Here is a 262,595-nt window from a genome sequence, read left to right on the forward strand (position 1 = left end):
TCCAGGGACAATATGGAGCCTGACGCTGCCACCGACTGCCACACACGTGCGGTTTTTAAATGCAAGCACGGACGCAATAAGAACCTAACTGGTTTTTAGGAGCGACAATTACTGAGAAGTCTGACACTATCAGACACTGCTGACTGACGTGTATTATACACTAGACTTGTGCGTTATATAATAGTTTGTGCAAAACGTGCACCTGTACGCTGCCACCGACAGGCACACACGTGCGGTTTTTAAATGCAAGCACGGACGCAATAAGAACCTAACAGGTTTTTAGGAGCGACAATTACTGAGAAGTCTGACACTATCAGACACTGCTGACTGACGTGTATTATACACTAGACTTGTGCGTTATATAATAGTTTGTGAAAAACGTGCACCTGTACGCTGCCACCGACAGGCACACACGTGCGGTTTTTAAAATGCAAGCACGGACGCAATAAGAACCTAACTGGTTTTTAGGAGCGACAATTACTGAGAAGTCTGACACTATCTGGACTGTTTTAGACTGTGTACACCAGCCCCAGATATGATGAAGGCTGGTATACGGTCACCACTAGGAATGGCTATATATACCCTGCCTGCCTGCCTGCCTGTATACTGGTACAATAGTCCTGACAAGGACTCTTCTGGTCACTAGCCTGTATTCCGACCTGGCTATACCCTGCCTGTATATAGCAACAATAGTCCTGAGAAGGACTCTGCTACTGTACTCCGACCTGGCTATACCCTGCCTGCCTGTATACAACTAGAATAGTCCTGAGAAGGACTTCTGGTCACACTGTTTGCAGCCCTGCTCCGGAACTAACTATAAAGGGCCGCAAAGCTTTCCCTGAATCAGCGACACTCTCCCTGCACTGACAGTCTGGATAGCTGTGAGCAGAGCACAGCGCGCCGGCCGATATAAAGGCTCGGTCACGCTGTGCAGGCCGGCCAATCACTGCAATTCCACAACTAACAGGGCTGTGGCATTGCAGTGGTCTGCCAGCCAATCCCTGCATGAGGGCTGGCTCTCAAAAGAGCGCCAACATGCAGAAATGAAGACCACGAGTACAGCACGAGTATCGCGAGATTACTCGGTCCCCGCCGAGCAGCCTGAGTACAGTGATACTCGTGCGAGTACCGAGTAGTTACAAGCATGCTCGCTCATCACTAAAGATTAATAATAAAATATGGAGCACAGGGCAGTCTTGACCGTAACGATTTAGCAGTTTTTTTTATGATGGGTGTTTCTCTGTTCTATGTACAGAGTAGTCTCAATATTGGTGGTAATAATAATATATAAAAAAATTAACAATATGCATGTATGTACTAATAAATATCATGTACAATAATTATGAACAAATTATGTTATATCAAAAAATGTATATACCAAAAAAAGTATATTCTAATGCCCTGTGTTTTTTGTAGAAAATTGGTTTCTGTGTTTTTGATTTTAACTGTTTTTAAACAGTGTAAAAAAATTGTAAAGAAACTGCTGAAAATGCTCTTTCTTGCAGTGCACATTTTATTGTATACACACTTCACTTTGTATTTGTATTCATGTGCGGTGACTTTACCTGGATGCGTTCCCCTATTTAAGGAGGGCTGGACTTAACCCACATGTGGACCCGTGGAAGCCTAATTACAGGCGAAACGGCCGTCGTCCGCAGCGAGGGGCCGCATCTACATTTCCTCCCGCCCTGTTTTTATCCTGCACCTTGATGACATCATAAGATATATTGTAGCTTGTAAAGCAGGCTTTAAGCTGGCTAATAAAAATAGGGAGATCCAACATCGGGTTTTTTTTGGGGGGGGATAATGAATTTGGGGCTAAAAACAAGTCTAAACACCCTTTAGTGCCACATGAAAGGCACTAAAGGGTGTAAGATTACAAAATGCAGGGTAGTAGGGTATTATATATGAAGATATAGGGATAGACAGACAGATAGATATAGTGAGATATATAATATATGTTGCACATTTATCTATCTATCTATCTATCTATCTATCTATCTATCACTCTATCTATCTAGCTAGCTAGCTTTTGACAGTATGTTAAACTCTATGCTAAAAATGCATGTCTCACGGACAGCATACTGACTGCATACTAACCGCAAACTGACCACATACGGGTTCACTCACACGAGCGTTAAAAACCGAAGAGTGCAATACGAGAAAATCTTGCATTGCACTCTGACCAATGTTAGTCAATAAAGGAGAGCAGTTGGTCAGCTTTTCTCGCATCCAGAATCTGGATGCAAGAAAAGTCGCAACATGTTGCGATTTGATCCAGATTATGTCCGAGACTCGCCAATACAAGTCAATGGGTGCGAGGAAAAAACGGGCATCACACGGACTATCCTAGTGACGTCCACTTTTATAGATGGAATTCTATTATGTAGCACAGAACACTGTAAATGCTCCTGTACAGGACTGTAAATGGTCCTGTAAATGACTAATAGCTGCTGAGAAAAAACGGATTGCACACGGACAGCACACAGAGTACACGGATGACAAGTGAGAAAAAATCATCCTACTTTGCTGGACGAAAATGGGACCGTTTTTACATATGTTCGTGTGAGTCCAGCCTACTGATCACATACTGACCATATACTGACCGCATACTGACCGCATAGTGACCACATACTGATCGCATACTGACCATATACTGACTGTTACGAATCGGCGCCGCAAGCAGCCTGCTGCGGTTCCAATTGCGCCCAGGCACCAGCTGCCGTTTTTGGCCGTGCCTCGGGTCGTCCAGCTGGCTGCTTCGTCCTCCAAGTCTATGTGTGGAGAGGCGGCTAGTGCGCATGTGGAGCCCCACATTATTTTCTGATGCAGAACGCCGCAGGGTCTCCACAGGCTTGGGAATCTTCTGGTCACAGGTAGGTTAACTTCAATGGGGATTCGAGATGCCACTCTCGGTATTTGCGGTCAGGGGTGACCGCCACTGCAGTAAGGGGGGACACCTGGGGCTGATGTTAGATGCAGTCAGTTGTTGTAGCCTCCCGAGAATGAGGCTGGCCCCAGGGCCCGGTGGATGCGTACCGCCCCGCGCTCGGATCCAGCCGAGCCGCTCGGATCCGGGCTCGTTGGTGGGTGACTCGAGCGCCTCCGGACCCGGGGCCACTTCGCTCTGAAAGGGGGTACTGGCGCTTTTGGTGGGGGATTGGTAGGTGCACGGCCGGAGCCGCACTTGAGTTCATGACGCCACCCACGGGTCGTGGTGAAGTTGGGCATCACCGCTGCGATTATTGGGCACCCGGGGGAGATGGTAGTGCAGCAAGATGTTAACCCCTCCGTGGGCAGGGATGATGGCCCCGGGACCCGTTGGGGAGTAGCTGGGCGGTGCAGGGCGGTGCGCAGCCAGATGGCACTGTTGTACTCACAGTTATTGACACACACAAGTCTCTGGTAAACCAAGTTGATGGTGGTCGGTGTCCGCAGTCGGCTGCGTCTGGTCCCCCACCCGGTTCGGTGGTCCTGGCCTTTCTCCTGCACCGTGTTGTGTATCTGTAGACTGCCTGCGTTTCAGCTACAGGAGTCCGCTCCCCAGCTTTGTGTATGTCGGGAGAGCCCTTTTGCCCGCAGACGCTGTCCCGTGGGATCTCTATGCCTGTGCAGTGGCTTTCTATCCCCCTCGGTGGGCTGTTGTCTTCAGTCGGGACTTGAGTGGGAAAGAACCTATAGTCCAGACCGCAATCAGTGAATTAACTCAGTCCAGTGGATTTTGGACCTCGTTTCCAGGTCTGAGTACCCCCCTGTGTTCTCCGGTTTCCGAGTCGGTTCCCCGGGTCCGTACCGGCGGGCCACTACCCTGTCCCGGTCCACCACGGTTCCACCGAGCCGTCTTCCCGACTCCTGCAGGCTAAGGCCACCATTTGCCTCCTAGCCAGGGTACCAGGGCTCCAGCCCTGGCACCTGTCAGACTGCTGCAGACCTGGGTACAGGCCTGCTTCCACTCTCCTTCACTCCACTAACAACTACCTAACTGACTGTTTTCCTGCCTCAGGCCCTCTGAACTCCTTGGTGGGCATAGCCAACCACCTGGCTCCGCCCCCTGGTGTGTCCATCAAGCACTGAGGGAGGTGACTAGGTTTTAATGGTTGGCTGGGGTTACCTTATTGGGGGACAGGTGTAATGCGGGGGTCTATCTGTGACTACCTGGCTAGTCCAGGGCGTCACATAAGTGTGTAGTACCACAGGTCGCAGAAGAACTCACACACAAAACGGCATTGTCTTTCAGGATTTTTACTCACTTTCAGGTGGCAGGGGTGAGTTAACCCGGGCGATGCTATGGTGGACCAGGAGGAACCAAGTATCCCTTCGGCTGATGTAGGGGTGACTGCTGACTCGCCTTCCTAGCCCTTCTTGTTTTGAGGTGACCCCGACTTGAAGTCTTGCTTGGATCACCCAGGGAAGTCGCATACACCGTTCTCCCCTTTCTGGCCCTTGTGCGGGCAGCGTAGACCAAGTAATTCTGGCTGCTTACCTTCTGTCACTTATGGGCCCCTCGTTGATGCTGTAGCTGCGGACTCTGTGTAAGTTTGGTGAGGCGCATAAAGTGCCCTCACCAGCAGGTTTGGGAAGCCAACTGAATGGGCCCCTGCTCTGGGGACCTATACCCCGTGCGGGCAGAGTCTACTCGCAGTCCCCTTACTCAGCCATCAGGTGGTTTTCGGGCGGCACTGCTAAGTAGCCCTTTCTCCACCGCCAGCAGCCACGAACGGTGCAGTGTCGGTCTAGCTTCTCTGCACTCCACTTCCTTGCTCTCTCAGCTCCACTAGCCGACTGGCTCACCCCTACCTCCCCTCTGTGCCTGCCTCTGCACACTCCCCTGTTCCCAGTGACCACTAGCTGGGAGGCGAGGGCCACGCCCCCTCCCTGAGTCTGCTCAGGGGTCCCCTCTAGCTGTGCGTGTGTTCTGGTTACTAGTGTTCCATGTGTCCACACCCTAGTCAGCCTCTGGGATTACCTGTGTTGTACTGAGCCAGCATAGGTGCAGTACTCAGTGGTGCCTGACCAGGTCAGGGGCGCCACACGCATAGCACGCCGATTTACCCCAGCCAGAGCCTAAGTCCAGTGTTTCACCTAGTGAGCATGTTCAGCCTCAGTTCGGGCTTCTGAGCAGGTGTGCCGCCCCTGCAGCGGCCGAACCGCTCGGATCCGGGGGTGGTTACTCGTGGCTCTCCATACCCGGGGGCTAGGGGCCACTCTCAAATGGAAAAGGGGGTTATTTACAGGGGAGATATAGTTCGTGACGCTACGCGTTGTGTGCGGTAACGAGGACTACCACCGCTGCCGATGGGAATGCCCGGGGGGGAGATGGAAGGGGGTCAGCCAGATGATGTTTCTCTCCACGGGTAGGGAAGGCCCCGGGACTGTGAATAGTGGTGTGCAGGGGAACGCAGACTTGCTTGAAGCAGGGGATGACCAGGTACTCACTCAGACAGCGTTGGTGATGAAAGCAGACTCTGACAACAAGGTAAACCAAGTCTCTGGGTGCCGCTGTCCTCTTGGGGGAGCCCGTCCGGGTATCCGTTCCCTGCAGTACTGCCTGATGGTCCGGAGCCTGCCTCCATGCACAATTTTAGAAGTGTCCAAGTGGCTCGTAAGCATAAAGCTGTCCGGGCCCGGCTCCCTACTATTGATAGAAGTGGAGCTTGCTCTCAAGGGCTCACACTTGGGATTTCTGTGGGCTGCTTGAATTGGAAAGCCCCATTCCCCTCGTTTCGCTAGTGCCCCTAATCTCTGAGCTTCGTGGGGAGAGTCCATAAAGTCACTATTCTCCGTAGGTTAATTGCCGGGTTGCTTGAAGCTACTCCCCGACCTAGGGTCCAGTACCCCGCCGTACTTTCGGCCCTGGACCGGCTATTCAACTGCAGCTGCTGACTGTCCTACAAGACAAGGTCCAGGAACCGAGTCCCAATATCCTGCAATCGGGTCTCCGACCCCTCCGGGCCCAGGGCCCAGACCACCATCTGCTACCCAACCTCTTTACTCTCCGGGAGCCATAAGCTCCCCTAGCTCCTCACTGCTCGAGGGCTACTTCTCTTCTGCCTGTCAGCTCTGTTCTGCTCTCCACTTCCTCCCTCGCTGACTTCCCCCCTCCCACCAATCTTTCTGACCCCTAGGTGATCGGCCCTATTCCAGCTTAGCAGCCCACTGATGTGGTGTGGTGTGAGGTGTGATTGGGATTTTTGAATGCTGATGGAGGCAGTACTACAGGTTAGGAACCCATAACCATGAGGGTTTGAGTCCTGCACTAGGAGATAAAGAGCGTGCAGTACCCTGTGACGACCTGACTATTCCAGGGGCATCACACATGCTCCCACACTTAGTGCGAAAAGCCTCTTTGCACAGGTACATGGATTTCGTGCCGTGTCTAAGTCCTGTGTTGTGCCTACTGAGCATGCTCAGGCTGATAGTCTGATTTCTGATACAGTTGTTCAGGCTACTGAGCATGCTCAGGTACTTAGTGCATCAGAGGCTAGGTCCAGTAAGGACCTCACTGGGCATGTCCGTGAGGTGGCAGGCCCTGATAGGCCGGCACGCATCAGGTGTCCTGATGATGTGTCCACTCCGGACTGGCTTGCAGAGGCACGCCCCTATGAATTGGCACTTCATCATTGGTCGTCAGACGATGACTGGTGAGGTGTTTGGGGAGTGGCTGCCATGAGGTCATCGGTGACGTGGCGGTTGTCACTGATGACATAGCTCTCTGCTATTGGCTCCTGGAGGTGCCATTGTGGTCCACCCTGGGTTTGGGGCAGACCCAGGTTATAAAAGGGGCTGGAGACAACATGGAGGTGCGCAGTCTTCTCATATGCTTGTTGTGTGTGCTCCATGTATAGAGCCCCTTGCGGCTACAGCCTGTTTGATTGGAAGCAGTAAGGTAGGGCTAGGCATCCAGTGACCGTCATGTCAAGACACCCATGGCTGCGCACGATAGGGTCAGGCGCTGCGCTTCTCCCCTACTGTCCAGTCCTGCTAGAGCAGCCCAAAGGAGTTGGCTGCAGCTGCTGCGCCACCTGTCCGGTTGTGCCGCCTACGTGCATGAACAGGATACCCCAGGACCATGTGGCACTAACAGGCAGTTCCTGGGCTGGGTGTGTGGACTCTGTTCCCCTCATATCAGCTTCCCAGTTAACGCTACCGGTGTGACCACCTGGCCTGACGTGTCCTGTATACATGTGGCCAGTTGAGAGCCCAGGTGTCCAGAAACACTAATCTGGGGACCGCTTGGTCTGAGGTGTCGTACACACATGGCCAACAAGGCGCTTTCGCAGCGGTCTTCCAGTCAACGCTACCTGGTCACCACCCGGCCTGATGTTTTCCCTGCACACGTGGTCAGTGCAGCGCCACAGGTACACCGAAACGCTTACTGGGTTGTCATCTGGTCTGATATGGCCCTACACACGTGACCGGTTCCCAGGTCTCCAGTGTTATTTCAGAGCCACCCAGCTCTGTATTTGCCACCTAACCTTTGGGTTGCCAGCAGCTCCTTTGTCACTTGGAGCACGGTGAATCCCGACTGGCGATTAAGATATATATCATCATATCCTAATCCGCCTGTCCCCCTGTAACAGTAAGACAGTGCAAGGGTCTGGCTGGCATGGCAGAGATACAGCAGCTATGTCAGCTCATACAGCAGCTTGAGGCCAGAGTTGGGTCTCTGGAGCAGTCTGCTGCTGATATGGATGATGTGGTGGCTTGAGCGGCCGCAATGGTGTCTGCCACCAAGCCCACTCCACCCCTACCTCAGCTTTCGCTGCCCAACAAGTTTTCGGGGGACAGCAAGGCATGTAGGGGATTCGTGAACCAGTGCTCAGTCCATCTGCAGCTGCTGGCTGCACAGTTCCCTACAAAGAGGTCGAAGGTGGGGTTTATCCTCTCCTTGCTCTCTGATAGAGCCCTGGAGTGGGCCAGTGGGAGAGGAATTACCCCATAGTTCAGTACTCCAATGAGTTCTTGAAGTCCATGCGGCAAGTGTTCCTGGGGCCTCAGGTCACTCTCGACTCGGCCCTACAGCTACTGACTTTAAAGCAGGGGACGTGTTAGCGGCACACGAGGTATCAACTACCCTTGAGGGCCTCATGACTGGCTAACCGTATTGACCTGTGGACCTCCGAACATCAGCTGGAGCGCAGGTCAGAGGGTCATTCAGCCACTGTAGTGGTCTCTCCCACTGCACCTCCCTTAGAGGACGTCCCTGTCCCTATAGACATCTCTCAGGTTGGTGCTGCCAGGTCATCGAGTCGCAAGGGTACTTCCTGTTCTGCTTGTGGGTAGTACGGTCATCATGCCAACCGTTGCCCAAAACGTCAGGTAAAGCGACCGCTGTATCTCATCTTTTTAGACTCACTTGTAACAGGGTTGGTGCCTCAGGATTGGAGGATTGCTGATGTGGTACCGATATTTAAGAAAGGTAAGAGGGTAGATCCAGGCAACTACCGTCCAGTAAGCCTGACATCAGTAGTATGCAAAGTTTTTGAGGGCATTTTAAGGGATGACATGGAAAAATATATTGCAGAAAATAATATGATAACTGACAAACAGCATGGATTCATGAAAGATAAGTCGTGTCTAACCAACCTGTTGGGGTTCTATGAGGGGGTAAGTGCAAACCTGGATATTGGTAATGCAGCTGATGTGATTTATTTGGACTTTGCAAAGGCATTTGATACTGTACCACATAATAGCCTTATACTAAAGCTCCAGAAGCAAGGACTAGGGGACACAATATGCAACTGGGTAAGGAATTGGCTAAAAGATAGGAAACAAAGAGTAGTCATAAATGGTACATTCTCTAAATGGGCTATAGTCAGCAGTGGGGTGCCGCAGGGATCTGTGCTTGGACCGATTCTTTTTACTCTCTTTATTAATGACCTTGTGGATGGGATTGATAGTACAGTGTCAGTCTTTGCCGATGACACCAAACTATGTAGGATATTAAAAACTGACCTGGATAGTACAATATTACAAAAAGATCTGGATAAGATGTCAGAATGGGCAGATACTTGGCAAATGAGATTTAATGTTGATAAATGTAAAGTAATGCACCTAGGACGGAGTAATCCTATAGCTGCGTATACATTAAATGGAAGTAAACTCGGGACTACAGAACAGGAGAAGGACTTGGGTATTCTCATTACAAATAAGCTGAGCAGCAGCACTCAATGTCAAGCAGCAGCTGCTAAAGCAAACAAGATTTTAGGGTGTATAAAAAGAGAGATTAGATCCCGTGATCCCAACGTATTGTTACCCCTCTATAAATCACTTGTAAGGCCACATCTGGAATACGGGATCCAGTTTTGGGCTCCACATTTTAAAAAGGACATTCAGAAGTTAGAGTCAGTTCAAAGGCGGGCAACTAGACTATTACAAGGAATGGAAGGCCTCCCATATGATGGCAGATTGAAAAAGTTAGATATGTTTAGCTTAGAAAAAAGACGTCTCAGAGGAGATCTCATTTATATGTATAAATACATGTGTGGTCAATATAAAGGACTGGCACATGACTTATTTCTTCCGAAAACAATACTAAGGACCAGGGGGCACTCACTGCGAGTGGAAGAAAAGCGATTCCGACACCTAAATAGGAAAGGGTTCTTTACAGTTAGAGCGGTCAGACTGTGGAATGCCCTACCACAAGAGGTAGTAATGGCAGATACTATAACAGCTTTTAAAAAAGGGCTGGATGATTTCCTCAGTACACACAACATTGTTGGTTATAAATGACTTAGTGACTAAATGTAGACCTGGTGGAGGAACGTTGAACTAGATGGACCTAGGTCTTTTTTCAACCTAAGTAACTATGTAACTATGTAACTATGATTGGTGACCATAGCTGGTGGAAGACTGGACCAGGCATCATCCATTAGAGTGACGTTTCCAGTGTCCATATCCTTGAAGGGGTCAACCTGGTCCACAAGGGCACGTGTGGACACAGGGGCTGGGGATAATTTTATCTCCTCCTCTTTTGCCCAGAGGCATGTGTGACGCCCTGGCCTATCAGGTCGTCACAGGGTATTGTGCAATTTGCCCTTCTGCACAGTACCCACTCCTCCTTGGTTACGGCTCCTGGTCCTTTGGTGTTGCTAACAGCTTAGCCAATCAAAATCCTAGGAACACTTTACACTGTACCCACCAGACACACCATTGGGGGGCCTGAAGGGAATAGGGCCGCCCATATGGGGGGTTGGTAAGGGGAAAGTGAGAAAGTGACAGTGGAGCAAAGGAGAGTAGAGAGTGAGGTGGACGAGGAGAGGTGACTCTCTGTGAGGGAGAGGTCACCGGCAGGGCTCCTGTAGTTACTTGGTGGCAGACGTTGGTCTGGGCCTGGTAGGGGCTGGAACCCCAGTCGCAGGGGATTGTGTCAAGGGGCACGGACTGCTGAGGAGGGCGGACGGCGGCCTTGAGCTATCACCGGGCAGGTGCCATGACACGATGGGGTACGTGGACCCTTGGCCGGAAAGTAGCTTCACGCGTTCCGGTAATTTACCCGAAGGGGGTGAAGACTTCAAGATTCATCCCCAACCCGCTCCAAAATCTGGGTACTAGCTCACCGATGGGATAGGACTTTCCCACTACAGTCCAAAGAAACCTACGTGTGAACCCTGAGTGCAAGCTCACTCCATTAGCCATATGGGTGAGCGGGACCCGAAGAGTTGTATACCCACGGTTCCAACAGAGACGAAGGTGCCAAGGACAGGGCCACAGGCTAACAGAAACACCAATGGCACGGATCCAAGCGTGCTCCCTACAGGCTGCAGTGGTGCTCAGAATTCTGGTTTACAAGCTGTCGGTCGGTGTAGTTATTCCGGGACTGAGTGAGTACATTGAGTTCCTATCCCCATCGGCACCCAAACACCATTCCATCATCAACGGGCCCCGGGACACAAACCCCCTACATACCCCCCCTTTTTATCGAGTGGCCGCGCGACCCCTGGGTCCTGAGACCCCTCGTGCCACCGCGGATCCGGATCCGAGCAACGGCCCAGCTGCAGGCACGGGGGCAGTACATTAGTAAAAGACTGTTATGAAAGAAACCAACCAGTATTCTTGTCTGTGACTCCCCAGGAGACGAATCCTGGCCTGCATGATGGCCTAACCACAGGTAGGGCAGGTACACACAAAGACCACACACCCAGCAATGATCACCGTGACCTATCCCTTCCTGCTTGCTCTGTGGAGGTAGCCAGGACATGGACCACCAAAGGACTGCTGAACTCCTCGCCTGCAACTTCTGCCCCTGGCCATCCTCACATCATGATGATTATCACGGTCTTCTATATAGTGTGACACCCCTGCGGTAACCAGGTGTCACAAAACAAGGTCACGGTAACAGCTCAGGTCCTACAAAACTGTGCCAGTCAGTACACACACCAGGACACTTACACTCCAAAACCAGGGTGGGAGACCCCTTTAGAACCAGGTGACAGGGCTGGGCACTGTGAGCTAACAGGCAGCCAACTGGGGAGGGAGGGACCAGGCCTGTGGGAGGAGTGAGTAGACTGAGGGGAAATAGGTAAAAGGGGAGAGAAGAAGGAAAGTGGTAGAGGAGTAGAGAGTTAGTTGTTGAAGTGAGCAGTAGTATGAAGGAGAGAGTTGACAGCAAAGGTGTCAAGACAGACAAAGAAATCTTGAGATACAGGGAAAGTAGCAAAGACCCCGCCAAGACCTGGGTAGGAAGATCAGCCACTCAGAGGAGAAAGTAGCTGGAGGGACAGTGGAATCCTGTGGGAGTAGAATTCCAGGGCTCCCAGTACTTTGCACGCACGGGGTGCAGATCCCAGAACAGACCAGGACTTTAAGCCATCTGTTAACTCTGCCAGGCGGGTGGGTTTCCAGGACTCACCTGCCACCCCGAACGTCTGAGGCATTAGCAGCAAAGGGAGGACCGGGACATATTCCTTTTAATAGTCCAAGCTGCCTGCGGCAGGACCCAGACACCAGGCGGACCTCCAAGTTCTCCACGCCAGGGAGGACCCACACACACACACACACACACACACACGAGTGCAACGGTGGGCGAGTGGCCCCAGGTCAGCTGGCACAGGGACACAGGACTCGGGCGCACCTGGCATCCAGCACGTCTCCAGGGTGCGAACACAGCTGTAAGTAAAGCAACCAAACTGCACTCCCCTGTCTGGACTGAGTTATTTCCCAGCGCCTCCACATTAACCCCTACCTACCCCTGGGGAAAAACGCTACTCGCGGAGGCCTTCACCATCCACGCTGCCCCATCCATCATCCCCAGAGAGAATCGGCAGCAGTGGCCATACCATCCCTGGCCGCGCACCACGAGTGGCGTAGTTGGACTATATCTTATCTTTTCTTTTTATTTAAAACTGGTCGACGGTACCCCCGGGTCCGAGACTCCTCGAGCAACCAATCCGGATCCAAGCAACTCAGCTGCCCCAGGGCGCGACAATAGTATGATGGTATCTACAGCCCCACAAACACTGTGATGGTCACCATAACACCCACATAGTATGATGTCGATCACAACTACCATACAGTGTGATTTCCACCTCAGCTTCACATATGGTATGGTCAACACAGGTCCTATACAGTGTGATGATCACAACAGCCCACCTTACCATATAGTGCCTCCTAAAGAGTATAATGTTTCCCACAGTATGAGAATCACCAAAACCGTCTCTCTGAACAGTACAGTCTTCACTACAGCCCCCCACACCATATGATATCCCCCACATGATAACCACAGTCCCCTATATGATATGATGTCTCACATACAGTATGATGTTCTCCACCGCCTCTCATACAGTATGATGTCCCCCACAGACCCCCATACAGTATGATGTCTACCACACACTATGCCCCCCACAGACCCCCATACAGTATGATGTTTACCACATACGTATGCAACAAAGCTTGATGCATTGCTTTATCAATACTCTTTGTTGTGTTCCAGTTCCTTATGGTATTGCATTTTACGTAATAGGAAAAGATTACCTACAGCGGGCTGATTGGGGTCATATTTCATTATAAAGAAAAAAATAGGAAACTCTTTTTCAACTTGAAAACATAAAACTTTTTAATTTAGTTTTAGCAGTACAAAGACTTTACAGCCATCTTCTACAGGAAAGTGTATTTTACAGTTCTAATAAGTGAGGATTATTTGTGTTTTGGGGTGATTGGTCGCTTATTACGCTTCTCAGATTTCAAGTACTGGCTGAGTTTTGGCCGGGAGGCAATATGCTCTACATAGGCAGAAAGCAGAGGGAATGAGGCTAAACATTTTGGATCAAGGTCAAGATGAACGTGAAGGGTGTCCAACAGGTGGTAGTCAGCGAACGAGATCTGTAATAAAAATGAGTGATAGCATTAATCAATACACCTCACACAAGCTGAGACCTCCAGCTTCTTACCTAGCATTACCTTCCCACCTTGACTGTTATCTCTTAAGGTAAGCTTAGTCCACCTGTACCCTGCTGCTCCTCCTGTCTCCATTACCTTCCCACCTTGACTGTTATCTCTTAAGGTAAGCTTATTCTACCTGCACTATGCTGCCCCTCCTGTCTCCATTACCGCTGTCTTTGTGCATGTAAAGTGATCTTACCTTATAAACATAGCAATCAATAAATGGGTAGGTAAGAATCTTGTTTTACACTGACCCCAGACACTGGAAATCACTGAGCCTAATCATGTCACCAATACCCTACTTTTGCGCCTTAAAAACCCGCCTCCGAATGTCCAGCATCGCTATCCTTGTGACTGACAATATTTTACTCCTTAACCACTTCATTTTCCCCTCAATAAATCCTTGCTCTCCAGTAAACACAGCAGGTTATTGGGAATAGCCCCATTCATCACTTCTTTAAATATATTTACCTTATCTCCAACCAGAAATTTGGTTCCATTGGAATTGTTAGAAAGTATCCTTTCGAATGCTGACAGATGATTGGGCAGATCTTTTATGTATTTCTCCTTACCCGTCTCCTGCAAAATAAAAGTCAGTGTTTTTTGTGCATATGAAACACGTATTCCGCAGGATACATGTACTTTACAGTATAGCAGCTGTGTAGAACACGCACTATTGGGAGTCCCATAGATACAGTCCCAAGAGAAGTAGCAGAACATGACAACGGTAGAAGAATACAGAACTCAGTATGTAAGTAATCTCCCTTGTGATTTGTCAGTGTGGCAATCTTCCTGAGTATAAAGTTTCAGACTAAACAAGTATCAGCCTCTTATGGAGAATATAGTAACCACTGATATTTTATCCCTCTAGTTTTTTTCAGAAGTTGTCTCAGGATAGACATTGATGACTAGGGTAATAAGCAATGTCAGATGGGTGAAGACCTGGCTGCTGAAAACCTGCCAATCGCTAGAAGTGGTAGTACAGTTAGGACAGACATTTCATTTTACAAAAATCCCATGTTGCACGTACATATTCAGTGAATATCAGACGGAAGAATTTTAGTCTCAAGTCCTCCACGCCATCATTCACCATGTCGATAAGCGCAGTCTCCTGATTGCTGCTGCCGCTGAGACCTTTGTGAATAATAAGAACATGATAGATAATGTACATGCAGGTATATATAACAGATATCAAGCTCTAGAATACAATGTGCAGTGGGCATTGAATTCTCACCATATATGCGGCCCAGGTATCTCAGGATGGCGTTGCTCTGATACAGAACAAAGTCTCCATGTTGAAGTTGAGGTAGTTGTCCAAAAACCTGAATAGAATATTAAGTATTTATAGATAAATTAAACAGGGTAAGTAACAACAGCGGCAAAAGAAATAGCCACCTAACGTGCCCGTAACCCAAAATATCCAAAGCCAGGTCTAATCTGTTTGTTTATTTTATTTCAAATTAATAATTAAAAAAATATAATTATGTGATGATGCATTTTATATAACATTGTCAATAGGGTCAGAGCTATGTTTTCTAATAGAGAAAATCTTCTGCCTCCCTTCACAGAGCAATGGATTGAAATGATAAAGTTCTAGTTACTTACAGTGTCCAACAGGGGGAGCTTATGAGTTCACGGAACATAAATTTACTATGATTAACGGGATCTGTATAAAAGCGTTTCAGTTTTGGCAGTGCACACCAGGGGTGGGCTGAGCCAGGAGGCAGAGGGGCAAATGCCCCCCAGGCCACTCCTCTAGCAGAGCTGCAGGGCCGTCTGTTTCTTCTTCTGCGCACAGCTTGATGGCATCACTGTGTGGCCATGTCTGCTGGCCTCCTGTGTATGACTGGTCATTATCATTCAGAGTGATAGGTACACACTCCCAGAGCAAAATCTCTTGTAACGCCTGCTTAGAATTTTTCATTATAACATAAGTTTTAAAAGCTAATATTTTCACATTGGAAATTAGAAATTAAAAAATAAAAGTAATTTTACTCATCCCTGCAGCTACTATCGCATGATGTATCCAGTTCAAACGGGTGAAAGATACTATTAAAGTGATTGGTTATCACAAAACAAAAATACTTTTTAAGTTTTTTTTATCTGTTAAAGCTATATTCCAATTAGATAATATGACTAGACTATGCCATCATTAGCGGACTTGGGGTTGTCCAACCACAGATATTTCTTCTTACCAGTAGCTAGAATGAAGGTGTCATGGAGCTCTCTAGAGCCAAGGCTGCTTTTATACTTTCTCTTTGCAAACAACTACAGTGTTTCCCAAAATTAAGACCTACACCGAAAATAAACCCTAACAGGATTTTTTGGCCTTTTTGGAGTATGCTTGAAATATTAAGTTTGGATATTCATTTTTTCATTTACACAAGTTCCAATCAATGATGTCAGCAAAGGGGTGTGGTGGGAGCAAAGAAGGGGGTGAATATTCATTTTTTTCACTAACACAAGTTCTTATCACTGACACTGGCAGAGGGGTGAATATTCATTTTTTCATTAACAAAAGTTCAAATCAATGTGCAATCTAATCACTGCTATCAATACAAAATATAAGACCGCCTGAAAATAAGCCCTAGCGCATGTTTTGGAGCTAAAAATAAAATGACACTCTTATTTTCAGGGAGATTAATACTAATGCAAGTCATCATTCATTAATTTAAAGTACGCATTCCACTGATTCTGAAACAGTTTTTCTTTTTCTTCTGTTCCAAAGGTATGTACTTCAGTAATGGTGCAAATTTTTCCTTTGAGCAGTTAGGTGTATACCACAGTTCTCTGTGGGCCGGACGTTATTTTGATTCACCAGAAGACGAAGCAAACACCCACAGAGACGTTCTGTGTATACGCCCAGTTGGATGAGCGGGTAATATACATCTATTTATCTGGGAGACATAACTTTGGAACAGAGCGGCACAGAAGAAAAAGAAAACCTGTTCCAGAATCAGTGGAGCAGCATCAAGGGAAGTAGGTTGTACTCACATTAAATGAAAGACATCTAGAGAAAGGTCCTCTTTAAATGCAATTGGACTCAGTTCTAGGTAGTCGTATGGACCGAACAAAATGTGTTCATCTGTATATGCATGTGTTTTATGCATTTTAAATCAGATTATAACACTCATATAAACAAATGAAAAATGTAATTCAGTCCCAAGAATTAAAGGGACTCTGTCAGCACAGGGTGACTGTTCAAACCAAGTATAGGTGCTCAGGGCAACATGGTGGGGCTAATATACATACACCTACCCTCCTGCTTGTTTTCCATCTATCTCCGCCCTTCTCTGCTGCTATGAAGCCAAAACTGTCAATCAAAGTGGGCGTTGAAGATTAAGGGAAAACAAGCAGGTGAGAGGGTGTATATAAAGGATTAGCCGAGCCATGATGCAGGAACACCTGTGCTTGGTTGGAACAGTCATTCTGCGCTGACAGAGTCCCTTTAAATTTCAACACAGAAAAGATGCAGTTTACAGGTCATAGAAAGAATCTCACCGCTTTCTCCTTTATATCACTTTTTCCAGAGAACCAGTCTCCCAACTGTATTTCATTATCAGTCCATGAAGCCCCCTGATCAGCTAGCAAGAGTCTGATAGACTCAACCCTTCCTGGAGAAAAACAAAGCATAAAATGATAACTTTTCACTCCTACTTATTACAACAATTGGAGGTGACATATTATATGAACAACATGTTCTCCGCTCTTTACAGTCTCGTTCAGTTAAGAGTCTATGACAGTAAACTGTTCACACTGTGTGTTGTTGCTCGGCTCTCGGGACATCAGCTGTAATTACAGCGCCACCACAGGGCAAATCAAGCATTACATGGAGTTTAGTGAAACCAACAGACGGGCCATCTATAGTTACTTGTCAATCCTCCACTGAACTGTAATGAGCTAAACACAAAGTTCATACTATTCTTTCATTTGCCTCTAATTTTGTATGGAGTCCAAGACATTAACAAAAATAAATCCAGCTATTTACGGAAGTATTGTTTATTAGAACCGTTTCCTCCATAATACTATGCCAGACAGTCAATAACACAATATGGTGGCATGTAATAGTCATGCCCAGATTTCCAGAGAGTGATGACTTGACTTCCCTAACGCTCCACAAATACTGAGACTTTATGGAGGTACTTTATCTCTGATAGAAGCTGCTTTCTGCTTTGAGGTAGTGGGTGGCCTCCTTACTTCTTTGGCCCCTATGTGTCTATATAGTTTGTGCCAATACTATGTCTTCCTCTGGTCTAAGGCCCCCTTCACACATCCGTGTCTGGTACATGTGACGTCCGTTTTCACACGTACCGGAGACATGGGCACATATAGACCCATAAAAATCAATGGGTTTGTGCACACGTGCGTGTTTTCCCATGGTCATGTGGAGTATATGTGGCGCCCTGGACAAGCCAGGACGTCACAGGTACTGCAACAACACACCCCACACCCCGGTTAGGAACATCAAAGTCAGACACAAATCCTTGTTGCCTCCCTCCTGGGGCTGATGTCCACACCAGGTGGGGCGGAGCCAGGCGGTTGATTCCACCCACCGAGGAGTTCACAGTCCTGGAGGCGGGAAAAGGGAAGAGAGAGTGAAGTGGAGTTGAGAAAGGAAGGAGGGAAGTGGTAGTTGAGGAGCAAACTGACCGTGTCCGGGTACGTGGCCTGGGCACCTGAGAGCAAGGTTGGCAGATGGTGGTGACCGTCTGCAGGAGAGGCCGATTGACGCACAATCGTAAGGACCGGGGACAGGCGGTGGCCCGCCGGTACCGGATCGGGGAGCGAAGAGAAGCCAGCACCATCCGGCAGGGCCTACGGACCCTGACCAGGCTTGGAGTCGCTGTTAAACCGGTCAAATCCGTCAGCAACGGGAACCTCCGGGGTTTCCCAGCAGTAAAGACCCGACTGAAGGCAACTGCTCAACCGTGAAGGGAAATACAGCTACCGCCACAGCTAGAGTTCCCAGGGCCAGCGCCTGGGGGCAAAAGGGGCTCCTCCGGCAAATATACCGCTGGGAAGCCATCGGGGCCGAGAACACAACACCGGTGCAGGGAGAGACAGTTGCCGCAACCTACCGGGAGTGACCGTCGCAGCCGTCTGTGGGACTCGTCCATCCAGCCGTTTGTTTTACCAGAGACTCTGTGTACGTTACTGGCTGAGTAAGTACCACCGTGCCGTCTGGCACTGTGCTGCCCCGCGACCCTGCACCTGGCCAAGCCCCGCAATCCACCTTACAGACAACAACTCCGGGCCCCGGGACTACCAAAATCCCCCTACCCACGGACGGGAGGAAAACATCCCAGCTGCTCCCTGTCATCGCTCCCGGGATCCCCGTACAGAGCAGCGGTGGTGCCCCAACCTCACCACACACCGTGGGTGGCATCACAAACCGACATTCCAAACACCAACAAACCACCCCTTTCACTCACGGGCGAGGAGCGCCACTCGAGTCTCCGGATCCGGCCCACCGCTCGAGCCGAGCAGCAGTAGCAGCAGCGCCGGACCCGAGCGTGGTGAGCGCAGCGCCCCGCCGCTCGCGACACATACGTGTGACCGTGTGGTCCACAAGTAGACATGTCCATTTTTCTCCGGTAGCACGGGTGTCACATGGACCGCACGGACGTAATCCGTGTGACATCAGTATGACACGTACAGGAGAAAACCACGTTTCTGTGAAATAATATGAATTTCTACACTCACCCTCTCCAGCACTGCTGTTGCTACCGCTGCTGTCACTTGCTTCCGACCCCCGCTCATTATGCTCGTCGCATATGCACTGCACTGAGGACCGGAAGCAGCAGAGGGGAATCAGCAGGTTCAGAGACCGCAGAGCGGGAGACATCAGCACCACAGACAGCAGCACCAGGGACAGGTGAGCATAAAGTTCCGCTCTCCATGTATTATCACAGATAGCACACGGAAAACACTCATGTGCCAAAATCACAACACACGGAGGGCCATACGCACCTCTTACATGTCCATGCAATAACGTGTGTGGTTTTTCATGGATGTGTGAAAGAGGCCTAACTCCCAGCATCTTTGACGATCAACTCAATGAGACCAAGCTGATTACGAGACAGTCATAATCGCCTGTAATGAATAATGAAGGACAACTCAACTGGCCTCTTCCTTTAGTTCATCAAATGTGGTGCCAGGAATCTAACGACTTATGATCAAATATTTATGGCCAATTCGGACCACTATTAATGAATCGGTTGCCAGGTTTATGCTACCCATCTGAGTGCAACATAAAGTTAGGACATCTAAATCCATGGCTAGGTTACTTACTGGGCTTCTAGCTGTAGTTTTGATAATATCATTTTCATCCGTGTAGTTATGGTAATTTTCACAGTCATGAGCTCCTAATATAGAGTCTTTGATATTTATTACCTCGGACTATTCCAACCCCCATACCACTAATTGTCAGCTTTCCACCTATGCACAATATATAATTTTCTATGGCAGAAAAAGCCCTCTTAAGAAGCTGAATGGGATGTAATATGAGAGAATATTTTCCTATTAGAAGTAGTGATGGGTGAATAGTAACTATTCATGTTCATATTATTCGTAACAAATCCCAAAGTACTATTTTGGTATTCGTAACGATTAAGGCTGCTTTCACACTACGTTTTTTTAGCATGCGTCATGAACGTTTTTTTGCTGCAAAAGCGGATCCTGTTTTTGCAAAGAAAAACGCATGCAAACGCATGTGTTATTTTGCAGGATCCTGTCACTTGAAGTTTATGGGTGGGCATTGGAGTCATGTGATCGGGAGTGAGGGGAACTGAATGTGATAGACTGGGAGTCGGCATCTGACAGCTGCGGTAAGCTGTAACCAAGGTAAACATCGGGTAACTAAGTGAAGTGCTTTGCTTGAATACCCGATATTTACCTTGGTTATGAGCCCGCAGCTGCTAGGAGCCGGCTCCCTGCACACGTAACCAAGGTAAACATCAGGTAACTAAGAAGCGCTTTGCTTGGTTACCCGATATTTACCTTGGTTACGAGCGTCCGCCGCTCTCAGGAGGGGGAGAGAGAGAGGGAGCGGGAGAGAGGGAGGGGGAGAGAGGGACTGATCATGCCAGGCTGGTTTCTGGGCATGCTCAGTAGAGCAAGCAGGATCCTGTCTATCAGCATGCCAGCGTTCACATGCATTTGCGTGCTGTTTAGTCAGGATCCAGCAATTTTCAGTATTTGGACGCAGCTCAAAAACCCTACAAGTAGCGTTTTTGAAAAAAGTTAAAAAACTGCAAGTCGCTGGATCCTTACTATAACGCACGCAAACGCAGGTGAACGCATGTTGACGCGAGTCCATTGCAAATGCATTGAAATGAAAACGCGTTTGCACTGGATCCGTTTTTGCGTTAAAAAAACGTTCATGACGCATGTTAAAAAAACATAGTGTGAAAGCCGCCTAACAAACCTAATGCAAGTCATTGGGGCACCTGAGCATTTATCTTGTCTTGATGAATACTAGAATAGTACTCCGTATTCGGTAAGCATTATCCAAACATGAATAGTTACTTTTCACCCATTACTAATTAGAAGTTTATAAAACATTTTCTTTTGTAATCAATTAAATTATTCCTCACCTCTAACGGGGAAATAGGTCAGTGTGTATCCAGACACTACAGAGAGGAAGAGAAAAAAGAGAAGAACTATATTGGTATCATAGCATGACCGGTATTATGCAGGATTTGTGAAGAAGCAAATACCAAACACTGCCCATGTGCAGATTCCTTCATAACTTCATGATCAAACTATAGAGATTAATCTTACATACAAAAAATACAATGTACAAATACAAAAAAAATAACAAATGCCAACACATACCAATGGAAGGGCTTCTTGGTCTCTGTGTGAACTATAACTGAGTCAATTCCTAGCTCCATTAAATTTAGTATTAGCACCAATTCATTGACTAGGATGCCAGTGGCAAACTGGGCATGGAGGGAGATAAAAAAACCCTCTCTGCAATGGGAACCATATGATAGAAGCTATGTTGATAATGAGCACAGCAATAGATATTAGTTTTTACAAATACAGTGCCACTCTTGTCGATGCATTGTAAATTGCATTGCAGCTACAGTAAATAGGGCTGAAGTGTAATTCCAGACACAGCCATTAAAGGTAAGTGGCACTGTTCCTGGGAAAATTCAGCCCTTTTTTAGATCCTTGACGTTGCCATTCTGTGATTCTTCTGGACCTGCACTTAGAAATGCAAAAAACATATAGTTATTGACAACATAAAGACCATTTCTTCTCTTACTTGTTATGGTGAAGGTATCTTCTTCTCACAGATCTTTCTTGAATCACTGAAGTGACTGCTCTGTGCCTCTGAGACACTTATTTATATAGGAAGGGATGTGTGCTGAGTCACCATGATAGCAACACAGCTTTAGAGGAGTGGGCATTCCAGCTCTATAGACCGGTAACAGGTCCTATTGTCCTATATAACCGTTTGTTATAGTCCATATAGATCATGTGCCTAGAAAATAATAAGGTTAGATGATATTCACATAGGGAAAAGAGCAAGAGAACAATAAAAACAAAACAGTAACTCGACTTTTTCCCCTACCATAAAACATGAGATCTACTAGTAATAAATTTCTCACTCCTTCATCTACATGACTTGTGTCCAGGATTGCCAATTAGATTTTTTACTTTTTTTTCCTGGACATCTCAACAAATCACGGACAGTAGTTTTTACGAACCCATTAGAAAACCGTAATATATCATTATGATTCTTAGTGATGTATATATACAATCCATCATTCTGATATGAGGACATCAGCTGCACTCACTGTAAACTGTAGAATGATAATTACAGTCATGATAATCTGTATCATTTTCTTCAGCTTCAAAAATATCATGTACACCTTAAATATATCAATTCTAAAACAGTTCCTTATTTTTACGGATGGTCCTGGAATTTCTGGGTGGTTGGTGACCAAACATGTGTCTCAGCAGGAGGCATCAGATAGCCATCTGCTGTTAGGTCAAGTAAATTATGCTACTATGACGGCACCACGTTTATTAGTAGAGATGAACGTACCTCCCGTGGTTTGGTTCGCCGAACCAAACAAACAAGGGGTACATTCACCGAACCTTTATCGAAACGAACTTCGGACCTTTATCAAACCTTTCTGAACCCCACTGGATTCAATAGGCGATCAAACGTAAGGCACCTTTAGGGATATCGAAAAGCTTCCAAAACAGCAACAATACGTTTTATAGTGCAGAACCACTGTTTTGGCATAGCCATTAGCTTCCTAGGCTATTGACAGAAAAAATAAAAAGGTGGATGAGAGACAGGTGTAGGGCTGGTGCTCCCATATTCCTGCCAGTACAGACAAGAGACAACTTTGAGACCTATCTAATAGTCTCAACATTCAAAATCCTTTCAGGCAGACAGAAGTACAGTAGAACAATCTCCCCCCCTCCCCATAGGGCATTAAAAGACCTGGAAGGTACGGTCCATGCAACACACAGGCTGTGAGCCGGCATTTTAATTTAAAAATGAAAACATGCCTGAGTGGCAGGTGTACATAAGCAAGGATGATTGACCTAAGGGAGATCAACATCCAGCACCACGGAGACACCATCACGTGTTTCTTAACGTAGTGATTCTAGAACAAGGCCCCCTGGGAAAATATGCAAAACAGGACTGCCGCGGAAACACCATCACATGTCTCAACGCTGGCAGGAAACTAGCCAGGTCTTTCACCGGGAAGGCACTACCCACAAAACATAACTTTGAGACCCATTTTGGAGCCTTGGCATTCACAAATCCTTTCAGGCAGACAGCAGTACAGTAGCATCAATTGATCCCTCCCAATAGGGCAATAAAAGAGCTGGGACGTACGGCCCATGCAATACACAGGCTGTGGACCAGCATTTTAATTTGAAAAATTAAGACATGCCTAAGTGGCAGGTGTATGCCTGATCATTCTAGAAGTCTGCTACTACTGAGAAGGGACTTTCCATCAATTACTTTATTGACCTCTTGAGATAGGGGATAGTGGGAAGTATGTCCATTGAAATCAATTCTCCTTACGTAAGCCAGTTTTCAGATATAGTGTATGACAAACACAAGGCAAGATGGCCCTGATGACGTCATAGACCCGCCCACGAGCGTCATCATGGATCCGCCCCAATGACATTATAGACCCACCAGCGTCACCATGGATCCGCCCCGATGAGATCATAGACCTGCCCACCAGCATCACTATGGACCGTCCCACTGACCATTGGGCATATCCGAACATGCCTACGCCCCTAATCATTATAAGATACAACATGACTAATAAATCTCTCTCTCTCTCTCTCTCGGTGCCATTTTGCTCTGATCAAGAAGAGATTGCACATCTGACTTTGTCTGGTGTTGATTTCTTTTAAGCATGCACTTGATCCACATTATTAGGTCAGGAGCAGGCAACTCGTGAACATTTTTAAGAGTTTACCGTAAATTATTGGTGCCATGAACATTGAGTCATCAGACAAAGATGCCCGAAACCCTGAGAATTGGCAACTGGAACGGCAGGACAATCTGGACACCCCGAAACAGGAGTTTTGATCACCTCCCAGCAAGAGCATGTTAAGTCTGCTAATTTTCAGTCTTTCCTGTGCTGTGCTGAATGCCTGACCATGTCCAGTTTTTGGGGTACCTGTAGATGGCAAATGAGCCTCGCATCTGTTGGCCATATAGATTGCACAAGAACCGTCATGTGTTCAGTTGCCTGCTGACTGTTATGTGTTGTCTAGAGGGGAGATTGACTGGTAGTTAAGAGAGCAAGTGGGTTTTTGAGTTGTGTCTGGACACATGGTGTTTGCGTGTGATACGGTTTGTGGTTCCAGTATAAGCGCCCAGCTCAGATAGACTGAGTGCAGTGCCCAGCTCAGGTAGATTAAGTTCAGTGCCCAGCTCAGATAGATTGAGTGCAGAGCCCAGCTCAGGTAGATTAAGTGCAGAGTCTTATACAGGTGCAGAGCCAGGTGCATGGACCATGTAGAGGCTGTGTTTTGCTGAGGTCTAGACTGACTCTTTTAAAGTGTTTTCGGCTGGTATACCTTGTAGCCAGGGGTGACATCGGAGGTGTTTTTGTAAATTATGGAAAGCAGAAATTATACAGGGACCATGTGGCAGGACAGGGACAGATTTGGAAGTGTATGCTGCAAACTCAAAGTTTTCCTTAGTGTTTCAGTTGTGAGTCATCTCCCCCGTCTTTTTGTTTGTCGGTTGTTCTTATCTTTGTTTACATAGAGAAAGATGGAGAAATTGATGCAGTCGTAGATGTCATATTGGCACTAGGCCAAATTCAGATGGCAAGTTAGACCCATGTACATTAGCTGAGACTCGTGAAGGGAAGAGTCATGTTAAAAAGCTTATGAAATTGTGTGGAATGCCAGCAGGAGGAAGATTGAAGCCTCTATAATGGAAGTTTGTTTTGAAAGAAAGAAAAGGTGTCCTAGTAGACAATGGTTTGTTGTCTGCTGTCTTTGCATAGGGAAGAATTTCTGAAAGTTTATATAAAGAGAATTGAGTAGAAGAGGAAAGGAAAAGAAAGACAGCGTTTTGAGTTATGTGTGTTTGAAAAATGTACCTTGTGAGCGGCCACCACCATATAATGGCGATGGTGGGGTATGGGCCTGTTCTAGTTGTGATCAGAAAAATCCGGATGAGAGTGAACTTTGTTGTGGATGTGGGGACAACAGGCTGCAACACTGTGTTGATAAACCATGTGCTGTTCCTGGAGGTGGCCATCTTTGTGGTAAACCATGTGCTGTTTCTGGCGGCGGACATTTTGTCAATGACAAAAGTGCTGCTCCCGGCGGTGGCCATTTTGTTGGAGACAAATGTGCTGTTCTTAGCGGCGGCCATCTTGTTAGAGAAAGGTGTGCTGCTCCTGGCAACAGCCATTTTGTCGATGACAAATGTGCTGTTCCTGGCGGCAGCCATCTTGTTAGAGACAGGTATGCGGCTCTTGGCGGTGGCCATTTTGTCGATGACAAAAGTGCTGCTCCTGGCGGTGGCCATTTTGTTGGAGACAAATGTGCTACTTCCGTTGTCAGCCATCTTGGAACGACAACTCAGAACACACAATCTGAGCCACATCACCATGTGATCGGTACATATTTGTCTAAATTCAGTGAGGCACAATCTAAGAATATACATACAGCTTCCGGTAGTGAACACCCTAGACCAACGCTGCACATCACATGACCAGATCCCCTCTACCCAGTAATGACTACTAACGGTAAGTACAACATCCCTCTGGGAAGTGAACAGACATTACCCACATTTCCCATGCTAATGATGTCCGGTGAAGCACTGACCCTTTCCCCCACCACTCCCGCTGTGAATCCAGCTATCCTCCCACCTGCTTCTTCCCCAGCTTCGACCCTTTCCACTGTCCCTTCCACTGCTAATTTACCTGCACAACCACAAGAATCACTCTCAGCACCGACCCTTTCCACTGTCACCTCTGACGCAAATCCAGCCACACACTCACGTGAACCACTCCAAGCAGCGACCCTTCCTCCCAATGCTTCCGCTGTAATAGCACTCTCAGGCTCACACAGTCTCCCTAACACTACTCCCGGTACCTCTCATGTCCTTTCACAACCAAGTGCACATCTATTCAGGACAGTAGCCACTATATCAGGGGAAGGCACAATTTGGGAAGGAAACACTAATAACACAGGAAGCATAGGGGGAATGGAATGTTGGCAACCAGTTCTTGAAAAAGAGCTTCCAGGGGGACCCTTGGTGATGGGTAAGGGTGACATAACAACAATGGAGACAGACACTATTCTCGCTTAGAGCACAATGGAGGTATAGCTAGAGCTATAGTGGAAGCAGGAGGGGCTATTATTTAAGCTGACAGTCGAATCATTGTTGAGTCACATTAGGCAGATAGCTATTGGGGACATAGCAGTGACTAAACCTGGCAATCTTCCCTGTAGAATGATCATACACTCTGTGATCCCTACTTTTGACCCTATCCATCCAGAGGTCAGTGCTCAACAACTTCACACTGCAATAACTCGCATTTTATAGTATGCGAATACTAGTCAGCAGATTGAGACCTTGACAATTCCCGCTATTGGTTCTAGCATTTTCGGGTATCCTGTCCATGCATGCGAAAAGAGATAGTTGGAGATATAATGAACAAATGAAGCCCTTCAAACATTTGCTATCTCTCTGAAATCAGGTTGATTAGTAATGAACACAGGATAGTAAAGGCTCTCAAGACTGCCTGCCTCACCTGAACTCCACCTCATGATATAGGAGCTATTCAATCGGAAACTCTCCTTCTGGGATTATCACCTCCTCCTGCTCCTCTCATACAAGTGTCGATGCCCATAACCCCGGTGCCACCTCTAATCCCACCTCAGGTGTAATCAACAACAGTGGCAACACCCACATCTGGGGAACCCACCCTCTATGGCAAGTTTACACCCCAGGAAGCTGCTACTTTGTTAAAGCAACTTCCAGATTAAGAAAAGCAGCCGATGCCTTTCTACAGAAGTATGCTTCAAATCCAGAGGAATTACTTTGCAACATAGGAGGACCTCATTTCCCTTGCAAATCTGAAAGCAGGCGATGCATATTGTCCTATTATGGAAACTGTGTTCAATGACGCCACACTTGTCAGTGACACCATGTGGGACTCCGGTGTTGAGTTCTGCCAACAACTTAAGACATGGGCTTTGGATAAATTAGCTGATCAATCAACATCGCTTAAGGATGTCACACAGGAACCAGGGGAATCAGTGGAGAGATATCATGCTCGTTTAACTCAAATATTTAGTGACATTGGTTTGAGTAACCAAATCAAAGTTCAATGGACACTGCTAGTCTCTTTTGTTGAAGACCTTTGGGAAGCCCTGAGGAAGCAATTTCAAGCAATCACACCTGAGTTTGCTACTTTGGATCCTAAGGACATCTTAATGATAGCTAAGGCTGGTTTCACACATCCGCCTTTTCGTTGGTTTGCCGGATTCGGTGCACGCCAGTACAGTGTATACAGTACAATGGCAGCACCGCAACTTCCAGGTCACATGCTCCGGTCACATGACAGCATGTGACCGGCGCTTGTCGCGCTGCCATTGTACTGTATACACTGTACTGGAGTGCGCTGAATCCGGCAAACCAGCGAAAAGCCGAATGTGTGAAACCGGCCTAAGGGGTTCGAAAAAACACTCACTGAAAAAACTACGACCTCAAAGAAGAAGACCCATATTCTATGGACTGATGTGCAACACCAAAACCAGGAAACTCCATCACCACATAAAAAGATGTCTGTTTCAATTGTGGCAATGCCGGACATTACCGACGTAACTTTAGGGCCCTTTCAGTCTTTTACAGTCCCCAGCTAGGCAGTCAGTGTAGGGAGAATACATCAGAATCTCTGATCAACAAGTCTGTGCCAATGGGGGCAAAGGCTTAGCATTGCTCATCAAGCGGACAGCAAAACGAAAGGAGCGGCAGCTGAAGCATTAAAGCTGATGTGTTAGGGAATCATGGAAGGGTAAGAAGGTTAATAAAGTATTTCAGGGGGACTGTTGAAGAGGGTCATTCTATCGAACACTTAATAAACCTCTTGACTTAGGGGATTGTGGGAAGTATGTTCAATGAAATCGATTCTCCTTAGATAAGCCAGTTTTCAGATATAGAGTATGACACACACAAGGCAAGATGGCCCCGATGACGTCATAGACCCGCCCATTAGCGACACCATTGATCCGCCCCGATGACATCATAGACCCACCCACCAGCATCACCATGGATCCACTCCGATTACATCATAGACCCGGCCATCAGTGTCACCATGGTCCGTCCCACTGACCAATGGGCAATCCGAACATGCATATGCCCCTATCCTATATAAGATACAGTATGACTAATAAATCTCTCTCTCTTGGTGCCATTTTGCTCTGATCAAGAAGAGATTTCACATCTAACTTTGGTGTTGATTTTTTTTAAGCATGCACTTGATCCACATTAAATAGGTCAGGAGCAGGCAACTTGTGAACATTTATAAGAGTTCACCCTAACAGCACTATCCACATAACTTTGAGACCTATTTTGGAGTATCGATATTTAAAAGCCTTTCAGGTATACATCAGTGCAGTAGCATCAATTTCCCCCCTTCCCATAGGGCTTTAAAAGAGCAGGGAGGTACGGTCCATACAACACACAGGCTGTGGGCGAGCATTACAATTTTCAAAATGAAGACATGCTACAGTGACCGGTGTAGGCCTCTTGGTCCCAGAAGCCTGGCACTACCCACAAGACACAACTTTGACACCTATCTTGTATTCTTGACATTTAAAAACCTTTAAGGGGCGTGGCCTGGTCATGGGGCTATGAAGACGTGCTTCTCCTCGGCTCCTCGGTTGCCCTAGTTATAAGCCGATTTTACTCAAAAAATTACAGCCCCGAACAACAGATTATGAGCGCCAGAGGAAGTAGGTAGAACAAAAAACAGCTTACCCGGATCACTCCTGCTCCAGCTTGTGGCATCCAGTGCTTCTTTGGAGGACAAGCTGAAACTCCTGCTCCCAGGACTGAAGAGAAGATGGCCGCCGGCACCTCTGGCTACACTGCGGTGGCGGCGCAGGATGAAATGGCCGCAGACATCCTGAAGGAGCGGGCCTCTCTCCTCAACCACACGGACTCAACCGCAGAGCGGGGCCCGGGGGTCGTCACCAGAGGTTCCTTCAGACTGGGGATGCTTCATGAACAGGTGGGGAACGCAGACATACCCGAGGCTGGAGCTCCTGCTTCTGATCAGCCTGTCAGGGATCATGCTGGAGAAAGCCCCATCCTCCACCATGACTGGGAGTAAGTGGAGGGGCTCTCCGAGGCTCCCTGTGCAGTAACCCCTGCAGCTCCTGGGACACATAATACACCACCAGGTCCCCAGACTGAGCTCCCTCCCCTAACATCATCAGGGGGCTCCCCTGACCGTGGAGCCTGCCCCATAGGCTTGCCTTTTGCCTCATATGAGATCCTGGCAGCGGGACAGCTTTCTTCTGGAGTTGCATTAAATAAAACCAGGGTGACAGGAAGCCCGTCCTGTAGTGGTAACACAGCAGTTTCACCAGCCCTGGACACGCTGGACACAGGGTTCCTAGCAGAGCTGAGGGAGCTGCGGACCCGAATCAGCGTCATACCATTCAGAGAGGACATGGAGGCCTATGTAGCCAGACTGGAGAATGCTTATTAAACAGAACTATCTTCCCTCCGCTCCAATGTCCAGACAATTGAATCGCAAGCACATGCCCATGAAAACAAACTTCAGTCCATGGATACCAAAATCCGGTCCCAATAAGCTACATTAGAGACCCATTCTCAACAAATAAACTATCTAATTGAAGCTATGGACGATGCAGAAAACCGAGGCCGCCGGAACAATCTTAGGGTTCAGGGCCTGCCAGAAAAGATCAACTCTAGAGACCTCCCCAATGTACTTCAACGCATCTTTAATAAAATACTGGGAGTACCCCTGGAAAGGGAGGTGGAGCTAGATAGAGCCCATAGGGCTCTGGGTCCCCGACCTCTGGACTCGGACCGCCCTCGCAACGTAATATGCCGCATTCACCACTACATACAGAAAGAAGCAATCCTGTTAAAACTAAGAGAGGGAACACCTGCATCCTACAACAAGACCACGCTTCAAATTATGCCAGATCTTTCTCGTCTCACCCTACTGAGGAGGGCATTTAAACCATTGCTGGACCTCCTCAGATCCTGTAATATTTTATACAGCTGGGGATTTCCATTCCGCCTACAAGTAAGACACGGGGGTTACCTGATCACGGTCCATTCGCCTCAGGACATTGGCTCCCTTACTGAGGCCCTAGACCTTCCCAGGGTTGAGATCCTGGATTGGCCCTCCATCCCAATGGAGCCTATATGAAGCCTGCCGCAGCGCTTCCCGGAAGGCGGCAGATGTGAAAGAAGAATCCGGAAGGAGGGCTCCTCCCTCGCCCCAACGGGATGGAAGAATGAAGGCTCCAGCCACTCACGGCGATAACAATGGGACTTAATCCAGAGATGCATTGAGTCCTGGGAGGCTCTAGGGTATTAGTAAGACATTATGCTCACGTGATATACAAATTTGCATGTGGCCTTTTCGTATGGGTCTTATATCCCTTCTCTCTCTCTACCCTCCCCCCCTCTCAATTACCCTCCTTCTCCCATACCCCCTCCCCTTCACTAACATCCACCTCTATCTTCCCCCTTTCCACTTTCCCTCCTCCCCCCTCTCTTTCCTATATACCCCCCCCTTTTTTTTTTTTTATTCCTCCCTCACTCTCTCTTCCCCCTCCTTATCCCTTTCCACTTGTTCTCAGTACGCTTTGGGACGTTATCCTTCTTACATATTCATAGAGCATTAAGTATCTTGACAGGACTGGTTTAAAGTTGTTTAGAAAGGGTTTTTTGATGGTTTCTCAGACATTGATGTATTACATTTTCGGGCTGTTTATCCCTTCTTGGGATAATTCTCTTTTTCGACTGGGGCAGTCCGGGGAGCCTCCCCATGGAAACACACCTCCAACTAGGGAATACGCGTCTCCTTGTAAGAGATGCCTTCATTGATTTTCCCACTCGAATAACTTGACTGTAGGTGGACCACCTTTCGATCCTACATTTACAATATCGCTTCTCTTCTTATTCTCTCTTTCTCTCCCTTCCTTCTGTCGCGGGCGGGGAGGAGGGTGTCAGCACACCGCGCTCACCCCTTCTGCTCGGGTCCGGCAGCTGCTCCTGGTGGCTCGAGCTGTGGGCCGGATCCCGGGGTTTCTCGAGCGACACTCCTCGCCCGTGAGTGAAAGGGGGTGTTTGTTGGGTGTGGGAATTGTTATAGTTCGTGACGCCACCCACGGTTGTGGTGATTGCACCACCGCTGCTCAGTATGGGGGGGTCCCGGGGATGGTGATGCGGAGCAGCCAGGTGTTGTGTTGCCCCTCCGTGGGTAGGGGCTGGTGATCCCGGGGCCCGGTGATGAGATGTAGAGTGTAGGGCCTGGAGGGCGCAGGGACGCGGGGGCAGCGCTGTGCCTTGCGGCACTATGGTACTCACTCAGCCTGACACACGGACACAGTTTGTACGGTAAACCAACGGCTGGTAGGACGGTCCCACAGACGGCTGCACCTGCACTCCCGGTAGGTGACGGTGATGTCTCTCTTCCTTGCACCTGTGTTGACTGATGGTAGCGGTGGATTCCCTCCGGTTACCCGCTCCCCGGCTGCAATCTGGGCCGGAGGAGCTCTACACTTTGCCCGCAGGCGCTGGCCCTGAGAAACTTGTGCCGTGGCGGTGGCGGTGTCTCTCCAATACGGGTTGGGCTGTTGCCTTCAATCGGGACTTGGTTGTTGGGGGATCTGCGTCCCCGTCACTGACGGATTTGGCAAATCTGGCGACTCCTAGCCTTGCCGGGGTCCGAGAGGCCCCTGCCCTGGTGCTGACTGTCCTTCGGAACACTTCTCCAGACCACCGGGCACACAGCCAATGGGGTCCTTCCAGGAACTTCCAAACGGTCCCCCTCCAGACAGTCACCGCCGTCGCTGACCTTGCTGTTCTGGCCCTCGCAGAGCTGGACCCTTCAGGCTTTCTTTCTTCGCTGTCACTTTACTTGCTTTTTCCTCCTTTACTACTTTCACTTTCAATTTCTTAACTCCTCCACTTTAGCTCCTCACTCCTACTCCTCCCTGAGCTGACTCCTCACTCTAGCTCTCCCTGAGCTCTTCTGCCTGGTTACTTCCTGCCCCCAGAGTTGTGAGCTCCTCGGTGGGCGGAGCCAACCGCCTGGCCCACCCCCTGGTGTGCATCATCAGACTCCTGGAGGAAGGCAACAAGGATTTGTAGGTTAGCTGTGATGTGCCTACCTGGAGTGTGGGGTGTGGTGGTGTTGTGACCTGTGTCCCCTGGCTTGCCCAGGGCGACACATTCCCCCTTAGCAAAATGCAGACCATCCGCGGGCTGCCGTCCTACACCGGTTTTATTTTTCTGTAAAAAGGGGATAACAGGGTTAAGAAACCATAAATACATTTTTAATCAAAACTCTTACCAAGACGGGAGGCACATTTACTTAAACGTTGCAACGGTATACGGTCACGGTTTCCGCTCTCTCCCACCCAAGCAACCTGGCCCTGATGCTGCCCCTAAAACCCAGGCAGCACCCCTTGACCCACAGTCCAGCACAAGTTACCCGAGCGGGATCTGTCCTTGCCCTCCAGAGGGTGGCCACCGGTTCCTTTGGTGGCTGGGCCCTGGCCTGCTCCGCTCAGGGCCCTCCCTCCAACCTGCCTCTCCGGAGGCGGCATTGCGGAAACGGTAACGGTACCCAACATATTTACAAGCCACTTAACGTTTGTGGTGCCCTGCAAGTTCACGGGCTTGTCCATGGATAGTTCCCATGCCAAACTTAAATGGTCCCCACGGGGACAACGGTGCCGGCTCCTGCCGGTTCAAATCACAAAGCAAATCTACAAACAAATCAGGTGACTTCTTCGGTAATTTCACTTATCATTTCAAACTTTTTTAAACTTTTCAAACAAACAAACACACTGACTTCTGGTCCCAACGGGGACAACTTTTAGGCGGAGGACCGCCGGCTTAGCAGTCCATCCTCAATCGTGGGGCTCTAGTGCCACCTTCACATGGTGCACCGCTCTGGACCCCAATGGTAGCTCGCTGCAGGCGATTTTCTTCCATATTCATGCAGGCATGCACATCCGCTCTACATCCCTCTCGGGCATCGATCTCCCTGCGCAGCTGCTGCTGCCGTCGCTCCCAGCCGGGAGCACTTTCTTTTTGCTCCGGTTCAGCGTGTGCGAGGGACGGGCCCAGCCAGAGTCCCTCCGTGTCGGCTACGACCGGCACCTTCAGTAATGAGGGACCCTGCTGTGACATGGCCTGCTCTGCCTCCTGGCAGCTGCATCCCCGCCGTGCCTCCGGTGCATCTTTGCTGACGGGCTCAGCCTTTGGCTTCTCCCATAGAAGCGGTTCAGGGTGGTCATGAGCTTCTGCTGCAGGTCGGTCCGCCGGGGCGGATTGGCAGGGTACCGCTACCGGTGGTGGTGGTAGTGGGCCTAGTGGCGGGGCAGCAGCAGCTAACGCGGGTAGCAGGAGAGGTAGCAGGGTGAGCGGGCGTAGGCCGGGCCCCTCAGCCGCAGCGGCCGATCCCTCGGGAATACAGGGACGTGGGTCTCTTACCCGTTCCTCCAAATCTTCCTCCACCTCGCATCTCCACATAGCAGCCACCACTTCCACCATGTCGGCCTCCCGCTCCTCCAGGAGGAGCTGCCTGTGGACCTGCAGACGGCTGCTTAGCTGGACGGTCCGGACTTCCACCCACGCCGCCATGCCAGGCGCGGGGACCACGGTGTTGTTGGTCGGACTTAGCATCTTTAGCAGCGGCCTCTTCCAGGAACCAGTAAATGGCCGCAGGGTCCTGGCGTCCCTGCTTCCATAGCCGCGCTTACATGCGGCCAGCCGCCATTTCGTCCCCCTTAGCTCTTTCCGGCCCCTCCTCTCTCGGGGCGGAGTTTTGGCCTTCGCGCCTCTACTGCTCGAGAAGACGCTCGAGCGGGAACTTTTCGCGCCAAAGATGGCGGCTTCTGAAATTTTCCTGCCGGATGCCTCCGGCGGTAACAAGGCGCACCTCTACCTGACGGCAGAGCGGTAGGATCCTGTTCGTGACGCCAAGTTGTCGCGGGCGGGGAGGAGGGTGTCAGCACATCGCGCTCACCCCTTCTGCTCGGGTCCGGCAGCTGCTCCTGGTGGCTCGAGCTGTGGGCCGGATCCCGGGGTTTCTCGAGCGACACTCCTCGCCCGTGAGTGAAAGGGGGTGTTTGTTGGGTGTGGGAATTGTTATAGTTCGTGACGCCACCCACGGTTGTGGTGATTGCATCACCGCTGCTCAGTATGGGGGGGTCCCGGGGATGGTGATGCGGAGCAGCCAGGTGTTGTGTTGCCCCTCCGTGGGTAGGGGCTGGTGATCCCGGGGCCCGGTGATGAGATGTAGAGTGTAGGGCCTGGAGGGCGCAGGGACGCGGGGGCAGCGCTGTGCCTTGCGGCACTATGGTACTCACTCAGCCTGACACACGGACACAGTTTGTACGGTAAACCAACGGCTGGTAGGACGGTCCCACAGACGGCTGCACCTGCACTCCCGGTAGGTGACGGTGATGTCTCTCTTCCTTGCACCTGTGTTGACTGATGGTAGCGGTGGATTCCCTCCGGTTACCCGCTCCCCGGCTGCAATCTGGGCCGGAGGAGCTCTACACTTTGCCCGCAGGCGCTGGCCCTGAGAAACTTGTGCCGTGGCGGTGGCGGTGTCTCTCCAATACGGGTTGGGCTGTTGCCTTCAATCGGGACTTGGTTGTTGGGGGATCTGCGTCCCCGTCACTGACGGATTTGGCAAATCTGGCGACTCCTAGCCTTGCCGGGGTCCGAGAGGCCCCTGCCCTGGTGCTGACTGTCCTTCGGAACACTGCTCCAGACCACCGGGCACACAGCCAATGGGGTCCTTCCAGGAACTTCCAAACGGTCCCCCTCCAGACAGTCACCGCCGTCGCTGACCTTGCTGTTCTGGCCCTCGCAGAGCTGGACCCTTCAGGCTTTCTTTCTTCGCTGTCACTTTACTTGCTTTTTCCTCCTTTACTACTTTCACTTTCACTTTCTTAACTCCTCCACTTTAGCTCCTCACTCCTACTCCTCCCTGAGCTGACTCCTCACTCTAGCTCTCCCTGAGCTCTTCTGCCTGGTTACTTCCTGCCCCCAGAGTTGTGAGCTCCTCGGTGGGCGGAGCCAACCGCCTGGCCCACCCCCTGGTGTGCATCATCAGACTCCTGGAGGAAGGCAACAAGGATTTGTAGGTTAGCTGTGATGTGCCTACCTGGAGTGTGGGGTGTGGTGGTGTTGTGACCTGTGTCCCCTGGCTTGCCCAGGGCGACACACTTCTCCCCCCCCCTTTTTTTTTTCTTTTAATTTCTTCTCTACTTTTCTTCTTTTCTTCTTTTTTCTCCCTTCATTACTCTCCTGGCTATCTAACTCTTCTTACCCTTCCCTCCTCCTAGCTCGAGTCCCGCTGGGATAGCATACAATGGCTCAGGTTAACATTGGATCTCTTAACGTGCGGGGCTTCAATACCCCTCAAAAAAGGTCACAGATTCTCGAAGAAATGCACAAAAAAAATTCACATCTTGTTACTGCAGGAAACCCACTTTAATGTGGGACATTTTCCGACCTTAAGAGACAGAAATTTTATCTCTGGGTTCCAGAGCCCTAACCCAGACACCAGACCTAGGGGGGTCTACATTGCCTTACACAAATCTCTGACACATTCGGTACTAGATGTGAGAGCAGATCCGGAAGGCAGATATATTTTCCTGAAGATCAACGTCGGCTCCACCATCGTACCATAGCGAATTGGTACCTACCCAACAAAAATCCGTCCTTGGCTTGCTCTACCTTCCTGAATCTTCTTGCAGACTTCTCGGAGGGAGTCCTGGTTGCCGGGGGAGACTTTAATCTAACCCTCGACCCGGGACTTGACACATCCTCGGGACATCATTTTCTGTCTCTAAAATGAATCAAAGGCCTAAAACAAAATCTCCAACAGCTACAGTTAGTAGATGTATGGCGGGTCCTTCATCCAACAGATAGGGACTACTAATACTACTCTCCATCTCACTCCTCATACAGTCGTATTGACATGCTCCTGATTAGCCAATTCGCACTCACCTGGCAGGCGCAGGCTTCTATCGGTCAAATGACTTGGTCCAACCATGCTCCGGTTTTTGTTCACCTTACTCCACCAAAATAGCTCCCAACGCCCCTGGACGTAGCGTCTCAACGATAATCTACTCAAAGACTCCACATGCTGCACAGAAATCAAGGACACAATCTCTGAATTCCTGGAGGTCGATACTTCAGATCAGACTCCATTGCCAGTCCAATGGGAGGCTCTTAAATGTGTCCTCAGAGGGCTCCTAATCAAACACGGGTCTAGGCTCAAAAGGGAGAGAGAGTCCTTGATCACTTCACTGCTGCAGCGTGTGGAAGATCTAGACCATGCCCACAAGCAATCTTTATCCCCTTCAATCTATGCAGATCTGTTGAGATCCAGGAAGGAGCTCAGGAATCTTTTGGATCAAAAATACCACAGACAAAAACTCAGATTCAGGCGATATCTCTACGAGCACTCAGACAAATGTGGACGAGCTCTAACTAGATACCTACACCCAAGAAACACACCGAGTCAAGTCCCCAGAATTAGAAATAATGCTTGTAGCTTTTGCAGGACCCAGTTAAAATAACAGAAGCCTTTTGTGCCTTTTACCAAGACCTATATAACATAAAAGGCCAGTTCAACAATATGCCCCTTGACTCCCTGGCTAGAAAAATTAACGACTATATCCACCAGACTGCCCTCCCAACCATCCCCTCGGAATCCGCAAACACTTTAGAGTCTGACTTCTCTGAAAACGAAATTGCGTCAATTATCAAGAAATCCCCTATAGGTAAATGTCCGGGCCCTGACGGCTTCCCTTACACATTCTATAAAACTTTTGGAACACAGCTGGTCCCCTTTCTAACGAGGGTATTTAACAGAGTATCTGAGGATTCCCCCTTTGCGACCCAGTCCCTAGAGGCGCATATAAGTTTCCTACCGAAACCGGGAAAGGACCACTCAGGTGTCCAATTACCGCCCCATCTCCTTGATTAACGCTGACGTAAAGGCTTTAGCTAACAGGTTGGCCCCTCTGCTTCCAGGGGTAATTCACACGGATCAGGTGGGTTTTGTGGCAGGCCGAGAGGCTAGGGACAACATCAACAAGACTTTTCTTTTGCTGGCTCAGGCGAGGGCCAAGGCTCACCCTATGTGCCTACTATCCATCGATGCCGAGAAGGCCTTCGACCGGGTCAGCTGGAACTTCATGATGGCCTCTCTGCACCAGGTGGGGCTGGGGAACCAGTTTATTGAGAGAGTCATGGCCTTATATAAGGCCCCAACAGCCAAGGTCAGGATCAATGGGTTCCTCTGATCCCCATTTACAATTAAAAACGGCACCAGGCAGGGTTGCCCTCTCTCTCCTCTCATCTACATCCTAATTATGGAACACCTAGCAACGGCCATTAGAAATAACCCAAACATTCATGGGATTCCTACTGGAAAAGGGCAGTGTAAGTCAGCATTATTCGCGGATGATCTTCTCCTTTACTTTTCCCGGCCCCGTATCGCCTTCCCTTCATTAATTAAAGAGTTCGAGAAATTTGGCCATCTCAGCAATTTTAAAGTAAACTACAACAAAACAGAAGCTCTCAATGTCAACTTGCCCACTAGAGAAGTAACTCATATGAAAGAAAACTTCCCCTTTAAATGGCAGGCCTCGGCACTGTCCTACCTAGGGGTCGTGGTTCCAGCTGATAGGTCCAAATTATTCCAACTTAACTACCTACCTCTCCTAGACAAGACCCTTAAAGAATTAAAAAATTATGACAAAAAGAAACTCTCTTGGTTTGGGCGAATCAATGTTTTAAAAATGGATATTCTTCCCCGCTTTCTATATTTATTTCAGACAATCCCCATAATCCAACCCAACGTTTTTTTTCTCTAAACTTCAGTCAGCTCTTCATAATTTTTTTTGGTGGGGGAGGGGCAGAGCCAGAATTGGATTCAATACACTATACAGAGCTAAGGAAGATGGAGGAGGGGGATTGCCTAATTTCAAACTATACCACAGAGCAGCAGTCTTAGGGGTTCTCTACACGCTGCGACATCGCTTCCGAAATATCGTCGGGGTCACGTCGTTAGTGACGCACATCCGGCGCCAGTAACGACCTCGCAACGTGTAAATCCTAGATGCGCCGATAAACGATCACAAAAGCGTCGAAAATCGGTGATCTGTGTAGTGTCGGTCATTTTCATAATGTCGGGTCGACCGCAGGTACGATGTTGTTTGTCGCTCCTGCGGCAGCACACATCGCTGTGTGTAAACCCGCAGGAGCGACAAACATCTCCTTGCCTGCGTCCCGACGGCAATGCTGAAGGGAGAAGGTGGGCGGGATGTTATGTCCCACTCATCTCCACCCCTCTGCTTCTATTGGCCGGCCGATTAGTGACGTTGCGGTGACGTCGCTGTGATGCCGAACGCACTTCCCCCTTGAAGGAGGGATAGTTCGGCGGTCACAGCGACGTCGCCGAGCAGGTATGTGCGTGTGAAGCTGCCGTAGCGATAATGTTCGCTACGGCAGCAATCACCATATATCGCATGTGCGACAGGGGCGGGTACTATTGCGCTCGGCATCACTAGCCGCTGCTAGCGATGTCGCAATGTGTAAAGTACCCCTTAATGCGCCTGATAGATTGGCAGTTCAACAGCTCATCCAAACAATGGGTAAGTTTGGAGCAGGAGTGCTCGGAGATTCCATTGAGGTTCCTTCCCTGGTTCGGACCGAATCACAGGGTGTTCGTAAAACCGGAAGCAGAACTCCTGAGGGTGGCCTTAAGCTTTTGGGATTCGGGAGGAAGAGTCATGTCACAGGGTCGGGGCCCCATCTCTCCCTTGTTTGCCAACCCGGATTTTTCACCAGGAATGAAAGTCGAGAAATATCTTGGTTGGAGGAAGAGTCAAGATACACGATTCTTTCATATACTTAAGGGCTCAGATCTCCTCCCTCTCTCTGACTTGATTGCCCTTGATTGCCCTTCCACATGGCTGGAGTATCTCCAACTCAAGTCCTTTCTAAAAGACCAGCACAGAAACAAAGCTTATTCATCTAAGCCTACATCATTTGAAAAACTTTTTCTCCATCAAGATCCCCCCAGATATACTCTTTCGTTAATCTATAAATTCATTACCCAAAGGAGTAACAGCCGGGGGCTTCTTTTTCTTGAGAAGTGGCAGGGAGATTTAGGCTTGACTATCTCAGAGGAAGACTGGAGAAAAGCCTTTATATTTACTCACAAATTCTCCATTGCCTGTGCCTCCAGTATGGTGGAACTGCGAAGCTATCAGGAAATTTTGGTTCTCTGTCTTCTCAGTATACAACAAGATAAGGGGCGATAACCTGCCCGCAACCCCAGAGGTTGCTTTATTGTTGATTCTACCCGGATCCATCAAAGCACAGAAATCGAACATACTCCGCTTCTGCCTTGCAGCAGCGCGGACTCTGATCCCTAGGCAGTGGAGATCCCCTGGAGTTCCGAGTATGAGAGATTGGTTCACAGAGATGACTAACATCTGTAAAATGGAAGACCTGACCGCAGAATTAAACGGCTCATCGGAAAAATTTGCGTGAGTATGGAGCCCTTGGATTTTGTTCTTGGACTCCCCCTCCTTTAGGTCTTTATTTGAGATTGTGACGTAATCATTCCACCCTCTTGCTCGTTGGAAGAGGAGGGATAAAAATAAATCCTGGGCCTGGCTCCTTGTATGCTTTCCTATGCGAACATTGAAATCAGCATTGAGCAATCCCTTCCAGAACCCCTGATCCCTTCCTCTTCCCCCTTTCTATACTTTCTTCTTCCCTTTCCCCCACTTTCTTTTCTCTTTAGATTGCCGTCTCTCTTTATCTCTTCCTCTGCCTTTTTTAGACCACTTGATACAATAAAGCTAAAGTTAATTTGTCTTGTTCCTGCTGAGATCTACTACCTTTCTCAGGGAACCATTCATCATACAGTAGGTGGTCTCGTTATCTTTGTAATTGTTTTTTTTGGATGTTACCATAGAATTGATTTAAGGTGAAATCAGTTGATTTATGCATACTGTTATTTATTTTCTGTATTTTCTTGAAAAAATTTAATAAAAACTGATTAAACATAAAAACCTTTAAGGCAGACAGCAGTACAGTAGCATCAATTGCCCCCTCCCCATAGGGATTTAAAAGAGCAGGGAGTTACGGTCCATGCAAGCCACAGGCTGTGTGCCGGCATTTTAATATGAAAAATAAACACATGCCCGAGTGGGTGGTGTAGACCTGTTCCTCCCAGATGCCTGACTTTACCCACAAAACATAACTTTGAGACCCATTTTGGAGTCTTCACATTCCAAATTCAAAAAGCAGTAGAGTAGCATTATTTGCCCCCCTCCCCATAGAGCATTAAAAGAGCAGGGAGGTACGGTCCATGTGCAGCGCCACACGGGGCCTCAGGGGTTACTCATCATCAGGCCGGTGGTTTTGTTGGGTTGCTGTGACCGGCTCCGTGGCCCCGTCGGCTACATGTAAAAGACAAACAGACTGGTGCAAGGTGTAAAGGTGGGATGGAAGGAGGGTGAAGGGTCTATGGGAAGTGTGTCACCGGTTGCAGTGGTGACGGGGGTCCCGGCCTCCTCCACTGCGGACCCTTCCTGCGACTTTTCCTCTTTCAGGAGCAGTGTTGGATGGGAATAGGAGATGCTTTGCAGCGCAACCCATGGTGCGCGGCCAGGAATCGGCCGCCGCTGCAAGATGTTACTCTCCTCAGGGGCTGATGTTAATGCTGCCCAGATAGTCCAGCTCCCCACAGGTGGAGCGAGCCCCAGGGAGGATGAGGGCGATTGGGATGGCTGATGGCGGCGAAGCTCATGGCGGCGGCGCCTGCAATGACAAGAACAACACCGGGGTTGTGGTTCAAAGTTCCTTTTACTCACAGTTCTTAAAGCTCCCCGGAGGAGCTGCTTTCCTCCACCATAGATGGACTCCACCCGGTCCCGGGTGAATCGAAGGCAATCACCGGTGTCTGTGGAAATGTGTGAAACCTTCCTCCTTGCGCTTGGTTGTGGATCCCCGTGGCTTGAAACAACTTGGGGACCCCGCTGTCCATGTTAAGTGTTTCGTCCCGTATGCAGGTGTGGCGCTCCTGAGGCTTCCGTCGCCACAGGTCATTGCACCCCATCCAGCGGTGTGATGCCCCATTCTGGGAGAGGAAGAGAGTGAACTCCGGTCCCCTGGTAAATCCACACTACACCCATTGCTAGGAACACACTGGGACCAGGGAAAGTGGCAGGCAGCCCTCCCATGCTGCATGCTGGGAGAGGTCGTAAGACCCATCCCTGCTCCTATAGGGTAGAACAGGGCAACTGGGGAGGTGGGAGGAGCCACAAGAGAGCAGACACAGAGTGGAAGGTCAAGTTTAGTCAGTTTACCTCAGAGAGTGGGAGAGTGAGGAGCCAGCATGTAGTTGGAGAAGAGGAACGAGAGAAAGGAGGGAGGAGGAGGCCTGCTGGAGGCAGGCAAGGAGGAGGAAAGAAAGAAAGAAAGAAGGAAAGAAAGCTCCAAGTCAGACAGGAGCAGAGGAACAGAAGGAGACGCTTCCTGGTGAAGATCCTAGGACCCAGAGGTCCAGGTGACACCCCGCAGAGAGCAGAAGGGATTCCAGGGCCACGGGTAGTCCTAGAGGTACCACGGGCAGTCCTAGAGGTACCACGGAGAGGGCCTAGAGGCGCCACGGGTAGTTGTAGGCTACGGTGGCCTGTTCCACAATAACATCGGTGGAGGGATCAAGCTGCGACAGGGGACGGTCCCTAGAGACTGGAGGAGTGCAAAATCATCTCCAAACAGTAAAAACCGAGGCCCAGGGAAGGTTGTAGACTCCCAGGGCCAGAACCCATAGCAGACTTCCAGAAAAGGGGTAATCAGCCGACAGGTGACCCCCAAGCCTGGAGGCTGTAGTGGAGGCCAAGCCAGGTTCACCCTAACAAAGGCAAGGCTAAGGAAGACAGCAGAAGAAAGAGACACAAGAGAAGGGTACCGGCTTTTACTCTCTGAATCACCCAGAAACGGCGGAGGTCCCTGACGGTGGTCCCAGCAGTCCAAGGGTCCTTACAGTACTGTGACAAGAATTGTGAGTAAAGAACTTGAACTGCACCCTTGAAGTGGTCTCTGTTATTTCAGCTGCATAGACATTCACAAGCACCAACAGTGCCCCGGGCATTGCTTCACCTGTGGGGAGCAATACCACCATTGCTGTTATAACATCCCCCGGAGGCCTCACACAGCAGCGGCGGTTCCATAGCCGCAGACCACAGGTGGCGTCACGAACACAAACTTTAACTCAAGCCACATACTCTACTGACACCCACCAGGGCCACGGAGTCGGGCCCAGCCACCACTGACTACCACCGGACTAGTCCGGCCCGGCACCGGGTGTCCCATAGCCCTGGGGTGGGCGAGTCAATTTTGGCGTCACGAACAGGATTTCATGCCCGGTCCCACCGGGTACTGTGCGCCTGAAGAATTGCGCTTAAAAGACTGCGTGTTTCACTGTGAAAACTGCCGCCATTAGCGCTACAGAGAGCGGGAAGAAGGGGGGCGTGCCAGAAGAAAGGGCGTGAAGAGAAGCCCCGCCCCCTTGGTCTTGCCCAAAAAGAGCGCGAAGCGGTGCCCGCCATGGAAGGCGGAAGAAGAAGATATGGCGACTAGAAAAGCTGGCCGGCTGGCAGAAAGAGTCTAAATGCCAGACCAGCAGAGAGAGAAAATGGCTCTTGCAAGTGGAGGCCAGAAGGAGCTTACCTGGATCAGGCCTGTGACCGCCGCTGAGCTGGAGGCTGAGGTCGGAAGGATGGCTGATGGGATGAAGAAGCAGAGCGGACGGGAGACAGCCGTGTGGGGGAAGGAGATGGTGCTGGCCATGAGGAGTCTGCAGAAGTCTGTGCAGCGAGGCCTGCGTGGGGGTGATGCCCACGTCCATCCAGAGTCCACACCAGCGATGCCGATCCTGCTGCAGAGCATCTCCGGCCTAGATCTGGGTGAGTCCCATGCTGCCCCTGCCGGCGTGAGTGCCCCAACCCCCGCTGCCATTCCCGCGGTCCCTGGAGAGACGCCCGGCATGGCGACGCCGATCCGGGCCGCAGCCACGCCAGGTGCGGCCCGCCAAGATTTCGACGCCGGAGCGACGCCCATCCACACCGCAGCAGCAACGCCAAGCCCGGCCCGTCCAGCTCAGGCGCCAGCAGCGATACCCCGCTTGGACAAGCAAGATCCCGCCGCAGCGGCGACGTTAATCCACGCCGCAGATGCGGCCCGTCAAGAATCAGTCACAGCAGCGACTCCAATACAGGCCGCCGCCATGCCAGGCGCGGCCCGCCAAGACCAGCAGACACAGACTGTGCTGACCGCTGTCTACCTGCTGCCAGGTGGGGAGCCGGAGAAGAATCCCTACATGTAAAGAAGTAAGAAGCAGCTGAACTGTATATAGCCCGTCTGCCCCAAATTCTTTTTGAAGATGTCCCTTGTGTTTCTGCCCTGATGTTCTTTTCGAAGATGACACCCTTTCCTGCTGTACTGCCCCTCATGCTTTTCGAAGATGTCACCCCCATGTTTATGTGTACCGGGCCACGGAACTGGAATGTGGGCCCCGGTGAATTTGATGTCTTTTGTGTCCTATGTAACCAGGCCACTGGACTTAGTAGCTGGTTGAGTATTTGCCCCATTGTTGTTTGAAAAGAAACGAACTGCCAGGCTACTGGACTTGTTGTAGCCAGAAATGTATAAAGTTGCACCTGTTGTGCCCCCTACCAGAATTATGGGGGAAGTGCCCGAACCGTGCAATGAACTGGAAGTGCACACATAGTTTCTTTATAAGAAGTTTGCAACGTTTAAGTATCTATGCCTCCCATAAAGGGAAGAAATGTTTTATTGTTTTATGTTATTCATAACAAAAATGTTTTGCAGTTCTCCCACATGTTTTTGTTGTTTTTCAGCCCGAGGACGTGCTGGGATTTGCTGTGGGGGAGTGTGGCGCCCCTGAGGCTTCCGTCGCCACAGGTCATTGCACCCCATCCAGCGGTGTGATGCCCCATTCTGGGAGAGGAAGAGAGTGAACTCCGGTCCCCTGGTAAATCCACACTACACCCATTGCTAGGAACACACTGGGACCAGGGAAAGTGGCAGGCAGCCCTCCCATGCTGCATGCTGGGAGGGGTCGTAAGACCCATCCCTGCTCCTATAGGGTAGAACAGGGCAACTGGGGAGGTGGGAGGAGCCACAAGAGAGCAGACACAGAGTGGAAGGTTAAGTTTAGTCAGTTTACCTCAGAGAGTGGGAGAGTGAGGAGCCAGCATGTAGTTGGAGAAGAGGAACGAGAGAAAGGAGGGAGGAGGAGGCCTGCTGGAGGCAGGCAAGGAGGAGGAAAGAAAGAAAGAAAGAAGGAAAGAAAGCTCCAAGTCAGACAGGAGCAGAGGAACAGAAGGAGACGCTTCCTGGTGAAGATCCTGGGACCCAGAGGTCCAGGTGACACCCCGCAGAGAGCAGAAGGGATTCCAGGGCCACGGGTAGTCCTAGAGGTACCACGGGCAGTCCTAGAGGTACCACGGAGAGGGCCTAGAGGCGCCACGGGTAGTTGTAGGCTACGGTGGCCTGTTCCACAATAACATCGGTGGAGGGATCAAGCTGCGACAGGGGACGGTCCCTAGAGACTGGAGGAGTGCAAAATCATCTCCAAACAGTAAAAACCGAGGCCCAGGGAAGGTTGTAGACTCTCAGGGCCAGAACCCATAGCAGACTTCCAGAAAAGGGGTAATCAGCCGACAGGTGACCCCCAAGCCTGGAGGCTGTAGTGGAGGCCAAGCCAGGTTCACCCTAACAAAGGCAAGGCTGAGGAAGACAGCAGAAGAAAGAGACACAAGAGAAGGGTACCGGCTTTTACTCTCTGAATCACCCAGAAACGGCGGAGGTCCCTGACGGTGGTCCCAGCAGTCCAAGGGTCCTTACACTACTGTGACAAGAATTGTGAGTAAAGAACTTGAACTGCACCCTTGAAGTGGTCTCTGTTATTTCAGCTGCATAGACATTCACAAGCACCAACAGTGCCCCGGGCATTGCTCCACCTGTGGGGAGCAGTACCACCATTGCTGCTATAACATCCCCCGGAGGCCTCACACAGCAGCGGCGGTTCCATAGCCGCAGACCACAGGTGGCGTCACGAACACAAACTTTAACTCAAGCCACATACTCTACTGACACCCACCAGGGCCACGGAGCCGGGCCCAGCCACCACTGACTACCACCGGACTAGTCCGGCCCGGCACCGGGTGTCCCATAGCCCTGGGGTGGGCGAGTCACAGGTAACAGGGGTCCTCGCTGTGGGGCCTGGCTGTAAACCCGACCCCGGATCCTATATTTCACTGTGCTCCGGGAAAATGGGTGATGGGCGATGGGACTTGGAATCCCCGTCCCCTGCAGATTCTGGCAGACAACATATAGTATAATCTGCCCTAGGTCTTCTGCACACTGTCAGCGGTGGCACGGTGGGAACGGTTAGGCTCAAACTCAGCTACCACGTCTCCTCTGTCTCATCATCTCCACTGGTCACTTCTCGCTCTATTCCAGTCTCATTCTGCAGATTCAGTGCGGTGTTGTGGCCCCTGGTCCTGGGACAAAGTTCACCAGCCTCCTGTCCTTCCTCTCTTAAGGCTGTCTGCTCTCTCCAGCTCCCAGACTGAACTGAAGTGAAAAAGGTTTTTGTCTCTCTTACTCAGTGTCCCCACCCTTTGGATGAGTCTTAATGGCTGTTGCCCATGTCACTTGGAATTCCCCAGACTGTCCAGCTTCCTGTGTAAGTGGTGACTCATAGTTAGATGTTTTGCAAGTGAGAAAACAACACCAGTGATTAACTCCTTCATCACCCAAGTCCAAGCATCGCACTGCAAATGAAATGCAATGCCCTCTGGCAACTGATGCCTCAGGAGCGCCACACATGCCGTACCGAATTTGAAATTGGCGAACCTTTATTGAACAGGTTCACTGATCTCTATTTATTACCACTTCAGTAAATAAATCTGGAAGTTTATGTACTTCTGGGGAATAGTAACACTGTTCAGGGTTCATGTAACAAACAGGACCATATTTCTATCTGACACTACCCTGGATGCATGGGCTGAATATGTGCCCATTAGAGATCCATTTCCAGACACTATCATTATCATTCACTTATTTATGAACTACAGTGGAACTTTGGATTACAAATATAATCGGTTCCGGGAGTGTCCTCTTAAACCAAGTTACTCTTATATCAAAGTGAATTTTCCCATAGGAAATAATTGAAACACAGACAATTCGTTCCACAACCCAAAAATATTTACTGTATTTATACAAACTTATTACAGTAATACAAAATAATGTCCTGTATGCATATAAAATCATTACAGTACACTAATACAAAATACTGTACAGTAAAAAAACATATAACATTACATTACATTACAATAAAATTGTTGGTGTGCGAGACGTACAATATACAGTCAGGGCCAGAAATATTTGGACAGTGACACAAGTTTTGTTATTTTAGCTGTTTACAAAAACATGTTCAGAAATACAATTATATATATAATATGGGCTGAAAGTGCACACTCCCAGCTGCAATATGAGAGTTTTCACATCCAAATCGGAGAAAGGGTTTAGGAATCATAGCTCTGTAATGCATAGCCTCCTCTTTTTCAAGGGACCAAAAGTAATTGGACAAGGGACTCTAAGGGCTGCAATTAACTCTGAAGGCGTCTCCCTCGTTAACCTGTAATCAATGAAGTAGTTAAAAGGTCTGGGGTTGATTACAGGTGTGTGGTTTTCCATTTGGAAGCTGTTGCTGTGACCAGACAACATGCGGTCTAAGGAACTCTCAATTGAGGTGAAGCAGAACATCCTGAGGCTGCAAAAAAAGAAAAATTCCATCAGAGAGATAGCAGACATGCTTGGAATAGCAAAATCAACAGTCGGGTACATTCTGAGAAAAAAGGAATTGACTGGTGAGCTTGGGAACTCAAAAAGGCCTGGGCGTCCACGGATGACAACAGTGGTGGATGATCGCCGCATACTTTCTTTGGTGAAGAAGAACCCGTTCACATCAACTGAAGTCCAGAACACTCTCAGTGCAGTAGGTGTATCTGTCTCTAAGTCAACAGTAAAGAGAAGACTCCATGAAAGTAAATACAAAGGGTTCACATCTAGATGCAAACCATTCATCAATTCCAAAAATAGACAGGCCAGAGTTAAATTTGCTGAAAAACACCTCATGAAGCCAGCTCAGTTCTGGAAAAGTATTCTATGGACAGATGAGACAAAGATCAACCTGTACCAGAATGATGGGAAGAAAAAAGTTTGGAGAAGAAATGGAACGGCACATGATCCAAGGCACACCACATCCTCTGTGAAACATGGTGGAGGCAACGTGATGGCATGGGCATGCATGGCTTTCAATGGCACTGGGTCACTTGTGTTTATTGATGACATAACAGCAGACAAGAGTAGCCGGATGAATTCTGAAGTGTACCGGGATATACTTTCAGCCCAGATTCAGCCAAATGCCGCAAAGTTGATCGGACGGCGCTTCATAGTACAGATGGACAATGACCCCAAGCATACAGCCAAAGCTACCCAGGAGTTCATGAGTGCAAAAAAGTGGAACATTCTGCAATGGCCAAGTCAATCACCAGATCTTAACCCAATTGAGCATGCATTTCACTTGCTCAAATCCAGACTTAAGATGGAAAGACCCACAAACAAGCAAGACCTGAAGGCTGCGGCTGTAAAGGCCTGGCAAAGCATTAAGAAGGAGGAAACCCAGCGTTTGGTGATGTCCATGGGTTCCAGACTTAAGGCAGTGATTGCCTCCAAAGGATTCGCAACAAAATATTGAAAATAAAAATATTTTGTTTGGGTTTGGTTTATTTGTCCAATTACTTTTGACCTCCTAAAATGTGGAGTGTTTGTAAAGAGATGTGTACAATTCCTTCAATTTCTATCAGATATTTTTGTTCAAACCTTCAAATTAAACGTTACAATCTGCACTTGAATTCTGTTGTAGAGGTTTCATTTCAAATCCAATGTGGTGGCATGCAGAGCCCAACTCGCGAAAATTGTGTCACTGTCCAAATATTTCTGGACCTAACTGTAAGTAATGTGTTGTACTGGTTAGCAGAAAGAAACTACAATACTGTATCCACAAATGCAAATTCATAGACATGCTACATAGTATATACTGTACTGTGCAATGGTATACTGTATACAGTACATATGTACAGAAAGTTACCTCCGGAGCGGGTCAGAGCGTGGTGAAAGGACAGAACTGCAAGTGTGCACGGTGAGGATTTGCTCTTATTGCAAAGCATTGCTCTTAAACTAAATTACACATTTTTAACCCCTTCAGCCCCCGGGCACTTTCCGTTTTTGTGTTTTTGTTTTTTGCTCCCCTTCTTCCGAGAGGCGTAACTTTTTTATTTTTCCATCAATCTTGCCATATGAGGGCTTGTTTTTTGCGGGACGAGTTGTACTTTTAAATGAAACAATAAGTTTTACCATATAGTGTACTGGAAAACGACAAAAAAATTCCAAGTGCGGAAAAATTGCAAAAAAAGTGGGATTGTACAATAGTTTTTGGGATATTTTATTCACCGTGTTCACTATATGGTAAAACTGATGTGTGGGTATGATGCCTCAGGTTGGTGCGAGTTTGTAGACACCAAACATGTATAGGTTTACTTGTATCTAAGGGGTTAAAAAAAATTCACAAGCTTCTCCAAAAAACGTGGCGCACGTTTTGCGCCATTTTCCAAAACCCGTAGCGTTCTCATTTTTCAGGATCTGAGGCTCAGTGATGGCTTATTTTTTGCGTCTCGACCTGACGTTCTTAACGGTACCATTTTTGCGCAGATGCTACGTTTTGATCGCCTGTTATTGCATTTTGCGCAAAATTTGCGGCGACCAAAAAACGTAATTTTGGCGTTTGGAATTTTTTTGCCGCTACGCCGTTTACTGATCAGATTCATTGATTTTATATTTTGATAGATCGGGCATTTCTGAACGTGGCGATACCAAATATGTGTGTATTTTTTATTTTTTTAACTCTTTAATTTTCAATGGGGTGAAAGGGGGGTGATTTGAACTTTTAGGTTTTTTTATTTTTTTTAAATTTTTTAAAACTTTTTTTTTTACTTTTTTTTATTTTACTAGTCCCCCTAGGGGGCTATTGCGATCAGCAATCCGATCGCTCTGCACTATCTGCAGATCTCAGCTACAGAGCTGAGAACTGCAGATTTGCTGCTTCACTTTCAATGCCGGCTGTATTCCGGCATTGAGAGGAAGTGACTCATGTTAGCTACAGGCGTCATCACATGACCCTGTGCTACCATGGCAACCACCGAAAGTCACGTGATCATGTCACGTGACTTCCGGTGGGGGCGGGGTAAGTCACTGTCATGGCGGCGCCCATATACATATCGCTGCTAAGACTTTGGCAGCGAAATGTAAGGGGTTAATTGCGGCTTCCACCCGCGGCTAGCAGGCACACATATCAGCTGTTGATAACAGCTGATATGTGCGCGTCTCGCCGCCGCCTGCCGGCGGCAGCGGGCGGGGCTTACCGGGACACGATCCATGACGTATCTAGTACGTCATGGGTCGTTAAGGGGTTAAAAGCTTTGCTTTTCTTGCAAAATGCTCTCAAACCAAGTTACTCTTAATCCAAGGTTCTATTGTACTATAATTACATTTACTTAGTGTTAACAAAGAAGATTACAAAATAAAAATATTTTTTTTCATTGATCATCAATCGTAATTTGTGATGGCTTAAAAAACATTATCCGTGTCACAATTGATAAATGTAAATGCAATCAACCATCCCAAGCTGTCTATAGGAAATGTGGATCATATAAAGGTGAATAAAATGATACCTGATATCTGCGATCTGACATCTTATTCCTGAGAAATTCACTCAACCCCTTCACCACCCGTCAATTTTCCATGTTTCATGTTTGTTTATCGTCCCTTTCTTCCAAGAGCTATAAGCTTTTGTTTTTTCTATCAACATAGGCCTATGAGGGCTTTTAATTTGGCTGATTGAGTTATACTTTTGAATGAAACCATTAATTTTATCATATAGTGTACAAGAAAATGGTAAACAATATCAAAATGAGATGAAACTTCATAAAAAAGAGCAACTTCACAATTGTTTTTTGTTTGCTTTTTTTTTTATTTATCTTTTTCCCTATATGGTGAAACTAATCTGGTAGTATGAGTACGTAGATATCAAATGTATAATTTTTCTTTTAATTGGTGAAAAAAAAAATTCAGGTTTTTTAAAAAAAATCCAGAAATTGGATCACAGCTGCAGAGGAGAGGGGAGTGATTAATCTCCCCATTGCCTCCATTGTCAGCTTGTGCGTACATCGCACTGCACTTGGTTGACATCCGAGTGCAGCCAGAGGTTTCACTTGCACCCATAGACTTGTATGGGTGCCAGTGATCTGAGACTCGCAGACAATCGCAGTATGCTGTGATTTTTTTCTCAGTCCAATTAGGGCTGAGGAAAAAACTTGCAGATATCAGTTGAAGCATTGTCTTACATGGGGCCAAGTGCAATGCACTCAATGTCCTACTGCTCACGCCAGCACATGTCCAGACCCGTTTAAAGGTCACCATTGACCATCTAGATAATACAGAGGAGGTATGGAGAAGGTCATGTGATCAGATAAGATCAAGATAGTGTAGCGCCCCTGAAACCATCAGGGTGCTACAAGGTTCTGCATTCCCACAAGGATGCAGGGCCTACCCCATTAGGGACCCAGAACCCCAGTGCCGGTAACAACAAAAACCCAGGTAATCCCAGTTTTCCCCAACAATCCCCCATACAATGGTACCATGGATGGCCGCCTAGAGGTGGAGCCACTCCAGTCCATGAGTTGACCAGGTGGGCGGGGCAGACCTTAGAGAGTAGTCAGTAGTCTGAAGGAGAACTACAATGACAGTGGAGAGTTGAGTAGTGACTGGTGAAGGTGAAGGGTGTGACCGAGCAACATCGTGAATCGGGTTAACGGTGACCTGGTACCCAGGAGAGGTGGTTGCCATTGGAGTATGGTGGAGCACTCCAGGAACTACGCATCGACAGGGTACAGTACCCTAGGACAGGAAAGAGCTTCAAGCCGACCTGTTAACACCTGCACAGCAAAGGTGACCATCAAGAACCTTGCTGACCCTAAAGAATCTGAAGACTCAGTAGCAAAGAGAGAGCTGGGGACAGGACCAGAAACTCCATCCCCACAGGGTTCACGCTACCGTCAGGCGGACAGAGGTGGACAAACCACAAACCGGGGACCCCCAGTGTTCCATACCACGGGGACCCATTTACCAGAGACAGGTGCAGGGGAAGAAAGAACCAGAGAACCAGACTGGCACTGGGATGTCGGGGACCTGGAGGCGAAACCAGTCGGCCTCGGGCAACCAGTTAACACCCGAAAAGTGAGTAAACCAGTTGCACTGAATACCTGTCTGGACTCCTTCTTCCGACGCCCACCGCACCATACACCAGCTGGAGCAATACCCTACTTGCGGAGTGACTACCATACTTGCATTACCATCAGCCCCAGTAGAGACACTGCAGCTGCGGCTCCCTACCTTTAACCGCAACACCGCAATATCCCCATTATAAAAAGGGCCCAGGGAATGGAATCGGGCAACGGCCACCACCGTGACATAAGAGAGACACTGCCCGGAACCGAGTAACCAATATCCCTGGGTGCTACAATAGAACTTTTGGTATGAACTTCACTCACAATGCTTGGAGAAGGATGAGTACAACACCAAGGACATCGTCCCAACCTTTGAGCATGGGGTGGAAATGTTATACTTTTGAGGTGCTTTTCATGCAATAAAATGCAAATAATTATATAGAAATCATACAATGTGATTTTCTGGATATTTTTATTCTGGCTGTCACAGTTGAAGTGTGTACCTATGATAAAAATTACAGACCCCTACATTCTTTGTAGGTGGTAAAACGTGCAAAATTGGCAGAGGATCAAATATTTATTTTCCTCACTGTATGTGTTATTTGCCTGCAAATGTTCTGCATTTAATGTAATTCTATGGGGAGACTCTTCACATGAAACTCAGCATAGCCACAGGAGGAATGAACATGTTGTGAAACACGCACCACAGGTGAATTTACCCTCCATAAGAAAAGCACAGTGGGCATGACATTTCTATCAATCTCATCCACTTTGCTGGAACTGTAAAGCTATGTTCACACGCAGCGTTGTTTCAGCTTCTTTGCTGCCTTTTTTGTATTCAAATTAAAATCTACTTTTTACAGTACCAGCAATAGCCTTAAAGGTTATTTCTAAGCAAATATGGCCAGCGTCAAAAACTCTTAGTGCAAACATAACCTTAGATACATATTCCACCCATGTAATAAAAGCATTAACTGGACACCATGGGTGGAGAGAGCTCCACTCCTGATCCCCCTCCCACACGGGCACTCATTCAATTACTTGCATGTTTATGGTATTACGTTAAGGGGTTAAAGTGCTACTATTTATCATGTGTATCACAATCAGTATCTGACAGTAGCTGCTCTCACTAAATGTCCTGAACTCCTGAACGGCTGCCTTCATACTGGGAAATTTGGCCTTTTTAACATTACATTTCTGCCCTCCCCAACAGAGTATGTGGTTTTTTTAACAGATTAAGCAAATTGAAATGATATTGTGGTTTTTGGTATCAAAGTTTTGTGAACAGTGACATTTCCAAAAATCTCTGACTTGTTACAAACAACCATATCCAACAGAGCATCACCTCATTTCAGTCCTTCCAAAAAATGGCCCATAAAATTATCTTGCAACTGACAAATTTTCTTCCCTTTCCAGCCGAAGCAGAACCATATCCCTGCTATTTGTCTGTATGGTTAAAGTCTCCCATTACCACGTCTGAGTCTTCAATGCTGAGAAATACAAGCAGATACAAGTGCATCTCAATAAATTATAATATCATCAAAAAGTTAATTTATTATTATTATTATTATTATTATTATTATTATTATTATTATTATTATGATCTATTCCTATATATTATAGATACAATTAAAATATATCTTTGTACCGTGTTAGCCAGTAGAGATAAACAAATTGTTTAAAAGAACTGAGAGTCCTTGAGTCAGTCAACCACTGAGGACTCTCAGTTCTTTTAAACAATTTTTTTATATATTATAGTCATTACACACAGCGTGATCTATTCCTATATATTATATAGAGTCATTACACACAGAGGGATCTATTCCTATATATTATATAGAGTCATTACACACAGAGTGATCTATTTCTATATATTATAGTCATTACGCTCAGCGTGATCTATTCCTATATATTATATAGAGTCATTACACATAGAGGGATCTATTCCTATATAGAGTCATTACACATAGAGTGATCTATTCATATATATTATATAGAGTCATTACACATAGAGGGATCAATTCCTATATAGAGTCATTACACATAGAGTGATCTATTCATATATATTATATAGAGTCATTACACACAGAGTGATCTATTCCTATATATTATATAGAGTCATTACACACAGAGGGATCTATTCCTATATAGAGTTATTACACACAGAGTGATCTATTACTTTATATTATATAGAGTCATTACACACAGAGTGATCTATTCCTATATATTGTATAGAGTCATTACACACAGCGTTATCTATTCCTATATATTATATAGAGTCATTACACACAGCGTGATCTATTCCTATATATTATATAGAGTCATTACACACAGAGTGATCTATTTCTATATGTTATAGAGTCATTACGCACAGCGTGATCTATTCCTATATATTATATAGAGTCATTACACATAGAGTGATTTTTTTCAAGTGTTTGTTTCTGATAATGTTGGTGATTATGGCTTACAACCAATGAAAACCCAAAAGTCATTATCTCAGAAAATTAGAATATTATATAACACCAACTGAAAAATTATTTTAAACCAAGAAATTTTGGCGCCTACTGAAAAGTCAGTACAGTATGTACACTAAATGCCTCAATACTTGGTTGGGGCTCCTTTTGCATGAATTACTTCATGAATGCGGCGTGGCATGGAGGCGATCAGCCTGTGGCACTGCTGAGGTGTAATGGAAGCCCAGGTTGCTTTGATAGCAGCCTTCAGCTCGTCTGCTTTGTTTTGTCTGGTGTCTCTCATCTTCCTCTTGACAATACTCCGTAGATTCTCAATGGGGTTTAGGTCAGGCGACTTTGCTGGTGAATCAAGCACAGTGATACTGTGGTTATTAAACAGGTATTGATACCTTTGGCAGTTTGGACAGGTGCCAAGTCCGGCTGGAAAATGAAATTTCCATATCCAAAAAGCTTATTGGCAGAGGGAAGCATGGAGTGCTCTAAAATTTCCTGGTAGACGGCTGCGCTGACTTTGCTCTTGATAAAACACAGTGGACCTACACCAGCAGATGACATGGCTCCCCAAACCATCACTAATTGTGGAAACTTCACACTAGACCTCAAGCAGCTTGGATTGTGGCCTCTCCACTCTTCCTCCAGACTCTGGGACCGCGATTTCCAACTGAAATGCAAAATTTACTTTCTTCTGAAAACAACACCTTGGACCACTGAGCAACAGTCCAGTTCTTTTTCTCCTTGGCCCAGGTAAGACGCTTCTGGAGTTATCTATTGGCCATGAGTGACTTGACACAAGGAATGCAATACTTGTATCCCATGTCCTGGATACGTCTGTGTGTGGTGCCTCTTGAAGCACTGATTCCAGCAGCAGTCCACTCCTTGTGAATCTCCCCCAAATTTTTGAATGAGCTTTTCTTAACAATCCTATCAAGGCTGCGGTTATCCCGGTTGCTTGTGCACCTTTTTCTACCACACTTTTTCCTTCCACTCAAACTGTCCATTAATATGCTTGGATACAGCACTCTGAACAGCCAGCTTCTTTGGCAATCACCTTTTGTGGCTTACCCTCCTTGTAGAGTGTGTCAATGACTGCCTTCTGGACATCTGTCAAATTAGCAGTCTTCCCCATGATTGTGTAGCCTATTGAACCAGATTAAGAGACCATTTTAAATGCTTAGGAAGCCTTTGCAGGTGTTTTGTGGTAATTATTCTAATTTGTTCAGATAATGACTTTTGGGTTTTTACTGGTTGTAAGCCATAATCATCAACATTAACAGAAATAAACACTAGAAATAGATCACTCTGTTTATAATGACTTTATATAATGTATGCATTTCCCATAAATTAACTTTTTGATGGTATTCCAATTAATTGAGATGCACTAATACTTATCCAACAAGCAATACCATCAAAGAGGAAGGAGTCTGATAAGTTCCAAATTTAATCTGCAGCAGGACAATGACCCCAAACATACAACCAATGTCAAGAAGAAGGAGCTTCTAAGCAAGAACAAAGAGCCTTGGAATTGGCAATATGGCCCTACAGAACCCTGATCTTAACATCATCAAGTCTGTCTGTGATTGCATGAAGAGACGGGAGAATTTTCACAAGCCTCCTACCACAGAAGGTCTGTGGTTACTTCTCCAAGATGAAAAAAGTCCTATTGAGTTCCTTCCAAAACTGTGTGCACGTGCAATCAAACAGTATCAAAGCATCAATTCTTTCAGTTTCAAAGGGGAATTCATATCAAATATTGATTTGATTTAGAATTCCATTTTGTTCATTGACTGCATTTTGTTAATAGTTTATTTTTATCAATAATCGTGGTAGTCGTGGTCTGTGTCATGTCTAAGTGCAGCTTCCTGGCCCTGCTGCAGGCAGGTTGTGGGGCCCGTGGATATCTGGGGTTCATCCACTTACTTGCCACTGGGGATACTTTGATTCCTTCTCTTCTCTGATCGGATTCAAGAAAGGAGATGACAAAATCAGGGCTTCTTTTTCTAAACACAATTGTTCTTGTTCTTCATAAAGGTTACAGCAATTTCAAATTCTTCTTTTCTCTTGTTCAGCTCTTTCTGTATACTTATATAGATAATACCAATATATTATAGCCAATATGATTCAATTAGGAAATAATAGGGTACAATGACCCAAGAACCCCCTAGGGTCCCCCTAAACCTGCACCTTGTCACTGTGTCCGCATCTGAACTGGAGGGTGATGACTTGAGGAGCTCACTTACTGCTTCGTTGGGGTTACTAGACTAGTTTATTATCCCAGAAGTCCTGTGAGGATCTTCTCTATCGGATGCTTATTGAGGCCTGAGATAAGTGGCTAATTTTGTGTATCCTAATGAGTGGCTGCTTTTCATCCCTTTGAATTTATTCCCATCACTATATGCATAGATAACCTGGCTAATCCCTGTTACCCAGATGGGTGACAGAGACTTGGGACTGTTTTCTAGGCCTTTTAGCTACTGGATTTAGTCTAAAGATATTGGGATTATACAGATTCAGGGACTACTGGCTTCAGTGTTGCATGGGACTACCAGCATTTATTATTACATATATGTTGAACTAATCTTCATTCCACTCCTGAAAAACCTCAGATAGATGAGGGGAAACGCGTCGGGTGGTTTCTGATAGGAGCCATTTTTATCCAACTGAATGTTTTTTCTTGGGTCATTGTACCCTATTATTTCCCAATTGAATCATATTGGCTATAATATATTGGTATTATCTATATTAGACTTGGCTTGGCTTGGTTCACTTCTGCATTTGTCCTTGTTAGTACTGTCACCTTATATCTGTTAGGGTCTGGTTAGGGCCTATAGGGACAGTCTTTCGTTGAGTGGGGGCACCAAATGCGCAGGTTATAGGGTCCCAACCTCCGCGGCAAGGGGTGAGCTTAGGGCGCTATAAGGGCCAGGCCCCTCCCTTGTACCTTTGGATATCTGATTTTCTATTCTTAATCTTGATATAAATGTTGGGAATCTTCCCTTTTTAATACTGAATATAAATAAAAATTGTATTTTAGGAGTTTTTTTTCCTTTCCTTAACTTAATGTACTTCTAATTGATTGGCTCAGTTTTCACTGCTGTTTCTTCTAACGGCTGCGTTATCTATCAGCAGACTAGTCTAACCCTGACCGTTACCTAAAGTCCCAGCTCTGTTCTGTTTTGTTCCTCAGGGTCCCATGTACCCCTATGTGCTCACAACAGTCCCACTAACAAAGGAGACCTGCTCATAGGGGGACTGATCCAACCCTGGCACAACTCACACCCTCCTCTTCAGGCAGTCATTTTCTTCTCCTCTAAATTTTCCCTGTCCCAGGGGCTTACTTACCAAACTCCTCCCAGAGGCTAAACCTCTTCTTTAACCCCTGGTGCACTTGCTGTGGGATGCGGCCGAGGTACCCGACTCATGTATCCTAACCAGCAGATTTTATTTACTACCACTAAACTCCAGCCTGCTCCCTTGACCCTACGTTGCACTAAACCTTATCTTCAACAGTCTTATTACTATTCTTATACTTTATACCATATACATTGTTCTAAAACACACAGTAGCGATAAACTTAGGGTTCAATAAAACAACATACCCTATTGGCTGCTAGATAGCGGCAGCCACACTTATAACATAACCAGTATTCCATATCGTAAACATTATGGTCGGAATCTTCGGGGGGGGCGTTCTTCACACACCGACTACCTTCTTACACTAGCATTCTTACTTTGCAGCATTTTTTTGTACAGAATCTTTTATTTCTCTTAATAACCTCTAAATTAATTTGATGGCTGGTGTTCACTTCACTACAGTACAATGTGCCCATTGAAAAAAGCACTGTAATGTGCTCATATAGGTCATTGTGGATAACATGTTGAGGTTTGCAATGTTTATTACTTGCCATTTGTTGCCTACAGTCATGGCCAAAATTTTTGAGAATGACACCAAAATTACATTTTTACATGATCTGTTGCCCTCTGGTTTTAATTGTGTTTGTCTGATGTTTACATCACATACAGAAATATAATTGCAATCATATTATAAGTACCAAAAGGTTATATTGACAGTTAGAATGAGTTAATGCAGCAAGTCAATATTTGCAGTGTTGACCCTTCTTCTTCAGGACCTCTGCAATTCTCCCTGGCATGCTCTCAATCAACTTCTGGACCAAATCCTGACTGATAGCTGTCCATTCTTGCATAAGCAATGCTTGCATTTTGCCAGAATTTGTTGGTTTTTGTTTGTCCACCCGTCTCTTGATGATTGCCCACAAGTTCTCAATGGGATTAAGATCTGGGGAATTTCCAGGCCATGGACCCAAAATCTCTATGTTTTGTTCCATGAGCCATTTAGTGATCACCTTTGCTTTATGGCAAGGTGCTCCATCATGCTGGAAAAGGCATTGTTGGGCTTCAAACTGCTCTTGGACAGTTGGGAGAAGTTGCTCTTGGAGGACATTCTAGTACCATTCTTTATTCATGACTGTGTTTTTAGGCAAGACTGTGAGAGAGCCGATTCCCTTGGCTGAGAAGCAACCCCACACATGAATCATGTCAGGATGCTTAACAGTTGGCATGAGACAAGACTGGTGGTAGCGCTCACCTCTTCTTCTCCTAATAAGCTGTTTTCCAGATGTCCCAAACAATCGAAAAGGGGATTCATCTGAGAAAATCACTTTACCCCAGTCCTCAGCAGTCCACTCCCTGTACCTTTTGCAGAATATCAGTCGGTCCCTGATGTTTTTTCTGGAGAGAAGTGGCTTCTTTGCTGCCCTCCTTGAAACCAGGCCTTGCTCAAGCAGTCTCCGCCTCACAGTGCATGCAGAAGCACTCACACCAGCCTGCTGCCATTGCTGAGCTAGCTCGGCACTTCTGGTAGTCCCCTCCCGCAGCTGAAACAGATTTAAGATACGGTCCTGGCGTTTGCTGGTCCTTCTTGGGCGCCCTGGAGCCTTTTTGGCAACAATGGAAGCTCTCTCCTTGAAGTTCTTGATAATGCGATAGATTGTTGACTGAGGTGCAATCTTTGTAGCTGCGATACTCTTCCCTGTTAGGCCATTTTTGTGCAGAACAATGATGGCTGCACGTGTTTCTTTAGAGATAACCATGGTTAACTGAAGATAAACAATGATACCAAGCACCAGCCTCCTTTTAAAGTGTCCAGTGGTGTCATTCTTACTTAATCATGACTGAGTGATCGCCAGCCCTGTCCTCATCAACACCCACACCTGTGTTAATGGAACAATCACTAAAACAATGTTAAGTGCTCCTTGTAAGGCAGGAATGCAATGCTGTTGAAATGTGTTTTGGGGGTTAAAGTTCATTTTCTTAGCCAATATTGACTTTGCAAGTAATTGCTGTTAAGCTGATCACTCTTTATGACATTCTGGAGTATATGCAAATTGCCATTAGAAAAACTTAAGCAGTAGACTTTGTAAAAATTAATATTTGTAGCATTCTCAAAACTTTTGGCCATGACTGTAGAGCTGTATAATTGGACGTACAGAAATTATTTGCCTTAGCAGATCGAGTTTCTGGCTATGACTCTTTACAGTTGCTAATCCTGTATTTCTATAAAATAATTTTTGTACACCTCACTGGGTTGTTTTTTTACTTCTAGGAAAACATAATCTGCCGTTTAACTCATTCTTATAATTTTAGCTAAATCACCCTGAGTTCAGCAGACGCTACGCTAAAGCGTAAAGGTCTGAGGGGGAATGATGGAGCGTTAATATCCAGTGTAACCAGTTCAGCAGCCATCAGCAGTGAATGTGAGACACTCCTATTAATAGTCCAATAGTTTCCTATACATATTGGAAAAGCTTTCTAGGCAGTGGCGTAATTAGAGTTTGATGGGACCCGGTGTAAAGTTTGGACCTCAGCCCCTCCAACTGTACACCGACACTCGAAGTATAGGATAATGACGCCAACACTTGGGGTACGGGATAATGATGCTGACACTTGTATTGATATCCATCTTGTCTTCAGCACGCACCTTCCCCATGCTCTGCTATACATCTTTCCCTCAGCACACAGCTTTCCATGCTCTGATATACATCTTTCCCTCAGCACGCAGCTTTCCATGCTCTGATATACATCTTTCCCTTAGCATTCAGCTTTCCCATGCTCTGATATACATCTTTCCCTCAGCACCCAGCTTTCCCATGATATCAGAGCATGGGAAAGCTGGGTGCTGAGAGAAAGAGCCTCTTTCACTCAGCACAAAACTTTCCCATCCCATGCTTTATCTTTGTCCCCTCTCATATATAGCTCTCCAAATACTATAATGGTCCCCACATAGCCTTCAATATAGTATAATGGGTCCCAAATAAATCTTCATATATTAGAATGCACCCCCATAGTCCTCCGTGTATTATAATACACTTCACATAGTCCTCCATATAGTATTGTGTAGAGCATAGTCCTGCATATAATGTAATGCACATGCCATAGTCCTCCATATAATATAATACACATCCCATAGTCCTCCATTTAAGATAATTCACATCCCATAATCCTCAAGATAGTATAATGCACACTCCATAATCCTCTAAATCCTATTACATCTGGTACATTATATATACCAGCATGGGAGCCATGCTGGGGGACATTATATATACCATTATAGGGCCCAGGCTGGGGGACATTATATACACCAGCATGGGAGCCAGGTTGGGGGACATTATAAATACCAGCATGGAAGCCAGACTGGGGGACAATATATATACCAGCATGGGAGCCAGACTGGGGACATTATACTGTATATACCAGCATGGGAGCCAGGCTGGGGACATTATACTGTATATACCAGCATGAGAGCCCGGCTGGGGACATTATACTGTATATACCAGCATGGGAGCCCGGCTGGGGGACATTACATATACCAGCATGGGAGCCAGCTGGGGGACATTATATATACCAGCATGGGAGCCAGGCTGGGGGACATTATATGTACCATTATAGGGCCCAGGCTGGGGGACATTATAAATACCAGCATGGAAGCCAGACTGGGGGACAATATATATACCAGCATGGGAGCCAGACTGGGGACATTATACTGTATATACCAGCATGGGAGCCAGGCTGGGGACATTATACTGTATATACCAGCATGGGAGCCAGGCTGGGGGACATTACATATACCAGCATAGGAGCCAGGCTGGGGGACATTACATATACCAGCATGGGAGCCAGTCTGGGGAACATTATATATACCAGCATGGGAGCCAGGATTTATCTATAAGATATATAATGTTCCCCAGCCTGGCTTCCATGCTGGTGACGCGTCCACGGGGTCTGGGGTGGGTTACTCGTCACCAGGCCAGTGTAGGGGGTGGGATGTCACAGTGGCCAGGCCCGGTTCCGTGACCCCAGCGATGTCAATAAAGATGGATATAGGGAATATTTATGTAACGCCCTGGACCCCAGGGGTCACAGTACACTAACATCACACACACACACACCCTCCCCTGGCCAGGTACATCAGTCAAACAAAATCCTTGTTGCCTCCATCCAGGGTCTGATGTCCACACCAGGTGGGGCGGAGCCAGGCGGTTGGCCCTACCCACCGAGGAGGTCACAGGTCTGGAGGCGGGAAAAGTAGTCAGTTGAGTAGTGAAGTTGAGAGTTGAGAGGTGGAAGTGAGAGGAGCAAAGACTGTGTGTATCTGGGTTGGAGCCCAGGCACGATCAGCAAGGTCGGCAGACGGTGGTGGCCGTCTGCAGGAGTGGGTGGAGGTCAGCGGAACCGTAGGACCAGGGTCGGGCAGTGGCCCGCCGGTACCGAACCGGGGAGCAGATTGAAGCCAAGCACCAAGGCAGGGTACTCAGACCCCGACAAGGCTGGGAGCCGCCGAAAAGGTCAAATTCACTGATTGCGGTCTGGACCTCAGGGGTTCATTCCCAAACAAGTCCCGTCAGAAGGCAACAGCCCAACCCGTCCGGATAAGTGCCACCGCCAAGAGCCAGAGATCCAAGGGCCAGCGCCTGTGGGCAAACGGGCTCTCCCGACACGTACACACCGGGGAGCGGACTACTCGTGGAAAGCCATAGGAGTCAAACACACATACACAGGTGCAGGGAAACGACAGCCACCATCAACCCATCCGGGGAGAGTGAAAACACTGCAGCCGACTGTGGGCCCCATCCATCCAGCCGTTTGATTTACCAGAGACTCTGTCCTTTTCTGCCTGAGTGAGTACAACAGTGCCATCCGGCACCGCGCTGCATCGCAACCTTGCACCCACGCCCATGCTGCCTCCCCGCACCTGTCCCCTGTACCTGCACCTATACCTTCTCTCCCCAACCGGGGCCCTGGGACCAACAGCCCCTACCCACGGAGGGGCCAACACCTCAGCTGCTCTCCGCCATCGCTCCTGGGAACCCTCGTCACCAGCAGCAGTGGTGCCCAACCATCACCACAACCCCGTGGGTGGCGTCACGACCAACATCCCACCACTAACCTCCCCCTTTTCACTCGTGGGCGAGTAGGCGCTGCTCGAGCCCCCCGGGTCCGGCCCCGTGCTCGAGTTCCCCGGGTCCGGCCCTGTGCTCGAGCCACCGAGGAGCAGCAGCACCGGACCCGAGCGCCAGCGATTCCCAGGCGAGCAGCGTTCCCAACCCCTCCGCCCGCGACAACTTGGCGTCACGAACAGGATCCTACCCATCTACTTACCAGTAGAAGTGCGCCTTGCAGTCCCCACCGGTGGTGTCCGGCCTAAAAATTTGAAAGTCCGCCATCTTGGGAGCAAAAAGTTCCCGTTCGAGTCGTCTTCCCCGAGCAGGGAAGGCGCGAAAAGTGAAGCCCCGCCCCTGGAAGAAGGAGGTGCCGGAGAGAACCAAGGGGGGGCGGGTGAAGGCCTGCCTCATGTAACCGAAGGGATAAAGGGCAGGAACGCCAGGACTCTGCCATTCATCCGGTTCCTGGAAGCATCCGCGCAAAATGTCCGTCCCGTCCGGCAATCCTGAGATCCCGAGCCCGCGCCAGGCACAGCTGCGTGGGTGGAGGCGCGGACAGCGCAGATGTGTTGCCGCCTGCAGGCTCAAGTCCGGTTCCTAATGGAGCGATGGGCGGCCAAAATGGAGGAGGTGGCGGCAGCTGTGCGGAAATGCGAGGCGGAGGCAGTGCTGGAGGAGCGAGTAAGCGACCCACGTCCCTGTGTCCCGGAGGGACCGGTCTCTGCGGCTGAGGGGCCCGGTCTGTGCCCGTTCACCCTGCTGCCTCCCCAGCCATCCGTATCGGTTGTCGCTGCCCCGCCAATCGGTCCGCTGCCCCCAACACCGGCAGTGGAGTCCAACTCGCCCGCCCCAGAGGAAAAGCCTGAAAGCGCAGCCCGCGGACGACCATATGAGCAACCCGCACCGATCCCGTTACTGTGGAAGGTCCCTCGGGAGGTGTCCGTCCGTGAAGTGACCGTGCCCAAGAGAGTCCCGGCTTCGGCAGTCCGCCCGGCCGCGGAAATAGTGGAGGTCGCCAGCAGGAGAGCTCAGCAAGTGAGGCCTGCCAACCCTGAAACCCACGCCTCGGCTGAGGCAGCGCCGGGTCGCCGCTGTGAGGCAGCATCCCGGGCCGCGTCACCGCAGGACTTCCCAGAGAGGGTATCGGTCATAGCCGGTACGGGGGAGATCCGGCAGGGCCCAACACGCGCGCAGCAGGGGTATGCAGGTGCTCCATTTTGGGATAGGCAGCCGAGACAGCTGGGCCGCGAGATTACCGCCAGGGAGCAGCAGAGATCCGAAATGCTGGCCCGCACAATCCGGGAAAAAGATCATCTCTGGAACGCCACCTACCGAGTGCGGGGCCCGATCTACGAGGGCCAGGTCAGGTGGTTCGATCCCCAACGAGGGTATGGATTCATTTACGAGCCGGGCCTGGAGGCCGAAATCTTTGTAGCCCGCAGAGATGTAAATTCCCATCTCCCAACAGGCCACCCTGGCCGTGACCTGCAACCGGGTGACCTGGTGACATACACCCAACACTGCGGGGAGAGGAGCTGGTTCGCCCTTGATGTGAAGGAAAGAGAAAGCCGCAGTGTCCCTAGGCAGCCCCAGTCCCCTCCCCCACCGTACCGTCCGGATGTGGAGCAGGAGGAGTATGAGGAAGGCAACCTCAAGTGATTGGCAGCGGAACCCCATTTCAGCAGAACTGTTGTCCCCATTGGGACCCTAAGTTACATGTTTTTTTCCTAAAAGCCCATGCCCACATGAGAAACTGCTCATGAACACGGCCGAGAACTAGCAGGACACCCACAAACTTGTGGGCTTGTAAATAATTCCGGGCTGGAGTTCCGTTAAGCGCCTCCGGAGAGGCAGGTTGGAGGAAGGACCCGCAGCAGAGCAGGCTGGGGTCCGGTCACCACCAGGACCGGTGACCATCCTCCAGGGTCAGGGGTCCCCCTGAACGTGGGGAACCCTGAATGACAGCCGGGTGCGAGACACCGTACCCGTTCCCGCTTAGGCAACCTGAACCAGGTTCTGTTTTCCGGACTGGGGAAAAGGGGTGCTGCCCGCTTCTTAGGGGCAGCATCAAGGTTTAGGTTGTTTGGGTGGGAAAGCGTTTTACTACTTTTTGCAGCGTTTAAGTAACATGCCTCCCGTACACTAACAACACATACACACACACACAAACACACACACACCCTCCCCCGGCCAGGTACATCAGTCAAACAAAATCCTTGTTGCCTCCCTCCAGGGTCTGATGTCCACACCAGGTGGGGCGGAGCCAGGCAGTTGGCCCCACCCACCAAGGAGTTCACAGGCCTGGAGGCGGGAAAAGTAGTCAGTTGAGTAGTGAAGTTGAGAGTTGAGAGGTGGAAGTGAGAGGAGCAAAGACTGTGTGTGTCTGGGTTGGAGCCCAGGCACGATCAGCAAGGTCGGCAGACGGTGGTGGCCGTCTGCAGGAGTGGGAGGAGGTCAGAGGAACGGTAGGACCGGGGTCGGGAGGTGGCCCACCGGTACCGAACCGGGGAGCAGATTGAAGCCAAGCACAAAGGCAGGGTACTCAGACCCCGACTAGGCTGGGAGCCGCCGAAAAGGTCAAATTCACTGATTGCGGTCTGGACCTCAGGGGTTCATTCCCAAACAAGTCCCGTCAGAAGGCAACAGCCCAACCCGTCCGGATAAGTGCCACCGCCAAGAGCCAGAGATCCAAGGGCCAGCGCCTGTGGGCAAACGGGCTCTCCCGAGTCCCGACATGTACACGCCGGGGAGCGGACTACCCGTGGGAAGCCATAGGAGTCAAACACACATACACAGTTGCAGGGAAACGACAGCCACCATCAACCCGTCCGGGAAGAGTGAAAACACCGCAGCCGACTGTGGGCCCCGTCCATCCAGCCGTTTGGTTTACCAGAGACTCTGTCCTTTTCTGCCTGAGTGAGTACAACAGTGCCATCCAGCACTGCGCTGCATCGCAACCTTGCACCCGCGCCCACGCTGCCTCCCCGCACCCGGCCCCTGCACCTGCACTTATATCTTCTCTCCCCAACCGGGGCCCTGGGACCAACAGCCCCTACCCACGGAGGGGCCAACACCTCAGCTGCTCTCCGCCATCGCTCCCGGGAACCCTCGTCACCAGCAGCAGTGGTGCCCAACCATCACCACAACCCCATGGATGGCGTCACGACCGACATCCCACCACTAACCTCCCCCTTTTCACTCGTGGGCGAGGAGGCGCTGCTCAAGCTCCCCGCCCGGGTCCGGCCCCATGCTCGAGCCACCGAGGAGCAGCAGCACCGGACCCGAGCGCCAGCGATTCCCAGGCGAGCGGCTTTCTCAACCCCTCCGCCCGCGACATTTACAAGGGAAAAGAGTTTGTATTCGTGATGCCACCTGTGGTCTGCGGCTAATATAGGAGCCGCCTCTGTGGGAGGTATTCTCTGGGGGAGATGGTAGCGCAGCTCGGTTGATGCAGCTCTCCATAGGCAGAGCTGAGGCCCCAGGGATGATGGGAGTGGTAGTCTTGGTGATTTAACGTTGGGGTGCAGGACTGAAGACGCTGGTAATAACTGGACAACGCAGGGGCTGGAGCCTCCTTTACTTTTAGTTGGCAGATGTTATTACAGGCCCAGGAGTCTGGTCCAGAGGATAATCAGGGTCAGCCTGGATGCAATGAGGGTTATTCACCTTGCTAGGTGTGTTGGAGGCCTGCCTTGTTGTGCTAAGTGTGTGAGTATCTGTGGCTTGGAGCCATACAGTGACCCTCTTCCTAGTTGTTGTTGTTTGTGTGCCGCCCCATGTCAGCAGCCGGGCTGCTCGGATCCGGATCCGCGGTGGCTCGAGGGGTGTCCGGACCCGAGCATCATGCGGCCACTCGAATTAAGGGGGTATTTACAAGGGATGGTGTATTTACAGTTCGTGACGCCACCCGTGGTGTGTGGTAAGGTGGAGTACCACCGCTGTAGCTGGGGAATACCCGGTGGCGATGGAGTGGGCAGCCAGGTGTTTAACCCCTCCACGGGTAGAGGGGAATGCCCCGGGACTCGGTGATGGTGACAAGGATGTGCCGTTGGGGAGGTAAGGGTCACTTGCGTACTCACTCAGTCTAATAATGCTGACACCGACAACTTAGTAAACCAAAGTTCTGGACACCGCTGCCGATGAGGGGGAGCACGTTTGGGTCCCGTTTCTGCTGGTGTTGCCTGATGATCTGTGACCTTTCCCTTGGCACCATGTTCTCTCCTCAGTTGGCCCATATAGCTTGAAACTAATCGGGTCCCGCTCCCCAGTGTGGATAACTGAGGGAGCTTGCTCTCAGGGTTTACGCTTGGGATTTTCTGGACCGTTTTAGTGGAAAGTCCTTTCCCCCTCGTTGCGCTAGTACCACGATTTTGGAGTGGGTGGAGAGCAGATCTTGAAGGCTCCGTTCTCGTCGAGTGCATTGTCAGGTTGCCTGAAGCTACTCCCTGACCTAGGGTCCATGTACCCCGTCGTGCCTTGGTTCCTGCCCGGTGATGGTACAAGGCCGCCGGCTGTCCTCCACGACAATACTGTGCCCCTTGCCATGATCCCCTGCGACCAGGGGTCCAGCTCCTACTAGGCCAAGACCACCATCTGCTACCTAGTACTTCCAAGGAGCCCAGCTCCTGACCTCCTCTCTCCTTCACATCCAACACTACACTGGCCTACTCCTGACACTCCTGACCTCCCCTTAACCAACACCCCAAGTGGGCGACCCTATTCCACTCAGGCCGTCCACTGGTGAGTCTGCTGGGTGTGGTGCAGAGTGTTCCTAGGATTTTGATTAGCTGGTTTTGGCAACACCTCTGGTTAGGGACCTGTAGCCAAGGAGGAGGTGGATATTGCACAGAAGGGCAGATTGCACAATACCCTGTAACGGCCTGATAGGCCAGGGCATCACATTTGTCCTTTCCCTTTTGGTGGGCAGCGCAAGCCAGTCACGGGTACCGTCTGTGTAGTTGCAGCTCCGGGCTCTATCTTGTTGCTTCGCCTTTGAGTGTTCTTTTGGGCCAGGGCACTTGAAATTTCCTGTCCTCCGGGCTTCACTGATGGGGCTTTAGCACCCAACAGTCTATGACCCCGGGGTCCTGCTTACTGCCCCTGGTCCTGGGAGAGCTATGTGAGACAGCTGTCTTTCAGCGACCATCTGTAATGCTCGCCTCTGATGGTCTGAAGTGTTTCACTTCCTTTTCCTGTGTGTGTGACTGTAACCCCTTCTCCAGGCCAGTATACAGAGGGAAGCTCCCCTCAAAATGGGTTCTTGAGCTACCCCTACTGGTCTGGAGTTAGGAAATGTGTGTTAGTGGACCTAGTATTGGAGACCCCCTCCTTGCCTCCAGGCATGGCATCCCCCCCTGTGAGGAGGACAATGCCACTGTGGCTCCCAGACCCCTGGGGTGCCATATTCCCCTCTAGTGAAAGTCAGTACTCCCCGACTGAGGAAAGATTTTTCAAAGAAATACAAAACATTACAATTTATACATTTTTAAGGAAACAGAATATTTACATTATTAACTTTTGCTATACATTCGACTGGCTGGCCCTACTCTCGAAACCGGACAGGGATTTGACCAAGGGTGCTACGCTGTGACCTACGTAGAACTGGCTGTAACCCCTCCCCGTCTGGTGTGTTTCCTGACCTGTCCCGGTTGCCTATGTCTATGCTGCAAGAGGGCCAAGATCTTACCGGCAGGGTGGGCAATCTCCTGCGCCTCCTTATAATTACCATGGGGACGACAGATTAGTCGCTGGCAGCGGGCAGGTTTTCTGATTCCATTGCTGGTGTGGCATCTGTTTCACTGGCTGATGAGTCTTCAGGTTGGTCTTGAGGCTCTGTCGCTTCAGGCAAGACAAGTTGTTGGAAGGTCAGGACTGGGACTATAATGGCTTGGTTCACCTTTGTCCAGGTCTTATGAATCTCTCCGAGGATGGATTGGATGGTCTCTTCCCCTTTTCTTTGGGCTGGGGAACTTCTGGATCCTCTTCCCTAGTCTTCAGTTGGTTAGAGCATACCTTGAGGTGATCCCTTGATACTGATGCTGAAGTCTTTCCTCCATCTTTATTGTTGAGGCACACTTTGTGGTTGTCAAAGTTTGAGAGCATGACAGTATATGGCTCAGCCTCACACTGGTCGTCTAGTTTGTGTATCCTCCATTTCCTTTTGAGGACCTGTTCTCCAAGTGCTAAGGAAGTTGCTGGGGCCGTCAGGTTGCACTTCTTCTCCTGTCTCAGCCTTGCCTGGGATATACTTTTCTCTACGCATTCTTGGACCTTGCGGTACTGTTGCTGTCGCTCAATATCCAAGTCTGCATCTGGTTGGGCTGCCTCGGGCACTAAGACTCCCATGTTCAAGTCTATGGGTAGCTTGCCAGATCTTGCCCGCATCAAGTAGGCCAGGGTGCAGTTGGTGGATTTCACCAGTATATGATTGTACAGGTCTACCAAATCCAGCAACATCTCTGGCCACATGTTTCTCTCTTCAAGGGGCAAGGTCTTTAGCAGGTCTAGATCCACCTGCTTCATCTCAGACAACCCATTGGTTTGGGGATGGTATGGCGTCATCTGTTGTGAATATCAGAAATAGTGCTGTTCCCGGGAGTGTTTCTGGACTCCCTCTGGTGGCTAGTGCTGGTAGTGAGTCTGAATCAATGTTGCCATTTTATGTAAAGCGCTGTGAAGTTAACAGCGCTATATATATGAATAAATGAATTATAATATCTGTCGCTCAGACAGGTGTTGGAGATGATTGCTGTTTCAGGAAGCCTATGGAGTCCAGCCTGGGGGGATATAGGAAGGCAGTCTCTGTCTAACCTTTGCCAGTGATAATTGTTTCTGCTTCATGTGAAGATGTCCTGAATTTTGTCCTCAAGCCTTTAGGCTTTGGCCTTTCCCTTTAGGTTTTTGTTTTGCCTTTTTTGCGCCTCTGGATTCTCCAGCAATGATTTCTACAGTGGTTTTTCGTTCCTTTGCTCGGTTTTGTTCCCATGTCATCCTCAGTCTGCAGCTATGCCTGATAAGAATTTTGTTCTCTTAGTCTGGGTTTGGTTAAAGCCTGAATTTGCACTGAAGGGCGTTTCTGCTTAATACAGTCATATGAAAAAATTGGGCACCCATATTAATGTTAACCTTTTTTCTTTATAACAATTTGGGTTTTTGCAACAGCTATTTCAGTTGAAATGAGGTTTATTGTACTAACAGAAAATGTGCAATCCGCATTTAAACAAAATTTGACCGGTGCAAAAGTATGGGCACCCTTATCAATTTCTTGTTTTGAACACTCCTAACTACTTTTTACTGACTTACTAAAGCACTAAATTGGTTTTGTAACCTCATTGAGCTTTGAACTTCATAGGCAGGTCTATCCAATCATGAGAAAAGGTATTTAAGGTGGCCACTTGCAAGTTGTTCTCCTATTTGAATCTCCTATGAAGAGTGGCATCATGGGCTCCTCAAAACAACTCTCAAATGATCTGAAAACAAAGATTATTCAACATAGTTGTTCAGGGGAAGGATACAAAAAGTTGTCTCAGAGATTTAAACTGTCAGTTTCCACTGTGAGGAACATAGTAAGGAAATGGAAGAACAGGTACAGTTCTTGTTAAGCCCAGAAGTGGCAGGACAAGAAAAATATCAGAAAGGCAGAGAAGAAGAATGGTTTGAACAGTCAAGGACAATCCACAGACCACCTCCAAAGACCTGCAGCATCATCTTGCTGCAGATGGTGTCAATGTGCATCGGTCAACAATACAGCGCAGGTTGCACAAGGAGAAGCTGTATGGGAGAGTGATGCGAAAGAAGCCATTTCTGCAAGCACGCCAGAAACAGAGTCTCCTGAGGTATGCAAAAGCACATTTGGACAAGCCAGTTACATTTTGGAAGAAGGTCCTGTGGACTGATGAAACAAAGATTGAGTTGTTTGGTTATACAAAAAGGCGTTATGCATGGAGGCAAAAAAACACGGCATTCCAAAAAAAGCACTTGCTACCCACAGTAAGGCGGGCTTTGCACATTACGACATCGCAAGCCGATGCTGCGATGTCGAGTGTGATAGTGCCCGCCCCCGTCGCAGGTACGATATCTTGTGATAGCTGGCGTAGCGAACATTATCGCTATGCCAGCTTCACATGCACTCACTTGCCCTGCGACCGTCGATCTGGCCGGCGACCCGCCTCCTTCCTAAGGGGGCGGGTCGTGCGGCGTCATAGCGATGTCACATGGCAGGCAGCCAATCAAAGCGGAGGGGCGGAGATGAACAGGATGCAAACATCCCGCCCACCTCCTTCCTTCTCATTGCAGCCGGGAGGCAGGTAAGAGATGTTCCTTGCTCCTGCGGCTCTACACACAGCAATGTGTGCTGCCACAGGAACGAGGAACTACATCGTACCTGTCTCGTCACCGGCATTATGGAAATGTCGGAGAATACACCGTTGATACGATAACGACGCTTTTGCGCTCGTTAATCGTATCATCTAGGATTTACACACTACGACATTGTAAGTGACGCCAGATGTGCGTCACTTTCGATTTGACCCGACCAACATCGCACCTGCGATGTCGTAGTGTGCAAAGCCGCCCTAAAATTTGGTGGAGGTTCCATCATGCTTTGGGGCTGTGTGGCCAATGCCGGCACCGGGAATCTTGTTAAAGTTGAGGGTCGCATGGATTCAACTCAGTATCAGCAGATTCTTGACAATAATGTGCAAGAATCAGTGACGAAGTTGAAGTTACGCAGCGGATGGATATTTCAGCAAGACAATGATTCAAAACACTGCTCCAAATCTACTCAGGCATTCATGCAGAGGAACAATTACAATGTTCTGGAATGGCCATCCCAGTCCCCAGACCTGAATATCATTGAAAATCTGTGGGATGATTTGAAGCGTGCTGGCCATGCTCGGCGACCATCAAACTTAACTGAACTGGAATTGTTTTGTAAACAAGAATGGTCAAATATACCTTCATCCAGGATCCAGGAACTCATTAAAAGTTACAGAAGCGACTTGAGGCTGTTATTTTTGCAAAAGGAGGACCTACAAAATATTAATGTCACTTTTATGTTGAGGTACCTATACTTTTGCACCAGTCAAATTTTGTTTAAATGCAGATTGCACATTTTCTGTTAGTATAATAAACCTCATTTCAATCCAGAAATATTACTCAGACCATCAGTTATTAGATATATGAAACTGAAATAGCTGTTACAAAAACCCAAATTGTTATCAAGAAAAAAGGTTAACATTAATAGGGGTGCCCAAACTTTTTCATATGACTGTAAATGTTTTTTTCTAAATCAGTGTTTGAAAATATTCCCTTTTGTTTCTTGCAAGTGAATAAGTGCTCTTCCTGCACTATTTTTGGAGGGCGATTTATTCCCAGCAAGAAAGGGAGTTTTTACTCCCTTTTTGATCAGGAGTTTTGAATTTTTTTATCTCATGTGTTTTTGTAGTTATGACCTTTTCTATTATATTTGCATTTTCTATTTAAATGTATTCGCACAACAGTTCCTGATATAGTGGGAGGAAAGATCATGTGATCTTTAAAGGAATTTTTGATTATCAGTAGAGATGAGCCACCACAATAGTATTCGAGTTCGGTTCATCGAATGGCGGATGTGTTCGTCGAGCGTTCGACGAACGTTCGTCGAACACTTTCGAACACCATTGAAAACAATGGCAGACAAACACAAACACATACAAACATGCACAAACACGAATGCACACACACATATTATGCTCACCTTACCTTCCGTTCCATCGCCGGCCTCCTGGGACTTGCAGTTCGATGTGTATCGGGTAATCATCGCGACCGATGCCGGAATGTCCGCTGAGAGAGCGCTGACGTCAAAGGCAGGAGCCACTTGCCTCTGATTGGCCAGCGCACTGCCTTTGAGTAGCGTCTGACAGAGGAAGTTCCTCCCTCATCACAATGGTTACCCGATACACATCTCGTAGCAGCGAACTACGTATATCGGGTAATCATCGCGACGAGGGAGGAACTTCCTCTGTCAGACACTACTCAAAGGCAGCGCGCTGGCCAATCAGAGGCAAGCGGCTCCTGCCTTTGACGTCAGCGCTCTGGCAGCGGACGTTCCGGCATCGGTCGCGATGGTTACCCGATATACATCTCGTACCGGCGAACTGCAAGTCCCAGGAGGCCGGCGATGGAACGAAAGGTAAGGTGAGCATAATATGTGTGTGTGTTTGGGTGTGTTTGTGTATGTTTGTGTATGTTTGTGTGTGTTTGTGTGTGTTTGTGCATGTGTGGAATGGCACAATAGGGGACCAGGATGGGACATTTAACAAGTTGTGGAAGGAATTGTCTGCATTGGAATGATTTCCTATGGGAAATCTTGCTTTGCTAAAAGAGTAACTTGGTTAACAAGCACATTAGATGTGCCAATTCTGGCATTTTACCCGGCTAATCCTGATTGCCCTGGTGCGGTGGCAATCAGGGTAATATAAGGGATTAATGGCAACTGTATTTGTCAAAAATGACAGATGCCATCAAGCTCTGGATTAGTAATGGTAGGCGTCTATGAGACACCCCCATTACTAATGCTGTAAGTAAAAAGTAATGAAACACAAACACCAAAAAAATCCTTTAATTGAAATAAAATACATGCACCCTCTTTCACCCCTTGATTAACCCTAAAAACACCCTTGCAGATCCGATGTAATGCATACAAAGTCCCATGACGATCCTCAGCTCTGCTACATCCAGAGGTTGCAGAGAGGGAAAACATGTCCGCTGTCTGCAGGCTCCGGGAATCACTGACAGCCGAGGAGGACCCACCTGTGAGCCCACACCAGAACAGCTTGCTGATTGGCTGTTCTGCAACCTTTCAACAAACTTTATTCAGATGACAAACCCGAACAGGAACCGGACATACAGGTAAAAGTTTGTGTTCAGGTCCAAGACCCAGACACCTGGTGTTTGACCATCCCAGAACTTTACAGTTCGGGTTCCCTCATCCCTAGTTAAGAAACATTCTTTCCTGTATAATAACGTGTATATAAGGAAAAATAAAAAAAGAGGAAAAAAACCCTCCTATATTCACATGTAGTATTTTTGTTTTTCTCATTGCTTTTAATCCTAAAAAAAATTCACTGGGAAATGAAATAGCAACATTTTACCACCTTATTTTGGCATGTGGTGTGTGTGACATGGTCAGACATCTGTTTAATTTATATATAATTGTATTAATCCATGTTAGATTGAATTATAATTTGTACTGTTTGATTGACTATTGTACCAGCAGGTATAAAAATGCAGTCCAAAACTCTCCCTCATTGAAACAAGCTCCCCCTACACTTACTCCGGACACACTGTGCACAAGATGTCATCTGTGGATCTTATTTTTGGGGGGCCGCCTTCTCCTCCTCTACCATACCCAGAGTCATCATGTGACCCTCAACCATAAGTTTTGGAGGGCTATTATGCAGCCTTCACTCACACATTTGGGAGGGCACTCCCTCTTAAATTTAGGAGGACCTTACACATATATTTTATACACCGTGTGCAGAATTATTAGGCAAGTTGTATTTTAGAGGATTTTTTTATTATTGATCAACAACTATGTTCTCAATCAACCCAAAAGACTCATAAATATCAAAGCTTAATATTTTTGGAAGTTGGAGTGGGTTTTTTTTAGATTTGGCTATCTTAGGAGAATATCTGTTTTTGCAGGTAACTATTACTGTGCAGAATTATTAGGCAACTTAATAAAAAACAAATATATTCCCATCTCACTTGTTTATTTTCACCAAGTAAACCAATATAACTGCACAAAATTTAGAAATAAACATTTCTGACATGCAAAAACAAAACCCCAAAAAATTAATGACCAATATAGCCACCTTTCTTTATGATGACACTCAACAGCCTACCACCCATAGATTCTGTCAGTTGCTTGATCTGTTTACGATCAACATTGCGTGCAGCAGCCACCACAGCTTCCCAGACACTGTTCCGAGAGGTGTACTGTTTTCCTTCGCTGTAGATCTCACATTTTATGAGGGACCACAGGTTCTCTATGGGGTTCAGATCAGGTGAACAAGGGGGCCATATCATTATTTTTTCATCTTTTAGACCTTTAATGGCCAGCCACGCTGTGGAGTAGTTGGATGCTGTCACGCTCCCCGGGTCCTCGGCTCCCCTCCCCGGGTCCTCTGCCCCGCTCCCCGGGTCCTCTGCCCCGCTCCCCGGCTCACCTGCCACGCTCCCCGCTCTCCAGCCTCCGGTGCCCGTCCTTCCCAGGTTCCCTGGCCTCCGATCCCGGCGTCTGACGGCTTCCCAGGCCCTGGCCGGCTCCCCTGCGTCCTCCCCTCAGCCTCCTTCCCTGGCTTCTGGCACCCGGGCGGCGCGCATGCGCATTAGGGCGCGCGCGCGGTCACTGACCCTTTCTTAAAGGGCCAGCGTCCATTAACAGGAAATGAAGCTAAACAGGTACAGGGTATATAAGGGTTTATTGTCCAAGGGGGCGGGGCCTGATCTTCGTGTTTTCCAAGCTAGGAGTCAGGTCTCCTTGTGTCTTCGTGCCATACTCACGTATCTCTCTTCTAGAGCTGATCCTGCCTCGCCATCCGGTTCTGCTGAATCCCGAACCCCGCACGCTGTCCGTCTGCCATCTGACAGTCCGTACCATCTCGGATCCCTGCGGTGACCTGTCATCTCGCTCCACAAGGTTCCGGACCCTGCCTGACATCATCTCGGCTTCCGAACCTGAGCTACGTCACCCGGACTACCCTCTGTGACTCCGTGGTCCCAGGGACTTCTCCGTTACCTTCACGTGCACGGACTGTTCTGCTATCCATAGTGCTTCAGCTACCGGACTCCTACCACCATCTTAGAGTTCGGCCCAGTGGATCCACCTCCTGGGTCTGCCCGACCGCCTGGCCCTGACAGATGCATATGATGGAGCATTGTCCTGCATGAAAATCATGTTTTTCTTGAACGATACCGACTTCTTCCTGTACCAGTAGGTCTGGGAGTTGAGCTTCACTCCATCCTCAACCCGAAAAGGTCCCACAAGTTCATCTTTGATGATACCAGCCCATACCAGTACCCCACCTCCACCTTGCTGGCGTCTGAGTCGGAGTGGAGCTCTCTGCCCTTTACTGATCCAGCCTCTGGCCCATCTATCTGGCCCATCAAGAGTCACTCTCATTTCATCAGTTCATAAAACCTTTGAAAAATGAGTCTTAAGATATTTCTTGGCCCAGTCTTGACATTTTATCTTATCTTTCTTGTTCAAAGGTGGTCATTTTTCAACCTTCCTTACCTTGACCATGTCCCTGAGTATGGCACACCTTGTGCTTTTTGATTCTGCAGTAACGTTGCAGCTCTGAAATATGGCAAAACTGGTGGCAATTGGCATCTTGGCAGCTTCACGCTTTATTTTCCTCAATTCATGGGCAGTCATTTTGCGCCTTTTTTTGCCCAACATGCTTCTTGCGACCCTGTTGGCTATTTGCCATGAAACGCTTGATTGTTCGATGATCATGCTTCAAAAGTTTGGCAATTTCAAGACTGCTGCATCCCTCTGCAAGACATCTCACAATTTTGGACTTTTCAGAGCCCGTCAAATCTCTCTTCTGACCCATTTTGCCAAAGGAAAGGTAATTGCCTAATAATTAAGCACACCTTATATAGGGTGTTGATGTCATTACACCACACCCCTCTTCATTACAGAGATGCACATCACCTGATTTACTTAATTAGTAGTTGGCTCTCAAGCCTACACAGCTTGGAGTAGGACATCATGTATAAAAATTATCATGTGTTCAAAATACTCATTTGCCTAATAATTCTGCACACAGTGTACATTTGGGACAGTCCTATCATACATTAGGTATGGCAACATGGTGGTTGAGTAGTTGGCACTGCACCTCTGGACACACTGTGCACAAGATGGTGTCTGCGGATATTATTCTTTTTTTCGGGCCTCCTCCTCCACCATATCCACAGAGTCATCATGTGGCCATCAACCATAATTATGGGAGGGCCATCAGGTAGCCATCACTCATATATTTGCTAGTGTCCTTACACAATTGGTAGGGCCCTCTCTCATATATTTGGGAGGGCCCTCATTCATATATTTGGAATTGTCCTTTCTCAATTATTTGGGAATGACATTGCTCAGCAGGCCAACATGAGAGTAGCATTAATTGCCACCCCCCCATTTCCCTATAGTGTTTCCACAGCATTGTGGTATGGTGCATGTGTTACGCCCTGGACTATTCGGGTCGTCACAGGGTTCTGCACAATCTGCCCTCCCCGTGCAGGACTCAAACCCCCATGGTTCTGAAAACCTAACCTGCAGTACGGCCTCCACCAGCATTCACAAATCCTAGATACACTTTTCACCACACCTATCAGGCACACCAGTGGGCTGCTTAAGCAGGAATAGGGCCGCCCACCCAGGGGTCAGGCTGGGAGGTGGGAGGTGTCAGTTCAGTCGAGTAGGAACCCTCGAGCTGTGAGGAGCTCTGAGGAAGCTGGGAGTTTTAGCTCCCAGGGGAGAAGTAGACTAGGTCGCAGACGGTGGTCTGGACCTAGAGGAGTCGGACCCCGGTCGTAGGGGATTGAGGTTAGGTGCCTGGAAACCATCAAGGACGATGGTTAGCAGCCTGGTCCTATCACCGGTCCGGGACCAAAGGCACGTCGGGGTACACAGACCCTTGGTCGGGGCGAAGCATCAGGCGACCCGGCAATTAACCTGCGGAGGACAGGGCCTTTATGGACTGTTCCCACAAAGCTCAGAGATTGGGGGCACTAGCGCAATGAGGGGGTTAGGGCTTTCCTAGCAAACGGCCCACTGAAATCCCAAGCGTGAGCTCCTGAGAGCAGGCTCCTTCACTTAGCTACAGTGGGGTGCGGGGCCCGGAAAGCTCCAAGCTACCGGGCCACAACGGACAATCTAAATTGTGTGCCAGGAGGCAAGTTACAGACAAACACCCAGTGCTGCAGGGGACGGGACCCGGACGAGCTCCCCTCAGGAGACAGCGGCAGTCAGAGACTTGGTTTACCCTGTTGTCATCGTCTGCTTCATTGCTGAGTGAGTACCCGACTGACCCCTGCACTGCACCCCCGCATCACAATCCAGAGTCCCGGGGCCTACCCCTACCCGTGGAGGGTAACGTCATCTTGCTGCCCCACTCCATCACCCTGGGTGCTCTCAATGGCAGCGGCAGTACTCCAAATTACCTTACACCAGGAGTGGCGTCACAAACTATATTTGTCCCCTGTAAAAAGTCCCCTTTTCCATTTGAGTGTGGCCCGTAGCCCCCGGGTCCGGAGACCCTCGAGCCATGAGCAATCACCACACCCGGATCCGAGCGGTTCGATCTGCTGCAGGGGCGGCACACATGCAATACACAGGATGTGGCCTGGCATTTGCATTTTAAAAATCAATAGGTGGTGAGTGACAGGATTAGGCCTCTTGCTCCCACACCCCTGTCATTTTCAGACAAGACACAACTTGGAGACCAATGTTGGAGCCTTGATATTTAAAAACATTTCAGGCAGACAGCAGGATAGTGGCATCAATTGCTCCAACACATTTGCCCATAGTGTCTTTGCACAGAAGTGACGTCCATGCAAAAAACAGGATGAGGCCTGGAAATTCCATTTTAAAAATCAAGAGGTGGATAAGTGACAGGATTAGGAGTCTTGCTCCCACACCCCTGGCAGTAGAGGCAAAAGACAATTTGTAGACTGCACATTTCCAAAAATTAAGATCAGACAACCGGAAAGATGGCAACAACTGGCACAGACTACAAATATTTGAACGCTGCAACATGGATATGGGTGTCTGGCCCTGTAACAAGGCCTGAACCAGAATTTCTACCTTCACCAAACACTGCAAGATGACAGATAGGTGTAAGCCTCTTTCCCAGAACCTTAGCACTACAGGCAAAAGACAATTGGAAACTCTTCTTGGAGTCTCCACATTTCCAACAACAGGAAAAGTGGCAAGAATTGGCACATACTACATATAGTCAAATGCCGCAACATGGATGAGTGGACTGGCCCTGTAAAAAGGCCTGAACCAGGATTTCTACCTTCACCAGAGACAGCAAGACTCCAAGACAGGCATAAGGCTGGTGCTCCCAGACTCCTGGCACCAGGGCCGGCCTTAGCCTGAATGGCGCCCTGTGCAAAACTGGCCTTTGGTGCCCCCCTACCCTACTGATTTTGTACCCAGTTTCCAGGAAACAAACGAGGACCAGATGCCATTTTTTTTTTATATCCTAAGAAAATTGATTTCTTCAAATGTATAATAAAGTCCTCAAGATTTGTGCTGGAGAATCTGCTTCCCAATCCATATTGATTCCACCACATCTGAAATTATTGTTATTGGGGTCTTCTCATCTCGTACATGCTGTATGCCTGGATATTACATTATGGATGGTACATATGGATCCCCCCCTATGGGGCACACATGTATCTGCAGAATGAGGTGCTGCCACTCTTTGTGGAGAGATGGTATAAATTCCTATACACTTAGAGCGGCGCAGGTTGTGGTCCCATTGGTGGGATCAACATCTACTATACAAATCCTGAGGATAAATGTACCAGATGATACCAGACAAGGCACCATGGAGCCGGCGGCCGATGCGGTGTGTACGCCGGTCCAAAAAGTCCAAAATACAGATGTTAAAGGGGAATGTACAAAATTAGAAAAAAATCTCTGCTTTCTACAAAATAAAGAGTCCTCAGGTTATATGTGTCACTGCCTCTCAGCTCCAATGACCTGAACAGACTGAGGTGCAGTACCACATACACACCATAAGGACGGGGGGCACTGTGTATGTGTCGCTGCCTCTCAGCTCCACTGACCTGAACAGACTGAGGTGCAGCACCACATACACACCATAAGGACGGGGGGCACTGTGTATGTGTCACTGCCTCTCAGCTCCACTGACCTGAACAGACTGAGCTGCAGTACCACATACACACCATAAGGACAGGGGGCGCTGTGTATGTGTCGCTACCTCTCAGCTAAAATGACCTGAACAGACTGAGGTGTAGCACCACATACACACCATGAGGGAGGGGCACGGTGTATGGAAGAACTACGGCATATATATTGTAATCCCTTTATTAACCAGACTGGGCACACCCCATTTGGCAATGCTGCAAATAATTTTGTTGGAAAATTTGTAAGATAAATCCACACCGAATAATGTAATATTCTCTAGAACTTCATAATGCACACCTCAGCTGCTGCAGAACCTCAAAATACACACCTCAGATGCTATAGAACCTCATTATACACATCTCAGCTGCTGCAAAATCTCATAATTCACCTCAGTTGCTTGAGAACTCCATAAGACACACCTCAGCTACTGCAGAACCCCATAATACACATCTCAGCTGCTGCAGAACCCCATAATACACACCTCAGCTGCTGCAGAACCCCATAATACACATCTCAGCTGCTGCAGAACTCCATAATACACACCTCAGCTGCTGCAGAACCCCATAATACACATCTCAGCTGCTGCAGAACTCCATAATACACACCTCAGCTGCTGCAGAACCCCATAATACACACCTCAGCTACTGCAGCACCCCATGATACACATCTCAGCTGCGGCAGAACCTTATAATACACAACTCAGCGGCTGCAGAACCCCATAATACACATTTCAGCTGCTGCAGAACCCCATAATACACATCTCAGCTGCTGCGGAACCCCATAATATACACCTCAGCTGCTGCAGAACCTCATCATACACAACTCAGCTGCTGCAGAACCTCATAATACACCTGAGCTGTTGACGATGCATTACATTGATAGAATGGTCTCTTTTGCTGTCCACACTGGGCATCTTTTGGTGGCTGCGTTTTTGAAGATGCAGCATGTCAGTTCTTTTTGCGTTTTCGTTTTTGAACCCTTCCAGTCAATAGATTAGACTTAAAAACCGCATTGGGCAAAACGCGGTAAAAATGTGTCAAAAACACATTGCGTTTTTTTATGCGTTTTTGCCACGGTGCGTTTTTGGTGCTCCCTTGCGACAAAAACACTGCGTATTTGTGGTATAAAAGATGCCCCGTGTGAACATCCCCTAAACCATTCCATGTGATGTGCAGATGGCAGTGACGCCATGTAACATATGAGACTTCACTGTTATTTTCTACAAGGTAAGTTCTCTGACAGCTGATTCCCCTGCACGACCCCCGCGTGGAAGGAATCAGAGACCGGCTCCATTATTGCAGTCGTGTATATTTTACTCTGATGCTTCCACATTTCAGATAGAACACATTTTATCTCTGCCGAGGACGATGCAGTCGGATGAGGAGCCCGGGAGGCCGGTGCCCAATGGCTTCTCCCTGCTCTGCTGCACATTGACTGGTCGAACCCCCAAAATGTGTAATATACACTGTTAGGATTTAATTTGCCAATGAAATCACTCACAAGTGATTTGCAGACTCGGGGTCATCTGCTCAATGACGTCTCCTCCTGCTTCTCTCATTGTTATCATTTTCAATTTGAGAGAAACAGGAGGAGACGTCATTCTGCAGATGACCACACATTGCAAATCGCATGTGAGTGATCGAGTGACAACTACTCGAATCAGCAAGTGAAATCCTAACAGAGTGCATATTACACACCTATAGGATATGGCAGGTCAATATTCAGAATTACATTACATTACACACTATACGTGACATGTACAGGGCATATGTAGGGTGTATCATCTAATATATAAAGGTGTGTGTGTGTTGGTGTGTGTGTGTGTGTGTGTGTGTCCGTCCAATAAAGGAATCCGCACCGTCACATTTACAATCATGAAATTTTGCACAGACGCCCCATGTGACTCAGGGAACGTCACAGACTATGTTTTGATGAGAAATTTTAACCCCGCACTTTACAGTGATTCGCCGCAAAAACCTGCTTACACTAAAATCAATGGCGCTGGGAACTACAGGTCATTAATAAGAGCTGTAATTGGTTGCTATAGGCAACAAAGGACATTCTTTTTTTAAGACAGGTAATGTGTCAGATACGGTAATATGATGTCAATAGAGACAAACACAGACACACACACACAGAGAGAGAGACACACACACACACAGATTGATGCAGGGACACACACAGGGACAGGGACACACACAAGGACACAGACTGACAGAGACACACAGAAACAGACACACAGAGACATAGACACAGACATAGAATCACAGAGACTGATATAGAATAAAGCTGTGGAAAAAGAAGCGCAGATAGGGTATTACCCCAATAATATGGGGGGAAGGGGGGGAGTATTACTCACCAGATGAAGTTGTGCAAGTCACAACTCCTTTACTCGCATATAAAATGTGATAAGGCTGCAGCCCCCCGAAGGCAGATAACAGAAAACAGTAGCGAGGGGTAGTATGCTGCGCCAAAAATCACTCATGAGAATCAGATTAACGTGTCTTTATTATTGGCATAGGTCTACGCGTTTCAGGAGCTCTGCTCCCTTCCTCAGGACCGACAAGCAAGAAAGAAACATCAAATCATGTTGATTTCTTGCTTGTCGGTCCTGAGGAAGGGAGCAGAGCTCCTGAAACGCGTAGACCTATGCCAATAATAAAGACACGTTAATCTGATTCTCATGAGTATCATAGTATCATAGTTTTTAAGGTTGAAGGGAGACTCTAAGTCCATCTAGTTCAACCCGTAGCCTAACATGTTGATCCAGAGGAAGGCAAAAAAAACCCCAATGTGGCAAACAAGTTCCAATGGGGAAAAAATTTCCTTCCTGACTCCACATCCGGCAATCAGACTAGTTCCCTGGATCAATACCCTGTCATAAAATCTAATATACATAACTGGTAATATTAAATTTTTCAAGAAAGGCATCCAGGCTCTGCTTAAATGTTAGTAGTGAATCACTCATTACAACATCATGCGGCAGAGAGTTCCATAGTCTCACTGCTCGTACAGTAAAGAATCCTCGTCTGTGATTATGATTAAACCTTCTTTCCTCAAGACGTAGCGGATGCCCCCGTGTTCCAGTCGCAGGCCTAGGTGTAAAAAGATCTTTGGAAAGGTCTCTGTACTGTCCCCTCATATATTTATACATTGTGATTAGATCCCCCCTAAGCCTTCGTTTTTCCAAACTAAATAACCCCAAGTTTAATAACCTGTCTTGGTATTGCAGCCCACCCATTCCTCTAATAATCTTGGTGGCTCTTCTCTGCACCCTCTCCAGTTCACCTATGTCCTTCTTATATATCGGTGACCAGAATTGTACACAGTATTCTAAGTGCGGTCGCACTAGTGACTTGTACAGAGGTAGAACTATATTTTTTTCATGAACACTTATACCTCTTTTAATACATCCCATTATTTTATTAGCCCTGGCAGCAGCTGCCTGACACTGTCCACTAAAGTGAAGTTTACCATCCACCCATACACCCAAGTCTTTTTCTGTGTCTGTTTTACCCAGTGTTCTACAATTAAGTACATAATCATAAATGTTATTTCCTCTACCCAAGTGCATGACCTTACATTTATCTACATTAAACTTCAATTGCCACTTCTCAGCCCAATCCTCCAATTTACATAAATCTCCCTGTAATATAAAATTATCTTCCTCTGTATTGATTACCCTGCAGAGTTTAGTATCATCTGCAAATATTGAAATTCTACTCCGCATGCCCCCAACAAGGTCATTTATAAATATGTTGAAAAGAAGCGGGCCCAATACTGACCCCTGTGGTACCCCACTATGAACTGAGACCCAGTCCGAGTACGTACCATTAATAACCACCCTTTGTTTCCTATCACTGAGCCAGTTTTTAACCCAGTTACACATATTTTCCCCTATCCCCATTATTCTCATTTTATGTACCAACCTTTTGTGTGGCACCCTATCAAAAGCTTTTGAAAAGTCCATATACACAACATCCACTGCCTTTCCCTGGTCCAGGCTTGAACTTACCTCTTCATAGAAGCTGATCAAATTAGTTTGACAGGATCGATCCCTCATAAACCCATGTTGATACTCTGTCATAAGGTTATTTTTCTTGAGATACTCCAGTATAGCATCTCTCAAGAAACCCTCAAGGATTTTACCAACTGTAGAGGTTAAACTTACCGGCCTATAATTTCCCGGCTCAGTTTTTGTCCCCTTTTTGAATATTGGCACCACATTTGCTATGCGCCAGTCCTGCGGTACCGACCCTGTTATTAAGGAATCTGAGAAGATTAAAAATAATGGTCTATCTATCACAGAACTCAATTCCTGTAGTACTCTGGGGTGTATGCCATCCGGGCCCGGAGATTTGTCAACCTTAGTGATTTCGAGGCGGCGGCGTACTTCCTGCTGGGTTAAGCAGGTAATATACAAGGGTGAATTTATGGTATCACTGGTCATGTCATCTGCCATGGCATTTTCTTGTATAAAAACCGTAGAAAAAAAGTCATTCAGCAGGTTGGCTTTACCCCAATCCCCTTCCACCATTTCACCAAGACTATTTTTAAGGGGGCCAACACTATCGCTTTTCAGTTTTTTACTGTTTATGTAGTTAAAGAATATTTTAGGATTATTTTTACTTTCTCTCGCAATGAGTCTCTCTGTCTCAAACTTAGCTAACTTAATTTGCTTTTTACATATTTTATTTAATTTTCTATAATTATATAATGCCTCATCACTACCTACCCTCTTTAATTCTTTTAAGGCTTTCTGTTTTTCTTTTATTGCTTCCCTTACAGCTCTATTTAGCCATAGGGGTTTCCTCCTATTTCTAGCATGTTTGTTCCCATAGGGTATATTTTCTGCACAAGCCCTATTCAGGATGCTCATAAAAGTCTCCCATTTGCTTTGTGTACTTTTATTACTTAGTACATCATCCCAGTTTATTGCACTAAGATCACCTCTCAATCGTTTAAAATTTGCTTTCCTGAAGTTTAGTGTCCTTGTAGCCCCTCTACTAGACATCTTACTAAAGAATACATGAAAACGTATTATTTTGTGATCACTATTCCCCAAGTAACCCCCAACTTGTATATTTGATATGCGGTCTGGCCTATTGGTTAGTACAAGGTCTAGTAGTGCTCCCCCTCTTGTGGGGTCCTGTACCATTTGTGACAGGTAATTATCTTTCATTGTTATCAAAAATCTATTTCCTTTGCTAGAACTGCAAGTTTCTGTTCCCCAATTTATATCAGGATAGTTAAAGTCCCCCATAATAATTACCTCTCCGAGACTCGCTGCTTTATCAATTTGCTTTATGAGGAGATTCTCTACCTCTTCCATAATATTCGGCGTCTTATAACACAACCCTATCAGTATTTTATTATTCATTCTCCCCCCCCTTATCTCCACCCATAGGGACTCTACATTCTCAGTACCCTCACATATGTTGTCACGCAGGATGGGTTTTAAGGATGATTTTACATATAGACACACACCTCCCCCTCGCTTATTTGTACGGTCATTCCTGAATAGGCTATAACCCTGTAAATTAACAGCCCAGTCATAGCTCTCATCCAGCCATGTCTCTGATATCCCCACTATATCATAATTTTCTTCCAACAATATTAATTCTAATTCCTCCACCTTATTTGTGAGGCTTCGGGCATTAGTGTACATGCACGTTATGTATGACTCTGTACCTGTATTCCTGCTTACTGTATTGACTGTCCTAACCCTTCCCCCCGTACCACCCCCAATTTCATTACTTGTGCCCTGGTCACTATCTGCACTACATTCCCCTTCTATAAAGTGAATACCCTCGCCCCCCATTCCTAGTTTAAACACTCCTCCAACCTTCTATCCATTTTCTGCCCCAGCAGAGCTGCACCTTCCCCATTAAGATGCAGCCCATCCCTAGCATAGAATCTGTAGCCAACTGAAAAGTCGGCCCAATTCTCCAGGAACCCAAAACCCTCTTTCCTACACCAATTCCTGAGCCAATCACCAATTCCTGAGTGATTTTTGGCGCAGCATACTACCCCTCTCTACTGTTTTCTGTTATAGAGACTGATATAGAGACAGAGAAGAGACACACAGAGACAAAGAGAGAGAGAGAGACACAGAGACACACACAGACACACAGAGACAGAGACACACAGAGACAGACACTGATACAGAGACACACAAACAGAGACTGATACAGAGACATACAAAGACACACACAGAGACAGACTGATACAGAGACTGATAAAGAGACACACAAAGACTGATACAGAGACACAGAGGCATAGAGAAAGAGACAGAGACAGAGACACACACATAGGGACACACAGAGGCACACATACAGAGACAAAGACACGGACACAGAAACACAGACACATACAGAGACACATTCACACACATAGAGACACACAGAGACAGACACATAGACAGAGATACACAGAAAGACACACACAGAGACCCACAAAGACAGAAACACACAGAGACACACAGAGACAGACACAGATATAGTCACAAAGACAGAGATACACAGAGACAGAGACACACAGAGATACATACAAACACAAGCACAGACAGGCAGAGACAGAAACACAGAGAGAGAGGGAGACAGACAGACAGAGAGGGACACAGAGAGTGGAGAGAGGGAGAGAGACAGTTACTATCCCGGGCACCGCCAGGTACTACAGCTAGTAAATATATATATGTATCTATTACCCCCTACACATGGTCTGCACCCACTATGGCCGCAGCTGCTGGGCCCACTGGCATCACGTCCCAGGCTCCCCCTGATGTCATTACACCTATCCAGGGCCCACAGCTACAGAGCAAGGGCGAAACAGAGAGCCAGTGGCCATCCAGTCCTCAACGGTGTTCAACCATGCATCCGAGGAAATAGCAATGGCCCCCATCACCGACAGGCCCCGTCATTTTGCCACTGCGTAAATTACACAATATACATGACACATACATAAATACTATGGAAAAGATAGATGGATGCAGGGTCGGACTGGGGTGTCTGGGCCCCCACACAGCCTCCTGCGCACAGCAGGTGCCCCCACACAGCCTCCTGCGCACAGCAGGTGCCCCCACACAGCCTCCTGCGCACAGCAGGTGCCCCCACACAGCCTCCTGCGCACAGCAGGTGCCCCCACACAGCCTCCTGCGCACAGCAGGTGCCCCCACACAGCCTCCTGTGCACAGCAGGTGCCCCCACACAGCCTCCTGCGCACAGCAGGTGCCCCCACACAGCCTCCTGCACACAGCAGGTGCCCCCACACAGCCTCCTGCACACAGCAGGTGCCCCCACACAGCCTCCTATGCACAGCAGGAGCCCCCACACAGCCTCCTATGCACAGCAGGAGCCCCCACACAGCCTCCTATGCACAGCAGGAGCCCCCACACAGCCTCCTATACACAGCAGGAGCCCCCACACAGCCTCCTGCACACAGCAGTGGCCTCCACACAGCCTCTTATATACAACAGGAGCCCTCACAGATCCCATATAGACAAAAAAAAAATTATACTCACCTAATCCTGATTCCCAGCACCGCAGCCTCCATCTTCTCTTCTATGGTGGCCTGCGGAGGCAGCGTGATGCAATAATGTCACTGCTCTGCCCTTGTGGATATACAGTCTCCTAAGACACAGGCCTGCAGCGGTCTGTGGCTTAGGAGACGGGCAGTGATAGAGCAGGGAGCTCTGTGCTCTGTCACAGGATTGAACTGTATCGCGGTGACGCCGACATAGTTCAGTGCGGTGGTTGCAGAAGATTCGGGGCTCCGGCCAAGATGTTCTGGGTCGGAGCTCTGGATCTTTGATGCCAGTGGTGCCCCTGCCGGCAGGTCCCTTTTATGTTCAGTTAGGCTGCTTTCACGCATCCGGTTTTTGCTGAGCGGCACAATACGGCGCTTTGCAGAAAAAACGCAACTTTTTTTGCCACAGGTTGCGTTTTTTACGCATAGACTTGCATTAGCGCTGTATTGTGCCGCATGGCCTTGCGTTGTGTCCATTTTTTGCCGGATGCGGCATATTTAGCCCATGCGGCGGCCGGATGGAACGTTGCCTGGCATGTTTGTGCGGCGCAAAAACCGCATCGCGCCGGGTCCGGCACGATTTACAATGCCTATGGACGGCAAAAAACGCATCTGGCCGCCGGATGTGGTTTTTTACACTGCGCATGCTCAGTATCAAGCCGCATCCGTCAAAAAACGGATGGGCTGCATGGAAAAACGTATGCAACGGATCTGTTTTTTTTGCTGCATCTGTTGCATACGTTTTTGAGCCAGATTGAGCCGCATTGCAAACGGATGTGTGAAAGCAGCCTTAGGGTGGTGTCACACACAGCGACGACAACGACGTCGCTGCTAAGTCACCATTTTCTGTGATGTAGCAGTGACGTCCCGTCGCTGTCGCAGTGTGTGACATCCAGCAATGACCTGGCCCCTGCTGTGAGGTCGCCGCTCGTTGCTGAATGTCCAGCTTCATTTTTTGGACGTCACACTCCCGCTGTGACGCACACATCGCTGTGAGTGACAACGAGAGAGCAACGAAATGAAGCGAGCAGGGAGCAGGAGCCGGCATCTGGCAGCTGCGGTAAGCTGTAACCAGGGTAAACATCGGGTAACCAAGGGAAGACCTTTCCCTGGTTGCCCGATACTTACCTTCGTTACCAGCATCCGCCACTCTAGCTGCCAGTGCCGGCTCCCGCTCTCTACATGTACACATTGTGTACTGTAGCTAGGAGTGCAGGGAGCCAGCGCTAAGCAGTGTGCGCGGCTCCCTGCTCTCTGCACATGTAGCACAGCGACGTGTGTCGTTATGATCGCTGCTGCGTCTGCTGTGTTTGACAGCTAAGCAGCGATCATAACAGCGACTTACAAGGTCGCTGTTGCGTCACAGAAAATGGTGACGTAACAGCGACGTCGTTGTCGCTGTCGCTATGTGTGAACCCAGCTTTAGAGAGCTTTCTGGGGCATTTACTGGTGTCTGTGTACCAGACCCACGCTGGATAGATGATAGGAAAATAGATATCAGACAGATAGATAGATAGATAGAGGGATAGATAGATAGATAGATAGATAGATAGATAGAAAGATAGATAGAAAGATAGATAGATGATAGCTAGATAAAGGGATAGATAGATATGTCGCGGGCGGAGGAGGGGACGCTGCGCTCTCCCACTGCTCGGGTCCGGCTGCTGCTGCTCAGTGGTGGCGCGAGCGGTGGGCCGGATCCCGGGGACTCGAGCGGCATTCCTCGCCCGTGAGTGAAAAGGGGTTTGGTTTTGGGGATTTATTGTCCGTGACGCCACCCACGGTTGTGGTGAGATTGGTGACACCACCGCTGCTCTGGACGGGGATCCTGGGAGCGATGACAGGGAGCAGCTTGGATGTTGGTTCTCCCCTCCGTGGGTAGGGGGTTGGTTGTCCCGGGGCCCGGTGATGGGGTAGGGATGGATGGCAGGCGGGTTACGGGGCATGGTGAGGTGCAGGGTCGCAGGGGCAGCGCTATGCCGCACGGCACGGTGGTACTCACTCAGCCAATCATAAACACAAAGTCTCCAGTAAAACAAATGGCTGGATGGACGGGTCCCACAGACGGCTGCGGTGTTTCTCCTCCCGGCAGGTTGATGGCGACTGCCTTTCCCTGCACCTGTGTAGTGTAGACGGCTCCAATGGGTTCCCATCGGTAACCTGCTCACCAGCTTGGATATATGCTGAAGGAGCCCCTTTTGCCCACAGGCTCTGGCCCTGGGAACTGTAGCCTTGGCGGTGACTGTGTTTCCCTCTAACAGTTGGACTGTTGCCTTCTATCGGGACTTGGCTGCTGGGAAACCCCGGAGGTTCCCTTCGCTAACGGATTTGACAATTTCAGCGGCGACTCCTAGCCTTGTCGGGGTCCGTAAGCCCTGCCGGTTGGTGCTGGCTTCTCTTTGCGTACCGGTCCGGTACCGCCGGGCCACCGCCCGTCCACGGTCCTTACGGCTAGCTCCAATAGGCCTCTCCTGCAGACGGTCACCACCGTCTGCCAACCTTGCTGTTCCGTCCGGGCCACACACCCGGACCAACTTCAGACTGCTCTTTTACCACCTCACTTCTCCACTTCCAAACTAATCTGCTCTGCTTTTCCCGCCTCCAGGACTGTGAACTCCTCGGTGGGCGGGACCAACCGCCTGGCACACCCCCTGGTGTGAATATCAGCCCCTGGAGGGAGGCAACAAGGATTTTTGTTTGACTTTGGTGTGCCTAACCGGGGTGTGGGGTGTGTTGGTGTAGTAACTGTGACGTCCTGGCTTGTCCAGGGCGCCACAGATAGATAGATATAGATAGATATAGATAGATAGATAGATAGATAGATAATAGAGATACATAGATATTGACAGATATATAATGGAGAGATAGGCAGACAGATAGATAGATAGATAGATATAGGAGATATATAGACAGATATATAATAGCAAGATAGGCAGACAGATAATAGACGGACAGACAGATACACAGACAGACATTGCACAGTATACAGGACACACACATGTTATACATAACACACACAGCACACAATACATTACAGATGATACACAGCATGTTATACTCACGGTCACTTACTGGCTGCAGGAGTTCAGTGTGGCTTTTGTAACTGCATCTCCGGCATTGCTGCTGCTGCCCCTCCCCCTCTCTATGATAAAGACAGGAGACGACACAGAGTTGAGAGCAGGTGAGGGCGCCCCCTGCCTGATGCTGTGCAGAGCGGGAGGAGACCAGACACAGGGCACAGAGGAGGTGGAGGGGCGCTCCGTGCTGGAGGCAATGCAGGGAGCAAACAGTGCAGAGCGGAAAGGCGCCCCCTGCTGGAGGCTGTGTGTGCAGAGCGGGAGGAGACCAGACGCAGGGCACAGAGGAGGGGGGAGGAGCAGCAAAGTGAAAGTAAACAGCTGCTCCCTGCGGCGCCCCCTCTGCTGTCTGCCTACCGGCGCCCCGTGCGGCCGCATAACTCACACATACCTAAAGCTGGCTATGCCTGGCACTACACCATTGCCTAGTCTGCACAGTCTGCAGTCATTCAACATCCACGACTTGTTCATCTTTATGAAAGTTAGGCAGTCTACACTTTCAGGGGACAGTCGGATGTGCTTATCCATCAATACACCCCCAGCAGCACTGAAGACACGCTCTGAGACAACACTATCTGCCGGGCAGGCCAAAACTTCCAAGGCGTGACTGACAAGCTCAGGCCACTCTTCCATTTTTGAAGACCAAAATGCAAAAGGGTTGAATTTCCCCTTATGGCATCGATATTGAGCTCTAAATACTCCTGCACCATCCTCTCCAGTTGTTCACTATGTGTCAGACTTTTACTCTGTTCTGCTGGTGCATGAGAAGATCTAAAAAATGTGTGCCAAACCTCGCAGAAATTGCTTCTCCACTTGAACTGCTCCTGCTGCTAATGCTTCTGTATTGATGACACAACATTCCCGTGGTTGGAATTCTTTAACTGCCATGCATGCTGTGTGCCTCACTAACATCTTGTGGAAAACTACTGATGAGATGGTCTACAAGCTTGTTTCAATAATTCAGCATCCACGTGTCCCTTTCCAGGGGGGGAAAGCATCTTGCTAAATTTACTCTTGTACTGTGGGTCTAAGGCGGGCTTTACACATTGCAACATCGGTAGCGATATATCATCGGGGTCACTCGTTAGTGACGCACATCCGGCTCCGTTACCGACATCGCAGCATGTAAACCCTAGGAGCGACGTTCACCGATCGCAAAAACGTCAAAAATCGTTAATCTGTGACATGTTACTCCTTTTCATAATATCGCTGCTGCTGCCGGTACGATGTTGTTTGTCGTTCCAGCAGCACCAAACATCGCTGTGTGTGACACCGCAGGAACGACATCTCCTTACCTGCCTCCACCGACAATGCGGAAGGAAGGAGGTGGGCGGGATGTTATATCCCGCTCATCTCCGCCCCTCCGCTTCTATTGGCCGGCCACTTGGTGACGTCGCGGTGACGTCGCTGTGACACCGAACGGATCTCCCCCTTGAAGGAGGGATTGTTCAGCGGTCACAGCGACGTCGCCGACCAGGTATGTGCGTGTGAAGCTGCCTTAGCGATAATGTTCGCTACGGCAGCAATCACCACATATCCCATGTGCGACGGGGGCGGGTGCTAACGCGCTCGACATTGCTAGCAATTGCTAGCGATGTCGCAGCGTGTAAAGCCTGCCTAAGAGTGGCAACCCAGGAGTCGGCAGTATTTCTGATCCTAACAATATGGACATTATTTTGCAGATAGTGCAGCAAGAAGGTGCTTATGTGTCGAATGCTTTCATGAGGTCCATGTCCATGTTGTGTTGGTGGTGGGGTAATGCTCAAGCTTGCATCCTCCATCCCCGTCCACCAATCACAGACAACAGATCAATATCTTCTTTATCTCCTGCATTTTCTGCACTCATCGCTTCCTCCTCCATATGTTCCTTGGCTCCTGCATCTTCACTACCAGTTTATCTGTTACCATGAGCACACATCAATCGATGGACTCCACCCTCCCGTGACACCAGCCTGTGCGACGACTGTGCAGACCTTACAGGAAATGGTATCCCTTCCTCATTCTCCTCTGCTTCCTCTTACTCTGGGACCACCACCTCCTCCTGCAGACTATTTAAAGGTTGCTCCAACATGTAGACGACCAGAATAGTGATGCTGATGGAGGCATCATCAGTGCTAACCATCTTTGTAGCCATTTCAAAACTGTGCAGGAGGGTGAAGAGGTCCTTTATCTGTACCCACTCCACAATCGTAATTGCCCCACATCTGGACTGCGATGTCCCAGGTTATGCGCTATGGCATAGTGCATCAGGGCTCCCTGCTGCTGCCACAGTCACTGCAATGTGTGCAGAGTGGAATTCCACTATGTCAGCACATTGTGTACCGCCCCGGGGCTCGGCCGGCTGCCGAGCCGCTTAGATCCGTGCTCATCGGTGGGTGGCTCGAGCTCCTCACGGACCCGGGGGTCACGTTGCTCTGAAAGGGGGTTGGCGCTACGCGTAGGGACTTCGGTGGGGAGGTCCACGGCCGGAGCCACGGTTGTTTGTAGGGGATTTGAGTTTGTGACGCCACCCACGGGTTGTAGTGAATGGATGGACACCACCGCTGCCGTTGACTAGGCTCCTGGGGACGGCGTTGTGCAGCTTGGTGTTGACCCCTCAGTGGGTAGGGGGATGATGGTCCCGGGGGCCCGAGGGAGGTGCTGAGGCGGGGGAATGGATGCGTGCTGGGGTGTCGGTGCGGTGCGTGGCCCTAAGGAACTGTTGTACTCACTATGACAAACACGCTGGAGTCTCTGGTAAACCAAACAAGATGGTGAACGGTGCCCGCAACCGGCTGCAGTTTTCCCCTTATCAGGTTGGTGGTTTCCGCCTTTCTCCTGCACCTCACTAAAGGCCCCGTCACACTAAGCAACATCGCTAGCAACATCACTGCTAACGAACAACTTTTGTGACGTAGCAGCGATGTTGCTAGTGATGTCGCTGTGTGTGACATCCAGCAACAACCTGGCCCTTGCTGTGAGGTCGTTGGTTGTTGCTGAATGTCCTGGGCCATTTTTTAGTTGTTGCTGTCCTGCTGTGAAGCACACATCGCTGTGTGTGACAGCGAGACAGCAACAACTAAATGTGCAGTGCAGGCAGCAGGAGCCGGCTTCTGCGGAGGCTGGTAACCACAGAAAACATCGGGTAACCAAGAAGCCCTGTCCTTGTTTACCCGATATTTACCTTTGTTACCAGCCTCCGCCGCTCTCACTGTCAGTGCCGGCTCCTGCTCTGTGCACATGTAGCTGCAGGACACATCGGGTTAATTAACCCGATGTGTGCTGTAGCTAGGAGAGCAGGGAGCCAGCGCTAAGCAGTGTGCGCTGCTCCCTGCTCTGTGCACATTTAGCTGCAGCACACATCGGGTAATTAACCCGATGTGTGCTGTAACTAGGAGAGCAGGGAGCCAGCGCTCAGTGTGCGCTGCTCCCTGCTCTCTGCACGTGTAGCTGCGTGCGCTGGTAACCAAGGTAAATATCAGGTTGGTTACCCGATATTTACCTTAGCTACCAAGCGCAGCATCTTCCACGCGGCGCTGGGGACTGGTCACTGGTTGCTGGTGAGCTCACCAGCAACTCGTGTAGCGACGCTCCAGCGATCCCTGCCAGGTCAGGTTGCTGGTGGGATCGCTGGAGCGTCGCAGTGTGACATCTCACCAGCAACCTCCTAGCAACTTACCAGCGATCCCTATCGTTGATGGGATCGCTGGTAAGTTGTTTAGTGTGACTGGACCTTTAGGTAGAAAATGTCGACTCCTATGCCTGAGCAACTTTAGTCCGCTCCCCGGCTTGGTATGTGCCAGGCGAGCCCTCTTTGCCCGCAGACGCTGGCCCCTCGGGTCTCTATGCCTGGGCGGTGGCGTTACCCTAATTGTTGGGCTGTTGTCTTCAATCGGGTCTTAGGTGGGATAGGTCCTTAAGTCCAGTCCTCAATCAGTTGATTTGGCTCAGCCCAGTTGTTTCTGGGCCTCATACTGAGTCTGAGTACCCCTCCTGGTGCTCCGGTTTCCAATCCGTTCCCCGGTTCGGTACCGGCGGGCCACCGCCTGTCCCTGGTCCCTACGGTTCCACCGGCTGTAATCCCAGCTCCCTCAGGCGGCCACCACCGTCTGCCTCCTTGCCAGAGGTGACTGGGCTCCAACCCAGACACCTGGTGTAGACTATGGCAGACCTAGGCACAGGTCTGCCCTTGAACTTCACTCCACTCCACTTCACTGTCAAGACTAGACTAGACTAGACTACTGTTTTTCCCGCCTCAGGGCCTGTGAACTCCTCGGTGGGCGGAGCCAACCGCCTGGCTCTGCCCCCCTCGTGTGAACATCATACCCGGAGGGAGGTGACAAGGGTTTTGTAGTTTGGCTGCTGTCACCTTGCTAAGGGGGGGCGTGTGTGCATGGGACTACCCGTGACAATCTGGCTAGTCCAGGGCATCACATTCCCCCTTGGTTTAATGCAGACCGTCCGCGGGCTGCCCGTCCACCATCGGTTTATTTTTGTTGCTTTAACTGGAAAAGATTTAAAACAGGTTACAAGTATAATAAACTTTTGTACAAGTCAAGCATATTTTTGAATCTTCCCGTACGGGAGGCATATTCTTAAACGTTGCAAAAATATAACAATTTTATTAATACGGGAACAGGTCCTTCTGTTTGCCCACCCAATCAAATTTAGCCTTGATGCTGCCCCTAAGAAACGGGCAGCACCCCTTTTCCCCAGTCCAGGAACGGGCCCAGGTATTGTTTTACGGGACGGGTACAGGGCTTCACACCTGTTTGTCTCTGAGAGGCCCCACGTCCAGGGGACGTGGGTCACGTCGCTCTGAAAGGGGGTTGGCACTACGCGTAGGGACTTCGGTGGGGAGGTCCACGGCCGGAGCCGCGGTTGTTTGTAGGGGATTTGAGTTCATGACGCCACCCACGGTTGTTGTGAATGGATGGACACCACCGCTGCCATTGACTAGGCTCCCGGGGACAGTGTTGCGCAGCTTGGTGTTGACCCCTCAGTGGGTAGGGGTGTTGAGATACAGTGGGTACATGTTATACATGTGAGATATTTAATTTATTTTAGGGTTTGGTCCTTGAATTTGCTGTATCATATTGCTTTAAGCTACAAACAGCTATGTAAATACAGAGTGTGAATATGTAATCTTTGGGAATGAATTGGATATATATAATTGCATATAGACGCCTCTTTATCCCTGTATCTCACGGTTTCTATATTCCCTCACTGACATTAGCAGCACGTATTAGCTTAGCAGTGTAGGGATAGGGAGGGCAAGCCGTCGGGGAGCGGGGGCGCCAATTCGCCTTATAGGGTGCCGACCTCCGCTGCGAGGTAGGGAGAGTTTAGGGCTATTGTCCCAATCCCTGCCCCCTCCTTTATTGGAATATTTAGTTGTGTCTATAGTTACTCACATGTATGTTGTTTGGAATTTTAATGATTATAACATAAACATGTAACGATCCACAAGATAATGGCGAACGCTGCAAATCATGTAACAAATGTTCGTTTTCCTTAATAATTCGATCTTTATATAAGATATTTTTGGTTTAGTACCTAGAACGTGATTATATTTCTCACAGATACTGCAGATACAGTGTGATATCCTGACCAGTGATGTATGAGCCGTATACAACTGCCTATATAGTGTGTTAAACATGTGTATCCTCCAATTCCAGATCCTAAATCAGTGTTAGGAGCACGTGGTCTCCAGCCAGGAGACTGGGTGATCCTAAAAAGACAAGTCAGAATGATCCCTGAGTCAGAATCAGGTGGACCGATCCAGCTTATCCCAACCACAGCAACTTCCATGAAGCTTGAGGGAAAACCCATCTGGAGACAGCAGCCGCTGTAAAGAGTCCATCGTACCAGCAGAATGAGGGTCACAACACACCTAGTGCTGGATTATCTCACATAGAACTTTATGGAGAATTTCTAGATTGGGGATAAAACATGGGAAATAACCATGATAAGGGAACAATGGGTACAGGAACATTACACAAATAAGGGCTCATGGTGGAAAAAAAAACCATTATCTTACCTGAACCAATCAATTATTTTAAGGGTTTAAGTGACTTAAGGATAACATACACTTATAGGTAACTGGTATTGTTTTATTTGATGGTATTTGAAGCCGTAAAAGTGCTGCTCTGTGTTACTGAAGGTAATCGGATCCATGCATAAGGGAGATCTTGTTAAGGGCCTCCTGGTGGTAGATTATAGACCCGAGACAAGAAGAGATCCATTAGTGTTGTGATACATCCAGGTGTATTCGGGTAGAAAAGTCTCGAAGACGCGGACAGCACTCAGATGTTGACTGAGAATCAGTCTTTCAGAAACAGTAACGCTAAAAGCTGCAGCATAACGGTAAGAAGCTTATTCTTACAATTGCCTTACTCTTTCTAATCGATTAATCTCGAAATCTGAGTGAGCTCGTCAGCATTAAATAGTCTGTTCTAGTTACCTGTGCCTCTGTGAACTGTGTGTGCGGGATGTGATCAACTCTCTGATCAGCAGTCTGTATCAGTGGGGGCAAAGGCTTAGTATTGCTTGTATAGCGGATAGCAAAACGAAAAAAGGTTGCAGTTAAAGCATTAGAGCTGATGTGTTAGAGGACCACGGTAGGGTCAGAAGGTTAATAAAGTATTTAGGGTGGGACTGTTGAGGAGAGCCATAAGATTAAATACTTAATTAACCTCTTGACAAGGGATTGTGGGAAATGTCGATTTGCCTTACATAATTCAGGTTTCAGATCATATACATGACACAGATATAAAGATGGCCGCTATTTCCTGTTATCCACACCTTGCTTGGAATGCAAGGAATGTCCAGATGAAAGAAGACCTCCATATAAGGGAAGACCTCTGGTCAAGCTGGAAATCACAGACCAAACCATCAGCATGGATGCACCAGATGACGTCCCTCCCATCGTCATGGTTTCATCCACTGGAGTCAGACCCGCCCATCAACAGCAACACGGATCTCCCCATTCGCTAGCCCATGAACTGTCCCACTAAATGTGCATATCTGAACTTGTGTACGCCCCTAGCCTATATCAAGAGGACGCATGCTCTTCTCTGTCTGTTTTGGTGCCATTTTCTACTGTGACCAAGAAGAGATTACACATCCGACTGTGTCTGGTGTGGATTCTTTTATGCATGCACTTGGCCCATATCAATTTGGCCAGGCAGTAGGCAACTAGTGATCTCTGGTTATGAGTTCACCTTAACAGGGGGATGATGGTCCCGGGGGCCCAAGGGAGGTGCTGAGGCGGGGGAATGGATGCATGCTGGGGTGTCGGTGCGGTGCGCGGCCCGAAGGCACTGTTGTACTCACTATGACAAACACGCTGGAGTCTTTGGTAAACCAAACAAGATGGTGAACGGTGCCCGCAGCCGGCTGCAGTTTTCCCCTTATCAAGTTGGTGGTTTCCGCCTTTCTCCTGCACCTCACTTAGGTAGAAAATGTCGAATCCTATGCCTGAGCAACGGTAGTCCGCTCCCCGGCTTGGTATGTGCCGGGTGAGCCCTCTTTGCCCGCAGATGCTGGCCCCTCGGGTCTCTATGCCTGGGCGGTGGCGTTACCCTAATAGTTGGGCTGTTGTTTTCAGTCGGGTCTTAGGTGGGATAGGTCCTTAAGTCCAGTCCTCAATCAGTTGGTTTGACTCAGCCCGGTTGTTTCTGGGCCTCGTACTGGGTCTGAGTACCCCTCCTGGTCCTCCGGTTTCCTAGGCACAGGTCTGCCCTTGAACTTCACTCCACTCCACTTCACTGTCAAGACTAGACTAGACTAGACTACTGTTTTTCCCGCCTCAGGGCCTGTGAACTCCTCGGTGGGCGGAGCAAACCGCCTGGCTCTTCCCCCCTGGTGTGAACATCAAACCCGGAGGGAGGTGACAAGGGTTTTGTAGTTTGTCTGCTGTCACCTTACTAAGGGGGGGGCATGTGTGCATGGGACTACCCATGACAACCTGGCTAGCCCAGGGCGTCACAATTACACATCAACCTCTTAACTGGTAGGCCGAAAGACCTTTGCAGCGTTGCAAATCGATTAGCCACGGGGTGTGAACAGTGGAAGTGAGCACATAGCGACCATGCCTTCTGCAGCAGCACATCTAGGCTAGGATAGTGGGCTAGAAATTGATGTACAACCATGTTGAGGATGTGAGCCATGCAAGGCACATGTGGGATGTGGCCCAAGCGTAAGGCCACCACCAGGTTTGCACCGTTATCACACACGACCTTCCATGGCTCCAAGTTCAGTTGAGACAGCCATTCATCTTGACTGTGTCAAAATAAGAGGAACCACATGTGGCATTTTCTTTTTTTAATTATTTAAATAAATAATTTTAACAAATGGCATGCGGTCCCTCCCACTTTTGATACAAAGCCATAATAAAGCTCAACCCTGGGGGCTGGTATTCTCAGGCTGAGGAGTCCCATGATTACTCCCCAGTGGCAATCAGGGTAATAAAAGAGATTAACAATAGTCTACAGCTGCCACTAGGCTCTAGATTAGTAATGGCAGGCACCTATGAGACACCCCCCTCACTAATCTGTAAGTGAAAGTAAATAAACACAAACACCAAAAAAATGCTTTATCTAATATATAAAGCTGAATGTATGTATGTATGTATGTACTGTATGTGTGTCTATGTCCGCTAAAGGAATCCGCACCGTCGCACTTACAATCACGAAATTTTGCACAGACACCTCATGTGACTCAAGGAACGTCATAGACTATGTTTTGAAAGAAAAATAAACCCCGCGCTTTACAGTTACTCTCCAAGAAACCTGCCTCCATTAAAGTAAATGGAGCTGTGAGCTACAGGCTATTAATAGGAGTTGTGATTGGTTGCTATAGGAACAAAGGACATTCACAGTATAACAAGCTTATGTGTGAGGTAATATGATGTCAGTGGAGAGACAGAAACAGATAGACACAGACTGAGAGACAGACAGACAGAGACAGACAGGCACAGACAGAGAAAGAGGCATACAGGGAAAAAGACAGGGACAAACAGACAGAGACAGATAGGGAAAAAAATCCAGACAGACAGACAGAAAGGGACACACAGAAAGACACACAGGGAAAGAGACAGACAGAGGCAGACAGGGAAAGAGAGAGACAGACAAGGAAAGAGACAGCGAGAGAGACAAAGACAGATGGGGAAAGAGACAGACGGGGAAAGAGACAGACGGGGAAAGAGACAGACGGGGAAAGAGACAGACGGGGAAAGAGACAGACCTGGAAAGAGACAGATGGGGAAAGAGACAGACCTGGAAAGAGACAGACCTGGAAAGAGACAGACCTGGAAAGAGACAGACGGGGAAAGAGACAGACCGGGTAAAGAGACAGACCAGGTAAAGAGACAGAGTGGGGAAAGAGACAGACAGGGAGAGAGACAGATGGGGAGAGAGACAGATGGGGAGAGAGACAGATGGGGGAAGAGACAGACGTGGAAAGAGTCAGACGGGTAAAGAGACAGACACAGAGATAGAGAGAGACAGACACAGAGATAGAGACAGACACAGAGACACAGAGATAGTGACAGACTGATGCAGAGACAGATAGAGAGATAGACACAGACAGACACACAGAGACAGATAGGGAAAGAGATAGACAGACAGAGACTGGGAGAGAGACAGAGAGACAGTTACTATCCCAGGCAATGCCCATGTACTACAGCTAGTTTGGAATAAAAGACAAAAAACACCCCTCTTTCACCACTTTTTTAAGCCCCATAAACCCCACTGCAGGTTTGAGGTAGTCTACACAAGGCCCCACGATGACTCTGCTCTGCTACATCTGAACCTCACAGTGCACAATCATGGAACATAACTGCCCGCTGTGAGCTCCAGGGAATGAATGAGCCACAGTGATCAGCGGTGACGTCACTTGGTATTTGCTGGGGGCTGGCACTGTCAGTGTTAAAGGGCTGGAGGGGAGCGGGGCACGGGTAGCAGGGGGTGCAAGGCTGCCTTGCATTCCCTGAACCCTGGACGGCACAGTCAGTGTTAAAAAGCTAGCAGGGTGCGGTGCATGCCATGCACTTTAAGCCAGGATGCTTCAGGTCACCATAGGCCATACAATGGGAACCCAAGTATGACCTCTGTTGAACTGAGTGACATCATTGCTGCCAGCTGGGTACCCCTTTTCAGTGTTTCCTGGAGCCTGAGGAGATTGGACATGTTTTCGATCTCTCCAGGCTCGGATGTAGCAGAGCTAGGACCTTTGTAGGACATCGTGTGTATTATAGCGGAACTTATTTTGGGGGTTAATAAAGAAGGGAAAGAGGGTGCTGTATTTTATTTCAAATAAAGGATTTTTCTCTGTGTTTGTGTTTATTTCTTTTTACTTATAAGATTAGTGGACTCTAATACACCCTGGAAGACATGTAGAAGTGGGCCTAGGAAAAACATTTTTTTCCCATTATTAAGGACTGTGGACTCTGGACCAGATTCCATGGTCAGTAGTACTATGGGGATGTGTACTTTCACCCCTCCCTCCCAGATATTGCCAATCATAAATCAACAGCTAATGTAGATGTCTAAGATGCTGCTAAGGTGTGAGTTGTAGGATTTGGGAGGGAGCGAGTGAGGGAGAGGTCAGATAGCACATTACCAGGGAAGACTTGTGTGGCGCCCCTGACCTGGTCAGGCACCACTGAGTACTGCACCCATGCTGGGGACAGTACAACACAGGTAATCCAGAAGGCTGACCGGGGTGTGGAACACAGGCGCATAGTGATCAGGTCTCACACATGTACCCATGAGAGGACCCCTGGGGATCCCAGGAGGGGGAAAAGCCTTCACCTTCACTGGAATAGTGGAGGGGGCCAAAAGCCTCCATCTCCTCTCAAGGGGTGTGGTAAGAGAATCTGGTTGCTAGGTGGCGTAGGCAAGAACAGGAGAGGAGGGGCAGTGAGCCAGAGCAGTGTAGAGTCCAGGGAGCTCGAGTGAGGAGCAGATCCCTGGGGCTGTGCAGTCTGACAGCGCCCGCGCAGTGGCTACTGACGGGGGAGAACGGTCAACTAGGAGGGCTACCCGAAATCCATCTTCAGCTAAAGAGAGAGCACGGAGTGGGAAGTAAGGAGACTGCTAGAGAGTACCAGGCCCAAACGGGCGGCAGATCCCGAAGCGGAGATAGATCCAGCTTTCTTTTGCTAAACCTGCCGGTGTGGGGCTCTCAAAGCCCACGCCACAACACTACAAAAGCCGCAGCCACGTAGCCACAGTTAGGGCCCATAGGTCACAGGAGGCAAGCAGCTGGAGTGGCCTGGTCCAGGCGACAAGCAAACGGCAACCGAAGGGGAGAGAGGCTGCAGCATCTTCCCTGGGTGACCCCCATAGGGACTCAAAGTCGGGGTTACCCCAAACCACCAAGGGCTAAGGAAGGCGAGTTAGTAGTCACCCTCACAAGTCAGCCTGAAGGACACCTGGTTCCCACTTGGTTCATCCCAGCTACGCCCGGGTTACTCACCCTGCCACCTGAAGTGAGTAAAAACCCTGTGAAAGACATTCTGCCTGTGTGGAGTTATTCTGCGCCTTGTAGTTCTACGCATCTACACAGGGCCCTGGGGCTTGCCTCACTCTCAGGAGGCTATTCCAACTAACTGCACTCACCATCAGCCCCAGGTGTCCCTCAACCTGCAGTGGCGGTCCCCACTGACCGCAATACTGAGAGTGGCGTCACGACAAATAGAAGATTCCCTACCTGTGACGAGATCCAGCCGAGTGGAGTCCCTGAAGGTAATGCACCGACACTACACCTGTGGGGCTTCACATCTGGCGTCACGAACAGGATAAGGACTAGACCTGTTCAGACAGGTGACCATGTGCCTGGGCGGTCCGCTTGAAAAATTGGAAGCGCCGCCATATTGCCACCATGAAAAGCGCGCTGAAAAACAACAGCAGCCCGCGCTGGGAGAAGTTACCGCCCACGAAGAGGTGTGGCTACCCAGAGATCCCCTGCAGAGTTCGGACCTCGCTTGTGAAGAGAGCGGAAGCATCCAGAGACGGCGGGAAGGACAGAGAGCCACAAGCCTGCTGCTGCAGAGAGAAGAAATGGAGTCCGGACGTGGATACCCAGAACCAGGCTCTGCTGCCTGGTGGTGCCGGGAGCTTGCTATCTTCTGCGATCAGCTGGAGGCCAGGATTATGCGACAGCTCAGTGAGGGACGCACGGAGCTTCTGGAGATGGCTGCGGCGGTTCGGACCTACGAAGAGGGAGCCGCGCGACGCATGCCAGATCGAGCGGCGACGACTCAGATCCCGATGGTGCCACCGATGGGTGAGTCCAGAGTTGCCCCGGCCAGCGCAAGTGCTCCGACCCCTGCTGCTACGACCGCGGTCCCAGAAGAGGCGCCTGGCGCGGCGACGCTGAGCGAGGCCGCAGCCACGCTAGGTGCGGCCCGCCAAATCCAGGCTGCCGCAGCGACACCCCGCCTGGCCCGCAAAGGTCCGACTGCCACGGCGATACTCATCCGTGCCGCAGGTGTGACGCTGACCCAGGCTGCCACCCTGCTGAGCCCAGTCCGCCAAGACCCCACCGCAGCAGCGACGCTCGTCCGAGCCGCAAGTGAGATGCTGAACCAGGCCGCAGCCCCGCCAGGTGCGGCCCGTCAAGCCCCGATCACTGCAGCGACGCCCAGCTCCACCTGCACGGACCCCATTGAGGATGCGACGCCAATTCAGACCGCGGCTGCAATGCCCAGTCCGGCCCGCCAAGAACTGGCCGCAACAGCGACGCAGATCCAGGCCGCCGCCACGCCAGGCTCGGCCCGCACAGACCAGGCCGCCGCCATGCCAGGCGCGGCCCGCCAAGACCAGGCCGCCGCAGCGATGCCCTGCGCGGCCCGCCAAGAAAAGACTACATCACCATTTACCCCGGCCTGCAAGGCCAGAGCAGACACCGCTCCCCAGTCTAAGGAGGTCCCTGCAAGGAAATCCCTGATAGGTGAAGACCCCGCGTACTGGCAGCTGAAGGCTGACATGGAGGCCAAGTTTCCACAGGAGATGGTGGACCAGTACATGCTCCCTCCGCACACCCCTAAGGCAACCCCTGTGGCAACCACGCCAAAGAGTCCACCGCCTGGGCCAGCTGAGGAACACTCATCCCCAGCGCTGCCACGACCAGAGTGCAGCGAAGAACTAAGGGGGAGAGGAGGGCAAGAAGTTGAGGAGTTGCCCCCGGAGCCAGCAGCAGTGCTAGTCCCAGAGCCGGAGATGCTGCCATATTCCCGCTGGGACGAGGAAGACCTGACACCTCCTGCTGAAGAAGACCTGCCCAACCGCCCCACCTGGGAGCTTGTAAGCTGCACTTCGCAGAATCCAGCCCGCAAGACACAGCGCCGCAGTAGAACCCAGTCTTTCCCTGCACCGCCATCCCCAGAGCAGAGAAAAGTCACGGCCAGAGACCTACAAGAAAAACGGTTCCTGAGAAGGTCCAAAGCCCAGGTCAGAGGACCCCTTTGCAGAGGAGTAGTGGAGGACTTCAGCCTCAAGTCAGGATACGGGTTCATCGTAGCACCTGGCATAAAGGAAGGTATCTTCGTCAACAGAAGAGACGTCAGAGCTAATCTGCCCAGAGGACACCCTGGCAGAAACTTAAAAATGGGAGACTCCGTACAGTTTACCCTGCATCAAGGCGAAAGAGGCTGGTACGCGCTAGATGTAGTGCCATGTCCCAAAGAAGAAAGGAAAGACAGTAATAAAGAAAGAAAAGACCAAAGACCTAATGATGAGACCACTACAGATGAGGAAAAAGGTCAAGAAAGCAACAGGTGCCGCAGCCCTACAGGCCCAAGCCCTGGTGAAGAGGAGTCTGCATAAGTTCAAGCATACAGCAAGTTTTGACCAGTTTGGAAAGTTTGTTTTGCAACGTTTTAAAGTTCAAGAATGTGCCCACATAAACTATTGTGAGAAATAAACCTTAAGGCTATGAACTGGCTATAGCCACAAACTCTCGCAGTGTAAATAGTTACACCAAAAGGGCACCACCACCACCAGAGTCAGCCTGTTTAGGGGCTTGGCTCGCCTGCGACCAGAGAGCATGCCTGTTTATGGGGCCTGGCTCTCCACCACAAAGAGGGTACCTGGTCAGCACCAACTGTGGAGGCCGCCTCTGCATCCTGCCAGAAGAGGCTGAAGGCGCGGATCCACCAGGCCAGGTATACCCTGAAACCACCAGCCCATGAAAGCCGCCTCTACATCCTGCCAGAAGTGGCTGAAGTCGCGGCCAACGTGAAAGGGTTTTGGGTGGGTTAACGGACTTGTGGGTGGAGGGTGGTGATGTATGGTACCTGGTGCTTTTAAAAATGTTTTACATGTTTTAATGTTTTATGCATTTTAAAATGTTGTCTTGCAGCCCGAGGACGTGCTGGTGATAACTAAGGGGGAATGTGGCGCCCCTGACCTGGTCAGGCACCACTGAGTACTGCACCCATGCTGGGGACAGTACAACACAGGTAATCCAGAAGGCTGACCGGGGTGTGGAACACAGGCGCATAGTGATCAGGTCTCACACATGTACCCATGAGAGGACCCCTGGGGATCCCAGGAGGGGGAAAAGCCTTCACCTTCACTGGAATAGTGGAGGGGGCCAAAAGCCTCCATCTCCTCTCAAGGGGTGTGGTAAGAGAATCTGGTTGCTAGGTGGCGTAGGCAAGAACAGGAGAGGAGGGGCAGTGAGCCAGAGCAGTGTAGAGTCCAGGGAGCTCGAGTGAGGAGCAGATCCCTGGGGCTGTGCAGTCTGACAGCGCCCGCGCAGTGGCTACTGACGGGGGAGAACGGTCAACTAGGAGGGCTACCCGAAATCCATCTTCAGCTAAAGAGAGAGCACGGAGTGGGAAGTAAGGAGACTGCTAGAGAGTACCAGGCCCAAACGGGCGGCAGATCCCGAAGCGGAGATAGATCCAGCTTTCTTTTGCTAAACCTGCCGGTGTGGGGCTCTCAAAGCCCACGCCACAACACTACAAAAGCCGCAGCCACGTAGCCACAGTTAGGGCCCATAGGTCACAGGAGGCAAGCAGCTGGAGTGGCCTGGTCCAGGCGACAAGCAAACGGCAACCGAAGGGGAGAGAGGCTGCAGCATCTTCCCTGGGTGACCCCCATAGGGACTCAAAGTCGGGGTTACCCCAAACCACCAAGGGCTAAGGAAGGCGAGTTAGTAGTCACCCTCACAAGTCAGCCTGAAGGACACCTGGTTCCCACTTGGTTCATCCCAGCTACGCCCGGGTTACTCACCCTGCCACCTGAAGTGAGTAAAAACCCTGTGAAAGACATTCTGCCTGTGTGGAGTTATTCTGCGCCTTGTAGTTCTACGCATCTACACAGGGCCCTGGGGCTTGCCTCACTCTCAGGAGGCTATTCCAACTAACTGCACTCACCATCAGCCCCAGGTGTCCCTCAACCTGCAGTGGCGGTCCCCACTGACCGCAATACTGAGAGTGGCGTCACGACAAATAGAAGATTCCCTACCTGTGACGAGATCCAGCCGAGTGGAGTCCCTGAAGGTAATGCACCGACACTACACCTGTGGGGCTTCACACTTGAAAGAAACATCCAGTTCGTCTGCCAGCAGAAATTTCACATGTTGCGCTCCAAAAACAACAAATGTCAATATTTCTGCAAAATAGATTCTTACCTTTGCCATATTTTGTCTCTTTCAGCACATCAACCTTTTTTACTGACTGTTCATTGACTGGCTAATATGTTCCAGAATTTGACCATTGTTATAAATGCTATTTGCACTTCCCACATTGGTTCTAATCTTGTGGCTGATTCACGTTCATGATAGACCAATTCCACAGTCTCGACCTCAATTGTGAATTTCTCTTCTTTGTGTTTACATGAACATTGGATGTTTCGAATAATAATTAGTTGATTAATATTTAATTAGCATTTCTGGCTCTTTATTTTAGAATGAGTGACTGTATTGTGTCCCACAGAAACATTTCGAGGATCAGATATCAGCTGAGTCTTTGATGAAACTCGGGAATGATTTCTCATCTACGCTTCTTATCTGTTCCTTGTCAGAGGCTGAGGCTTGTGACTTGTTCATAATTAAAGAGACACCTGATCCTTTAACTACAATGATTACGCTATAATTAAGGGAAACTTGGCCAAAGGGATTTTACTATACAAACTTGGTTACGGATCAGGATTAATATTTTCAATGTCATGTTAATAGTTGAATTTGGTGTGTACCACTGCGTGGAGCAAGCCATTAAATTATTGTTTGGCCTAATGTTGTGACAATTGGATGTTGATGCGTATTTGGTAATTACTCAATGATATACATAATAGATGTGGAGGTTTCATCTTCTGAAATGTAATACTACGGGCAGGTAATGTGAAGTGTTGTCAGATCTTCCAGTAGATGTGTAGGACAAGGACAACTAGTACAAGGAACGAGACAGGAAAATAATGTTCTTCTTCTTAAGAGAAACCCAACGTTCTCTAAATGAGAACAATGAGAATGGAGCTGGAAGATCAAACGTAAAGGTTACTAGAAAGAAATTCATAAAGTTTAGGCCTAAAAGCAAATCTGCAGAAGATGATGTATCAGAGAGCCCAACAGAAAGAGAAGATACACCCCCAACAAGGGAACAGAGGATTCCTATTTCTGAGACCCCTGTGCTACAGTCCCTACGAGAGCGGCTAAAGCGTGGCACCGGATTACAGGTAAGAGAATCACAATGTACTTTCAAAACAGAAGAAACTCTTGGAAATACTAGAAGACTATGCTGAAAATCCCAAATCTGAATGTTCATGTACTAATTCTGTAAAATTACAGGGTTGTCCACCGTTGGGGACATTTTTTCTTACATAAAGGGAATCTGACAGCAGCATTTCACCCTTTTCCTCTCCCCCCAAACTATTTAGTATTTTTCGCTTTATAAGACGCACTTTTGTTTCCCCAAATTTTGGGGGAAAGTAGGGGGTGCGTCTTATAAACCGAATATACGGAGGGGTGTACATATCTATATATATATACTTCAGAGTCCGCTCTGGAGCGGCGCTGGGGGCAGGTGATAGCTGCGGGCGGCAGCATTAGATCTCCTGCTCCCGCTCATATAATATGCACAGCCACTGTCCATCAGCGTGGTGCTGAAAACGCATTACGCTGAGGGGTTGGGGCAGCTGGGCATATTGTATGTGCCTGTGCTCCCTTTGATCGCACATGATCCCCCCTGTGTTAGATATGGCCCCCGTGCTGCTGCCCATAGTAAAATAAAAAAAGCTTTACTTACCTCCAGCGCTGATCTCCCGGTCTCCTGCTGCTGCTGTCTGTGATAAGGCATAAGGAGATGATATCCCTCTGCTGTGCTGATCACATAACCGGCAGCAAGAACCAGGAAGTGGAGGAGGGAGGACTCGGAGCTCAACTGCAAGGAGGGAGACACAGGGATTACAACGCTGAGAAGGTAAGGAAAGAGTGTTATTTTATTATGGGCAGCAGCATGGGGGGCATATCTAACACAGGGGAGATGTGCCATCTATAGTGGCCATGGGCAGCACACATGGGGGCCATATCTAACAGAGGGGAGGTGTGCCATCTATAGGGGCCATGGGCAGCAGTATGGGGGCCATATCAAACACAGGGGAGGTGTGCCATCTATAGGGGCCATGGGCAGCACACATGGGGGCCATATCAAACACAGGGGAGGTGTGCCATCTATAGGGGTCATGGGCAGCACAGGGGGACGTGTCCCAGCACAAGGGGGCTATATTCAATATAAGGGGGTCATATCCAGATTAAGGAGGGCTAATTTTAGGATGGGGGCTATGAGGGACATATACCCTATATGATTTGTTAGACGGACACTGGCATTATAAGATGGACCCCATTTAACATTAAAAAAAAAAGAAAATCTCTTTTCCTTCACCAAATTTGGGGGTGCGTCTTATAATCAGGTGCGTCTTATAAAGCGGAAAAATATGTATATGTGCATGTAACTCTTTCAAAGACAAGCCCAGCAATAACTTTACATGACAGGTACCTTTTTCCACTACTAAGAAATCAGCATTTATATTAATATGCAAATAGCTATGATAAATCTGGACCCTATGTCACTCCATTTCTATTCCCTGATCCTGCTTGAATGACAGCTCCTATGCTATGTGACTTCAGTTAAAGGGTTATTCCCATCTCCAAGACCCTATCCTAATATGTAGTAGGTGTAATAATAATATTAATGGGTTAAAAAGTTGTCCTAAGACAATAGTAAGCGCTTGACCCAAAAGACTTGCTTATAATTCTGCAGCTGGTTTTTAGGCAAAAACCGCCCCAAAAATTGCCTGGATAAATTTAGTAAATTAGAATTGAGATTTTTTCCATAAATGGAAAATCTCACAAACCAGCGCTGAAAAATAAGAGTAAGGATTATTTTAATATTTTATTACCACCAATACTCCTAATCCCTAACAATATAAACAAAATTCCTTTCTACAAATAGTAGGAGACAAAGGACAAAAAATATATATATACATTGATGAGCACAATATAACTGTAAGAGTGTGGGTCCCCGGCCGGTGGCAACCACGATTATTAATAAAGGTTACTAATGTTAATAGTCCGATTAAAAAAGGTGACTTTCTCAAAAATAAACAGTTAATAACTGCAGAAAGTTTTTCCAAGGAGGTACTACGACCGTACCAGCCCGTGTAAAAGGGCAATCCTCCTGCTTACGGGTGCCTGCACCGAAGTTAATATTTTACTGTTTGTTAGATTGTCACTGACAGCCACGCTGCACTCATTCACGATCCCTGGTTAGGGTTGAATATACCGCGCTCCTGACAAGGAGTCTAGCGGTAAAAGGATCAGTGCACCGGGGGCCCGTTACAGGTCCCCAGTGTATGTTACCTGACACCGATGCTAACAAAGGGAGCTCCGTGAGATGTGGTCCTTGCGTGGAGTGATTTTTTCTCCTGTCTGGAGAGGAAAAGTTGATGCTTAGTCGCAGTGTACAAAATCCTCAAATCCAGAGTACAGGATGCCGATTAAAGATTACTAAAGCAGGGCTGTACTGCACTGGGTTACAGGCTCCTCCGTGCACCTGCTTGGGCGTTCACCTGCCAGTGAACCGACAAGTTCCGTAGTCGGTGGAGAGCAAACAGACAGTTACATCTACTTCACAGCACTAGACTGAGCAAGATCCGACACGCGTTTCGGGGGCGTTACCGGTCCCCTTCCTCAAGGATAGCTCAGTCATTCCTTTATTACCTATTTATAGTTAAAAGATAACTACGGAATCCCACAGAAAACACTGCAACACCGTATGCAGAAATACCAGGAATGGGAGGTAAGAATTCAATCCTCGTGTAAAATCTGTGCCCACAGCAGCACAAACACAACAACGAGCGGTGTAGGAATGACTGAGCTATCCTTGAGGAAGGGGACCGGTAACGCCCCCGAAACGCGCGTCGGATCTTGCTCAGTCCAGTGCTGTGAAATAGACGTAACTGTCTGTTTGCTCTCCACCGACTACGGAACTTGTCGGTTCTCAATTCAGTTACTCAGGAGTTTAGCGGTCACCGGTGAGCCCTTCACAGGTGACCGCTAATCAGGACGCGACACAGACAGAGCCGCAGCATGACAATGAAGTCGGGTGAAGTTCACCCGAGTTCATTCTGATCGTGCGGCTCTTTCTGTGTCTGCTGTCATCGGCCATTCAGCTCTGCTACATGGCTGTCTGTGTCTGCTGTCAGCGGCCATGTAGCAGAGCTGAATGGCAGATGACATAGTAAAAACACATAGTAAAAACACATTACACATGCTTGTCAAGTCAATAAATAAAAAAAAAAAAAAAAAAGGTGCCCAATGCATACGTCACAGAACACATGATCTAAAGGATCACACATAAAATTGATCAATTTAACATAGACTACTAACGCTCGTGTGACAGCAAATGAACGACCAACGTGCAATCTCATAAGATCCCGTATGCAACCTGGGCGTGTCACATCGCAAATGCGATTGTACAACTAATTGCAACGTGTAAAGCAGGCTTAAGCCCCAGATCCCGAAAAATGAGAACACTACAGGTCTTGTAAACTGGCGACAAAGTGGCGTAATTTTTTTATTTTCAATTGTCTCAAATTTTTTTTACCACTTAGATAAAAGTAAATCCATACATGTTTGGTATCTATGAATTGGTACTGACCTGGGGAGTAATATTTCCAGGTCATTTTTACCATGTAGTAAACCTGGGAACTAAAAAATCCAACAAAAAATTGTGCAATTTCACTTTTTAGCAACTTTACCGCACTTGGAATTATTTTCCCGTTTTCCAGTAAAATATGAGGCAGAATGAATGGTGTCATTCAAAAGTACAACTCGTCCTGCAAAAACAAGCCCTCATATGGCTATATTGATGGAAAAGTAAAAAAAGTTATGGCTCTTGGAAAAAGGGGATGAAAAAATGAAAAACGGAAAATCGTCTAGTGGTAAAGGGTTTAAGCAAAAAACAAAACCTCCCCAGAGGTGAACAAAGCTAAATTCATGTCTATATATGTCATGCACCCTGCTTTGCAACCTACATGTAACTGACAGTAATCATGCCGGTACTACAGTAATGCTCTGGAGCGCAGCTGTGATAAACCGTCAGACTCGCAGTTATGGCAAAGATCAGAGATAACGCTTATCCTGGCCATTTTACCCCTTCCACACTATAATTAATGCTGATTGTAGTACTGGTGAAGGAGAGAGGCTCCCTTTGTCACTGACTTCTCAAACTCAGCATTGCGATATAGGATTATATGGAAATATTGGGACCTAACATATGCCCTGAAGTTTGCCTGGAGATAATAACAGGGAAGTTTCCTTTTATAATGTAGTTCCCTTATAAAAAAAAAATCTTCTAATGCTTCGGTTTTTAAAGGGGTGGTCCGAAAGCAAAGTAATTTTCATTCCAAGTCCCTATCTATTTAGAATCATAATCTAAACTATTTTGTAATGTACTTACATGAATAATTCCCTATCCTTCCCTATCTGCCCCTCCCTGAAACGAAGCATCATCAGGGATGTTCCTTTCAGGGGCTGGGATATTCCATGCGCACTCTGCAATGTCCACTGTCCGATGTGCACAATGACAGCACACGCTCTATTGTTGACTCAGATCAGCAATAATGAGCCAGCACCAGAACGGTGTCAGAATACCTGGCGTACAGAGACCAGCGCCACTCCACAGGTGACCTCACTGGTCTCTGCATGCAGGGAACTCTGACACCATTTTGGTGCTGGCTCATTACTTTTAATTAAAGCAGGCAATAAAGAGTGCACTGTCATTGTGCACATTACACAGGGACTAGCCTAACTCCTGAAATGAACATGCCTGATGACGCTTTGTTTCAGGAAGGGATCAAAGGCTGTGATAGTGACCACAGTCTCTGCCCCCTGATATTGCTTTGTTTGAGTATCCCAGCATATAGTGGGATTCTCAAACAAATAGTAACTAGGGAATAGTATAGTTAAGAAAGGATAGGGAAGTTATAATTCAAGTATAATACAAAATAGTTTAGATTATGGCACTAAATAGATAGGGATTTAGAATAAAAATTACTTTGACCTTTAGACCACTCCTTTAACCTGTAGTATGTGCACCTAAAAGTTTACATGTCATGTGTCTGGGGTGTGCTCACACTATGATTATACTGATCTTCTGTGGAAAAATACTGCCCAAATAACACAAAAACAGTTTAAGATAAATTTAACAGGACAAAAGAAAAGTTATAATAATGACGATTCTTGTAAAAAATAATAGTTTCTATTGAATAAAACTTGATGAACAGTAAAAATGAAAAAAAAAAGTCAGAAACATTTTAAGCTAACTTATTTATACATATACAACCTATGTGTAACGTACAGTATATATTTACATATGGAAGATTGGCTTTAGACATTTTTGCAACTGTCCTACTCATGTGCATGAGGCTTGCAAAATTCCATGAGCTTGCAGCTAAAAAAAAAAACCATTGGACAATTAAAATTGATTTTCAATTAAAAAAAAAAAATTCAAAATGTCTGCCATGTGTGAATAGTTCCTTAAAAAATCCACAACTTATTGCACAAATATAACAAAGCCTTATGTAAAACTACGGTAAATGTTGTGACTATTAAATTCTCTGTCTTGTATCAGTGCCCATAAAAACTTAGAGATGCACATTTTTTAAGTCCTATTGATACATTTCTTAAAAAAAGGAACTATTGAGAGATTTACAGTAATTCAGCCAAGCAGTGGCGTAACTAGAGTCCGATGGGCCCCGCTGCAAAGTTTGATCTGGGGGCTGCCCCCCAATCTGGACCATTGTAGCATTTAATATCCTATAAGTACATATGAGTTACGAGTTGCCCCCCACATCCCCTTCATTGTGTACTAATGTCCCCCATCCTGGGCCACTTCCTAGTAAATATGTCCCCATCATGACCCCATCCTGGAATATATGACCTATCATGTCTCCATTCTGGTATATATCCCAAACCCAGTAAATGTCCCCATCAAGGCCACAGCCTGATATATAGCCCCATCCTGGTATATGTCCCCATCCTCGTATATGTCCCCATCCTGGTATATAGCCCCATCCTGACATGTGTCCTAATCATATCCCCATCCTGGTATATACAGTGCCTACAAGTAGTATTCAACCCCCTGCAGATTTAGCAGGTTTGATAAGATGCAAATAAGTTAGAGCCTGCAAACTTCAAACAAAAGCAGGATGTATTAACAGATGCATAAATCTTACAAACCAACAAGTTATGTTGCTCAGTTAAATTTTAATACATTTTCAACATAAAAGTGTGGGTCAATTATTATTCAACCCCTAGGTTTAATATTTTGTGGAATAACCCTTGTTTGCAATTACAGCTAATAATCGTCTTTTATAAGACCTGATCAGGCCGGCACAGGTCTCTGGAGTTATCTTGGCCCACTCCTCCATGAAGATCTTCTCCAAGTTATCTAGGTTCTTTGGGTGTCTCATGTGGACTTTAATCTTGAGCTCCTTCCACAAGTTTTCAATTGGGTTAAGGTCAGGAGACTGACTAGGCCACTGCAACACCTTGATTTTTTCCCTCTTGAACCAGGCCTTGGTTTTCTTGGCTGTGTGCTTTGGGTCGTTGTCTTGTTGGAAGATGAAATGACGACCCATCTTAAGATCCTTGATGGAGGAGCGGAGGTTCTTGGCCTAAATCTCCAGGTAGGCCGTGCTATCCATCTTCCCATGGATGCGGACCAGATGGCCAGGCCCCTTGGCTGAGAAACAGCCCCACAGCATGATGCTGCCACCACCATGCTTGACTGTAGGGATGGTATTCTTGGGGTCGTATGCAGTGCCATCCAGTCTCCAAACGTCACGTGTGTGGTTGGCACCAAAGATCTCGATCTTGGTCTCATCAGACCAGAGAACCTTGAACCAGTCTGTCTCAGAGTCCTCCAAGTGATCATGAGCAAACTGTAGACGAGCCTTGACATGACGCTTTGAAAGTAAAGGTACCTTACGGGCTTGTCTGGAACGGAGACCATTGCGGTGGAGTACGTTACTTATGGTATTGACTGAAACCAATGTCCCCACTGCCATGAGATCTTCCCGGAGCTCCTTCCTTGTTGTCCTTGGGTTAGCCTTGACTCTTCGGACAAGCCTGGCCTCGGCACGGGTGGAAACTTTCAAAGGCTGTCCAGGCCGTGGAAGGCTAACAGTAGTTCCATAAGCCTTCCACTTCCGGATGATGCTCCCAACAGTGGAGACAGGTAGGCCCAACTCCTTGGAAAGGGTTTTGTACCCCTTGCCAGCCTTGTGACCCTCCACGATCTTGTCTCTGATGGCCTTGGAATGCTCCTTTGTCTTTCCCATGTTGACCAAGTATGAGTGCTGTTCACAAGTTTGGGGAGGGTCTTAATTAGTCCGAAAAGGCTGGAAAAAGAGATAATTAATCCAAACATGTGAAGCTCATTGTTCTTTGTGCCTGAAATACTTCTTAATACTTTAGGGGAACCAAACAGAATTCTTGTGGTTTGAGGGGTTGAATAATAAATGACCCTCTGAATAAACTTTTCACAATTTAAAAAAAAAAAAAAAAAGAAATAACATTCTTTTTTGCTGCAGTGCATTTCACACTTCCAGGCTGATCTACAGTCCAAATGTCACAATGCCAAGTTAATTCCGAATGTGGAAACCTGCTAAATCTGCAGGGGGTTGAATACTACTTGTAGGCACTGTAGCTTCATCATATCCCCATCCTGGTATATATGGCCCCATCATGTCTCCATCCTGGGATATAGCCCCATCCTAGTATAAGTCCCCATTCTGGCCACATCCTGGTATGTAGCTCCATCTTGGTATATGCCCCAATCATGTCCACATCTGTATAAAACGCCATCCTGGTACCGTATACAGTCATATGAAAAATTTGGGCTCCCCTATTGTTTCTTTATAACAATTTGGGCTTTTGCAACAGCTATTTCAGTTTCATATATCTAATAACTGATGGACTGAGTAATATTTCTGGATTGAAATGAGGTTTATTGTACTAACAGAAAATGTGCAATCTGCATTTAAACTAAATTTGACAGGTGCATAAGTATCGGAACCCTTATCAATTTCTTGTTTTGAACACTACTAACTATTTTTTACTGACTTACTGAAGCACTAAATTAGTTTTGTAACCTCATTGAGCTTTGCACTTCATAGGCAGGTGTATCCAATCATGAGAAAAGGTTTTTAAGGTGGCCATTTTTTTCTCCTATTTGAATCTCCTATGAAGAGTGGCATCATGGGCTCCTCAAAACAACTCTCAAATGATCTGAAAACAAAGATTATTCAACATAGTTGTTCAGGGGAAGGATACAAAAAATTGTCTCAGAGATTTAAACTGTCAGTTTCCACTGTGAGGAACAGTCAAGGACAATCCACAGACCACCTCCAAAGACCAGCAGCATCATCTTGCTGCAGATGGTGTCACTGTGCATCGGTCAACAATACAGCACACTTTGCACAAGGAGAAGCTGTATGGGAGAGTGATGCGAAAGAAGCCGTTTCTGCAACCACGCCACAAACAGAGTCGCCTGAGGTATGCAAAAGCACACTTGGACAAGCCAGTTACATTTTGGAAGAAGGTCCTGTGGACTGATGAAACAAAGATTGAGTTGTTTGGTCATACAAAAAGGCGTTATGCATGGAGGCAAAAAAACACGGCATTACAAGAAAAGCACTTGCTACCCACAGTAAAATTTGGTGGAGATTCCATCATGCTTTGGGGCTGTGTGGCCAATGCTGGCACCGGGAATCTTGTTAAAGTTGAGGGTCGCATGGATTCAACTCAGTATCAGCAGATTCTTGACAATAATGTGCAAGAATCAGTGACGAAGTTGAAGTTACGCAGGGGATGGATATTTCAGCAAGACAATGATCCAAAACACCGCTCCAAACCTACTCAGGCATTCATGCAGAGGAACAATTACAATGTTCTGGAATGGCCATTCCAGTCCCCAGACCTGAATATCATTGAAAATCTGTGGGATGATTTGAAGCGGGCTGTCCATGCTCGGCGACCATCAAACTTTACTGAGCTGGAATTGTTTTGTAAACAGGAATGGTCAAATATACCTTCATCCAGGATCCAGGAACTCATTAAAAGCTACATAAAGCGACTAGAGGCTAGGATTTTTTGCAAAAGGAGGATCTACAAAATATTAATGAAGAGGAAAGAGTTCTGCCCAGCGCAAGGAGGAGAAATACGTCAGTAAATTTCCAGGTGCTTTATTTTGCTTGGTTTCCAATAAAACGATCATATAAACATATGAACAAAGGCTACACTCCAGTAGCCAATACGCGTCGCTGTTGTGTCAATATCCACGGAGGACTATGTCTTAACTGTTCATATGTTTATATGATCGTCCACTTCTATTGGCTGCCTGCCGTGTGACGTCGCTATGACGCTGCACGACCCGCCCCCTTAGTAACAAGTCGGGTCGCCGGGCAGAGTGACGTCTCAGGGCAGGGGAGTGCATGTGAAGCTGCCATAACGATAATTTTTGCTACGGCAGCAATCACAAGATATCGCACCTGCGACGGGGGCGGGGACTATAGCTGCAGCGTCGGTAACACATTGGTACCGATGTCGCAGCGTGCAAAGCCTGCCTTAGTACAATAAACCTCATTTCAATTCAGAAATATTACTGAGTCCATCATTTATTACATGTATAAAACTGAAATAGCTGTTGCAAAAACACAAATTGTTATAAAGAAAAAAGGTTAACATTAATAGGGGTGCCCAAACTTTTTCATATGACAGTATGTTTGCATCCTATTACAATAATTATGACCCAAAAATTAACAAGCAAAAAAACCCTCTAAAATCAATGAATCTTTACTAAATAAATATATTAAAATCCCAGGCAAACATATCTGGCATACAACACAAGTGGGGAGTACAATCTACACCAGGGTAACTATTGGGACAACTGCAGCAGGGATATCGATAAGTGAAGAACTGTGAAGATCAGGGAATAGACAGTCCAATGATGTTGTTAGGACAATGGGCCTCTCCCTACACTTACCGGTGCCTAGCAATGAAGGTTAAACCACTCTAATTTCTAATTTGTATGGCGCCCCTGTTCCTCAGCGGATGTTTCTATTAACCACTACTCTGTCACTAGGTATGTAAACCTCAGTAAAGTGCAGGTGCAAACAACAAACCATGTAACACATTCATAGGTAGAAACATCAATAGGTCCACCCTATTTGCCTGGTATGATTACCTGAGATTTTAATATATTTATTTAATAAAGGTTCATTGATTTTAGAGGGTTTTTCTGCTTGTTAATTTTGGCTCACATATTGATACCTCTATTTTTCTTAATTGATTGTTTGTCTAATTATGATCCCCCACTATGCTCCCATCAGAAAAAAACAAACAAAATGATTACACTCACTTTCCCACCGCTCCCCTGGTGTCCTCCTCTGACGCTGGCATGCTGGCAACTGACCAGCGTGTAAGCAGCACAGCGTATGACGTCACAGTCATGCGTGCCAACTTACAGTGCTGTCAGCTGTGTCAGGATATTCACTGGTCCACATGTCCAGAGTTATGGGCGTAAGGAGCAGTGAATATTCACAGCCTTAATTGGCGACTGCACATCGCAGTGCAAGGACCCGACAGGTCTCTGTGCTGCGATGCACTTCAGCTGGTTTCAGCTGGATGCGCGCCAACATCCAGCTGAAACTTGTGCTGGGGTCCCCTGCACCCCGGGCCCAGTCGCAGTCACAATCCCTGCGACTGTGATCGTTATGCCACTGCAGCCAAGTTATTAATGCGGCTGTACCCATCACAGCGTCCTACAGTTTGAAGTATAAGCATGTTAGGCTCTATTCACACTGGCCTCATGATTTCTGGTTTTAAAAAGGCCATTACTAAATACCATTGTAACTAATCCTATTAACCTATAAAAGATCAGTCAAGTTTTCGTTTGTGTTTACTACACGGAATATACAACAGAATGTGACAATGAATCTAGAATGAAACCAATACACTAGGGTAAATAGAGCCATATTATGTCCTTTTTACTATGTCAACCCCCACCTTATATTTCTGCCATTTGAAAACAGGTCTGATTTCTACCTTAAAGGGATTGTCCTGATTTTTCATAAAAGTCTGCAGTCACTTGTGAATCCTCACACCTCAGCCGCTGTTAGGATTCTCTGGTGTCGGAAGTGAGACCCGAGTAGTCATGTGACACATGGGCCATTTTTCAACTAGACATGCATGGTCTTGCTCAAAACAAATGAAATGAGTTAGACTGTGCATGATTAGTGGCCAGGAGCATGCATATCAAATGACTGCTCAGTCTCACCGGCGAATCCTCACAGCAGACACACAGCGCGATGTGAGGATTTACAAGTCTATAGTCACAAATAGAGACTGCAGACTTTTATGATTAAACTGGACAACCCCTTTAAAAGGGGTTTCCTTGGGTCCCCTTTAGACTTGATTAGTGAATACTGGATATTCAAGGGGTGTTCTGACCAAAACTGTTGGTCATCTATCCACTTAATAGTTAATGGATCCCTTCACGCAAAATCACGCAACGGTAAGTCCAGATTGTAGGCGATTTCCTGCAGTCCGACAAACAGTTACTACTTTATTACCTATATATGGTCTCTCAATATCATGAATAGATTCCGATACAGTTCAATTGCAACCTATAAAAGACTCTGGAATCATAGATTTTAGTATTCAAAAGTAGAAATGTATTAATACAAAAGTGCTCGTGCAGACAATTACATTAAATTCATTATACATAGGATGATAGATTTGGGATATAGGGAGGGATGTAAAGCCGCACTAAAGGGAGTAGTGCAACACTAGTGGCAACTACAATACCTGGACCATTCAATTTAACCTGAATTGATGACATATGTATATACAGGCATATTTTAAGGCACAGGGACTGCTAGAATTAGGGCATAGTATGCATATATTTTAGTCTTTTGATAGGGTACTGCTATACATCTAGAGGTGCCTCTAGTAGCCACAAGGGTTAAGAGGAGAGCATATAGTATGCATATATTTTAGTCTTTTGATAGAGTACTGCTATAACTTATGTGTCATCTAGAAGTGCCCCTAGTAGCCACAAGGGTTAAGAGGAGATCACATACCACATGCATACACATGCATGCATGCACAGTATACTGCTTACTAATGGCTACAGGTAAATTGACTTGCTAATGGGGCAATGCTGTAAATAGGGGCTATTAATGTGGGTGCTCTTAATACCACACTGATTACTGGACACTATGTGCATGTGGTATGTGCTCTCTTAACCCTTGTGGCTACTAGGGGCACCTCTAGATGACACATAAGTTATAGAAGCACTCTATCAAAAGACTAAAATATATGCATACTATATGCTCTCCTCTTAACCCTTGTGGCTACTAGAGGCACCTCTAGATGTATAGCAGTACCCTATCAAAAGACTAAAATATATGCATACTATGCCCTAATTCTAGCAGTCCCTGTGCCTTAAAATATGCCTGTATATACATATGTCATCAATTCAGGTTAAATTGAATGGTCCAGGTATTGTAGTTGCCACTAGTGTTGCACTACTCCCTTTAGTGCGGCTTTACATCCCTCCCTATATCCCAAATCTATCATCCTATCTATAATGAATTTAATGTAATTGTCTGCACGAGCACTTTTGTATTAATAAATTTCTACATTTGAATACTAAAATCTATGATTCCAGAGTCTTTTATAGGTTGCAATTAAACAGTTACTACTTGTAAGGTTGTAATTGTACTGTTATATATGTCCCCCATCTTGGGCCCATCCTGGTATATTTCCCCCATCCTGGGCTTATCCTGGTATATATGTCCCCCATTCTGGACTCATCCTGGTATATGTGTCCCCCATGTAGCCGGTGCAGAGGCCAGCAGCTGACATTGATGTGCCTGCTATGGTGACGCATGACACCACTGCCATGCAATGCCAATGCCTGCACACCAACGTCAGCTGCCGATCTCTGCTTGGCTGGCAGCATGTATTGTGATACAGGAACCCAAAGGGTCTTTGTGCTGCCATGCATTTCAACTGGAAGAAAAACAACTGCAGAATTGCAAATTTTGCACAATTTCACTGAAACTGGATTTTTGTTTTTACAATTTTCCACTTCATTGAATAGTAAAATGAATGGTGTTATTCAAAACTACAACTTGTCCCAGAAAAGAAAAACAATTTTTATATGTATACTAGATGGTGGCCCGATTTTAGCGCATCGGGTATTCTAGAATATGTATGTAGTTTATGTAGCCCGCACCACTCCCTCAGCAACACCCACATCCAATCCGGAGGCAGCTGAGCAGAGAGATGGCCGGGGCATGCCGAGGAGGAAATTGGAAGCAGCCGCATCTCCCAGCCTGCAGGGCCAGCGAGGGGAGGGGGAAAGTACTACAGAGTATGAAAAGAGAAGAAAGTGCAAGGCTGCTGCTGGGGTGTATATAGAGGCTTTGGCTTGTGGGGTGTATATAAATACTGCTGGGGTGTATATGCTGGGGTGTATATAGAGGCTTCTGTGTGTGGCGGTGTCTGTGTTCGGCAGTGTCTGTGTTCGGCAGTGTCTGTGTGCGGCGGTGTCTGTGTTCGGCAGTGTCTGTGTGCGGCGGTGTCTGTGTGCGACGAATCAACGAAGCGTGATTCAAATCCCGCGCCAATTTGCGGCCAGACTGTGCTTGTTGCTGATTGGTTGCGGGCGGCTGGCGCAACCAATCAGTGATGCGAGATTTCCGTTACAGACAGACAAAATTAGACAAGTATATATATATATATATATATATATATAGATATGGAGAGAAAAGTAAAAAAGTTGCTACTATTGTAAGAAACAAAACTGCAGAAATGGAAAAATCGCGGTCAGGAAGAGGTTGAATAAAAAACATATCCGTGTGGCATCCACTGTTCAGGAAGAGTCTTCTGTATTAATGATACACAGTCTTGGCTGCCCCCCCTCCCACCAGTCATTGATTGGCAGCATTCTCCCTATTACTGTGCAGTACTATAAGGGGAATGCTAGAGCCCGTACATCATGATCATGTTAGACTCCATCCTAGGTGACAGTGTGGCGCCCCTGACCTGGTCAGGCACCACTGAAGTACTGCTCCCATGCTGGGGGCAGTACAATACAGGTAATCCAGAAGGCTGACCGAGGTGTGACTACATAGCCGCATAGTAATCAGGTCTCACACATTGACCTTTGAGGAGACTCCTGAGAGATTCTAGGAGGGGGGGGCGTGCCTCCATGTCCACTCAAGGGGTGTGGTAGAGGGCCTGGTTGCTAGGTTGCATAGGCAAGAACAGGAGAGGAGGAGCAGTGAGCCAGTTAGTGAGTGCAGCTCAGGGAGAGCAGTCGCATGCAGCAGACCCTGGAGTCTGTCACAAGCTGACAGCGTACGCACAGTGACTACTGATGGGGGAGATCGATCACCTAGTAGTGCCACCCGAAATCCACCCAAGGCTAAAGAGAGAGCAAAGGGGTGGCAGAGTAAGGGGACTGCTGGAGAGGTACCAGGCCCGAAAAGGGTAACAAGTCCCGGTGCAGAGATAGATTCATCTTTCTTCTGTCAAACATGCCTGGGGGGGCATTTCAGACCCTCAAGACAACACCACAGAGTCCGCAGCCACGTAGCAAAGAGAGGGCCCATAGTTCACAGGAGGCAAGCAGCCGGAGTGACCTGGTCCAGGCTACAAGCAAACGGGCCGAAACGAGGGGAGCAGCAACTTCCTGGGTGACCCCCGTAGGGACTGCAAGTCGGGGTCATCACAAACAACAGAAGGGCTAGAGAAGGCGAGTCAGTAGCCACCCTCACAAGTCAGCCTGAAGGACGCCTGGTTCCAGCCTGGTTCATCCCAGCTACGCCCGGGTTACTCACCCTGCCACCATCAGTGAGTAAAATCCCTGAAAGACTGTTTGGACTGTGCCTGAGTCATTCTGCGCCTTGTGGTTCCACACACCTACACAGGGTCCTGGGGCTTGCCTTACTCTCGGGAGGCCACTACAACTGACTGCACCCACCATCAGCCCCAGGCACCCCTCAATCTGCAGTGGCGGTCCCCACTGACCGCAATACCGAGAGTGGCGTCACGACAATCCTAGAAGAAGGTTCCCTACCTGTGATCAGACTGTTCCATCCACGTGGAGTCCCTGAAGGTAATGCACCGACACAACAACACCTGTGGGGCTTCACAACAGCGCTGGCCGCTTGCTGCGAGCGTTAATTTGTGGGTTGAATCCTGTATTCATAAATATTACACTACTGTATGCTATTCTCAGACAAGGCAGTCGACAGGCCTCCTTTTAGAAAAAGATTCTAACGGTGCTCTGGGCCACCTAGACTATAATGTTATAATTAGCCAGGCTTTGTCTTGGCTTGTGTACACTGACCTGATTTAGCAGGCTCAGCAAGTATGGGGTTAATCCAAGTATTAATAGCAAGCACACACTGATTTATCTTCTAAATAATTAGAGGAAAGAATCCTTCCTTAAAGGGGTTGTCTACTTTAAAAAAGGGGGTCCCTCAATGATAGCATTCATATAAAATAACAAAATTAGATAGTACTCACCTTCAATGTAGACAGCATGAGCGCCTGAGCGTCAGCACTGGACCCAGGGAAGGTGAGTACTATTTGATTTTGTTATTTGACTTAAATGCTATTGTTTGGGGACCACTTGTTTAAAGGAGGAAAACCCCCTAAAAGAGTTTCTCAGGAATTTCAATTGAATGCTCATCCAAAATCACAGCAGAAGCAATGGGCCAGTGATGTACATCCCAGTATGGTGGAAGTACCAGGCATAGCCACATGCCTGTTGTAATGCCTGCCTGGATCCACAGACTCAGATGGGCTGTAAAGGGGAGGCTAGGGGGAAGCCACTCACCAAGCAGGACCCCCAGAACCCTGAAACCCTTTAACCCCTCTATAGGGATTTACACAGGGAACTGGAGATCACTACCTGTGGAAGGCTGCAGTCCGATGAGAGTAGTAGTCAGGCAGGGTCAAACCAGGAATTGCGGAACAGGGACAGAATCGGCAGGCAATGACGTAGTCAGCAAACGTAGCAGAGGTCAAATCCGGATCGGGCAGCGAGGTACAAAAACAGTAGGCAGGAGGGTAGTCAGAAAACACGCAGAAGTCAGCACACAGGAATAACCAAACAGAATAGGACGTAACAGGAGCCAGGAAAATCAGAACTATCTCTGGCAGTGGTCATGTGACAGGAGGGGGATTAAGAAGGGTGTGGTGTCTTCCCATTGGCTGTAGCTGAACGCTGGCAACTTCAGCTGGAAGACACATGCCACCCACAGTCAGCCAGCGGTACTGCAGATCCCAAGCTAACCCAGCCCAGTGGATGATCGGAGCCTGCGCCCACCGCTGGCGTCGACTCCTCTCCCATCACCAGCACCATCCACGGCAGGAACACAGCGTCGCCTGGCGATCGGAGCAGAAGTCGCTGGAGCAGACTCCGGCGGTGACGTAACACCTGTGAACCGTTGGATCTGGAGAAACAGAAAAGGAGCTGCAGCACTCGCTGGACCCTTTGGTTTGCTGATCATAGTAGTTATTAATTAAAGCTATCAGACAACCCCTTTAAGAGAAGATCATGTCTACTAATAGTGCCATAAAGAATCCACATCATTAAAATCCCTGAATACATCATCAGTTTACACCAGGCTGAGCGCTATGCCACTGTCCTTGATTAGGGTCATACAGCAGTATAGCGTGCAGTAATCTATTCTAGACTTCAGACACGCACAACGACTGCCCCTTTTTTGTTACATGGACATTTCCTGCTAGGTTATATTATTTGTATCTGTGTGTAAATGTAACCAAAAGGCAATGGAGACCTCTGAACTAGGGAGCTGTAGGCAGTTTGAGCTTGCAAATGGTGAGTTCACTGATGGGGACCATAATCCTAGCAGCCAGCTGCTACTTTTAAAGCACTGAGTTAATCCATTCATTGTTTCAAGCTAAAAAGATGCATTACACTGAGTACTCTGAAATACAAGGTTTGTGGGCAATGGGATTTCTTACACACAGCTATTTGTTGCATTTTTTACACAGTCTGAAGTATAGTCCTGCATATTCATGAGCTCTGACTATATCAGATTATATCAAATATACAACAAATAGCCCAGCAAGTGACCCAGTCTTGCAATAAGGGTCTCTGACCTTACGTGATGCTGGTCTCAGACACACTGACTCGCAAAAGGACATAAGCCCCAACTGGTATAAACCTTCACTCAATATGAGGCAACCATTGTAGCATTTGCAGTCTCTCATTGAGGGAACATTCTTGGCAGTTACAAATCTGAGTGGCACACAGCTTAAGGTGCTTTCACACTTGCATTGTTCGGCATATGTAAAAATGTGTTGTGTGACGCATGTGACGGATGCCTTGCAAATAGTGTGCTAATAAAGGCAACGGATTCCTGTGAAATAACGCATTGCGTTAAGTTTTCTAGCCAGGAGAGAGAGAAAGCCCCCATCATCACCGCACACGCAGGCACTACCGCACTTATCATCATCACACACATCCCGGCACTACCGCACCCATCATCACCACACACGCAGGCACTACCGCACTCATCATCATCACACACATCCCGGCACTAGCTCCCCCATCATCACCGCACACGCAGGCACTACCGCCCCCATCATCACCACACACGCAGACACTACCGCACTCATCATCATCACACACATCCCGGCACTAGCTCCCCCATCATCACCACACACGCAGGCACTACCGCACTCATCATCATCACACACATCCCGGCACTAGCACCCCCATCATCACCACACACGCAGGCACTACCGCACTCATCATCATCACACACATCCCGGCACTAGCGCCCCCATCATCACCACACACGCAGGCTCTACCGCACTCATCATCTGTCATGGTTCGCCTCCCTGTCCACATGGCTAGGGGGCGGAGCCTTCTCTCGAGCCTCACTCCCAGACCCTGGATGCCTTAAAAGCTGGCATTTCCAGTGAACCAGTGCCAGCTATAAGCTTAGCACTGCTTTGCCTGTGATTGCTGGTCCTGTGAGTGATATCCTGATCTGTCTGTTCCTGTGCCCCCGTTCCCTTGTCTGTGTTCCATCCCCTGGTCGTCCCTCCTGTCCTCTGTCCCCTCTCCTATTTCCCCACTCGGTTGCTTCCTCGGTACTGACCTTGGCCTGACTTTGACTCCGCTTTTGCTCGTCCCTCCGGTCCTGCTTCTGCCCGTACGGTGTTGACCCAGCCTGTGTGACTATTCCTTGCATGCTCTGCAGCTCTGCTTCTCAGCTGTGCTTTGAGGTAATGCATGAGAACGCTGTGAATTCACTTCCCGGTTCTCATTGCTCTGTGTAGTGTATTATGCTACAGAGCTCTGGCTCCCCCTGGTGGAAGCATTACAGTATAGCCAGGCTCTATAGGCTTTATCTCCCATAGAGGAAAAAAAAAAAAAAGACATTTATTTCTTGCTAGTGGGATCCAACTTTACAGCATAAAAAACTGTAATGGATCCACTCAGTACCTTGTGCGAGCAGGTAGCCAACCTTACGCAGCTGGTGCAGGATTTGGCTGCAGAGCATCGCAGCATGGTAGCTTCACACAATATGCTGCAGAGTGAGGTCTCCGCTTCTGTGAGGGCCACCTCAGTGGCAGCTACCTCACAAACCGTAGGACAGCATAGTCCCACTGATGTCCAACTGACCTCCCCCGAACCCACGGTGATGCTCCCCGATAAATTCTCGGGGGAGAAAAACCTATTTCGGACATTTAGGGAGAGTTGCAGGCTTCTCTTCACTCTCCGGCCTCGGTCCTCGGGGAATGAGACCCAGTGGGTGGGGATCATCATGTCATTACTTAGAGGGGGTCCCCAGACCTGGGCGTTTTCCCTACCCCCTTCGGCCCAGGAACGGCATTCGGTTGACCTCTTCTTTGACTCCCTCGGGGTGATATATGACGAACCAGACCATGTACGGGTGGCTGAGGACAGGATCATGTGTCTCACTCAGGGAAATCACACTGCTGAGCTATATTGTTCAGAGTTTCGGCAGTGGTCCACTGAGGTATGATGGAATGATTCTGCACTCAGGTGCCAATTCCGGAGAGGTCTTTCGGACTCCCTGAAAGACGCTTTGGCTCTGCACCCTCCTCCCAGCACCTTGGATGATGCGATGACGGAGGCAGTTCATATGGACCGCAGATTACGGGAAAGAAGGGGAACCATGCCTGAGATTCTGCCCCCTCTACAAAGGGCACCTTCTTTGCCGGCTATGGAACAGATGGAAGTTGGAGCCATCAGTCCAGATGAGAAGGAGAGGAGAAGACGCCGGGATCTCAAGCTGTGCTTCTATTGTGGACACCATGGACACTGGAGGAAAGACTGCCCGGCTTGCCCCTCCGCTAAACAGTCGTCAGGAAACTTCTAAAGTCTGGGTAACGGTCGAGGAGGTTGCCCAGACTATCAGGTACCTTTCCTCTCCTCCAATAAGATACTTCTGAATGTCAACCTCCGGGTCAAGGAGTCGGTTTGGTCTGCTACTGCCTTTGTTGACTGCGGGTCCGCTATGAACTTTATTGACTCTGAGTTGGTCCAAAGATTAGAGTTAGGGACAGTGAGGTTAGAAGGACCCATTCAACTTCTGGCAATTGATAAAACACCGCTGCCTCAAAACCTCATTCGGTTTGCTACTGAAAAATTTACTCTTGTGATCGGGTCTCTGCATTCTGAAACTATTTCTTGTTTTGTAATGGCCAATCTCCCTGCTGGATTAGTGTTGGGGTATCCATGGTTAAGGTTACATAATCCCGTTATTGATTGGGAGTGTCGTACCATAGTCAAATGGAGTCCTGCTTGTCATAAAAGATGTTTACAATCTGTACCTGTGTTCTCCGTAAGTCCTGAGGGTCTTCCGGAATATCTGAGGGACTACGGAGACGTATTCTCGGAAACAGAGGCCGAGGTTTTTCCGCCTCATCGCCCATATGACTGTGCCATCGATTTACTTCCCAATACCAAATTGCCCAAGGCCCGTTTATATCACCTCTCGGGTCCAGAAAGGGCTGCTATGAAATCATACATATCTGATAGTATACGTAAAGGGCATATCCGTCCTTCTTCTTCCCCTGTGGCTGCTGGGTTCTTTTTTGTAAAGAAGAAGGACGGAGGATTAAGGCCATGTCTCGATTTCCGAGTATTAAACAAAATTACTGTGAAAAACACGTATCCGCTTCCCTGATCTCTACAACCAACTCTATGAAGCCCGGTGGTTTACCAAACTAGATCTCAGGGGGGCCTATAATCTTATCCGTATTAGAGAAGGGGATGAGTGGAAAACTGCCTTTCTGACGTCAGAGGGGTTATTCGAGAATTTGGTAATGCCTTTTGGTCTAACAAATGCCCCTGCAGTGTTTCAAAATTTCATCAACGATATCTTCTCTGATTTTCTTGGTCGTTTTGTGGTCATCTATCTCGATGACATTTTGATTTATTCTGCCGATAGAGATACGCATATTATGCATGCTCGCTCAGTATTACAGAGATTACGTGATAACCATCTGCTTGCCAAGCTTGAAAAATGTGTTTTCTCTGTTCAGGAAATAGCCTTTCTTGGGTTACTCCTTTCTCGTGATGGGTTTAAAATTGACCCAGGAAAGGTGCAGGCTATCGTGGATTGGGTGCAACCCAGGGATATCAAGGCACTACAACGCTTTTTGGGTTTCGCAAATTATTATCAAAGGTTCATTAAGGGGTTCTCTCAAATTGCCAAGCCATTGACTGACCTTACACGGAAAGGGGCAGATCTGCAGAACTGGTCGCAAACGGCTGTCCAGGCCTTTCTTGAGTTAAAGGACCGGTTCATGTCCGCCCCGGTCCTGGTACAGCCTGACCTTGAGGCGCCGTTTATTGTGGGGGTGGGAGCTGTTCTCTCTCAGGGCCCTGCTACTCTGACTAATCTGCGACCATGTGCGTTCTTCTCCAAGAAATTCACTCCGGCTGAGAGGAACTATGATGTGGGTAACCGTGAATTATTGGCGGTAAAGTTGGCATTCGAAGAATGGAGGCATTTTTTGGAGGGTGCTGTTCACCGTATTACTGTCATCACTGATCATAAAAACCTCGCGTATATCGAGTCCGCCAAGAGATTGACGCCTCGACAAGCGAGGTGGGCTCTTTTCTTTTCTAGATTTCATTTTTGTATTACTTTTCGGCCGGGGTCTAAAAACGTGAGGGCAGATGCACTGTCTCGTAGTTTGGACCCGGTGTCACCTCCAGAGCCTCCTTCCTCCATTCTTCCGCGAGGGGTGGTGGTCGCTGCCTTGTCATCCGAGTTGGAAGCTGAGGTCAGGGAGGCCCAGTCCTCAGCGCCATTTTCCGCTCCAGACACTAAACTGTTTGTCCCTTTGCACCTCCGGTTACGGGTACTTCAAGAGTTCCATGAGTCCGTACTTAGTGGCCATCCTGGAGTTACAGCCACTCGCAGGGCTGTTGCTCGACTGTTTTGGTGGCCATCTCTTCACTCAGATGTTGCTCGGTTTGTGTCTGACTGTGCTACATGTGCCCGTGCTAAGGTATGTCTCGTAACCGGCCGGCCGGGGAACTGGTTCCATTACCTGTTCCTGAAAGACCATGGACCCACTTGTCCATGGATTTCATTACGGACCTCCCTGTCTCAAATGGTATGACTGTGATCTGGGTGGTGGTGGATCGTTTTAGTAAACAGGCACATTTTGTTCCCCTCTCCGGTCTACCTTCTGCTGCGGCCCTTGCCAACCACTTTATTGACCAGGTGGTTCGGTTACATGGGTTGCCCCTGAATATTGTGTCTGACAGGTGGGTACAATTCATTTCTCGGTTTTGGAGGGCCTTGTGCAGGCGGTTGGGAATTGAGTAGTCCTTCTCGTCCGCCTATCATCCCGAGTCCAATGGGCAGACGGAAAGGACAAATCAGACCCTTGAGCAAATCCTGCGGTGCTTGGTTTCTGCTCAGCAGGAGGATTGGTGTACGTTTTTGCCCCTTGCGGAGTTTGCATTCAATAGCAGAGTCCATCAGTCTACGGGAACTTCTCCCTTCTTCTGTAATTACGGGTTTCACCCTCACTTCGGGACCTTCTCTAGAGTGGATTCGGGGTGTCCAGGGGCCGACTCCATCGTTCAGCATCTGGGGGAGGTGTGGAAGGAGGTACGGCGGTGCATCGTGACGGCTCAACAGTCCCAGAAACGCCAAGCGGACAAACGCCGTTCTCTGGGACCCCCCTTTCAGGTGGGGGACAAAGTGTGGTTGTCCACTCGGAATATCAGGCTCAGGGTTCCATCTGCTAAGTTGGGTCCTAAGTTTATAGGGCCCTATGAGATCATCGAAGTGATCAACCCGGTGGCCTTTCGGTTGCAACTGCCCCAGACCTTGCGTATTCCCAATGTGTTTCATACCTCCTTGCTTAAGCCATTTGTTCCTTCGGTGGTGGATTCTCAGACCCCTCTGGCTCCGATACTGGTGGACGGCGAGGAGGAGTACGAAATTCAGCGTATTATCGACTCTCGTTGGGTTCGTAGTTCCCTCCAGTATCTGATTCATTCGAAGGGTTACGGTCCGGAGGACCGGTCCTGGGTGCCGGCTCGATCTGTGCGGGCCGATCGGTTAATTGTGGCTTTCCACCGAAAGTATCCTGGGAAGCCTGGGGGTTTGGTGGCCCCCCCTTGAGGAGGGGGTACTGTCATGGTTTGCCTCCCTGTCCACATGGCTAGGGGGTGGAGCCTTCTCTCGAGCCACACTTCCAGACCCTGGATGCCTTAAAAGCTGGCATTTCCAGTGAACCAGTGCCGGCTATAAGCTTAGCACTGCTTTGCCTGTGATTGCTGGTCCTGTGAGTGATATCCTGATCTGTCTGTTCCTGTGCCCCCATGCCCTTGTCTGTGTTCCATCCCCTGGTCGTCCCTCTTGTCCTCTGTCCCCTCTCCTATTTCCCCACTCGGTTGCTTCCTCGGTACTGACCTTGGCCTGACTTTGACTCCGCTTTTGCTCGTCCCTCCGGTCCTGCTTCTGCCCGTACGGTGTTGACCCAGCCTGTGTGACTATTCCTTGCATGCTCTGCAGCTCTGCTTCTCAGCTGTGCTTTGAGGTAATGCATGAGAACGCTGTGAATTCACTTCCTGGTTCTCATTGCTCTGTGTAGTGTATTATGCTACAGAGCTCTGGCTCCCCCTGGTGGCAGCATTACATTATCATTACACACATCCCGGCACTAACCGCCCCCATCATCACCACACACGCAGGCACTACCGCACTCATCATCATCACACACATCCCGGCACTACCGCCCCCATCATCATCACCGCACACGCAGGCACTACCGCACTCATCATCATCACACACATCCCGGCACTACCGCCCCCATCATCATCACCGCACACGCAGGCACTACCGCACTCATCATCATCACACACATCCCGGCACTACCGCCCCCATCATCATCACCGCACATGCAGGCACTACTGCACTCATCATAATCACACACATCCCGGCACTACCGCCCCCATCATCATCACCGCACACGCAGGCACTACCGCACTCATCATCATCACACACATCCCGCCACTACCGCCCCCATCATCATCACAGCACACACAGGCATTACCTCAGTGACATTCCCACTGATAGTGCGACCCCCTTCAGTTTCTGCGTGGAGCTCACAGGAGCGGCGGTGTTCTACTGCCGCTCCTTTCAGCTTCATGTAGCAGAGCTGGATGCGTTGCGGGACCTCGTGTGGATTACGCCGGACCTTGAGGGGTATTTGGGGATTTTAATAAAATGGTGAAAGAGGGTGGTTTTTTTTGTCTTTTATTCCAAATATATATTTTTTCGGGTGTATGTGTTTATTTACTTTCACTTACAGGTTAATCATGGAATGTGTCTCATAGACGCCTGCCATGATTAACCTAGGACTTAGTGGCAGCTATGAGCTGCCATTAACTCCTTATTACCTCGATTGCCACTGCACCAGGGCAATTCGGGATGAGCCAGGTAGAGTCCCGGGACTGTCGCATCTAATGGATGCGGCAATTCCGGGCGGCTGCTGACTGATATTTTTAGGCTGAGGGGCTCCCCATAACGTGGGGCTCCCCATCCTGAGAATACCAGCCTTCAGCCGTGTGGCTTTACCTTGGCTGGAATCAAAATTGGGGGGGACCGCACGTGGCTTTTTAAAATTATTTATTTATTTATTGTACTGTACGATATAGACCCAGCCACCGACGGCTGTGATTGGTTGCAGTGAGACAGCTGTCACTCAGTGTGGGGGCGTGTCTGACTGCAACCAATCATAGGCACTGGTGGGTGGGGAAAGCAGTGAATACAAGATGGAATAATGAGCGGCCGGCATTTTCAAAAGCAGGAGAAGCCGCCAGAAGTGTGTGACAGCCGTGCAGCGCCACGGCCGTGATCGGTGAGTATGAGAGAGGGGGTGAGATGGGGGAGAGACCAGGAGTGATTTTAAATGATTTAGATCATTCTGCTGGACATGCTGAGCATGCGCAGTAGAACGTGATGGAATCCGTCAGTGGATTCCGCCGCTTAGTGCATTGCGGCGGAATCCGCCCCCATAGACAATCATTAGACACCTTGGCGAGTTCTAACGGTATCCGTCAAAGTGCGTTATTTTAACGACCCAAAAAAGCTACATGCAGCGTTGCCTCTGCCCGACTCTGAGTCAAAATAACGATGCAGCGTCATCCAGCGGATGCAACGCAGACACTTGTGTTATGGTGCGTCATCAATACAAGTCTATGGAGAATAGCGCAGTGCGTTAACGGACTGCGCTATTCTCCATAGTGGCGGATTGCGCTGAACGCAAGTGTGAAAGCGGCCTTAGCACCTACACAGCAGAGTCACAGAACTTGGTGGTTAAACATCAACGTTGAAGCATAGAGCTAGGCAGTTAGAAAACAAGAACATGGCTTAGAAGTCTGGTCCGGGAACTCAACTCACTCTCTTAAACCACACTGTCTGGGGTTATGTTGGGCTGAGATGTAGGCTTTAAGCAGGACGTGGTCCACAACCTACATCAATATTCTGGCCTACTTCTATTCCTGAAGCTTTAACTCCAGTTGGTCCAATAATAACAGCAGTCCAAAGCAGGTTCATAGGTTCAAAACCCATAGTCACTATTCCTTTTATTCAGTCTAACTCAACCACAGATCCTTCTCAATCTCACTAGCTCAAAGTATCACTGTGTAACATGATAAGCTCCACATGGTAGTCAGGCTCCTATCTCCGGGTAATGTTTGTTTCCACCAGCACCTAGGGAACGAGAATTTGTAGAAATCCAGGGACCAGTCAATAGAAATGTATCTAAATATATCGGAGAGTTTTAATGTTTCTGATATAGGCCACAACCACATGGTTGCTGTGCTCAGACCCACTAGTGGATCTTATGACCTGATATACCAGTGACTTCACGAGGCCTAGAAACTGCTGCCTCCCTCATTTAATTTTTTTTGGCGGGTGGGGGTGGACTTTGATGTGGGGAAGGCTGTCAATTTTATTTGATGAACATATGAGCACATCTCTCCTAGTTTTGTCAACCTACATCAATCTGCAGCTGTAGATACTGTGTTAGGGCTCACCTGGTAAAGGGGACTCCATAAGCCGGAGGTTATGGTGAACACATGACCAAAGCCAATAGTACAGATGGTTTATGGAAAAGCAATGACCAGGGCAACAGGGTACACACCGCTAAATTGAGGTTCAACAAGACAGTACAACCATTGACGGAGTAGAGCAAGTATGGATGGAGTGTCATCAGAGTTTGGTCAGTTTCTTTAGTTTTTTTCACTGATAAAAAAAACTAAAACATTTCTACACCTTCTCCTATCAGTGAAAAACAGACAGCCCATGGATGGCATTCGAGTGATGTCCTATTTTTCCACCAATAGACTTTCATTGATCTGACATTTTGATCAATATCGAACATGTCTCCACAATCTTACCTGGACCTCTTGGTCCACAAAAAGTCACAGACATATGAACATCCCTATAAACTGTTCTAGGTACTGGTGTTATAGATGCAGAAAACATAGATAGCACTTGTACATAAAAAACTGGCATGTGAATGAGCCCTAAAGGTGAGCTAAGCCTTGTTATGTCTGAAAAACCGAAGAGCTACACTCGATAACAACAAGGGTCACACTTATATTATGACCAAACAGAAAAACCCTTATAAATGCATTTAAAAGTTAAAAAACACTTTCAGAAATATTAGTAGTGATGAGAGAGCGAGACTGTAAGGACAATATATCCAGAGGGGGAAAAAAATTAATCATTACAAATGCATTTGGTGAAAGACTTGGGGAAATAATAACCATGTTATGTCCTTATGTTCAGTACCTAGCAATGGAGGGTATGACAGCCTAAAGGTTTGTTGCACCCCCATTCACCGACGGGACAACCTCGATGGCCCTATTAAGTGTCTACTCTCACCTCAGCAGAACACATATGACAAATTAGTGGTAAAGTGAATAAATATAAAAATACTTACGCATCTTTAGTCCCATGTCACCCCATGATTTACGGGGCTCATCAGGGGACAATTGCAGATATTGTCCGGAGTCAGCAATAATGGCATCCCAGACAGAGGGAAAATGCGATATTGCTGACTCCGGACAATATCTGCATGAGTAGATTTCCTCTCTTCTAAATGAAGCATTCTAGGGTGATTTGCACTGAGAATGGTAGCAAAAGACCACTACTTGGCTATGAGTATTGTATTAGGAGTACTTTAAGGATATTCACAATCTTTTCCATTCATCAGAAGGTTTACTTCGTCTTAAAAATCCTCTTTATTCTCAGGAACAGATGTTTCAAATTTTATAGTTTACTGCTCATTGCCTAGGCTACCGGCCATCTTTGCATCTATCAGAGTTGGCCAATGGTCCAACCAACTGCAGTGCCCCTGTGCTCTTCCCATACTGCAGAGTCAAGGCTGGTTCTACTGGAATCATGCAAGAGCGCATAGTTTGGACCAGTGGCACTTTGTATCAATCTTTATTACCAAAGCGAACCCAGAAAGCCGGTGGAAGTAGAGTGAGTGATGCGGTGAGAATTCACATGATGACCGCTCAAGCTGAATCCTGACAGTGTGCATAGTACAGTCTGCAGTGAGTGAGCTAGAGGTGCTGCAAAAACATGAATGCTTACCCAGAAAGCCCTTTTAAAGTGTTTTGTTTTTGGTGCAAGCACCTAGATTTCTACAACCTTGTTCAGATGAATAACATAGATGAATCTGCTTGCTACAATGACACACTTTGGAGATCTAAGTCTAAAAATATATTTAAATGAAAGTGTGACCTAAGGTTTGGGACTGTCCCATTTAGCTGTAAACGTGAACTGCAGGGTCATTATGAATTGGTAGATCATTGATTTCAGTTTGTCAGGTTCCGGTGACCTCTAGTGGTCGATTCACATCTAGTCTTACATTCCTATAAATTCCCAGAAATATGCTGTGGAACACAAAGTGCAATAGGGTCTTATCTGATGGAGAGTGACGTAAAGATGCAGGGAGGGGCTCACATGGTAAAGTTATGTGCCACACAACAAAGAAGGAAGAGCAATTATCAGCTGCTGCAGTCCATGGGTTAAAAAAATGGAGACATGTCTCACGTACAGTTAGGTCCAGAAATATTTGGACAGTGACACAATTTTCGCAAGTTGGGCTCTGCATGCCACCACATTGGATTTGAAATGAAACCTCTACAACAGAATTCAAGTGCAGATTGTAACGTTTAATTTGAAGGTTTGAACAAAAATATCTGATAGAAATTGTAGGAATTGTACACATTTCTTTACAAACAGTCCACATTTTAGGAGGTCAAAAGTAATTGGACAAATAAACCAAACCCTAACAAAATATTTTTATTTTCAATATTTTGTTGCGAATCCTTTGGAGGCAATCATTGTCTTAAGTCTGGAACCCATGGACATCACCAAACGCTGGGTTTCCTCCTTCTTAATGCTTTGCCAGGCCTTTACAGCCGCAGCCTTCAGGTCTTGCTTGTTTGTGGGTCTTTCCGTCTTAAGTCTGGATTTGAGCAAGTGAAATGCATGCTCAATTGGGTTAAGATCTGGTGATTGACTTGGTCATTGCAGAATGTTCCACTTTTTTGCACTCATGAACTCCTGGATAGCTTTGGCTGTATGCTTGGGGTCATTATCCATCTGTACTATGAAGCGCCGTCCGATCAACTTTGCGGCATTTGGCTGAATCTGGGCTGAAAGTATATCCCGGTACACTTCAAAATTCATCCGGCTACTCTTGTCTGCTGTTATGTCATCAATAAACACAAGTGACCCAGTGCCATTGAAAGCCATGCATGCCCATGCCATCACGTTGCCTCCACCATGTTTTACAGAGGATGTGGTGTGCCTTGGATCATGTGCCGTTCCCTTTCTTCTCCAAACTTTTTTCTTCCCATCATTCTGGTACAGGTTGATCTTGGTCTCATCTGTCCATAGAATACTTTTCCAGAACTGAGCTGGCTTCATGAGGTGTTTTTCAGCAAATTTAACTCTGGCCTGTCTATTTTTTGAATTGATGAATGGTTTGCATCTAGATGTGAACCCTTTGTATTTACTTTCATGGAGTCTTCTCTTTACTGTTGACTTAGAGACAGATACACCTACTTCACTGAGAGTGTTCTGGACTTCAGTTGATGTTGTGAACGGGTTCTTCTTCACCAAAGAAAGTATGTGGCGATCATCCACCACTGTTGTCATCCGTGGACGCCCAGGCCTTTTTGAGTTCCCAAGCTCACCAGTCAATTCCTTTTTTCTCAGAATGTACCCGACTGTTGATTTTGCTACTCCAAGCATGTCTGCTATCTCTCTGATGGATTTTTTCTTTTTTTTCAGCCTCAGGATGTTTTGCTTCACCTCAATTGAGAGTTCCTTAGACCGCATGTTGTCTGGTCACAGTAACAGCTTCCAAATGCAAAACCACACACCTGTAATCAACCCCAGACCTTTTAACTACTTCATTGATTACAGGTTAACGAGGGAGACGCCTTCAGAGTAAATTGCAGCCTTTAGAGTCCCTTGTCCAATTACTTTTGGTCCCTTGAAAAAGAGGAGGCTATGCATTACAGAGCTATGATTCCTAAACCTTTTCTCCGATTTGGATGTGAAAACTCTCATATTACAGCTGGGAGTGTGCACTTTCAGCCCATATTATATATATAATTGTATTTCTGAACATGATTTTGTAAACAGCTAAAATAACAAAACTTGTGTCACTGTCCAAATATTTCTGGCCCTGACTGTAAATAGGTCGACTTTCTACATTGCTGAAGAAAATCTCAAAAAATTACCAGGAGACTAAAAGGGACAGCCCGGACTGCTGCCCCGACAGGGCTCAAGGGAGGGCAGCAAGACTGAGGAGGCATGCTAGACCTTAGATTTCTGTTAAATGCAGTAAAAGTATAGGTTGGAGCTATAAGGTAAGTAGGGATTTGGGGCCCTGTGATTGGTTAGGGGGTGGTGTTTGTAGGGCAATATATAGGTCAGGGCCCTGGACGGGGTCATTCCTATCTAGAAGGCATCCAGAATTGTTCAGAAACATCCAGGATTGACCCCAAACCCATCCTACGATGGAGGCTTTGATGGAACAGATGAAGATGATGGTGGAGCAGCGGGGATAGTGCTGGCTTCAGGAGCAGCTGCAATGGTGGACATCTGATGGTGCCAGTGGAAGCACAGAGGTGGCTGAGACTCCTGTGCCTCCGAAGTGACAGTCCAAGGCCCCGGAGCGTCTCAGCCCAGATGTAATCCCCAAAGTTCAGTGCCAGAGCCCTACTGGGAGACCCTCTGCACCAGTAGAAGATTCCGGAGTGGTGTCGCCATAGCGGAGCTTGGACCGGAAATCACTTCGCAAGACATGCAGCAGCGAGGAGGTGATGGACAGTGCGGGCCTCTCCTCTTCTTCCAGTTTGCGGTGCAGAGTAGTGACGCAGGCGTCATGGCTTTGTGATGCGATGGCGCGGTCACATGATCCAGCAACGCGGTCACATGGCCCGGCAGCCCAATCAAGTTACGCGAAAGTGATGCCCCGAGTCCCGGATAACCAGGAACTCCGGCCTGCGAGGTCTCACAGGGCCTCAGCAACTTTCCATCAACGGCGGCAGCCCAGTTCTGCGGGGCCAGGCCTATGGAGGGATGTGGCAGCAGTGCAAGATGGCGGCCAGGAGGCTGAACCAGCAGGCAGAGCCCATGAATATGGTGAGGACGCTCCCAGGCATGAATCCTACAGGAATGCTGATGGACAGCTTGCGGCGAAGATGCCATGGACAGCGGTGACTCGAAATGTGTCATCTTTAGCAGGGGGACAGATCGGGTGTCAGGTTGATCTCGCCGGCGGCTGCTGGTGGGATCCCCGTGCCTAGGTCTTGTTCGAACAAGGAGGGCCCGATTGTGTCTGGCAGTGAGGAAGAGGTCAGGTCTCGACACAAAGGACACATGACGGCTGTTCCGGAGTTCCATCGCAGTCAGCCTGGTAAGACCATGGTTTCTCTTGTTCCTTGTTTGTCGGATGTGGATGTGGTGGGTGGTGTGCCTGGTGGTCTGTGTGGTGTGCAGGGTCTGAATGAAGATGTTGGGGACAGTAGTCTGGTGTTTGCTTTGGTACTGCTGGTAAGGAGTTTGTTTGCATCGGTGGTAGGCCCTAGTGCAGTTTGGCGGGGTGCTGTGGCCCGTGGGCCGGAGGATGCGATTGATGTCTCGGCAGGTGGGGGCGCCATTTTGGCGGCATCAGAAGGTACGGTGGAGAGAGAGGAGTCAGTGCACCAGTAGTTGCGGCAGCAGCTCCTTCATTGTCTTCCACGGTGGATGTTGTTCACCTTGATGATAAAGCTAGGGGAGAGGTGTATGTCTGTTTTTCTGGGCCGCTGGGGGTTCATCTAAAACAGGAGGTTAGGGATAAAATCTGGAAGGATGAGTACATTGAGATTTTTCTTTTTACCTCTGGAGAAGTTTAATCTCGACCGGGTTAAGCCAGACGAGAGCAAGCAGGATGAGGAGGTGCACCGGCGGTATTGCCTCATTCCGCATACATTTCAAAATTGGTTGCAGGGGTTTGTGATATTGGCTAGTGTCATGCGTGAGAAGGCACCAGACAACTGCTTGGCACTTTTTTGTTATTTGGACTCCTTAGGTGAGGCATATAGGACGTATGAGTGAACTTCCTGGCTGATGAGCAGTTTTGGCAGCAGAAAGGCCTAGGTTGAGGTGGAACCATAAGTAGATTAGTTTGTGGATACAACTGATGGCCGCGCCTAAGGCGGCTTCCTAGTCCTTTCCCGGGACCTTTAGGGGACTGTGGGGTCGTCAGCATCTTTGACAGGGTCTAAGAAAGGATTGTGTTGGAAATTTAATGACAATGAGAGTCATTTTGGGTTCTCTTGCAAGTTTAATCACGAGTGTTCGGGCTGTGGGAAATCCCACAGTTATCTTAAGTGCTTCAAGAGAGATAAAGGGAAGGCCTTTGAGTCTTCAGTGAAAAGGGAGGACCCCGGTGAGGATAGATCAGATGCTGCCGTTTCTAAGTAGGTACCCGGACCAGGAGACGGCGGAGGTCCCTCTTGCACCAGAGAAAATGGAGGGGCTGGTGACTGTGTTAAAGTTTTTAGGCATTGATTTAGATACGGATAGGATGGAATGTCGATTGCCATAGGATAAGTTAGAGAATGTGAAACGTTGCGTTCAATGTGCTTTAGAGGCCAGAAAGGTCAGTTTGTGGGAGCTGCAGTCCCTCCTGGGCAAGCTTAATTTTGCCTGTAGGATCTTGCCCATGGAAAGAGTTTTTTCCCGTCGATTGGCATGCACCACAGCCAGCATGTCACACCCATTACACTTTGTGCGTTTGAAGGTGTAACACAAGGCAGACCGTAGAGTGTGGTCCCGGTTCCTTGAATTGTATAATGGGTGTTTTTTGTGGATTCGGGAGGTTATGTCCAATGAGGAACTGGTCCTCTATACAGACACATCGGGTCAAGTAGCTTTGGGGTGTATTTTGGCGGTCGATGGTGCATTGGTAGTGGGCTAAATTCTTGGAGGTCAGCGGGGCTAACCAGGAACTTGGCATTGCTGGAAATATTTCCCATCATTGTGGCTCTGGAGGTTTGGGGGCAGGAATTGAGGAACAGGAAGGTACGCTTCATGTGTGATAACCTGTACCTGGGGATAGTTCAGTGTGTCCATAATTTTTCGGGATCTGGTTTGTGTCCAGCCTGCAAGTTAATTCAAGAGTCAGTGGCATCCAACACATGGAGAAGTTATACAGCAGCTTGGGACCAATGGCAAGAGCTGGTCGATGCAGTTGGTGGTAATGTTCCAGAGGGGGAAAGAGTTTATCTGGTGCTGTACATTGTGGGAAGGGCAATGAAGGATGGGTTGTCATTTTCGTCGGTTTCTGGCACGCTGACCAGTATAGCGTTTTACTTTAAGCTATTGGGCTGGAGTTACACCACAAAAGATTTCTTAATGCACCATGCCTTAAAAGGGTAATGAAAGAAAGGGCTGTGGCAGGATTGGAGGCGGCCAGTGTCTTTTGATACGTTGAAACAGTTGTTGGAAGCTTTGGCTAGTGTGTGTAGCTCGGATTATGAGTGTCGGTTGTTTGGGGCGGCCTTTGTCCTGGCTTTTTTTGGGGATTTCAGGATCAGTGAGTTGGTGAGTAGTAACACGAAATGCCACGGGGGCTTGTTGCTGGGTGATGTGGATATGTGACGCCCTGGCCTATCAGGTCGTCACAGGGTATTGTGCAATCTGCCCTTCTGTGCAATATCCACCTCCTCCTTGTTTACGGGTCCCTGACCTTTGGTGTTGCCAAGAACAAGCTAATCAAAATCCTAGGAACACTCTGCACCACACCCACCAGGCACACCAGTGGCTGACCTGAAGGGAATAGGATCGCCCACTTCGGGGGTTAGTTAAGGGGAGCTCAGGAGTGTTAGGAGCAGAACAGTGTAGTGTTGGAGGTGAAAGGGAGAGGAGGTCAGGAGCTGGGCTCCTTGAGACTACTATGTGGCAGATGTTGGTCTGGACCTGGTAGGAGCTGGACCCCGGTCGCAGGGGATCGTGACAAGGGGTATGGACTGTCGGAGGACAGCCGGTGGCCTTGTGCCATCACCGGGCAGGGGCCAGGGCACGACGGGGTACATGGACCCTAGGTCAGGAAGGAGCTTCAGGCATCCTGGCAATTTACCCGAAGAGGACGGAGCCTTCAAGATCCGTTCTCCACCTGCTCCAAAATTTGGGTACTAGCGCAACGAGGGGGATAGGACTTTCCCAATACATAGTCCAGAAAATCCCAAGCGTGAACCCTGAGAGCAAGCTCATCCAGTTAGCCACACTGGTGAGCGGGACCCGATAGTTCTATGCTAAAGGAACCAGTTAGAAGTAAGCTGCCACGGAAAAGGCCACAGGTTAACAAGCAACACCAACGGGCACAGGATCCAGGCCTGCTCCCTCCCTGCTGCAGCGATATCAATAACTTTGGTTTACCACGGTTGTCGGTGTCAGCGTTATTGAACTGAGTGAGTACTTAAGTGAACCCTGATCGTCCCAACGGCACCTCCCTGTCACCAACACCGAGACTCGGGGCATCCCCCTACCCGTGGAGGGGTTAAACATCTGGCTGCCCACACCATCGCCACTGGGTTCTCCCCATTACAGCGGTGGTACTCCATCTAACTACGCACCACACATGGCATCACGAACTGTTCATACAATCCCCTGTAAATATCCCCCCTTTATTCCGAGTAGCCGCATGACCCCGACCCCCGGGTCCAGAGACCCCTCGAGCCACCGCGGATCCGGATCAGAGCAGCAGCGGCAGACTGCTGACATGGGGGCAGCACAGATAGTGGTGTGGATGTGGTGCAGTGCCACTTCAAGCAATCCAAGATGGATCAGTATGGCAGAGGTCGAGTGGTTGGAGGTCAGAGACCCGCTTTCAGGTTCCTTTTTGTTGCAACGGCTTTGTCGAGCTATCAGTTTGTGTGCATCTTTCAGAGGTGCCTGAAGTACTGTAGTCTCAATGATGGGGAGTTTGTGTCCCATTCCTTTAGGATTGGGGCAGCGACTCAGGCTGCTCATTGGGGCTTGGGTGCGCAAGCGGTACGAAGATTGGCCGCTGGGAGTCAGACAGGTATCGATCCTTTGTCTAACCATCCATTTTATGAGTGTGGTTGTGGTTAGGGGTTTTGCTTCGGGTCCTGGCTTAGTTTGGTCCTGACTGCTCCTCCCCTTTTTCCTTCCACCCTCCATCGTTTCACCTTATGTTTTGTAGGACCCCCCCTTGTTAGTATGGGTGCTGGGACATTCGCTCGTCTACTGGGGCGCTCTTCGAGCAGGTGTATGACATGACGGCCGGCAGTTGTGGGTCCCCAGAGCAATGACGATGGTCTGGCGGATTGGGGCCATAGGCATGTTGTGGAGTGGGGTGTTACCCGCTTGGCGCTTTCATGCTGAGTTGGACAGACCACCGGATGTGCTGGTGTGCCGCCGCTGCAGCAGTCGAACTGCTCGGATCCGGGGTTTGCTGTGGCTCAAGGGTCCCCGGACCCGGGGCTCGGCAGACACTCAAATAAAAGGGGATTATTTACAGGGGAGAGTTGGCGACGCCACCCGTGGTTCGCAATAAGGGGAGTACCGCCGCTGCCGATGGGAGTACCCGGGGGAGATGGAGTGGGGCAGCCAGATGGTGGTCCCTCCACGGGTAGGGAAGGCCCCAGGGATCTGGAGGGATAGTGGATGGCACGATGGGGTGATGTGGGCAGGCAGGGACCCGGGGAGGGCAGTGTACTCACTCAGGTGGTTCAGTTGTTAGTGCGGCCAATAAACAGACTCTGACACAGGAGTAAACAAAGTCTCTGGGTACCGCTGGCGCTTTAGGAAGCCCTTCCGGAAGTCCGTCCCCACGGTATTGCTTAGTCGTCCGGAGCCTTCCTCCTTGCACAATTGTGTAGATGTTCCTAAGTGACCCTTCGGCCTGAAGCTGTCAGGGTCCCGCTCCCTATAATGGTATAGTAGAGGCGTGCTCTCGATGGCTGACACTTGGGATCTCAGTGGGCTGCATAAGCTGGAAGGCCCTATCCCCCTCGTTGTGTTGATGCCTTCGATCTCTGAGCTCTTGGGAAAAGTTCATAAAGAGACTATCCTCCACAGGTTAATTAACAGGTTGCGTGAAGCTACTTGCCGATCTAGGGTCCTGTTCCCCTCTGTGCTCAATACTGGTCCGGTTACTGGACTTCTAGTGCTGACTGTTCTCCAAAACTAAGTATGTTATACCTCCTCCAATACCCTGCGACCGGGTCTCCGACTCCTCTGGTCCCAGACCACTGTCTGCAACCCAACCAAGGTCACACAGGGAGCTCCAACTCTCTCAGCTCCTCACTCTTTGAGGGCTACTCTGAACTGACTTCCTTCCCTCCCACCAGTCTGCCTGACCCCTAGGTGGGTGGCTCTATTCCAGCTAGACCACCCACTGGTGTGCCTGACAGGGTGTGGGGTGAGGTGTGGTTAGAATTTGAGTGCTGTTGGAAGCACCAGTAGTTAGGATCCCAGAACCATGGAGAGGATGGGTTCTGCACCATGAGATACCGGGTTGCAGTTCCCTGTGACACCTTGATAGAGTCAGGGTCATCACACTGGTACTGCATGTGGGGGGCGAACAACTTAGGCACTAGGGCCTCCAGGAACTTGATCCATAACATCAAGTGTCACTGCCTTAGGCTTTTGTCTTCCCACCCGGGTTTAGTGCTCGTGTAGTCTGATATTGTGGCTTGTGACCTTCTCTAAGAGCTGATTGTGGCTCTCAAAGACAGAAAGGTTGGGGACCACTGCTCTAGATCAATGTGCAGGATAAGAGTACTCCTTTAAGGGAAAAGGTGCAACTGAAAAGATTACCAAGGTGAGGAAAGTCCTGTTTAGAGGGTAGAGAGGTTTGACAGGCTGTGTTCTTTTCTTTCTCCTCCTGAATTCTTGGGGTCTGAATTCATTTTAGATTTTGGAAGGGTCATGTTGGTCAAGGATGTTTTGGTATGTAGACTGCACAAAGGGGAGGTCAGTAAAAGGTTTTTGGCTCAGTGTTGATACGTCATCCGTGGTGACAACGTAGTCTCAGTAGTGGTGACTTCATAATAGATGATAAAATGGCGCAGTCTGTTGATGTGCTGCTCATATGGAGAATGGCTGAGGGTCCTGAGTATGGTCATTACCTGATGGGTGTTCCCTGACCTGAAATACTTGAGAGGCCACAGAGCGAGTACAATAGCACTTTCCACCCAATGTCATCCCCTGTGGTGCAGCACACTGAGTAATCACGTAACCCCTCTCAGACTTGCTGTTCTACATGTCAAAAGAAACAAAATATTTGTTGGAATGAATGTCAGTTAAGGTTGGAGCTAGAATACAGACTTTGTCCATGTCAGACTATTTCCACATACTCTCCCACAGCCGTACAGTCCGTGATCTCTGTCCGCGCACTCCCCTCCCCAGTTCCCTTCACACACAGTGCTTTAGATCGGATTAGATTGCAAAGGATTAGTAGATTAGAAAATAGAAATATTTCTTTAATTCCCTCAGAAATCACTACATTTTTTTTTGCTGTCTTTCCAACTGCATTTTGTCATTCATATGATATCATCTTCTCATGCAATATATTGGGTAACACTGCAACATCCTGATGTATCTATCAATATATCCACTCATCCATCTATCAATTATCTATTCATCCATATCTATCTACCTACCTATCCATCCATTTATTATATATTCATCTATCTATCATGTATCTATCTGTCCATCTACCATATCTAGCATCTATCTATCTATCTATCTATTTATCTGTCTATCTATCTATCTATCTATTTATCTGTCTATCTATCTATCTATCTATCTACCTACCTATCCATCCATTTATTATCTATTCATCTATCATGTATCTATCTATCCATCTATCTATCGATCTATCTACCATATCTAGCATCTATCTATCTATCTATCTATCTATCTATCTATCTATCTATCTATCTATCTATCCATCTATCATATCTATTTATCTATCTGTCTAACCCTCTATCTAGCTATCTATCCCTCTATCTATCTATCTATCTATCTATCCCTCTATCTATCTATCCCTCTATCTATCTATCTAGCTATTTATCTAATATCTGTTCTTTGTTATATCTGCAGAATATACAGCGTATTAACATATCTATAATCTATCTATCTATCCCTCTATCTATCTATCAATCTATAATTATTGACCTAAAATCTGTTCTATTTCTTATCTATATATCTCATAAGTATCTAATGTTTACTCTCTATCTATCTAATATCTGTTCTATTTCATATCAACCTATATATCTTATAAGAAGCACACATCTATTTGATGTTTGTTTTACTATCTTGTATCTCTCTAACAATTCTCACCCTCTCTCTCTCTCTCTCATATATATATACCTATCCATCTCATTATCATATCTATATAACTACCTATTGATCAAATAACTGTTTATAAGATATATAGATAAAGATGAAATGTAAGTATCCATCTAAAGGGGTTGTCCAGGTCTTTAACATTGATGTCCTACCCTCAAGGTAGCTAGGTCATCAATGTCTGATCATTGGGTGTGTGACACCCAGCATCCCCAATGATCAGTTGTTTTGGTGTAGCCGCTGGCTGAAACTACACAGTTGCGGATCTGCACAGCACAGCTCTGTGAACTGTATGGCTGTGGCTGGGTACTGCATATATACTCCCTATTCGAATCCATAGGGAGCAGATGCGCATTACCTGGCCATTGCCACTATTCCATCAACAGGGCTGTGCTGTACAGATCCGCAACTGAGTAGTTTCAGCCAGTGGCTGTGTGTCGCCCTGGGCAAGCCAGGGGACACAGATAACAACACCATTACACCCCACACTCCAGGTAGGCACACCTGCTAACCAGAAATCCTTGTTGCCTCCCTCCAGGAGTCTGTGATGCACACCAGGGGGTGGGCCAGGCGGTTGGCTCCGCCCACCAAGGAGCTCACAACTCTGGAGGCAGGAAGTTACCAGGCAGTGAGCTCAGGGAAGAGCTTGAGAGTGGAGTCGAGTCAGGGACATGAAGGAGTGAACAGCAGTTAGCCCCGGGCAGGGGAAGAGTGAAGTCCAGTGAAGGGCTAGAGGAAACAACCAGAAGTGAAAGTGAAGGAAAGGAAAGTGGAAAAGGAGGAAAGCAAGAAGTGGTGACAGAGCAGAGAGAAGGAGAAGCCTGAGAGCCCAGCTGTGTGTAGGGCTAGAACAGCAAGGTCAGCGACGGCGGTGACTGTCCGGAGTGGGACAGTTCGGAAGTTCCTGGAAGGACCCCGTTGGCTGTGTGCCCGGTGGTCTGGAGCAGTGTTCCGAAGGACAGTCAGCACCAGGGCAGGGGCCTCTCGGACCCCGGCAAGGCTAGGAGTCGCCCAATTTGCCGAATCCGTCAGTGACGGGGACGCAGATCCCCCAACACCAAAGTCCCGATTGACGGCAACAGCCCGACCATTAACGGGGAGACACCGCCACCGCCAAGGCACCAGTTTCCCCAGGGCCAGCGCCTGCGGGCAAAGTGTAGAGCTCCTCCGGCCCAGATTGCAGTCGGGGAGCGGGTAACCGGAGGGAATCCACCGGTACCACCAGACCACACAGGTGCAAGGAAGAGAGAAGTCACCGTCACCTACCGGGAGTGCAGGTGCAGCCGTCTGTGGGACCGTCCTACCAGCCGTTGGTTTACCGTACAAACTGTGTCCGTGTCAGGCTGAGTGAGTACCATAGTGCCGCAAGGCACAGCGCTGCCCCCGCGTCTCTGCGCCCTCCAGGCCCTACACCTTGCATCTCTTCACCGGGCCCCGGGATCACCAACCCCTACCCACGGAGGGGCAACACAACACCTGGCTGCTCCCATCACCATCCCCGGGACCCCCACACTGAGCAGCGGTGGTGCCATCACCACAACCGTGGGTGGCGTCACGAACTATAATCCCAACAAACACCCCCTTTTCACTCACGGGCGAGGAGTGTCGCTCGAGACACCCCGGGATCCGGCCCGCAGCTCGAGCCACCAGGAGCAACTGCCGGACCCGAGCAGAAGGGGTGAGCGCGGTGTGCTGACACCCTCCTCCCCGCCCGCGACAACTTGGCGTCACAAACAGGATCTTACCGCTCTGCCGTCAGGTAGAGGTGCGCCTTGTGACCGCCGGAGATATCCGGCAGAAAAATTTCAGAAGCCGCCATCTTTGGCGCGAAAAGTTCCCGCTCGAGGGTCTTCTCGAGCAGTAGAAGCGCGAAGGCCAAAACCCCGCCCCGAGAGAGGAGGGGCCGGAAAGAGCTAAGGGGGACGGAAACAAGATGTCTGCGCCCGACGGAGCCGCTGGAGGAGCGGTGGTCGCAGCCGCAGCGGCACCCGCGGATGGGAATGGGCCTGCCCAGGTCCCGGCCGTACTGGCGGGAGGTGCCGCGGCCCCCGCGCTTGCTCAGGTCATGCCGTTTTCCTTGCCCTATGCGCCCGGAGCTGCCTGGCTACCGCAGTATGACGGGAAACCGGATGCCCTACAGGCCTTCCGGAAAAAGCTTAACCCGTTGCTAGAGCTGTACCCCCTAACTGATAAGCAACGTGCAGCGATAGTGCTAGGCCAGTTAACCGGTGCGGCGGAGCAGGAAGCGGAGACCTGGGCCGAGGGGGACCGGCTCTCTGTAGCCACCATCTTCGAGAAGCTACAGACTGCCTTCGAGACCCGGACAGAAGCTGAGCTGAGGATGCAGTTTTACCAGTGCCGGCAGCGAGCTGGGGATAGCATTCGGGACTATGCTCTACGTCTGCAGACCGCCCTCCGCACGCTGAAGCGGGTGAACTCTATTAATGAGGCGGATAGCAACAAGATGTTAGTGGAGCAATTTGCGCAGGGGATGAGGTCCCCTGAGGATCGTAAACAACTCCGGTTGTGGGCCCTGGAACACCCTGATGTGGACTTTGCCGTGTTAAAGGAGCGGGCTATCAAAGCACTACAGCCCCCAGCTGCTGAAATTCTGGAACCCGTCCCGTGGCCCGTCGAAACAGCTCCCGTTGTGGCGGCCCCAGCCAAACCAACCTCCTTACTACCTGCAGCCTCGAGCAGTACAGTGGAAGAACTGGCAGCCCAGGTCCGTCGCCTGGACGGAGACCTTGCCAAAATCCTTGCTGCACTACAACCTCTGACCAGGCCTCAACCCCCAGCACAGATACAGCTTGCTGACAGTCCCGAGGATGTTCCCTGGATGCAGCGGAGAAGCACTACCAACCCGCGGAGCAGACTTCCAATCTGCTACAAGTGCCGTAAGCCAGGCCATGTTTACCGACAGTGCCCGTTAAACGAGCAACCCCTGGGGCCCCGGGCCAATCCTCAGGAGTAGAACACCGTGGCCCCCCGGACTGGCGAGACCGATATGTCGGGGCCCGCCCTATCATCCCTGTGGCTGTGGACGGCATACCCGTGATGGCTCTCCTGGACACTGGATCACAGGTAACTACCATACCGTATACCTTGTACCAGCAGTATTGGGCCACAGACGAGCTGGCGCCTCCAGACCCTAGTATAAATTTGATTGCCGCTAATGGACTTCCATTGACCCAGGTGGGGTATAAAGAAGTGGCTATGACAGTGGGGCAAGCCGAACTGCAACACCAGGGCATGATTGTGATCATGAATGAACCCAGTGATCATAACCCGAAAATAGTGCTGGGAACCAATGTGATGGAACACTGCATGGCTGATGTGTTGAACCTTTTGCAACGGCTAGCCGCCACGGCGGCGGGGAGCCGGCAGAGGGCTGTGCAGCGTGAGATCCGCGCCCTGATGTACCGCCAGCATGTAAGCTCAACCGGAGGGGAGATTGGTGGAGTGCGAGTGATGGATGTTGCTCCATTGACTGTGCCCCCTAGGAGTGAGATGATGATCTGGTGTAGGGCAGCAGTAGGGCCTCAGGGGCGTGACTACCCTGCGATGATGGAACCCATGCCTTCCGAGCACTGGCCCACTGTAGTGGCCGCCCGAGGGGTGGTAGATGTGAAGAAAGGGAGAGTGCCTGTGAGAGTGTTGAACTGTGGGGAGGAAGAAGTCAGGCTCCCCCGGTATGCCACCATTGCCAAACTGCTCACCCTAGACCCTCACACTATCCAGGAAGCCCGTCCATCCACACTCCCACCTACCACCAGCACTTCCCCACCCCAGGGGGACACCAAGGAGTGGCACCAACAGCTACATGTGGGCACTGATGATACCCCTACACATCACAGGGCAGGGGTACACAGGGTAGTGCAGGAGTACGAACAAGTTTTCAGTAAGCACCCCCTAGACTTTGGGCAGATCAAGGGGGTCCAACACCACATTCCCACGGGTGAACATCCCCCTATCAAAGAGAGGTATAGACCTATTCCCCCTGCACATTACCAGTGTGCCAAAGATATGTTGAAGAATATGAAGGAGGCAGGGGTTATTCGGGACAGTTGTAGTCCCTGGGCCGCTCCATTGGTACTGGTCAAGAAGAAAGATGGTACCATGCGGATGTGTGTGGACTACCGGAAGATCAACCAGATAACCCATAAAGATGCCTATCCCTTGCCTCGTATCGAAGAATCTTTGGCTGCACTGAGAACTGCAAACTACTTCTCGACCCTTGACCTCACCAGCGGATACTGGCAAGTGGCCGTGGCCCCCGAGGACCGGGAGAAGACCGCCTTCACCACCCCGATGGGGCTCTGCGAATTCAATAGCATGCCGTTTGGGCTGTGCAATGCCCCCGGGACCTTCCAACGGCTGATGGAGTGCTGTTTGGGACATTTAAACTTCGAGACCGTCCTGCTGTATTTGGATGATGTGATTGTTTATTCCCAGACGTATGAAGCCCATCTGGAGCACCTGGCCGAGGTGTTCGCGTCCCTTGCCAAGTTCGGGATGAAGTTGAAGCCCTCGAAGTGCCATCTGCTGAAACCCAGGGTACAGTATCTAGGACATGTGGTGAGTGCGGATGGTGTTGCCCCCGACCCTGAGAAGATCACTGCCATCCAGAGCTGGCCGAGACCAACCACAGTGAGGGAAGTAAGGCAGTTCCTGGGCCTGGTGGGGTACTATCGGCGTTTTATAAAGGGGTACACGAAGATGGCTGCCCCCATGCAAGATCTCCTCGTGGGACAGACCAAAGGTGGTAGACCCATTGTAGCCCCACTGTTGTGGGAGGACCAGCATGAAGAGTCCTTTGGCCAGTTGAAAGCGGCCTTGACCGGAGAAGAGGTCTTGGCGTACCCCGACTATGGGCGCCCGTTCATTCTCCACACGGACGCCAGTAACGTGGGGCTAGGAGCGGTCTTGTCCCAGCTCCAGGATGGAAAGGAGAAGGTGATTGCCTACGCCAGCCGGAAACTCCGGCCGACCGAAAGGAACCCTGAGAACTATAGCTCCTTCAAGCTCGAGCTATTGGCGTTGGTGTGGGCTATCACCGAGCGGTTTCGCCACTACCTGGCGGCAGCAAAATTCACCGCGTTTACGGACAACAATCCGTTAACTCACCTGAACACGGCCAAGTTGGGCGCGCTGGAGCAGCGGTGGGTAGCTCGGTTAGCCAACTATGATTTCACCATAAAGTACCGAGCTGGTCGTGTCAACATCAATGCAGATGCACTCTCCCGGATGCCCCATTTGTCAGAAGAGGGGTGTGAGGACGACGACCTCGAGGAGATTGAGTTACCTGCGTTTCACCAGCCGCCTACTGAGAGGATACAGGTATGTCAGCAAAGGGTGGATCTGGACCCGCGGCCCAGTCAAGAGTGGCAGGACGCCCAGGACCAAGCGCCGGCTGTCCGCCTTGTCAAGACTCTGGTGGAACAAGGCGCCATGGGAATGGACCCCAGCGCTCCAGCCGAAGCCCAACGCTTGTGGAAAGAACGGAAACGGCTTTACCTACACCAAGGGAGGCTGTACCGTGAGCTGATCAACCCGAAGACCCATGAGAAAATATGCCAGTTAATCGTTCCTCAGGCTGAGGTCGCTACTGTACTGCGGGCATACCATGATGGTGCTGGCCACTTCGGGTGGAAGAAGCTGGAGATGCTGTTGAGGGAGCGGTTCTATTGGAGTGGGATGCGTGAATCGGTGGAAGCCTGGTGTCGAGAGTGCGGTCCTTGTATGCTGAGGAGAAAGGACGAGACTAGCCAGAGGGCGCCGTTACATCCCATCGTCACCCATCAGCCGCTGGAACTGGTCGCCCTAGACCATGTTAAACTCACCCCTAGCCGAAGTGGGTACACCTACGCATTGACCATGGTAGACCACTACTCAAGGTTTATGGTGGTAGTCCCCGTCAAGGACCTGACTGGTCGAACTGCTGCTCGTGCGTTCCAGGCTTATTTCTGCCGACCTCATGGGTACCCCGAGAAGGTGCTGACTGACCAGGGCCCGGCTTTTGAAGCAGAGGTGTTTCACGAATTCTGCCAGTTGTACGGCTGCAAGAAGATCCGGACCACTCCGTACCACGCCCAAACCAACGGCATGTGCGAGAAAATGAATCACTTGGTCCTGGGGCTCCTCAAGACGCTACCGCTGGAAGAACGGAACATGTGGCCGGAAAAGTTACCCGACTTGGTCGACATGTACAATAACATCCCAACCAGCTCGACGAAGTGTACCCCAGCGTATCTGATGAGGGCTCGGCCTGGCCGCCTGCCGGTGGATCTGGAGATGGGGTTGGAAGCCCCGGAAGCACTCCCTTCAACAGCAGAGTGGGAAAGTCAGAGGAGGGCCCAGTACCGGCAAATCCAGGAGTATGTGGAGAAAAACCTCAGTCGAAGTCGAGAACAGCAAGAGCACCGGTTCAACCAGAAGGCGCCTGCAGGTCCTTTCCAGCCAGGAGATGTGGTGCTGAAACGGAAGAGAAAAGCCCACAAACTGGATGACCAGTGGGAGCAAGTCCCTTACGTCATACAACCCACTGAGTGGGACAATGGGAAGACCTACCTGATCAGTCGTGACCAAGGGGACACCCTGGCCACAGTTTCTCGGGACCATCTAAAGAAATGCCCCCCAGCGCTGAAGGCAGAGGCCGAAGTACCGGTTCCTCCACCAGTGGAAAAGGCAGCAGAGGTAATCCACACTGTAATGGGTGACTTCCCAGCAAACTGGCCTACACAGAACGGCGCGGTGATACTTCCAGTGATACTGTTCCCACAACCCGTGGATGAAGAAGTAGTGGAAGCGGTCAACCGTGAGCCAGAACTAGTGCCAGTGCCCAGGGATGAACCTGTACCCAGCTCCCCTGCACCTCCGCCTGCCCCACACTGTAGCAGGGAGGAGGAACCGATTGTTCCCTCTACCCCACTGTCTAGTACCACTGACACCGGGCCCCGAAGGTCCACCCGTTCCAACCTAGGTAGACCCCCACTTAGGTACAGGGAGACCGTTCTATGAATGAAAAGGGTCCGCGAATGTAAAAGAGTGTTGTTTGAAAAAAGTTTGGAAGTTTTTGAAAATTCTGCAATAATGAAAGATGATTACCCGAGTTTGTTACCTGATTTGCTGCAGTGATTTGCCACCGGCAGGAGCCGGCACCGTTGTCCCCGTGGGGACCGTTTAAAATGCATGGGAACTATCTATGGACAAGCCCGTGAACTCTGCAGGGGAACCACAAACGTTAGTGGCTTGTAAATATGTTGGGTACCGTTACCGGTTCCGCAGGCCGCCTCCGGAGAGGCAGGTTGGAGGGAGGGCCCTGAGCAGAGCAGGCCAGGGCCCAGCCACCAAAGGGACCGGTGGCTACCCTCTGGAGGGAAGGACAGATCCCGCTCGGGTGACTTGTGCTGGACTGTGGGTCAAGGGGTGCTGCCTGGGTTTTAGGGGCAGCATCAGGGCCAGGTTGCTTGGGTGGGAGAGAGCGGAAACCGTGACCGTACACCGTTGCAACGTTTAAAGTAAAATGTGCCTCCCGTCTTGGGAAGAGTTGATTAAAAATGTTATGCTAATGTTATGTTTAACCCTTGTTATCCCCTTTTACAGAAAAATAAAACCGGTGTAGGACGGCAGCCCGCGGACGGTCTGCATTTTGCTAAGGGGGAATGTGTCGCCCTGGGCAAGCCAGGGGACACAGATAACAACACCATTACACCCCACACTCCAGGTAGGCACACCTGCTAACCAGAAATCCTTGTTGCCTCCCTCCAGGAGTCTGTGATGCACACCAGGGGGTGGGCCAGGCGGTTGGCTCCGCCCACCAAGGAGCTCACAACTCTGGAGGCAGGAAGTTACCAGGCAGTGAGCTCAGGGAAGAGCTTGAGAGTGGAGTAGAGTCAGGGACATGAAGGAGTGAACAGCAGTTAGCCCCGGGCAGGGGAAGAGTGAAGTCCAGTGAAGGGCTAGAGGAAACAACCAGAAGTGAAAGTGAAGGAAAGGAAAGTGGAAAAGGAGGAAAGCAAGAAGTGGTGACAGAGCAGAGAGAAGGAGAAGCCTGAGAGCCCAGCTGTGTGTAGGGCTAGAACAGCAAGGTCAGCGACGGCGGTGACTGTCCGGAGTGGGACAGTTCGGAAGTTCCTGGAAGGACCCCGTTGGCTGTGTGCCCGGTGGTCTGGAGCAGTGTTCCGAAGGACAGTCAGCACCAGGGCAGGGGCCTCTCGGACCCCGGCAAGGCTAGGAGTCGCCCAATTTGCCGAATCCGTCAGTGACGGGGACGCAGATCCCCCAACACCAAAGTCCCGATTGACGGCAACAGCCCGACCATTAACGGGGAGACACCGCCACCGCCAAGGCACCAGTTTCCCCAGGGCCAGCGCCTGCGGGCAAAGTGTAGAGCTCCTCCGGCCCAGATTGCAGTCGGGGAGCGGGTAACCGGAGGGAATCCACCGGTACCACCAGACCACACAGGTGCAAGGAAGAGAGAAGTCACCGTCACCTACCGGGAGTGCAGGTGCAGCCGTCTGTGGGACCGTCCTACCAGCCGTTGGTTTACCGTACAAACTGTGTCCGTGTCAGGCTGAGTGAGTACCATAGTGCCGCAAGGCACAGCGCTGCCCCCGCGTCCCTGCGCCCTCCAGGCCCTACACCTTGCATCTCTTCACCGGGCCCCGGGATCACCAACCCCTACCCACGGAGGGGCAACACAACACCTGGCTGCTCCCATCACCATCCCCGGGACCCCCACACTGAGCAGCGGTGGTGCCATCACCACAACCGTGGGTGGCGTCACGAACTATAATCCCAACAAACACCCCCTTTTCACTCACGGGCGAGGAGTGTCGCTCGAGACACCCCGGGATCCGGCCCGCAGCTCGAGCCACCAGGAGCAACTGCCGGACCCGAGCAGAAGGGGTGAGCGCGGTGTGCTGACACCCTCCTCCCCGCCCGCGACAGCTGCACCAAAATAACTGATCTACAGGGGTGCTGGGTGTCACACTCCCACCGATCAGACATTGATGACCTACCTTGAGCATAGGCCATCAATGTTAAAGTCCTGGACAACCCCTTTAACATTTATATGTTTGAACCTACTTTTACGTTGCAGATTTTATCCACTTGCCTAAAACGTTTGCACAGCACTGTATATAGTTTACCATTTTAATCTTTTAGATTTTCATTATACTATGCTTAAATTTCCTGTTTGCTCTATCTATCATCTATCTATCTCTCTATCTATCTATCCATGTATCTATCTATCTATCCATGTATCTATCCATCTATCCTTCTATCTATCTATCCATGTATCTATCCATCTATCCATCTATCTATATATCTATCCCTCTATCTATCTATCTATCATCTATCTATCTATCCCTCTATCTATATATCCCTCTATCTATCTATATATCTATCTATCTATCTATCTATCTATCTATCTCTCTATCTAGCTATCTATCCTTCTATCTATCTATCTATCTATCTATCTATCTATATATCTATCCCTCTATCTATCTATCTATCTATCTATCCATGTATCTATCCATCTATCTATATATCTATCCCTCTATCTATCTATCTATCATCTATCTATCTATCCCTCTATCTATATATCCCTCTATCTATCTATCCCTCTATCTAGCTATCTATCCTTCTATCTATCTATCTATCTATCTATTCCTCTATCTATCTATCTATCTATCTATCTATCTATCTCTCTATCTATCCCTCTATCTATATATGCCTCTATCTATCTATCCATTATCCATTTATCTATATCTCTATCTATCCCTCTATCTATCTATCTATCTATCTATCTATCCATTATCTATTATCTATCTCTCTATCTATCTATCGATCCCTCTATCCATCTATCTATCTGTCTATCTATTTATCTACACACCAAGCCTTTTTTCAAGCTTGTGACAGTTCAGAATGTATTGAGCTGACACATTGCTGCAAATTGGCAAATAAATAATCTTTTTTTGCTTCACACAATTTTGGAGTGCTGCTCTCCCTTTCTGTATATATTCCCTGTCTTATCTATTCCATATCTGTCTATTTTTCTATTTATTTCTCTTTTAGCTATCTTTTACCATCTAACCAGTTTTCTATTTTTTCTTTTTATATTTTTTTATAATCATCCTTTTCACGTTGCCTGCCTAGTATGTATTAAAATCCCCAATGTTGCCTTTTTCTTTGTCCCTTCAAACTGGCTATAGATATGGTAGCAATCTGCTTTAACATTTGCCCCTACTTTTCTCCAGAAAACACATGCTCAAAGACATCAGATAACAGTTATATTAAATTCAACGTGGGTATATAAAAAATTATTGGGCCATACGTACGTGTGTTTGGCTTTATAAAGTAAAGTTGGGTGCATCATTGACAATCAACCTTTTCTTGACAGCCAATTGTTGGGGTACAAGTCCCATTGTTAGTACTGGAATATGGCAGCTACGTTCCGAGGTGGTTACTCGCTCACACATGGTCAGCTAGTTTACCACTTTTGCCATTCTCCTCTAGTGCATTTCAATATAACCTGTTCTCTGTCAAGAAGTTATTCTTCTCAGGGTTGGACTGGCCTTGCCAGAATGGCAGATGGTCAACAGGTGGCCCAGGCTCTAACATAATAATGGCCCCTGATACAACAAAGCCTCAACAACCTTGTGGAATTCAATCCCATCTGCAACTGTATGTGATATATTCTCTATAGAGGGATAATTGCAGCTCAATGTCATTACTTTTGACACACAAAAAGAATCTAAGGTCTGACTATAATTCTTCTACTGTTCTACTCAAACTTGTATTTTTTTGGCCATTTCTCAAATTCCGCCTAAATATTTCCCTCTCTCCTTTTCCATCCTACCCTCCTCTCACATGGATTTCTCTCTCATTGAAATCTTTAATCCCCTGGCAGCAGATTTATCCTCCTCATAACTCATCAGAGACAGAAACACAGTGTGATATACTGATATATCCACATACATTTATTATTATTCTTCGGGACTTTTTTCACATTTTTATTGATTATATTATGCACCCATGGCTTGAGGCACAGTGACCACAACTAAAGCGGAGAATGAAACCAACAAAATCAAGGACGAGAGATGGGAAACTGCACAAAAAGTCAGCGGAAGAAAACAAGCAAGGTATGAGAAGACAGGCAAGGAGAAGAATGGAGAAAGGGGTTTGAAGGAGACCATGGGTAGACCATGAGGTTACTTTACTGTACACATAGGATGGAATATTTGAATAGTTCAGATACTATAGATAGGACTGTCTACAATGTTGTAAGGTGATATAAGCAGTAGTGAAATCTTATCACTGCTCATAGGTTTTCACACCATGAACATGAATGGAGAAGGTTGTGAGGATTCGCAGCCACCTTCATTCAATCTCCATCTTCTCACAGGAGCTAGGGTCTCAGAGGAGGGCCTCACGTGTATAACATATCCTGTGAAAATGCAGTAAATGTTTGAGAAAATTCTTTTAATAGTACATTTAGATTGTTGCTGTTTGTGTGCTAAAACAAAGAAACTCTTTAACATGTATGATTTATGAATAATTGTTTCTAGTTGGTACTGCATGGTCTAGATTCGGTTCATGTATGGGGTCAACATGAGGACAACTGGAAATTCTGCAGGTTTTAAATTGTAGATTGTGTGTCAGATTATCTACGGATCTCCAGCAAAATCTTAAAGTACAAAAGAAAAAAACTTTGTTAGAATTAACATTGACTATGTGTACTTCCCTCCCCTGGCACTCTCATGAAAACAGTAGTGTGATCCCTCGCTGACCTCAGTACACCTGGCTTCTAGCGATGACGTCTTGTGTCAGCTGCAGCATCATGTCATTGCTGGAGGCCAGGATACAGAGGAAATGGGATGCCAGAACATGGACCATCAATATGGTGGAATGTGGCACTTACGAGGTACATATTAATTACGCAGACCGAAGTCATGGGATACTGGACCAAAAGCCTTTTTATAGAGGCACTGGCCTAAATGACTGGTTCTTAATTTGAAGTGCGTCAGATGACAATTATATAGTAAAAAGCAATCTGTAAAATTGGGGTCATGTAGTCAAGCTCAGCATATAACACATTATATAACTACAGTAAATACAGTGGCTGAACTAAGTTACCAATTTTCTAAGTAACTATAATTCTAAAAATGCTAATGACACGAATTTCTCACCAGATGTCAGTAACAACACGTCCAATCCACACAGACAAATAGATCAAACCATAGGTATCCATAAATTAAGTTATGTGTAATAATAAAAAATGAAAGGTGCAAAATGCCATGGAAAGTCATGACACAAGCTGAAATCTATGAGTAATTAGAAAACAATCTTGTCAGTTAGTAAAAAATAATAGTTGGTTCGACTTATAAAGGTGCCATACAAGAAACATTTCATGATCCTCAAGACCTTTGCAACCTTATTGTTACAAAACATACTGATGCATTGGTTGAGAAAGAATTTCTAAATTACTGAAGGTTCCAGTGAGCACTTTTGGGGCCATAAGCCAGAAGTGGAAATACATAATTTCACCATAAACCGGCCACGACCAGGTAATGCCCACAAGACAGAGGAGGGAAAAGAATTATCAGAAAAGTTGTCCAAGAGCCAGGAACCACCTGTGGAGAGAGTGCTACATAAAGACCTGGAATTATCAGGTACATTCTTTCAAAGAAAACAGTAGGTAACGCACTCAACCTCCATGACCTGTATGCAAACTCACCACGCAAGACTCCATTGCTGAACAAAAAGCATGTTCAAGCACATTTAAAGGTTGCTCAACAACATTTAGACAAACCTGTGAAATACTGGGAGAATATACACTACAATTCAAAAGTTTGGGGTCACCCAGACAATTTTGTCTTTTCCATGACAAATCATGATTTTATTAAATCAAATGAGTTGCATAATGAATAGAAAATATAGTCCAGACATTGACGAGGTTAGTTTACATTTTTACTTGAAAAAATAATAGTCTCCTTCAGACTTTACTTTCGTCACAGAATGCTCCTTTGCAACAATTCCAGCTTTGCAGACCTTTGGCATTCTAGCTATTAATTTACTGAGATAATCTGGAGATATTTCACCCCATGCTTCCCCCCTCCGACAAGTTGGATTGCCTTGATGGGCACCTTTTGCGTACCATGCAGTCAAGCTGCTCCCACAACAGCTCAATAGGGTTGAGATCTGGTGACTGGGCTGGCCACTCCATTACAGGTAGAATACCAGCTGCATGCTTCTTCCCTAAATAGTTCATGCATAATTTGGAGGTGTGCTTTGGGTCATTGTCCTGTTGTAGGATGAAATTGGCTCCAATCAAGCACTTTCCACAGGGTATGGCATGGCGTTGCAAAATGGAGTGATAGCCTTCCTTATTCAAAATCCCTTTTACCTTGTACAAATCTCCCACTTTACCAGCACCAAAGCAACCCCAGACAATCACATTACCTCCACCATGCTTGACAAATGGCCTCAGGCACTCTTCTAGCATCTTTTCAGTTGTTCTGCATCTCACAAATGTTCTTCTGTGTGATCCAAATACCTCAAACTTTGATTCGTTTGTCCATATTACATACATACCTTGTCTACACTTTTTTTCCAATCTTCCTCTGTCCAATGTCTGTGTTCTTTTGCCCATAATAATCTTTTCCTTTTATTAGCCAGTCTCCGATATGGCTTTTTCTTTGCCACTCTGCCCTGAAGGCCAGCATCCCGGAGACGCCTCTTCACTGTAGACATTGATACTGGGATTTTGCGGGTACTATTTAATGAAGCTGCCAATTGAGGACCTGTGAGGCGTCGATTTCTCAAACTAACAGAGAGTAATAGATTGAGGGTTTCCAAGCCGCGCCAATGACGATCAAGTTAAGCCATTAGATTAATGTTCCTTTATTCCAATTACAGGTCTACGCGTTTCGGAAGGCACCCCTTCCTTCTTCAGGACCAGATAGCAAGAAAAACATCAAATCCAAAAATGGAGATTTGATGTTTTTCTTGCTATCTGGTCCTGAAGAAGGAAGGGGTGCCTTCCGAAATGCGTAGACCTGTAATTGGAATAAAGGAACATTAATCTAATGGCTTAACTTGATCGTCATTGGCGCGGCTTGGAAACCCTCAATCTATTACTCTCTGTTATCTGCCAAAAACCGAGGGACCGCTGCTGTGACTCTGGATTATCCACATACATGCTGTTATAGGAGTTGTGACTGTCACAACCCCTATAGGTGAGTAGTATCTCCCTACTTCTCTCTCCCATTGTTTTTTGGGTAAGACCCTATTGCGCTTCTTTCCTCCACAGTTTTTTATCGATTTCTCAAACTAGAGATTCTAATGTACTTGTCTTGTTGCTCAGTTGTGCAGTGGGGCCTCCCACTTTTCTTTCTACTCTTGTTAGAGCCTGTTTGTGCTCTCCTCTAAAAGGAGTAGTACACACCATTGTAGGAAATCTTCAGTTTCTTGGCAATTTCTCGCATGGAATATCCTTCATTTCTAAGAACAAGAATAGACTGTCGAGTTTCACATGAAAGTTCTCTTTTTCTGGCCATTTTAAGAGTTTAATGGAACCAACAAATGTAATACTCAAGATTTTCAACTAGCTCAAATAAGGTTAGTTTTATAGCTTCTCTAATCAGCAAAACTGTTTTCAGCTGTGCTAACATACTTGCATAAGGGTTTTCAAGAGATTTCTAAACATCCATTAGCCTTTTAAGATAGTTAGCAAACACAATGTACGATTAGAACACTGGAGTGGTGGTTGTTGGAAATGGGCCTCTATACACCTATGTAGATATTGCATTAAAAACCAGATGTTTGCAGCTAGAATAGTCATTTATCACATTAACAATGAATAAAGTGTATTTCTGTTTAATTTAATGTTAGCTTCAATGATAAAAAATTAGCTTTTCTTTCAAAAATAAGTAAATATCTAAGTGACCTTAAACTTTTAAACTGTAGTGTAGTCTGGCCAAATGAGACCAAAATTGAACTCTTTTGATGCCATAATATACACAATGTTTGGAGGCCCAAAGGTACAGCACCATAACAAAGGTGAAGTTTGGAGGTGGGAACATAATGTTCTTCAAGGAGACTTGTTCTTTGACTCTAGCCCCCTCCTCCAAGCATCAGAGGAGCGAGAAGAGAGTGGTCTTTACTTCCAGGGCAGGCAGCGGTGGGAGCTCCGGTGATGATGTGTGGCCCTCCGTGGCTGCTTCCACCAGTGTTTCTGCTCCAGTGGCCTCTGCAGCCGACATCTCCTCATGACAGACCAGCTCCAGGTACTGGATGGCAGTCTGCGACAGGTAGACAGGGCCTCCTGTTGGCACAGGTAGTCAGCATCCTCTCACAGCACCCGGGGTCATTAGTCTCAGAATTACTTGCTTCACCTTCCAACTGTCGGCTTGCTTCACCTTCTCCTCAGAAAATGACACCAGTTGGCTTGGTGATGTGCGCTTCCTGCATTGCTGGGTCTACCTCTTCTGGTGACAGAGCCCTGTAGCATCACGCCTCCATCTCACTGGCTGCGCCTACAGCCATGCCTCTCTCACTCCTATCTCACCCACACTCACTAGCAGACGTTTCTTCAGCTGTCGCGCCCGCCCCTTGCGTACACCTCCTCTTCTGGGCAAGACTTTCATCTTCCTTCACACTCCTCTTCGGTGGAATCCTCCTATCCAAGGCCAGACCTCCTCTTCAGCGCCTCCCTCTTTCATGGCTAACACACTTCCAGGCTAGGTACATTTTCACGTGCTCGGGCACCATCTCCTCCCACGATGGGAAGGGTCACCTTCTCTCATGCAACACATCGCCACCATCTTGGGAGCCATGCTGTCGTCTGCCATTTTAGTCACCAACTTCTCATTAGCACCACTTCCAGTCACATTGCTCAGCAGCACCGCCACTTCAGGCTGCTCAACCTCAGGCGTCATATCTCCTGCACCCAGGATCACACATTTCCCATTTTGATGCCAGATGTTCGCAAACCTGATGACTACACCAAATGTAAAGTGCCAGGGAGGGCAGTCGTAGGTGAGGGTTGCAGTCCTCATCCCACCCTGCGACAGTACAGACACGGGGAGCAGAGTGATGTATGGAGTGGGTGTGGAGGTGGAACCTGCCTGAAGCTGCTTCTCTGGGGTTTCATCTGCCTTCATGGGATTCCCGTTCACTACAACCGACTTCGCACACTGCACTCTCAGTAACGAATCCACCACCCACCGGTTAAAACTGTAACAACTTTACTGTAACATCTTTTAACACACAGCTTCCACTTCTTAGAGACAGTCTTTACATCGAAATCTTTTCCAGGCATTTCTTTACTTACTGAACCCGGCTCTTTAGTTACAGCCACCAAGGAGCGATTTATGCTTTCCTTCCTGACTCAATCATTAAGCATGATGGCTGGTCTGATTTCTTAGCTCTTTAGCAACAAGAGGACTCCTTCTGATGGTGCTCCTGCTGTGCTAATGACTCCACAGGTCATATGTCTGTACTTCTTACAGCTGCTGGCCTAAGAAAGGGACGCTCTCATCCTTCTTCCGCTTTCTTGCTGGAATTATGCTTTGTAGCTGAGGGGGCTCACACTTCAATTCAGTCTTCTTGACCCTTCCTCTCTCTCTATGCCAAACACCTCCACACCACCCGACTCCACTCATCTGACCCTGAAAGTCCTTTCTCTTCTTGATACTACTCCCGATTTCCCTTGTACCAGAAAGCTCCTTTTCCTATCTGTTCTCCTGTGCTGGGGACTCTCTTCCCCCCTTTTAACCCATGCCTTCCTGTCACTCTCTCTACATTCCCTTACACTGAGGGACCAGGGACACAGTGACACCTAGTGGTAGCTGGCCAAATTACACAGGGGAAACACATAACACTACAGTACATTACCATCACATTTCACTGAAATACACCAATTTATCATAACATCTCACTTGTTCTTCAGGGGTGGCAGGGCACTAGACACCCTCTTACATATACAAACCAATTGTTGCAGCAGCTGTGCGGGTAACTGGTCTCAGATGATCTTGGAGGTGAAGATGCTCGAAGTTGAGGTACTGGGCTGATGTGGTTACACGTGGTCAGCGGTTGTGAGACTGGTTGGATGTACAGCCAAATTCTCTGAAACACGCAGTTACTGCCATGCCGGAGACTCGGTAAGTATAGAGCGCTTGCTCCAATTGAGACAGATGATAGTCGGAGGGAGCTAAATCTGATTAATAAGGTGGGTGGTCAATCAGCTGGAAGTCCAGCTCTGCCAGTTTTGCCATGGTTGTTTGTTCAGTGTGAGCGGACACGTTGTTTTGCAGGAACAAAATTCCTTTGGACAGCTTGTCGCACCTTTTGGCCTTTTAGAGTTGCTTTCAATTGGTCCAAAAGTTTAATGTAATACATTTCATTGATGGTGAAACCCTTTTGTAGGTAGTCCACTAGCAGCACACCCTCCTTATCCCAGAACACAGACGTCATCACCTTAGTGGCTGATTTTTGCACCCTTAACTTCTTTGCATGAGGAGAACCACTGTGCCTCAACTCTTTTGGCTGCTTCTTGTTTTCAGGGTCATGCAAATGGATCCAGGTCTCTTCCATAGTGACCAGTCGATCCAGGGAGTTCTTATCAGTCCGGAAACGCTGACAAATGGACCGGGAAGTTTTCACTCGCATGCTTCTCTGATCTATTGTCAAACATTTTGGGATCCACTTTGCAGATAGCTTCCTCATGCCCAAATGTTCATGGATAATGACACAAACACGTTCATGGGACATCCCCATGATGTCTGCTATTTCTTTGGCTGAAATTAGTTGATTCTCCAGTATCAGGTTCTGCACACCATCGACGATCTCCGGAACAATAATCGCTCTCGGCCGTCCAGGACGTTCCTGATCATTGGTGCTGAAGTGTCCCGTTTTAAATTTGGCAACCCAGTTCTGAACTGTGGAATATGAAGGGCATTGATCCCCCAATGTCTGCGACATATCACCATGAATATCCTTCGTTGACTTTTCTTGCAGAAACAAGAATTTTATCACTCCTCTGCTCTCAGTTGCTGTGAATATCGCATTAGACTCCTCCATTTTGTTTTCCCGCGTGCGTAGAACACTGTTGCCATAAGCAACAAACACAACATTTTGAAAACATATATTAGACACGCAAGGCTTTCATGTGATGTAACATTCGTTACCATAGAAATAAAAAAATATTTCAAAGCCAAAAACGTATCGGCCCCTTGTATCTCAGCACAGGAACAATTTTTTAAAACATTATTTTGTGAAAATGTTAATTATTCTAAGATAAGATATAATTATATTATTTAAATAAACTTTGTTCGTGGGACAGCACCTTTAATTTTTGTCTTAATCATGTGAAATGTATGCTCGATGGGGCTGAGATACAGTGACTGATTTTGTCATTGCAGAATATTCCAATTTTTTCCCTTAAAACCTCCTGGGTTGCTTTGGCAGTGTGTTTTGGGTTATTCTCCATCTGTACTGTGAGGCCCTGTCCAATGAACCGTCATACATTTGGTAGGATCTGAGCAGAAATTATAGCTCTGTACACTTCAGAATTAATCTAGCTGCTTCTGTCTTAAAGGAATCTGTCACCAAATTTTTGCTCCCCCATCTAAGAGCAGCATAATGTAGAGACAGAAACGCAGATTCCAGCGATGTCACTTACTGATCTGTTTGCTGTCATTTTGATAAAGTCAATGTTTTCTCTACTGCAGATCTACCAGATGAATAGTGATTGGCGAACCCAGACTGTAAAAGTCCAGATCCGCATGGGATACCAAGTATTCCGTGCACTGACCCGGGCCCGGAGTTCTCATGGAACTCTGGTTAACTATCCGGATCCGGCCATCCAGATAATTGAAAAGAAAGAGAAAGAAAGTAGGAAGAAAGCAGGCACGTTATTCTTACCAGCCTCCTGCATGGCTGTAACCTACTTTCTGGGGCCGCTCATCACCCTCATACATATTCACTGCTTCTCTTGCCCACCGGCAGTCCTGGAGTCTGTGATTGATTGGAGCTACATCGCGCCCCCACCCTGTGTGACAGCATGCCTGACTGCTTGAAATCGCACACGCTGCTGTGCATCTCTATCGAGGTGTAAAAATAAATAAATAAATTGGCGCAGGGACCTCCCATATTATGATACCCATTAGAGATAAAGCATACGACTACAGGCTTCAGCCCCCAGCCTGTGCTTATCTTGGCTGTGTATCAATATAAGATGGACCCCATGTGGCTTTTTTTAATTATTTAAATAAATAAAAATGTAAAAAAACAGCATGCGGTGTCCCCTAATATTAATAGCCAGCCATGATAAAGCCGAGAGCTGGGGGCTGGAATTCTCAGGCTGGAGAGGCCCATGGTTATTGTGCCCCAGCATAAAAATAGCAGCCTGCAGCTGCCCAGAATTGTCACATCAACTAAGGAGTTAATGACAGCTCACAGCTGCTATTAAGCCCTAGATTAGTAATGGGCACAGGTTTAAGAGAGACCCCAATTACTAATCTGTTAGTGAAAATGTATTTATTAATCCCAAACACCCAGTTCCAACATAATCCACTTGAGGTCCCACCACTACGATTTCAGCTCTGTTACATACTGTAGTCAAAGCACGTGGGCACAAAACATGTCCGCACGCTGTGGGCTTCAACCAGAGACTAACTGAGCTGCAGTAATGAGCGGTGACATCACTCAGTTTATCTGTGGTCATAGCTGGAGCTTCCCATGGTACCCCAATTGTGACCACAGGTGAATTGACCTCAGGTGACCTCATTAAACGCAATAACCTCACCTCTTTTTGCCAAGAGATGCAGATTTGGTGCTGAAATTTATACACTACATTCCTGCACCCAATCTGCATCTCCTGGTAAGTATAACACACCTGCTCTAATCCCCTTAGGCCTTTCTACCACCATGTTAAAGTGCATGATTCGAGTCCATATATACTTATATGGGGATTGGCATCCAACCAGATATCCAGAATTACTTCCGGGCCTGAACCAGGTTTTTTCAAATCCCGTTGGACCCACCGATTTCGGATATTTGTGGGTTCACTATTAATGAGCCCTTGCAGCCCATTAAAAAGCTTTTGAGATAATTGTCCAATTACTTTTGATCTCTTGAAAAAGAGGCAGTGACATATTAAAGAATTGTAATATCTAAACCCTTACTCCAATTAAGATGTGGATACAATCAACTTAAAACTTAAGTCTGCAGTTTAAGCCCATATTGATTACATTACCAAATCTTGAATATGTTTTTTGTCATTGTCCTGCTAAAAGACCCATGACCTAGGATGCGATCCCAGGTTTTTGACACCCCTTACCCTCATGAAGACTATTTCTCAATCCAGCCTTCTCAATTCCTCTCACAGAGCATCATTGCACAAAACATTTTGTAGTGGCAGACTAGATTGAAGCCTTAAAAGACATGCACAATTTACCAATGTCTTCTTTGAGCCAACTCAACCCTACTCCACCTTGATTGTTATTACTACCTGGCCCCTCTTCTGCGTCTCTGCAGTAATCCAACTCCTGCTGCTTGACTGATATTTAGGTCAATGCCAACTGTAGGTATTTCATAAGCATTCACTTTTGTGGCTTCTTACCGTAAAACCACTAGTAACATTCCTACCATGGTGACCCATATCCTTCTTATTGACAAGCATCTACCCATGTCCATGCAAGGTGCAGCCTGCAAATTATGCTATGTGTACAGAATATGGACCAGTAGTAATAGTGGCATTTGTGGGGTCCAGCTAAATTCATAGCATAACAATGTGACAGACCAGCACAGGTGATAAAATAAACCACACTTTAGTGACTTGGGATAATAACAGAAGTCTTTTTACAGTGGCACTGGCTTAAGGTGAAAAGTAACAACTGCTCAATCTGGAGTGCTACGGCAGCCATATGACACAAACACGTGGAAATAGTTACTCTTAAAGTGGCTTTACACGCCACGAGATCGCTAGAGCAATCTCGTTGGGGTCACGGAATTTGTGCCGCACATCCGGTCGCTTTAGCGATGTTGTTGCGTGTGACACCTACGAGCGATTTTGAATCGTCACAAAAACGTTCAAAATCACTCATTGGTGACATGAGGGTCTCTTCCCAAATATCGTTGCTGCTGCAGTAACGATGTGGTTTGTTGTTCCTGCGGCAGCACACATCGCTATGTGTGACGCCGCTGGAACGACAAACATCTCCTTACCTGCGTCCACCGGAAAAGGAGGATGGAAGGAGGTGGGCGGCATGTTCCGGCCGCTCATATCCGCCCCTTGTTTGCTATTGGGCGGCGGTTCAGTGACGCTGCTGTGACGTCGCTGTGACGCTGAATGAACCGCCCCCTTAGAAAGGAGGCAGTTCACCGGTCACAGCGACGTCGCAGAGCAGGTATGGGCGTGTGACGCTGCTGTAGCGATAATGTTCGCTACGGCAGCGATTTCCACATATCGTTACAACGACGGGGGTGGGTGCTATCGCGCTCGACATCGCTAGCAATGTCGTAGCGTGTAGAGCGGCCTTTACAGGTTTTATGGAAAGAAAACTCATGGTCTGGAATTCCCCTACATTACCCAGATCACACTGTTCGAAATGAGTTGTGAACACCCCCTTTTATACTAAATGCTACCTAAAAAATAAAGGGTGATGTATGATATGTGAACATTCCTCCCTACTTTGAAGCAGCAAAATCGATTACCTTTGTCTTAATGGGGTTCTAACTTTATAAATCCATATTAAAAGGCAATCTGCAAGAAAGGGTCTACTGGCCAAGCACAACATAAAGCATAATCATATTTAGAAATGAAACATCACTAAAAATATATGTATAATAAAGTAGTGATCAAAATATGAACATGTTCTAAAATCTAAGTCCTCTTCTCCTTATTGGGGGACCACACTGTATCCACTACTCACTATGAGAGCTCCAGCGGAGGCAAGTATACCGTGTTAAACTATGTGAAAAGTATTTTTTTTCCTGCAGAAAATCCACTGTGTAAGCATATCCCCAGTAAGAAGGGTATGTCACAAATTACTGGAATGCATTTGCCAGAAATTGCTGTCATGTCCAAAAGAAATTACATTTTGCGAGCAAAGCATTGTAGTCAAATTTCCAGTTCCCGTAAACAGTGTACGTCTATGCATTGGCCCTGATTCATCATTTGCGTTTTTTTAATTCTCTTTTTTTCGTTTTGAGAAATTTGCTAATTTTTATTGCACCAAATATATCAAAAATGTACAATGGTTTCATGATTTTGATGTAAAGGAAACAAAAAATCAAAAAGATGTGAATCTTTTCCAAAATGTCGCAAAAAAACTGATGCAACTTTTGATAAACAAGCATAAAACTACACCAGGGGACGAGTGGAGTGGAGTTGTGCCAAATTTTGTGGGGGTTTTTGTGTTTTCACAATCAGACAAAAACATTTGGTATTGCCTGGTTCTGTCCACAAAGTGGAAAACAAAAAAAAGCAGATGAGTACATATAAAATAGACTTAAAAAAAGGCGTAAAACACACAAAAATAGACAAAAAGCAGATGAAAAGGCAGTGATGAATCAGCGCCAGTGTGTTTACAGTATTGCTTTAACTTTTAGCAGTTGTAGAATCATATCGAATGGTTTAAGGTGCTACAAGTAAGTGATCTAGTGAATGTCATTTGCTTTCTCTCCCATCAGGATGGGAAACATTCCCACTTGCAGCTTTCTTCTCTTTCTCCCTGTGACATGGGTTCAGGGATTGTCGACAGCTGGCCACGGCCCCTGCAGAGCTTTGCGGCACTGCAGAGCCTCGCTGGAACAGCCTGCATCTTTCTGCGGCACAGCATCGCCATCACCCAGATCGTATGTATTAATAAGGGTCAGAGTTGTGTTTCTTTCATAAATCGAGATAGAAATTCCCATCCTATAGCCATAGACTTTTAATGATTCATGTGAATTTATGCAGCTGCTATTGGACTCAAAGGACCTGCAGTGATCACAATGGTAACTGTGTAATCAGAAGAGAAGAATCTATATAAGATTTTTTTTAAAAAAAGGGCACGCCATAATGCACAATCATTGGATTGGGTTTAGAGTACAGTCAAGCATAAACTGGTGTGAAGGGTTGCTCAACTATATTGATGACAAGGCATCATCACCGATCACCTACTCTGCCTGCATGGTAGGTGTGCCACTCAATACTTCACAAAACAAAGGACATGGTAGGTGCACCACTCAACACTTCACAAAACAAAGGACATGGTACATGCACCACTGAATACTTCACAAAACAAAGGACATGGTAGGTGCGCCTCTCAACACTTCACAAAACAAAGGACATGGTAGGTGCACCTCTCAACACTTCACAAAACAAAGGACATGGTACATGCACCACTGAATACTTCACAAAACAAAGGACATGGTAGGTGCGCCTCTCAACACTTCACAAAACAAAGGACATGGTAGGTGCACCTCTCAACACTTCACAAAACAAAGGACATGGTACATGCACCACTGAATACTTCACAAAACAAAGGACATGGTAGGTGCGCCTCTCAACACTTCACAAAACAAAGGACATGGTAGGTGCACCACTCAACACTTCACAAAACAAAGGACATGGTAGGTGTGCCACTCAACACTTCAAAAAACAAAGGAATACCGTATATACTCAGGTATAAGCCAAGTTTTTCAGCCCATTTTTTATGCTGAAAACGCCTCCCTTGGCTTACTTTGTTCCCACAGCAAAAATCTTCTCACCTATCCTCCTATCATGTGGTGTCCTCTTACCTGCCTCTTGCCGACCGCTGACAGATAGACCCCTACACGATCATTGCCATCATTGCTTTACTTCAGTTGAATGCTTTGCGGTGCCGCAAGCATTCAACTGCAGTAAAGCGCTGACGACAGCAGCAGCCCCGTGTACCAAACATGATCATGGGTCTATGTGCCTGTGGCCCGCAAGAAGCACTCCTCAACGATCCCAGCCTGGGCCGCAGCTGCTGTCAGCATTTAAGTGAAGTAAAGCGATGATAGCAGACTGCAGCTGCGGCCCCATGCACTGGACGCGGTCATGGAGGGGTATATGTGCCTGCAGTCCAAAAGAAGCAGGTAAGAGGACACTTCAGGAACGGAGGACAGGGGAGAATATTTTTTTGTGTGTATGTGAACAACGGCATAATAGGGGACAAGAAGGGAACCAAAATGAGGACATTATTAAAGGAAGGGCACATTACTACAGGGCACATTACAACAGGATGGGGCACAAGGATGGGCCCATTACTACAGTATGGGGCACATTACTACAGGATGGGGACAAGGATGGCCACATTACTATAAGGGGGGGCAAGGATGGGCTGATTACGACAGGAGACAAGGATGGGCACATTATTACAAAGGATAAGGATGGGGCACATTATTACAGGAGACAAGGATGGGGCACATTACTACAGGGGGAACAAGGATGGACACATTATATTTTATTGGTATCTTTTTATTTTTGAAATTTACCAGTAGCTGCTGCATTTCCCACCCTAGGAATATACTCAAGTCAATATGTTTTTCCAGTTTTTTATGGTAAAATTAAAGGCCTTGGCTTATACTTGGGCCGGCTTACACTCCAGTATATACAGTAAAGTGACTTCATAGATTAAGGCAATAGTAATGCAATGAAGAATCATAATTGACCTGAAAGGCATAGCATATCTACAATGTATGTGTTGTTCATATTTTTTGTTCAGTATTTACTTAAGCCATCCATTTTTTTTTATTTGGGTCTAGGAGCTGGATGGTTCTCTCCTTTTCTTCTAAGGCAAATTTAGCAAATACCAAATAATCATATTTTACTCCATAAGATGGCTGCAAAGTCATGGATATATGTATAAAGCAAAAAGACCCATGATACCTGTGGTTGCCCCATAAATGAATGACCTATGAAACAATATAAATATGTTCCAAATATACCCACCATCTGTTTTGTATCACTGCAATACCCAATTATATACATTTGGCCCCCAGTCTAAACAGTGTTGTTTTATGAACCAACTTTCTAAGTGGTACAGTATCAAATGATTTAGTAAAATGAGGATATATGACATCCATTGATTAGAAGTTGTTTACCCATGTAGGTTGATCAGATTAGTACAACAGGACCGATTCCTCATGAATCCATGCTGATGTTGAGGGATAAGTTTATATTCACTGATAACTATCATGGGCAGGTTAGGGTAAACCCATTGTGCAGCACAATGCAGATGGGAACACCAGGAAAGATGATAACAGATGGCCCTCACCATAGGGAGAAGGGGTGAGGAGTTACCTCCTAACACTCAACTGTGGCTGAGCCTGCACTCCCATAACAACCTTATACGGATCCTTTCCCCTATCAACGTCATGTGAATAGACCAGAGGTCTCAAACACGCGGGCCGCATGTGGCTCCTGAGGCTGTTTGTTGTGGCTCGCAGACCCCTTGACAATTGCAGCTCTATGCTGGGGGCGGCGCCAGCAGGACTTTACCACAATTGAATAATTTGCGGAGGCGGGCAGAGGAGCTGTCCATGTTATACCAATGGCTGCTGCCCACCAATCAGATGCAACGAAGTGACGTCGCTGTATGACATCATCTCCTTGCATCTGATTGGTGGGCAACAGCCATCTCCTCTGCGCGGCACCGCAAATTATTCAATTGTAGTAAAGTCCTGCCGGCGCCAACCCCCGGCATACAGCTGCGATTGTCAGGGGCCACAACAAGCAGGTACATGCAGGAGACCGCAGTTGCCCGTGCCCGCATTCAGGTTTTGAAGAGCCGAGGAGAATGTGTGTGTGTGTGTGTGTGTGTGTGTGTGCAATACAATATCACAAGGATGAGCACAAAAGTACTGGGCACAATATCACAAGGATGAGCACAATACTACTGGGCACAATATCACAAGGATGAGCACAATACTACAGGGCACAATATCACAAGTATGAGCACAATACTACTGGGCACAATACTACAAGGATGGGCACAAAAGTACTGGGCACAGTATCACAAGGATGAGCACAAAAGTACTGGGCACAAAATCACAAGGATGAGCACAATACTACTGGCTACAATATCACAAGGATGAGCACAATACTACAGGGCACAATACTACAAGGATGAGCACAATACTACAGGGCACAATATTACAGGGCACAAGAATGGGCACAATACTACTGGGCACAATACTAGGATAGGAACAATACCACAAGGATAGGCACAAAACTGCTGGGCACAATACTACTGGGCATAATACTACAAGAATGGGCACAATACTACAGGGCACATGGATGGGCACAATACCACAAGGGTGAAAACAATACTACTGGGCACAATACTACAGGGCACAAGGATGGGCACAATACCACAAGGATGAGCACCTTACTACAGGGCACACAGATGGGGGGCATTACTGCAGCATGGGGACATTACTACAAGATGTTGGCTGAGATTACTATATGATGCTGCTAATTGTAAAACAATATTACAAGAAGGTGATAAAATGTAAAAAAAAATTCGAAATAAATCATGAAAAGTATTTTTTTTGCCATTAAAAATGCTTTTTTTATATATATATTTAAACTTAACTAAACAAAAAAGTGCAGGTTTGTTATAATAAACAAGCAAACATTTTTCAAAAAGTGATCCAAAAGGTGTATAGAAAAAAACATGGAATCACTAAAAATGTCACTTTGTCGAATGCGGCCCCTCTCAATTTTTTTCTATATGCAGCCTATACACCCGGCTGAGTTTGAGACCTCTGGCCTAGACCCTTGCTAGCCCTGGACTCACCCTGACTAGTGGGCACTAGTCTCGCTACTACAATAGAACACAAAGTAGGTAAGACAAATTATTGCATTATTGCAGCCAACAGCAGTAGTTTATCAGTTGGGATGTTCTTGAGGTCCAGTGGTGGTTATACTGCTGCTTACTTGGAGTTTTCTTATATGCTAGGGCCACTAGCTTTTGTAGAACCACATGTGGAATATAACACACAATACTTACATTAAAAGGATCACAGTAACATTACCACAACCTCACTATTAAAGGGGTGGTTCACTACTTATTTTTCCAAGCCCCATCGATATAATGTTGAGAAACAAGACTTCTCTCAAATACCTTGTGTTGTGAATAGTGCCTGTGAGCGGTGCTATTGTGGACCACTCATCTCCTTCTCATGACCCTGGGCTCCGTAACCTCTGCTGTCTGGTGATGTCAGGTCAACTTGCAGTTGACCTGACATCACCACAGCCGGCCCCAGTCTTCCTGAGTGACTGGGCTGTGGGCAGAGTTTCACCACTCATCACAGCCCAGCATCTCCCTGCTCTCTCATTCACTGCAGAGAGCACAAGTTGTGTGGGGAAACTTCGCCCACAGCCCAGTGACTCATGGAGACTGGGGCCAGCTGTGGTAATGTCAGGTCAGTTGGAAGTTGACGTGACATAACCGGACATCAGAGGTCACGGAGCCCAGGGTTCATGAGAAGAGGATGAGCAAACCACAATAGCGCCGCTCACGGACACTATTGGCAGCACAAGGTATTTGAGAGAAGCCTTGTTTCTCAACATTATATCGATGTGACTTGCAAAAATAAGTAGTGAACCACCCCTTAAACTACTTCACGACACTGACAATTTCATTTTTCCAAGAGCCATAACTTTTTTATTTTACTGTCCCCATAGCCGTATGAGGGCTTTGCTTTTTTGCTGGACAAGTTGTACTTTTGAATGACACCATTAGTTTTATCGTATAGTGCACTGGAAAATGTGCAAAAAATGACTTTGTGTGGCAATATGATTTTACTCATCAGTACGATTACGGTAATACCAAGTTTTTTATTACTATTTTAGTGGTGAAAAAAAATTAGAAGTTTGAAAAAAAAATTGGGGCTCTGACGCCATTTTCCGAGACCCATAACATTTTCATTTTTTGGTTGATGGAGATGTGTGATGGCTTATTTCTTGTGGGGTGATCTGTCATTTTTATTTATTTCATTTTGGGTTACATATGCTGTTTTGCTCACTTGTTACAGTATTTTTTTTGTATTGCAGCTTCCAAAAAAACCCTAATTTTTCTGTTCTTCAACTTTTTTTCCTTATACAATATTTACTAATTGGGTTAATTATTTTTATATTTTGATAGATCAGACTTTTCTGAATATTGCAATATCAAATTGCTGTATTTTTTATTTTTTCTATTATCAATATTTTTAAGGGGGGAAAGTAATGTGATTTCATATTTTTTTAAAACATTTACTTTTACTTTTACCAGTACATGCTAGTCCCCTTACGGGATTATAACTTGTGATCATCTGTGCTATATACTACAATACCACAGTATGGCTGCATATAGTGAAAAAAATGGCCTCCTTTGAAATCCAACCACAGGCAGGTTTTTAAGAGAGCTCTGTAATGACAAGCACGGCGGTCTTCAACAGACCCCCAACTGTCATAGCAACCTATTGGCTCCCCGTGATCACATCATAGAATGACGCGCTCCATGCCTGCATGCTGTTATTTCCATTGCCAGAGTTGGACAGCGACATTTACCAGGTTAACAATTGCAAGTAGCACTTTGTGCCACCTATGATTGTTAGAGGCAGGTCCTGGCTGTAACAAAAAGCCAATACCTGCCTAGTATGGTGCGACCTCACCCTGTAAATGTGCGCATGTGACGCACCTCCAGGGCTATAGGGTGCTCGGTCCTGGGCGGTGTACTACTGGGATGTGTCTCTGGGTGGCTGTTGCCCGATTCCGTGACCCTGGGGCAACTTTAAAAGGGGTCATATACCGGGTAAAGTTCAGTAAAGTTTATGTCATGACGCCACTTGCGGGTTGCTGTTATGGAGATAGAACCGCTGATGCACAGTCTCTACACTGGGGCTGATGTTGACGGCAGACTGGATGTTGGGCCCCCCGCAAGTAGGGCCGGGGCCCCAGGGGGTAGGTGATGGAGTTCAGCGCGGAAAGAAGGTAGGCCACACAAGAGGTTGCTGTGTAATTTGTTCTCTTTACTCACAGTGGATGGTAACTGGTACCCGGAGGAAGGTGATATTCACCTCTGGTTTCCTTAGTCCCAGTGCCTGGTTGATGACCTGGTGGCTTCTTTCCCCTGCACCTCTCTCAAGTTGGTGGCTCCCCATGGCTTGGAGCGTCTGGGGGTCCCCTCCTGTTTGTCTCTCAGTCTCTGGTCCATACGGCGGGCAGTGTGAACCCTGTAGGGTCAGTATTCTGTTCCGGTCCCTGGTTCTCCCGTTACTACTCGTGCCCCTAGACTTCTAAGGTCAGTGAGGTCCTGGATGGTTCACTGTGCAGATTTTATCAGGTCTGCCTGGAGCGTTTGCCTGACCTAGGGCTCTGTACCCCGTCTGTGCTTTGGTTCCGGGAGTACTTTGCCGTACTCCACCAGCAACCACACGCCTGGGCCCTCAGGTCACCATCACACTCCCGTGTCAGTGCAGTTACGTCCATTCTCTCTCACGTCCACTTACTAACTATCTAATCGTCTGTCCCCTCCCATCTGGTTGTCGTCTAGGGGACTGGATCGGCTCCACCCCTGGGTGGCAATCCATTGGGTCCACTCTAGTCTGTCACTGTGATGCCCTGGACTAGCCAGGTAGTCACAGACATAACATCACACACACACCCTCCCCTGGATAGTTTACATCAGTCAAACAAAATCCTTGTTGCCTCCCTCCAGGGTCTGATGTCCACACCAGGTGGGGCGGGGCCAGGTGGTTGGCCCCACCCACCGAGGTGTTCACAGGCCTGGAGGTGGGAAAAAGCAGTTCAGTTGAGTACAGTTTTGGAGTTCAGTGGAAGTGGAGTGAGGAGTTGAGTTTGGAAGTAGAGAAACTGCTAGTGTCTGGGTAGGAGCCCAGGTACTGTCAGCAAGGTCGGCAGACGGTGGTGGCCGTCTGCAGGAGTTAGTGGACCTCTGCGGAACCGTAGGACCGGGGTCGGGCGGTGGCCCGCCGGTACCGAACCGGGGAGCGGAGTGAAGCTAAGCACAAAGGCAGGGCCATCGGCCCCCGACTAGGCTAGGAGCCGCCGACAACGGTCAAATCCGAGAGTGACCGGAACCCCAGGGGTTTCCTAACACCCAAGACCCGACAGAAGGCAACAGTCCACATAGTGAGGATAAAAAGCCACCGCCACAGGCTAGAAATCCAAGGGCCATCGCCTGCGGGCAAAATGGGCTCCTTCGGTACAAATACGCCGGGGAGCGGACTACCGTTGGGAAACCATCGGAGTCAAAACATTCTACAAAGGTGCAGGGAAAGACAGCCACCATCAACCTGTCCGGGGAGAGCAAAGACACTGCAGCCGGCTGCCGGACCCGTCCATCCAGCCGTTTGGTTTACCAGAGACTCTGTGAATCTGTGCCTGAATGAGTACAACAGTGTCATCCGGCACCGCGCCGCGCTGCCTCCGCAACCCTGCACCCCAGCTACCCTGCCTCCCCGTATCACCACCGGGCCCCGGGATCACCAACCCCTACCCACGGAGGGGGAACCAACATCCTAGCTGCTCCCTGCCATCGCTCCCGGGATCCCCGTCCCCAGCAGCGGTGGTGCCCATTATCACCACAACCCGTGGGTGGCGTCATAAACTATCTCCCCAAACAAACCACCCCCTTTTCACTCATGGGCGAGGAGCGCTGCTCGAGTCCCCGGGTCCGGCCCACCGCTCGAGCCACTGAGCAGCAGCAGAAGCCCCGGACCCGAGCGTAGCGAGCGCGGCCCCTCCGCCTGCGACATCACCAGTCTGTGGATGGGGAAAACTGGGATTTTAATGTGTTTTGCTGTTACCGGCACTGGTTTTTCAGGTCCCTGGGGGTAGGCCCTGCATCTTTGGCAGGATGCAATACCTTGTAGTGCCCTGATGGGTTTAGGAGTGCTACACATGTGAAGAGGTTAAAGCTCTAAATACTCAAATAATGCATCCAATACCTACTACTAGCTTTACGAGACAAAAATAGCTGTATGTTCACAATTATGTCTATAATTATCTGGATTAGGCTGAATTCTTCTGGAGAATATAACCAACAAACTACTGGCAATTATTTTTTGGGGGATACATGGGCCGCAAAAAATCACACTCATGTGAAGAGCCGTGGAAAACTGAAATAGAACATGAACATGGAAGACAGACATCTAAATGAGGTCTCAGAATGATATTTATTGTATTGGTGGCATTTGCAGACGAGTGTTCATGGATCGATTACCTACTGCACAGTACTGGACTGACCATGTAGCTTCTGAAGAAAGCCAAGCAGACTTAGCAGGAGATAAAGTGGCAAAACGTTTTGCTTGCTCTGCTGAAATTTAGGTTTATTGATCAGTGAAGATTGCAATGGACAGACCCTTGACAATTGAATAATAATGGCAAATCCAAGAAAAATGAAAGTAATATGCATCCAGAAACAACCCCTTTAGCCATTTCTATGCCCTGATTACAGCATAAACTAGCCTAAGCGAACAAGGGAGAATTCCTAAGGGCCATTTACACGATGCGACATCGCTAACAATATATCGTCGGGGTCACGGTGTTTGTGACGCACATCCGGAAATGTTAGACAAAGGTAACACAAGAAATCACAAAATGTAGTTTATAAATTAGGATATTTATTATTAAGGCAAAAACAAATCCAAATCTACTGGGACCTGTGGAAAAAAAAGTGTCACGGTAGTAATGGAGTGACTGGGAATCAAGACTCCTAAACTGACCCTCAGGCTAGGAGAGCCCCTAACTGTGCCTTATCCAAGAGATACGTCTGATGTTGATGAGGTCTGGATCCCCAGCGTTACCCTAACTTACAAGAATCCTGGAAGGGGCTGGGACTGGAGTGATAAATCCCCAAACAAATAGACAGACAGGAAGGAACTAAAACTCGCACTGATGTCAGTCAGTCACGTAGGTAAAGACAATATGTGCACAGGGGAAAAAAGAAAAGCAAGGTAATACACAATGACAAGGGTATCTCCACAATAACATACAACAGTGCTCCAGCAGCTGACACATCATGCACCAAGGCCAGTATATTCGACATGGAGGAGCATTATCCACCATTTTTTAAAGGGCGGAGGCAGCTGTGATAGGTCTTCAGTAACCTGTGACCCCAGCGGCAACTCACAAGCTAGCAGGAATTAACCATCAGCAAACACAAAACTGGTCGGTGCCCAGCTCTAAGCAACACAGAAGCACCGGTGACATGTCAGAAGAGTCTTTGGTCACAATGATACCTGATGAGTACAGATGCAAAAATAGTGTGTGAAAAATAAAATTGATTGTGCATCAGCAAATGTGGCCACCTGTATAAAAGCAGAAGTTTTGGCAGATTGTTGGTCTGAAGCATTCAAACATATGTTAACTCAATACCAAGAAGGACAGACATCAGCCCCGATCTTAGAGATGCATGTGATGCTGCCCATCAATCTGTGAAGGGCTATAAAGCCATTTCCACACAAATTGGAGTCCATTATTCTAAAGTGAGAAAGATTATTCACAAGTGTAAATAAATTCAAGAAAATTGACAATCTTCCCAGGAGTAGAAGTGTCGCGGGCGGAGGAGGGGACGCTGCGCTCTCCCACTGCTCGGGTCCGGCGGCTGCTGCTGTTGCTCGGTGGTGGCTCGAGCGGTGGGCCGGATCCCGGGGACTCGAGCGGCGTTCCTCGCCCGTGAGTGAAAAGGGGATTTTGATTGTGGGGATTTGATATTGTCTGTGACGCCACCCACGGTTGTGGTGATATTGGTGACACCACCGCTGCTCTGGATGGGGATCCCGGGAGCGGTGACAGGGAGCATCTTGGATGTTGTTTCTCCCCTCTGTGGGTAGGGGGGTTGGTTGTCCCGGGGCCCGGTGAGGGAGGGATGGCAGGCGGGTTATGAGGCCTGGTGAGGTGCAGGGTCGCGGGGGCAGCGCGGTGCCGCACGGCACGGTGGTACTCACTCAGCCAATGAGGAATGCAAAGTCTCCGGTAAAACAAACGGCTGGATGGACGGGTCCCACAGACGGCTGCGGTGTTTTCCCCCTGACCCCAGGTTGGTAGTGTAAGTCCTTTCCTGCACCTTCTTGTACGCTCCTCCTGTGCTCCGGTTTCCAGCTGGCTCCCCGGTTCGGTACCGGACGGGCCACTACCCTGTCCCGGCTACCTACGGTTCCACCAAGACTGTCTTCCCGGCTCCTGCAGACGGCCACTACCGTCTGCCTCACTGGCTACACGAGGGCCCTAGGCTCCAACCTAGGCCCCAGTCTGCGTCTGCCTCTCTGCAGACCTCCTCTCTCTTCCTCTGCCTGGACTTGTCTGGGCTTGTTTCCTGCCTCAGGTCAGTTAAACTCCTCGGTGGGCGTGCCCATCTGCCTGACTCCGCCCACCTGGTGTGTCTGTCTGAACCCGAGGAAGAAATCAGGTCTCACTGGGGATGACTGCTGTGAACTGCTGAGGGTGTGTATGTGTGTGTGTGTGTGTTGTTACCTGTGGCCCCTGGCTTGTCCAGGGCGCCACATTCCCCCTTAGTAAAATGCAGACCGTCCGCGGGCTGCCCGTCCATCACCGGTTTTATTTTCACATACTGAAAAAGAGAAAACATTTTAAAACATTTTCACGCATGCATTTTTTTTATATATATATATACAACTTCCCCCACGGGAGGCATAACACTTTTAATAACGGCAACGGAATGGGTCCTTCAGTCACCCACCTAAACAACCTGGCCCTGATGCTGCCCCTAAGAAGTGGGCAGCACCCCTTGACCCCAGTCCAAGAACGGGCCCAGATTCCTTAACGGGATGGGTGCTTCGCTGCCGTTGCGGCCGGGCGGACTGCCAGAGCCGTCGTCATCAGCGGTGCCGGACGGACGGGACATCTCGCGCAGCGGTGTTTCAGGAACTAAATACTGGCAGAGTCCTGGCGTCCCTGCTTCCACAGCCGCGGTTCACATGCGGCCGGACGCCATCCGCCCTCCCATAGTGTCTCTCTGGCACCTCCTCTACAGGGGCGGGGTTTTGGCTTTCGCGCCTCCACTTCTCGGGAAGACGCTCGAGCGGGGACTTTTTGCGCCCAAAATGGCGGCTTCTCAAGTTTTTCGGACGGACACCTCCGGCGGTCACAAGGCGCGCCTCTACTAGACGGCAGAGCGGTAAGATCCTGTTCGTGACGCCAAGTTGTCGCGGGCAGAGGAGGGGACGCTGTGCTCTCCCACTGCTCGGGTCCGGCGGCTGCTGCTGCTGCTCGGTGGTGGCTCGAGCGGTGGGCCGGATCCCGGGGACTCGAGCGGCGTTCCTCGCCCGTGAGTGAAAAGGGGATTTTGATTGTGGGGATTTGATATTGTCCGTGACGCCACCCACGGTTGTGGTGATATTGGTGACACCACCGCTGCTCTGGATGGGGATCCCGGGAGTGGTGACAGGGAGCAGCTTGGATGTTGTTTCTCCCCTTCGTGGTTAGGGGGGTTTGTTGTCCCGGGGCCCGGTGAGGGAGGGATGGCAGGCGGGTTACGGGGCCTGGTGAGGTGCAGGGTCGCGGGGGCAGCACGGTGCCGCACGGCACGGTGGTACTCACTCAGCCAATGAGGAATGCAAATTCCGGTAAAACAAACGGCTGGATGGACGGGTCCCACAGATGGCTGCAGTGTTTTTAGTGTAAGTCCTTTCCTGCACCTTCTTGTACGCTCCTCCTGTGCTCCGGTTTCCAGCTGGCTCCCCGGTTCGGTACCGGACGGGCCACTACCCTGTCCCGGCTACCTACGGTTCCACCAAGATTGTCTTCCCGGCTCCTGCAGACGGCCACTACCGTCTGCCTCACTGGCTACACGAGGGCCCTAGGCTCCAACCTAGGCCCCAGTCTGCGTCTGCCTGTCTGCAGACCTCCTCTTTCTTCCTCTGCCTGGACTTGTCTGGGCTTGTTTCCTGCCTCAGGCCAGCTAAACTCCTCGGTGGGCGTGCCCATCTGCCTGACTCCGCCCACCTGGTGTGTCTGTCTGAACCCGAGGAAGAAATCAGGTCTCACTGGGGATGACTGCTGTGAACTGCTGAGGGTGGGTGTGTGTGTGTGTGTTGTTACCTGTGGCCCTTGGCTTGTCCAGGGCGCCACAGAAGTATAAGCAAACTCATCTTAAGGACAGTCACAGCGAAATTGAAAAACAAAATTTAAGAGCTACAGTTAAAGCGGGCTTTACACGCTGCGATCTCGCTAGCAAGATCGCAAGCGATCGTACCCACGCCCGTCGGTTGTGCGACACGGGCAAAACGCTGCCCGTGCCGCACAACCTCGCTTAACCCCGTCACAAGCATTTACCTGCCCTGCAACGTCAACGGTTTGTGCGGAGTCACAGCGACGTCACACGGCAGGCGTCCAATAGAAGCGGAGGGGCGGAGATGAGCGGGACGTAACATCCCGCCCACCTCCTTCCTTCCGCATTGCCGGTGGAGGCAGGTAAGGAGATGTTCGTTGCTCCTGTGGTGTCACACACAGCGATGTGTGGTGCCGCAGGAACGAGGAACAACATCGCTAATGAGCAGAAAATGATTTTTTGTTTCAGGACAACCTCTCCGCGGCAAACAATTTTGACCACTTTTGCGATCGTTTAAGGTCGCTCATAAGTGTCACACACTGCAATATCGTTAATGATGCCAGATGTGCGTCACAAACACCGTGACTCCAACGATAATTCATTAACGATATTGTAGCGTGTAAAGCCCGCTTAAGACTCTTAAATCTTTAGTTAGCAGGTTAAATGTTCAAGTTCACAACAATAAAATTAGAAAAAGACTGAACAAGTATGGCTTGCACGGAAGGGTTGCTAGTTGAAACCTCTTTCTTATAAAACGAACATGGCAGCAAGGCTAAAGTTTGCAAATATGTGTCTGGACAAACCACAAGGCTTCTGGAACAGTGTCCTTTGGGCAGATAAGACCAGATTGTAGATATTTAACCACATTTGGCAAAACCCATAAAAAAAGCATAATCAGCACCAATACCTCATAGCAACTGTCAAGCATGGTGGTAGAGGGGTGATAATTTGGGTTTGTTTTGCAGCTAAAGGATCTGGGTACCTTTGTAGTCATTGAGTTCATCATGAACTCCTCTGTATATCAAAGTAGTCTAGAGTCAAATGTGAAGCCATCTATTCAAAAGCTAAAGCTTGGCCAAAACAAGATCATGCAACAGGACCATGATGTCAAGCACACCAGCAAATTTACCTCTGGATGGCTCAAAAAGAAAATAATTAGGATTTTGCAAAGGCTCTGTCAATATCCAGACCCAACTAAAATTATGTTATGAGACCTTAAAAGCACTATGCATATACACATATCCACAAACCTCAATGAACACATGAAACATTTTAAAGAAGTGTTGGCCAAATTGTCTCCAGGACAATGTGAGAGACTGATGAAGTCATACACAAAATTATTACTTCAAATCCTTGTTGCTAAAAGTGGTTCCACAATTCATGGGGTGCACTTAATTTGGCCTGTTTATCCATTTTGGCCTAGTTTTTAGAAAATAAATAAATTACAAAGTGTAATTTATCATGTGTTGCTGGTCACTTGAGGCTGTACTTACCTAAATTTAAAACCTTCTAAAGAACATATTTTTTTTAATGTTCTGATACATGAAACCATAGAATTCAAAGAGGGTGTACTTAATTTTTATAATGACTGTGCATAGCCATGCCATAATAATTGCCTGTGTGAAGAATATAGCCATTGCCTGGATACTAAATACAATAAGTGAAATACTGGGGCTTTGTGGTTGACACTATTGGAAATATAGGCTAATTTTGGGTCTTACTGGTTTATTCCGAGTACTTTCTGCTGACTCCCTATGGGGCTTTACATGTTTGCTCTTTTATCTTGCACTACCATTGTTTTCATTACATGTTAGGTATCTGGTTTACTATATATTTTTTCTTGGTATTATATCTTATTGGTAAATCACTTGTGTGATTATGGCATTTTTTTACTTTTACCTTAGACATGACTATTTTCTTACATTTTTATTTTTATGCATTTTATTGTATTATGAATTAATAAAGAGCACTATTGTTTTGTCTTTGGTTTGTATAGTGTCTCCTATTTTGATTGGGCTTTGCACATCATACAGACATATTCAAGCGTTGCGTGGTACCCTCACCACCGGACCATCGTGGTACCCTCACCACCGGACCTGACTGACCCTCACCCGACCAACCTGCCTGACTTTTCATATCAAGTTACTGACTGCAAAGTCAATTGGTCACAAGTTACTTACAGTCAATCACTTTAGCACATCTAATACCCCTAAACATTACTCCTAAACATTACACTACCCAACTCTGATAACCAAGTGCCAAGGATTAGTGAGACTTCTTGGATTCCCCGCACGTATACGTACCATGGTATATTTTTTTGGGTACTGTTTGATCAGTCATCTTCGTTCACATTCATGTTTTTCTATTTTCTATTCCGTGATAGGAATACTGAAATGAAAATTACAGCGTGGATGGATTTGTCACATGATGGACAACAATGGCATTTGGCAATAATGGGCTCCATCAACCCTCTCCCTGATCAGCTATTCTCGGTGCCGGTGGTACACACCTTTGATTAGTTGCAGAATTATATAGTTCCGTCAACTGTATCGCGGCTGAGTACTGCAAATCCTGAATATATTGATAATGTTGGTAGAGGGATCAAAGAGGGTCTTCTGGCATCTACATATTGTCTATAGTCTCAGATCCGAGGCAGGGGCCCATTATAAAGCAAATAAATTGTACAACAACATTTTATTATTTCAGATGTACATCTTTTTATCTTTTATTTCAGGACCGAGAGCTGAGGCCAGAGGAGATCGAAGGTAGGCGTTTTAATACCCTCTCTGTAAATATCTTTACCATCTATATACCTTGTGTCCAGAGTAACACTTTACAGTCACATTGTAATACATAATTGCACAATAAATATCATCTACTACAAACATATAATTGTTGTTCTATGGGCCATGTGCTTTCTTCATGTGCATTTACCAGATAATTTAGGCTAATATACGTATACTGAGGATGCTAGATACAACGGCTGGAAGCTAATTTAAATATACACAACCTAAAGGCCCCCATACACATTAGACTAATATCAGCCGACCCCACCGATATCAATGGGGGCAGGGGATGGTCCAATGTGTATGGATGCGCCGGCCAACTGAAGGGCCATGGAAGATGTCAAATGCACATGTCCTATTTCTGACTGCCGATCTCACTGTTCTCCTGGAGATAAACCACTGGCTGACTTGCAAGCCACCGGCTTTTCATAGAGAAAACAGGAGTATTCAACCAAACAAGTGCTCAAGTGTATGATAGAGTCATCTGAGATGGATGGCGGCGGAACAAGATTTATACTCTCTGGATGTGTAACGTAATCAATCACCGGAGAACTGTGGCTTAATGTGATCTGTATTTTAAGGGTTCTCATACATATTAAAGTGATTGTTCAGCTCTGTAAACATTAGAGACAACATATAACTGGTTGCAGATACTTTTCCATAACGACATATCATTTTCAAATGTCATATATGCATTCTCAAATGAACATCTTGAATCTTTACATATTAACTCATAGGCACTATTCCGTTAGTGAAATTCTGAACAAATGTACTTCCCTTTTATGCTTAAATGTATTAATCATACTATATTGTCTCCTCAGAGCTAAGAGAAGCATTTAAGGAATTTGATCGTGACAAAGATGGTTTCATTGGATATAAGGAGTTGGGCGAGTGCATGAGAACCATGGGATTTATGCCTACAGAGATGGAGCTCATTGAACTCTCCCAGAAAATCAGTTAGTGGTACCTTCTTCATCTTGCCCTCTCTCTGACTGCTGCCCCTCTGTAAATGTCCAGAAACTTACAAATTCTTCAATAAAAGTCTACAAATGTTATCACGAGTGGGAAGAGGGAAATGTAGCTGCAGTCTCTGCATAAAGATTCCAATGCACATTGGATTAAAGTGAGGGCCTTCTTGACTCTCTAACGATCAGGCTGGACCTTTGGTTCTCTCCAGAGATAAAACGCTGCCAGACTCTGCTTCTCTCCATTGAATGTTCATGTAAATGGGAATCGGAAGAAAGAGTTTGCAGCTATGTGAACGCTAAACCCACAGCTATTGCAGGTGTATAATCCCCTTTAAGGGTTTTTTCCAAAAATGTTATGGTGAGGTAAATTTTGTCAGCTGTAAGTTATGGTGAGCAGCACAGACTGGAGGTGATGGTGCAGCAAAAAAGGAAAGCAAGACATTAGTGAGTGCCAGGATAGCAGGGTCGGCAAGCAAAGAAGAAAACACTAGATGTCACTGGACAGCAGTCAGACGCCAGAACAACAGCAAGGACGTGGTAAATAGTAGAGACGTATATGCATTCAAGAACTTGCAGCAGGGATACGGTTAATAGAAGAGACATATAGACAAACAATGACTTGTAGGAGGGACATACCATGTTTCCCTGAAAATAAGACTTACGCAGACAATAAGCCCTATCACAATTTTGGGGCCTTTTTGGAGTATGATTATAATATAAGACCTACTCCAAAAAAATGCCCTAGTTGTATACTATGCAATAATAGTATCCTGAAATAAGGCTTTCACAGCCATTTCAGGATATGTAGCCTTTATTGGTTGTGTTGTTGTAAACCCTGGAAGTATTTAGTCACATGCCGGCTAGTTAGTGGAAAATAAATATTCACTCCCTTCCCCCGCTAACCCCTCTGTGCCGGTATCAGTGATTGGAATCTGTGTTAATGACAATTAAATATTCACCTCCTTCCCCTGTCCATAATCCTGCTCTGTCCACTTCTCTATGCCGGCACCAGTGATTGGAACGGAGTGGGTAGGATTATGGGCATGGTAAAGGGGTGAATATTAATTTCCTTTAGCACATGTTCCAATCTCTGACAAAGGCACAGACAAATGGGTGGGGAAAGGGAGTGAATATTCGTTTTCCATTAATGGCTGACTCAATCACTGACACTAATATAAAATATAACCTATCCCCTGAAAATAAGCCATAGAGTATCTTTTGGAGCCAAAAATAATGTAAGTATATTCAGGGAAACAGGGGGTTGTTAATAGCAAAGATGTATATGAAACCAGTAACTTGTAGCAGTGATATGGTTAATAGAAGATAGCTGTCTGCAATAAGATACCTTGTGTTACGGTTGCTGCGAGCACTGGAGACTAAGTCCAGATTTCTTGCTACTGCACATGTGCGAGCGCTGGAGACTAAGTCCAGATTTCTTGCTACTGCACATGTGCGAGCGCTGGAGACTAAGTCCAGATTTCTTGCTACTGCACATGTGCGAGCGCTGGAGACTAAGTCCAATCTTGGAGCCATTGCACATGTGCGGGTGACATCATCGCTGACACGAGGTCACATGTCTCTGACACCTTCTATGCCGATTGGTCGCTGGTCATGTGCTTGTGACGTCTTGCTCGGTGATAGGCCAGCATGACGTCACTCCTGTCGTTCTGGCAGCGGATTGGCTCTGGTGTCCTCCATCTTGGATGAGGCACAGAGTCTATATAAGACCCTGAGACACGCCGCATGGTGCTCAGTCCTCTTGGTTCATGCATATGAGTAGACGCTCTGTGCGCGTTCCTCTAGGCATTCCTCTGTCTATGCTAGGTGAGCGCTACCGGCAGGGTAGCGTTCTTATACCTTACAGCTTCGGCTGCTGTCCGTATCCTTACCTCTTAGGGGAGCGGACATAGGCAGGTGCCTGAGGCACATGGTCTGGCTGGGCCTTGTGATTCTACTCGTAGGTGGACGTTGCCGCTAGGGTAACGTTCCTTATACTGCGTCTGGCAGTTGTTCGTATCCTCGCACACTAGGGGAGCGAACAGAGGTAGGAGCTTTGTGCGGCTTACGCTGCTGTTCGTCTCTTTTGCACCACTAGAAGAGCGGACCTAGGCAGGTGCCATATCTAGTGGTTCGTGTCCTCGCACACTAGTGGAGCGAACGCAGGTAGGAGCTTTGTGCGGCTTACGCTGCTGTTCGTCTCTTTTGCACCACTAGAAGAGCGGACCTAGGTAGGTGCCATTTCGCACACATTGCCTTTGTCTCTGTGATTATTAACAGAGATCATTCCACACACCCTCCAAGTAAGGGAGGAATTGCTTTACTTACTTATTATATCCTTCTGTGAGTTAACAGAGGTATTGCACTCTGCCATAGTCTGCAGCAAAGTCTTTGCACGGTGGACCCTGACTGTCTGATACTCCTTTCAGTTATTATCAGACAGCCCCCCGTAACATTAGGACTGAGCCAAGGGTCTGGCAGTTATGGCAGAATATCAGCAGTTACACCGTTACATACAAGTACTTGAGTCACGGCTCAAGAGTATAGAGGATAAACCTCAGACCATGGTGACATCTGCACATGATCCTCGACTTGCTCTGCCAAACAGATATTCTGGCGATGCCAGATCATGTCGTGGTTTCATTAGTCAGTGTCAGATACACCTAGAGGTCAACTCTTCTCGCTTCTCTACGGAGAGGTCCAGAGTAGGCTTTATCATCTCCTTACTTCAGGACAAAGCCTTAGAATGGGCGACTCCCCTATGGGAGCGCTCTGATGTGGTTACTCTGAGACATCAAGACTTTCTTGATGCTCTTAAGGCGGTATTCATGGGTCCGCAGGTTACCCATGATGCGGCCCTGAGACTGTTAGATCTATCTCAGGGTTCGTTATCCACTAGTTCTTATGCCATTGCTTTTAGAACTCTGGTGGCAGAACTAGATTGGCCAGAGAAGGTGTTGATTCCTATCTTCTGGAGAGGGTTGGCAGGCTATGTCAAGGATGCCCTTGCTACTCGTGAGGTCCCTGCTTCTCTGGAGGACTTGATCACAGTAGCAACGAGGATCGATGTACGCCATAAGGAACGTAGACTCGAGGTCTCTTCCTCACGCCCTAAGCATCGGGCTATTCCAGTTGTTGAGGGTCCACTACCATCTTCCTCAGCATCTGAAACATCTCCCACTCCTATGGAGTTGGGTCATACGTCCTCCAGACTACGCAAGTCTGGTCCTCCTATATGTTACGTATGTCGTCAAGCTGGGCACTATGCCAACAAGTGTCCTAGTCGTCAGGGAAACTCCCTGGCCTAGTAACCATTAGAGGGGGGTTACTAGAGACGTCTTCTGCACCCTCTAAGTGTTGTATCCCAGGTCAGCTCTCGTTATCTGAGAATACATGGCCTATTATGGCTTTTGTGGATTCCGGAGCTGACGGGATTTTTGTGTCCTCAGGATTTGTAAAGGGACACAATATTCCCTCTATCATGTTAGAGGCGCCTATTCCTGTCCGTGTTGTTAATGGAACTATGTTGTCTGACTCCATTACATTGAGGACAGTTCCCTTGCGCCTTTCCCTGTCTCAGGGTCACATAGAGGAGATTTCTTTTCTTGTTTTGCCTGAGGGTATAGACGACGCCCTTCTGGGTCTTCCATGGCTTCGGACTCATGCTCCTCACATTGACTGGGAGTCTGACAGCATTATTAGTTGGGGTTCGAAATGTCAGTCCCGATGTCTTCCCTTACCACCTAAGGTCGTTGCGGTTGCATCAACTGATCTCTCTCCCATACCTACACCCTATTTGGATTTCGCTGACGTGTTCTCCAAACAGGGTGCTGAGGTTCTTCCACCCCATAGGCCGTATGACTGTGCCATAGACCTTATCCCAGGTTCGGTTCCACCTAAAGGCAGGGTTTACCCCCTGTCGATACCTGAGTCGGAGGCCATGTCGACCTATATAAGAGAGAGCTTAGAGAAGGGGTTCATTCGTAAGTCTGTCTCTCCCGCGGGAGCTGGGTTTTTCTTTGTTCGGAAGAAAGAGGGTGATTTGCGTCCCTGCATAGATTACAGGGGTCTCAACGCAATCACAATAAAGAACAAATACCCATTACCTTTAATTTCGGAGCTCTTTGACAGACTGAGAGGAGCTCAAGTTTTTACGAAGTTGGATCTGCGGGGTGCGTATAACTTGGTACGAATTCGAAAGGGTGACGAATGGAAGACCGCTTTTAACACCCGAGACGGTCACTATGAATACCTCGTCATGCCTTTTGGGTTATGTAATGCACCCGCAGTATTTCAGGACTTCGTAAACGATGTGTTCAGGGATTTACTGTTATCCTCAGTAGTGGTGTATCTGGACGACATCCTGATTTTTTCTCCTGATCTGGAGACTCATCGTCAGGATGTCGTTCGTGTCCTTTCCCGTTTAAGGGAGCACTCATTGTTTGCTAAACTCGAGAAATGTGTATTCGAGCAGTCCTCATTGCCTTTTTTGGGTTACATTATCTCACAAGAGGGTCTGGCTATGGATCCTGCGAAGCTCTCTGCTGTCCTGCAATGGTCCGAACCTCATTCCTTGAAGGCGGTGCAACGCTTCTTAGGATTCATAAATTATTACAGGCAGTTCATACCCCATTTTTCTACTTTGGTGGCCCCTTTGGTGGCCTTGACTAAGAAAGGTGCTAATCCCAAAGCCTGGTCTACTGAGACATCTCAGGCTTTTGAGGCAGTAAAAAGACACTTTTCAACTGCTCCCGTTCTTCAAAGACCCGATGAGAGTAAGCCCTTCCTCTTAGAGGTTGATGCCTCTTCAGTGGGTGCTGGTGCGGTCTTGTATCAAAAGAACGGTGCAGGTAGAAAAAGGCCGTGTTTCTTCTTTGCTAAAACCTTTTCACCGGCAGAGAGAAACTATACCATTGGGGATAGGGAACTGCTCGCCTTGAGATTAGCCTTGGAGGAGTGGCGTCACTTGCTGGAAGGAGCGAAACATCCTTTCCAGGTCTATACAGACCATAAGAATCTGACGTACTTACAAACCGCTCAGCGTCTGAATCCTCGCCAAGCCCGCTGGTCCTTGTTTTTCTCCCGCTTTCACTTCTCCATCAACTATCTGTCTGGGAGTAAGAATAACAAGGCAGACGCCCTGTCTCGCTCTATGCTTTCTACCCAGGAAGAGATTGACGAACCTCGTCTTATCCTTCCCTCCAGGGTTTTTCATACGCTCTCCCCTGTGACGTTAGACCAAATCCCACCGGGCAAGACCTTTGTTCCGCCTGATCGACAGAATGATATACTGTCATGGGCCCACACCTCAAAGGTGGGTGGGCATTTTGGTATTAGGCGGACACGAGAGTTACTGGAGAGGTGGTATTGGTGGCCACACTTAGCCAGCCACGTCAAGAGATATGTCAGTTCCTGCTACTCGTGTGCTCGCAACCGTCCATTACGGCAGAGACCGGCTGGGCTCTTGCATCCTTTACCAGTGCCAGATAGACCATGGGAGGTGGTAGGCATGGACTTTGTGGGTGATCTTCCATGTTCACAGGGACATAGATTTGTGTGGGTCATTACGGACCATTTCTCCCGGATGGTTCATCTCGTACCGTTATCGAGAATCCCATCTTCCAGGGTACTAGCCAAACTATTCCTCAAGCATGTCTTTAGGCTTCACGGGATGCCAGATCGTATCATTTGTGATAGAGGCCCGCAATTTACTTCCCGTTTCTGGCGAGATCTTTGTAGCCTTCTGCAAATTGAGTTGAATCTCTCTTCGGCATACCATCCGGAGACTAATGGTTTGGTTGAACGTACCAATCAATCTATGATTATATACCTTCGACACTTTGTTGCTGAGAACCACGATAACTGGTCCTCCCTCCTACCCTGGGCAGAATTTGCCCTTAACAATTCGCTGGCTGAGGCCACTGGGCAGACACCGTTCGTACTCAATAATGGGCAACACCCTAGGGTACCAGTACCGTTTCCCGCTGCTGCACCTCCTCCTCTTGTGGCCGACTGGGCAACTAATGCCAGAGAGGTTTGGGATCGGACTCAAGAGTCGATCCAAGCAGCTAAGGACCGTATGAAGACGGTGTCCGATCGGTTTCGTCGCCCGGCTCCTGTCTTTTCTCCAGGGGACTTTGTGTGGCTCTCTGCAAAACACGTGAGACTTAGAGTGAGCTCTGTCAAATTTGCTCCTCGCTTCCTGGGTCCTTATGAGGTTCTTCGACAGGTAAATCCTGTAGTCTATCAATTGAAGTTACCTGTCCATCTTAGGATTCATGACAAATTCCATGTCTCACTGCTAAAGCCAGCTATTTTACCTCACGCTCGTGAAGTGCACTCTCCTGCCTCTGATTCCTCTCGCTCTAGCTATGAGGTACGAGCCATAGTTGGTTCTAAGATGGTTAGAGGGCGCAGGTTCTTCTTGATAGATTGGGAGGGCTATGGTCCGGAACATCGCTCTTGGGAGCCTGAGGGGGCTGTCCATGCTCCCGACTTAGTTGCCGATTACCTGCGTCGCCGGGAGGGGGGCCCTTGAGGGGGAGGTACTGTTACGGTTGCTGCGAGCACTGGAGACTAAGTCCAGATTTCTTGCTACTGCACATGTGCGAGCGCTGGAGACTAAGTCCAGATTTCTTGCTACTGCACATGTGCGAGCGCTGGAGACTAAGTCCAGATTTCTTGCTACTGCACATGTGCGAGCGCTGGAGACTAAGTCCAATCTTGGAGCCATTGCACATGTGCGGGTGACATCATCGCTGACACGAGGTCACATGTCTCTGACACCTTCTATGCCGATTGGTCGCTGGTCATGTGCTTGTGACGTCTTGCTCGGTGATAGGCCAGCATGACGTCACTCCTGTCGTTCTGGCAGCGGATTGGCTCTGGTGTCCTCCATCTTGGATGAGGCACAGAGTCTATATAAGACCCTGAGACACGCCGCATGGTGCTCAGTCCTCTTGGTTCATGCATATGAGTAGACGCTCTGTGCGCGTTCCTCTAGGCATTCCTCTGTCTATGCTAGGTGAGCGCTACCGGCAGGGTAGCGTTCTTATACCTTACAGCTTCGGCTGCTGTCCGTATCCTTACCTCTTAGGGGAGCGGACATAGGCAGGTGCCTGAGGCACATGGTCTGGCTGGGCCTTGTGATTCTACTCGTAGGTGGACGTTGCCGCTAGGGTAACGTTCCTTATACTGCGTCTGGCAGTTGTTCGTATCCTCGCACACTAGGGGAGCGAACAGAGGTAGGAGCTTTGTGCGGCTTACGCTGCTGTTCGTCTCTTTTGCACCACTAGAAGAGCGGACCTAGGCAGGTGCCATATCTAGTGGTTCGTGTCCTCGCACACTAGTGGAGCGAACGCAGGTAGGAGCTTTGTGCGGCTTACGCTGCTGTTCGTCTCTTTTGCACCACTAGAAGAGCGGACCTAGGTAGGTGCCATTTCGCACACATTGCCTTTGTCTCTGTGATTATTAACAGAGATCATTCCACACACCCTCCAAGTAAGGGAGGAATTGCTTTACTTACTTATTATATCCTTCTGTGAGTTAACAGAGGTATTGCACTCTGCCATAGTCTGCAGCAAAGTCTTTGCACGGTGGACCCTGACTGTCTGATACTCCTTTCAGTTATTATCAGACAGCCCCCCGTAACACCTTGATAGCAGAAATTAGGTACTTCCTTGCAGTTTGAATTAGAAGTAGTTAGCTGATGGAAAGCAGATAGAGGTTTGCAGAGAAGATGATTAGACACCTGACTGGAAATGAATGATGGATGATGAGGAAACTGTTTGAGAAGTACAAGATAGCAGGGAGCTTCACTTTCTAAATAATCGGACACACATTGGGTCTAAACTAGATTTAAAATGCCTTGGGTGACTAGTGCAGAGGATAGTCATAGGAGAACAAAACAATGCACGGCACTGGAGCCAGGACAGGTGAGTAATAGTACCTCCTTTTTAAGGCCCCTCTGAGAAATGCCTGCAACTGAAAAAAATAGGATGCTCAGTACAAAATCTCCTGAATAAAATTGGCACATTTATACGGTATAATTTTTTAAGTAACCCAGCACCTTTCTTCAGAACTGCATCCTTCCCAGTCTATCAAATAGAAAATATTCCCCTGAACATTCTTATAGCCTGGAAGTTGGTTACGCTGATGCTCCCAATTCAGATCAGAGGTGCAAACGGGAGCTGTCTTTATTGATATGAAAAGCATTGGAAATGTTTAACTTGGAAGGTAATTTCAGGCATAAAGTGACTGGATTGATTTCTGAATAATCTGGAATGAACTAATGGTTCATGTTCAATTACATTGGGATCGCCAGAGGCACTGGTGGACACAAACAGAAAAAGGCCCTTGTGTAAGAAGAATATATGGGCCGAAATCTCAAAAAAATTGCACCTGTTTTTGAGGTAGTAATGGGCTCCCTTACCTCTTAGGCCCCTGTTCTGCGGTACAGGCTGCACCAATGGTATATTTGTCCCTGGTCAGAGGCATCACAAAGGTCAAAGGACCTGGAAATGTAAAGCCCTGTGTTTTTTTCCCTGGTGGACGGTACATGACAGCGGAGTCCAATCGCGAAAAGAGTGGCCATCAAGTTTCAAAGAGATTAAGCTTACGGACTGAATGAAGATACTCCAGATGTTTATGATTTGTATATATCTCACTGGAAACTTGGTACCTTCTAGAATATGTCGCCATTTCTTCAGAGCTAATTTTATGACTTAGAGTTCTTTATCACTAATGAAGTTATTTGCATCAGCGGGAGATAATTTTTTTCAGTAAAACCCACAGTGAAATTTTCTAGATTCAGAAGAAGTTTGTGAAAGAACTGCTCTCACACTAGAAGTAGAGGCTTCCACTTTAAGGAACAATGGCCTGTCTGCAAAAGGATTGAGTCAAGCCGCAGCAGTGGGAAAAGAAAATTAAACGGGATGTCCGGGACTTTAACATTGATGACCCATCCTCGGGATAGGCCATCAATGTCTGATCTGTGTGAGTGCAACACCTGGCACCTCTGCCAATCAGCAATTTCTGGTGCTGCCACCAGTTGGAACTACTCGGTGGGGAAGCTGCACAGCACAGCTCCGTCAATAGAATAGTGGCCACAGAAAGGTACTGCACATCTGCCCACTATTGATTCAAATAGGGGGCAGATTGACAGTACCCAGCCGTGGAAACCATAAAGTTGATGGGGCTGTGCTATACAGCTCCAAAACTGAGCAGTTCTTGACGGCAGCATCACTGGGAACAGCTAATAACCTATTGTTATTTCGCAACCTTTTTCTCAGTCAGTTCTACAATAGCTAGGTTTCCATAAGAGACTGAAAATTATATGGACATTCCTTGTTGTCTAAAATTATCTGTATGAACGGGAGAAGGCTGCGCACTGAATGTGTAAATGTTTTAGGCTGATATGCAAAAAAATCTACAAAGTATAAATACTTTAAACAATAGTGTTATTTTTTTTTTATCAATTAACAAAATGTAAAGTGACTAAACAAAAGAAAACTCTAAATCAATATTTGCTGTGAACACTCCACTCTTAACATCAAAACAAAATGAAAGCATCAAGTCTTTAACCCCTTCACGACCGGCCGATTTTTCGCTTTCCGTTTTTTTTTTCACCATTCTTTTTCTGAGAGACGTAACTTTTTTATTTTTCAGTCAATATGGTCATGTGAGGGCTCATTTTTTGCGAAACGAGCTGTAATTTTAAATGAAACCATAAGTTTTACCATATAGTGTACTGGAAAACGGCAAGAAAATCCAAATGCAGAAAAATTGCAAAAAAAGTGCAATAGCACTATTGTTTTTGAGATATTTTATTCACTATGTTCACTATATGGTAAAACTGATGTGTAGGTGTGATGCCTCAGGTCAGTGCGAGTTCGTAGACACCAAACATGTATAGGTTTACTTTTATATAAGGGGGTAAAAAAAAATCGGAAGTTTGTCCGAAAAAAGTGGCGCACGTTTTACGCCATATTCTGTGACCCGTAGTGTTCTCATATTTCGGGATCTATGGCTCAGTGACTGCTTATTTTTTGCGTCTCGAGCTGACGTTTTTAACGGTACCATTTTTGCGCAGATGCTACGTTTTGATCGCCTTTTATTGCATTTTGCGCAAAAGTTGTGGCGACAAAAAAGTCGTTTTGGCGTTTGGAATTTTTTTTCCGCTACACCGTATACTGATCAGATTAATTGATTTTATATTTTGATATATCGGGCGTTTCTGAACGTGGCGATACCAAATGTGTGTATATTTTTTATTTTTTTTAACCCTTTAATTTTCAATGGGGCGAATGGGGGGGGGATTTGAACTTTTAGGTTTTTTTGTTTTTTTTAATTTTTTAAAGCTTTTTTTTCTTACTTTTTTTTTTATTTTACTAGTCCGCCTGGGGGGCTATTGCGATCAGCAATCTGATCGCTTTGCACTATCTGCTGATCACAGCTACACATCTGTAAACAGCAGATACGCTTACTTTCTTTTTCACTGGGCTGCAGGCACAGCGAAAGTGAAATCAATTCATGTGTAGTACAGAAGTCATCACATGACCCTGTGCTACCATGACAAATACCGGAAGTCACATGATCGCGTCACGTGACTTCCGGTATCGGGCGGTAAGTAAAAGTTTACCGCGATCACGCTTATAATGGCGCTGTCACATATTGACAGTGCCATTTAAGAGGTTAAACGGCACGAGCAGATAACGATTCTGCTCGTGCCTAGCAGGCACACATCTCAGCTGTGAAAATCAGCTGAGATGTGCGTCGATCGCAGCATGCTGCCGCCGGCAGACCACGGGCAGTAACGTTATGACCGCTAGGAAGTAATTTTACGGCCCGTGGTCGTTAAGGGGTTAATATGGGCCCCACAGAGCTCTGATCTCTACATCGAGTCTGTCTGGGATTACATGAGGAGACAGAAGGATTTGCACTAGTCTAAAGAAGATCTGTGGTTAGTTCTCCAAGATGTTTGGAACAACCTCCCTGCCGAGTTCTTTCAAAAGCTGTGTGCAAGTACCTAGAAGAATTGATGCTTTTTGAAGGCATAGGGTGATGAGCATGTCAAATATTGATTGATTTGATTTTTCTGTTGTCCATTCACTTTGCATTTTATTATTTGATAAAGATAAATTATTAAAGGGGTTGTCCTGAACTTTAACATTGATGACATATTGTCAGGATAGGTCATCAGTGTCTGATCGGTGGGAGTGCGCCCCTCCCAATGAGCTGTTCCCAGTGACGATCAACGACTGGAATTACTCAGTTGAACGGAACAGCTCTGTCAACTATATAATAGCTGTAGTTGGTTACTGCTGAATCAATAGGGAGCAGATATGCAGCACCTGCCTGCAGCAACTGGTGGTTAAGCTGTGCTGTGCATGTGCAACTCCGCAACCGAGTAGTTACAGAGTCCAGGAACAGCTGATCAGTGGGGGTGCCGGGTGTCACACTACCGCGATCAGACATTGAGGACCTATCTAAAGAATAGGCCATCAATGTAAAAGTCTCGGACAACCCCTCTAAAACTTCAATAATTGAACACATTCATACTTTGCAGCATTTTTTCCACACCTGCCTAAAACTTTTGCACAGCACTGTATATATTTTAACAGTTTAATATTTTAGATTTTTATTACACTATGTTTAAATCTCCTGTCTGTAGAGCCACACTTTTCCTTTTTTCAGTGGTACAATTTAGATGAAGTCTTCTACTACAATTGTTTAATCTAAACTGTTCTTCTGCCCTTAGCAGGGGGAAAAGTTGACTTTGAAGACTTTGTAGAGCTGATGGGACCTAAGCTTCTTGCAGAAACAGCTGACATGATTGGAGTGAAGGAGCTGAGGGATGCTTTTAAAGAGGTATTATATGAGAACTGGATGAGCTTTTGAGAACTATGTGTCCATATACTTTACATGTATTGTATATGTATGTGATTCCGCACAAAGAAGACTTTAGGGCCAATAATTTCAGTTACTGTGTCCATACTACGTTTCCTTCTATACAGGCTCCCAGAGTGGTCATGAGACCCATTAAGGAGTACCTCTATAAATTATCCAGATTACATAGGTGGGTGAGGATGGATAGGTTAAGGTAAGATAATACACAAGGGCTGTACAAAGTTACTTACACCATCATACACTATCTTCTTAACAAATGGCTCAATGATAGGAAATACTTAAAAATACCAAAAGAAGCATTACTTGCCCTTGGATGCTGGCCTCAGTAGTCTCATACTGTCTACCTTGGCATGAACCCAGAGGCCACTGATTAGCTGTAAAGGTCATGTGTTGTGAACATCACCCCTGCAGAGCTGTGTTTCCTTTCCCATGAACCCCTTTGATGTGATCGCGAGATGCCGATGGGCTACCATGCAGTGTACTAACGTATTGTATATTGTACTTGTGATCAAACGATTGTAGATTCAAAAAATATAAAAAAAAGTATTAAAGGTTCAAATTATCTCCCGTTTTCCAATCTGTAAATGAAAAAATGTTGATCGGTGTCATTGTGGTTGACAATGTCTGATAATTCAATGCATTAAATGTAAAAAAAAACCAAAAACATGGGTTTTCTCTCATCTTGCCTCACAAAAAAAAAGAAATAAAATTTGATCAAGAAGTTAATTTTTTCTTATAATGGTATCAACGCCAAAATTTCAGCTCTGCACAGAAAAACAATAGAACCTAATTTTTCGATCGACTTAAAAATAAAAAGTAATGCATCTTAGAAAATGGCATCACAAACAAATTGAACGGATACATTGACAGCTAAAGTATTACGGAGCAAAAGCTAACCTTATAGGACAACTCTCTGTTATGGGTGATAACGGGGCTCCCTCGTTACATGATTATATGGATGATATCCATGTATTATAATAGGATAATTAGGGTATATGGAGATAAATTAGGCACTTCCTTCTGGTCAATGGGAAAAAGTCATGGAAAATGGTAAATTAGATAATTTGTGTAAGGGCTTTCTCACACGAGCATATAAGACCGCAGAGTGATATCCGGTGTTTTATAATGTTATACCATGGGGCAGTGACAACCAGTGCTTTTTTCTTCATGCCAATCTGGCCTAAGGAAAAAAATCACGGCAAGAGTGTATCCAATAATAGGATGACACGCACCCATACATGTCTATGGGTATGTGGAAATCATAAGATTGCACTTTGATGTCATCCAAGTGCTATCTGATATACGCCTTCACAGTCAATGGAGAGAACGGAGAAATTAAGTTCTCTGTCTCCTGCTCAACTGTGCTCTGATTCTCACATGCAAGAAAATTGGATCATAGTAAACTGACATTTGGCTCCAACTCTGAACAGAGTTTTAGCTGAGTGTCATTAACATTAATGTGCCAATTCTCTCACATGAGAGAATATTCAACTGTGTGAGCGAGCCCTAACAGTCATACAAAAATATCTTAAAACGGTCAAGTTTAAGTCAGCCTTTCCTTAATCTATGTATTGTGTTTCATTTTTCTCTCTTTTGGCAGATGTGTGATTGCCCTGTATTATATTTTTCTGTACTATTTTTATTTATGATATTACTAATGACACATTTTTTTACCAAAATCAGTTTGACTCGAATGGTGATGGCAGAATTAGCACTCGGGAACTACGCGAGGCTATGAAGAAACTCCTTGGTCAACAACTTGCCCCCCGTGAAGTTGATGAAATTCTGAGAGATGTGGATGTGAATGGGGATGGACTTGTGGATTTTGAAGGTAGTATGATCTGTATTTAATCTGACGATAGTTCCTAGTGCTAAGGTCATTTTTTGACATGTGTGGTACAATCCTTGGAACATCAAGATCATCAAATTTGAATAGTCATTATATTAATAAGAAGTGATCAATGTAATAAAGTTTCATAGTCAACCTGGCATTACCAAGCTCCTCGAGAGTCACCATACTGATACTAACCAGAGAACACTAGATCCCCATAACACAAGGTGGATCTGAACTCCCAAACTCAGGTGATCCAACAGCGGCTTTGTTAGCTAGGATTACAATTACAAGTTTGTGCTACCATTAATAGAGACACTCTATCTCCACTATGGCCAAGGTATTGGGATACCGTGGAAAAACTTGCTCTTCTGCATTGCCCCATTGAATAACATTGGTCCTAGTGGTGTTAATTTTTTTATGGACAACACTGGAGATGAAAATACGGTCATATGAATGAGCCTTGTAAGTTATGATAGGTAATGACCATAGAAATTAGCACCAAAAAAAAGGCTCATATATCAAGAACTGTATAGCAGATTTAAAAAAAAAAATCGGTATAGTCAGGGAAGCATCGGGAATAGAATAATTGCAAAAATTGGTCACTTAATTTGACGACAGGTCCTTTTTAACAAGAGTTTCCCATTAATAACCATGTTTACTACCAATATAAAGCACTGCATGCAACACAGTTCTAGTCCACTTTTATTGAAACGGTTGTCCACTTCCGACATCTCCATTTCATTCCAAGGGTCATCTGCTCTGTACTTCAGTGAATAAAAGTTGTGAGGGATGGTGTAAATCCCATAGCAGCCATAATATAACATGAGCATTATAATAGAAAACTGAATAGAAGCTAGCAAGAAAATAACATGGTGACCTAATATCTACAGTTGAAACCAGACGTTTACATACACTATCTATAAAGACACATATGCAGGTTTTTCAGAATAAACCTTTCCCATTTTAGGTCAATTAGGAACCAAAATTATTTATATTTGCCAAATGCCAGGAGAATGAGAGAGAAAGTTTTAAGGCATTTTTATTACTTTCTGCAAAGTCAAAAGTTTCCATACATTTCATTAGTATTTGGTACCACTGCCCTTAAACTGAATGACTTGGGTCAAACATTTTGGATATCCTTCCACAAGCTTCTCACATTAGGTAGGAATTTGGGGCCATTCTTCCTGACAGAACTGGTGTAACTGAGCCGTGTTTGTAGGTCGCCTTGCTCGCGCCTGCCTTTTCAGCTTTCCCTATAAATTTTCAATAGGTATTAGATCAAGGCTTTGTGATGGCCACTCCAAAACTTTGACTTTGTTTTTCTTTAGCCACTTTGTAACCAGTTTGTTAGTATGATCATTGTCCATTTGGAAAACCAATATCCGTGAAAGCTTTAAGTTCCTGATTGAAGTCTTGAGATGTTGCTTATGTATTGCCACATAGTCTTCTTTCCTTATGATGCCATCTATTTTGTGAACTCTCTCCTGCAGCAAAACAACCCGTCCCCGTGTTTCACAGTTGGGTTCCTCCAAACGTAACAATGTTCATTATGGCCAAACAGTTCAATTTTAGGTTTGTCAGACCACGGGACATGTCTCCAAAAGGTCTTTGTTTCTGTGTGCATTTGTAAACATTAATCTGGATTTTTTATGTTTCTTTTGGAGTAATGGCTTCTTCCTGGCAAAGTAGTCTTTCAACCCATGTTGATACAGTACTCATTTTACTGTGGATCATTACACAATCTTACCAGCTTCCACCAGCATCTTCACAAGCTCTTTTGCTTTTGTTATTGGGTTGATATGCACATGTCTGACCAAAGCACATTCATCTCTGGTATATAGAACCCATCTTCTTCCTGAGCGGTATGATGGCTGGACATTCCTATCTTGTTTGTACTTGCATATAATTGTTTGTACAGATGAACGAGACACCTTCAGGTATCTGGAAATTGCACCCAAGGATGACCCAGACTTGTACAAGTCCACAATTCTCTTCCTGAGTTCTTGGCTTTCTTTTGACTTTCCCATGATGCTACAAAAGAAGCAATATGTTTCAGGTGTGCATTAAAATACATCCACAGGTTTGTCTATAATTAACTCAGATGTTGCCAATAAACCTATCAGAATCTTCCAAAGACATGACATCACCATATGAGCTGTCACTTATTGTTTAAAGGGATAGTATTCTTAGTGTATCTAAACTTTTGACTTTGCAGAAATTAACAAAAATGCCTTAAAACAATTTTTCTCTCTTTCAATATTCTGGCATTTGGCAAATATAAATAATTTGATTTCATGTCAGATAGTGAGAAAAACATGCATATGTGTCTCTTTAGATGGTGTATGTAAACTTCTGGTTTTAACTGTAGATCTCTTGGGCTTTGCTGCTGGGTCTAACAGTACTTCAGTACTTCTATTTGTGCAATGTATGTGAGAGGCTTAAAACTGCCAACCCCTGACGCCAGAGAATCAGCTTCTACTGGACTCCTTAAAGGGGGTTGTCCACTACTAGGACTTATAAAGATGATATTTTAACTCTTCCCTTTCCAGAGGAAACAGCTTACCACAGTAGTTCTCTACCAAGTTCACTGGAAATTGGTCAGGGCTTCCCTGGAAGACAGCAAGAGCTTTAACTTTTATAGTGGGTATGACTAGGGGAATACACCGAAATCATAGGGCCTCATTGTAAAAACTATATAATGTCTCTGACAAATTGGAACTTTTTTAGTAAGTTAATATTCACGGTTATTTCATAACAAATCTTTAGTTTCCAGGCATCAAGGGTGGCTCTGTTCATAATAGTATATTCTGGTTTCAGAAAACACCTGTTTCCAACACACCCCTTTAAACTTCGCAATTATACTTTAACAGTCAAGTAAGCCCCCATTTACTAGATCAGGGGTAAGGAACCTTTTTACTGCCAGGGGCCATTTGATAATTTCTACCATCATTCAGGGGCCGCACAAAATTAACAACTTGAAAATTACCCTGCTATATTTGGTCAAACAATTAACTCACTGTAGCGGCTGGAGCTTCTTGTTTTTGATACGGCTGTGATATTAGGCGATATCGATCTGGTTGCTTCTCACAACTGCTTTACCAGGTTTGTGTCGGCTGGGACTGCTGAGGGCATATACATCACAGGAGTTATTGGTAGCATATACAGCACAGGAGACACTTGGGGCATATACATCACAGGAGAAACTGGGGGCATATACATCGCAGAGGAGGGCTGAGGGAAATATACATCACGGTGGAGGCTGGCGAGCATAGAAATTACTGGGGAGGCTGGGGTTCATAGATGTTCCAGTAGAAATTGAGGGCATATACATAACTGGGGAGGACTGAGAGGAATATACATCACTAGGGAAGCTGTGGGGCATAAACATCACTCGAGGTACAGACATCACTGTGGGTATTTATATCACTGGATGGCACAGACATAGTTGGGGTGCACAAACATCACTAGTGGTATATACAGCACTGGAGGGTCACATACAGCCCTGGGGAGTCTGGAGGGGCACACACAGCCCTGGTGAGTCTGGAGGGGCACCCACAGGCCTGGGGAAGCTGCAGGGGCACACACGGGCCTTGGGAGGCTGGAGTGGCACACACAGGCCTGGGGAAGCTGGAGTGGCACATACAAGCCTGGGGAGGCTGGAGGGGCACACACAGGTCTGGGGAGGCTGGAGAGACACACATAGACCCGGGCAGGCTGGAGACGCAAACACGGCACCGGGGAGGCTGGAGAGGCACACACAGCCCTGGGAGGCTGGAGGGGCACACACAGCACTGGGGATGCTGGAGGGGCATACACTGGCCTGGAGAGGCTGCAGGGGCACACATAGCCCTTGGGAGGCTGCAGGGGCACACACAGCCATGGGGTGACTGCAGGGGCACACACAGCCCTGCGGAAGATGTACCCTCAAGGGGTTTTATATTTTCCTACTGCATCACAGATGATCATATGTTCTGTTCCTCCTCTTTTGTCTCTTCCCCCTGGGAAAACAATTCTCTTTATCTTGGTTCCTGCATAGATCTATGAGTTCCTAATTTTCAATCCCTGTCCAACCAATGGCGATATTCACTCACACAAGTTTCACTATTGTATTTTCTGATGTGTGCATCATCCACTTCCTTACATTCCTCCTCTCTTTAAACTCACCAGTCCTCGGCGAGAAAAGTCACTTTAACACTAAATGCTCTTTAAAGGTGGCCCCAGTGTTGCCAGTATTTGATCACACTTGTGTTTCTTCCATTATGAACTTCCAGATGAAGTCTTATTTCACATATCTTGTGGCTGAAACAACAGCATTAGCACGTTCAGTTCTGCGAGGCCCCTCCTGATCTGTCTCTTCTGAAGCATTTGGGCCTTCCAACAATCTTGTTGGTTTAGCCCCTGATGCATCTTCCGAGCTGGTTTGGGGTGGTAGTGTTAGTTCTCTTGCCAGAGCAGGTGTTACCCACCACTCATATTTGTCAACTACAGGTATTGTTGGAATAAACCTCCTTTGTTCTCTCAAGGGATCAGCCACTATCTCCTCTTTCGACAGACAGGGCCAAAGCATATTGCGGTGTAGCACTCTTTCAAGTTCCTCATCTTCCCTTTCGCGTCAGACCTCATGCAAAGGGTTTTTAAAGTGCACTCTTTTTGTCACCCACTGGGGAACTGCCTCCCACCTGTACCTCAGCTTGCCCTTATGTAGTTTCTTTTGGACCAACAACCAATCTCCTGGTTGTAGTGGTGCTTCCTGCAATGGAGTCACTTCCAGGTGTCTTATATCCTGGAGTCTCTGCTCCATTAGTCACGTCAATGTCTGTAGCTGATGTTTGTGCTCCCTCATTCAAGGGGAAGTATTCATCCTTGTACAGGATTGAGTTCCAGCTGAGTAATTTTGCTGCTGTTATGACCAGTTCAGCGGTCCAGTTATTCATAGGTCACTCATGATAGCGCATCTGCAAGGGTATTTTCGCCTTCCACCTGAATAGCTATCCAACACTGATATTTAGACATTCTCGCAACCCACTGTTGTTCTAATGCTCCCAATTTCACATTGTGCAGGTGAGCTAGAGGGTTGTTGTTGTTGGTCCGCACAAGAACTTCAGACCCCAACAGATATTCTGCAAACTTCTCAGACATGGCCCATACAAGGGCAATAAATCAAGTTAAAAGAGCTCTCTTTATTGCGCTTTGTGTCCTGGCGAGACCAGTTGGCCTAGGTGATCACTCGCTCTTATTCATCTTGAACTTTCGCCAATGTCGCAGACGGGGAGGACGCCGTCGCTGCCCTCGCTAACGCTCGGGTCCGGCACTGCTGCGGCTGCTGCTGCTCGGTGGCTCGAGCGGTGGGCCGGATCCGGGGACTCGAGCGGCGCTCCTCGCCCGTGAGTGAAAGGGGTGGTTCGTTTGGGGGATTTAGTCCGTGACGCCACCCACGGGTCGTGGTGAAGATAGGCACCACCGCTGCTGGTGACGGGGATCCCGGGCGCGATGGTAGGGAGCAGCTGGGATGTTGTTTTCCCCCTCTGTGGGTAGGGGTCGGTGGTCCCGGGGCCCGGTGATGTGACGGGGAGGCTGGGTTGGTGAGGTGCAGGGTTGCAGGGACAGCGCAGCGCGGTGACGGATGGTACGGGTGTACTCACTCAGTAAGAGATGCACAAAGTCCTCGGTAAACTAAACGGCTGGATGGATGGATCCCGCAGCCGGCTGCAGTGTCTCTCCCCGGACAGGTGATGGCGGCTGTCTTTCCCTGCACCTTGATGTGCTTAGTTGACTACTATGGATCCCCAATGGTAGTCCGCTCCTCGGTGGATGGATGCCGGAGGAGCCCGTTTGCCCGCAGGCGCTGGCCCTTGGGTCTCTAGCCTTAGGCGGTAGCTGTATACCCTCACGGTGTGGGCGGTTGCCTTCTATCGGGTCTTTGGTTGTTAGGAAACCCCTGGGGTTCCGGTCACACTCGGATTTGACTATTGTCGGCGGCTCTAAGCCTGGTCGGGGTCCGATGGCCCTGCCTGTGTGTGCTGGCTTCACTTCGCTCCCCGGTCTGTACCAGCGGGCCAACGCCCGACCCCGGTCCTACGGTTCCGCGTTGCTTCACCACTCCTGCAGACGGCCACCACGTCTCCCTACCTTGCTGTCAGTCCCTGGACCACAAACCCAGACACTCCAGAGTTTACTCCTCTCACTTCCACCTCCAGGACTAAACTGTTCTTTTTCCCGCCTCCAGGCCTGTGAACTCCTCGGTGGGTGGGGCCAACCGCTTGGCTCTGCCCCACCTGGTGTGAACATCAGACACTGGAGGGAGGCAACAAGGGTTTTGTGTTTGGCTGGTGTCACTGTCTAATGGGGGTGGGGGTGTTTGTGTGTTATCTGTGACGACCTGGCTAGTCCAGGGCGCCACACCAGCACTACCCAGAAAACTATAGAAACTTCCATCTGTGTATAACATACGGTTGTGAAAAGTCTGCATAGGCCAAGATGGGGGCATTCATTAGTGGGAGTTTCAATACTTGTGTGACGCCCTGGGCAAGCCAGGGGTCACAGGTCATCACACCACCACACCCTACACCCCAGTTAGGAACATCACAGCTAACCAAAATCCTTGTTGCCTTCCTCCAAGGGGCTGATGTTCACACCAGGGGGGTGGGCCAGGCGGTTGGCTCTGCCCACCGAGGAGTACACAGCCCTGGAGGCGGGAGAAGCTGGCAGTTAAGAAAAGTTAGGGAAAGGAGGAGGAAGTGGAAGGAGGTGAAGTGGTAGAGGAGCAAAGAAGAAAAGAGTAAAAGTGAGAGTAGAAAAGCCTGAAGTTGGTCCAGCTGTGTGCAGGACAGAGTCAGCAAGGTCAGCAACAGCGGTGATTGTCCGGAGGGGTGACCGTTTGGAAGTTCCTGGAAAGACCGCGGATGGGTGGTGACCCGGCGGTCTGGAGCAGTGTACAAAGGACAGTCAGCACCAGGGCAGGGGCCTCTCGGACCCCGGCAAGGCTCGGAGTCGCCATAATTTGCCAAATCCGTCAGTGAAGGGGACGTCTGTCTCCCAACAACCAAGTCTCGATTGAAGGCAACAGACCAACCATTACAGTAGAGACACCGCCACCGCCAGGGCACCAGTTTCTAAGGGCCAGCGCCTGCGGGCAAAGAGTAGAGCTCCTCCGGTCCAGCTTGAAGCCGGGGAGCGGGTTACCGGTGGGAACCCATCGAGACCATCAACAACATTAGGTGCAGGAAAAGGGACATCACCGTCACCTACTGGGGAAAGCAAGTGCAGCCGTCCGTGGGAACCGTCTTTCCAGCCGTGTGTTTTACCGAGAACTGTGTCAACGTCTCAGGCTGAGTGAGTACCACAGTGCCGCAAGGCACAGCGCTGCCCCCACGTCCCTGCGCCCACCAAGCCCTGCATCTACCCACCTCAACACTGGGCCCCGGGATCACCAACCCCTACCCACGGAGGGGCAACACAACAACTTGCTGCTTCACACCATCACTCCCGGGATCCCCACACTGAGCAGCGGTGGTGCTAACAGATCACCACAACCGTGGGTGGCGTCACGGACAATAGACTATATCCCAAAACCCAATCCCCTTTCACTCATGGGCGAGGAGCGCCGCTCGAGAACCCCCGGGATCTGGCCCACCGCTCGAGCCACCACTGAGCAGCAGCAGCCGGACCCGAGCAGAGGGGTGAGCGCAGTGCTGATACCCCGTTATCCGGCCAAAAAATTTCAGAAGTCGCCATCTTTGGCGCGAAAAGTTCCCGCTCAAGCGTCTTCTCGAGTAGTGGAGGCGCGAAGGCCAAAACTCCGCCCCAAGAGAGGAGGGGCCGGAAAGAGCTAAGGGGGACGGAAACAAGATGTCTGCGCCCGACGGAGCCGCTGGAGGAGCGGCGGTCGCAGCCGCAGTGGCACCCGCGGATGGGAATGGGCCTGCCCAGGCCCCGATTGCGCTAGCGGGAGGTGCCGCGGCCCCCGCGCTCGCTCAGGTGATGCCGTTCTCTTTGCCCTATGCGCCTGGAGCTACCTGGCTACCGCAGTATGACGGGAAACCTGATGCTTTACAGGTCTTCCGGAAAAAGCTTAACCCGTTGCTAGAACTGTACCCCCTGACCGATAAGCAACGTGTGGCGGTAGTGCTGGGCCAGTTAACCGGCACGGCTGAGCAGGAGGCGGAGACCTGGGCCGAGGGGGACCGGCTCTCTGTAGCAACCATCTTTGAGAAGCTACAGACTGCCTTTGAGACCCGGACTGAAGCTGAGCTGAGGATGCAGTTTTACCAGTGCCGGCAACGGGCTGTAGATAGCATTCGGGACTATGCTTTACGTCTGCAGACCGCCCTCCGCACGCTAAAGCGGGTGAATCCTGTCAATGAGGCGGACAGCAACAAGATGCTAGTAGAGCTATTTGTGCAGGGGATGAGATCCCCTGAGGACCGCAAGCAACTCCGGCTGTGGGCCCTGGAACACCCTGATGTGGACTTTGCTGTGTTAAAGGAACGGGCCATTAAAGCACTACAGCCCCCAGCTACAGAAGTCCTGGAGCCAGCCCCGTGGCCCATTGAGACGGCCCCCGTTGTGGCAGCCCCTGCCCTACCAACCTCTCCAATACCTGCAACCTCAAGCAGCACAGTGGAAGAACTGGCAGCTCAGGTCCGTCGCATGGACGGAGACCTCGCCAAGATCCTTGCTGCACTACAACCTTTGACCAGATCTCAGCCTCCAGCACAGATACAGCTTGCTGACAGCCCCGAGGATGTTCCCTGGATGCAGCGGAGAAGTGCTAATAACCCGCGTAACAGACCTCCAATCTGCTATAAGTGCCGTAAGCCTGGTCATGACTTCCGGCAGTGCCCGTTAAACGAGCAACCCCTGGGGCCCCGGGCCAATCCTCAGGAGTAGAACATCGTGGCCCCCCGGACTGGCGGGACCGATATATCGGGGCCCGCCCCATCATCCCCGTGGCTGTGGACGGCATACCAGTGATGGCTCTCTTGGACATTGGATCACAGGTAACCACCATACCATACACGTTGTACCAGCGGTATTGGGGAATAGACGAGCTGGCACACCCAGATAATAGTATAACGCTAATTGCCACTAATGGACTCCCATTGACCCAGGTGGGGTATAAACAAGTGGTCATGACAGTGGGGCAAGCTGAACTGCAATACCAGGGTATGATTGTGATCATGAATGAACCCAGTGATCATAACCCGAAGATAGTGCTGGGAACCAATGTGATGGAGCACTGCATGGCTGATGTGTTGACCTTATTGCAACAGCTAGCCGCCACAGCAGCGGGAAGCCGGCAGAGAGCTGTGCAGCGTGAGATCCGAGCTCTGATGTACCGCCAGCATGTAAGCTCAACAGGAGGGGAGATTGGTGGAGTGAGAGTGATGGATGTTGCTCCATTGACTGTACCCCCTAGGAGTGAGATGATGATTTGGTGTAGGGCAGCAGTAGGGCCTCAGGGGCGTGACTACCCTGCCATGATGGAGCCCATGCCCTCCGAGCACTGGCCCACTGTAATGGCCGCCCAAGGGGTGGTGGATGTAAAAAAAGGGAGAGTGCCTGTGAGGGTGTTGAACTGTGGGGAGGAAGAAGTCAGGCTTCCCCGGTATTCCACCATTGCCAAGCTGCTCACCCTGGATCCGCACACCATTCATGAAGCCAGTCCCTCAGTCTCCCCACCTATCACCAGCACTTCCCCGCCTCAAGGGGTAGTCAAGGAGTGGCACCAACAGCTACACGTGGGTACTGACGATACTCCTACACATCACAAAGCAGGGGTGTACAGGGTGGTGCAGGAGTATGAACAGGTTTTCAGTAAACATCCACTAGACTTTGGGCAGATCAAAGGGGTCCAACACCACATCCCCACCGGTGAACACCCCCCTATCAAAGAGAGGTACAGGCCTATTCCCCCTGCACATTACCAGTATGCCAAAGATATGTTGAGGAATATGAAGGAGGCAGGGGTTATTCGGGACAGCTGTAGTCCCTGGGCCGCTCCGTTGGTACTGGTCAAGAAGAAGGATGGTACCATGCGGATGTGTGTGGACTACCGGAAGATTAATCAGATAACCCATAAAGACGCCTAGCCACTGCCTCGTATTGAAGAGTCTTTGGCTGCATTGAGAACTGCAAATTACTTCTCTACCCTTGACCTCACCAGTGGGTACTGGCAGGTGGCCGTGGCCCCGGAAGATCGGGAGAAAACCGCCTTCACCACTCCGATGGGGCTCTGTGAATTCAATAGTATGCCGTTCGGGCTGTGCAACGCCCCAGGAACCTTCCAACGGCTGATGGAGTGCTGTCTGGGACACCTAAACTTCGAGACCGTCCTATTGTACTTGGATGACGTGATTGTTTACTCCCAGACGTATGAAGCCCATCTGGAGCACCTGGCCGAGGTGTTCGCGTCCCTTGCCAAATATGGGATGAAATTGAAGCCTTCTAAGTGTCACCTGCTAAAACCCAGAGTGCAATACCTGGGGCACGTGGTAAGTGCAGAAGGTGTCGCCCCCGACCCTGAGAAGATCACTGCCATCCAGGGCCGGCCGAGACCAACCACAGTGAGGGAAGTAAGGCAGTTTCTGGGTCTGGTGGGGTACTACCGGCGCTTTATCAAAGGGTACACGAAGATGGCTGCTCCCATGCAAGATCTCCTCGTGGGACAGACCAAAGGTGGTAGACCCCTAGGGGCCCCGCTGGTATGGGAAGAGAAGCATGAAGAATCCTTCTGCCAGCTGAAAGCGGCCTTGACGGGGGAAGAGGTCCTAGCGTATCCTGACTATGGCTGCCCATTCATCCTCTATACCGACGCCAGCAATGTGGGACTGGGAGCAGTCCTGTCCCAGGTCCAGGATGGGAAGGAGAAAGTGATAGCTTATGCTAGCCGGAAGCTTAGGCCAACCGAAAGGAACCCCGAGAACTACAGCTCCTTCAAGCTCGAGCTCCTGGCATTGGTATGGGCTATCACAGAGCGGTTCCGCCACTACTTGGCTGCAGCAAAATTCACCGCCTTCACGGACAACAATCCGTTGACCCACCTGGACACAGCCAAGCTGGGCGCATTGGAGCAGCAGTGGGTGGCCCGGCTAGCCAACTACGACTTTACCATCAAGTACCGAGCTGGCCGTGTCAACATTAATGCTGATGCACTCTCCCGAATGCCCCAATTGTCAGAAGAAGGAGGCGAGGATGATGACCTCGAGGAGATTGAGTTGCCTGCATTTCACCAGCCACCAACTGAGAAGGTACAAATACACCAACAACGGGTGGATCTGGACCCACGGCCCAGTCAAGAGTGGCAGGAAGCTCAAAACCAGGCGCCGGCTGTCCGCCTCGTCAAGACCCTGGTGGAACAAGGCGCTGTTGGAATGGACCCTGCCGCTCCAGCTGAAGCCCAGCGCTTGTGGAAGGAACGGAAACGGCTTTATCTACATCAAGGGAAGCTGTACCGTGAGCTGATCAACCCGAAGACCCATGAGAAAATCTGCCAGCTGGTTATTCCCCAAGCTGATGTGGCTACTGTTTTGCGGGCATACCATGATGGTGCCGGACACTTCGGGTGGAAGAAGCTGGAGATGCTGTTGAGGGAGCGGTTCTACTGGAGTGGGATGCGGGAGTCGGTAGAGGCCTGGTGCCGAGAGTGTGGTTCTTGCACGCTGAGAAGGAAGGACGAGACCAGCCAGAGGGCGCCCCTACACCCAAATCATCACACATCAACCGCTGGAACTGGTCGCCCTAGACCATGTCAAGCTCACCCCCAGCAGAAGTGGGTACACCTACGCGTTGACCATCGTAGACCACTATTCAAGATTCATGGTGGTTGTCCCCGTCAAGGACCTAACTGGTCGAACTGCTGCTCGAGCGTTCCAGGCTTATTTCTGCCGCCCACATGGATATCCAGAAAAGGTGCTTACTGACCAAGGCCCGGCTTTTGAAGCAGAGGTGTTCCACGAGTTCTGCCAGTTGTACGGCTGTAAGAAGATCCGGACCACCCCTTACCATGCCCAGACCAACGGCATGTGTGAGAAGATGAATCACTTGGTCCTGGGACTCCTCAAGACGCTACCGCTGGAAGAGCGGAGCCTGTGGCCAGAGAAGCTACCCGACATGGTCGATATGTACAACAATATCCCGTCCATCTCGACAAAGTGCACCCCAGCATATCTGATGAGGGCTCGGCCCGGCCGCCTGCCGGTGGACCTGGAAATAGGGTTGGAGGCCCCCGAAGCACTCCCTTCGACAGCTGAATGGGAAACTCGGCGGAGAGCACAATACCAGCAGATTCAGGAGTATGTGGAGAAGAACCTAAGTCGAAGTCGAGAACAGCAGGAGCAGCAATTCAACCAGAAAGCGCCTGCGGGCCCTTTCCAGCCAGGAGATGTGGTGTTAAAGCGGAAGAGGAGGACCCACAAGCTGGATGATCAATGTGAACCAATCCCATATGTCATACAACCCACAGGGTGGGAGGATGGAAAGGCCTACCAGATCAGTCGTGATCAAGGGGGCACTTTGGCCACGGTTTCCCGGGACCATCTGAAAAGGTGCCCACCAGCATTGAGGGCAATGGCTGACGTACCAGTTCCTCCACCAACAGAGAAGGCAAAAGAGGTGATCCACACTGTGATGGGTGACTTCCCAGCAGACTGGCCTGTGCAGAACGGCGCGGTGATTCTTCCAGTAATACTGTTCCCACAACCTGTGGATGAAGAAGTGGTGGAAGCGGTCGACCGTGAGCCAGAACCAGTGCCAGTGCCCAGGGATGAATCTGTGCCCAGCTCCCCTACACCTCCGCCTGCCCCACATGATAGCCGGGAGGAGGAACCGATTATTCCCTCTACCCCACTGCCTAGCCACACTGACACCGGACCCCGGAGGTCCACCCGTCCCAACCTAGGTAGACCCCCACTTAGGTACAGGGAGACCGTCCTTTAAAAGGGGGGGGTGGGAAATAGGTGTTTGTGTGAAGTTATGTTTGAAAAGTTTGAAAAAGTTGAAAAATGATGATAGCTGAAAATAATACCGAAAAAGTCATCTGATTGTCTGCCAGTGATTGAACCGGCCGGAGCCGGCACCGTTGTCCCCGTGGGGACCGTTTAAGTTGTTTTGCATGAGGAACTGCTCATGGACAAGCCCGAGAACTTGCAGGGCAACCACAAACGTTAGTGGCTTGTAAATAAGTTGTTTACCGTTACCGTTTCCGCATTGCCACCTCCGGAGAGGCAGGTTGGAAAGGAACCGGTGGCTACCCTCTGGAGGGGAAGGACAGATCCCGCTCGGGTAACGTGTGCTGGACTTGGGGACAAGGGGTGCTGCCTGGGTTTTAGGGGCAGCATCAGGGCCAGGTTGCTTGGGTGGGAGAGAGCGGAAACCGTAACCGTAAACCGTTTGCAACGTTTAAGTAAAAGTGCCTCCCGTTATGGGAAGAATCAATAAAAATGTAAATATGTTACCGTTTACAATGTTATATATTTTCCAGAAAAATAAAACCGGTGTTGGACGGGCAGCCCGCGGACGGTCTGCATTTTGCTAAGGGGGAATGTGACGCCCTGGGCAAGCCAGGGGTCACAGGTCATCACACCACCACACCCTACACCCCAGTTAGGAACATCACAGCTAACCAAAATCCTTGTTGCCTTCCTCCAAGGGCTGATGTTCACACCAGGGGGGTGGGCCAGGCAGTTGGCTCCGCCCACCGAGGAGTACACAGCCCTGGAGGCGGGAGAAGCTGGCAGTTAAGAAAAGTTAGGGAAAGGGGGAGGAAGTGGAAGGAGGTGAAGTGGTAGAGGAGCAAAGAAGAAAAGAGTAAAAGTGAGAGTAGAAAAGCCTGAAGTTGGTCCAGCTGTGTGCAGGACAGAGTCAGCAAGGTCAGCAATGGCGGTGATTGTCCGGAGGGGTGACCGTTTGGAAGTTCCTGGAAGGACCGCGGACGGGTGGTGGCCCGGCGGTCTGAAGCAGTGTACAAAGGACAGTCAGCACCAGGGCAGGGGCCTCTCGGACCCCGGCAAGGCTAGGAGTCGCCATAATTTGCCAAATCCGTCAGTGAAGGGGACGTCTGTCTCCCAACAACCAAGTCCCGATTGAAGGCAACGGCCCAACCATTACAGTAGAGACACCGCCACCGCCAGGGCACCAGTTTCTAAGGGCCAGCGCCTGCGGGCAAAGAGTAGAGCTCCTCCGGTCCAGCTTGAAGCCGGGGAGCAGGTTACCGGTGGGAACCCATCGAGACCATCAACAACATTAGGTGCAGGAAAAGGGACACCACCGTCACCTACTGGGGAAAGCAAGTGCAGCCGTCCGTGGGAACCGTCTTTCCAGCCGTGTGTTTTACCGAGAACTGTGTCAACGTCTCAGGCTGAGTGAGTACCACAGTGCCGCAAGGCACAGCGCTGCCCCCGCGTCCCTGCGCCCACCAAGCCCTGCATCTACCCACCTCAACACTGGGCCCCGGGATCACCAACCCCTACCCACGGAGGGGCAACACAACAACTTGCTGCTTCACACCATCACTCCCGGGATCCCCACACCGAGCAGCGGTGGTGCTAACAGATCACCACAACCGTGGGTGGCGTCACGGACAATAGACTATATCCCAAAACCCAATCCCCTTTCACTCACGGACGAGGAGCGCCGCTCGAGAACCCCCGGGATCCGGCCCATCGCTCGAGCCACCACTGAGCAGCAGCAGCCGGACCCGAGCAGAGGGGTGAGCGCAGTGCTGACACCCTCCTCCCCGCCCGCGACACTTGGAAGGTGCAGATCTTCTGTCCATTCAGTTCAGCCCATGTAGTAAGACTTTCAGAGATAACATTGTGATATCAGACTCATCTGGTCATTTGTGCTGGAGGAGAATTATTATTCTTCATTATGCCTTAGGTATTGTTCCTTTGTTCGGTGGATCAGGAGACATTGACCATTCTTTCAAATGGGACTGTTTGGTGCTTCTTTCTGTGTGTTAATTTGTGACATGTCTGCATTTGGAGGACAATTATGCAGTCTAATTGAATCAGTGAACAATGAGGGGGCAGCCATGATTGTCTTCCTGTGGGACACAATGCCCTAAAATGGGAGCTGAGATATATAAAAGGGATTGCTCTCTCACCGTGTGTGATTCTACAGGACTTCAGCCAAGGGCCTATGGTTCCAGATGGAGGATTACAGAACTGCTCCTGTGCCCAATACTGAGCCCACAAGTTTGCTTGGAGGACCGAGGTTAGGACAGTCAGGTCACCTGGCTACATACCTCACTGTGCTCGGTCAGTTTCCTAAGCTTGCTGCTGTCTCCTCTTAGTGGGTGCCCGCCAAAAGCAAGGTGCTACTGGCTGGGAAAATTAGCCCTGGATTCCCTAAATTCATGAAGATTTTAATGCCAGCAGAAGAGGCGAGACTCTGTCTCTTGTACCATCTTCTGTTTTTCCAAGGAATGTACTACATGCTGTTATCTGTGGGCGACAAAATAAACTCTTACCAGTGTGTGGTACCTTTATCCAGTGATGTCTGTGTAATGTTTTGCCCACGAGTTAAAACCTTCAATGGGATGAGACCAGGTCCGTGGTGTTTTTCTAAAGACAACCAGGCCAGCAGATGCGATCACCCACTGACCCTCATATATCCACAAATGTCTTCAGAGCTTTCAGTCCTCCTTGCAGTGGGACCTGCCCCTATGGTGTACTCCCTGATCGTGGGGCATTTTAGTTTAAAGGCCTTGTCTGTGGTCTATGTCTGGTAGCGCAACTTTTGGATATATTCTACATTCCTCCACAGCATTGATTACTGCGTTTTTTCTGGGAGGTGTTGAGGTTTCAAATTGCTGTATAGTGGTTTGTTGATAACACTCCATGGCCGCTGATCAAACTTCGGTGTTGAGTAAACTGAAAGTTCCTTTGTATTTGACAGCTCTCCTCGAATCTCTCGCATCTCCTGGCGCAATTCACAGGCCAACTCTGATTCAGCACAAGTATCCCCTGAGGATGTTGCATTGTGGCTCCAGACCATGTCAGCCATGATTGTGGCTTCTTGCTCCTGTACTCTTGCTTCAGCTCCAATCTCAAGGAAACTTATATTGGAGACGTAGAGCCGATGTTCTTACAGCACCCGGCTTAGGAAGGTATCTCTTAGGCGTGCAATTTCCTGGTCCCTTAAGACACCAATGCATTCACATATTGGATTACTGTCTCGCCTTCCTTCTGGACATGATGAAAGAGATGCAAATTACCTGTCATTTGGTAATTGGTAAACTGCATTTTCTGGCAAAATACTGAACCAAAACCGCATGTGTTTTGATACGGATTGGTGCGTTTTTTACCAGGAGATACAGATTTGGTGCAGAAATGACTGCACCCAGATACTCACTACGCACACATTGCTTAATCCGGTAATCCAGCATTGACTTCACCTGAGTTCATTGAGTTCACCTCAGGTCAGTTCACCTGAGGTCACAGCTGGGGTACCATGGGAACCCCAGCTGTGACGTCAAGTGATCTTAGCGACGTCACCGCTCACATCTGCGGCTCCATTAGTGAGTTTCTGAAGTTGCAGTCACTGGTCATGTTTTCTAATGTGTCCACACACTGCATCTTCAGATGTAGCGGAGCCTGCAGGGGTGTTTTGGGGGTTAATAAATTAGAGAAAGACGGTGTTTTTTGTTTGTTTTTTTTAAAGGATTTTACTCTGTCTATTTTTTTTTACTTACAGGGTTAGTAATGGGAGTGTCATGTCTCATAGACCCCTCCCAATTGCTAACCTCGGGTTTGATGACAGCTGTGATGTTTGACAACTGACATCTGTCATTAACCCCTTATATTACCACGATTGCCACCGTACCAGGGCAATTGGGATGAGCAAGGTAAAGTGCCAGAATTGTAGCATCTAATGGATGCGACAATTACGGGGCAGCTGCAGGCTGCTATTTTTAAGCTTATACAGGCAAGATGACATGCACAGCTTTGTCCAGCAGCCTGTAGCTGTCTGCTTTATCTATGCTGGGTATCAATATACGGGGACCTTTTGTAATTTTTTTAAATTATTTAATTATTTTTACACACCACAACCAATCACAGATGACAGCACACTGGCAGTCTGACTGCAACCAATCATAGGTGCTGTCACAGAGGAGGGTGTGCGGGGGAAGCAGTAACTATGCATGAGGGTTAATGAGCAGACCCAGAAGTAGTGTTACTGCCATGGCAGAGACTCAATAAGTGTAATTCTCTTGTTTCAATCTGTGTTTTGCTTTCTTTTAATTTTTTTTTTTTTATCCAGTTAGCCGAACCAGAAGAGTAACACGGACTTCCCTGAGAATGTCCATGCACAGACACTACAGTTTGGGTTCGCTCATCACGAAATATAATATCAAATCATAAACTTTAGCTCTACAATTCCCCACACAATATTAAAATAGATGTACGGTCCATTACCTTTCAACGTCCATCTCTTCACTGTAAGTGTCTTTGCCATCCTTACTAGAATTTTCTACAGTAGTAACCCTAACAGTCTCTATTGAAAGCTAGCTCAATATCCCTGCTAAAACACAAGTCTTTTACTAGTGTTCACTGAGAGCTCTCTACCCCCACTGGTCGCACTGGCCGTCTGCATCTCTCAGGGGCATAGCTCAAGTCTCTACCATTATAGGAAATAAGGAATAACGTTTGGAACTCCATTCTATGTCTGAACTGGGTGCAAAAACCTAAAAAAACATCACTATATGGAGATAAGGTATGCACACCAGTGACTATGCAAGGGGAATACATGAAATAGCAGAAACTGCTGTGTGAATACTGACATGAAAAATCCAATAGCTATATGTAAGAGTGAAAATGTGAAAAATGGAATCTGCATTACTGCCATGAACATATGAATCAAGAGAAATTTAGCTACTGAATTGATCAATGCAATAGAGCCCCAACACTACGCCAAAGTATTTCTCTACGTTGGGGTCCCTAGCTAGGGTGTGCATACCTTATCTCCATATAATTCTACCATTATAGGGACCTCCTGGCCCCCAGTCGTCTCGAGTACACTGTCCCTCAACTAGAATTCGCGGCCTCTTCAGCTCACATATTCATCCTTTTTGATAACTCAGCCTCGTCAAGTCACAAGTCCAACTAGGTCTCATCAGCTCACATGGTCGTCCTCTTGGGTAACTCAGTCTCCTTAGCTCACATGGTGGTCCTCTTTGGTAACTTGGTCTCTTCAGCTCACAAATTCGACCTCTTCCAGGGACTGCATACTATTACTCTTGTGCTTCCTGGTGCGGCTATAAGCCAGCTCAGCTTGCTCAGCACGTCCGACTTGGTTCAAGTGTGGCCAATGACTCCCACTCTGCTGTAGCCTCAGGGGGTTTTACATGTTCTGGTCCCCCTCTTGTCTCTTCCCCCTGTGAAAACAATTCTATTTATCTTAATTCCTGCACAGATCTATGAGTTCCTACTTTTCAAACTCTGATTACTACACGTATCTAAAATGGTATGTATCAGCAGATTCCAAAATGGTTGAAGGCTAATATTGTTTTATAGTTACTTGGTAACATGTTCCCTATTAAGAACCCTTAAGAAAAAAAAATGATGTAATAAAGCTATCGTGTTGTCATTATGATGCTTTTACTTTACTGTTCTTTCCTGTTTTTTATTTGATATTCTTCTACTTTCCTTACAGAGTTTGTACGTATGATGTCTCGCTGAAGACCTGATGTGAAATCTGGAGTAGTCCTATAGAAGCCATTGTGTGTTTGAACTTCAATATACCAAATAAATGTATATTATTGTAATGAGCTTTGCGTGTCTTCTTAGTATACTAGGATGCTGATGGAAAAATGGGGACTTTCCGGAAGAATTGGCAAATCTATGAGGCACCACCCATATCTCCTGGACACCAAATAATAACAGTGCTTTTGGAAAACTTCCTGTCCATGACCCGGTTCCACCACCACTTCTCAGTTCTCGAGCTAGGTTCCATAAGAAAATACAGAAAAAAAACAATACAAAGAAGAAATAGTGGCTGCACTAGGTTACGTTTCCAAGATGAGTTTTTGATGCTGCACATTCTTACTGTGCAAAAAATGTAACGTCTTAGGAATTGTTCACACGCGTATTTTCCAGATTTTTTTCCACGTCTTTTGCAAGGGAAAAGAAGTTACAGTTTACCGTACCAGCAAAATTTCTGAAGTCTCATGAACATGCTGCTTATTTTATCCGTGTGGATTTTAACTATCAGGGCCTTTTGTAAAATTCGCAGCATGTCAATTGTTTCAGCATATTTGCAGTGTTTTCACTCACTCAAATCAATGGGCATAAAACTCAAGGAAAAACACATTGAAAACACGTGTATTCTACACATTTTTTTCCTGTCAGCACTCTTACTGCTGAAAAGTTTGTTACAAACACTCAAAGTGTGTACATACGCTTAGGGGCACTTTGCACACTACGACATCACTAGCCAATGCTTGCGATGCCGAGCGCGATAGTCCCCGCCCCTGTCGCAGCAGCGATATCTTGTGATTGCTGCCGTAGCGAACATTATCGATACGGCATCTTCACATGCACTCACCTGCCTTGCGACTTCGCTCTGGCCGGCGAACCACCTCCTTCCTAAGGGGGCGGGTCGTGCGGCGTCACAGCGACGTCACACGGCAGGCGGCCAATAGAAGTGGAGGGGCGGAGATGAGTGGGACGTAAACATCCCGCCCACCTCTGTCCTTCCACATAGCCGGTGTGAGCCGCGGTGACGCAGGTAGGAGATGTTCCTCGCTCCTGCGGCTTCACACACAGCGATGTGTGCTGCCGCAGGAATGAGGAACAACATCGTATCGTCACTGCAGCTATATTATAGAAATGTCGGACACTACACCGAGCTTTTGTGCTCATTAATCGTATCATAAAGGATTTACACACTACGATATCGACAGCGACGCCGAATGTGCATCACTTTCGATTTGACCCCACCGACATCGCACCTGCGATATCGTAGTGTGCAAAGTACCCCTTAGGGTTTATTCACAAATGGCACTATCACAACAATTCTTGTCGCCATACCCCTGACCTGCGCCAGTTCTGCTCACTTAAGTAAGAATGACACCACTGGACACATTAAAAGGAGGCTGGTGCTTGGTATCATTGTTTCTCTTCAGTTAACCATGGTTATCTCTAAAGAAACACGTGCAGCCATCATTGCTCTGTTCAAAAATGGCCTAAAAGGGAAGAGTATCGCAGCTACAAAGATTGCACCTCAGTCAACAATCTATCGCATCATCAAGAACTTCAAGGAGAGAGCTTCCATTGTTGCCAGAAAGGCTCCAGGGCGCCCAAGAAGGACCAGCAAATGCCAGGACCGTATCTTAAAACTGTTTCAGCTTGGACTACCAGCAGTGCCGAGCTAGCTCAGCAATGGCAGCAGGCTGGTGTGAGTGCTTCTGCACGCACTGTGAGGCGGAGACTGCTTGAGCAAGGCCTGGTTTCAAGGAGGGCAGCAAAGAAGCCACTTCTCTCCAGAAAAAAACATCAGGGACTGACTGATATTCTGCAAAAGGTACAGGGAGTGGACTGCTGAGGACTGGGGTAAAGTCATTTTCTCAGATGAATCCCCTTTTCGATTGTTTGGGACATCTGGAAAACAGCTTATTAGGAGAAGAAGAGGTGAGCGCTACCACCAGTCTTGTCTCATGCCAACTGTTAAGCATCCTGAAACGATTCATGTGTGGGGTTGCTTCTCAGCCAAGGGAATTGGCTCACTCACAGTCTTGCCTAAAAACACAGCCATGAATAAAGAATGGTACCAGAATGTCCTCCAAGAGCAACTTCTCCCAACTGTCCAAGAGCAGTTTGGCGCCCAACAATGCCTTTTCCAGCATGATGGAGCACCTTGCCATAAAGCAAAGGTGATCACTAAATGGCTCATGGAACAAAACATAGAGATTTTGGGTCCATGGCCTGGAAACTCCCCAGATCTTAATCCCATTGAGAACTTGTGGGCAATCATCAAGAGAAGGGTGGACAAACAAAAACCAACAAATTCTGGCAAAATGCAAGCATTGCTTATGCAAGAATGGACAGCTATCAGTCAGGATTTGATCCAGAAGTTGATTGAGAGCATGCCAGGGAGAATTGCAGAGGTCCTGAAGAAGAAGGGTCAACACTGCAAATATTGACTTGCTGCATTAACTCATTCTAACTGTCAACATAACCTTTTGGTATTCATAATATGATTGCAATTATATTTCTGTATGTGATGTAAACATCAGACAAACACAATTAAAAACCAGAGGGCAACAGATCATGTGAAAATATAATTTTGGTGTCATTCTCAAAACTTTTGGCCATGACTGTAGAGGAATCATTTAAAAACACCTTTCCACCTGCTTGTTTTCTTTCTATCTCCACCTCCCCACTTCTTTGATTGACAGCTCTGGTTTCATAGAGCCAGTGATGTGCGAAGGTAGCTGGAAAATCAGCAGGTGCAAAAGTGCATTTCAATTTTTAGCCCTGTCATAATGCATTGAGTACTTGATCTGGACAGCCATTTTGTACTGACACAATCCATTTAACAGATCTTTTTTTAAAAAAACAAAACATTTTTACAGTCCATTTTTAATATGCAAATTAACTAGTCGATGAGGTGTTAAATTTCTCCAGACTAATCAACCCACTCCCCATATTATCACACCCCTGTGGGCATTATATCATGATATACCAGCTCTCTGCAAATTTTGTGTATTAGCTTGACTTTCTTTCCCACAAGTCATTGCACATCTGAAGCTGGGTATAGACTTCACAGCTTCAGAAGTGCACAGGACATGTCCAGAAGCCAAGAAATTGCTTGATCTTTGGCTCCTCCGTTGATGTCAAGCTTCTTTTTGCTTTTGGACATGGGTAGTGCACCTCTGCAGCTGGGAGCAGGACACTATGGTGCGGGGAATGTTTGGAATCAGTATGAGCCACAGGGGAGGATCTGTGAGGAGACAGTATTAATAGCAGGGAGAATGCGTGTGGAAGCAATATTGCAGAGCTTGGGGGCATGTGTGTAGGGGGAAGGCAATGTGTGAGGAGACAATATGAGGGAGAGGAAAATGTGTGAGGAAACTGTATTGGTGCCAGAATGACAATGGGATAATGGGAAACAGGGGCTCCTAAGATGTCCCTCTACCTAGGCGGCCCTATGCTATTCCTAGCCTCAGGGATACTCCTGATAGTGGAGATTCCTGAGTCTCCTTCCTGGCCATGATCCTGACCAGGGAAGGGATGGGACAGGAATGAGAAGAAACCCACAGATAAAGACAGACAAGGGAAAACCAAAACTCTGTCAACAGCATACACAGACAAAGGTTAAGACAATAAGAGATTCAGGAGGAAAACAAAAGCAAGAAGGTAATTACAAAACATCAGGGGTAAACTCCACAATCACGCTAAGCAATAAACACAACTTCCAGCAGAACGTCTGGGACACTACACTTCCAGGGTCAACAGACAAACTATAACTGGCATTTCCTCCCAGGAAAAATATAGGAAAAGTTTGGGAACTCACCACATAGTATCAGACTATTAGTAATTCCTCTGTGCTTCATGGATCCCACCTCAGCTGCAGCCCAGCAGCATTGCATAAGCAAAAGACATAGAAACCAGTTTTAAATGGTTTTCCAATAAAGAATATTTTGGATTTTCTAAAGTGGATACCCTATCTTCTTTTTTATGTCTTTTGCTTACAACTGGCATGGATGGAAGGATTCCACCAGCACAAATAGGAGGGGAGCAGATGTGATATGTCTCCCGACAACATGTGATCAAAGGAGCAAGCAGACTAGCAGAGATTCATTCTTCCTAGCCTGCCAATGAATCAGCAGACAGCAGGTCAATGTCCAATTGTCACACTAGGTATAGCAAAGTACCCAGCATATGGCGAAAGGGAAGGGAGACCTTGTGTCTAGGGAAGGGGGAGATGGTGACCTCTTACCAAGCCTACCGCTAGGCCCTGGGTTCCCTCACCGCCCTAGATAGGTTCCACATCTATGCGCTGAGCTGGATACCTGTCCCTAGGTTGACCCTGATGTGGGCCCTAGGTAGGGAGCGGATGAGATGAGCGCTTAATTAACCCCACTAAGCTCCAAAGAAGACACATGGATAACAAGCAAGGGAAGGAAACAACAACATGTCTCCAGATGCCTCAAGAAGAGGAACTGCAAACAACAACCAGGATATACCAGAAGAATGAGAGCCGAATGCTTGCGCTGAAGACTTGTTAAGGGTTGAGGACTTATCATCAACAATGAGCATGGGCAAATGAGGATATATATAGACTCCAAGGAAGTGCTTATGAAAGGCAGCTGAAAGGGTGAGGAACTCCACAGGGTCCTAAAGGGAAAGGGATGAAAACAAAGCAGATTTGATACAAAGTGTGTCAAATACATCAAGCAGGAATGATAGAGGTTAGGGAGCAGTTTGCATAGCCAAACATTGTGACCTTCTATTGCCGGACACCACATGATTGTCTGTCACCCGTGACAGAACCGTGACAGTACCCCCCTCTTTTACAAGTGGTCTCCGGACACTCAGGACCAGGCTTATCTAAATGGGCAGCAATAAGCAGGTGAAGAAGGTGACTCCGAATCGTGCGCATCGGGGTTGGCGTCACATGTGTATACAGGTCCTCTTCTGCACAGGTAAATACCCCTTATCTATCATGTATATACTTGGGAGGCTCCCCTACATACTTGCTCTTGACATTAGTGAATAACATGCTGTATCTGAGATACCCCATGCTGTAATTATACTATATCTTTTCTTCACAGTTACATTCATCAGCATATTAATACCATCTACTACAGCTACAACTGTTATATATACTAACACAAGTATTATTGGCAACATACGTAGTTCCGACCCCCAATAACATTAATAGCCAACTTTATATCACTATGATAATATGTACTATGGCTATAGCTATTGCATGATTGCTATATATATATATACCACATTTGTGAACTCTGTGTTCCAATTCTAATTCCTTTTTCTGTGTTTCTACTCTTACTGACCCTGATTTTTACAGCCAAATGTTTTTTTTTCTCCTATATATTGGAATATTTTAAGAAGAAGAAGAAATGGAGCTTACAAGGCTATTGTTGTAAAAATATCCAAATTTTTATTATACAAAATTCATATTATTTTAAAATCGTTACGATCAGTATAGAAAAGGTACATATACGGTGCTTACATAGAGAAAAAGGTGAAATACCACACATAAATGGGAGGGCAAAGGTGATAACACCCCAAATAAGCATAAAGGGACAAAGGGTCATAAGTGAATATAGATGGCTGGCTAGTGACTATGGCGTCTCTGTCTTAATAATAACCATAATTCTATGTAGCCCAATCAGCATAGATCTATAAGGCAGGACAGAGATTTGCCAAATATCAAGCTAAACATGACAAGAAGTCACAGAGTGACCAACAAGTATGGCGCCCTCACCCTGGCTGGACACATAAAGTAGTGTAGCCAAATCGGCATATGTCCGTTTTATGCCGGATAGGGATCGCCGGAAAAAAGCCAGTCACATGAAAAAGACCCTAAGAACCCATAACTTACACATGGTTAAGAAGAGGGGCAAGCACCAGAGCGTCCCAGGACAGTGCCACGAGCCTTCCTACGCGCGTTTCGCACGGATTACATCTGCTGGCTTCATCAGGGAAGGTGTACGGCAATTGCCGTTCAAGGACCTTATAACGGAAGTCGCTAGACTTCATTGGGCAGCCCATGACCTGGAAAATGCGTCCCAGCCAATCGGATCCCCGCCGACACGCACGCGCACCGCGCGCCCAACATCACACGCCCCTCAGCCGCCCAATGGGAGAGGGAGCGCGGAGCAGAAGAACACGTGCTCCAAAGCCACCCCCATCCACAGAGGACAGCCAAGGGGCGGGCAAGGAAGGCGAGCGGCGCGCGCGGGTCACGGAAATCAGAGGGCGGGACACAGCTCCCAGCTATAGTCCGTCAATCAGCCATCAGGTTGCCATGGCGGCGCGCACGCCAAAGCACGGCAAGAGTCCGCACCACGCCCCCGGCAATCCAGTGAGGGGGGACGCGGCGGACCCCCGGGCCCAGGGGTCCGCAGCATCCGCCCCCACCATGGGGGACGCCGGGCTGGCAGCGAGGACACAAACCGCGCAATGGGAGCGCGCACAGCAACCAGAGGGCGGGACAGACCAATAGCTGGAACTGAAAAATGTGAACAATACATAAGTATCCTTGCCATCCTATAGATAAAACCACAGGAAATAAGATAACAATGGCATCAAGCATATTACATAAAACCAGAGGGCAGGAGAATTATTATGAAAGGATCTTCTTCAGATGACAGTACGTCCATATCATAAAGGAATCATATACAGACAATTTCTCCAAGAAAATCGATGTCTGGTCCAAGTCCAAAAATGTCAACCACAATGGATAATAACCAGACAAGGTCCCATGAAGGCAAAAGAACCAAACCAGGAACACTGAAAACCAAAAACAGGGTCGAAAAAAGAAAATAGATAAAAAACAATTAAAAAAATTTTTAAATTAAAAAAGAAAGAAAGAATGGTGCAGTACATAATGAGAGCCACTCATAGAAACGGGGCGAAGTTTAGAGCCTCATTGAGGCCCTTTGGTGTGACTGTGTCCAAAATGGTAATCCATTTCAGTTCACGCTGGGCCAAAAGTCTTTTGACATTTCCCCCCCTAATCCCACAATGAATCACGTCGAGAAATTTTGGCTAAATTTTGGCCGATCCTTCAATCTGATCCCACTTTGAAGTCACGTCTGCCCCCTGTACCTTTGATGACTGCCAGGCGATGTAGAAATCTTAAGGACTACTTGGTCAAAAGTCATTACATACCACCAGTGACCAGTAGTTCTTTTGGTTCGTCTGGACCTATTAAAGGTTGCTTCCCTTGTGGCCGCTGTGTTTCCTGCCCGAATGTCTCTCGCTGCTCTTCTTTCCATACTAGTGATGGGAGAAGAAATTTCCCTATAAGAGAACATATCTCCTGTACTACCATCAACGTCATCTATTATGCAACATGTGATTGTAATATGATCTATATAGGGATGACATCAAGGGAATTAAGAGTAAGAGTAAGGGAGCATGTGAGGGACATTCGGGCGGCAACCACAGCGACCAATGTGGCAGAATTAAAAACCATACCGCGCCACTTTAAATTGGTCCATGGATGCAACCCTAGATCCTTTATGGTCAGGGGTATCGACGTGATTCATTGTGGGATTAGGGGGGGAAATGTCAAAAGACTTTTGGCCCAGCGTGAACTGAAATGGATTACCATTTTGGACACAGTCACACCAAAGGGCCTCAATGAGGCTCTAAACTTCGCCCCGTTTCTATGAGTGGCTCTCATTATGTACTGCACCATTCTTTCTTTCTTTTTTAATTTAAAAATTTTTTTAATTGTTTTTTATCTATTTTCTTTTTTCGACCCTGTTTTTGGTTTTCAGTGTTCCTGGTTTGGTTCTTTTGCCTTCATGGGACCTTGTCTGGTTATTATCCATTGTGGTTGACATTTTTGGACTTGGACCAGACATCGATTTTCTTGGAGAAATTGTCTGTATATGATTCCTTTATGATATGGACGTACTGTCATCTGAAGAAGATCCTTTCATAATAATTCTCCTGCCCTCTGGTTTTATGTAATATGCTTGATGCCATTGTTATCTTATTTCCTGTGGTTTTATCTATAGGATGGCAAGGATACTTATGTATTGTTCACATTTTTCAGTTCCAGCTATTGGTCTGTCCCGCCCTCTGGTTGCTGTGCGCGCTCCCATTGCGCGGTTTGTGTCCTCGCTGCCAGCCCGGCGTCCCCCATGGTGGGGGCGGATGCTGCGGACCCCTGGGCCCGGGGGTCCGCCGCGTCCCCCCTCACTGGATTGCCGGGGGCGTGGTGCGGACTCTTGCCGTGCTTTGGCGTGCGCGCCGCCATGGCAACCTGATGGCTGATTGACGGACTATAGCTGGGAGCTGTGTCCCGCCCTCTGATTTCCGTGACCCGCGCGCGCCGCTCGCCTTCCTTGCCCGCCCCTTGGCTGTCCTCTGTGGATGGGGGTGGCTTTGGAGCACGTGTTCTTCTGCTCCGGGCTCCCTCTCCCATTGGGCGGCTGAGGGGCGTGTGATGTTGGGCGCGTGGTGCGCGTGCGTGTCGGCGGGGATCCGATTGGCTGGGACGCATTTTCCAGGTCATGGGCTGCCCAATGAAGTCTAGCGACTTCCGTTATAAGGTCCTTGAACGGCAATTGCCGTACACCTTCCCTGATGAAGCCAGCAGATGTAATCCGTGCGAAACGCGCGTAGGAAGGCTCGTGGCACTGTCCTGGGACACTCTGGTGCTTGCCCCTCTTCTTAACCATGTGTAAGTTATGGGTTCTTAGGGTCTTTTTCATGTGACTGGCTTTTTTCCGGCGATCCCTATCCGGCATAAAACGGACATATGCCGATTTGGCTACACTACTTTATGTGTCCAGCCAGGGTGAGGGCGCCATACTTGTTGGTCACTCTGTGACTTCTTGTCATGTTTAGCTTGATATTTGGCAAATCTCTGTCCTGCCTTATAGATCTATGCTGATTGGGCTACATAGAATTATGGTTATTATTAAGACAGAGACGCCATAGTCACTAGCCAGCCATCTATATTCACTTATGACCCTTTGTCCCTTTATGCTTATTTGGGGTGTTATCACCTTTGCCCTCCCATTTATGTGTGGTATTTCACCTTTTTCTCTATGTAAGCACCGTATATGTACCTTTTCTATACTGATCGTAACGATTTTAAAATAATATGAATTTTGTATAATAAAAATTTGGATATTTTTACAACAATAGCCTTGTAAGCTCCATTTCTTCTTCTTCTTAATATAATGGCCATATGGAGTGGCGTTGATTTTTGATGCGAGATGTGCTTTGGTTCAATGTTCTTTTGTCTCATGGTCTTCTTTGTGTTATTCACAGCACAGTCTCGGACAATGATGAACTTTAAAGCCCGCGAGGAGGCGTGGCTTAATAAAATTAACGAGGTGCTAAAAGGTGAACCCACAGGGGTCTTGGAAAGTAATGGTGCATGTACTAGGGATTTGTGTAATAAGATTACGGAGCTACTTAAGAAACGGATGAGGATTTGGCTTAATTGTACCTTTTTGGAGAGATATGTGGAACTCGGTTTAATTCCGAGGGGACTACGAGTTCAAGTCTTTCCCTCATTCCCCATCCAAAATGATGAGTTTAAAAGCAAATGGGAGACCGCTGCCTCTGACTGCTCCAAACAATTTCTTCAACTCTTAATTGGGTTGAATAAGGAAACCCTTGCTACCTTAGAAGGTGATATCAACTCCTTGCAGATCGATATAGAAAAAAACATGACAACTACAGCAATTAATAAGTTTAATGAGGGTCTTGACTTGGAAATTGAGAAACTGAGTAAAGAGGTTCAAGACACTAAGATACGGAAACTACAGAGAGATCTGGATGACAGACGTCAGAATAAGATGTATAAATGGAGGGGTAGTGATAGATTTAAACCATATCAACGCCCACGGTTTGGGGGATCAAGATCAGGTTCCATCTCCTCCTATACATCAGGCGAAGAAAGTGGTTTATCCGGCAGTACTACGACATCTGGAAGGGGCAATCAGAGCCAAATGTCTTGGGATAATAGATTACGTCAACCTAAAAAGAGGGGTGCCGGCAGACCTAAAGATATGGGTTCGGGCGAAGGCCCCCAGGTAATTAACCTGTCAAAATACACTTTATCTACGGCTCAACTACAGGTGTTGAGCAAGGGTTTGACATTTTCCCCCACTAACACCTTTGATTTGTTTACAGCTCTGAAGGATCTTCACCTTTTCTCCCGGAAGCTGATCCTTCATAAGTTACATTCTAAATCATCGACAGGAGACACCGATCTTGCTATGGGACAGAGTGCGACACAAATTTTGGAGGATCTCTCAGAAGAACCATCATCTCAGCTGCCAGGTGAGTTTCCTACCTCCTTGAGGCCTAGATCCGTGACTTTCCCCCCCTTGTCTCTGTGCCCGGCGGTGGAGATTTTTACCCGTTTGGTTAGTGAAAATCTTCGTGACATCTCCACTCGCCGATCACGGGACAATTTAACTGCAGTCCAAAGGAGAGCCTTGAAAGAACTGGGCGATATGAAGGATGTCATATTCAAGGCCGCAGACAAGGGGGGTAATGTCGTGGTTTGGCCGGTTGATCTTTATGAAAGGGAGGCCCACAGGCAGCTGAGAGATAGAGAGACATATAGTAGATTGGATTCGTCGCCTCTGATCTCATTCTCTGCTCAATTGTACCTCATCCTCAATGATGCCTTAGATCAAGGGATCATTACCAAGGGGGTTTTTGATGGATTATTTGTAAAATATCCAAAAATTCCAACTTTCTATCTGTTACCCAAGGTCCACAAGGACCCCATCAATCCACCCGGTCGGCCCATTGTTTCAGGGATGGAGGGGTTGTGTAGTCCCATCTGTCAGTTTATTGACTATTATTTAAAACCCCTGGTGGAGACCCTTCCATCCTATGTTAGGGATACGACCGAGGTTCTTAATAGACTTGATGGGGTTCATGTGGACCCAGGGACCCTCTTGGTGGTGGCTGATATAGAATCCTTATATACGTGTATCAGCCATGACGATGGCCTGAGAGCAGCTCGTTTCTTCTTGGGTATGAGTAATTGGGATGGACGGATTTGTGAGCTGGTCCTGGAACTTCTTGACTATGTACTCACCCACAACTTCTTCGTCTTTAAAGATAGATTCTATCTGCAGAGGCGGGGGACTGCTATGGGCGCGGCCTGTGCGCCTTCGTACGCAAACCTCTTCCTCGGATTTTGGGAGAGGGGTTTGTTTGTTGACGGAGGTGCATGGGCCGCCCCCATGGTGTCAATGTGGGTGAGATACATTGATGATCTATTGATCATCTGGCAGGGTACCATCTCTCAACTCAAACTTTTCATGGACCAGCTCAATACAAACGATTATAACATCAAATTGACATATAGTTTTAGCGACAGTGGAGTTGAGTTTTTAGATATTAAAATCACTACAGATGAGTTTGGGGCTCTGCAGACGGATGTGTACAGGAAACCGACGTCTGTAAATTCCCTACTCCATGCCACTTCGGCCCATACCAACTCCACTGTACGCGCCATCCCAATTGGCCAGTATCTCAGGATGAGACGACTCTGCTCTCAGGACAACGTTTTTAAACAACAGGCAGATGATTTGAGGATGAGGTTCAAAAACAGAGGGTATGGGAACCGTACCCTGAAACAAGCTTATCAGAGAGCAAGATCGGTGTCTAGGGATGATCTGCTTCGCGGGAGGAGAGGTGAAACCAGGCCTGTGGAAAATATCAGGTTCATCTCAACATTTAATGTTAGATGGCAGGAGATGAGAGAAATTTTGGCTAAATTTTGGCCGATCCTTCAATCTGATCCCACTTTGAAGTCACGTCTGCCCCCTGTACCTTTGATGACTGCCAGGCGATGTAGAAATCTTAAGGACTACTTGGTCAAAAGTCATTACATACCACCAGTGACCAGTAGTTCTTTTGGTTCGTCTGGACCTATTAAAGGTTGCTTCCCTTGTGGCCGCTGTGTTTCCTGCCCGAATGTCTCTCGCTGCTCTTCTTTCCATACTAGTGATGGGAGAAGAAATTTCCCTATAAGAGAACATATCTCCTGTACTACCATCAACGTCATCTATTATGCAACATGTGATTGTAATATGATCTATATAGGGATGACATCAAGGGAATTAAGAGTAAGAGTAAGGGAGCATGTGAGGGACATTCGGGCGGCAACCACAGCGACCAATGTGGCAGAATTAAAAACCATACCGCGCCACTTTAAATTGGTCCATGGATGCAACCCTAGATCCTTTATGGTCAGGGGTATCGACGTGATTCATTGTGGGATTAGGGGGGGAAATGTCAAAAGACTTTTGGCCCAGCGTGAACTGAAATGGATTACCATTTTGGACACAGTCACACCAAAGGGCCTCAATGAGGCTCTAAACTTCGCCCCGTTTCTATGAGTGGCTCTCATTATGTACTGCACCATTCTTTCTTTCTTTTTTAATTTAAAATTTTTTTTAATTGTTTTTTATCTATTTTCTTTTTTCGACCCTGTTTTTGGTTTTCAGTGTTCCTGGTTTGGTTCTTTTGCCTTCATGGGACCTTGTCTGGTTATTATCCATTGTGGTTGACATTTTTGGACTTGGACCAGACATCGATTTTCTTGGAGAAATTGTCTGTATATGATTCCTTTATGATATGGACGTACTGTCATCTGAAGAAGATCCTTTCATAATAATTCTCCTGCCCTCTGGTTTTATGTAATATGCTTGATGCCATTGTTATCTTATTTCCTGTGGTTTTATCTATAGGATGGCAAGGATACTTATGTATTGTTCACATTTTTCAGTTCCAGCTATTGGTCTGTCCCGCCCTCTGGTTGCTGTGCGCGCTCCCATTGCGCGGTTTGTGTTCTCGCTGCCAGCCCGGCGTCCCCCATGGTGGGGGCGGATGCTGCGGACCCCTGGGCCCGGGGGTCCGCCGCGTCCCCCCTCACTGGATTGCCGGGGGCGTGGTGCGGACTCTTGCCGTGCTTTGGCGTGCGCGCCGCCATGGCAACCTGATGGCTGATTGACGGACTATAGCTGGGAGCTGTGTCCCGCCCTCTGATTTCCGTGACCCGCGCGCGCCGCTCGCCTTCCTTGCCCGCCCCTTGGCTGTCCTCTGTGGATGGGGGTGGCTTTGGAGCACGTGTTCTTCTGCTCCGGGCTCCCTCTCCCATTGGGCGGCTGAGGGGCGTGTGATGTTGGGCGCGCGGTGCGCGTGCGTGTCGGCGGGGATCCGATTGGCTGGGACGCATTTTCCAGGTCATGGGCTGCCCAATGAAGTCTAGCGACTTCCGTTATAAGGTCCTTGAACGGCAATTGCCGTACACCTTCCCTGATGAAGCCAGCAGATGTAATCCGTGCGAAACGCGCGTAGGAAGGCTCGTGGCACTGTCCTGGGACGCTCTGGTGCTTGCCCCTCTTCTTAACCATGTGTAAGTTATGGGTTCTTAGGGTCTTTTTCATGTGACTGGCTTTTTTCCGGCGATCCCTATCCGGCATAAAACGGACATATGCCGATTTGGCTACACTACTTTATGTGTCCAGTCAGGGTGAGGGCGCCATACTTGTTGGTCACTCTGTGACTTCTTGTCATGTTTAGCTTGATATTTGGCAAATCTCTGTCCTGCCTTATAGATCTATGCTGATTGGGCTACATAGAATTATGGTTATTATTAAGACAGAGACGCCATAGTCACTAGCCAGCCATCTATATTCACTTATGACCCTTTGTCCCTTTATGCTTATTTGGGGTGTTATCACCTTTGCCCTCCCATTTATGTGTGGTATTTCACCTTTTTCTCTATGTAAGCACCGTATATGTACCTTTTCTATACTGATCGTAATGATTTTAAAATAATATGAATTTTGTATAATAAAAATTTGGATATTTTTACAACAATAGCCTTGTAAGCTCCATTTCTTCTTCTTCTTAATATAATGGCCATATGGAGTGGCGTTGATTTTTGATGCGAGATGTGCTTTGGTTCAATGTTCTTTTGTCATATTGGAATATTTGTATCAAACCTTATACCTCTGCAGAGATACCTGTACTTGACTTTTAGATATTTATACATGTGACGCCCCTGTTCTAGTCATACTGCCAGTCGGCATTCATTAATTTTTAACCACTAATAAAATTTGTTATCTTTGACCAATTCGGTTCTTCTTAGAATTTTTTGTTCTAACAAATTGGTGCCTTCTAGCATTCCCGTAGGTCTATTACATCCATATGACCCACACACTGCTTCGATACATACACTTGTCATTTAACGTTGTAATTTTTATTGTGCTATGTACGGTCGTTTTTCTTTGATCAATTTCTGTATGCAAGTATTGAAGGGAACTAGATAAAAACAAGAATCAACAATCTTAGCTATTTGAAACTCTAAATTGCCATCATCCTTGATTGGGGCCGGCGGCAAAGGAGATGGTTCCAAGGGTACCACATACTTCTTGAGCAGAGACCTGTGGAACACATTGTGGATCCTAAGAGCCTGAGGTAACTCCAGACGAAACGCTACTGGGTTGATGACGGTGATTACCTTATAGGGACCAATAAACCTAGGTCCCAGCATCCAGGAAGGAATCTTCAATTTAATATTCCTGGTAGACAACCACACATAGTCATTCACACGCAGGTCTGGTCCTACCAAGCTTTTTTTGTCAGCCATATGTTTGTATCTGTCTCCTATGAGCTTCAAATTACTCTGAACTCCTTGCCTTACAAAACATCTGGCTTGACATTTTTAACTCCTGGATGGTAAGTAACAGTGTGCTGCCCCCACGCCAGTAGCAGCCGGGCTGCTCGGATCCGGACCCTCTGTGTGGCTCGAGGGATCCTCCGGACCCAGGGGTCACGCGGACACTCCAAATGAAAAGGGGGACGTAGTTGTTCGGCCTTGGCCGTATTCAGTTTGTGACGCCACCCATGGTGTGTGGTGAAGTGGGACACCACCGCTGCTGTTGAGGGACACCCGGGGGAGATGTAGTGGCAGCTGGATGTTAACCCCTCCGTGGGTAGGGATGGTTGCCCTGGGACCCAGTGTCTCTGTGCTGGGTATGGTGATGGCAGGGGCTTGCGTGTGTGACTACCTGGTTTTGCCAGGGCGTCACAACAGTAAGACTGAACCTGGTGAAAAACAAAGACCATCTAGCCTACCTAGGTTTTTATGATCTGTGACATTATCATACCTCCCAACCGTCCCGGATACAGCGGGACTGTACCGGATTTCAGCGGGTGTCCCGGTGTCACGATCGGGAGGCTTTTATCCCGTGGCTCCGCCCACCCCCTCTCTCCCCGTCTGACTTTGGCTCTGTGTGCTGCCGCTGATATGGGTGGGCGGCAGCAGCACTTTCCTGGATGCTGGCGCTTTAAATCGGCACCTGCAGCTCAGCTCAGTGCACTCACTGCTCACTGTGGACTGCTTGTGTACGGAAGTAAATCTGTGGGCGGAGCTACCGAGCAACATGCTGAGCTCTGTCCACAGATGCAGAGACTGGAGGAAGAGGAGCTGCAGCACCAACGCTGTATGTGACCCCCCCACCTACCCAACCCCCTCCTCACCAGAGCTATATGCCTCCAGTCACCCCCCTCACCACATCTGTATGCCCCCTCACCAAATTTGTATGCCCCCCAGCTCCCCCACCAGATCTATATGCCCCCCAGCACCCCCCAGATCTGTATGCCCCCAGCCCTCTCCCACCAGATATGTATCCCCCAGCCCCCCTCACCAGATCTGTATGCCTCAGCAGCCCTCTCCTCACCAGAGCTATATGCCTCCAGCCACCCCCCCCCTCACCAGATCTGTATGCCCCCAGCCCCCTCACCAGATTTGTATGCCCCCCAGCACCCCACAGCTCTGTATGCCTCCAGCCCCCTCCCACCAGATATTTATCCCAGCCCTCTCCTTACAAGATCTGTATGCCCCAGCCCTCTCCTCACCAGAGCTATATGCCTCCAGCCACCCCCCCCCCACCAGATCTGTGTGCCACCATCCCCCCCATCGGAGCTGTATGTGCCCCCAGAGCTGTATAAGCCCCAACACCAGAGCTATATGCCCCTTAGTAATATCTATGCTACCAGTAATTTGTATGCCCCACAGTAAAGTGTATTTCCCCCAGTAATGTGTGTACCCCTTAGTAACGTGTATGCCCCTCAGTGAAAAACACAGACGTTCTTCACTGACGTGTTAAACACGCATATGTCCCTTCATACTCCGTGATTCACGGCACACAGTGGTTGTCCATGTGCAATCCATGATACGTGATCCGTACTCCGTGATTGCACATGGACATATACTCACCTGCCCCTGTATGCCCCCCAGCCCCCCCACCAGATCTATATGCCCCCCAGCACCCCCCAGCTCTGTATGCCTCCAGCCCCCTCCCACCAGATATGTATCCCAGCCCTCTCCTTACCAGATCTGTATTCCCCAGCCCTCTCCTCACCAGAGCTATATGCCTCCAGCCACCCCCCCCCACCAGATCTGTGTGCCACCATCCCCCCCATCGGAGCTGTATGTGCCCCCAGAGCTGTATAAGCCCCAACACCAGAGCTATATGCCCCTTAGTAATATCTATGCTACCAGTAATTTGTATGCCCCACAGTAAAGTGTATTTCCCCCAGTAATGTGTGTACCCCTTAGTAACGTGTATGCCCCTCAGTGAAAAACACAGACGTTCTTCACTGACGTGTTAAACACGCATATGTCCCTTCATACTCCGTGATTCACGGCACACAGTGGTTGTCCATGTGCAGTCCGTGAAAAACGTGATCCGTACTCCGTGATTGCACATGGACATATACTCACCTGCCCCCGCTCCTGCTCCCCGTGGTGCTGAAGGGTCCTGCGATTCAGCATCCAGCCACCGCTCTCTCACCTCTGCAGCTACTTCCGGATCGGCTCTGGCTGCATAAATCATTATGCATGCCATAATGAACCAAGCAGGAAGAATCAGAGAGCAGCTGCCGAACTCAGCATCGCTGGAGAAGGTGAGTTGAAAAAGCTTTTTATTTTAAATGTCCGTGTTTTTCTGGTACGTGTTTCACGGATCACACCATAGTGTGGTTTGTGGGACATCAGTGGTGCCAGAAAAAAAACAGACATGTTTCTGTGCGGCAATCATGCATACGCATGTATGCCGCACGGAGACACGGTCAGTGAAAAATCACTGATGTGTGTGCAGACCCATTGATTATAATGGGTCTGCATAGGTCAGTGATTCTGGTACGTATAAAACTAGCACATACATACCAGAATCACTGACATCTGAAACAGGCCTAATATGTATGCCCCTCAAGTACTGTCTATGCCCCCAGCCCCTCCTGTGCTGAATATACTGTAGCCCCCAGCCCCTCCTGTGCTGTGTATACTGTAGCCCCCAGCCCCTCCTGTGCTGTGTAAACTATAGCCCCCAGCCCCTCCTGTGCTGTATATAGTGTAGCCCCCAGCCCCTCCTGTGCTGTATATACTGTAGCCCCCAGCCCCTCCTGTGATGTGTATATACTGTAGCCCCCAGCCCCTCCTGTGATGTGTATATACTGTAGCCCCCAGCCCCTCCTGTGATGTATATACTGTAGCCTCCAGCCCCTCCTGTGCTGTATATACTGTAGCCCCCAGCCCCTCCTGTGATGTGTATATACTGTAGCCCCCAGCCCCTCCTGTGCTGTATATACTGTAGCCCCCAGCCCCTCCTGTGATGTGTATATACTGTAGCCCCAGCCCCTCCTGTGATGTGTATATACTGTAGCCCCCAGCCCCTCCTGTGATGTATATACTGTAGCCCCCAACCCCTCCTGTGTTGTATATACTGTAGCCCCCAGCCCCTCCTCTGCTGTATATACTGTAGCCCCAGCCCCTCCTGTGCTGTATATACTGTAGCCCCCAGCCACTCCTGTGCTGTATATACTGTATATATACAGTATATATATATATATATATAGATATATATATATATATATTAGTGTCTAAAACCCCCATCCTCCCTTGTGATACATACACAGCGGTGTCAGTGTGCACTGTGCGTGGCTAGGTCTGTTAAAGTGATGCCAAGTGATCACATGCTCGAGGAGGAGCTGGACAGAGACAAGTGGGGTAGGTGAGTGCGGCTGCTGCCAGCTTCCCCATATTATTACCTCCAATGTGTGTATATGTATGATGTATATATCTATGTATGTCAGTGTAGATGACTGTGTATAGATTTATCTGTTTATATGTATTTTAGGGAATTTGTGTTCAAATATGTACTGTATATGTGTGTATGCCTGTGCCCATGATCAGGACTCACTGTGTCCTGGAGGCAGCGCGTCCTGACCTGCGGGGCTGCAAGTCTCCTCCGCAGGAGACCACAACTGCCTGTGCCCACGATTAGGACTCACTGTGTCCTGGAGGCAGCGCGTCCTGACCTGCGGGGCTGCACGTCTCCTCCGCAGGAGAACGCAGCTGCCTGTGCCCACGATCAGCGTTCAGTGCGCTGCGGTCTCCTGCTGTGTTCTCCCTATAGAGGACGCATGTAACTGCAGCAAACAATTGATATGCTGCAGTCTGGAAAGGCGCTCCGCAGGTCAGTGTTTGCTGCAGAAAAAACAAGCACAGTGGGCACGGGATTTCTAGAAATCCCTCCACTCTGCTTGTACTGTAGAGGTCCTGGGAGGAGCCAGCTCACAGTGTGCCTCCGGCTTTCTACTATGCACGTGTTTGAATAAAAGAAAATCCTTCACAGCGGACAGAGTGCGGTCATCCTTTATTCTCACCTTTATCCATGGATTTTGTTCTATGACGAGCACCCCGCTCTTGGATTGTTGGACTTTCCAGGCTCTCCACCCGGACTCTGGCACAGGCGATACCGCAGACGTTACTGCAGGTAATGTGCAGTGGTGCAGGACTCAATTATCTCCCTTTGCTATAACATATAAATATACATCATAGTTTATTTTGGCTGAAGAGGAAGAGGAGGGTCTGATATGTCCCTTTTACAGGCTATTAGCAATGTAATCTTTCATGGCTTGTCTCTCTGTACCAGAAAGACTATAAAGTCTGGATTTAGGTAGTTTTGTTCCAGGAAGTGTAGCGCCCCATGGGCCAGGTGGATTAAGCTAATCGTTGCCAGGCCATCACCTAGCGTGGTCACGGGCGGCCCAGCCTGACTCCGTTGCCCCGAGGCATACAGAAGATGGCAGGGGAGAGATGTTGGGGGTAGTAGTGAGGTGTTTGTCGTGACGCCACTGTCGCGGGCGGAGGAGGGGACGCTACTCTCTCCCACTGCTCGGGTCCGGCCGCGGCTGCTGCGGCTGCGGCTGCTCGGTGGTGGCTCGAGCGGTGGGCCGGATCCCGGGGACTCGAGCGGCGCTCCTCGCCCGTGAGTGAAAAGGGGATTTGATTGTGGGGATTTGGTTATTGTCCGTGACGCCACCCACGGTTGTGGTGATATTGGTGACACCACCGCTGCTCTGGACGGGAATCCCGGGAGCGATGACTGGGAGCAGCTTTGATGTTAGTTCTCCCCTCCGTGGGTAGGGGGTTGGTTGTCCCGGGGCCCGGTGAGGGGGTAGGTTTGGATGGCAGGCGGGTTACGGGGCCTGGTGAGGTGCACGGTCGCGGGGGCAGCGCTGTGCCGCACGGCACGGTGGTACTCACTCAGCCAATGATGAGGACACAGTTCTCGGTAAAACACACGGCTGGATGGACGGGTCCCACAGACGGCTGCGGTGTTGTTTCTCCCAGCAGGTTGATGGTGACTGCCTTTCCCTGCACCTATGTAGTGTAATGGTTCCAATGGGTACCACCGGTAACCCGCTCCCCGGCTTGGATGTGGGCCGGAGGAGCCCCTTTTGCCCGCAGGCTCTGGCCCTGGGAACGGTAGCCTTGGCGGTGGCTGTGTTTCCCTCTCACGGTTGGACTGTTGCCTTCTGTCGGGGCTTGGCTGCTGGGAAACCCAGGAGGTTCCCTTCGCTAACGAATTTGGCAAATTCACGGCGACTCCTAGCCTTGCCGGGGTCCGTAAGCCCCTGCCGAATGGTGCTGGCTTCTCTTTGCGTACTGGTCCGGTACCGCCGGACCACCGCCCGTCCACGGTCTTTACGGTAAACTCCGATAGGCCACTCCTGCAGACGGTCACCACCGTCTGCCAACCTTGCTGATCCGTCCGGGCCACACACCCGGACCAACTTCAGGCTGCTTAACTGCCACTTTACTCCTCTCACTTCCACTTCCAAGCTAAACTCTACTGTACTGCCCTACTTTTCCCGCCTCCAGGACTGTGAACTCCTCGGTGGGCGGGGCCAACCGCCTGGCCCACCCCCTGGTGTGGACATCAGCCCCTGAAGGAAGGCAACAAGTGTTTGTGTCTGACTTAGGTGTGCCTGACCGGGAGTGTGGGGTGTGTTGGTGTTGTTCTCTGTGGCCCCTGGCTTGTCCAGGGCGTCACATTCCCCCTTAGTAAAATGCAGACCGTCCGCGGGCTGCCCGTCCATCACCGGTTTTATTTTCACAAACTGGAAAAGTAACCGGTAAAACAAGTTACATTTATAATAACATCTTCCCACATCGGGAGGTACTCTTACTTAAAACGTTGCAAACGGTTACGGCTTCCGCTCTCTCCCACCCAAGTAACCTGGCCGAGCGGGTTCTGTCCTTTTCAGGGGACCCACGTCCATGGGGAACCCCTGAAACCCTCAGAGGATCGCCACCGGTTCCGGTGGTGGCTGGGCCCCAGCCTGCTCCACTGTGGGCCCTTCCTCCAATCTGCCTCTCCGGAGGCGGTAACGGTGAAAGCCACAAACACAAATATTTACAAGCCACAAGTTCGTGGTTGCCCTGCTAGTTCTCAGGCTTGTCCATAAGGAGTCCCTTATGCAAAACTTGTAGACAGTCCCCACGGGGACAACGGTGCCGGCAACGACCGGTCTCAATCAAGCTGACAATCAGGTAAATCTTCGGTTAATCATTCTTATCATTCTTTCAAACGGTACTTTTAACACATACAGACACAATTCCCCCCCCCCTTTAAAGAGTAGTTTCCCTGTACCTAAGTGGGGGTCTACCTAGGTTAGGGCGAGTGGACTTCCGGGGTCCGGTATCAGTGGGGACAGGCAGTGGGACAGAGGGAACGATCAGTTCCTCTTCCCTGCTATCGTGTGGGGCAGGCTTAGGCATAGGGGAGCTGGGTACAGGTTCATCTCTGGGCACTGGCTCATGGTTGACCACTTCCATTACTTCCTCATCCACGGGTTGTGGGAACAGTATCACTGGAAGAATCACCGCGCCATTCTGTGTAGGCCAGTCTGCTGGAAAGTCACCCATCACGGTGTGGATTACCTCTTTTGCCTTCTCCGCCGGTCTAGGAACCGGAGCTTCAACCGCTGCCCTCAATGCTGAAGGGCACCTCTTTAGATGGTCCCGGGAAACCGTGGCCAAAGTGCCCCCTTGGTCACGACTGATCTGGTAGGCCTTCCCATCTTCCCATCCGGTGGGCTGTATGACATATGGGGTCTGCTCCCATTGATCATCCAGCTTGTGGATCCTCCTCTTCCGCTTCAGCACTACATCTCCAAGCTGGAAAGGGCCAGCAGACGCCTTCTGATTGAAGCGCTGCTCCTGTTGTTCCCGACTCCGACTCAAGTTCTTCTCAACATACTCCTGAATTTGTCGATACTGCACCCTCCGCTGAGTGTCCCATTCAGCTGTCGAAGGGAGTGCTTCTGGGGCTTCCAATCCCATGTCCAGATCCACCGGTAGCCGGCCGGGGCGTGCCCTCATCAGGTATGCTGGGGTGCATTTCGTTGAACTGGAAGGGATATTGTTGTACATATCGACCAAGTCAGGTAGCTTCTCCGGCCACAGGTTCCGCTCTTCTAGCGGCAACGTCTTGAGGAGGCCCAGGACCAGGTGGTTCATCTTTTCACACATGCCGTTGGTTTGGGCATGGTAAGGCGTGGTCCGGATTTTCTTGCAGCCGTACAACTGACAAAATTCATGGAATACCTCCGCTTCAAAGGCCGGTCCTTGGTCAGTAAGCACCTTCTCAGGGTATCCATGTGGTCGGCAGAAATAAGCCTGGAACGCTCTAGCGGCGGTACGGCCAGTTAGGTCTTTGACTGGGACAACCACCATGAACCTTGAATAGTGGTCTACAATGGTTAGAGCGTAGGTGTACCCACTTTGGCTGGGGGGTGAGCTTTACATGGTCAAAGGCAACCAGCTCCAGCGGTTGATGTGTAACGATCGGGTGTAGGGGCGCCTTCTGGCTGGCCTCATCCTTCCTTCTCAGTGTGCAAGGGCCACACTCTCGGCACCAGGCCTCTACAGATTCCCTCATTCCACTCCAATAGAACCGCTCTCTCAACAGCATCTCTAGTTTCTTCCATCCGAAGTGTCCAGCACCATCATGGTATGCTTGCAGGACGGTGAGCACGTTAGCTTGGGGAATCACCAACTGGCGGATCTTCTCATGGGTCTTCGGGTTAATCAGCTCACGGTACAACTTCCCCTTGTGCAGATACAGCCGGGTCCGTTCCCGCCACAGGCGTTGGGCTTCAGCTGGGGCGGCAGGGTCTATCCCAGCAGCGCCCTATTCCACCAGGATCTTGACTAGGCGGACAGCGGGTGCCTGGTCCTGGGCTTCTTGCCACTCCTGGCTGGGCAGCGGGTCTAGGTTTACCCGTTGTTGATGGACATGCACCTTCTCAGTCGGTGGCTGATGAAATGCGGGCAACTCAATCTCTTCGAGGTCGTCATCCTCGGGCCCTTCCCCCCACAGGTGGGGCATCCGAGAGAGTGCATCGGCATTAACGTTGGCACGGCCGGCCCTGTACTTGATGGTGAAATCGTAGTTGGCTAGCCTAGCCACCCACCGCTGTTCCAACGCGCCCAGCTTGGCTGTGTCCAGGTGGGTCAGCGGGTTATTATCCATGAAAGCGGTAAACTTAGCTGCTGCCAGGTAATGGCGGAACCGCTCGGTGATAGCCCACACCAGTGCCAGGAGTTCAAGCTTGAAAGAGCTGTAGTTCTCAGGGTTCCTCTCAGTCGGTCGAAGCCTTCGGCTAGCATAAGCAATCACTTTTTCTTTTCCGTCTTGGACCTGGGATAGGACTGCCCCCAAGCCTACATTACTGGCATCGGTGTAGAGGATGAAGGGGTGGTTGTAATCAGGGTATGCTAGGATTTCTTCTCCAGTCAGGGCCGCTCTCAGCTGACGGAAAGATTCCTCATGCCTTTCTTCCCACACCAATGGGGCTCCTAGGGGTCTACCACCTTTGGTCTGTCCCACGAGGAGGTCTTGCATGGGGGCAGCCATCGTCGTGTACCCCTTGATGAAGCGACGGTAATACCCCACTAGGCCTAGGAACTGCCTCACCACTCTCACCGTGGCCGGCCTCGGCCAGTCCTGGATGGCGGAGATCTTCTCAGTATCCGGGGCGACACCCTCTGCACTGACCACATGCCCTAGGTACTGCACTCTGGGTTTCAGCAGATGACACTTTGAGGGCTTCAACTTCATCCCATATTTTGCAAGGGACGCGAACACCTCGGCCAGGTGCTCCAGGTGGGCTTTATATGTCTGGGAGTATACAATCACATCATCCAGGTACAGCAGGACGGTTTCAAAATTTAGATGCCCCAGACAGCATTCCATCAGCCGTTGGAAGGTTCCAGGGGCATTGCACAGCCCGAACGGCATACTATTAAATTCGCAGAGTCCCATAGGGGTGGCAAAGGCAGTCTTCTCTCGGTATTCTGGTGCCACAGCCACCTGCCAGTACCCGCTGGTGAGGTCAAGGGTGGAACAATAGTTAGCGGTTCTCAGCGCAGCCAGAGATTCCTCAATACGGGGCAGAGGGTAAGCGTCCTTATGTGTTATCTGGTTAATTTTCCGGTAATCCACACACATCCACATGGTGCCATCCTTCTTCTTAACCAGTACCAACGGGGCGGCCCAGGGACTACAGCTGTCCCTAATAACCCCTGCCTCCTTCATGTTCCTCAACATGTCCTTGGCACATTGGTAGTGTGCAGGGGGAATAGGCCTGTACCTCTCTTTGATAGGGGGGTGCTCACTGGTGGGGATATGGTGTTGGACCCCTTTAATCTGCCCAAAGTCTAGGGGATGTTTGCTAAAAACTCGCTTATACTCCCGTACCACCCGGTATACCCCTTCTTTGTGATATGTAGGGGTATCGTCAGTGCCTACATGTAGCTGTCGGCACCACTCGTCTAACTCCCCTGGTGATGGGTGAGTGCTGGCAGTAGGTGGCGAGGTGGGGGGAACGGCCTCGCGGATGGTGTGGGGATCCAGAGTGAACAACTTGGCAAGGGTAGCATACCGGGTAAGCCTGACTTCTTCCTCCCCGCAGTTCAGCACCCTCACAGGCACTTTCCCCTTCTTTACGTCTACCACCCCTCGGGCGACCATTACTGTGGGCCAGTGTTCAGAGGGCATGAACTCTATCATGGCGGGGTAGTCACGCCCCTGGAGCCCTACCGCTGCCCTACACCAAATCATCATCTCGCTCCTGGGAGGCACAATCAAAGGGGCAACATCCATCACTCTCACCCCACCAATCTCTCCTCCTGTCGAGTTCACATGCTGACGGTACATCAGGGCTCGGATCTCACGCTGCACAGCTCTCTGTCGGCTCCCCGCTGCCGTAGCGGCCAGCTGCTGCAGTAGGGTCATGTAACGTCCGGGTGGTGGAACCTCTGGACCGTACACCGGTTTCTCTTGAGGAGGCAGCCAGGCAGGTCACCCCGCCAGAGGGTCTGGGTGCACGGCAGCCGAAGCACTATTGGTAGCCGGACAGTCCGTAGGGGAGCAGGAAAGGTGGACGGAGTTCTGGACGGTGGTCCGGGTGACGAGGCTCAGAGTCCGAGGCCAGGTGGTAAGGTCAGGCGGGATCCGGAACTTGCTGAGCGATGGAACGGGTCACCAAACGGAGCCAGGGACTGGAGACTGGCGGAGCTGCAGAGATGGTGGAACATCCGCCGAAGTCACCGTCAGGGTACGGGAATGAGCGTGGTTCGGAGCGGCTGGCGTGGCAGGACAGGCTCTACGAGACAGGACAAGGTTAATGCAGGCAAAGCACAAGGCAAAGCAATAGGGGACCTGAACACTAGCTTGCTAAACACGTAGAACAGGCCCCGCCCACCAGGAAAGTGATTCTTAATATACCCTGTACCTGTCTATGCAATTTCCTGTTTCTAGGTGCTGGCCCTTTAAGAGAGGGTCAATGACTGCGCGCGCGCCCTAATGCGCATGCGCGAGGCCCGGGTGCCAGAAGCCAGAGGAGGGAGCGGTGAGTAGGAAGCAGGAGAGCCGGGCTGAGGCAGAGATGCCGACGGGCGCCGGGAGCGGGGACCGGGCTGCCTGGGGACCGCAGGCGATGGAGCAGGAAGGCTGTGGAGCGGGGGACCGGGAAGCCTGGCACGGGAGCGGCGGAGCGCGACCTGAGAGCGGGGAAGCGTGGCAGGGGAGCCGGTAAGCAAGGCAGAGGGGCCGGGGAGCATGGCAGGGGAGCCGGGGAGCCTAGCAGGGGAGCCGGGGAGCGTGACAGTACCCCCTCCCCCACGCCCCCTCCCCGCAAGCGGGACAGGAAGGCACGAATCAGAGGAGTGCCAACATTCTCCCGGGGCTCCCAGGACCTATCCTCGGGACCATACCCCGCCCAGTCCACCAGGAAATACTGCCGACCTCGTACGGTCTTCATGGCCACGATATCCCTTACCGCATAGATGTCATCGTCAGCGATGGGAGGAGGAGCAGTACTGGCATCAGCGGAGAAGGGACCAAGGACAACAGGCTTGAGCAAGGAGACATGGAAAGAGTTGGGTATCCGCATCGTGGCCGGGAGCTGCAGCTTGTAGGAGACTGCATTGATCTTGCTGATGACTTTAAACGGCCCGATGTAACGAGGACCCAACTTGTACGATGGCAACTTCAATCGGACATACTTGGATGCAAGCCAGACCAGATCACCAGGGGAGAAACACGGGGGATCCAGGCGCCTTTTGTCCGCATGTCTCTTCATCCGCAAAGAAGCACGCTCAAGGGAGGTCTTGACAGAGCTCCAAATGGCTGAGAAGTCCTGGACCAGAGCATCTGCTGCGGGGACATCGGAAGCCGAGGATACTGGCAATGGAACAGAAGGCTGAAGTGCGTAAACGACTCGGAATGGAGAGCTGGAGGTGGACTCGCTGATGTGATGGTTGTGGGAGAACTCAGCCCAAGGAAGAAGCGTGGACCAGTCATCGTGATGGGCATTAATGTAGTGGCGCAGGAAGGAGGTCAGGATTTGATTGACCCACTCCACTTGCCCATTCGACTGAGGATGGTAGGCCGAAGAAAAGTCCAGAGATACTCCCAGATGTTTGCAGAGGGCCCTCCAGAAGCACGAGGTAAACTGAGTTCCTCTGTCGGACACAATGTGTGCGGGAAAGCCATGCAATCGGAATATATGTTGGATGAAGGAGTCAGCTAGCTCCTGGGCAGAGGGCAGCCCGGCCATGGGAATGAAGTGAGCCATTTTTGAGAAACGGTCCACCACAACCCATATGACTGTGTGTCCGGAGGATAAGGGTAAGTCCGTAATGAAGTCCATTGCGATATGTTGCCACGGAACAGAAGGAATGGGCAGAGGCAGGAGACGTCCATATGGTAGGTGCTTGGGTGTCTTGTTCCGGGCACAGGACGAACAGGCTGAGACGAAGGATGTGACGTCTTTACGGAGGGACGGCCACCAGTAGTGACGGACAATCATACTCCAAGTCTTCTTCTGACCAGCATGGCCGGCGATCTTCGAGGCATGGCCCCAGTGCAGGACTCTCTGTCTGTCAGTATCTGAGACATAGGTTTTCCCAGGAGGTATCTGAGTTAAAGCGACAGGATTCACCGGAATGATTTTGCTGGGGTTGATGATGGGCTGGAACATCTCCTCCTCCAACTCCACGGGCACGAAGGACCTGGACAATGCGTCTGCCCGCACGTTCTTGTCCGCAGGCCGAAAATGGAGTTGGAAATCAAATCGAGCAAAAAACAAGGACCAGCGGGCTTGTCGTGGGTTCAGTCTTTGGGCTGACCGCAGGTACTCCAGATTCTTGTGGTCCGTGTATATGATTACAGGGTATACTGCTCCCTCCAAGAGGTAGCGCCATTCCTCCAAGGCAAGCTTCACGGCCAGTAGCTCCCGATCCCCGATGGTGTAGTTGCGTTCGGGTGCCGAGAAGCTCTTGGAGAAGAACCCACAAGTGACCATCTTGCCGGAGGGGGAGTTCTGCATCAACACTGCCCCGGCTCCTGAGGAAGAGGCATCCACCTCCAAGGTGAACTGTCGGTTCAATTCAGGGCGATGGAGAACCGGGGAAGAAGCAAACGCCTGTTTCATGGAGCAGAACGCGGCATCGGCCGCCGGGGGCCAGTCCTTAGGATTAGCTCCTTTCTTAGTCAAGGCAGAGAGAGGCGCAGTCAAGGCAGAGAAATGCGGGATGAATTGCCGATAATAGTTCGCAAAGCCGAGAAAGCGTTGGATAGCCTTCAGTCCGGAAGGAGGAGGCCAGTTGATGATGGCAGACACTTTCTCAGGATCCATCTGCAGGCCAGTGTCCGAGATTACATAACCCAGGAAGGGAAGAGACGACTTCTCAAAGATGCATTTCTCGTACTTGGCGTACAGACGGTTTTCTCTAAGCCTCTGGAGAACTAGCTGCACGTTTTCTCTGTGGGTCTGTAGATCCGGAGAGAAGACCAGGATGTCATCAAGATATACCACGACACAGACATAGAGGAGGTCCCTGAACACGTCGTTCACCAGTTCTTGGAAGACTGCCGGAGCATTACACAGACCAAAGGGCATGACACAATACTCGTAGTGCCCATCTCGAGTGTTGAATGCGGTTTTCCATTCGTCTCCAGAGCGAATGCGAACCAGGTTATAAGCCCCACGGAGGTCCAACTTGGTGAATACACGGGCTCCTCGGAGCCGATCGAATAGTTCAGGGATAAGCGGCAGAGGGTATTTGTTCTTTACGGTGATCTGGTTTAAACCCCGGTAGTCGATGCAAGGGCGCAGATCACCTTCCTTTTTCTTGACGAAGAAAAACCCTGCTCCAGCAGGGGATGAGGACCTCCGAATGAACCCCTTTGCCAGGCTCTCGGTAATATAGGCAGACATAGCTCGTGTTTCCGCAGGGGACAAGGGGTATATTCTTCCTCTAGGAGGCGTGGTTCCTGGCAGTAAATCGATGGTGCAGTCGTAGGGACGATGAGGCGGTAGCACCTCTGACTCCTTTTTATCGAAAACGTCCGAGAAGGACCAGTAGGCAGAAGGCAGTCCTGGTAGAGACTCTGGAACCGGAGAGCGTCGAACGGGCTGGATGGTTTTCAGACATCTCTCGTGGCACGAGGAGCCCCATCGGGTGATTTCACCTGTACTCCAGCTGACCGACGGTTCGTGTGTCCGTAACCATGGGAGTCCCAGCAGGATCTGATGAGACATACGCGGGAGGACGTAGAAGGTGATCTTCTCCGTGTGCAGAGCACCGATCCATACTTCCACAGGCTTGGTGATCAGTGAGACGGTGTCAGAGAGGGGTCTCCCATCCACAGAGGCGATCACCAGCGGTTTCTCTAGTGGGAGGACCGGCACCTGGTACTTATCCAACGTGGCCTGCTGGATGAAGTTGCCTGCTGCTCCGGAATCAAGATACGCCTCTGCCGTGAACCGGGTCTCTTCTGTAGTGACTTGAATAGTCCAGGTAACGGAGTCTGAGAGTGTCCCAGCACCTAGGGTAGCCTCTTCTACCAAGCCTAGGCTTTGGAGTTTCCCGGCTTCTCGGGACAAGAGCGTAGCAGGTGGGAACCATCACCGCAGTAGAAGCAGAGACCCTTTGCTAGTTGTTCTGCTCGGCGTTGCTCCGACTGCCTCAGGCAGTCAATCTGCATGGGCTCGTAGGTAGACGCGCCAGAGGACGCTGACTGAGGAGCGGTGGACTTCTGTGGTGGGGAGGAGTGCCGTATTGGACGCCTCTCGCGGGACACCTCTTTGGATCGTTCCTGAAAGCGAAGATCCACGCGAGTCGCCAGAGCAATCAGGGCATCCAGGGTAGAAGGCACGTCACGACCAGCCAGCTCATCTTTAATGCGAGCCGAGAGTCCTTCCCAGAAGGCGGCGGTTAGGGCCTCGTTGTTCCACCCGAGTTCCGAGGCCAAGGTGCAGAAACGAATAGCATATTGGCCCACCGTCAGAGTCCCTTGACGTAGCCGGAGGAGGGATGAAGCAGAGGCGGCAGTGCGTCCGGGCTCGTCAAAGGTGTTACGGAAAGCCTGCAGGAAGTCCTGGATATCAGTGGTCACCGGATCCTCCTTCTCCCACAAGGGGTTCATCCAGGCCAGTGCCTCTCCCTCTAGATGGGACATCATGAACGCGACCTTGGCTTGGTCGGAGGCAAAAAGGTGCGGCAGCAGCTGGAAATGGAGAGAGCATTGGTTTATAAACCCCCTGCAGGTCTTGGGATCTCCAGCGTACCGGGGTGGTGAGGCCAAACGAAGCTTGGAAGCATCCGAGGAGGCTGCCACGGGAGCTGCGGACGTGGATTGTGCAGTGGAATCCCGAGATACCACAGGCGTGGCCGCTGCTTGTAGCGTGTTCAGACGGGTATCCACAGAAGTCATGAAGTTCAGCATGCGGGTCTGGGTCTCGCGCTGTCGTGTGAGTTCCTGCTGCAGGGCCGCTAGTGCTTCGGCGGGATCCATGGCCTGTTCTAGCTGTAACGTCCGGGTGGTGGAACCTCTGGACCGTACACTGGTTTCTCTTGAGGAGGCAGCCAGGCAGGTCACCCCGCCAGAGGGTCTGGGTGCACGGCAGCTGAAGCACTATTGGTAGCCGGACAGTCCGTAGGTGAGCAGGAAAGGTGGACGGAGTTCTGGACGGTGGTCCGGGTGACGAGGCTCAGAGTCCGAGGCCAGGTGGTAAGGTCAGGCGGGATCCGGAACTTGCTGAGCGATGGAACGGGTCACCAAACGGAGCCAGGGACTGGAGACTGGCGGAGCTGCAGAGATGGTGGAACATCCGCCGAAGTCACCGTCAGGGTACGGGAATGAGCGTGGTTCGGAGCGGCTGGCGTGGCAGGACAGGCTCTACGAGACAGGACAAGGTTAATGCAGGCAAAGCACAAGGCAAAGCAATAGGGGACCTGAACACTAGCTTGCTAAACACGTAGAACAGGCCCCGCCCACCAGGAAAGTGATTCTTAATATACCCTGTACCTGTCTATGCAATTTCCTGTTTCTAGGTGCTGGCCCTTTAAGAGAGGGTCAATGACCGCGCGCGCGCCCTAATGCGCATGCGCGAGGCCCGGGTGCCAGAAGCCAGAGGAGGGAGCGGTGAGTAGGAAGCAGGAGAGCCGGGCTGAGGCAGAGATGCCGACGGGCGCCGGGAGCGGGGACCGGGCTGCCTGGTGACCGCAGGCGATGGAGCAGGAAGGCTGTGGAGCGGGGGACCGGGAAGCCTGGCACGGGAGTGGCGGAGCGCGACCTGAGAGCGGGGAAGCGTGGCAGGGGAGCCGGTAAGCAAGGCAGAGGGGCCGGGGAGCATGGCAGGGGAGCCGGGGAGCCTAGCAGGGGAGCCGGGGAGCGTGACAGGTCAGCACATCACTCATACAGTGCTCCATCACGTTGGTCCCTAGCACTACCTTCGGGTTATGATCACTGGGTTCATTCATTATCACAATCATACCCTGGTGTTGCAGTTCAGCTCGTCCCACAGTCATGGCCACTTGCTTGTACCCCACTTGGGTCAATGGGAGTCCATCAGCAGCAATCAGTGTCATACTGGCATCTGGGGGAGCCAGTTCGTCTTTTCCCCAATACCGTTGATACAGTGTGTATGGTATAGTGGTTACCTGTGATCCAGCGTCCAGGAGAGCCATCACCGGTATGTCGTCCACAGCCACGGGGATGATGGGCTGGGCCCCGATGTACCGGTCCCGCCAGTCTGGGGGGCCATGGAGTTCTACTCCTGAGGATTGGCCCGTGGCCCCAGGGGTTGCTCGTTTAACGGACACCGTCGGGAGTAGTGGCCGGGTTTGCTGCACCAGTAACAGATCGGGGGTCCATACCGTGAGTCATTGGCCCTTCTCCGCTGCATCCAGGGGACGTCCTCAGGGCTGTCGGCGAGCTGCATCTTCGCCGGAGCCTGGGATCTGGTCGGAGGCTGGAGTGCGGCGAGGATCTTAGCGAGGTCCCCATCCATGCGGCCAACTTGAGAAGCGAGTTCTTCCATTGTTCCGCTAGGGGCTGCAGGCACTGGAGGTGCTGATGGGGTAGGGACCACCACAACGGGAGCAGTCTCAACCGGCCAGGGTGCTGGCTCAGAGGCTTCAGATGCGGGGGGTTGCAGAGCTTTGATGGCCCGCTCCTTTAATACGGCAAAGTCCACATCAGGGTGTTCTAGGGCCCAGAGCCGAAGTTGTTTGCGGTCCTCTGAGGACCTCATCCCCTGCACAAACTGCTCACTTAACATTTTGTTACTGTCCGCACTGTTGATGGTGTCCACCCGCTTCAGTGTGCGGAGTGCGGTTTGCAGGCGCAAGGCATAGTCCCGAATGCTATCTGCGGGCCGTTGCCGGCATTGATAGAACTGCATCCGCAACTCCGCCTCGGTACGGGTCTCAAAGGCAGTTTGCAGCTTCTCAAAGATGGTGGCTACAGAGGACCGGTCCCCCTCGGCCCAGGTCTCCACCTCTTGCTCAGCCGCGCCGGTTAGCTGCCCTAGCGCTAGCGCTGCACGTTGCTTATCAGTCAGGGGGTACAGTTCTAGTAGCGGACTAAGTTTTTTCCGGAAAACCTGCAAGGCATTAGGTTTCCCATCGTACTGCGGTAGCCAGGCAGCTCCGGGCACATAGGGCAAAGAGAACGGCATCACCTGAGCGAGAGCTGAGGCCGTGGTGCCCCCCGCCAGCGCGGCCGGGACCTGGGCAGGCCCATTCCCATCTACGGGTGCTCCCACGACTGCGTCCGCCGCTCCTCCAGCGGCTCCGTCGGGCGCTGACATCTTGTTTCTGTCCCCCTTAGTCTCTTTCCGGCTCCTCCTCTACAGGGGCGGGGTTTTGGCCTTCGTGCCTCCACTACTCGAGGAGACGCTCGAGCGGGAATTTTTCGCACCCAAGATGGCGGCTTCTCAAATTTTCCGGCCGGACACCTCCGGCGGTAACAAGGCGCACCTCTACCAGACGGCAGAGCGGTAGGATCCTGTTCGTGACGCCAAGTTGTTGCGGGCGGAGGAGGGGACGCTGCGCTCTCCCACTGCTCGGGTCCGGCCGCGGCTGCTGCGGCTGCTCGGTGGTGGCTCGAGCAGTGGGCCGGATCCCGGGGACTCGAGCGGTGCTCCTCGCCCGTGAGTGAAAAGGGGATTTGATTGTGGGGATTTGGTTATTGTCCGTGACGCCACCCACGGTTGTGGTGATATTGGTGACACCACCGCTGCTCTGGACGGGAATCCCGGGAGCGATGACTGGGAGCGGCTTTGATGTTAGTTCTCCCCTCCGTGGGTAGGGGGTTGGTTGTCCCGGGCCCCGGTGAGGGGGTAGGTTTGGATGGCAGACGGGTTACGGGGCCTGGTGAGGTGCAGGGTCGCGGGGGTAGCGCTGTGGCGCACGGCACGGTGGTACTCACTCAGCCAATGATGAGGACACAGTTCTCGGTAAAACACACGGCTGGATGGACGGGTCCCACAGACGGCTGCGGTGTTGTTTCTCCCGGCAGGTTGATGGTGACTGCCTTTCCCTGCACCTATGTAGTGTAACGGTTCCAATGGGTTCCCACCGGTAACCCACTCCCCGGCTTGGATGTGGGCCGGAGGAGCCCCTTTTGCCCGCAGGCTCTGGCCCTGGGAACGGTAGCCTTGGCGGTGGCTGTGTTTCCCTCTCACGGTTGGACTGTTGCCTTCTGTCGGGACTTGGCTGCTGGGAAACCCAGGAGGTTCCCTTCGCTAACGAATTTGGCAAATTCACGATGACTCCTAGCCTTGCCGGGGTCCGTAAGCCCCTGCCGGATGGTGCTGGCTTCTCTTTGCGTACTGGTCCGGTACCGCCGGGCCACCGCCCGTCCACGGTCTTTACGGTAAACTCCGATAGGCCACTCCTGCAGACGGTCACCACCGACTGCCAACCTTGCTGATCCGTCCGGGCCACACACCTGGACCAACTTCAGGCTGCTTAACTGCCACTTTACTCCTCTCACTTCCACTTCCAAGCTAAACTCTACTGTACTGCCCTACTTTTCCCGCCTCCAGGACTGCGAACTCCTCGGTGGGCGGGGCCAACCGCCTGGCCCACTCCCTGGTGTGGACATCAGCCCCTGGAGGAAGGCAACAAGGGTTTGTGTCTGACTTAGGTGTGCCTGACCGGGAGTGTGGGGTGTGTTGGTGTTGTTCTCTGTGGTCCCTGGCTTGTCCAGGGCGCCACACCACCTGTGGTATGCGGCCAGGGAGGCACCATCATTGAACAGTTTCAAACATTTTCAACATTTACCGGTCAGCAGTATCATTATGCAATTAATATCAACAGTTGCATTGAAAAACATTTAAGAAAAACAGTTATTCTTTCTTGGCTGCTGGTGGTGCCAGAGGGCTGATCCCAACCCCTGGCTCTGGGCACTCAAGGAACATCCATGGGTAAAGAGTCCAACTTTGCCACAACAACAGCAAACCGGTATGAGGATGTCCATGGTGCCAGAAACTGGTTTCTTCACAGGCGCAATCCTGGAGTATCCCTCCGGTAAAACACTCTGCAGAGGCTGGATCGCAATTACCTCAGTCTTTCCTCCATTGCATATCGGCTGCCCATCAGCATCAAAATGATCAGGCACTGGTGGCAGCAGGAGGTCATCAGCACGGGAGGCCAGTTCAATGGTCACAGGTTGCTGAGTCCCCTGCTTGGGTTGCATCGCTTTGAGCAGAACAGCCATACCTCCGGTCAGTTCCAGGATCTGAAGCTGCAGTTCATTTAAGGATTTTTTATCCGGAGTCTGTTCACCGGTTGGCTACAAGGGTACATCCAGAAGAAGGAAACAACCGGTACAGTCTATCTTTGAAATCACTCAGGTATGCGATTCTCCTCAGTGAACATGTCCTCACAGGCACAGGGTTTCCTGTCAGTTGCTGGCAGTGGGGCTCACTTTGGCGCTCTTTTTGGGCTCCTCCCACGCTATTTGCGCTCTTTGCGAGTAGCGCCCACGACGACATGCCTCTTCTTTTTTCCCACGCTGCACAAGTAATGGCGACTGTCCTTTTTAAGTAAAGTATTAACCACAGTCCAATAAGGCGCAAAGTACCCAGGTTTTTGGCTGGGCACGGTAACCTGCTCGTGACACCAAATGTAGCGCTTCATGGGGCAGGCACATTAATCTACTCATCGCCGGGAGGTCGACTTTCGTAGTCACATGTGGCATAACCCAGCTCCTTTGCCCTGAGGCATACAGAAGATGGCTGGGGAGAGATGTTGGGGGTAATAGTGAGGTGTTTGTCATGATGCCACCTATGGTATGCAGCCAGGGAATGGACCGCCGCTGCTGTCACTGACCTCCGGGGCAGATGGTACTAGCAGCTATGGGTGGTATCACCTCCCCACAGGTGGAGCGGGCCCCGGGGAAGATGATGAGGGGAGGAGTAATGGCGACGCGGAGCGGCAGTACCAGTAATAAAGAGTCAGAGTCCAAAGGGTGCTTTACACGCTGCGACATCGCTAGCAATTGCTAGCGATGGCGAGCGTGATAGCACCCACCCCCATCGTATGTGCAACATTTGGTGATCACTGCCGTAGCGAACATTATCACTACAGCAGCGTCACACGCACATACCTGTGCAGCGATGTCGCTGTGACCTTCTTCAAGGGGGCGGTGCATTCGGCGTCATGGCGACATCACTGCGGCGTCACTAAGCGTCCGTCCAATAAAAGCAGAGGGGCGGAGATGAGCGGGACGTAACATTCCGCCCACCTCCTTCCTTCCGCAATGCCGGTGGACGCAGGTAAGGAGATGTTCGTCGTTCCTGCGGTGTCACACATAGCGATGTGTGATGCCGCAGGAACGACAAAAATCGTACCTGCAGCAGCGATATTAAGGCAAGGAGCGACGTGTCAACGATCACCGTTTTTGGATGATTTTGCGATCGTTGATCGTCACTCCTTGGTGTAACACGCTGTGATGTTGCTACCGACGCTGGATGTGCGTCACTAACGACGTGACCCCGACGATATATCGGTAGCGATGTCACAGCGTGTAAAGCACCCTTAATGCTGCGGTTCCAGGTTGTTTACTCACTTTTGTACGGTGCCTCTCGCCCAGGTAATACCGGTCACTTGCTATGATGGGCTCCGTCGAACCCAAATCCCTTTAGAAATCAGTACGGTTTGGTGTTTGGTGGGTTTTCTCCTTGTAACGCCTGCCTGTGCATCCCCTGGCTTGAAGCTATGAGGGGACTCTGGGTTTCACGAGTAGAGTCGAGTGATGTTCGATTCGAACAGTTCGCCAATTTCAAATTCAAGTGATTTTGGGCGGTGTTCGAGTTGTTCGACGAACTCGAACGATTTGCTTCAAGTTCGGCAGTTCGAGTTACCGTTCGATAACGGTTCGATCACCAAAAGCGTGGCTTTTCACAGTAAGGCTATGTGCGCACTTTGCGTATCTGCATGCGTCCTGCGTCCCCAGCACAATCCCTCTCTCTTTACTACTCAACGATTACAGGTGTGGCACTGCTCGGCTGTCACAAAGCTTCGGCGGCTTTTCCTCTTTTGAAAATGGCTGTCGCTCATTATTCAATCTGGTATTCCCGGCTTTCCCCGCCCTCCGGCGCCCATGATTGGTTGCAGTCAGACACGCCCCCACGATGAGTGACAGCTGTCTCACTGCAACCAATCACAGCCGCCGGCGGGCGGGTCTATATTGTGCAGTAAAATAAATAAATAAATAATAAAAAAAAACAAAACTGCGGTTTCCCCCAATTTTGATACCAGCCAGGATAAAGCCACATGGCTGAAGGCTGGTATTGTCAGGATGGGCAGCGCCACGTTATGGGGAGCCCACCACCCTAACAATATCAGCCAGCAGCTGCCCGGAATTGCCGCATCCATTAGATGTGACAGTCCCGGGACTCTACCCGGCTCATCCCGAATTGCCCTGGTGCGATGGCAATCGGGGTAATAAGGGATTAATCATGGCAGGCGTCTGCCCAAGATACCTTCCATGATTAACCTGTAAGTGAAAGTAAATAAACACACACAACAAAAAATCCTTTATTTGGAATAAAAGACAAAAAAACACCCTCTTTCATCACTTTATTAAAATCCCCAAATACACCTCCAGGTCTGGCGTAATCCACGAGGTACCGCGACGCATCCAGCTCTGCTACATGAAGCTGACAGGAGCACTGTAGAACACGAGCGCTCTGTGTCAGAGCTACGCAGCAGCTGAAGTGAGCCGCGCTATCAGCGGGGACGTCACTGAGGTAATGCCTGCGTGTGTACGAGGATGATGGGAGCGGTAGTGCCTGCGCGTGTACGAGGATGATGGGAGTGATAGTGCCTGCGTGTGTGCAAGGATGATGCGCGCGGTAGTGCCTGCGTGTGTGCGAGGATGAGTGTGGTAGTGCCGGTGTTTGCCCTCCCATCCATTCATCCATCCATCCCTCCATCTCTCCCTCCATTCATCACTCCCTTCATCCCTCCCTCCATCCCTCCCTCTATCCATCCCTCTATCCCTCCATCCATCCCTCTATCCATCCATCCCTCTATCCATCCATCCATCCCTCCATCCATCCATCGATCCCTCCATCCATTCATCCATCCCTCACTCCATCCCTCCATCCTCCATCCATCCATCCATCCATCCATTCATCCCTCCCTCCATCTCTCCATCAATTCATCCCTCCCTTCATCCATCCCTCCATCCATCCCTCTATCCCTCCATCCATCCCTCTATCCCTCCATCCATCCCTCTATCCATCCATCCATCCCTCTATCCATCCATCCATTCCTCTATCCATCCCTCCATCCATCCCTCCATCCATTCATCCATCCCTCCATCCATCCATCCTTCCCTCCCTCCATCCATCCCTCCCTCCATCCCTCCTTCCATCCCTCCCTCCATCTCTCCATCCATTCATCCCTCCCTTCATCCCTCCCTTCATCCCTCCCTTCATCCCTCCCTCCCTCCATCCATCCATCCATCCCTCTATCCATCCATCCGTCCATCCCTCCATTCATTCATCTATCCCTCCATCTCTCCATCCATCCCTCCATCTTTCCATCCTCCATCCATCCCTCCCTCCATCCCTCCATCCATCCATCCCTCCCTCCATCCATTCATCCCTCCCTCCATCTCTCCATCCATTCATCCCTCCCTTCATCCATCCCTCCATCCATTCATACATCCATTCATCCCTCCCTCCATCCATCCCTCTATCCATTCATCCATCCCTCTATCCCTCCATCCATCCCTCTATCCCTCCATCCATCCCTCTATCCATCCATCCATCCCTCCATACATTCATCCATCCCTCCATCCCTCCCTCTCTCCATCCATCCATCCATCCCTCCATCCATTCTTGTAGCTGAATAATCTACTTCTGGATTCTCTACTGCAATACAGAGGTCAAGATTACCAAATTTTCCTATGCTTTTCATTACAGACAGTGGCTCAATGGATAGAGCTACTGCCTAATGAGAATTAGTTCACGAGTTTGAGTCCCGGACGTCCCGGTAAAGAATTGAATTTATTTATAATTTTAAATTATAATTATTATTTATTTATAATTATAATTTAATTTAATTATGCACTGAGGGGAGGAGCCGGACATCACCTGTGAGCCGCGGGACACACCTCTAAAATCGGAGCAGTTCACGGAATGAGGCTGCATTGCTCTCTCCTCTCTCTCTTCTCTCTCTCTTCTCTCTCTCTCCTCTTTCTTCTCTCTTTCTCTCTCTTTTTCTCTCTCTCTTTTTCTCTCTCTGTCTCTCTCTCTCTCTTTCTCTCTCTCTCTCTTTTTCTCCCTTTTCTCTCTCTTTTCTCTCTCTTTCTCTCCCTCCCTCTCTCCCTCCCTCTCTCTCTCCCTTTCTCCTTCCCTCTCTCTCTCCCTCTCTCTCATCTCTCTCTCTCTTTCTTTTCTCTCTCTTTTCTCTCTCTCTCAGACCTGGCGATGATCAGCTGATGCGGTCACCTGACGGAATCAGCTGACACTACAAGTCAAGCAGTGAGACCGGCTTTTTACCGCCCAGCCGGCTAAACTATCAGCAGCTGCTGCTGTCGGACAGGAGTCTGCACAGAAGTGTGTAGTTTGTTTGTTTTTTTGCACTGATGCATCAGCTGATTGTATAAAAGCCGTTTATACAATCAGCTGCTGTGTCATGTGATTCAGGCCCTTGAACCTGACACATCATCTGATCGCTTTGCTTTCCAGCAAACCGATCAGATGATATTGGATCCGGATTGGACGGTGCAGGACCCTTGACCTAGGATTACTGCGCAGGGGGGTTCTTTATTTCAATAAAGATGGAGTTACTAATTCTGTTGTGTTTTATTTATAATAAAAATATTTTTCTGTGTGTTGTGTTTTTTTTTATCTGTACTAGAAATTCATGATGGCCATGTCTAATATTGGCGTGACACCATGAATTTCGGGCTTAGGGCCAGTTGATAATACAGTCAGGGCCAGAAATATTTGGACAGTGACACAAGTTTTGTTATTTTAGCTGTTTACAAAAACATGTTCAGAAATACAATTATATATATAATATGGGCTGAAAGTGCAAACTCCCAGCTGCAATATGAGAGTTTTCACATCCAAATCGGAGAAAGGGTTTAGGAATCATAGCTCTGTAATGCATAGCCTCCTCTTTTTCAAGGGACCAAAAGTAATTGGACAAGGGACTCTAAGGGCTGCAATTAACTCCGAAGGCATCTCCCTCGTTAACCTGTAATCAATGAAGTAGTTAAAAAGTCTGGGGTTGATTACAGGTGTGTGGTTTTGCATTTGGAAGCTGTTGCTGTGACCAGACAACATGCGGTCTAAGGAACTCTCAATTGAGGTGAAGCAGAACATCCTGAGGCTGAAAAAAAAGAATCCATCAGAGAGATAGCAGACATGCTTGGAGTAGCAAAATCAACAGTCGGGTACATTCTGAGAAAAATGGAATTGACTGGTGAGCTTGGGAACTCAAAAAGGCCTGGGCGTCCACGGATGACAACAGTGGTGGATGATCGCCGCATACTTTCTTTGGTGAAGAAGAACCCGTTCACAACATCAACTGAAGTCCAGAACACTCTCAGTGAAGCAGGTGTATCTGTCTCTAAGTCAACAGTAAAGAGAAGACTCCATGAAAGTAAATACAAAGGGTTCACATCTAGATGCAAACCATTCATCAATTCCAAAAATAGACAGGCCAGAGTTAAATTTGCTGAAAAACACCTCATGAAGCCAGCTCAGTTCTGGAAAAGTATTCTATGGACAGATGAGACAAAGATCAACCTGTACCAGAATGATGGGAAGAAAAATGTTTGGAGAAGAAAGGGAACGGCACATGATCCAAGGCACACCACATCCTCTGTAAAACATGGTGGAGGCAACATGATGGCATGGGCATGCATGGCTTTCAATGGCACTGGGTCGCTTGTGTTTATTGATGACATAACAGCAGACAAGAGTAGCCGGATGAATTCTGAAGTGTACCGGGATATACTTTCAACCCAGATTCAGCCAAATGCCGCAAAGTTGATCGGACGGCGCTTCATGGTACAGATGGACAATGACCCCAAGCATACAGCCAAAGCTACCCAGGAGTTCATGAGTGCAAAAAAGTGGAACATTCTGCAATGGCCAAGTCAATCACCAGATCTTAACCCAATTAAGCATGCATTTCACTTGCTCAAATCCAGACTTAAGACGGAAAGACCCACAAACAAGCAAGACCTGAAGGCTGCGGCTGTAAAGGCCTGGCAAAGCGTTAAGAAGGAGGAAACCCAGCGTTTGGTGATGTCTATGGGTTCCAGACTTAAGGCAGTGATTGCCTCCAAAGGATTCGCAACAAAATATTGAAAATAAAAATATTTTGTTTGGGTTTGGTTTATTTGTCCAATTACTTTTGACCTTCTAAAATGTGGAGTGTTTGTAAAGAAATGTGTACAATTCCTACAATTTCTATCAGATATTTTTGTTCAAACCTTCAAATTAAACGTTACAATCTGCACTTGAATTCTGTTGTAGAGGTTTCATTTCAAATCCAATGTGGTGGCATGCAGAGCCCAACTCGCGAAAATTGTGTCACTGTCCAAATATTTCTGGACCTAACTGTATACAGCTATCCCTAACCCCATTATTACCCAGCGAGCCACCCGTCACCAGGGCAGCTGGAAGAGTTGGATACAGCGCCAGAAGATGGCGCTTCTATAAAAGCACCATTTTCTGGGGCGGCTGCAGACTACAATTCGCAGCAGGGGTGCACCGAAAGCTTGGGTACCCTGTGCTGCCGATTCCAATCCCCAGCTGCCTAGTTGTACCTGGCTGGACACAAAAATTGGGCAAAGCCCACATCATTTTTTTTTTTTAATTATTTCATGAAATAATTTAAAAAAAAAGGGCTTCTGTATATTTTTGGTTCCCAGCCGGGTACAAAAAGGCAGCTGGGGGTTGAGGGCAGCCCGTAGCTGCCTGCTGTACCTGGCTAGCATACAAAAACATGGCAAAGCCCACGTAATATTTGGGGGGGGGGGAAACTCCTGCATACAGTCCTGGATGGACATTAAAAAGATTCAGGGAGTCATCCTAGGTCATAAAAATCCCCATGCTGATATGGGATATAGTAGATGGAACGCGTTTCGAGCGATGATGTTATTATTATTGTGCGGAAAGGGGAGGAAAGAAGTATAGAGGAATTCATTTTTTACGTGAACAATAATCCGTGCAATAAAAAATTCTCACATAATTATGACAAAAAAGAGATCACTTTTTTGGATGTGACTTTTTCTTCCAATCTACTTACTAAAGTCCACTTTACACACAGAGCTAAATCTTTGGCAGATCTGTAGTTGCAGTGAAATCATGGACATATTGTTCCATTTGTACACAGCTACAAACCTGGCACTGATTGTCCACAATTTCACTGCAACCACAGATCTGCCAAAGATTTATCTCTGTGTGTAAAGTGGCCTTGGATTGCAGTCTTTTCAGAAAACCCATGGCAGGGAATTCACTATTACATGCCAGCAGCTGCCATCCCCGACATATTATAAATAATATCCCCACTGGCGAATTTATTCGGGCCAGAAGGTGTTGCTCTTCCAATGAACTTTATGAAAAAGAATGCAGCACCATTGAGAACAGATTTTTATGTCGGGGGTACTTTGAAAAAATTCTAAAGAGGGCAAAGAATCGAGCTGATTCTAAAAATCGTGAACAATATTTGGAGAATAAAATAAACCCTGATTTTTCTGACCACTGTCCTATAGTTTTTTCAACCAAATTTAGTACGGACTACTATCCGGTAATCAATATTAGAAAGAAGTTTCTTCCTATTCTTTCTACGGATAGCACCGTAAAAACTATATTAGACAATGGAGTCAGATTTGTACCCAAATGTAATCGCACAATAGGAGCAACAATTTCTCCTAGTGACCACATAAACCGCACTAATGAAAACCCCCATAAGTGGCTCTCCACCACGGGTTCGTATAAGTGCAGACAAAAAATCTGTGGCCTTTGCAAACACATGTTAAGCACAAAAAAAAACAGTCTCCAGCGTCACGAAAAAAGAATATGATATAAAAACTCTTATTAACTGCGGGACGACCCATGTCATATATGTTATAATATGCACCACATGTGACATTCAATATGTGGGCAGCACTGGTCGTAGCTTGAGACGCAGAATTTCGGAACATTTGTATGACGCTAACAACAGAAGTAGTAGGAGTCCATCAGGCACATCTCAGCACTTCACCTCCATTCATGGAGGTAATACAGACAGCTTTAAAGTAAACGCTGTGGAAAAAATCTTTCTACCAAACAGAGGTAGAGACATAATGAAAAAAATGCGCAAAAAGGAAGCCAAATGGATCTTCTTACTGGAGACTCGATCACCTTCAGGAATGAACCTAAGAGATGAACTTAAAAATATTTATTGAAAAATTCTCTTATTTATTTTAATTTTTATTGTTTTTTTTTCCTGAACTTAATTGAATATACTCTGTGCTTACTAAGGCTATGTGCGCACGTTGCGTACTGTCCCAGCAGAAATTTCTGCAGCGATTTGAACAGCACACATGCGCTTCAAATCGCTGCAGAAACAAAAGCCGATTTCATGCGCTCTGCATGTAGCCCCTCCCAGCCCCTGCCATAGACAGAGCAGGAGCTGCAGGCAGAGCGCACATAAGAAGTGACATGTCACTTCTTAGAACGCGCGCTTCAGGTAGCAGCCGAAGCGCTGCGCTCTAATACGCCACGTGCGCACGGCCGCTGCACAATCTCCATAGATTGTGCAGGGGACGCAGGACGCATGCAGTTACGCTGCGGTGCAGATCGCAGCGTAACTGCATGCAATTATGCAACGTGCACACATAGCCTAATGGTATATATGTGTTTATATGCATGGCACATGTCAAATCATACTATATTGAAAGCTGCTGGTTTCACCCTTTGTAATGTCACATCCTCTAAACCTTTTTTCTTTTAAATCTCCACCTTGCCCTGTAATAGTATGGATTGGGATTAAGAGCGGTGTACGCTCGAAACGCATTCCATCTACTATATCCCATATCACCATGGGGATTTTTAGGACCTAGGATGACTCCCTGAATCTTTTTAATGTATATCCAATAAAAGAATAATTTTATATCATTGAACGTGGATGCTGGAAATTCCTCTTTTTGCCTTGGATAACATAGCCTGGCCGGCTTTTCCTTCCGTGCACCTGTCCCTTATTGCAGTATCTACGTGGATCGGGTGAGCTGAATTTTCTCCTTTTTTCCAGTCCTGGATAGAGTATGCTGAGCCTTGTAGTTCTGCAGATGCTGTCTGTCTGTATGGAGGAGAGCAGACAGCAGCTGCAGAACTACAAGGCTCAGCATTCTCCATCCAGGACTGTATGCTGGAGGGAGAGGCAGGGGGAGCAGAACTGCAAGGCTCAGCATACTTCATCCACCAGTGTATGCAGGAGAGCAGACAGCAGCTGCAGAACTACAAGGCTCAGCATGCTGCATCCAGGACTGTATGCTGGAGGGAGAGACAGGGGGAGCAGAACTATAAGGCTCAGCATGCTCCATTCACTAGTGTATGCAGGAGAGCAGACAGCAGCTGCAGAACTACAAGGCTCAGCATGCTCCATTCACTAGTGTATGCAGGAGAGCAGACAGCAGCTGCAGAACTACAAGGCTCAGCATACTCCATCCAGGACTGTATGCAGGAGTTTTTTGCCCACAAAAAAAGTGACATGGGCTTCGCCATATTTTTGTATGCTAGCCATGTACAGCAGGCAGGTACGGCTGCCCCCAACCCCCAGCTGCCTAGTTGTACCCGGCTGGGAAGTAAAAATATAGGGAAGCCCTTTTTTTAATTATTTCATGAATTTCATGAAATAATTAAAAAAAAAATTGACATGGGCTTCGCCCCATTTTTGTGTCCAGCCAGGTACAACTAGGCAGCTGGGGATTGGAATCGGCAGCACAGGTTGGCCCAAGGTTTCTGGGCCCCTCTGCTGTGAATTGCAGTCCGCAGCCGCCCCAGAAAATGGCGCTTTCATAGAAGCGCCATCATCTAGCGCTGTATCCAACTCTTCCAGCTGCCCTGATGCCGGGTGGCTTGCTGGGTAATAATGGGTTAATACTAGCTTTGTTTTACTAGCTAGTACTAAGCCAGAGATTCTTAATGTCAGGCAAGTTTGACCCAACCATTAAGAGTCTCCAATAAAGGGTTAAACAAAGACACCACACAGAAAAAAATACTTTAATAGAAATAAATACACAGACACACTTAGAGACTCCATGTTTATTCCTCCCTCTCACCCCTCCACGATCCTGGTCTTCTGTCTTCTTTCTCCTTCAACCCATGCAGCTCTGCTACATCAGACAGCACTGCATGGGAGGAAGACGCTGCTGCTCCCGTGCAGTCTAATCATTCAGAGAGTGAGAAGAGGCTGCAGGTTGTAAGCGGTGACGTCACCGCTGCCACCGTTGAAATAGTAATCTGACAGGCGGGTTACTATATCAAAGGTGATCTCCGTTATTCAAAGGCTGTGGCATCCAGTCCTTGCATGTGGGCTGACTCTGTAAAGAGCACCCACATGCAGGAACGGGGAGCCAAGCATGTGCCCAAGCATCTCGCCGGTACACAGAGATGCTCAAACGAGCACCGCGTACCGGAGAGATGCACTGACAGGACCTAGCATGACATCTAGCCATGTGACCAGTCTGTAGCCAATGAGATAATACACACGTGACTGGTCACATGCTATGACGACGTCACGGAAGGTCCTATCATCAGTGCTGGTTACCGGGAGGGCGCAGCGATGATCGGAAGGAAAAGCGGCGGGAGACAGAGTGCAGGACATGTCGTGGGGACTTGTAAGTGTAATGGCAATGTTTATTAACAGTATGTGTACATGTATAATGTGTTTGTATGTGTTTTTGTTTGCCTGCCATTGTTTTCAATGGGATTAGAAGGTGTTTGTCGAACGTTCGCCGAACTAAGCCGCCGTTCGACGAACCGAACTCGAACACTAGGGGGGTGGCTCAACACTATTCACGAGATGTACTTTTGTCCCTATATGCCGGTGCCGCGGTTCCGATATGGGGTCCAGTGTAATGCGAGACCCCAGATCTTCTCTGGCACTATGCTGTCGGGCGCTGTGTGGTCAGGAAAGCTTGAAACTTTCCCCGTCCAGGCAGATTCTGGAAAACCAACATGAAGTATGATCTTCCTTAGGGTCCTGCCGCCCTACGTGGCGTCGATTCAGTGGGGAGCAGATTCACTCCCCCACGGCAATCATGTGAACTTCTTATCCTTCCCACCAGAGCAACCGTGAGATGCATCTGCTCCCTTGCTCTCCTGCTGGAGAACTCTCTAGACTGCCTGCCTGAATGTGGGTGGCTCCCTAGTTTTGTTAATTGTTGTATGATTCCAAACTCCACCGGGTGGCTGCACCTCCCCCCTCCCAGCTTTTAAACTAGTGGAACTGAGACCCCTGTTTGAGGGCATCCTGTAAATGCCACTCTGTCAGCGACCCCTTTATTACCCGACCATAGCCCAGTTCCCAGTGGGAACAGGGTAACCTGGTGTGTATTTGAGTGTGTAAGTGGTGAAACCGAGACTGACCTCCTCAGGAACCAGGTTTAGCATTACACCCAAATTTGGGTGCAATATTCTGTGGCGACTGAAGCCTCAGGGGCGCCACAGAAGCAGATTAATGGGATAGTCGTATAAACAATGGGAAAGCAAATCCTAACACCCCTCCTGAAAAAACATCCCAAAGCCCGACAAAAATGCCAGTAAGGTCTCCGTAGAGAAGAGAAGTGTTCAGGCAATTATCAAGACAGTAAAACAGTAATCTCTCCACTCCACAGTTTCACTGAATTGCCAATCCACTACAGGATTATGTTTCACAAACCAGGGTAGACCCAGTATAATAGGATTGGGAAGGCCCTCCAGTACATAACAGAAAATTACTTCATAATGCAGGTGTCCTACCCTCAGTCTTATATCATGTACCATCTGTGTCAGGCATTCCTGAGCAAGTGGCGCTGAGTCGATGTCATAGCTGGAGATGGGGTCAACCAACATACTGCAGGTAAGCCCAGGAATTTTTACAAACAGAGCATCTACCATGCTGACTCCTGCTCCACTGTCCACAAATATGGAAATTTTCTCAGTCCAGCTCTTTTGCGCGTCCTCTGCTATCAGGACAAACAGAGAATTACATGTAGGAGACAAACACACTCTGATTGTCCACCAACAAAGTTTAGCAAAGTCCCAGATGTTCCTTTTTGCTTAGGAATCGAGGTGCAGGCTTCAATAAATTGATTTTTTTTACTGCAAAAGAAAAAAACCCCTCTTTTATGGCGGATCTCAACATGGAAACATGGGAAGTAGTGGCTCCCCCTAACTGCATGGGCTCCTCCAAACCCATGAGTGATGGTTCTCCCACAGATTGCCCACACCCAACAATGAGGTACTGCCCTGAGGTAGGATCTCCAGGAAAGGTGGTCTAACCACTCTAACTTGGAGGTGTTTATCCACATGTATATCTAAGAACATGACAGCCTCCAAGGTCTCAGGGGTATTATAAATCACCAGGGCATCCTTCAACCTTTCTGAAAGTCCCTAGCAAAACTGGTTTCTTAGGGCTGTCATTCCACTTGGTGTTGATTGCCCATTTATGAAACTAAGAGCAATAAGTCTCCGCTGACCGACTTCTCTGCTGGAGGCAACGCAGCCTGGACTCTGCCAAAGAGACTCAGTCGGGATCATCATAAATGAGATCCAAGGCCTCAAAAAATCAATCCACGAACCAGAGGCAACCAGAGCCATGTGGCAAAGAGAAAGCCCAGAATTGTGGATTCCCTTGCAACAGTGAGATCACAATCCCCATCTGCTGCTCCTCATCCCCAGAGGAGTAAGATGGAAAGCTTACCGGGAACCTGTCAGGCCCCCTATTCACCAAGAAACACGAGGAGTTCTGGGTGCATATTTCTAATCGCTACCTAACTGTCCCAGCATATACTAGGATACATAAAGAAAAAGTATTTCTAAAGATCCTTTATGAGATGGAAATGACCGCAGGGTCCAGTTGCAAGAGTGATATTTCCCCAACTAGCCTACCCTTTTAGCATGTTAGCATGCCCCTTTGGGTGTGCTAACATGCTATTCAATGCCTAGCGTCATCGTCATGGACGTGAGTAACTATCTGTTGTCACCACCTCCAATGCAGGGTATAGGATTAGTGAGCATGATGAGAAGTCCCGACACTTCCAATCACGTGCACTATTAGCCGGGTGTAAGCGTCCTGGCTTCAGAGAGGTCTCGTTCTGGGTGCATATGTGGCACCCCAGTGGTCCGGTTACCACAGTAACCTTGTCCTTCTCAAAGGGAGGGGGTGATGCTATGCCTGGAAGCAAGAGGGGGGTCTCCCATGCTAGGTACACTAGCACTCAACACATCCTACTCCAGACCAGAAGGGGGAGCATGAGAACCCGGTTTGAGGGGAGCTTTCCTATGCATTCTGGCCTGGAGAACTAGAAC

The 262,595-nt window shown here is 48.4% G+C and overlaps 2 protein-coding genes across 3 annotated transcripts; one reads left to right on the forward strand and one right to left on the reverse strand.

Annotated features, from left to right (window-relative positions):
• Nucleotides 1–13,102: 13,102 nt before the first annotated feature.
• On the reverse strand, nt 13,103–21,854 carry LOC142309924 (glutathione S-transferase P 1-like). Its single transcript, XM_075347391.1, has 7 exons — nt 21,653–21,854; nt 20,976–21,011; nt 16,882–16,994; nt 14,615–14,702; nt 14,411–14,514; nt 13,852–13,959; nt 13,103–13,320 (listed from the first exon to the last, which is right to left on the reverse strand). Coding segments are annotated over exons 1-7 (636 nt in total). The 5' UTR covers nt 21,654–21,854; the 3' UTR covers nt 13,103–13,134.
• An 84,572-nt stretch (nt 21,855–106,426) lies between these two features.
• Nucleotides 106,427–215,378, forward strand: CABP2 (calcium binding protein 2). 2 transcript variants are annotated; one of them, XM_075347393.1, is made up of 6 exons: nt 106,427–106,718; nt 181,902–181,932; nt 182,775–182,909; nt 194,677–194,786; nt 196,509–196,656; nt 215,314–215,378. In XM_075347393.1, the coding sequence occupies exons 1-6, from the start codon at nt 106,461–106,463 to the stop codon at nt 215,337–215,339; spliced, it is 708 nt and encodes a 235-aa protein (XP_075203508.1). In that variant the 5' UTR covers nt 106,427–106,460; the 3' UTR covers nt 215,340–215,378. The 2 variants fall into 2 exon arrangements, with proteins under 2 accessions (XP_075203508.1, XP_075203509.1); XM_075347394.1 differs by lacking the exon at nt 106,427–106,718 and adding an exon at nt 166,778–166,931.
• Nucleotides 215,379–262,595: the final 47,217 nt, after the last annotated feature.

The sequence above is a fragment of the Anomaloglossus baeobatrachus genome, chromosome 5 (genome assembly GCF_048569485.1).
Source record: "Anomaloglossus baeobatrachus isolate aAnoBae1 chromosome 5, aAnoBae1.hap1, whole genome shotgun sequence".
Lineage (NCBI taxonomy): Eukaryota > Metazoa > Chordata > Amphibia > Anura > Aromobatidae > Anomaloglossus > Anomaloglossus baeobatrachus.

Coding starts and splice junctions, on each gene's coding strand:
- LOC142309924 (XM_075347391.1), bottom strand. Junction 16,995..20,975: donor GACCTATTTCCCCGTTAGAG/GTGAGGAATAAT, acceptor GTTTTTCTCCAG/GAAGGGTTGAGTCTATCAGA. Junction 14,515..14,614: donor ATACCTGGGCCGCATATATG/GTGAGAATTCAA, acceptor TTATTCACAAAG/GTCTCAGCGGCAGCAGCAAT.
- CABP2 (XM_075347393.1), top strand. CDS start 106,461: ATGTTCTTCTTCTTAAGAGAAACCCAACGTTCTCTAAATGAGAACAAT. Junction 182,910..194,676: donor TGAACTCTCCCAGAAAATCA/GTTAGTGGTACC, acceptor TTCTGCCCTTAG/CAGGGGGAAAAGTTGACTTT. Junction 194,787..196,508: donor TGAGGGATGCTTTTAAAGAG/GTATTATATGAG, acceptor TACCAAAATCAG/TTTGACTCGAATGGTGATGG.